Source organism: Electrophorus electricus, chromosome 7 (assembly GCF_041902795.1).
Source record: "Electrophorus electricus isolate QZ-2024a chromosome 7, ASM4190279v1, whole genome shotgun sequence".
NCBI lineage: Eukaryota > Metazoa > Chordata > Actinopteri > Gymnotiformes > Gymnotidae > Electrophorus > Electrophorus electricus.
Window position 1 is genome coordinate 25,149,675 of NC_137503.1, and position 281,879 is coordinate 25,431,553.

Genomic DNA, 281,879 nt, shown 5'->3' on the forward strand with positions numbered 1-281,879 from the left:
ATGTGTGTCTTTGAGGTTACCTGGTTCCTCCATCGGGGGCAGCATTTGTTTGACTTGCGCAGTCTCACTACTGCCTTTCAGTGACTTTTCATCTGGTTTTGAAGTTCCGTGAACAATGACCTATATCTAGCACTGAGCCACACTACATATGCCATACAATTATAATCATATGGACACTCAAGGTATTTTAGAAAACTGGACCAAAGCAAATGTCACAATAGTGCTGTAGATAATCAGCAATCAGATAATATCTTCCTTTTAATGTTTTAACAACAAGGTATGTTTAGGAATAATTTATAACCTGACACTACCCTTTAAAATTAGACTTTGTAACTCTGAAATGCACATTTCCATGAATTTAAGCAGCCTTATCTCTTAGATTTACAAAATACCAATTTCAAAATAATGATTAAACCCTTTGTATTAGTTCTTATTGCTTGCATCTGTCCAATGTTCAATCTTAAGCTCCTTTACAGTCAATGTTCACTTTATCTCACTGTATCTGCAGCATTAATACGTTTAATATGTATTTGATTTACTGTCAGTTTCAGACCTTGCCTATTTGTTATGCAAATAGGTCATTTGCTTAGCACTTGGTTTGGATATGTTGGGCTTCAGATGCTCTCTTGAAGACGACAGCACTGTCTCAGATTTAGCAGTGAGTTTTCTCTGTAGCAGCCCTTGGACTCGAAGAATAAGATGCAGAGAGTCTTTAAAACAGGTGCGTAGATTTATTCAGCTTGTTGGACATCAAATATTGGTCTGCGTGTCAAGGATGCAGTATTAATTGAAATGCTGTGTTATTTCTCCTTTTGGCTGTTTAACTGTTTAATCCTTTTTTAAATCCAACTTTATGTGAATGCAAGCAGCTTTCAGCAGCTTTTGGTGAATCTTGTCACATTTTTAAGTAAAATAACCTGTGAAATAAAATCAATGTGTAGCCAATTCATTCAATCTCACTTGAGGTAGGAACATACTGGTAATTCATATTGGTGCCACCAGGGGGCACTGGCCACCAACAGTTTTTTAACATGCTCTAGTATGGTTTCCAGGGTTTTTCGGTCTCTGTTCAGTTGCCCTATTCTCTGGATTTTAATGGATGCCATGGAGCTCAAATGCTATTAGTCAATTTTATTACTGGAAATCTGTCATATTTGCATATACCTGCTTCTATAAATGGAACTTCACCAACTCCACACCAGGCTGACCAACTCTGTGAGTCAAAGAGCTGGCCTAGAAATTGAGGATTGCAGTAACTCTCATTCACATGAGTTACAGACACACACACACACACACACACACACACACAGTAAAGGAAACACACAATATCATTATTGGCACCACACAGAACCGGTTTAGTTAGGACATGTTCCCCTGGTTAGCAATTACATCCGTGACCAATGAGACACAATAGTATTAGACACCTAGAGACTCTCTGGTTACCTCAGATAAGGTTTACACATAAAGTAAAAGGCTTGTTCTTATTTTATCTGGCTTTCTTAAAATTTCATAAGCACATTTCCTCATTTAATGACCCTCTATATTTTAATGTACTGGAATGTACTGTATATTCATGTTGCTTTTTTGTCCAATTGTCGTGGTAATGTTTGTCTGCAGATATAATTAATGGATCCTCATGTCAATATGGTTTTATCCCCTATTAATTGAGCATAGTATTTATAATAAATGCATAATGTTGAGCTTTTCTTTCTGATGTTTTCATACATAAACATTTCAGAGGCTAAATATTTCTTGTTTAATGTAGACAATGTATTAGAAATTATTAATGTTATTAACGCTAATGAAAAATGAAGACACTTGGACTGTATTCTTATAAGACTTTAAAAATGTTCACTAACGGATAAACAGTGATTAAATGTCTAGCTTTCCATTTACACTTTAGACCCATGGCAGAGGAATCCTTGCAACTGAACATATGTGCTCAAGAATTTGCTTTCATCTCTTTTCCAATCCAGTCAACAAATTTAGAGACACGGGCATACACGCCAGGCTTCATGGCATTAGCGCAGCCAAGTCCCCATGAGGTCACTCCCTGAAGAAGGAAGGTATTCTGGGAGAAGCAAACAAGAGGGCCCCCACTGTCACCCTGAGTGTGTGTGTGTGTGGGGGGGGGGGGGGGGGGGGGGTTGGAGGGGAAAAAAAGACAGTATTAAACATGTATATCCGAGAAACAAAGTGGTGCATATAATATATATATATATTCCATTTAGTCTGACTTAAATAAGAAAAGGTGGTACAGTCTTTAACTGATATCAATCTAAAGAACTTTGTGATACCATGCTAATATTAAGAGACATTAAGGTATATTGTTATTTTTGTTACCTGACAGCTGTCAGTTCCTCCCTCTATGTTTCCTGCACACATCTCATGGTCCTTCACCCGATTGTTTAAGTAGGCTCTGCTGTTACATATTTTGTTTTCAATGACAGGGAAGCCAGTCTCTTTCAAAACACCTTCTCCACCCGTTCCTAGAACATCAGAGAAACAGACTGAAAGTAAGACCCTCAACAATCTGATTCTATTTTGGCACATCAAATAAATTCATCAGGGACCATGTATTATAAATTAAATTGGGACCATGTACTGTTAATGAAAATCAGTAGCAGGACTTCTCAACCACAGAGGTGGAGGGGGGCACTCTGACCCAGCGCTGGTAAATGTAATGATTACTCAGCATTCAAATGTGTTGTACATGGGGTCTGCAAGACTAAGAATAAACACTGTAACAATAATGTTGTAAGAATAAGGCCTTAGTAGAATGTGTGCCGTAAGATTTTTTATGCTCCTTCCTTACCTTGTGTTTCCCCCCATCCTGTAACGTAGCATTCTGTCCCACTTGGCACAACATAATCTTTCTCTGGTAAGCATACAGGCAACACCTTTTCATTTAGAATTGCTGGCCTGAAAGGAGAAAAGTCTCTTTCATGTTTGTTTAGCTGCATTTTAGATAAAATAAGAACATACTACATTATTCTACAATCTTTGCAGAAGTAGTTGACTAACATACAGGACTGACATAAGATTTAGTTGTTGAGATTTTTCAGCATTTACTTAAGTGTTTTTAAAAAATGTCATTTTGTATTAATATTATGATCATTCTGTTTCCCAAAGAGTTAACAAAAGAAACTATCACCTGTCCAGCTTGAGAAGTGCGATATCCTTCCCTGTTGGTTCCAATATAATCTTTTCCAGGTTACGGACCTGTTTGGATGACTCTTTTCCAACCTCTGTGTGGATTCCCAGATACACCATGTATGCTGATGGTCTCTTAGATCTAGAGAAAGATGTCAAGAGCTTCATTATGCGGTGAATGAGAGTCTTTGTGCAAGTTTAATTTCCCATTATAAGCATGTCACCTAAGCCAAAATTTTACATTTACATTTACATTTAAGGCATTTAGCAGACGCTCTTATCCAGAGCGACTTACAAAAGTGCTTTGTCATTTACTCATAGAATATATCCAAGTACAGTATAGTAGGTTAGAATTAAACATACCAATTAACTAGAATACTGTAGAATACAGGGAAAAAATCTGTCTCTCACCTTTCAAGGCAGTGTGCTGCTGTCAGGACCCACTGAGCATCGATTAAAGTTCCTCCGCAAAAATGAATTCCAGAGCTATGATACAACATAAGGCACTAAAATGAGGCTACTGTGCAGACATTGATGCAATTAATAATCACATGTTTAGAAGCGCACATGTGCTTTAGTACCTGGTCCTAAAACTGATTTGCCAAGGCCAAGAGTGAGGCTTAGAAACACATCCTCCAACAATCCGGCCAAAGCAGCGTCTTGGTTTTATTGTGGGCTGTCCACACTTCATGCCATCTGTTTACAAAGAAAATCTCTTGCATTTAAAACCCACCATTATGGTGAGGCAGATATGAAACCCATGACATCAGTGCAGCAAACAGCACTCTTTGAGCTTTAGGCAATAGTGAAAGTTCATACCACAGTCTGGAATCTGACAGTAGTCCCATTTCTTATAAGGATCCGTAGTGTAACACCAAGGTCCATTTACATCATTATCAGGATTTCTGCATTGCTATCCATTAAAATTGACATTAGAAAAGTGCTTGAGAGTCTAGTCAATCACAATTCAGTGTCAACTACATATACTATGTGAATGTGCTAAGGGACCTACATTGGACTCCAGACCCTTGTCTGGATGTGTCACAGGGGTGAAAGTAGAATGCTGGTGGGGGGTCATGGAACTCCAGGCTTGACAGGTCACACCCATTACAGTCTTTGATGTAAGACCTCTGTAACTTTCGCCACTACCAACCTTACAATCTTCAAACCAGAGCACAAGCAGAATGAAAAATCAAAACCCCATTTAGACGAGAACTCCTAGTAAAAAAAAGTGTCCTGGTCAAAACCACAGTGAACAGCAAGTGATGTGCTTGACTGCATGATGGCAGACCTGTGACTGGCGTGGGTACAGTGATGGGACGAGCAGCAGTTGGTGATGGGGCTAAGGGTTTGGATGCAGACTGAGTGGGCTTTGGGTGGAAAAAGGGGAGCTGACTGCTGCAGCGCTCTATCTTACAGTACTCCCAGCGCACGGAGGGATCTGTGGTGTAACACCAAGGAGCACGGTCTCCATCAGGGTTCCTGCATAGGTTTCGTCTCAGGTCTCTGCATATTGGTGGAGAAACATATACACACATATGGAAATTTTAACTAGCACCAATGTTGACATTAACTTCCAGAAGAAGGCATATATAGTAATCTGTAGGACTGTTTGTATTTCAGTAGTTGTATTTAGACGCTCTTTCTCATCTTACGCATTGGGAAATTTCTGTGGTGTCTTCTGATGTGCATGAGGTTCCATAGAGGTCCAGAATTGGCATTTCTTCCCACTGATGGTCTCTGACATGACTCCACGATATGAGCTCCCATCTCCTTCATAACAGTCTTCAGCTGGAGCGATAATTGGCTCCTCTGCAACATTTGCATTTTTAATTTGCATGGTTTAGCCTGGCATAGTGTTTGGCTTATGGTTTTCATTTTCTATGTGAAATCTATCTTCACAGCAAAGTTTATACTGCTGAATTAACATCTACAGCATTAATTTAACACCTGCACTGTTAGGTTTAGTCACAAAAGAACACTGCAAGAGTTCATTTGACAGCAGTGAGTTTGCTGTGTGAGATATCAGCTCTAAAATATTCCAGTAGCACACTTGAAAATACTTGATGAATAGTATGGGTAGGATGTGAGAGATGATGGGTAGGGATGAGAGAAAGCAATTCAATTTGATTTCATCGGGAGCTGACCAGGGCGGGGACCACCGTCACAGCTGGGCACGGTGCAGTACTCCCAGCGTGTCTCTGGGTCTGCTGTGTAACACCAAGGACTCCTCTCTTTGTCGGGGTTTCTGCAGTAGTTCTTATCAAGACCTCTGGAATAGACACAAATTTAGCTCTCAGTGTACGTGGTGTCTATGTGCTGGAAGGACAACGATAGTGCAATTATCTGCACCACTGCATCAAATACGACAGAAAAGCAAATATTTCTCTGCAAATGGTTTCATCATCCAAACCTACTACAGACCACGCATCGTTGCTTACTTGCATGGGTAATTCTCTGGTGTTCTAGAATGCTTATGAGGGTACTGAGATGCCCAGATCTGACAGGTTTTCCCAGACACTGTCACAGCAACAGTGCCTCTATATGAGCTACCATCTCCTGTAGCACAGGTCAGGTCTGGCACAATGGTCGGTGGTTCAGAATCTAGAAGACAAAATAGACACATTTACAGTATACACTTCAAATAAATTACCTAATTTGACCTTCTGTAAAGCTTTCAAATCAAGTGTTTCATCAAATGGCTAAGGGAAATGGCTAAGCATTCATAATAATCACATGTAAAGCACCAGTGTTAAATACTCTCCAAGTTGACAAATACTTGTACTGTTTAATATGCATAGCTGGACTTACAAACACTGAGTTTTTCTTCAACATGTTTCAGTGAAAATAAATGACCTCTACATGCTCCCATAACACAATTAACAGAATGAACAAATAATAACCATGAGTTCTTTTTATTTTTCTCTCTCTGCACCCACAGAGTGTGATGAGCCAGGAAATTCAGAATTCTGCTACTTAAGTTCTGACCAGAAGAAGAGTATGTTTTACATCCATTTTATGATATTTGCACTGGCTGCCTGTTAGTTTTCATATTCATTTTAAGAAGAATTATTTTTTATCATATAAATATTACTTGGACAATGATAGTGCACACCGATCTGTCTAAAATTATTCATATTTATATTATGAAATTATCAATATGTGACCCATATACCCGTTCCATCCTCATACAGTAGTGCCCAAAGTGTGCTTGTATGTCAATCAAGTTGGAAAGCACTTTGAATATATTCAGGATAAATGCTATGTAACGACCGATTTATTTAATGAGACAGTAAGAAACGAATAGAGCTCACTGCAGCGAGGAATGGGGCAGAAGTCCCATCGTTTGGATGGATTGGTGGTGAAACACCAAGGTCTGGGTTCTCCATCAGGATTCCTGCAGTAATTCTCCTCCAGGTACTTATCAGGAAGACTATACACACCCACAAGTTTACAAACATTCACTTCATTCACAGGTAGTCTAATATGAAAATGAACAAAGATGAAACACAGAAAAGAGTACAAAGCTTTGATCCCTTACACCGAGGGAATGTATCCATGGTTATGGGGTTTCTGTGAGTCCCACCGCTGGCAGGTATATCCTCCTTCGGTAGTCGAGATCTTGCCTCTGTAGTTTTCCCCACTGCAGTGCATACATTCCTCTATAGATGTACAAGAGTACATTTTAAGAGTGAACACCTTAAAGAAAAATCCATTTTACCCTGGTGTAAATTCGCACAGCTGGCGTACCAGTGCAGTCTTGGATATCGCAGTTTTCCCATCTCTTTTCTGGGTCTGTGGTGTAGCACCAAGGGCCTGCACTGTCTCCATCTGGGTTTCGACAGTAATTGGACTCCAGATCTGCTTTTGGATGTGTCTTAGGGGTAATGCTGCCAGATGATTCAGATGTCAAACTACAGTATAATCTAGGATTCTTTTCACTTAGCATAGTTCCAACCATCAGTGATATTCCAGCTGTTGTCTAAAATAATTTGTGAATCTTAAATGCTGAACAGAAGCATATGTAACATATTATGTAACACATACTTTGGCTTGTGGGGAAATGAACTCTCCCATTGCTGACAGAGTCGCTGCGATTTTGTTCTGGATTTTGTCCCTCTGTAGTCAGTGCCAATGCCCGTCACACATTCCAGTAAATACTCTGAATGAAAGGTAAACACATTTATGAAATGCTACACAACCAGTCCTCAATGAATCTAGAAAAATTAATCTCAAAAAAGCATTAGCTTATAATGGCTTAAAAATGCGCAGAAACCTATCTGTAATATAGATAAACTTCAGGCTGTGCTATATGTCCTGTTGTGTCTACCGCCTCTTACTATGAGATCTTGGTAGTTCACTATCCTAGGAGAAGGGAAAGCCATGAAAAGGATGGAACAGAAACAGCTTTCCAGAAAGGTGAAGGTGGACTGAAGCTGAATCTTTAACCTTTTTGTTGACATTATGGAAAACTGTTCGTCTCATTCTCCTACTTAATGAGAGATGTTCACATATTTTCCCCCTGTTGAGTGTGTTTAGCTAAATTGCATTCTGCAGGCTCTGGGGAGATCACATATTAACTGGGGGAAACAAAGGGGTAAATGATAGCACAAGGGTCTTGTCTTAGGGCAGAAGATTTAATAGCGCAAAAAGAAAAATACTTAATTGCTCGTTTTTGGTTGTTATTATTTATTTTGTTTTGTTTTATGTTTGTTTGTTTTTATTGGATTTGAAGGCTCAGAAGGAACATTTTTGTCCAGGGATCCATTTGTTTATTCTACTTTAAAATGAGTTAATTAATCAGATCCTTAATCAGATGTAATACAGCAAGGAAAACAAATGTTTTTCCAGTGTTCTCCAAGGATGGGAGTGGCGATCCAACACTATATTATTATTGTCTTACCTTTCTTTTCATACAGGGCTGCACCAATTTTACGAAACACTTGGTCTGTCTTTGAATTGGATGGCATTGTTATGCAGTACTGATCTTTTTCAATGTGTGTAAAAGACCTGCAAAAGACACATTACAGTTGATTGCACAACTATACACTACTACAGGCCTAGTATGTACAGCACAATACCTGCACGTGAATAAAGTTTCTGTATCACACTTGACTGCACATTCTTCTGCTGATTTTACAATGTACTGCATTTTACTTGCTGTGATTATCCAAGCACCATCTGTTTTAATATATTTATCCAGAAAATCTGTGGGGAAAAATAGTTCAAGATATGGCAAGACTGTGTAATACAGCACCACTTAGCATGAAGCATTGAACCATTAATAGAATGGAGAATGGAAACTCTGCAAAAACACATTAGTAGAGTCTAGCCACCCTATCTAAAATAAATGTAATTAAATACTTCTTTTGTTTTATGTTTTTGTTGTGGTTTGTCATAATAATGTTGTTTATGCTGGTTTGCTTTTTGAGATATAATAACATGACAAGTCTTTAACTTAGGATAAATATACTGGAAATGAAGCCCCATGCAGCATACGAACCAGCAATTTTAGTAAGTAAAATTATCAAACTGGTGGTATTTATCACGTGTTTGTGCAGACTTGTGCCTGTTTATTTAATTTATTTAATTTATTTTCTTTCCCAGCAACTGATTTATATATTTATAAAATAACTTTATAATAATAATGTTATATCTTAAAAACTAGTCTGGCACAAACACTTTTTATTGCACAAATTAGCACAGATACAGCACAAGCAAACAACATTTGTTAGTCATTTCTTTCAGATGTGAGGTCCCAACCTCACATCTGAGTTGTGACCATGTCCCAAATGAAAGTTTTTTTTCTTTTTTCATATTTTTTTTTTTACCTGGGCTCTCTGTAATCTGTCCTCTCACAACATCTGTTGAGAAAATAAGTTAAACTTACTAATATGCTATGTGCAGTGCTCAAAAAATAAATTAATTAATTAACAAAATCCTTACAAACAAAACAGTTACTCCTGTCAGCTCCCATTTATTAAAGACATCTTCCAACATATATTGTACACTGCAAAGTTTGTCCAAAATTGCACTTAACACTGATGCTTATTGAATGCATTATGCTGTAATAATTGTGATAATCCAGAAGCTCACCTGAATAAAGGGAAAAGCAGAGCAAAAGAAAAACTTTGTACAACTCCATTTTGTAGCACCAACAAGCAGTGCAGGTAAAGATTTTATTGCAGGTTTTGTGTCTTATTAGTCAACAAGACAACTAGATACCGCTTATCAGTCAATCATTGTCCTAACAAGGACAGAGAGCAGAGGTCATAAAATGTGTTTACCAGTGGATTTGACCCCAAATTACTGTTTGTGATTTTACATGTTTTATGAGCCATAACTATTTTTCTATCTTGTTATTAAGTTGCTATTGCAGTTTTTCTGTAGGGTTTTTTTTTATTTGGCAATGGGACATTGATCTGTTCCACATTCTCTCTCAATACTGTTCATCAGAAAGAGAGGATCAAATTTTCAGTGAGTAACATTTATTTTACCATGAAATGTCAACTACTAAATATATTTTGTTTGATAAAATAAAGGCTGTCAGAAGCATACTCAGTCTTATTTTAAACCTCCTGCTCCATCAGTGTCTCAAATCAATAGGCTAAGTTAATAATTAATCTTATCTAAACTCAATTTACAAAACGTCCAAATTTTGCAAGTGTAGACATATTGGACCAACGATTTAGAAGTATAAAATGCTACTATTGGTTAATATTGGAGTAATGTTAAAAATAAACTTTAAAAACAATTAGATTGATCCGATTGTTAGTTTAAGCATATGCTTGTTAAAATTAATAATACACAATACACAGCCATCAGTCGCGTTAGTAACTGTGAATCAAACAATGAAATGAGTTTTATATGTCACGTTTCGTGTCACTTATCAGAAGGGACAATCATGGTAATGTTCGTGGCCAATCGTGACAGCTTATGCACCAGGATAAGACGCGCCTTTATTCACAGGTTTAGTGCCCAGACATTCATCAGACTTCATTTTAAAGAAAATAATTCTAGCTTGTTTTCGGGTCTAACATCCAAAGACGATATTCTTAATTAAAGCATAGAAAGTGAGCTGTGGTCTTATTCTGTCAATGCCTCAACATCTACTGTTTACAGTTACTATAACTACTCAAAGATCAAGGTAATAGAATGAAACTGAGCAGAACGCAGAATGATTTTGGACACTAACTGGTCATCAAAGAAACGTCAGCGTGGGGTAGGTATGATTATAATTTTGCAGATAAATAAAGCATCGGGTAGGCCTTAAACAACGGGATTTTTGTTTGTTTGTTTGTTTGTTTGTGGGGTTTTTTTTGGTTTTTTTTTGCATGATTGTTTGCTTGATTGATTGCTTAATTGCCCAAATACATTCAACTTTCGTCTTTAACCGTGGGCTTCTGTCTCCTCTGTGTTGCGGAGTTTGTAGCTTGATCGTCGCTTTCAGAAATTTGCCATTTGTATTATTTACAGATCCACGAGGTTTCGAGGGTTTTGACGTGTCCCTTCTACGTAGGCAAAGCTTCTTCCATAACCTTCAGCTAATCACGCACATCAAATTCTACAGTCAATTGGAGGAGCAATGTCTACAAAAATCTCCCGAAATGGGGCTTTCGTAATATCATGTGAACCGGACAGAACTTTGGATCAGAAATCAAATACGATTACCCTGTTTTCCTGTTCCGTTGCCACCGCCGCGCGAAGTGACGAAGAGAAACAAGAAAAGGCTGCGCAACAGCACCCTCATGCGCTTGAACTATGTGCCGGTTTCCCGTCTGAACCAGTGAAACACGGTATCCCTCAGGGGGCCCTGGCTTCTGAGATGTGTAACTGCCAACATCTTAAGACCCAGAAAATTCCTCAAGAGGTCAGTCCGTGCATTTTTGGTCCTCATTGGACTCTCCTATAGGAGTAACTCATATGACAGCTACATGAGTTACCTGGGAACTAGTAAGCTATATTTAATATAATAGAATTTGATATAGGCCTATCATTTTTAAAATTTGCAATATGAAAACAGTTTTAAGTCTTATTAGCGTGATTTTAAATGACCAAGAAAAGTAGGCACAACTTAAACCAATCTAATGTCAGACACCTTGTGCTTCTGTCAGCTGAAGTCACTGCTATGTTACCACCTGCAGATGTCATTGCTGCATCATTAAATTGCCAATAATCAATAGCGATACACTGCTGTTATAAGATAGCACACATATGAAAATAATGTCTCAGTACATGTATATAGTTTTGTCATAGCACCATAATACAAAAGGGAATTTTTCACATTATTTCCCAAAGAAATAAAAAAGTTTATGATATCTTGCATACTCTTTGTCGAAAACAAGGTGATATGAAAATTATATGATCTAAAAAATGGTCTTTCTTGATTTAGTTCTGTGTGGTTGTCATATTTCATTACCTGTACTGACAAAAACATATTTCCATTCTGCAGTTTTAGCTATTGCACATTGTGTTAAACTTTCTACCTAAAGGCCAGCTATTACCTCAGGAGTTCCCTAGCATAAGAGCACGCTGCTACTGCCATGCCTACAGAGGTTTTCTTCAGCTTGTTGGTGCTCGCAGTTTATACCCTACAGGCTGATGATTCTCAATTTATTCATTATATCAATCATAATTTATAATGATTGTGAATAATTAGGATAGCTTACAACTCAGTGACTCAGTACGTGTGAACTTGCTCTTTGAAACCGTTGCCTTTGGGAAAGCGAGCTGTGATGTCTCTTCCAGTGTCCTCTTCAGCAGGGGCAGTTCCTGCAGCTTCAAAGGCTTCTTCAGGAGCAGAACACACTGCTGTCCTTACTGAGCCCAGGTGGGTCTGTAAAACACCACATGACAGTCAAGTAGCCTGGAGGAGGAAGGATAAAACACGGTTTTTACTACGAGACTCGTTTCCATGTATGGCAGCGAATGAAATTTCATGTTTCTTCCTTTGCAAAACTGCTGTGATTGATACCAGATTATATACAGTGTGAGAGGCACAGCTGTGTTGTTATGATGACAGTTTATCCTTTCCCGTAACACACAAAAATAGATCTGGCCATGATATTGAAGATGAGATTTTAAAAAGACACACATAGCCTGCCTTTGTAATACTTGTCATTTCCTCAGGAAGGAAAAATGCGTATTATGTGGTTAAATCTTGAGAAATACACTAATTCAAAATGAAAATAATATGTTACAACATCATAGAGATGCATTGCAACACTCACTGCAGAGTAATAATCACTTTTTGAAATCGTGATCCTTTTGAAACGCCATTCTCATAGTTACAATGACAATAGTTTTATGATTTTTTCTCAGAGTTGCACTCTGTATTGCTATTACTGGTATGGAAGTTTTTCAGTGAACTGATGTAATGATTAAATGTAAATATCAGGTCATGTTTGAGTTTCTACAAAGACCAAAATAAAGTTAAGTAAGCTCAAGAGCACCTTAACTGTCTTATCTTTAAATGACTTGTAAAAGACACAGATGACTAAAAAAGTCTATGCAAGATTGCTGCTACATTTCTGTGTTAGTGATGCAGTCAAAAATGCAGTTTATCCTAACATTAGTGTTTCAAGTTGCTGATGATTCTGGTTGATATCTAGACATTGCCTGAAATTGAAAGCTGATGAACGTATTAAAAGTATATAATTCTTTAAAATAATGCATTATTAGTATATGTTGATGTTTCTGTTATTAAATTACCACATTATGAACACACCTTAAAGATATAGACAGTATTCTTGGATCAAAATCAAAATTTAATGCATAGAATTTGCATTAAACATCATCTACAAATGAGTTAATGCCCCTTTTGTAATGTAAAGTTGGGAAAGAATATTGTTGTTTAAAGCTTAAGATATGAATCTACCTGGAAGCATTTTATGCCCTGAGGGTTTTTTTCACATGTGAATTTGGCCTGACTGACTTTAATTATGGCAAGCTTCATGAAGAGACTTGTTGTACTAAATGACTCAATTACTGATCCAGTTTGAAATTTCAGGAAGGAATGACAGCTTGTCACGGATAGGATAAAAAAAAAAACGACCTTTACACAAAATACTAAACCTGTATTTCACATTTAAAAACATTTATCACTATCAGTGAAATAATGTTGATCATTTATTTTGAGAGTCTGTGTACAATAAAAGCAACTGTTTGCAATTATGTATAAAGAAGATATATTGACAAGTTTAGGTTCAGCCTAAAATGGATTTGTCTCTTTTTTCTCTAAGGGCTGATGTTACCCCCCACTTCTGTAACTCAGTGCCATCTACATTCACTAGTACAGTGTCCGGACATAGACCCAGCCACTCAGATTGATGGTCTGCTAGATTTCAGGAAGTGTCCCTCCAGTTCTGTGCTGACTGAAGCTGAACCAAAGACTGAAGAAACAAGCTGTGGTCCACAGTCAGGACACCACTCTGGTAGGTTCTAAGTCTTCTGAAGTAGGTGAATTTACTGTGCATTTTCAAAAAACTGCTTTATTTTACTCCTTCTCGTTTGTCCTTGGTTCAGTGTTATTGGTATCTCCTCTACTGCATATCAGTAGATATGTCATATTGACATACTGTCATATTGTCATATTGACAAGATCCATATGACATTGTCCCTGACATCCTTTAAAGCAGTCAGAATAAAGTGCAGATAAATTATAGAGGTCCGATTTTTACAGAAACATGGAAAAGGGAATGATATAATTATTCGACTATATAAATAATAACAACATAAAAAATTAACATCTGCCTCAAAACACACAGTATATGCACCTGATAAACACAAATAAAATGAATGTAAAAAATATCCTAACTTATAACATGCAGTATGTGACCTGATATTAAACATGGTGTTAATCCTAACATTTAGCTCTCATAATAAAACTGTGACATGTAAATAAAAATAAACTTTGGTTAGGTAAGTTCAGAAAGACACCAAGATAACATCACAGACACTGATGTGAGTCACATATCTACTCAATTTTGTCACAAAATGCTTTTTTTTGTTTTTGTTTCTAATGGCATATACAAAAAGATACATTACAATGTCACTTTTATATAATATCAGTTGTTGAATAAAAATAAATTTACCTGACACAGTTTACCTGACACTTTTATCCAGAGTGACTTACAATTATGACTGAGTACAACTTGACCAATTGAGGGTTAAGGGTCTTGCTCAGGTGCCCAACAGTGGCAACTTGGCAGTGGTGGGACTGGTGCCAACAACCTTCCAATTACAAATCAAGTACCTTAAACAATGAGCTAACATTGCCCTATGGTACCACTGCCCTAAGGTAAGCTCCTTTGAGTTGAGATGCTCATGGACATATTCTTGTTGCAATTTTGAAAATATGATTATTTTATTAATATAGATTTCAGCATAAAGGGTGTTTTTACCTATATTTCAGTGGTTTGCTGGATTTCTATTTTTTAACAGAATGGGAAGATAGGTCGATAAATATAAGTTTTTAAATTTTGTGCTGCTCAGGCAGTACACAATAGGGTCTAACAAACAATCCAAATAGGATAGGCACATCAGGCCATCATATACTTGAACTGCAATTTCCTCTGCTTTGGGTAGCTCCCTGGCCCTCATAATCAGCAGCACTGTTCTTGAAATGGCAGATGGCAAAAAACATATAGAAAAGACTGACACGACCGAGATGACCAGAAAGACTGCTTTACGGAGCTTGGTCCTGTCACCCACTGTTTTCCTCCTGAGCCTCTTCGTGATCCGTGTGGCGCAGTAGACAAGCACAGCGAATGGGATCAGGACCTGGCTGAAAAACACAAGCTCTCTGAAGACGACAGTAACAGTGTTGTCTTCGCTGCCATCGGCATCCTCATTGCTGTGGCAGCACTCGAAGGTCTTCAGCATGGCTGGTGTGGTCAGAGGGAGCAGAAATATCCAGATAAGAACAGAAATAAGAACTGATCGCTGTCGAATCTTGAGGGAGTTTTTCAAACCCAAGTGCACCACGCTGACATAGCGGTCAATGGAAACAACAGTGAGGAAGGCGATGCTGGCTCCTCGATTCAGGAAGAGCAAGAAGAGCACAGCTCTGCACACCACATTATTTTCACTGCGTCTCTCTCCTCTCTGAAAGTTGTACGCCCTTACCGGCAAGCAGATGAGCAACAGGATGTCAGCCAGCACGAGATTGAACAAGAAAATGCTGTTGCTCTTAGACTTCCAGAACTTAAGTTTAAATATGAAGAGGTATATGACCGAGAGGTTCAGAGGAAGAGCCAGGATAAACTCTATTATCATTACAGAGAAATAAAACACGTACAGGTCCTTGCTTCCTGCTGTGCAGTTGTCACTCGGGTGGTTGAATTCCATCATCCACTCTGGGCTCTGTTGTCCTTAGTTTCACAGAGCTGGAAGTACCGAAACTGTGAAATAGCACTTGACTTACAACTAATTCAAATCACAGCAAACACAAATAAAAGCTTTAAAAAGCAAAAAACATCTTTTGGTCCACTTTTAAAAGCAGCGACCATAGTGGCCAGTCTCTTGAGATCTGTGTGTAGAACCTGCGCTGTGTTCCAACCTTCCAGTGTGTTCCAGTGCTACAGAGTGTCTCTGTTTTAAGTTGCTCAGACTTGCTGGCAGAGGACGTCTCATGCCTGAGCAGGCATGTCACAACAGGCTCAAGAGAATGCTGCTGCTCCCATGGTAGAATGTCCAGAAAAAATACAGTAGAAAGATGACATCATCTACATCAATTGCCAATAGCTGTCTCATATCAGTCATCTGTGAGACACTTTTTCCTCACTCAGTCCTCTTTATTCTGGTTCTTTGGGGATTTCCGTTGCAGAGTAACGTCTGGGGATGTGCTTATGGTTGAGCAATAAAGATCAAGTGAAAAGATAAAGCAATTTAGTGTAAATGCTTCAGTTGTAAAGTACATGAAGAAAATAAATTAAACAGACAGGCATGTGTCTGCACTTGCAATCACTGAGGAAAAGCAATATTAAAAATGATACAGACTTTAATGAATCTGATGTATCCCTGGGCAATTTTAGTAAGCAGATTTATGTACAGTAAATTTGATCAAAACAGTGTTATTAATATCACACCAGATAAAAAATGACAGTGTAATAAGGATTGTTTTTGTTACCATCACACTTGTCCTTTCGTTTTATGATCTTTTTCTTTACTCAGGCCTAATCACATCAGTAACTAGTTCTTTCAAGTTTAAACCTGTTGGGTATTTAAAAAGAATTATTCACAGGCAGGCAAGAGGGCTTGGCCTCATCTAGACTCTTTACTGCCCCTCTCAGATGTTTTCATTTAACATGTCAAATTGTACTTTTTGTATGCATATTGTACTTTTGTATGCAAATTGTACTTTTTGTATGCGTAAATATAAGCTTTGCAAATCTAACGTACATAAAAATGACAAATGTGTTATTTCATTTGTTATGCAAAATTTGTTGGTACTATTAGGAAATTACCCTAATTATTCATGTACGAGACGTTCTATTCAAAACTATGCTTGTAATATATATACTGATATCTGTGTGCATATTAATTGATATATTTGTTAAAGAAGCTTTGGTTGTTTGTGTGTGTTAGACAGCACGCTTTCAAAGACTGCCAGCACAGGAGGGAGAAGCATGTCTCCTGTCAAAGAGGAGCTCTTGAAGCATACGGAAGAGCAGTGTTCTGTCAGCCCCTTTGGGCTCAGGAGAAATTTCCCAGCCAACCCAGAGGAAAGGTACTGGATACCACTACACAGAATATGTACAAGAGACACGTTTTGAGCATAGTAGGGGGATGATTCAAATTCACAGTAAAATCATTCCTTTATTAGCAAGCTGTGCTGGAGCCTAATGGTAATATTTTTGTTCAAATTAAGGCCTATTCATCCAGGAGTCAAGGAGAAAGAGAAAACCTTTGAAGATTTTGTTGACGAGCAGCTCAAACTGGATAAAGAACCACTAAGAAAGGATATGCAGGTACTGCATGTAAATTATCTGTATCTCTCGGTGACACACAACAAAGCTACGAGCTTTAACACCTGAGCTGTAACCACACAGCATCATAGACACATGCTTTGCATGTTAATTTAACACTAGTGATTTTGCTGTTCATTATCTGTCATAGATCAGAACAGGGGCCACAGGGACAGAAAAAAGGAACTTCCTTCGTAAAGGGGAGGGGAGATCTAGACTTAAGAAGAGCATGAAATCCAACCAGGAGGAGCCTCCAGTGTTTGTTCTACAGCACAATGAAAAAAGCAGAAGAATGTACAGCAGCCCTGGTACTCACCAGAGGCGCAGCTCAGCATTGCTGGATTCCTTAAAGACAAAAGCTGAAAGTAAGCCCTCTGAACAGAGATCAGAGATCACAGATAAAGAGGGATTTTTAAGAAATAGCATTTATTCATGTGATAAAAAGGAACTAGGGTACGATGGTGTATTACAGTCAAATAATGAAAACCAAACCCCATGTTTTGCTCGTGCTTCTGATCATGTTGATGGCAGCAACTCACAAAAAAACAAAGAGCATCCAAAAGAGAGCAATCAAAAGTGCCATTTACACCGCAACAGACCCAGCCAAATTGGTAATATTTTGTCAAGTAACAGTGACCTTAAAGTGGGCTCACTTGAAGAAAGAGTCAGCTTCAAAAGGGTAAACGACCGCATCATCAGAGTTCCTGAAAGGAGAGCTCATTCACCCAGTGGTATGGCTGGTCGGACCGAGCAAAGCGCAGATGGGTTAACCCTTACTACTGAAATCATGCAACTGTGGCACCGTAGTGATTCTAGTGACAGTACCAGCACCGAGGAGGATCCTGTGTCTCAGTATCACAGACTTCCCAAACTTCCATCTAATCCCTCAAGACTAGACTGCAGAGATAATGACAATGTAGACTTGTCCGATGAGGACTATGCCAGTGATGCTTTGAGCGACACCAGGGACGGCGTACCGGGCCGAATCAGAACCCCTCACTGTCCCTTAGCTCAGCTCTCCAGCTCGGCTGGGTCTGGCAGTGAAAGCAGTGAGTCTGAAATACAGCGCCTGCACTGGTCTCAGACCGACAGAGTCAAAGAAGCTCCTCGGGCAGAGGGCAGAAGAGCCACAGAGACGAAGGATGAGTTGAGGACACCTGGCACCTCAGACCTCTTCAGTCAAGTTTTCCCCCCGGTCACATGTCCTGGAGAAAACAGAGCTGACAATGAATGTTCAGTGAGATCCTTCAACAGTCAGCACTGTAACAGCGGTGAGGATGCTGCTGTCTGTGGGATTAGATTTGAATATTCATAAGTGATGGTGCTAGATTAAACTGACGTAAACTAAAACATGAACTGCCTTCTGCAGGAAAACCACTGCAGAAAATACAGGGAAGAAGTGGCTTGGGTGTCAGAACTGGAGGGCGCAGTGACATAACGATTGACAAGATGAAAACAGAGCAGGACAAAGCATTAACTTTCATCAGGTTATGTGGAATCCTTCCCTTCGTGTTAAACACTTTAGTGTTTGAGGTGCACTGAACTTGTTGGTTACTGGTCAGTTAGATGTAGGCAAAATATGATTTTTAGTAAATAACTATTGTAGATGAAGAAATGTATATTGCTGTTTTATACTTACTATGTGTCTGGAAAGTTAGACTGCTGAATGGGAAAGGTCTGTGGGTGTAGTCAGGATTTCTGTTAAGACTCATTTATCAGATCTTTAGCATTTGCTAAGTCGTGTTTTTCTCAGGGTTTGACTCTAACACATTAAAGAGATAGTATCCATGATTTGCTATAGAATATTCATAGGCAGATTTACAAATATCTTCAGATAGATTTTTTTACTTAAATGTTTATTGGAAAAAACAAGACTTTCTATTTTTATTTGGATTACTTATTATATATGTTATTTAATTTGGATAGAACTGAAATGGATTCCTTTGCTAAAAATGAGAAAGATAGCCCAGGAACCTCCAGACCATTGAACCATACACCTTCAGGGTGTACACTAGACCTTACTGAGGCACAGGTAAAACTGGTGATTACATTAAGTCATTATCTACTAATTTTTTCATTCATGTTATAAATCTCTTTTCAGTTTTGAATAAGATATATTTAATCTGTCCACACGTGTATGAATATTGATGCGTGTATACATAAATTAATGGAAATTGTGTGTGTGTGTGTGTGTGTGTGTGTGTGTGTGTGCGCGCGCGTGCATGTGTGTGTGTTTGTGTGTGTGTGAAGGATCTCAAGCAGCAGATCCAGTACATAAAAAAGCATCTCGCAGAAAGGGAGCGTGAGTGGTGGCAGGCACACAGTGAGCTGCAGAGTCGTGTTGATGTTCTCACCAGAGAGAACCAGGTGCTGCTGAGTCAGTGTGCTCTGTCTGAGAGACTTCGCAACAGCACGGGCAGGTCCACACCACACCCTGCAGCACAGGGCATGGTGAGCTTCCTCACACTTTATCATCCACTAGCACTTTTCCTGGATCCAAGACTAAGGTTGACTGGATGTGATTTGTGTCTTTACTTACTTCTCAGAGAGTGTGTAAAGTAAGATAGAGCTTCTTTCAGGTGTATATTGATTTTTTTGTAATACAATATATTGAAGTCCAAAGTGGAGTTGGTCAAAAACAGAGAATCAGGCAGATCGGCAGGCAAATTCAATAAGGGGAATCCAAAAGGAAAAACACCTGAAGCAAAAACAAGTAACGACTTGAGAGACTGTCCACACAAACCGAAGGCTTGAAAGTGCAGGGAAAAGTGCATATGAAGCGCAAGACATTTGTGAATAAACAGGACTTATATAATGAGGGGGACTTGGGAACAAGTAATCAAATGAGTCAGAATGGACTATGTAATAGTGGGTGTTGTCCAGATTGGTGAATACTGAGAACTGGTGTCTGGGTCAGTGGGTATTAACTGCCTAGTTTTTATATTGTAGTTTTAAGATGGATGATTGTGTCTTTTATTTATGCACATCTCAGAAATGTGTTTTTTTATTATGTTCATTCTAACTTATCACCTATCATGTGGGCCATATATCTGAAATAGTATATGAGGCAAACCCTCCAGAAACCACTGCATGGTTGGGCAGATCTGTGGTTCGGACTGAAGCAGGGAGAGAGAGAAATACAGAGAGAGAGAGAGAGAGAGAGAGAGAGAGAGAGAGAAAGAGAGTTGAATAGCGCCACAAAGTTGCAACCTGTACAAATACAGTCTAATTATTATGCATCTAGCAGTAATAACAGTATGTAGTGCAGTGAAGACTTTTATTTTAAAATGTTTAGATCAGTGACTTAAGAATATATGTAGTTTTTTATTAGCAGATCTGTTGTATCATGTTAAGATGAAGTGGGTTAACCTGTGTTACCAGATAACTGAGAGCAGCCTGACACTGAAACCTAAGATAATAGAAGCCCTGTATTATATGCATCTAATGGGTAGAGAAAAAGTTATTCTCATTCATGATGAAAATGAAAATGAAAATATTTTTTTAAATACCAGTTTTTATAGCCTTATAAGATGTACAGATCATAAATTGATTTCTAAAAAGCCCTTTATATCAGAAGTGTGACATTATTTCAGTCTGTCAATATGAAAAAGTATCTGTTTGTTTGGTCTGCCAAGTGCAGGAGCCATGTTCCACACGTAAGGAAAGCTTAGACTTCACAATTTACCAGTTCATGATCTTGTTCACTTTAAGTCCTTAAATTCCTATCTTATTCAATGACTAATCTGACAGTCATTATTATGAATTATTCAGCAACTACAAGGAAGCTAATATAAATGTATTTACAAGGGTGAAGTTTGAGAGTCTGGACCCGCCAGCAGCTCTTTGGAGTTTAAGTCAATGGCAGCATTAACACATCCACAGCCATTAATCCAATATTTGTATTCGTCAATAGTCACCCAGACAACTTGCTGAAAATGAACCGTCACTGTTGAAATATAAGAGTGATAACAGAAAATGCAGATGAAATGCTACCCACATGTAGTCATCGTCTCTGGAAAGCCTTGGCTATTGTGTTATTTTGTGTAGTATACAGTGTATAGTGTATAGTATAGTGTGCTAACAGATTTTTTTCTCCAACCAAGTTTATTTAGCTATTCCCTTTCATATCCGGAGCATGAGTTGGCTAGAGGTGGTTGCTCTACTGGGCCCTGCTGTGATCTGACCTGTTTATTACCCAGTCAACACATGGCTTTACCTAAAGGTCACAGGGTCATCAGGACAGTCCAAAAGTCTTGCTGTTTTTTCTGTTGTTCTGAAAGGACTGAGTTGGTGTAAACTTTTTTGATAGACACTATCAGTTCAGCAAATTAGACTTTATTTATTTTTTATGTATTCCAGGCTGCCAGTAGGACTTGGCCTGATTCTGTGTTTGGACTGTTGCAAGATTTTAAACCCAGAAACTGGTGGAGAAATCAACCAATCAAAAAGTAGTGGAATTTCTCATGTGACTTACATTTAGGAGGATTTCATGCACGTGTTTCATCTGTTGCTCAAGTTCACTCAGTTCAGACCCGCTGCTGTAAGGAAGCTGCTTCATGACTGCTTCCTCTTGGCATTAAAGCTAAACTAAAGAGTGAAAAAGAATCCTTTGCAATCCTTCGGAACTCTTAAGGTGGTTTAGCATTCTCTCTCCACAGACCCAGTTCCCCAGATCACTGAAATAATTAATTTAGTATGATTTGTATAGACATAAAACCTCAAATGAAACATTTAAATTAAATTGTGTTGAATTGATTAAAATTAAACCGAATTTACTATGATAGTGATGAGTTACCAAAGCAATGTTTTTTTTAATGTTCATTATTGAAATGATTCTAGACAGCACAGTCAGTACTAGTGTGATGAAAATCCATTAGAGAAAAGTGGCATGTAGGTTATTTGATACTATACTGAAGTTTCAAATAACTCTTTTCCTCAGGGTGTTGTTGGCAAAGAAAAATAAAAAGTTTAAAAAATGTTCTTTAAGAAAATTAGTTTCAGTGTGAAAGGACTTCATGAATTGCACATTGTAAATTCATAAGGTTCTTCAAAAACCATTGATGTGAACTAATTTTATAATTAATTTTACATAAAACTGTTAGGCCACAAGTTAAACAAAACCCTTGTTTTTTTACCCAGTTTTGTCAGTGTCCTGAATTAGCATTCTACAGTCAACTCAAGTTATTACTAGTGTTTCTTTTTTTAGACTAGAAAAAATCATGCTATCAAAGAGAGTACTTAAATGTTTAAGCAATCCTCTACTCATCATCCTCTGTGCAAAATAGTGGACAACAATGAGCCTGTGGCCCTGGAGTGTTATGTGGCGCAACTTATTGGCTAACCCTGGCATGCTATGTTTTGGCAGTCTGATGGAACTATACATGCTCCCTACAAAATAAGCCACATTCCTGCTCTGAGCACAGTCCCCAGCCTTGAGACCAAGCCAGTGGCAAATGATAACATGGTCAGTATATGTTCTTCTATGTAAACTTTATTTTAAAATAAGGTGAGAAAACATTTACATCCACATTAATATCACTGTAAACAGTCAAACAAAGTAATAATCATTAGAATGTTGTTGTTATTGACTGGAATAGGTTTTGAGACATTTTCAAACTATTTCTGTTTGATTTGTTTTTGCCTATTGATCAATTATTGGTTTGTTTTTACATTTTTAAGTAAAAGATAATTTGACTGGTCCTAACTAATTTGTTCAGATAAGTTTGTTCAGAAATAATTCATGGAAGGTCACGCAGCTAATCAACTCGGTGCTACATACATAATTCCTAGCTGTGTAATGAATATGACTGTCCCATATTTCTCACAAAGTAAGCATTAAAACATGACTTTACATCACAGTTGTTTCCTGTTCATGAATCCAACGAGCTCTTCAATGAAACATACAACAGCGTGAGTAGCTTCACTATCATGAGGAGCTTTGTTATGTGCAAAAGACCAAAGAACTCCTGTGTTTGCCACATAGTATCATCCTCCAATTCAAATATATTACACTCTGAAGAAAAAAAGAAAGAAAAATTATATATATATATATAATATTAAATTAATAACTATAATAACTACTGTTTGCTACCTCAGATGAGCAGATACTCCATTAACAAGGCAGAGGATAAGAAAGAGTCTATGAGTAAGTGTATATTTAGTTTATTCAGGCACCATTTAATACAATATTATATGAAGTGTCTATAGGGTGTTGTATACTGTATCTGTTTTCTCCATTGCTATTTAAAAGTGGACAAAGGGTGTTGTTGGACATGTCTGATCAAGATGTGGTGTTGGCTTGTATGGAATCTATTTTTCAGAAGGAAAGGACACTTCAAATTCAAGAACCTCCACAGCTTCTCATAGTCCAGAGAACAGTGATACAATTCTATACAACAGTCATGAAGCCAAGGTATGCCTCTCCACATTGAACAGACATGTTACGTCTTTGTTTCAAACCATGTTGTGTGAAATGTTTTATTTAACTCAAAGCAAAGTGATTGTCTTCTCACTGCACTGAAATGGCTCAGGACATCAGAGCTGCAGCTCTTTTTCACTCTGACCAGGGCTTGTGCAGAGCTGCAGAGAATGACAAGCAGATTTGTAGGAAAGGTCAAAAGAGCAAGAATTCCATGGAAAGACAATTGCAAAGTATATCAACTGTTTCCTCTGAGTCAGAGCATGAAACTACAGACATGCCTCAGGTATATTCTCGGAACTCAATAGGTAGTGGGATATGACAAGAAATAACTGCTAAGTAATAACTTGTCTGTTTGATTTTAGCTAAACCCTGACGTAACAAATGATGGCACACAAGCACTCAGAGCCAGTAAAGCCATAATTAGAGAGGAAATTTGCCATCCAGATGGTAGGGTAAGGCAATCAGTGTTCTGTTTGATTGTTATATTCTCATGTATTGTCAGATCTTGGTGCACCTTGTTTTCCCAATGCTTTGGCTCCTGCAGATTGAGCAGCTTCTATCAAATGGGTCACGTGTCATTGTATTCCGGAATGGAACTACAAAGGAGATCGGTGCAGATCAAAAGTCAGTCACAGTATCATTCTTCAATGGAGATGTTAAACGCATACAGCCTGATGGAACTGTGGTATGTATTTAATGGCTTAAAGCAACATGGGAAAGGTGGACAGGCTTTTTTTTCTTGACAGTAGTCTTGGCTTCAACTGGACAAAGGTCAGGGCAAAGAAACATTGCTCACCTTGCCTCTGTCTGTCACTTATGTAAGAAGAAAATTTGTGTTTTGTTTTCAACCCAGTTATTTCAATCAGAGAACACATCTTATGTCTTCTTTTTTCAGAAAGTTATTTAGATATGTCTGTGCTGACAAGGAATGTATATCTTTTTGTTCCAATTCAACATATAGATAAGGGGATTAATGGCCCCTTATCTAAAATACATCTGTGTTGTTTTATACTTTTATTTTAGTTTCTATGCTTTTGTACTAATCCAAGTATGACCGTTGCACTGTAGTTGAATAATCAAAGAGGAATATGAGTGGAATATTTTACTGATTCTCAATCCTTTGGGCACTTGAATGCTGATCTATGATCCTAATTATCACAGTTATAAAGTCAGAATCACAAGTTATTTATGCCTATTCTGTTCAGACAATGAATTGTGAAATAATTTCTGAAGAATTTTCAAGTATCTGTTGAATTGAGAAATACTTAAACGAGGTCACATGTTGACAACTAATACAGTTTCATCATAGTACTTGTCAGAGATCTTCAGAACTTTCTGTTCATTCTTTCTGTTGTATACATTGTAGAAATGTTTTTTTAAACAAAAGTTCCTATTTTTCACTAATTATTTTAACACCTTATCATATAACCAGTTAAATCCTCTTCAGCACTTGCTACATGTTTTTGCTAAAGCAGGAGAAAGGTCCACTGTGTCAAGCTTATAGCAGTGATTCACTATATTTGTTCATGTAGGTGTACCATTACTATGACGCTCAGATAACTCACTCCACTTATCCATCTGGTTTGGAGGTTCTGCAGTTTCCTAACAACCAAAGAGGTTGGTCAATTAAATTTATTAGTTCACATGTATTATGATGAAAATGTATTTAAAAGACTGGTCTTTCCCCAGAGAAGCGCTATCCTGATGGTACAAGGGAAATTGTTTTCCCTGATGGCACTATTACGAGTCTATACCCTGATGGTCGACAGAAAACTTTTTTTCCAGATGGAACTGTAGTCAAGTTATCAAAGTAAGATCTTTGTCTCTCTGGTGTAAAATGAGGCCCACTGCTTTGGTAACACCTTTGGTGATTTCTCTTTGCTTCTTGATGTGTGATTTCAAATGCAATTTTTGGGGAGGTGCCTAATTTGTTTTTCCCCTGCTTACAGAAACGGGGAGAAAACAGTGGAGTTTACCAATGGCCAACGAGAGATCCATACCGTCAAGTACAAGCAAAGGATATATCCTGATGGAACTGTTAAAACAGTTTATTTCAGTGGAAGGCAGTAGACAAAATACTCATCTGGGAGGGTTCACATAAAGAACACTAAAGACTTTACTTTTATGGACAAAAAGTGAGGTGTACAAATTGGAAAATCAGAAATATGTTGTGAAGTTAACCTTTTATCAGTATATAAATGTTACTGTTTACATTTTTGCTTTGAAATGCATGAACAATAAAATCAAGAGGTGATTCTGTGTGCATATAAACATTTAAGGGAAGGTGTTTCAGTGAAAAAAAAAAGTCATCTAACTTCATGATCTCTATCTTTTGATCTGTTGTAAACCTGAAACATAGTGCCCTAGCCTCTGTTTGAACTGAAGTGATAAATAAATTGCACATATAAGTCAAAACTAAGCTTGTTACTCACTACACTTGGTATCAGTGAGAATCTTATGCTGCACAAATGAGTCTATTATTCATGAAAAGTGATATGTACCCCCCTACATTAATATAACTGTGTGGGCAAGGACATGTGACATCTATAACGTTACAATCCTCTGGTATCAACAGATAAAAATGTATTTTTATATCTTCTTGGCAGCTATTTTTCATCCTCAGCTTTGTTTTATTTGGAAGGCCAATAGTATTCACTAAGAAGAAGTGGGTATCTAGGATACCAACGAAGAGATACAAATTTCTTTTCTATGGTAGCAGCACCCCTATTCCTGTCCTTCTTGCTGTTCTCTTTATGGGCGCGAGACAATCTAAGCTAACTCGTGAGCTTGCGAACCTTATGCACTATAGTCTTTACATCCAATGGGCCTTGTGAGGCTTTATGAGTGATGTCATTAAAAGGAAATGTCAATATGAAGTCCCCCACACAGAGGGATGGTACATTCTTGTCGTGAGTTCTCTGACCTGGGGACTCGACTCTCTGACTGTGAATTGCAGGTAACTTGCCTTCACTGCATGAACAATGCCAATAAGAATTTATCCTCGACTGACATTGCCATTTACTTTCACACACAGACTTTGGTATCAGACGTACTATAGGGCTTTTGGGCAATAAAGACCGTGTGCCTGAGTTAGATGGGCGTCTTTGTTTCTGTCTGAGATATCCTCTCCGTCTCAGGCCATCAATCATTGTGTAATTCAGTAGGTCAATGAAATCATTTATCAAACTCTTTTTGACCATTATATGAGCAGGGCAGTCCATAGAAAGTGCAGGGCTATAACTGACCTCTAAAAGCCATGGCTTGTAGTGACAATCAATGAGGATATCAAAGCCAAACAATTCTAAGCAGTTAGGGGAGGAAGGAATCAAAGGGGCAATAGTGAGCAAAGTCAGTGTCACTATGTTGTTGATTTTTTGCCAGAGCAGAATTTCATTGATACCTTGACTGTGGAGAAAGCTGCAGAATTTGCTCATGGTCCACGTACACCCTTGACCCACCTGCTCTTTGTCTGTAGTGTAGAATGGACCAAATTTGTCGATGCTTGTGTTTGTCAGGTGAGAAAACAGATTGTCCAGAGATGCTAGGTTGTATTTCTCTGACACGAAACACACTAAACCCTCCTGATACATGTAGATTGTCAGTGGACAGAAGCTCTTCACACTGGCATAGATCCTCAAATCAAATTTGTAGCCTGAGATCAGAAGGGGGTTGCTGAGGTATTTTTGTATGATTACAGGTGAGTCATGAGTCAAATTCTTGATGTCATCAAAGATGAAGATGTCTCTCCCTTGAGAGAGATTCACTGGTTTACAGATCCAGTAGCTTCACTTTCCATCAGCTCCCAGCTTTGTGTACTACTTAAGAAACCTGGTGTAGTCATTCAGGAGGATAAAGGCCATGGGACTGAAGCCATACAGTCTGGCACCATACGTGCCCCTCATCCTTCTCAGACTGCGTGCCAGCCAATCTTTGCGTGCGAGGCGCATGGTCTTGGGGAGATGGTTCAGCCTCTGCCACAGTAAGACATTCTCATAGTCTGAGTTACGGAAGCCAGACATGCACCAGTAGAGGTTCCAGTCCTGTTCATCCTGCTCCAGTGGGTCATACTCTTCCCAACCACGCTCAAGCAACACCTCCCACAACACCTCAGGAGTGCTCTCATTGAGCCGAAACACAAGGGACTCAGTAGTGCATGGCCCTGTAGCCATGAGGAAAAACTTACAGCCTTCAGCTGGAAATATGGAAGCAATGCAAGAAGACAAGAATAAAGCCATTGTATCCCTTAATATATGAATAATCTTGTAGACAGTAATTAAGTTGTTCTGAATTTGCAAGGGATAATAAAGTTACCCCCTCTGAACCAAAATTAAATCTAAATTCTGATGGCGATAGAAAGGTTAGCCCAAGATTCAAAATAGTAGTATAGACTACCCTATGAATACTGTACCAGACAATGTCTGCCGTCATACTCCCGTTCATCGTAAAAATAAATACATTTGTTTTACGGACTATAAGATTGGTTACTGAGTAATAATTTTCCCGGTATGTTTTTATAGCGAACAAGCCAGCTATTTTTTCACTATCTGCTAACGTACTCCTGCCCAACCAAAGAATATATCCATTTGTTTTACACGCTCGGTTACTGAATTATTTACCCAGTTATGTTTTTTTTACTTTTACCTGTGTCTTTCCTTGTGAAGCAGCGCTGTTGCTAGCTAGTATTATAAAGTAGTTACTCTTTTTGGTTTACCTTAACTCAGGTTTGACGGGTCTACTTTTATTTCATTCGATCAGATCATTTTTCGTTGCCAGAATACCCACAGCGTTCTACTAGACGCGCACCATCCGAACGAGTTAGATTTTATGCTGCTATTGTAACTCGGTTGCTAAATTGGTCGGATTACCTATTTTAATATTTTAAGACAACGTGGTCTACAACATCGTCCTTGCTTTTGATGTCTATTGATCTGCTAGTAATAAGTAAGCAAGATCGTGACCGTGCTTCTGAACAGGTGCTCCACAGCACTGATTACACGAGACCCCCCCCGGGAAATTTGTCCTGCCCTACCAACCGATGTTCAAAGGCAATATTCAAATAATATGGTAACGCTGGACAAACTTATGAACTTACAGTAAATAGACACCTCACCAGGCTGTAAAGAGTGAGCGTTTTATTCAATCAACTTTTTCAACCAAATTTAATATTTGCTAAACAATTACACGTAAAGATGGAGGTAGAAAAAAAGTAAAGTACACAAGGTTTCCAGGGAAGCGGACGATTCGGACAGAGGTCCTTCTCCAGCTGTGCAAGGACACAGGCTAGACATATGCTTTCAATTACATTAATTAAATGCATCAATTATTTTTTTCTCTCAACATAAAAAGATACAAGTAGGTTAGTACTGGGGAAAATAACATTAATGTTCGTAAAATGACCATAATATACGGTCAAAATAATATTTTTTAATATAATATATATATATTTTTTTTTTGCCCAAACCTGTTCCTCCAGATCTAGCAGCCTGCAGGGATTACACTGAAATTTAACTCAGCAGGTCTCCAGGAACGAATATGTTGACATGTAGGTTTGACTATTTATACAGATTATACAAGTGTCGTTAAAAACATGTCTATATTTACATAAGTGTCTGGCAAATAATTTTCACATTTGCAGGGGTGCCTTTGACGTGTTTCTCTTCTAAATCGTCACATATTTGTATTGCAGATACAGTAGGATTCTTGTACTCATTGTACTCAACCCAAATGTAAGTTAACATGGTCAGTGCTAGAACTGATATAAGAATGTATATTTTTGTGGATAGAGAGATGAATGTGCTGTATGCAAACGCTATCACGAAGCCCAAAGATTCCCACATGCGATAGTTAGCGAATGCTGCCTCCTTGTGCTTGGGAAAGAGAATGCCATACAGTGCTGAATGGGATATACAAAAGTAATGCATTAGGGTGCTTGCCAAAACAGCTACTTATTCTTCTGCATAAAATAAACAGAGTTAATGTATCGTTCAGACACTCACCGTTAGTTTGTGTCTGCCACACAGCATCTGCCATGCCCCAAAGAGCAGGAAACACGAAGAAGACAGGCAGTTGGTCTGGATGGGGCTTCCAGAACAGCAAGGCGATTGCACAGCTCAGATTTATCAAGGCAGCTATAAAAGTAAGAGGTTGAATCACCTTTCAGGAGTTTAATCCAGTCCTAATGTAGCACACTTAGGGATAGATTGGGAATGAACTCTGTATGAGAGTTGGTGACTATTATCTTACCAAAGCAAAAGAGGGCAATTCTTCCTGTGTACTGAGACAGCCTCCCAAAGGCATAGGAGCTCAGCGCGTTTACAGCACCAAAGCAGATCATCACAAAACCAACATAATGGATTCCCATTGCACAGATCACATAATTCTACACGAGAAAATGATCATGAGCAGTACACATTTTCTTAATATATGCTATTCTCTAGGTTTACACAAATGGACTGGTGATAGTGTGGCTGTCTATGCATTGAATAATGGTACTATTGAACGAGTCCTGTATTTGCATACTTGGGTAGTCGTAATTCCTTTTAAACTTTGAGCTGACATTTATAATACATATTAAAGAGTTGGCAAGAAACTTAAGACCTTGTATTTCTATATTATAATAATATGAACAGTTGAACTTTTGATAGAAGTAAAATTATTCAGGCTAATATTATGGAGACATCATTCATGAACATGGTGCTTCAGCCCTGAAACTGCTAAATGCCATTTAATTGCATCATTTATGCATCAACATAAACTGACCATCCATGTGCAAAAAAGTTCCATATCTTAATATTCATTTACAGGCCTCTATTGCCACGTTACATCACCTTCACCCATCATTATCATTCATTTTAAATAGAGATACTGGGTGTCAGAAAGCCAGTATACAAATTAAATATATGAGTGAGATCAGCATAAGACTGGGCACAGTGTTGATTCAAGGAATTTTGGTAAGAAAGCCTTTTCCTGTTTTGGCCCTTTGACATATAATGGCTTTCAGTTGTTTACAATATTATAGTCAATTTAGGGTTCTTTGCTTGGCTAACTGATAACTGTGCATATTTGCATACTGTTAATTGGCCTCAGTAGTTTGTTCCCTGTGCAGTGATTAAATATATTCTCAGAACTGTTTACCTTAGTGTATTCACCAGAAAGGAAGCTTTGCTCAAATCCACTGTACATGGTCAATGGAATGAGCATTATCAACCTCTTACCTTGCAAGAGCCTGAAAGTGGCCAGAAAGGTACTGCAGAAGGAATGATTGCCTCTGTTTCTTCGAAAGTCGCGGGCCATAATTCCATCAATGTTGTCCAGAAAAACTCCAATGAGCACCATCGCCAGGACCCCCACACCTAAAGAGGTATTGCTTAGTTCAGCTATTTTAAAAATGTACCCTTTTTAGAGATCTTGTTTAGCATATTAAGAATAGCCTGTTGCTTAGACATGTTGCTTAGACATGTATTTATTATGCCAGCATGTGCAACTATAAAATACTGTGACTGGTACACTGATCAATAATTCAAGGGTTTCTAATGGTTTCACAGACAAAAGCAGGAACAACAGGAGTTATAACTGCCTACCAATGTAGCACCCCAGCAGTATGTTGACTAGGTGCTGCTCAGGCCGGGTGAAGTTTCCCACGGTTGTGAAGTTCTCATTGCAGAGTGCTGCTCCACAGTACTGCAGTGTCTCCTCAGAAATATCACCTTGGATCAGAAACAAATACACAGAAGCCTCAGAATCTCAACTGGGAGACTGAGCACAATGCCATGTGGCAGTTCCACTTCATATATACCTATATTAGAGTCCTGTTGAAATATGAGAGAAGACATAAGATTTCCCCACACGGCAGAGGACTGGAAGATGAGAAAGAAGATGCCAAAGTACTGGTTGATGATATCCTGGCCTTTCTTGTCTTTCTCTGCCTGTATGTTTCCGCTGATGGTGAGGTAGCTGCATTTGGCAGACCAAAGTGGTGAACCTCCCAAACCCAGAAGAACAGATGTAGTAATCAAGGCTGCCCTGCAGATACAATATATCCCATTAGGATTCACTGTGTCCAAGAGTGGCATTGTTACAGTGATACTGTAATGTCCAACAGTGAGCTCCACTGATGTAAGTCTAGTAAGAAATGTAAAAGAAAATGAATCCCTAATCAAACACATCAGATCTACTCGGACAGGTCTACTAGGACCGGTCTACTCAGACAGGTCTACTAGGACCGGTCTACTAGGATAGATCTACTAGGACAGGTCTACTCAGACAGGTCTACTAAGACCGGTCTACTAGGACCGGTCTACTAGGATAGAGAAAACAAACAAATGTGCAGAGCATAGGTTCCCACTGGTCTGTGCTAAGTTCATTTTAGCAGGGTTACTACTGGGTTTTACTATTTAATAGATATTGTTTATGAGGTTAAAAAACAACTAACATCTTTTTATTTTATGCAATGTGACTGAAATTGCAACCAGTGATTATTAAAGGTATACCTCATGCATAAGTGCTCTTAGTCTGAGAAAGTATTTGGATTTTCCAATAACATTCAGAATATTAGTAGAGGCTCTAAAATGTGGTAGTCTTATTTAAATGCTATAATTCCTGGTCATTTTCATGAACAGATATTTTTGACTCACCACCCAGGGAAGAGGTTTCCAAAGGAATAAGATATGTAACAAGCCATTGAGATAAAGATAGTCCATTTGCAGCCCAGATTTTTTATCATAATGGGAGGCAGGAACATGGAGGATAGAATAATGCTTCCATAGACGACACTCAGTGATGTGACTCCCATTCCTTCCTCTGCATTTAGACTGCTCTGTGGCACATCATATGCAATAAGTTCAAGTAATATAATGTATATGTTATATAACCTCACTCTTCTCCACATGAAGGAAACACTTACCATCCACATCTGTTTTACATAGTTTTTTAAGTTTCATCTGTGATTTTGATAGTTTGTTAGTTAAAATGTTAGTCATTCAAATATGTAAAGACTAATTCTGTCTGACTATTCATATTCACATATATCAGTGGTCACAGTCACAATTATAACTGAATCATTATTCACTGTACTGTATAATAGTGTCTCCTTTATCACTTTTACATGAATACAATAATATACATTTATAAAGTACATAACCTTTATTACCTGTAGACTCTGCAGCCCTCCATATGCAGTGAATAAGGATAAAAATCCAAAAGGCACCACCAGGATATTTTTGGTATTCTGGCTAATCATTTTAGCGGTTTAAAATCCTGTAGCAGGAAAAGAAGAAAGCCACATTTATCCAGAAACCAACTCAAGCATTGAAGGTTTTTTATTCCAGTCTGTCAGATTTCCACTGGCTTCATATAAAGCAGCTGCTCATACTACATTACAAAAGTTCAACACATGAACGTAATACAGGCTCCAACACAGAAGTAAGGCCCTTATCACACAGCCTCATCTTTTAACAGCAGTTTGCTTCAGTCTGAGAGCTGGTAGTGTTCTTTTTTTATAATGACAATCCTAATTCAGTAATCATCGACAGAAAGGTGCTGTCATCCACAGAAAGGACATGATGACAACAGAAGCATTGCCAAAACTATACAGTGAAGTGGCCTCTTTTTCAGGGCATGTTTATGACACAACCGTTCAGTGTAATCAAACCTTACAGTCCAATCGTTGTTGGCGTATCTCCATTCAGCTGAAATCATATGTATAATATGAATGTTTATTCACAACTGGTTTCAGCATTTCTGGAAACTTTCTCTTTGTTGCTCTGCAGTGACACACAGGGCAAAGGTGAAATAACATACATTAACATTTGCCCCGTCTTTGCCCACAAGACTGCAGTGCAAACTGTGGACAGTTTATACTATGAACAATGCACTTTCTGAAGTGCATTAAATGAACATAGATGATCCACCCATTTATTTACCATGTTTAGCTGACAATATGCTTTTCTTAATAAGAGTAGAAAACATCTGACAGGCTCAATCAATGGCATGTGCAGAGACTGTTGAAGAATACATTCCACTCTGCTATAAAATGCCCCAGATAAGGTGTTTGTGGTAAAATGAAGCACAAATGTAGTGCTCTAGCTCCGGAGTGATGCAGTGCTGCGTAGACCAGTGCTCTTTGTGTTTCAGCACACCTTATTCAAATGATCAGTTAACCATTCGGTTGAATCAAGAATGTCACAGAGAATTTACTTCTCAAATAAAGGGTTCTTAAAGGGTTCTTTGTGAAGTTGAAGTTTCAGAGTACAGGCATTTGGAAACTTCATCATATTTTCTAATCTAAACATTTATTTCCAACTTTCTAAAAATGCAGTTTAAAGCCTTTATGGGTTTGTCTTGCTTGTCTAGCTTTTTAATAATGCATTTTTCACAGTAATCGTTGTTATTGCTTATGTTGATGTATAAAGATTGGGCAGAGCATTTGGAAGCACAGTATACATTTCTGGACATGGGAGGCTCAAAGAGTACAAATGATACAAATGTTAAATGTAATCTAAAACTCAGTTACTAGAGAAAAAAGAATGGTAGTAACCAATACAAAAAGCAAACAAGAGAGCACACTAGAAGTGACAAAACTGCAACGATTGAGAAAATTTTGTGTATGTAAACATGCAAAATGAGTCATATCTTATGGTCTTTCAGTTATTAGATGCCAATGATTCAAGTGTTACAATTATCTAAAATTCAATAATGTGTGGTCCTATAAATACTGTAGATTATATTATTTCCAGTTCCTCTAAGAAAATATGTGGTCTAACAAACTTTGTAAGAATTAAAGAGCACAAGGATGCCAGTTATGAAACTAAGACAGGAAATATTCATATCAGGGTAACAGATATGTAATAATTTGTGACAAGGTGCAGTCATTTATGTATAAACATATAAACAGCAAAGACAAACGTGGCATTCGCTTCATTATATACACCACATACCTCCATCTGGTCCCTGGTCATATTGCTCTCTGGTCTAAAAAAACTACCACCCAAGTTATACTTATTATGCTTTAGGGTTAAAACTGATAATGTGCTTGTGCTCAATCGTCCGTCGATATACTGTAGATAAACTGACATGAAGACATTAGGACAAATTCCCAATTTTCCATAACCTGTCCTCCCCTTGGACCCACCATCAATCTCCCTTAATCTGGTTGTTCTCCCTCAGGGCCCTGGGGCATGCGTCTCAAAATGAGTGACACAGAGTCAGAGATGCCGAGAAGCACACACAGTTTACTTCCTCTTTTCATGAGAATATATTGTGTAAAAAGCATAACTATTTGGAGATTAACATATTCATAAAGATAATTTGCATATCATTAAAACAAACAGTATGTTCAAGGGCTAGGCAATCAATAAACCTTATAATGACAAAAACATTAATAAAAAGCTAGTCTCGGTAGTCTGAGAATATGAAAAATTACAGTAAAACATCAAAAGAGGAAGCATGAGTTTCATCATAAATTTTTCCATCAACAGAGACCAGAACTATCAAACAGGTTTTGACCGGTTAGCTTGCAGTGTTCTTATATCTATGTTAAAACTCTGTACACAAGTCAAATTTGTACAGAAAGGAATTCTCCTTGTAGGAATTTCTAATAATCCCCCTCTTTAATTCTCCAAGAACTACTCACAAAAGGAGAATTCTCCACCAGGGCTGGATGAAAAAAAACAAACGTTGGCCAGTTAATGAGGGAAAAGCCCCAGCCTATCAAATATTTGGGCAGCAGGGGATTCTTGCACAAGTGGAGTTTATTCATGCATGGGTATGACTCCATAGGGCAGGCTGATCCTGTCCACCAAGCTGGCATGGAACACATACATTTCAAAATGTATCTTCAGGATTTAAATTAAGTAGACACTTGGGAAAAGACATTCATTTACATCCAGACTTTTACATCCAGGCTTTTCCATTTCCATCATTTAGGTTCCAATTGGTAATATGAAACAGAAACAAAAGTGGAAAAAAACAAGGAAATGCCTTTTATTTTGGGGTTTGTCACAGACTGCTCCTCTCTCCACTAGTCATACGGTTCGGCCCGCCGCGTGCAGTGGGAAGTTATTGTAATTGTCTTGTTTGTAACCACGCCCTCCCTGTTAGCACACACCTGCATATGGTTTAGTGTTGTTGTTTGTCTATATGTATTTAAACGCCTGCTGGTGTGTGCAGTATTGTTGGTTATTGTTCACGTTGCTTTTGTTCGTGTTCACATAATCAATGTTGCGCGTATTCACATTCATGTTCACCATTTACATTATATGTGAGTGCCATTGTCTTCTTCATTTGTTAAGAAATGTCTGTCTAGATCGATAGAGTCAGTGCGTCCTGCTCCATGCCCTGCGGCGCTCGGGCCGTTACAGGCTTATCCAATGTGTATGTGCATGCTGGGGATGCAAAATCAGTCATTCAATACATTTCTTCTTTCACCAGGGTCTTGTAAAACAAAAACAAAAAACCTGCAACATTGGGAGCAAATACAATAAAGTATTCAGCAGCTACACTGAATTTTCCACTTGACATCATCAGGCAACTCTAGAGTGCCCAAATCCAAAAAAGTCATTGGGCACTATATATCAAGAGTGTGCGATATATTTTGTCTTTTATGATAAAGTACATTTCAGAGTTCATTTCTTCAAGGAAATGAATACCCTATCCAAAATGGAAAAATGTAAACAAAACCAAGCAAAGACAACACTGGACTTCAAAGTCTACTAGAGGAAACAGTTCATAAATGCTATAAACATGTCCACAGCGGTGGCCTCGTTAGCCAGAACAATTTCAAACACTAATCATGTGCTGTTAGCACCTCCTATGATGTGGATGAGGGGTTGGATTTTAGGAGGCAAAAATGGAACACAGCAAACTTACAAAACACAGCAACCTCAAAGTATTTACAAATATGTACAAAAATGTAAGTCTCTAAGTGCTCTTCTGATCATGCCACTCTGTGAAGCACATTTGTTCTACATCTATGCAGAGTGGAACACTGTAAGATCTACACATTAACATTGCTTTCATCTTACAGTGCACACATTTCCTCCTGTTGCACGTAAGTGTATACCTCACACACTGGAACAGGGAAGCTTTCCTGTGGTCTCTGCTCTGGGACATGAGGGAGAGATGAACAGGCACTCACAGCTTCTGCCTGCTGGGATTCCTGTGGCTGCCCAGCACCAGTCAGTTCCATACACAACATCTCCCTGAAGCGCTTCTGGTTGAGGGGCTTCTGCTGTCTTGCCAGTGCCATTTCCTTATGGATAATGAAGCTGTTCATCACCACAATGTCAATAAAGTGAAGAAAAAGCTGTAGATACCAGCTCCTGGTATTTTGCGTTACAGAGAAGTACTTTATGAGGGCATCAGACATGTCAACTCCTCCTATGAACATGTATGCCCACATAGGGTCTGGTACAGGGATCCGTTGGGCGGATCAAGTGCCACTTCGACTTCTGACCCGATGCTGCACTGATTTCCCACTAAAGGCATTGTGGACAGTGGAGCACACTTTGACATCTTGTGTGTCCCTTCACTATGAACAACAACGGGCCATCCCTGATCCATCACATGTCACCCCAGTTTGTTTTTTGGCAGGGCATTAGCTGATGTTCTTGGGAATCCTATCCTGGTCTCACGGATGATTCCACACTACCCAAAACCAATTCCTCGCAGGTGATGGAAGAGCAGTGATTTGGTGTAAAAATTGTCAACATAAACTGTGTATCATGTGCCCAGAGAAGATGCATGAATCAGATTAACCACAGCAATGAAACTTAGGCCATTTCCAGATGATTTCCGTGACTTCCCTTCATACACGCTGAAGTTATAGGTGTAGCCATTGGAGCTGTCGCCAGGACGAAGAGCTTGTATCCCCACTTGGTGAGCTTGTCCTTTATCCCGATCTTCACCTCGGTGGGCACCATTCTTTTATCTACAGCAGTGTTCTGGTGCGGGTGGTAGTAGGCCTGGCAGGATGTGTTCGTGGAGTGGCTTGAGGCAGAAGAGACCATCATACCCAGGCTGACCTTGGAGCTGACCATTTTTGGCATCTGCCGCTGGGTCACTCATGTGCAGATATGCACTGATGGCCTCATACTGCTACCCAGCCATCACAGAATGAGGAAACGGGTGGCTATGCAAGTGATCCTTCCTCCACCATTCCGAAGGCTTCACCAGTCCAATATGGATTATGCTGCTATAATGAAGCATTTCATCAGCATTTACATCGGTCCACTGCCTCTTTATGTCATTCCCTTTTCTCTGTGCTGCATATCAGTTGATATTGTTGCATAGGGTTTGGAGCACCTATTGACTGAAGAACAGCTGGAAGATGTCAGAAGGTCTGTAGACCATCTGAAAATCCAGCTGAACTCCTGGGGTCCTCCTGGGGTAGAAATTCAATGTGTGAGGCGCTGCTAGGTGTCAGAGGTGATGGTATGGGCACTCCGTTCTTTGCATGGGGTGGGCTTGTGCTTTTGGTGCTTCTGTGACTAACCAGTCTTCCAGCAGAGGTCCAGCAGAGGTCCAGCAGACACCCTCACGGGTGTCCACAGATTGTGGGAGGGTAGAAGTTGATTGCCCTGGGAGTGGGTCAGAAGAGGTATGAAACATTCCATGTGGGGGAGGGGAGGGTGAATCTGCTTCACTTCAAGACAAAGACAGGATAACATAGCCAAATGAGTCAAATGTGTACCATGAAAATGACTACAAACTTCAAATTTTCATGATAAATATGGCAAAATTATTATAAGCAGTAGTTACACTTACATTATTTGTTATTGCATATAAGGTACAACTATAGTGCCCTCTAGACATGGGGGTTTTAATTATCAACTCATGTTCCCTGAAGGATTGGTTCAACAATTTCTTCACTATTACCACAACAGCATATTTCGGGGACATCTAGGCCACATGAAGACCCTCAGAAAATTCTGGAGGTGGCTTGGTGGCCTATGGCCCGGAAGGATGTGTGGTCATTTGTCAAGGCAGGTCAAATCTGCCAACAGAACAAAAACAGTAGTGTCCTGCCTGCAGGGTTAATACAACAGACCGTAGTCCAACAACCAGGGGAAATGCTAGGAGTGGACTTCATGGGACCGTTTCCAATGAGTCAAGCAAAGAAGACAATACTTACTGTACTGCTGCACTGGGCCCTGCTGTGCTCTAACCCATTTATTACCCAGTCACCACATGGTCACAGGGTCAACAGGATAGTCCCAAAATATTGCTGTTTTTTCTGCTGCTCTGAAAGGACTGAGTTGATGTAGACTTTTTTTGATAGACACTATTTGGATTTGCTGCATCTTCTCTTGAACAGTTCATACAACATTTTACCATAAAGCACAATTCAGCAAATTAGACTTTATCCACTGCATTTTTTGCAAACAAGGTAACTGGGTTGCATGTATGTTTTAATTAAGGTAACAAACAAAATATATTTAATGAATTATTGTCATGATTCAGCCCCTCCTCACAAGCGTCTCCCTGTATGTGTGTGTGTGTGTGTATTCGTCAGTATGGCCACGCCCTCCCTGTGTTCCACACCTGTTCCTCGTTGTCTGTGTCGTTAGTCTGCGTCTAATAAAGTCTATTGTTTTCATGTTACTGTTGTCTGTGTTTAACCCCGACAGCCTGCTTGCTATGTATTCATGTTGTATTTATAAATGAACGCTTGTTTCAGTTTTGTGTGTCTCGGCCTCAGCCTCCTCGTTACAACTATGAATCTTTACTAAATAATGAAATAAGATCTGACAAACAATATAACTCAAAATAAACTTTAATACAACTTCCAATACAAAAAAAGAATAATTTACAAAACAGTGAGATTAACAATTTACAAAACATTTACAAAACAGATATAACAATTATTTACAGTCTAATAATCCATATCACTTCAGACATAGAAGCCCATCTCTGCAGTCAGATCCAGAATGCCAAGAATCACCTCCAGCATGTCTAGGATTTCCTCGGAGAAGAACACTTCTCCTTCCTTGGTATTGACCACATCACTCACAACTGGCTGCTCACCGAAGAGGTTCATGTGCAACCTTTTGCTGGGAGTTTGACCCTCATCAGCCTGCACCCCATCCCTGAGCTTGAGTGAGAGAAGGATCCCTCATCTCCAGAGAAGGCCTTCCTATTTCTCCTCCACTGCTGCCTTGGTGGAGTCGTCCTCTTTTGCTTGGCCATGTTCTCCATGTGGTTCTGGTGGCAGGCCAAATGCCATTGCTCCGGGCAGGACAGGTGGGTGTAGTAGGTCTGCACATACCAGTCCCAGTAGAGCTGCTGCCAGTAGAGCTCCTGGTTGGTATAAGGAGATCCACGGTTGCCAGGCAGCTGAGGGGACTCATTGGTATGGAGACCCCCACTAATATGGCCGACGATATGTGAGGGTGCCACAGTGCTTCTGTAAGGGAAGGGTGCCGGCCCGTAGGCGTCCACATGGGGGGGCGGGGCAAAACAATTCATACAAGTAAAATATGGTTGATTTAAATAGTAAACAAATTAAACAATGAAATGTTAAAAATGAATTAAAAGAGCAAAATACATTAAAAAGAAGAAAAATTATTCAATTTGAACAAAAATTAGAGAAATACAATGAACAGTTAAAGAGATATAAGTTCAAGTAAAATAAATATGATGGGCATCAAATCAAAGCTATAGAATAGCAGCTCAAAACTGTCCCCGAGGTCTAAACAGCTTAATTGATCAGAAAGGCACAGGAGAACATGTTTTCTGTTTTTGAAAGTGGTTAAGTGGTTAGTCTGTGCATAGCACATGGGTTCATGAAGTTTACTCCAGCTGACCGCAGCGTAACATCTGAAGGCTGCCTCACCATGTATAATTATTTTTCTAGGGACTGTTATTTGGTCCGACTCCACTAATCTGGTGAAATGTATGTTGCTGTTTTGTACATACTATGTGTCTGTGTTAATCTTTCCCTGCTGCATGGGAAAGGTTTATGGGTGTAGATTTAGTCAGGATTTTTGTTAAGACTCATTTATCATATCTTTAGCATTATTTTCACTGGACCTTTCACCTGATAACATACCAACATTAGGACATTTGGGTTTATGAGGACAGGGCTGGTGTCCTCATAATTCCAGCACTGTAGATGCTCTTATCCAAGTGAGATAATGTGGCACCATGTCCTTATACACCAGAAAACCAAGAAAGTCACTTAAGACAGTGACATAGTCTGTCATCATGTGGTTTTTGTTTGGTTGGGTTTTTTTGGGGGTTTTTTGCAAATTATACAATGCTAATTAGATAAACATATCCCATAATTAGTGAGCCATGTACTTTCACTAACACTGCGAAGTACTAGTTTAACATGTTCTCTGTTTCTTCATGTAGGCCATGGAGTATTCAACTTTATCCATTTTGATAAGGGAGATTTTCTTTTGGAATACAGAGGAGACCTAATAAGCAAACATGAATGTGAAAGGAGACAGAGAATATATAAACATGCCCTAAAAGTATTCATGTTTGAATTTCATTACAATGGAAAGCTTTTTTGTTATGTATGACATTACACTCATCTTTAGCTATACACTGACCAGCCACTTCATTAAGTCCATCTGCTCATTGCCCATTTTATCAGCTCCACTTACTATATAGGAGCATTTTGTAGTTCTACAATTACAGGCTATAGTCCATCTGTTTCTCCGCATACTTTTGTAGCCCCCTTTGAGCCTGTACTTCAATGGTCAGGACCCCCACAGGTCCACCACACAGCAGGTATTATTTGGGTGGTAGATCATGCTCAGCACTGCAATGACACTGACAGGGTGCGACAGTGAGTGTTGTGCTCATATGAGTGGATCAGACACAGCAGTGCTGCTGGAGGTTTTAAATACTGTGTCCATTCATTGTAAACTCCGTTAGACATTCCTACCTTATTGGTCCACCTTGTAGATGTGAAGTTAAAGATGATAGGTCATCTATCAAAACTTTATTGGTGGTCACAGGACTGCCCATATGAGGCTGATGGCTAAATATATATATATTTTTTTTGGTGGACTATTCTCAGTCCAGCAGTGACACTGAGGTATTTAAAAACTAGAAGCACTGCTGTGTCTGATCCACCCGTGACAGCACAACACACACTAACACCACCACCACCACCACGTCAGAGTCACTGCAGTGCTAAGAATGATCCACTACCCAAATAATAATTGCAAGAACTGGGTGAAAGGGGCTAACAAAGCATGCAGAGAAACAGAAGTAATTTCAGGCACTGCATTTCAGAATGTAATTGTCATTCAATACAGTCTGTAGAACTGTCATGTGGTCTGACGAAATGGCGGCGTGGTAGCACGCAGCGGCCACTCCAGGTCCGATAACGGTGCTATTGTGCTACTATCTGTCGTCTGTACTACTTTTTTTCCCGCAACTTAAACCACACGTACATGGAAACAACCAAACTCCATGTATACCACCGCCATAGCCTGCTACACTTAAGACATAATGCACAAACCTACCTGGACGACGGCGTGCTTCAGACGCTCTGTGAGCTCGGTTTGCTATGCGTACCAGGCCTGCAGACCACGGCGTCGCCTAAGTCTGAATGCCGAAGGGGGAGACACCGCAAGCGTTGTGCAAGGAAGCAGAAGCGGGGGAAGCGAGCTGGGGTCCGTGCTAGGATAAAAGCTAATCCTAGCAGACCAGCTCTACCGTCTCTATTCCTTTCAAATGTCTGCTCCTTGGATAATGAACTGGACTACATCAAACTCCAGCAGACTACAATGCGAGAGTTCAGAGACTGCTGTGTTTTAGTCTTTACCGAAACGTGGCTCTGCGACAGTATTCCAGATGCCGCCATTCATCTGGATGGATTAGTCTCAATCCGTGCCGATAGAGACAATGCACTTTCCGGAAAAACACGCGGCGGAGGAGTATGCATTTATATCAATGAGTCCTGGTGTAAAAACTCTGGGAAAGGACAGAATGGCCTGGACTTTGGCATCCAAAGGACGAACCATCCCATGGCCAACCAGTTTGCCCAACTATGCTACCTCACCCTTACCAAAATCGCATTTGTCTAGATTCAAAACAAGCGACGCGTCCTGCAACTTTCCAAAAACCATTTCTAATTTTTGCAGGTGTTGACTGCACATTTGCGTATAAACAACTACATCATCCAGGTAGGCTTCACAATTCAGGACATCACCTAACAATATTCATAAGTTGCTGAAAGGTTAAAGGTGCATTTTTGAAACCAAAGGGCTGCAGGAATTTATCAGGGGTGGCAAACGCTGAAATGTCTGAGGCGCGAGGTGTAAGTGACCCCTGCCAATAACCCTTTAGGAGGTCGACCTTACTCATGAAATTAGAAGATCCTATTCTGTCAACACAGTCTTCCATACAAGGCATGGGGAATGAATCCTCTACTGTAATATCATTCACTTTACGAAAATGTGTGCAAAAGTGAAAAGTTCCTTTAGGTTTCGGAACCAGAAGATGGGGAACACCAAGGGCTATTACTATGGATGGCTAAACCATTATCAAGCAGATATGCTGTTTCCTGAAAGCATGTTTACCTGATAGGGATGTTGTTTAATCGGAGGGTGTGAGCCTACATCTATATCATGCTGACCAACAGGAGTACACAGGGGTATCAGAAAATAGGGATGGGTATCTCTCAGTGAGAGCAAAGAGATCATCCCTAGCTGAGGGTGACAAGTCTGACAGCTTCTCTGGGAGACATTGTAGGGCTTCTGAATTGGGTAGAAGTGCACACGGTAGACAGTTGCGAGCCACGTGTAACCTTGTTCAGGGGAATACTCAGCAGCAACCATAACCATTGCCAGGATACGAAGGATTGATGATGATGAAGAAACCACATCTCGATCCACATAGGGCTTTAGCAAATTGATATGGCACATACGTGTCTTTCGTCTACGATCAGGGGTAGCCAAAACATAAGTGGTAGGGGACAATCTTTTCTCCATCACATAGGGACCTGCAAAGCGTGCACGTAAGAAAGATCCCGACATAGGCAAAAGGGCTAATACCTTGTCACCAACCTCAAATGAATGACCAACAGCTTTTTGGTTATAAATTAGTTTCATAGTTGCCTGAGAATCATTAAGGTTGCGTTTGGCTAGTTGTTGAACAAAGTGCAATCTATTATGTAATTTGCCAGAGAAATCACAAAGGTGCACACTATCTCAGGGACTGGATGACAACCATTGGTCATATAAATCCTTCAATGGACCATGCACTGTGCGTCCAAAAAGTAATGCATTAGGGCTGAACCCCAAAGACTCTTGAACTGTCACGGATAGCAAAAAGGAGCAGAGGAACACCTTCATCCCACTCTATCATACTCAGCACAGTACAACCTCAGCATATTTTTGAAAGTCTGATGGAACCTTTCCAATGTACCCTGAGACTCAGGGTGATATGCACTGGAGAAGTGGTGTTGGATATTTAAAATCACGTGTTACTTGAGTGAATGGGTTTGAGGTGCAATTAGTCCCTCTGTCAGATTAGATACATTTAGGTAGGCCAAAGGTAGTACAGAACTTAATCAATGCTTTAATCACAGCTTTAGATTTAAGTGAATGAAGGGGGATCGCTTCTGGGTACCTAGTGGTGGTGCACATTAAAGTCAACAAGTAACGATGTCCTGCCCGTGTCTTTCACAGGGGACCTACACAATCTATGAGAACCCGTTCAAAGGGTTCACCCTCCACAGGAATTGAAACCAAATGGTGCAGGTGGAATAACCTGGTTTGGTTTCCCAACCAGTTGGCATGTATTACAAGACTGACAGTAATTCACCTTGTCTTTTCGGATTGATGGGCAAAAAAAATGTCTCCAAATCCACTGTGTGGTCTTTCGCACACCCAGATGACCTGACTAGGGGTGATCATATGCTACAAACAAAATATAGGCACGGTATTTGTCTGGTACCACCATTTGCGTCACTGTGTTCCACTCTTCACTAGGGTCAATCGAAGACCATTTTCGCATTAACACGTCATTTTCAAGGTAATACTCACTGGTATATCCTGTAGCTTTTTCTCTTTGTTCATCTGCAAAGGTGAAGCATTGTAAAAGGGTGCTGTCTGCTCTCTGAGCCACAGCCAGCTCCTTTTGTCACATGAGATCTGGCATCTCAGGATCAGGTACTGCCGTTAGCCAAGCCATCTGGCATAGGGGAGGAGAACTTCCAGGGACGAGGAATAGGACCCTCCAGACCCAGGCTATGCCTCCAGATCGCTCCCTCCTTATTTGCCTTTTTAACCTCAAGCTGTAAGTTCCACACCCTCAGTAACTCTGTCTCACGTTCCTGTCTCATTTCCAGCTCCACTTCCTTTAGTTTCAAAGCCAGCATCGGGTCACCACCAGGAAACTGGATGACCTGAGGCTCTCTGCATGAGCGGACCAGAGAGTCGTCTCTGGTTTCCACCATTACATGCCCTGTGTCAGGTTCACCGCAACACCAACAGGACCACCCAGTTCTGGCAAAATGCCCTCTTGTACCAAACAGGCCTCTAAGACTTCCTTGATCTCTCGTTTTGTAACTGAATGGGTCACCACGTCATCAAAGAAATCTGCTAGTATCAACAGGTCTGCCTTTCTACACAGGTCAAACTGCTTCAGGGTAGGACAAAGAGTAAAGCCAGACAAATCAAAACTTGCCATCCTAACAAAAATGTTTCCAACACACTATGGAAAAACCTAAACTGCACACGACACACAGTCACCCCACCCACAAGAGAAAACCACCAACCAGCACAGAAAAAAAAAAAAAATACACAAAAAAAACCCCACCAAAACAAAAGGACAAGCCCCCAATTATGTTACGGCCCTGTCTAGGCTGGGAGGCCGTAACATGGGATTTTGAGTAGTGCAACAGTAGAAATGAGTAATGGGATGAATAACCAGACAAAGTTGACAGCAAAGATCTAGTGTATTTACAAGTTTTTGGTGTTTAAAGTCAATAAACTGGTGCAATCACGTCGGGAGTGACCAAGGCCAACAAAACAAACAAAACCACACTAGAAACAAAACGACGGCTGACTAAGCTAACAAAAAGAAACATACAATGACTACACTGTTGGAACAAAGATAAACCCACACCCAAACAAAATGGCAGCCACTCCCCACCACCAGTGTGAAACTATATACAGGACAATATACATACAAGATACAAGAAACATATATTATCCAGCAATCAACCAAAGGGGCAAAACAAACTGTAAATCAAGGGGCAAATCCAAAGTCATACACAAAGTCTAGCAAACACAAACTCAAAATGTAGCAACAAGTCAAAATCAACAACCACAAACTCTTCTCCAACAAGCACTCAAGCCAAAATCCTTTGTTTCTTCCTCTTCCTCTGCTCACTGGAAAACCTGGTGTGGATCAGGATGGGGACACCAGAGAGGAAGAGGCAAAACCTGGAACACAGAATGCAGATATACAGGTGGAGATACCATGAGAATGAGATAAAACTCTTCTCCATGAGGATGTTGCAGTTGGCCTTTCTAAGTTTGAACAGACTCTGCAACCATTTCAGCAGACTTGAGATCAAAGGTAAAAGGGGGAGAAAGGGTGCCATTCTTCTCTCACCAGACATGGTAGATGCTCTGACTCTTCTGGTGAGCAAAAGGAAGGCATATGGGGTTCAGGATGCCAACTGCTTCTTGTTTGCCAGACCCAGCTTTCAAATTCATTACAGAGGCCAGTACTGTCTGAGGTTTTATGCAATTCAGTGTGGTGCTCAAAATCCAGAACCTCTCCGATCAATACACTTGAAAACCATTTCAGTGCAAGTTATACCGTGTATGACTATGTACGTGACAAATAAACCAAACTTGAAACTTGAAATATGTGGCCACTCTCTCACAAATTCTTAATCTGGATCTTATTTGGATCAAGTGGCAAACTTCTTGGGACATGACGTTCGTGTGCAACGTGAGTACTACAGGCTCCCAGAAGCGACAACTCAGCTGGCTAAAATATCATATCTTTTGCTGGCCATGGAAAAAGGGTGTCTCCCCAATCTACAGGGCAAATCACTTGATGACATTGAGATTGAAGGTATGCATTTTTATGTGCATTATATGAGTCTTATGTTGAAGCATACATGGGACACATGAAATACTTTCATTATGAAATTGTGAAATGACAAATGTGTGTTGATTTTCCTTGCTTTTTAAGGTTACTATTTTGGAAAAATGAGGCTTTAATCCAACATCAATAGTACAACTCGTAACTAATGTTAGCATGTAGAATATTGGCTGCCAGTTGAGTTTAGGTTGCTCCTAATTTTAAGATGAGATCAACACAACTGATGGCAGTGAAAATGAAGCTGTGAAACCTGAAAACGAAGCTGTGGATGATGCCATGAGTGCCCCAAGACAGACTGGTGAGTTTAACAGCAATACTGTAACGTGATTTGTTAAATGGTTTTCTTTTCTTTCAATCTGAAGATACAATTTTACATACATGATATTGTACATTTCATCCAATTATCCTTTGCTACTGATATTCATTTTTGTAGTGTTGATTGAACTCTCTGGTCACTGTTAAGCATACCTCCTTATACCTACACTCTTCATTTTATCAACTCCACTTACATAGAGGTGCATTTTGTAGTTCTGCAATTACAGAATGTAGTCCATATGTTTATCTGCATACATCGTTAGCCCTCCTTTACCCCATTCATCAATGGTCTGGACACCCCAGAGAAATTATTTATTGGCTGGTGGATAAACTGTTTCATATCAGATGGATCAGCAGTTCCTTTTTATAGGGACACACAAGACACAGTAAGCTCTTCAGTGAAACACACAACAGCGTGGGTAGCTTCACTATCATGAGGAGGTTTATGTGCAAAAGACCAAAGAACTCCTGTCTTTGCTACCTAGTATCCTCCAATTCCAGTATATCACACACTAGACATAAATAAATAAAAAATAGATAGATAGATAGCATATATATATATATATATATATATATATATATATATATATATATATATATGTATGTATGTATGTATGTATGTATGTATGTATGTATATGCGCGCGTGTGTGCGCGTGTGTGTGTGTGCGCGTGTGTGTGTGCATGCGCCTATGTGTACCTGCAGTTTTAAGCTCATTTTTGACCGATTTGTACTTGTTCAATTTAACACTAGTTATCTGAAATGGTACACATAGCATAATGATCATTCAGGATTCAAATTGATGTAGACACTTGGGACAAGACATCAATTCACATCCAGGCTTATTTGTCCATCATTTAACTTCCATTTCAGCTCATCTAATACAGAAGAAAATGTCAACAACAAAAAAAAACATAAAACACCTTTGATTTTTTTGGGTGTCTATTGAAGCTGGAGATTCAGTTTCACTCATGCTCTACATTTCCTGATCCACCAGGGTCTTGTCTAATAAATTTTTAGCTACACAGTATTTTGCACTAGGTGTCCTAGACATCTCCAAAGTTTCCAAAAACCTCTCCAAATGAACACAAAGTCATCAGTCACTATACACCAAGTTTGCATGTTTCTTTTTGCTAAAACATCACAGTAAGTTACTTTATTAAGTTCCACAACAATATTAGCTTCATAGCTTCATTCTTATTAGGGAAAAATACTGTAGCTAATACTGTAAATGCTGGGGAAAATACTGTAAATGCTGTAATACTGTAAAGAAATAGCATACTTTCTCATTTACACTTACATCTTGTAGCAGGATTACAAACTTTTCCAGCAGTGAATGAAAACATCTAGTGATTTGCTATGCAAACATCGAAGCTAGTTCATGTTAGCAGCCAAGCTAGTCATTGCTGGCAGCACCCAAACAACTCCACATAAACTTCAGCTAAAATAAGCCTCTTCCTTTCTATGATGTCCAAAAGTATTGGCGATCAAACCATTCTTATGGTTGTACGAGTTTCGCCAAACAGCGTCAAACCCATGCGCTACACTATCTGCTAACAACACTGAGGTTGACAGTGGCAGACCTTTAAACATTAACGTGATGAGGGGTCTATGTTCTCGTCTAAGCGTCCTCTATTTGATGAAACAGCTGCCAATCACATCGCTTACCCTGGACACAGTTGGAAAATAAACGATAGTCACCGCCCCCTCCTCCCCTTGCCCCTTCACACATTGGTGAGAATTGCTGTTACTCCAAGACAATAGCGCTTCAATGGCCAATAGAAATCAATATAAAAAAAAAATTTAAAAAAGGGGGGGTGGGTCTAATGCGCTATTCAGGAAAACTTTTACGTCAGTAATGTACATTCTGAGGTAACTAAAGGCTTGTGTTAGCTTACTAAGGAACCGAACGCGTGTTTTACCCAAAGAAGTGAGTACGCAATTAAAGAACTTTACTAACACTCTGTCTACTATTTAAACATGTCACGCAGTTGCTTTGATGGTAATTGACAAAATCGGAAGTTATCATATACCGGAAGCATGTTTTAAAAGGCTACGGCATAATTGTTAGAAATTTACCAGAAAAACACGGTGTATTCAGCGTGGGATTTTGGCGAAAGGATGCATGTAGACTACTGAAAATCGGTAAGTAGGTACTTGTATTAGTCCTAAGAAATTTTATGTTGACAAATGTACTGTATTTAAGAATATTTGATGCTATCAAGCGATTTATTTGAGTATGACAATTTGGGCCCGCTGGCGGGCCCGCTAGGGGGCGCTAGTGCATGGATAATTTTAATTAAAAATGTCTCTAATTACACATTTACAAAAGTCTTAATCTAATGATTGACATGCTTGACCTATAATAACTACTGTTTGCTACCTCAGATGAGCAGACACTCCATTAATGTGGCAGAGGATAAGAAAGCAGAGAATTCAATCTATGAGTAAGTGTATATTTTGTTTATTCAGGCACCATTTAATACAATATTATATGAAGTGTCTATAGAGTGTTGTATACCGTATCTGCTTTCTGCATTGCTATTTAAAAGTGGACAGAGAACAGTGATACAATTCTATACAACAGTCATGAAGCCAAGGTATGCCTCTCCACATTGAACAGACATGTTATGTATTTGTTTCAAACCATGTTGTGTGAAATTTTTTATTTAACTCAAAGCAAAGTGATTGTCTTCTCTCTGCACTGAAATGGCTCAGGACATCGTAGTTGCAGCTCTCTTCCACTTTGACCAGGGCTTGTGCAGAACTGCACAGAATGACAGGCAGATTTGCATCAAAGGTCAAAAGAGCAAGAATTCCATGGAAAGACAATTGCAATTGCTCTGAGTCAGAGCATGAAACTACAGACATGCCTCAGGTATATTCTGGGAACTCAATAGGTAGTGGAATATGACAAGAAATAACTGCTGTTTGATTTTAGCTGAACCCTGACATAATAAGTGGTGACACACAAGCACTCAGAGCCAGTAAAGCCATAATTAGAGAGGAAATTTGCCATCCAAATGGTAAGGTAAGGCAATTGGTGTTCTGTTTGTTATATTCTCATGTATTGTCAGATCTCAGTGCATCTTGTTTTCCCAATGCTTTGGCTCCAGCAGATTGAGCAGCTTCTATCAAATGGGTCACGTGTCATTGTATTCTGGAATGGAAATAAAAAAGAGATCGGTGCAGATCAAAAGTCAGTCACAGTATCATTCTTCAATGGAGATGTTAAACGCATACAGGCTGATAGAACTGTGGTATGTATTGAATGATTTAAGGCAACATGGGAAGTGTGGAGAGGCAATTTTTTGTTTTTACAGACTGCTTAACTGTAGTTGAATAATCAAAGAGGAATATGAGTGAAATATTTTACTGATTCTCAATCCTTTGTGCACTTGAATGCTGATCTATGCTCCTAATGATCATACTTGTAAACTCCGCATCAAAAGTTATTTATGCTTATTCTGTTTCTCAGACAATGAATTGTGAAATAATTTGTGAAGAATTTAAGTAGCTGTTGAATTGAGAAATACTTAAACGAAGTCACATGTTGACAACTAATACAGTTGTCCGAGATCTTCAGAACATTCTGTTAATTCTTTCTGTTGTATACATTGTAGAAATGTTTGTTTAAACAAAAGTTCCTATTTTTCACTAATTATTTTAACACGTTAAGTAATCATATAACTCCAGTTAAATCCTCTTCAGTACTTGCTACATGTTTTTGCTAAAGCATGAGAAAGGTCCACTATATTTGTTCAGATATAGATTCACTATATTTGTTCATGTAAGAGTACTATTACCATGACACTCATATAACTCAGTCCACTTTTCTATCTGGATTGGAGATTCTCCAGTTTCCTAACAACCAAAGAGGTGTTCTATTCTACCCAGCATATTTTGGTCAATTAAATTTATTAGTTTACATATATAATGATAAAAATGTATTTAAAAGACTGGTCTTTCCACAGAGAAGCACTATCCTGATGGTACAAGGGAAATTGTTTTCCCTGATGGCACTATTAAGTCTATACCCAGAGGGTTGACAGAAAACATTTTCTAGTTAGAACTGTAGTCAAGTTATCAAAGTAAGATCTCTGTCTCTCTGGTGTAAAATGGGGCCCACTGCTTTGGTAACACCTTTGGTGGCTCATTCGGATGGTGGCAACTGGGGTGGCTCAATTTTTTGTGCTCTGCTTACCGAAACGGGGAGAAAACAGCGGAGTTTAGCAATGGCCAACGAGAGATCCATACCGTCAAGTACAAGCAAAGGATATATCCTGATGGAACTGTTAAAACAGTTTATTTCAGTGGAAGGCAGGAGACAAAATACTCATCTGGGAGGGTTCACATAAAGAACACTAAAGACTTTACTTTTATGGACAAAAAGTGTACAAATTGGAAAATCAGAAATATGTTGGTCCTGTTGTGAAGTTAACCTTTTATGAGTATATAAATTTTACTTCTTACATTTTTGCTTTGAAATGCATGAAAAATAAAATCAAGAGGTGATTCTGTGTGCATATAAACATTTAAGGGAAGGTGTTTCAGTGAAAAAAAAAAAGTAATCTAACTGAAGTGATAAATAAATTGCACATATAAGTCAAAACTAAGCTTGTTACTCACTACACTTGGTATCAGTGAGAATCTTATGCTGCACAAATGAGTCTATTATTCATGAAAAGTGATATGTACCCCCCTACACTAATATAACTGTGTGGGCAAGGACATGTGACATCTATAACGTTACAATCCTCTGGTATCAACAGATAAAAATGTATTTTTATATCTTCTTGGCAGCTATTTTTCATCCTCAGCTTTGTTTTATTTGGAAGGCCAATAGTATTCAGTAAGAAGAAGTGGGTATCTAGGATATCAAAAAAGAGATGCAAATTTATTTTTTATGGTAGCAGCACCCCTATTCCTGTCCTTCTTGCTGTTCTCGTTGCGGGTGCGAGACAATCGAAGCTGACTTGTGAGCTTACGAACCTCACGCACTTTACATGTCTTTCCATCCAATATGCCTTGTGAGGCTATTTGAGTTATGCAATTAAAAGGAAATGTCAATATGAAGTCCCCCACATGGAGGGATGGTACATTCTTGTTGTGTGTCCTCTGACTTGGGGACCTGATACTCTGACTGTGAATTGCAGGTAACTTGCCTTCACTACATGAACAATGCCAATAGGAATTTAACCTCAACTGACATTGCCATTTACTTTCACACAGACTTTGGTATTAGACGTACTGTAGGGGTTTGGGAAATAAAGACCGTGTGCCTGAGTTATACGGGTATCATTGTGTAATTCATCAGGTCAATGAAGTCATTTATCAAACTCTTTTTGACCATTATATGAGCAGGGCAGTCCATAGAAAGTGCAGGGCTATGACTGACCTCTAAAAGCCATGGCTTGTAGTGAGAATCAATGAGGATATCAAAGCCAAACAATTCTAAGCAGTTAGGGGAGGAAGGAATCAAAGGGGTAATAGTGAGCAAAGTCAGTGTCACTATGTTGTTGATTTTTTGCCAGAGCAGAATTTCATTGATACCTTGACTGTGGAGAAAGCTGCAGAATTTGCTCATGGTCCACGTACACCCTTGACCCACCTGCTCTTTGTCTGTAGTGTAGAATGGACCAAACTTGTTGATGCTTGTGTTTGTCAGGTGAGAAAACAGATTGTCCAGAGATTTTCTCTGTCATGAAACACACTAAACCCTCCTGATACATGTAGATTGTCAGTGGACAGAAGCTCTTCACACTGACATAGATCCTCAAATCAAATTTGTTGCCTGAAATCAGAAGGGGGTTGCTGATGTATTTTTGTACAATTACAGGTGAGTCATAAGTCAAATTCTTGATGTTATCAAAGATGAAGCTGTCTCTCCCTTGAGAGAGATCCACTGGTTTACAGATCCAGTATCCTCACTTTCCATCAGCTCCCAGCTTTGTGTACTCCTCCAGAATCTTTGTGTACTCCTCCAGAAACCTGGTGTAGTCATTCAGGAGGATAAAGGCCATGGGACTGAAGCCATACAGCCTGGCGCCATACGTACCCCTCATCCTTCTCAGACTGCGTGCCAGCCAGTCCATGCTTGAGCTACACGTGGTCTTGGGGAGATGGCTCAGCCTCTTACGGAAGCCAGACATGCGCCAGTAGAGGTTCCAGTTCTCTTCATCCCACTCCAGTGGGTCATACACTGCCCAACTACGCTCAAGTAACACCTCCCACACCACCTCAGGAGTGCTCTCATGGAGCCGGAACACAAGGGACTCAGTAGTGCATGGCCCTGTAGCCATGAGGAAAAACTTAGAGCCTTCAGCTGGAAATATGGAAGCAATGCAAAAAGACAAGAATAAAGTCATTGTATCCCTTAATATATGAATAGACGCGCACCATTCGAACAAGTTAGATTTGATGCTGCTATTGTAACTCGATTGCTAAATTGGACAGATTACCTATTTTAATATTTTAAGACAACGTGGTCTACAGCATTGTCCTTGCTTTTGATGTCTATTGATCTGCTAGTAATAAGTTAGCAAGATCGTGACCGTGCTTCTGAACAGGTGCTCCACAGCACTGATTCCCCCCCCCCCCGGGAAATTTGTCCTGCCCTACCAATCAACATTCAAAGGCAATAATTCAAATAAGATGGTAACGCTGGACAAACTTATGAACTCACAGTAAACAGACACCTCACCAGGCTGTAAAGAGTGAGCGTTTTATTCAAACAACTTTTTCAACCAAAGTACAACCATTTAATTTAATGTTTGCTAAACAATTACATGTAATGATGGCGGTAGAAAAAAGTAGAGTACACAAGGTTTCCAGGGAAGCAGGACGTTTCGGACAGAGGTCCTTCTCCAGCTGTGCAAGCACACAGGCTAGACATATGCTTTCAATTACATTAATTAAATGCATCAATTATTTTTTTCCCTCAACATAAAAAGTAGGTTAGTACTGGGGAAAATAACATTAATGTTCATAAAATGACCATAATATACTATCAAAATAATATTTTTTTAATATAATATAATATAATATAATATAATATAATTTAATATAATATAATATAATATAATATAATATAATATAATATAATATAATATAATTTAATTTAATATAATATAATATAATATAATATAATATAATATAATATAATATAATTTAATATAATATAATATAATATAATATAATATAATATAATATAATTTAATTTAATTTAATATAATATAATATAATATAATATATAATATAATTTAATATAATATAATATAATATAATTTAATATAATATAATATAAAAAATTTTTTGCACAACCCTGTTCCTCCAGATCTAGCAGCCTGCAGGGATTACACTGAAATTTAACTCAGCAGGTCTCCAGGAACGAATATGTTGACATGTAGGTTTGACTATTTATACAGATTATACAAGTGTCGTTAAAAACATGTCTATATTTACATAAGTGTCTGGCAAATAATTTTCACATTTGCAGGGGTGCCTTTGACGTGTTTCTCTTGTAAGTCGTCACATATTTGTATTGCAGATACAGTAGGATTCTTGTACTCATTGTACTCAACCCAAATGTAAGTTAACATGCTCAGTGCTAGAACTGATATAAGAATGTATATTTTTGTGGATAGACAGATGAATGTGCTGTATGCAAACGCTATCACGAAGCCAAAAGATTCCCACATGCGATAGTTAGCGAATGCTGCCTCCTTGTGCTTGGGAAAGAGAATGCCATACAGTGCTGAATGGGATATACAAAAGTAATGCATTAGGGTGCTTGCCAAAACAGCTACTTATTGTTCTGCATAAAATAAACAGAGTTAATGAATCGTTCAGACACTCACCGTTGGTTTGTGTCTGCCACACAGCATCTGCCATGCCCCAAAGAGCAGGAAACACGAAGAAGACAGGCAGTTGGTCTGGATGGGGCTTCCAGAACAGCAAGGCGATTGCACAGCTCAGATTTATCAAGGCAGCTATAAAAGTAAGAGGTTGAATTACCTTTCAGGAGTTTAATCCAGTCCTAATGTAGCACACTTAGGGATAGATTGGGAATGAACTCTGTATGAGAGTTGGTGACTATTATCTTACCAAAGCAAAAGAGGGCAATTCTTCCTGTGTACTGAGACAGCCTCCCAAAGGCATAGGAGCTCAGCGCGTTTACAGCACCAAAGCAGATCATCGCAAAACCAACATAATGGATTCCCAGTGCACAGGTCACATAATTCTACACAAGAAAATGATCATGAGCAGTACACATTTTCTTAATATATGCTATTCTCTAGGTTTACACAAATGGACTGGTGATAGTGTGGCTGTCTATGCATTGAATAATGGTACTATTGAACGAGTCCTGTATTTGCATACTTGGGTAGTCGTAATTCCTTTTAAACTTTGAGCTGACATTTATAATACATATTAAAGAGTTGGCAAAAAATTTAACACCTTGTATTTCTATATTATAATAATATGCACAGTTGAACTTTTGATAGAAGTAAAATTATTCAGGCTAATATTATGGAGACATCATTCATGAACATGGAGCTTCAGCCCTGAAACTGCTAAATGCCATTTAATTGCATCATTGTACTTCAACATAAACTGACCATCCATGTGCAAAAAAGTTCCATATCTTGATATTCATTTACAGGCCTCTATTGCCACGTTACATCACCTTCACCCATCATTATAGTTCATTTTAAATAGAGATACTGGGTGTCAGAAAGCCAGTATACAAATTAAATATATGAGTGAAATCAGCATAAGACTGGGCACAGTGTTGATTCAAGGAATTTTGGTAAGAAAGCCTTTTCCTGTTTTGGCCCTTTGACATATAATGGCTTTCAGTTGTTTACAATATTATAGTCAATTTAGGGTTCTTTGCTTGGCTAACTGATAACTGTGCATATTTGCATACTGTTAATTGGATCTTGGCCTCAGTAGTTTGTTCCCTGTGCAGTGATTAAATATATTCTCAGAACTGTTTACCTTAGTGTATTCACCAGAAAGGAAGCTTTGCTCAAATCCACTGTACATGGTCAATGGAATGAGCATTATCAACCTCTTATCTTGCAAGAGCCTGAAAGTGGCCAGAAAGGTACTGCAGAAGGAATGATTGCCTCTGTTTCTTCGAAAGTCGCGGGCCGTGATTCCATCAATGTTGTCCAGAAAAACTCCAATGAGCACCATCGCCAGGACCCCCACACCTAAAGAGGTATTGCTTAGTTCAGCTATTTTAAAAATGTACCCTTTTTAGAGATCTTGTTTAGCATGTTAAGAATAGCCTGTTGCTTAGACATGTTGCTTAGACATGTATTTATTATGCCAGCTTGTGCAACTATAAAATACTGTGACTGGTACACTGATCAATAATTCAAGGGTTTCTAATGGTTTCACAGACAAAAGCAGGAACAACAGGAGTTATAACTGCCTACCAATGTAGCACCCCAGCAGTATGTTGACTAGGTGCTGCTCAGGCCGGGTGAAGTTTCCCACGGTTGTGAAGTTCTCATTGCAGAGTGCTGCTCCACAGTACTGCAGTGTCTCCTCAGAAATATCACCTTGGGTCGGAAACAAATACACAGAAGCCTCAGAATCTCAACTGGGAGACTGAGCCAATGCCATGTGGCAGTTCCACTTCATATATACCTATATTAGAGTCCTGTTGAAATATGAGAGAAGACATAAGATTTCCCCACACGGCAGAGGACTGCAAGATGAGAAAGAAGATGCCAAAGTACTGGTTGATGATATCCTGGCCTTTCTTGTTGTCTTTCTCTGCCTGTATGTTTCCGCAGATGGTGAGGTAGCTGCATTTGGCAGACCAAAGTGGTGAACCTCCCAAACCCAGAAGAACAGATGTAGTAATCAAGGCTGCCCTGCAGATACAATATATCCCATTAGGATTCACTGTGTCCAAGAGTGGCATTGTTACAGTGATACTGTAATGTCCAACAGTGAGCTCCACTGATGTAAGTCTAGTAAGAAATGTAAAAGAAAATGAATCCCTAATCAGACACATCAGATCTACTCGGACAGGTCTACTAGGACCGGTCTACTCAGACAGGTCTACTAGGACCGGTCTACTAGGATAGATCTACTAGGACAGGTCTACTCAGACAGGTCTACTAAGACCGGTCTACTAGGACCGGTCTACTAGGATAGAGAAAACAAACAAATGTGCAGAGCATAGGTTCCCACTGGTCTATGCTAAGTTCATTTTAGCAGGGTTACTACTGGGTTTTACTATTTAATAGATATTGTTTATGAGGTAAAAAAACAACTAACATCTTTTTATTTTATGCAATGTGACTGAAATTGCAACCAGTGATTATTAAAGGTATACCTCATGCATAAGTGCTCTTAGTCTGAGAAAGTATTTGGATTTTCCAATAACATTCAGAATATTAGTAGAGGCTCTAAAATGTGGTAGTCTTATTTAAATGCTATAATTCCTGGTCATTTTCATGAACAGATATTTTTGACTCACCACCCAGGGAAGAGGTTTCCAAAGGAATAAGATATGTAACAAGCCATTGAGATAAAGATAGTCCACTTGCAGCCCAGATTTTTTATCATAATGGGAGGCAGGAACATGGAGGATAGAATAATGCTTCCATAGACGACACTCAGTGATATGACTCCCATTCCTTCCTCTGCATTTAGACTGCTCTGTGGCACATCATATGCAATAAGTTCAAGTAATATAATGTATATGTTATATAACCTCACTCTTCTCCACATGAAGGAAACACTTACCATCCACATCTGTTTTACATAGTTTTTTAAGTTTCATCTGTGATTTTGATAGTTTGTTAGTTAAAATGTTAGTCATTCAAATATGTAAAGACTAATTCTGTCTGACTATTCATATTCACATATATCAGTGGTCACAGTCACAATTATAACTGAATCATTATTCACTGTACTGTATAATAGTGTCTCCTTTATCACTTTTACATGAATACAATAATATACATTTATAAAGTACATAACCTTTATTACCTGTAGACTCTGCAGCCCTCCATATGCAGTGAATAAGGATAAAAATCCAAAAGACACCACCAGGATATTTTTGGTATTCCGGCTAATCATTTTAGTGGTTTAAAATCCTGTAAGTAGCAGGAAAAGAAGAAAGCAACATTTATCCTGAGCCCAGCTGAAGCGCTGTAGGTTTTTTACTCCAGTCTGTCAGATTTCCAATGGCTTCATATAAAGCAGCTACTCATACTACAGGACAAAGTTCAACACATGAACGTAATACAGGCTCCACTGGAGACGTCAAGCCCTTATCACACAGCCTCATCTTTTAACAGCAGTTTGCTTCAGTCTGAGAGCTGATAGTGATCTTTTTTATAATGACAATCTTAATTCAGTAATCATCGACAGAAAGGTGCTGTCATCCACAGAAAGGACATGATGACAACAGAAGCATTGCCAAAACTATACAGTGAAGTGGCCTCTTTTTCAGGGCATGTTTATGACACAACCGTTCAGTGTAATCAAACCCTACAGTCCAATCGTTGTTGGCGTATCTCCATTCAGCTGAAATCATATGTATAATATGAATGTTTATTCACAACTGGTTTCAGCATTTCTGGAAACTTTCTCTTTGTTGCTCTGCAGTGACACACAGGGCAAAGGTGAAATAACATACATTAACATTTGCCCTATCTTTGCCCACAAGACTGCAGTGCAAACTGTGGACAGTTTATACTATGAACAATGCACTTTCTGAAGTGCATTAAATGAACATAGATGATCCACCCATTTATTTACCATGTTTAGCTGACAATATGCTTTTCTTAATAAGAGTAGAAAACATCTGACAGGCTCAATCAATGGCATGTGCAGAGACTGTTGAAGAACACATTCCACTCTGCTATAAAATGCCCCAGATAAGGTGTTTGTGGTAAAATGAAGCACAAATGTAGTGCTCTAGCTCTGGAGGGATGCAGTGCTGCGTAAACCAGTGCTCTTTGTGTTTCAGCACACCTTATTCAAATGATCAGTTAACCATTCGGTTGAATCAAGAATGTCACAGAGAATTTACTTCTCAAATAAAGGGTTCTTAAAGGGTTCTTTGTGAAGTTGAAGTTTCAGAGTACAGGCATTTGGAAACTTCATCATATTTTCTAATCTAAACATTTATTTCCAACTTTCTAAAAATGCAGTTTAAAGCCTTTATGGGTTTGTCTTGCTTGTCTAGCTTTTTAATAATGCATTTTTCACAGTAATTATTGTTATTGCTTATGTTGATGTATAAAGATTTGGCAGAGCATTTGGAAGCACAGTATACATTTCTGGACATGGGACGCTCAAAGAGTACAAATGATACAAATGTTAAATGTAATCTAAAACTCAGTTACTAGAGAAAAAAGAATGGTAGTAACCAATACAAAAAGCAAACAAGAGAGCACACTAGAAGTGACAAAACTGCAACGATTGAGAAAATTTTGTGTATGTAAACATGCAAAATGAGTCATATCTTATGGTCTTTCAGTTATTAGATGCCAATGATTCAAGTGTTACAATTATCTAAAACTCAATAATGTGTGGTCCTATAAATACTGTAGATTATATTATTTCCAGTTCTTCTAAGAAAATATGTGGTCTAACAAACTTTGTAAGAATTAAAGAGCACAAGGATGCCAGTTATGAAACTAAGACACAGGAAACCTCCATATCAGGGTAACAGATATGTAATAATTTGTGACATGGTGCAGTCATTTAGGTATAAACATATAAAGTGTAAAGACAAACATGTGGCATTTGCTTCATTATATACACCACATACCTCCATCTGGCCCCTGGTCATATTGCTGTCTAGTCTAAAAAACTACCACCCAAGTTATACTTATTATGCTATAGGGTTAAAACTGATAATGTGCTTGTGCTCAATCGTCCGTCGATATACTGTAGATAAACTGACATGAAGATATTAGGACAAATTCCCAATTTTCCTTAACCTGTCCTCCCTTTGGTCCCACCATCAATCTCCCTGTCACATCGCCCGAAGCACACTACAACACCCAAGATGCCGTTCGCCGCAAAGCCAAGGACTCATCCAATCATACACATTCATTCAGATCCTCATCACCAGAATATTGACAGCACCTGTTTTGTACTTCCCACCTGTATATTTACCTGTTTAGACCTCGCCAGCATTTCGAAGTATTGCCACTAGTTTTGACTGTGCATACCGAGCGTTATTTCCTTGATTGCTTTCCTGTGTTTCGATAGTGTTTTTTGCTCTCCAGACTACTGATTTTTGCCCACCCCTTTTGTATAGTTTGCCTGGTTTGTTATTGTTCTTTGGTTATTGACCTCGGACTGTTTACTTATATGATTTGGATTACCCCTGTCTTGGCTTCCTGGTTTTGACCCTGGCTTGTTCACCCATCACGAAGTTGGAACAAAATAAATCTATCTCTCTACATCCGCGAGCATCTGGCCTTACTTGTCCCGTCACAGAATACTTCCCCACCATGCAGACGGCGGATTCAGAGGCATTGAAAGAAGCTATCACCAGTCAAGGACAGCTACTGGGCCAACACCAACAGGTGCTCAAGGGTCTCACGCAGTCTATGGACACGATTGCCAAACAACAACCAGATCAACAGGCACAAATGTGGGAACTCGGACAATGTCTTAGAGAACCCACATCCCAGTTACATGCTATGACTACTTTCCCCCAGTCCGACCCTCCTCAGGCGTCCGATGCTGGCGGCACTCCCACCGCAGCCCCCGTAAGTAAGCCGGATAAATACAACGGCTCTCCAGAGAAGTGTCTGGGTTTTTTATTACAATGCACACTATATTTCAGTAGCATTCCCCCTTGTTCTAACCAAGCTAAGATAGCATTCCTTACCTCTCATCTAACCAACAAAGCATTAGATTAGGCTACTGCCATCTGGGAGAACTTACAAGTGGCTATTTACGAAAATTTTATTGCTCAATTCAAAGCTGTTTTTGATCACCCACATGAGGGAACAGCATGCAGAGAAATTCTTACAAAACTCCGCCAAGGCAGCCGTTCTGTGTCGGACTACACCCGCGAATTCCGTACCATTGTTGCTGGTAGTGGGTGGAATGAAGCACGGGGTGACGAGCTTAACCTCGATGGGCTGACCGGGTACGAAAACCGCGTAGATATAACAGTACGTGCTTAACTTATACCACTCCTGTAACTAGAGTAAATCCCAGAGAAGAGACTGCAACGGAGCCTATGCAATGTGATTCGTCACGCCTGACCGAGGAGGAAAGGAGAAGCCGTTTCCACGAGGGACTATGCCTGTACTGTGGGTGTTCAGGACACGTTATCAGGGAGTGTCGTCTTAGACCCAACAGGTCTACTTCCTTGTCCCATAGAGGAGACATGAACAACAAACCCCATGCCACGGTAAGGATCAAACCCATTCTAAAATGGTAGTGAAGTCTTTTATGTTACCTGTCTATGTTAGGGCTCACACTCCCTCCTTTCTGTTTACAGCCCTGATTGACTCCGGAGCAGAAGGAAATTTTATCCACGCCAGCTTGGTTGAAGATTTAGACATCCTCGTAGAGCCCTTACCTAAGACCCTTTGTCTAGTCACTATAGATGGGTTTTCAGTAGGGCCTGGTTCTATCACTCTCTGCGCTACACCAGTCAGACTCACCACTAGAGCCCTTCATTCAGAACTCATCTCGCTACTGGTAATAGAAGCCTCGTCCTTCCCAATTATTCTTGGCCTTCCATGGTTGGAACAACACAACCCAAACATGTCATGGTCTCAAAGGGAGAGCACTCATTGGTCAATTCAGTGTCAGAAGGACTGTCTGACGTTACCTACAATGAACCTTTGTTCCACCTCTGTAGAAAGCCTGGCTGATTACTACACCTTTACTACACATTACTACACCTACTGTTCCTCAAGTGTACCAGAATTTCACTATGGTGTTCAGTAAACAAAGTGCTACCTTGTTGCACCCTCACTGAACATATGATTGTTCCATCGCTCTACTGGAGGGAGCCGTGGTACCTAAAGCCCACATATATCCCCTATCCCAAAAGGAGGAGAAAGCCAGCGAAGCACTAAGTCAAGGCTTTATTCAACTTTCCACATCCCCCCGGGATCTGGCTTTGTCTTTGTAAGGAAGAAGGATGGAGGTCTACGTCCATGCATTGATTATCGCAACCTCAACCAGATATCTAGAAAATATGCATAACCATTACCGTTTGTCCCTGCTGCCCTAAAACAACTTAGAGAAGCCAAATACTTCACCAAGTTAGACCCCCATAGTGCATACAAGCTGATTTGTATCAAAAAAGGGGAAGAGTGCAAGACTGCCTTCAGTACCACCAGTGGTCACTATGAATATACAGTTATGCCTTACGGTCTCAGTGTAGCACCATCTGTCTTCGAAGCATTTATCAATGACACCTTACACGAGTACACAGGAAACTATGTGATTGCATACATCGATGACATCTTCATATACTCACGGGATCTAAAATATCACATACGACACTTCCGTTCTGTTCTGAAGAAACTCCTGGGCAATGGATTATAGGTTAAAGGAGAGAAATGCGAGTTCCATCTCACTACAACGATCTTCTTGGGATATGTAATCAGTCAGGGCGGTATCACCATGGATAACAGTAAGATAGAGGCCATTCTCATTTGGCCCACACTCACCACAGTCAAGAAGCTTCAGAGCTTCCTCAGCTTCGCAAATTTCTACAGACGCTTCATTAGGAACTTCAGTAGCATTGCAGCTCCTCTTACAGCCCTATTTAAAGATGCAGCAACCAAGCTCCACTGGAGCCAAGAGGCAGAGCAAGCATTTAGACAGCTGAAGGAAGCATTTACTACCTCTCCTTCAACATGCTGACCCGTCTATTCCTTTTGTGGTGGAGGTAGGCGCCTCAAACATAGGTGTAGGGGCTGTTCTATCTCAGAGGCACAAGGATTCTAAACTACATCCTGTGGCGTATTTTTCCCGTAAGCTGTCCCTACCTGAATGTAACTATGGAATAGGAAAACGTGAACTGTTAGCCATCAAACTGGCTTTAGAAGAAAGGAGGCACTGGTTGGAGGGGGCCAACCGTCCTTTTTTAGTGATCACCGATCACCCGAATTTAGAGTGTATCTGGTCAGCCAAATGATTGAACCCCCATCAAGCCCATTGGTTATTGTTCTTTTCTAGATTCCATTTCAGGATTATGTATCGTCCGGGGTCCCGCAATACTAAAACGGATACTCTGTCCCGCATTCACCTAGGGGAGATGGAGGAGGACTCTAATGCCCACCTGGGTACATTTGGCATCCATACATTGGGAGATAGATGAAGAAATTGAACAAGCCACGCAAGGAACCATCATCCCAAGAGCTTGTCCTGCAGGGAGATGTTATGTACCGGTGTCATGTCGGGCTCGGCTGTTAACCTGGGCTCATTCTTCACTCACTATGGGACATCCTGGTGAGACTCGCATTCGACAGCTCCTAGCTAGCCGGTATTGGTGGGAAACTAACACTAGCAATGGACACAGGTATGTGTCTTCCTGTTCGGTATGCAGCCAAAGTAAAACCCCTAAGACCCTACCTGCAGGAAAACTCATGCCACTCCCCATTCCCAAAAGACCCTGGTCCCATATAGCCGTGGATTTTATTACTGACCTACCCTGCTCAAATGGCAATACAACCATACTTACAGTAATAGACCGGTTCTCCCAGGCCGTACGTTTCTTTGCATTTCCAGGATTGCCTACAGCTGTTCAGACTGCAGAGGTCCTGTTCAACCAGGTGTTCTGCATCTTTGGCATCCCAGAGGACATCTTGTCAGACAGGGGACCTCAATTCACGTCCCGTGTGATCAGCTTTCTTTGAACACATAGGAGTTGCCATTAGCCTTACATCCGGTTATCACCCTCAGTCCAATGGCCAATGTGAATGAACCAATCAAGGTCTAAGCAAGTTATTGTGCTGTTTTTGTTTACACACTCCCTCGGACTGGTCCACATTCCTTCCTTGGGCAGAAATAGCCCAAAACTCGCTCGTGAGTACCTCCACCGGCATAACACCTTTTGAGTGTTTCCTAGGTTACCAGCCCCCGATGGCCCCGTGGACCTCGATCACGACCGATATCCCCGCGGTAGATGAATGGCTGCAATGCAGCGAGAGGGTATGGGAGGAGGCGCACCAGCGGATTGGACACGCACTCCAACGATATAAGCAACTAGCGGATAGGCATAGAGGAAATACTCCTGCATATCAGCCGAGTGACCGGGTATGGCTCTCTGTGCGAGATTACCATAAACCGGGTTCATGTCGTAAACTGATTCCTTGGTATATCAGTGCCTTCAAAGTACACAAACGCATAAATGAAGTAATTTACCAACTCAATCTGCCCGCACATTCCATGTCTCGCTTCTCAAGCCTGTCGTTCCAGGTCCTTTGGATGAGGTTTCTCCTGACGACACTCCTCCTCACCCAGTTGACTACTACAAAATAAATCTATCTCTCGACATCCGTGAGCGTCTGGCCTTACTTGTCCTGTCATACCCCCTTAATCTGGTTGTTCTCCCTCAGGGCACTGGAGGTCAGAGATGAAGTCAGAGATGCTGAGAAGCACACACAGTTTATTTCCTTTTTCAGAGAATATATTGTGTAAAAAGCACAACTACTTGGAGATTAACATATTCATAAAGATAATTTGCATATCATTAAAGCAAACAGTATGTTTAAGGGCTAGAGAATAAATAAACCTTATAATGGCAAAAACAGCAATGAAAAGGCTTGGGTAGTCTGAGAATATGAAAAATTACAGTAAAAGATCAAAAGAGAAAGCATGAGCTTCATCATTTTCCATCCGCAAAGAGCAGAACAATCAAAATGGTTTTGACCTGTTAGCTTGCAGTGGTCTTATATCTATGTTTAAAAAATTTGTTCAAAAGTCAAATTTGTACAGAAAGGAATTCTCCTTGTAGGAATTTTTAATAATCCCCCTCTTTTATTCTCCAAAAACTATTCATACGAGGAAAATTCTCCACTAGGGCTAGATGAAAAAACCCCAGTTTTGCCAATGAATGGGGGAAAAGTCCCAGCCTACCAACATTTTGTGTAGCAGGGGATTCTTGCACAAGTGGAATTTATTCATGCATGGGCAGTTATTTCATAGGGCAGGCTGAAACTAAGCTGGCATGAAACACACAAATTTTATACATATAAGTAAAAATATACATTTAAGCAACAATGTATGTGGAAGAGATCCTAGAAGTAAAGTAGAGCAAAACCCTATCAAATGTTGACATGTTATTATCTAAACAAGATATACATAAGAGAACATCTAGTTAAATTGGAAACGTTGATATGTTGTTTTGCGAGCATAGACAGTCAGGGACTTCGCCTGGCCTTGGCTGTCACTTAACACAACATTCTTATTAATGACCTGAACAAAAAAACTCATTCATAAAAAATTCAAGAAAGCATCATAAAATGGTAATAAAATTTAAATATTGTAAAACAACAAAAAATGCATAGCTAAAGAAAAGAACAATCAACCTGAACTCCCCTCCGCACAGGCTCATAAATGATCCCTACCTTAGCAGCATACGAATGGTTGTGTTTGGTGGAAAAAAAAGAACCATTCTTGAAAGTAGGCTTTGATTTAAGTAAGTGAAAATGAGCCTGCAGCAGAATTCAACCAGAATAGGCAGATTGACCAATAACAGGCGGTGGGCCCACTTTCCCAACAATGACTCACAACAACTGAACCATGAGTTAGCTACAGTTGAGGAACTGCAAGTTCAATGGCACATTTCATGTCCATAATAATGTCTATGATGTTGAGGGAGTAATCAGGTATGTAAAAGCAGCATGGAGTATTCATAACCCTGCACACCCCTCCTGCTTTAGCTAACAGGAGATCAAGGGCTAAACGATTTTGTATAATTATTGTACATATAGCTGCCAATTCATTATCGACCAGGTTTAGGGGTATTTATTTTATTTAAAGCAGCTGCCCACAGCAGCACAACAATCACAAAGAGTGGGTTCATACTTCAAACCTAATTATTTTGAAGAGTTCTGCAAAACACAAAACCTGTTCAGGATTTGTATAACAATACAGAGTTAACCTGAATGATGGGAAGTTGTCAGGGCTCCCTTCATTGATGGGAGTGCATGACCAAGTCCACAGTGAGCAGTCCTTTTCCTTTATTTGCAGCAGATTAACAACTGACTTCTTCAACCAATGAGTTTCCGTATGGCGTCGGTATCTAAGGTAGTATCCGTGGGGTAGAGTAAGGGGCCTGCCCTGTGGGGAGAGGGAGAGAAACAGAAATATTTGCTTGTATGTCAACTTGTCTATTAGAGTGGTTGTGTACTCCTCTACAATCTTATCTATAGTGCCATTGATCATTGGGCCTGGTTTTCCTCTAACCCAGTGACACAGAATCAGAGATGCCAAGAAGTTTATTTCCTCTTTTCATGAGAGTATACTGTGTAAAAAGCAAAACTATTTGGAGATTAACATGTTCATAAAGAGCATTTGCATATCATTAACAAAACAGCAAAAACAGCAATGAAAAAACATAGATAGTCAGAGAAAATGGAAAATTACAGTAAAACATCAAAAGAGGAAGCATGAGTTTCATCATTTTCCATCAACAGAGACCAAAACTATTAAACTGGTTTCAACCAGTTAGCTTGCAGTAGATCTTATATCTATGTTAAAATGTATTCAAATAACATATTTGTACAGAAAATAATACTCATTATAGTAAATTCTAATAGAAGAGTTACAGTTACAGTTTTATCAAGTTTGTCAAATCTCTCAGGATGCACCCTTTTACGGTAAAGCTTCTCAGATAATTATATGTACATCATAGTAGCAAGGTCCAGTCATTCAGAAATGCATGATAAGATAAACGATATATGGAAAATGATTGCTGAAGTGTTTTATTGCTTTTCCTTGTTCTTAAGGTGCTCAGTAAAATACACAACGGTCCCTCCACCCATCAATAAAGAGTGAATGGCCATCTTCCATAAGGTTTCATAACCTTTCCTTAAGTTGATTCCATTTTATATCTATCAGAATGAAAAGATCATCAAGATTTACTGTGAGAAGTCTACAAAATACCCGTGAAGCTCAACCCTTGCTATCAGTCCAATAGAAACACCACTACCACTAATTCAGTCTGCAGAAGTACACTGAGTCATGATCATTCAGACAGCCATCAGTTTGTTTGCACAATCTTTTATTGCTCAAAATGTGTAAAAGATGGCACACAGCTGACAGTAATGTGAGGTCCACTAGAGCCGGGGTTCATCTTTGGGAGGAGAGGTCCACTTGGGCCAGAGTTCAGCTCTGCACCTCTTCTGAACCGAGTTCTTCTTTACACTATGTGATGGACCAGCCCACTGGGTCTGCAGGACTGAGTTTTTCAGTACATTGAAATGTCGTGTGAAAGTTAATTTCCAAAGCTAGCAAAACTTGAGGATCATTTGTGATCAGTAACAATAGAATAATAATTTTTTTTTAAATATGGCCTTCCCTACTGATCAGTATGAAATGGGTTGATGAATCCCTTTAATTAAAACATCATTGTTCTTGTATTTTACTTTTGCTGAAGGTATTCATCTGGTGACCCCCAAAAAACTTTTATGGCTTTAGAAGTGAGCTGATTACCATACGTCTGCCAAAAGTGTACCATATTTTGAAAATTAATAGAAGAAGGAGATAGGAATTAAATATTGTGATCTTTTTGTGAGTACAAAGAGGATTTTCATAATATAGCTCCATTTCTCTTTATTATGCCCTCACAAAACAAACAACAACAACAACAACAACTGTACTGCAAATTCTTCCGGGTGTCTTCTGAGGTCTCAGTTAAGACTGTGGCTACTTCTGAAGTTCTGACACTAAAGAATGCACATACCCTTTGGGCTCTGTATTTGTCAAGCAATTGCAACAACCTATGCAATTGGTTCTATGTGTAACAAGGGCATGAGCATGCATCCAAAAGACACTTACAGTTCTCATTCATGCTCTATAAGAACAGGCCCATCTTTTGCCTATCCTGTTCTCTTTTGAACAGTGATATTAAACACACCGGGGCTTTTCAAAACGACCACATCTTTGTTTTACATGATCTTACTCAGCTCTCCAAATACCATGAAGCATGAGGTTTAAACTGAATCTATTAATTGAACTAAATAGCAGCTTCAAATTAACCTAAATAAACTTTCATCCTACTACAGGTATATCTTAGATTGTTGATTTTGGGGTTTCTGTATGATTTTTTAACCATATTTGCAAATCTATAGTTTGCCGTTATCCTCATCCCCAAGCATACAATCGCAATTAAAAAGCACCCATGCCCCTCAAGAGTGGTTCACACTGGGCTCTATACCATCCCCTCACAGCAAAGGGGTGGGGAGCAAGGGGTTCCTTCTCCATATGTCTACTCCCAATGGCCTCACAGTACCATCTCACTTCTGACACCATTTGTGACAAAAGCCAAGGGCAGCAAACACACCCAGGTCTCAAACCCCATTCCTGCAGGTAACAAACATGTGCTTTGACCACTAGACCAAAAAGCAGTTGTCTGGCACAGCAACCAGAGTACCCATTTCACCCTCCTGAATGAAGGTCTCCAACACAAATATCCTGGTATCCGGTGTAAAGATTTAAGATTGAGGGTAATGTGTTCCCTTCTTTTGCTCCTAGTGAGATCTCTGGCAGCTGCATTTGGAATCAACTGAAGCTGTTTGGCAGTCTTTTTTTGGGAATCCTGTTAAGAGGCCATTACAGTAATCAACTCTGCTAGAGATAAAAGCATGATTGGGTTTCTCTATGTCTGGCTTTTTCATAAGATCTCTGATATTTTTAATGTTCTTGAGGCGATAAAATACTGATTTAGTAACTGATTTAATGTGACTATTAAAACTGAGATCAAAGTCTACTAATATGCCACGGTTTCGAGCTAGCTCTTTGAATTTTAGGCCTTTGGAGTCCAAATAGGCAGCTAGTCTGCACCTGTCATTGCTGTTTCCAAATCTAATAATCTGTTTTATCTTTATTCAGTTGCAGAAAGGTTTGGCCCATCCAGTTAGTGATGTGCTTGAGGCACTTACAAGGTGAGCTTAGGGGACTAAAGTTATTTGGGGAGAGGGCTAAGTAAATCTAAATGTGATGTCTGCAAATCTGTTTTACGGTAGCTCAAATTCTTGTAAGATTTGGCCAAGAGGAAGCATGTATAAATTAAATGTGAGGACCAGACGTTTACTCCATACAATCTTAAAATTATCAGTAAGTAGTTGATTTTCCATCTTATCCTTGCTGTTTGCTTTTTTTTATGATAATATGAGTTCTTTCCTCTTTTCCCATGCTAAACGTACATCACCCCTAATACAAGCTACAATCCTGTTAATATCCATATCCATCTACTACCATACACTATAACTATAATTGAGAGCCTTATTCCATAGTTACTGTGCACTTCCAATGCATATTTTGTTTGTAATTGTAGTTATTGATAATCAACAAATTATCAAATGGGTTTGCTGACTTTAGAGGCTGTTCTTCGGGTTCTCATTATAGTTTTCACAAAATATTGCAACCTTGTATTTAAGATGTAAATACAGTCTTCATTTACTTATGGGGCTGATGGTGTAGTCCATTAATAATATACTGATTAGATTAAAAATAATCTAGTAAAATAAACTAGGCCCTCACACAGACCAACTCTCAACACATAGGCAAGTTGGGGGAGCGACCCAAGAAATAGTATTTATTGTGCATAGTTAGCATTTTACGGACTTCGCACTGGGGCAATCCTGAATATAAAATTAAGGTGAATTCTTTCCATGGCACTTTTTATAGAACAGCAGTCCTCATTGAAAGATAAAATAACAATACATTGTGCACAACAAAATGTTATGAAGGACTCGACAAAAGGATGTTCTGATGTTGTTACGGGGATACACAGTTCCACAGCATGCAATGAGACCAGAATAAGAAATGATAAAAAGAGCAAATATTATGACATAAAAACAAATACAAGAAAAGGCAAACAAGGAGACGGAAAAGGCATTAAAGTTAAAACAAGCGTGAGCTTCTTGAACCCCAGAAACGACCAATGACGCAATATAGAAGTATACTGCTGGCAGGCTAGTGCAAAATGCATAGCATGGGGAGCTGCTAAATGAAATAGTGGAGAACAAAAAGGTGACAGGAGTGTGTACTAAACTAATAAGTGAGCGATTGTTATCTGGGAAGTGATCATGGTGTATGATTGGTGGATGTTCAGTTACCAAAATGCATGTTCACAGGTCAAAAAGGTCAATATGTGGTGCAAGATGCGCAGCTATGAATGTGTTGCCCATAGGTTGTAGAGTTTTAACACTGTTTATCAGGCAAACAGTTGGAGAAGCTTCGAAGGTAAACCTCCATCAGTGTTTCCACACAACAATAACACTGTAACTTAGCATGAAGATAAAGTCTGTCTTCTTTTGTATTTGTGTCTAAATTCTGATCAGGCAAGGAAATCCACCCCAAGGAACATGACAAGTAATTAACTGAAGCTGAAAATCCCTCACAATCTCTTAAGATGTCTTTAATAAAACTGCTCAGACAATTAGGTCTATAATATCCTAGCATCTTTATTTTTTTTATATCACTACATTTCCTTACAAGAAGCATTTGTCTGAAATTATTGTTAGAATACAACAAACCCCAATGAGTGTGTAACAGCTATCCTATATATATCATTATATGTTTCCTGGCAAACAACAGCCATTAGGATTTATCAGGGTCAGAGTTGTCATTAAGAGGCCATTGATACTAACTTGATCCACTTACAATAAAGTAGTCCTTAGCTACTGGCCCGCCTTGGGTGACTGAGACAGCAAGATCACAATGTCCAGTATCTGTCTGGGGACAGAGTCTGTCTCTCCACAAGGAACACACTGCCAGGAAAAATAGTGAGTCAGGCAAGGCTCATCAGCTTCCAGCATCTCTCAGGACTTCTACTGCTGTCCCACCCCTTCCATGGCCTGATTATGTACACTGTTTGCTTGGTGGCCTAAGGACCAAAGGCCCCTTGAGTGTGGAGACCCACAACTGCTCACAACACTTCTCTAAAGTGGCCTTAAGTGTTCTCAGACTTCCCAAGAGAGTTACCAGATGCATATTTGAAAGCAATGTCACAGATACCATTGTCGGAGCAGGCTTGCTCTGGTACCACTCGGCCACCAGATGGCACTGTTAAACAGTTTTGAGATTTACAGTGATAGTAGCGTCCACTTTGGGCAACAAGTGTTACAGGTTTGGTTACAAACACTGAAACCATTCTCTCTCTCTCTCTCTGTGTGTGTGTGTGTGTGTGTGTGTGTGTGTGTGTGTGTGCAAGATTACAAATTTTTATTTAAAATTTGTAGAATTGGCGTTAGAGAAGAAACTACTATATTTTACTCAAACGCTGCAGCTTCAGGGCACATCTGTGGTGTCCACTATAGCCCCTGACTATGCCCACCTATATACAGGCTTTGTTTGGACATATTTGGACATTAGACATTTTTATTAATAATAATTTTTAGTCAGTTATAACCTACTTCATTATATTGATGACATATCATTTTCACCTTCAGCAAGATATCAAATGCATTGCCTTCTGATTTCCTGTTAATACTGAATATAGAAGGCAGAGCATTGCCTTGACGATGTCTTTTTTTTTGCTTATGATGTTTTCTCTCTTTTTTTTTGTAACACAAGGGAGACACTAATAGATTTTGTGGAATTCATGAATAGCTGAGTTCCATCCTTATTTTCTATCTGTAAAGAAAGCCACATGTCCCACACTGACTTCCTGTATATAGTATCACCATTGGAAAAAAAAGGAAGAAAACTGATATCAACCCTCTTCAAGAAAGACACCTCAGTTAGTGCAAAAATCTTCTGCATGCAAAGAGCTTCCATCCCAGTAGGCTTAGAAGTGTAGGCTGTTATGACTTTAACAAAGACGCCAAAGATGTGATGGGAGGTTTTGCACAGCCCAATTACCGTAAACAACGCCTGCAAAATGCCAACACAGAAGAACAGAGAAAGACCAAATGGATCATCTGTGATAAGGCGAGAAAGGTCCTAGCAAACGTTCAGTCCTGTTTACCAACAACTGCAGTCCTTAGTCCAGAGACATGTGGCCATTTCCCAAAGTGCACTGGTGCATTTCAGCATAAAATCTGAAGCTGAGCGCCACTTTTCAAACTCTTACTCTTTTTTTTTATTTAAGAGAAAAAAGAAAATGCAGGACTTTTTGGTCAGAGCTAATCATTGTAATGCACCATCTTCATTCTCTTCTCTACCATTTGTCCATTTGCCAGGGCTGTTTGCCCTGTCGTAATTGTCCACAGTGAAAAGATCTGTATAATCCAACCTTTTGACTGGCAAAAAGTATGCTATCAGTTCCCAGACTGCATGCAAAATGCAACTTTGAAGACTCACCTGAGCACAAACTTGGCTTTAGAAGACAAGCATGGAACTCTCCAGGAGTGTGATACACTGCAGCATGTTCAAATGGTTCAGCGCAGTGGAAGCAACACTGATAACCTATTTCTATAAAGAGAACTTTGGACTTTACTTTGAACACACGTCTTAATGAGAAGTTTAGGTCTCCTTTATTGTAAATTTACAACACTATGGTACTTATGTTTTTAGGGGTTTGTTGATTTGCATTTGATATCTATGCATAGTTTCCTTACGTTTATAAAGTGGCTATCACTGTATATACTATGATACATTAAATCATGATGCCAAAGCCATGTCATGGGTGCCTGTCCAGTCAGACTGTGATGAAGCTTATGTATACTCACTAAATTCATAAAGCTGTCATAAGAACAAACCTGTTCCCTCTCCTCTATAAACCTCTTCCTTCTGTCCAAATCCCCTTTGGAATGCCAGACACCATGGTACTAAAGTAGCAGTCTAATCCTCTATAATGCAGAAAACCTTCCAGAAAAAAAAGGAGTTAAACTTCAAAAACCAGGCTAATATAAGTGAGTCAAGCCCTCAGCAGATGACAACACCCATTACTTCACTTAAGTGGTGTCAGTATAGGTTTCTCTGTGCTTACGCTAAAGACACACAGTCTAAGATGACAGTAAATGCTATTAAAAACATTTAAGTGTCATTATGGCATGTTGGAAGCTAGCCATTAAGCCTTCTTTGTACTTACACTAGTACAGATCATTTTTATAAGTAACTTTTTAAAGCCTAGCCTGCAAGAGAAGCATGCCAGCAGTTTGAGTCCCAGTCTTTCCCAGTGACTGGGCTGGGAACCAGAGAGTTACATGGATCCTAGCTATGGCCAATCTGCTGCTGTATTCTTGGGCAAGCCATCTAACCTCTACTGTCCCAGACTGGCTGCTGTTAGGCACCAAAATAACAAATTTCAAACAAAAAGTTGTATGTGTTGTAACTGTGACATTGAAGGCTTGTGTTAAATGACAGAATATCCTTTTGTCACAGAGTGCTTTCCTCTGTTTTTAAGAATTAGGCTGTATATAGTATAATTATTTGGCCCTGGGTAAATGGAAAAAAGAGGTGAATTATTTCTTTTTAGACACTCTGCATTAGTCCTAAAATGTAATAAATATCAGTGGTTTCACAGTTTTCTTGTTGCATATTACTCAGTCAAGGGTTACTGAGTCACCCTTTCTTCTTATGTAACATGTAATAACCCTTCTAAATGCAGAATCATGATTTAATGGAAAATTAACCTTTTCTTCTGTTTTGCTTCTGCACGTGTGTGGGTGTTCTGTGCTATGTGTTTGTGTGGTGGAGAAGCAGGTGAGGCTGGTTTTTCCAGCTGAAAGCTCCTGGTGACAGGCATTAGTCACTCGCTTGCCTGCCCAATGGTAGCCGTTTGCCGATGTGTCTGGGGGATCCACTTGACATTTCCTACTACAGCTGCTGCCAGCACATGGCACAGTGGCACCAGGGATGCTGACACCCAACAAAAATGCCTTTATTTAGCAAACTCCACACAGCTCACTCTGGCGATGCATGCAGTTAACCACGGAGCCTCCAAACATCTTCCAGAAACAGAACAGGTAGAATTCATGTTTTAAGGTTGTTGTCATTTTTTTTGTTTTAGTTTATTTACACTTGCCATTTTATCATTTCCATTGGAAAAGGAGTCCATGAAAACGTGTTTCCTCAGCGGCCAGGAGGCACTGCTACTGGAAAGCCAGTTTTGGTAAAGTCGAGTAGAATAAAAAGTAGACACATTACTTATGTAGCACACATAGTGTTTAGGTACAGTCAGCACAATTGAGCCTTTCCTCTATTGTAGCACTGAACAGTTCTGAGTACAGATACTTTCCATTTTAGCCACATTTCCACTGTTGGCTCAGAACGTTAGCCACATTTACCTGACACTTTTATCCAAAGCCACTTACAATTATGACTGAGTACAACTTGAACATTAAGGGCCTTGCTCAGGGGGCCCCAACACTGGCAACTTGGCAACGGTGGGGCTTAAACCAGCAACCTTCCAATTACAAGTCAAGTACCTTAACCACTGAGCTACCACTGCCCATAGTGCTCTACTAGTGCTCACAGCCCATTCGTGCTTATTAATGTAGTGGGTCGCTGATTGGTTCTATAAAATTGAGGCAAGCCTCTTCTTGGTGCTGTTCATAGTCTTATACTTTCTCAGAATATATTCGGGGGGTGGGGGGGGGGGTGGTTGGTGAAACGACCCACAAAGCCTTTACATGTGCCTTTTCTAACTGAGCTGTGAGGCTGCAGTAATGGCCTTTGCTAGGGATACAGTAGATACTGTAGCTACAGGGCAGACATTGAAGACCTTTACTGTGGGAGTTTGGGCAAGGCAATGGCAACTGTCTCTAGCGTATTAATGCCAGGATCGCCTAGTTAGCACAGGGCAGGATGAGAGATGTCAAGGTCAGCAAGAAGAAGAGGGAGAGTGTTTCCTTATGAAAAAACTAGCATGAATTATTCAATTTCTCCTTTGTCTCGCTCTCCTCTTCAGTGGGCGGTGCAGGCAGGCCTCGGACAGGTTTATTCCAGCCATGGCTGGGACGGAGAGAGCATCACTTTCCTCTTTTTCACACTCCCTAAAACGGCCTTTTAATTAGCCTAGCAAATTGCAGGCCATGTTCACCACGTCTGAGGAAGGGAACTGTGGGAAATGTGTGCACCCTGGGCATTATTTTGTCTTGTGACTCTAAAGAGAAGATGCTGAGATGAAACTCTATTATTCAGGAAAATGTTTAGAACAAAGTATTAGCATTTGTAAACCCGGTAATCCTGAATATTTCTCCAGATACAGGTTTTATATCCCACACAATATGTCTTGACATGTTTTGGAAGCTCTTGAACTTTCTAGAAGTAAGGCTTTCCCCACTTTATCACTAGTCAGAAGAGCACTAACTACTTGGAAAAAACAGCACACATAAAATTTTAAAATGTGAGTTAAAAAGTTTAAAAGAACCATTTGAGTAACGATGTCTATGCATTTCTGCTGACTAAATTGCTAAAGAAATTTAATTTCCTTTATTTGAGAGATCTGGGATCACTGGACACAGTCCCAGATCTTAGAAACTATACTGTTAATTGCAAGGCTATTTCTGGAAGTGGTACTACTAGAGGAGGGTGGGGTAGTTTGGTTTATATTATATATTCTTTATTTGTACTAGAACTGGTTAAGCAAATCTCTCTCTCTCTCTCTCTCTCTCTCTCTCTCTCTCTCTCTCTCTATATATATATATATATATATATATATATATATATACATACATATATATATATATATATATATATATATATATATATATATATATATATATATATGGGAGATAGATAGATAGATAGATAGATAGATAGATAGATAGATAGATAGATAGATAGATAGATAGATAGATAGATAGATTATAGTAAAGTACACAGCGTTTCCAGAGAAACAGAGTGTTTCAGACATTGTAATGTTATTGTATGTCTGGCCTGAGAGATGTGATCACTAGGCTAATGTAACTGATGTATTAGCATAAAAAGCAGTACTGACCCAAGCACATCTCCAATTCAGCCATGGCTGTTGGAGGTTTGAGAACAATAACTACAAAACCTAAGTTTAGACTTTTGGACATCTAGACCAAGAGGCTACAAGTCTCGGAACACCTTCCAAGAAGCAGCAGTAACCCTACAGAGGTCACTACTGCCAAGCAGCTCTATTTGCAAAGTGCAATATGTTACTATATAGTCCTGTTGGCTGTCACCACCATGACTATGCAAACACTATGCAAACACTGCAGGCAGCTTTTCACATTGCCTTCTGTCCTGTGCATAAACCAAATGGCCATAGTTCAGCTCTATTAAATCTCTAGCAAGGGAGGAAAATAATTCAAATGACAAAAACTTGGGAAGAATCTTGGAGATGTCTTAGCATTTGTTGCTGGGCAAGTCAATTAACCACATTCTGCTGCTTTGAAATGAGGATGCAGAGAAAATCACAGTAGTTCAACTACTGATTTGCTGTCCGCTCACTGCGCCTTATGCGTGGGTGGTAACTCTCCTTCTGTCACTGATGCAGAAGTTACACCAACTAGAAATGGTTGTCATGGCAAATGCAATTAACAGGTGCGTGCTTGAAGCTCCTGTGTTTGTATTAGGATGGTGCATCTTTTCCCCTTCACTGGTCTGTTTTTAGACTAATTCTATTGGCATCTCCCTTCCCAGCTGAATACAAGGAACAGTGTTATCATTCACACCATATAACCTGAATTGTATCAGTGAGAAGCAGCTCCCCATAAAAGCATATAAGAACTCTTTTCTGTTTGTGCAGATGGGTAATGATATGCGGATGAGACTGCACTTGATAGGCTCCGAGACACGGAATGAGACAAGTCTCACCCTTTGTGCCAAAGCCATCGCCAAGGAAACTGCACTCCATGCCAAAGCACATCTTCAGTGAGCTGGGGAGGTCATGGCCTTGCCATGCAGCGATGCTCTGTGTGCAGTGGGAGAGGAGTTGCGGAGACTAACCTCGCTTCCCCTTCAAGACTTCCCTTGGCAAGCGGTGAAGACTGCATGCACTGGCTCCCTTTGAAAAAACACTGCTATCAAACACAGCTGTGTTGGCACTTGGTTGCAGCCAAGAGCAGGCAATTCTTTAAGGAAAAGGCATTTCCAGTTTGGTGGCTATTTGACGACTGGCTTTGCATTTAATCACGTAATGACACTGCATTCATGACAAACGCACAGTTTTGAAAAAAGTATTGTGAGCTTCATCAGTCTGTTAAGCAGTGGAAAATGAACAGCATTTTTATGTGACCAATAAACTTTTCGCAGTAAGCAACAGAGAAGAAAACTCTGCTCTGCCTTCTTTATGCAATGTTAACATGAAATCAGAAGGCAATGCACGTGACATGTTGAAGTGTTGTAAGTGAAATTATTTTTGACAGATTACTCAAAAGTGCAAAGATGCACTGCTTTGTGCAAAGATAACATAGGACTATGAATTAAATTAACATAACTTGCGATTGCAACAACTGAAATATGAAGTTTGGGGCTATTTTTTTCTTCCAGTAATCTCTGAAATATCTATTCTAAAACTCTTGCTACTTGATCAGTTGTGAATCCAATTATGGATATATTACATATATATTAGCATTTCATGATTTGTTTTTTCACTGCATTAGGGTTCTTCAAATAAGCATATTTTCCAAGTAGTATTGATATGGCCATATTTTTCACATCTTTCTGCAAATGGTCAATTATTACTCCTCATTTTATGTTGGAAAAAGGGAAAGGACAAGACAAAACTAAATCACACGTCACAACAGTATATCAGTGTATTATTCTGCAGGAATAATAATAGTTAGATGGTAAAATAGTAAAGCTTTTTGCTTTGCTAAGATAAAATGTGACTGTTGTTTTCTGCTATGTAAGCTGTGATTATGGAAAAGTCCCACACTGGAAAGACCCATCATCATTAAATTATGTTTTTGCCAAACTTCATAAAGCAGCTGTACAAATCATACATCTTCCCTGCAGACACTATGAGGGACCATATGACCACACCTAGAATGGTGCAGGATTGTATTAGTTTTTGAGATGTGAATGACTAGACTTGATAGATACAGACTTGATGTATTTAAGCCCCGGTCAGTTAGATTTCCCCTTCCCTCCTCCAAAAAGGTCCTTGCAGTATTGATATCATATATATTGGCATGGATGTTAGAATCTGTTCACTCTACAAATAATCACAGACAATTCTGAATGTGTGGAATGTTTGGAGTGTCTTCAACACAATCCAGTGCTGAGTGTGGTTCAAGGGACCAGCAGTGCACTATAGTATGCCCTCGGTACCAGCTGGGTCTTTACTTCACTGCCAATTACTCTCAGTGGTGAGTTTTATTCCAGATGATAGTTCCCTCCCTAATCCCTATATACCCTGTGGTGCAAATGTGCCATTTGGAAGGTCCAGCCTCTTTTTCCATCAAACAGAATGTACAATGAGTGGCAAGACAAGGAAATCAATGTGTTTTTATAGCAGATTTCATATAAAGAACAAATTTAAAGTACTTTGCATAAAGAAGATTAAAAGTGGGTAGAAAGAATCAGATGAGCCTTCCTCATGGCTAATTACTGTCTCTAGATGTTTGTTCAACAATATACAGATGGGCATGTGGTTTTCTAAAGACAAAACACAAATGGTCCACTTTGCTTATATTGTTTTCCATTTAGTGCCTCTGATGTTGGTAGGTTATTTGCGATGCCCAAGACATTTTTATAGGAAATCCCCACACTAGCAGTTGTCTTCTTTTCAGTGTAAATTCTGGATGACCTCACTGTATTACTGATTAACATGTCTCTGCGTGTACTCACAAAATGTGCTTAAGAATCAGTTGTGATGTTGTGGTTTGCTGCTAGAGTCAACAATTCCACCCTACATCTCCTATAACTGGGAGAAACTTTTTTAAAGGACTCAAGAACTTTGTTCATAAAGATAAACAACATGCCAGTGGAAACAAACAGTGTACATTACATGTCAGTGTAAACACTGTGTCTGAAAGTGTAAATCAACAGATTGCAGCATTTATTGAGCATGATCTTATGTCACCTGGCCTGTTATCTGGTTCAAATAGGCCTTTGTCTAACAATATAACAAGTTAAATTAAAAGCCACTGCTCAATGACTGGTATTTCTGAACTTAAAGGGCCCCTGTCATGGAAAACAGAATTTCTTTCACTTTACTGAAATAAAGAATTTTGAAGTAATATGTAAATATTGCTAAACTTTCAAAATACACCAATCACATCTTCTGTCCATGCTGTCCATATATGTAATTTAAGCTGCAAAAGCAACCTGGTTTGAACTAACTGTTTCTCTGATGTCAGAAGAGCAAACGCATTTGCATATCTCTTACTGCGGTTTAGCCCCGGCTACCTATATTGCAGTGCTCATGCATGTGTCAGCACATGCCCAGCACCACAAGGGAGCAAAAGGGGCAGCAGCTCATCAATTTTATGATTGCGTCCCCTTGATTTTGAACCGAAATATTTTGGGTTGTTTGTTTGTTTTACTTTTTTATGCCATTGCAATATTTAAACTTGTATGAACCTGCCTTTAAACATTAATCAGTGAGTAGCAAGTAGGTTGTAGTGCCAGTTTAATAGGTTACTTGCTAAAACAATTTGTGGTTAGTCAGTCAAATGGACTCTTACTTTAAAAGTAGGCTATTAGTCAACATACCTTTCTGATGAGAGTAGGCGGAACCACTTGATTTGATTGCATACAAACAATTTGCTGATGGCTTTAGCTACCTACCTATCCAACAACTAAAAGATATGTGCTGTGTTCGAAATAGCCTACTACATACTACGTGCGTACTGTTTGGGTCCCAAATCAATATGTTGTATGCAGCATGCGACCAAAATAATTTTTCCTATACGCAAAAGATACCTGGCTGACGTACTACTTCCGCCAACTATTCTAGTATTCCAGAGCTATGTTCCAGAGCTATCTTCATGGTGTACTGCATCCCATCATGCAACAGTGGTGGAAAATCTTTCCCAAGTGGACGGAACCTTCATACATTCACATGACCTTATAGTATGATTTGCATTTATTGCATACCGGATACAATACTGCATACTACCATGGGGACCATTATCCCGTTTACAGTATATACTGAGTGCAGTATGCAGTATTCAGAATGGAGTAGGCTATATTGAACAGAGCCTTGGGCATCTGAAATGGCTTCATAACAAAAGCACAGCAAGAAAATAGCAAGAAACCACTTGAAAACTAATATTTTCTACACAGCAAGAAAACACTTCTCTTAGATTTTTGCTTTTATTCTGCTTCTATGTCATAATACTGGGACATGCTTTAATGCTGGCATAATCGACTGCATTTTAACTCACCAATCAGACTACAAGACGTAATATTTAACAAGTGAAAGTAGAAATTAAAATGACTAGAAATAGTGTACAGTGTATTAAATGTACAGCAATATAAAAAGTTATATATCACTGCTTGCTTTAACATTTCAGACACCACCTCACTGATTATGTCCTGGTGCCAGCTCTGATGAGCCACAATACAAGCCAATAAGAATAGAGCTTATTTATTTTATATACGTCTCATAGGGTCTGTAATACAGACAGCCTGTTTAATTCTAAGGGATATAGACAGGTTAGACAATGGTTATGTTATAATTAATTGAACATTGACTGGTTTTGAAACATAAAGCCAAGCAAAAGAAAAGAAAAATGTAGGATATGGCCCTTTAATGCGCTTTATTCTAAACACCAGAGCAGATTACTCAAGGAAAACAGACAGAATAACCATATCATGTTCTTTTCCAATATACAAGAGAGGAAATGAAGTTTTTAGAAAACTTTTTTTTTCATTAAACCATTGGCTGAAAGACTGGTGTGACAACAATGGCATGGTTTTTTTTGTTTGTTTTTTTTTTTTTTCAACAACTGGGTTTTCTTCTGGGAAAGACTGTCTTTTTACAAAAAATTTTTTTCACAAAAAACATTTTATGTGTTTATTATTATATGTCCAGAAATATAATTGTCTTTCAGTTCAAGATTCACAGTGAAACCATAGCTTTAAATTGAGTATGTGTGGAAGAGGGAGATACCATGAAACTTTTAATATGCAGAATCTTAAACCACAACTGGAAGCCATATTACCCCAACACTGAACCACTTCCTGTTTCTGAGACAGATACTGCAGACTAAGATGCTCTGATGACTCATTGCTTCACTTGACCTCACCTCACATTACTCACCACAGAGCTAAAAACAAAACAAAGAAACCTAGGAAGTGTCTCAAAAGCAAACTAAGCATTCATTTATTGGAATCAGACAGTTGAAAGTCACAGTTGCAGAGGAACTCAGGAATCTGGATTTTTAAGAATACAACCTTCATATTTTTTCTCTTAATCTTGCCCACACATTTCCCTTCTTAAAACTTGTCAAATAATGTCCTGTTCAGCTAGCCCTTCAAAGTCTTAAATCCCATGGTAACACTTTTCATGCCCCCTTTTTAATTAACCTTTCCCATAGCAATAAAACAGACATGCATGTTCTAATTTGGACAGCATTTCAGTTGTTTTGTATGTTTCGAATTTTCAGGGCTATTGTATACTGGCATCGAAATTATTCTTAAACCATAATAATGGCTCTGGGAATATATTTTAGAGTTTATGTTTCAATTTACCAGAAAGGTTTCCATATGCTTTTAATCTGTAGTAAGTGTCTAAATTTAGCACCGCTTTTCAGAGTTTTCCCATTCAGATCTAAGATGATCTCTATTTTCATTTGATATTTACTGATTTTGACTAGTTCTGATGAGTCAACACAAACGTTTCACTTGGTGTGACTCATAACAGGATAAATGAGTGTCCTCGATGAATTCTGATACCAAGTAGCTACATATCATTTCACCGCGTTGATTAATGTATCATCCTTTATCTCTAACCTTGAATTTGTCCTCCAAGTGGACAGAATGCCTATTTTGAGTCATGCAATATGACAATATACATCTAACAACAGCTTTTTAAAAAAGCTTTTCTTGGTTGGAAGTGCATACTTACTGTATATATGGGTAATATTGGATGTGAACTGTATACAATATAATATTGAATATAATACTGGAAGAATGAATGGAATACAATCTAATCTGTATTTTATTATTCGTTTAAATGTAGAAGTTAAATCCATCAGAATGCAAAAAAAAAAGAATCTGTTGTTCTTCATTATAGATTTCTAAATCTTTTAATGAATCTGAATTTTCGATCCAATCACGGTCTTAGATGCTAAAATGAAAATATGCGTAAGATAAAAAAACGTCCTCAATTTTATCGGCAAGCAGAATTACTTTTAAAACGCACCAAAGCACAAAAAGTGATCGTTCCTGAAACGGGAGTTTTCATTTGGCGTGAACACGGAATACATAATCGTGCGCGCGGCCGAGATTGTATCGTATTGTGGTGCGGGCGCGCGCACCCTTTCAGTCGGCGCTTACCGGGGAGAAAGCGGAGCGACGCGGAAACAGGAGAAGCGGCAGAGGAGGAGAGGTGCGTCAACCGGCTACTACGAGAGCCAGCGATCGCTCAGACCGCTTTTTAAAACCCGGACGCGGTGCGACTTTTTCTTTCAAAGTTGTGGTATAGGAAGCGTCTTGACGAGGCAAAGGATTTGCTTCTGTCGAAAGAATAATTATTCGGGATTGAGAATGTCGGGGAACAGAGAGGAGGAGCGGCGAAAACTCGCCGACATCATTAACCACTGGAACGCCAACCGGCTCGACCTGTTTGAGATCAGTCAGCCCACGGAGGTGAGTCCGCGGACCTCACTCGGCACAGGCCGCACCCGGGTTACAAGAATTCCCGAGGAAATGATGGAGAAAGCCGTGTTGCTTATAAATATCATCCTAAGATTAAAAGTGTGCATTAAATGGAGACATACAAAGCGATTTAATGTGTTATATTTAGATATAGCATACTTGTGGAGACAGGTGATTTAATCAGCTAATAATAAGGTTAGCTTGCTGTATACATGTGATAATCGATTAAATGGGCTCTGTTAGCTTTTCAAATCGTGCACCGGTAACTTAACATTGTTAGCCAGCTATTTTAGCAGGCTAAGGTTAATTCTATTGTTAGCCATGCTTTCCCCCGTAACAGCTGCAAACACGTTTAATGAACTAGCCGAACTAGTTATCTAACTTGTATGGTTTTAAGACACCTAGATATCTAGTTAGCTAGCTAGCTGTCTGATTCTGTCTTTGGCAAGTGTCTGCCTTTATTTGCGAGCTAAATTCACTTTACAGTTTCTACTGCTAAGCGGCTACAGGACAGTTTAATTTTAGTGTGCAGTGCAGTAGTGTCAGTCAGAGAAAGTCGTAGTGTGCACAGCTTTGACAAAATTATCTGAATATTGCTTCACTACTTATTTGAACGTATGAGTAATTTGGTACACGTTTGGTATTATTTTGTGTACATCTATCTTACAGGAGGACGTCCGTGTTTGCGGTAACTAGCTTGCTATTAGCTAGCTTTCTAGCGCACTAGCCAGGCACCAGTGGTCAGCCATCATTCATTTATCGATACTTGGCCAGGCGTGCGTGTTACTGACCGAGATACTTAGCTAGCTAGCTAGCTAAATGGGGTTGTTCTCTGGCTGGGCTTGATGTTTGGTTTTGGCAAATGAATTATTTGTAATGTCATACAGCTGACATTACTAAGAAAACTGCTTAGTGGCTATATAATGCAGTCAATACAACTTGCCAATGTTGTAGCTAACTGGCAGGCTGGCTGGCTAAAAAAAACTTTGTTTGACATGAACGTGTATGTCGTTCTTTGCTCTAGCGCAAAGGAATGTCATAACTGTTTATTTGACCTTTCGAAATTAGTCACACAGCCCTTGCCTAACTTCTAATGTAGGCCTCGTGTACAACCATTTCAGTTTCGCTAGTAAATGCGTGTCTCTGACACCTGCAGTTGCCGAGAAGTACAATGTTGGCATGTAGCTGACCAGTTGTTTTAGGCGCGCGTTGTGGGTGGGGAGGGGGGATTGTCTCATTATCTGGTCGCTTGATTTGAAGCTCATGACGATTGTAAGCCTCTGGCAAAGGAAAGACGTACGGTCACTGTTTAGTATAAAATTCCAGCGTACTTAGAAAGCCTATAGTCAACATAGATTTTTTTTTTTTCCATAATCAACACTGATTTGGTTAGACCTGAACTCTTGCATAGTAATATGGTAACAAGTGCCTAATGCCGTCTGAATTCTTTCTTAAATTCCAGAAATTCCAAAGGTCAGCAAAAGTGCAAGTGTTTTTCACAAGTGTGTGATGTCACCCATGTCTCATTCCACAGCTGCGCCTGACATAAACGTACATCATTCAATCTGCTGTTGAAGCACTGACTGTGCTTTGTCACAAGACATTTACGTAGAGAAGCTCTTTTAGTGCAAGATAGAGTTCCAGAAACATTTTGATACATAGCAAGGCATTAAAAGCCTAAAGAAAATGAGCCAATCTGATTTAGGCAGTAAATGTATTTAGATACTGTTCTTTAAAACAAGTATTAGAGTGGGATTATTACTTTTAATCCAGTAGTGTCATGGTGCACGTACCTGTCACTGCCCTTTGGAAACCTTGAAAGCAAGTGTTTGCATCAACAAACCTGGGCTTGCATTTGTCATTAAATACACACACTTTGTCCTCTGTGCTTCTCGTTCTTCAGCTCATTTACAAGCTTTCGATCACCTCTGCCATGATTAGCACACATTTGTGGCTTGGTGTTATCAGGTAATGTGTATAAACACTCTAAGATGTACTGGCATGGTTCTTTGCACCTTATATTTGACTGGGTGTTTTATTTAACAAAGTATTTCAGGTCATCGTTTAACGCCATATATTTTCAAAACCATGCCCTTTTTTTCCTGCTTGGTAGCAAAATGCTGTCTTAAGCTTGAAACAAGGAAATCGCTGCCAGACTTTGGAAATAACTGTGGAAAATGCTCTTGGATAAGGAGAGTAGGCTACTGCATGCTCTCCCAGGGCATATCTGTAAAGAACTACTTAGTTATTGCCAGCTACTTTTATTAACTCTGTCTGAGAAAAAATGAGGGTTGCATCTTTGGAATTATTCAGCACAGTTTCTATTACTTTTATTTTGTAAAAGTTGTCATAATTTGCCAACATTGCTGTAGTATCCTGTCTCATGTTCATGTAACTTCTGAAGGCTCAATTTGAATAAATGAGCATGTGCAAAGATGCAGAAGTCCTGCGGTATTTCTATGCAGTGCTCTTCTAAATAAAAGCCAATCTCCTTTACATCACTAAATACCTTACATGTAATCACTATTCAAATAGCACTCATTGCTTTCCTTTCTCAGACACTAACTACCAATGTTTGTCAGGCCTTTTTAACATCTGTTTTATTCTGATTTGAGCTGCGGTGTTTGTGTAAATTTGATCAACGCTAATACATTTGCCTTTCTTGTTGTTATCAAAAACCATCAGGTTTTGTTGTGCCAGTTTGTCAAAACTGCTGATTTTAATGTTTTAGTTTGTAAAACGACCCGGCCATACGTGATTAGAAATCCATGACGGGCACTTTGCTGTCTACTTCTTCATTGATCACCATTAGCCCAACAGCTGGCTAAAGAGAAGAGGGGGAGCTTTCAAGAGCCAAGACTTAAACATTTTACCAACATTTTGTTCCTTCTCCAAATCATGATTGTTAGAAGTATTGAGTGAAAACCGACAGCGGCTGAATCCCCACCCTGTTCGAAGCCCCACCATAGTGATTGTTCTGCTTGCTGAGGTGTAGGCCTTGCTGCATCCGCTCTGGCTGCTGCTGTGCGGCCACTCTACGGCTGAAGGAAATGAGATTGTGGAAATGGTCACCCTGGAAACACTGGGATGTGTGGTGTTTGGGAGAGACTGCCCATTGCAGCAGAGTGATAAAATAACAAAACAAAAACCCCCCACAGATTTATGTACTATAAGCCTCTGTGCCAAACGGAAAAGGACCGATCTGATGTGCATACTGTACGATTTAAGACTAAGAAGAATATTTTGTTAATATTAAGGATATTTTTGAGTGATAATTATTTGATGAGAACTGCTGTTAGATTTACTGCTTTACTCTAGTTCTTATTTCAGATGCATTTTAATTGAGATATTGAGTTTTGATATGAGAATTGTTAGCCTAATCAAAACCCATCTGAAAGTAAAAGATGTAAAGCACTTGCTGCATTTTGGTGTTTTTCAGCATTGGATACATACAGAGCAGCATGTGCACAGAGATATGTAATTTGATCAAGTGGCACAACTTCATCTGGTTTTGAAGGACCAAAATATTGTTTTTCATTATAAAGTTATGTGCATCGATTTAACATTACAACAGTTATGGTAAGCATGTATAAAATTCACCTCAAAAATGCATAATTACATATTATATCAGCTATTTTGAATGACTGAATGTTTTTAGTAATTAATTATTGCAAATCTCCCTCTCTTTTTCTTCCTTCCTTCCTCTCTTTTTTTCTTCCTTTCTTTCTTAAATTAGGTATTCCTTTTTAATGCAGCGCTTCTTGGTCATTAAGCTGTGATTTTATAGTGGCTTTGCTAATGCTGGGCTAATGGATCGAGTTGTTTTTTTTTTGTTTTTTTTCCTCTCCCCTCTGCTGTTATAAAATGTAATATTTGCAAATAAACTACAACCGTATAATGCTTGTAGCTTGTTCAGCTCTTCACACTAGATGCTAGTGAAAACACACTTTTGCCAGTGCCAGGGGATGTCATATGTTCTGTAGATGTCAGCAGGGAACGCGCTGCAGACACAGTGCTGGTGGCTCGTCTGAGAATGCACCACTGGAACGTACAGTTAACTTCCACTACATGTTCCAGGACCTCCCAAAATCTCGTTGGGAGTTTCTCACATCTTAGCTAGTTTGTGTGGCCTCTACTGTGAGTGAAGGAGCACAGCCCGAGGAGGTAACGTGCTGCTCTCCGCCAGGGCTGAGGCTGATTTTCTGAGCCACAGCCGTGCGCAGTTACCACCATACTAATCATCTCCATGGCAGTGGTTTTCCTGCTACTAAATGTGCTCCATGTGCAAACGCACTTCCTCTGTGCTGAAGCATGCCTGGCGCTCAGCACTGTAATTGTATGGGACACAAAATAGTTGAGGCTACATCCTCAACGTCAAACCTTGGGTAAGGGTGTAATCCAGTGTTCTAATCTGTAGGGAGCTAGAAATTAGTTTTCTCTGGATGTCGTATGGTTTTTAGTACTACACTTCGTTGTAACACCACTTTTAATACTATCCTTTACTTCCCACTATAATAAAGGAGGTTTATTGCCCCGCATTAGTGCTGACAACCTTTGACCCCTTTAAAGATTTCTGCTGGTTGTAATTTGCACTTTGTATGGTGTCAGAACCATAGAAATCCATCACCTTTGCTTTCCTTTGCAGGCCTTTTCCAAAGCTGCTGGCTGAGCACTGAAGTCCGAGTTTTGGGCCATAGTCCAAAAAATGTCCACTTCATCCCTTACTGCTTGTGATTGTTTCTTTTCCACATGCACCTGCATTCTGACGGCTCTCTAGTGCACGCCTCTGCTTGGCTCTTTCGTTTCCTGTGTCTGTGTTGTCTCAAAGTTTCTGGCCTAAAGCTGTCCCTGCTTTACAGAACAAGGTGCAACTTCATATAGAGGTCTAGCCTAGTGTCGGTCTGGCTAGTATTCACTCTTTGAGGGGACTCTATTTGTTGCTTCAGAGGGTGGTTAGGCTTTAAAGGTCAGGTTATCTCACTGTGGTGCACAACATTTTGGCCTAGACCAGCCCCATTGCTTTGCCACTGAGTTTTGAAAGACCAATCCTGTATGGCTGGAAGTTATTTGAACCTGTGCCTTTCGATGTTATGTAGCTTCAATGAATCACACACACACTAGCCAATAGAAGGTTCACCTAAAGGCAAGAGGCAGAGGGCTACCTATCTGTGGATGTCAGTAGACAAGGTGCTCTGTTTCCATGCATTGGAGCGATAGCACCTGGTGTCTCCAGTGAGAGACCTGGTTAATGAGTCTGGGCCTTATAGCATGCCAGACACCCCTACCCCTCCATGCACCCCTTATTTGTTTGTTTTTACTAAATTGATAGTCTGCCGTCCCACACCGATTATTCTTTTTATTCACTTTCATTGCTGGGTATTAAAGTAACTAGTATTTAGAGTTGAGATCTTAGTCTTTCTTGGGGGCGGGGAGGACTGATCATATTGTTTGTAATTCTTGTTGTAGAGAAACATGACCCCTTCTCAGCCAGCTCTTATGTTTCAGTTTCTATGGATGACTTGTTCTCTATGCACAAATGTCCCCGATGCCTGCCAAGTATTTGTGGTGTCACTCCCATTTTTGGAATGCTTTTTTGTTTTTAATGATTTTATTTTTATTTATTTATATTTTGAGCCTCTTTCCACGTTGCATTCTTCATTCAGAGGCTGGGTGTGGAAATGCCTCCTCAGCATAAGAAGTGCTCCTGCTCCTGAGCACTCTGTTGGCTACTGCTTTGTTTATTACCCAGTAGGCATTGCAGCGTAAAGCCTCAGAAGCAGCTTTGTGTTCTGTATTTGACCCGGGCACTGGACATGTTGGCAGGGAACTCTTCCACTCCGGCGTGTGGGAAGACACCCCCCCCCCACCCCCGTACGGCAGCAGGGGTGGCTGCTATTTATCTCTGCCTGGTCTGACCCTGTAGTGTGGGCCAGGCAGCAGCTCCTCTCGGGGCCCCTGCCCAGCCCTGCGCTGAGCCCTGCATGCACACGACTCCAGTCTCGAAGGAGATACTGCTAAATGAGGCAGCTAAGTAGGTGGAATGGAATGAAGCCTTTACTTCACGTTTAGATGAAGCAGGGCGGAAGGACTCGAGGCAGGGACTCCATGCCTGGCCCCACTTCACCACCGTTGAATGCGCCTCACTGTTGGCTCATCCTTAAGCTTCCATGCCGTTTGTATTTGTCCAGGTCCAGCTCATTTAAATCCGGGTCTTCTCATTCGCTGCATGCTGCAGTGTTCATTCACCAGCTTTGTCAGCTTGTGTTTGCCTCCATGAGCACTGACTTTATCCGACAGTGTTTGCTGCCTTTGTCTCCTGTCCCCAAATGGGTTTCCAGCACATTTTCTAGAGCTTTCTTGTAGAGACTATGGCTGTTTTTCCGTGCACATACATCCTTTCTAACGAGAAGACACCCTTGCCATTAGTGTCATTTCAAATCCTCAGTATTGTATTCTTAATGCTGTTTGTCCAGGGGCTCTGTCAGTTATGCAAGTGCATAATCCTGTTGGCATGTAAGGCGGTGGGGTTCAAGGATGCATTTGAGGAATGCCCCACTTGTTTTCCTCAGTTCAGGAATGTTGCATGAGTGAAACTGTGACATCAGACACTGCTCAGTGGCAGGGCAGAGAGACTGCACAACCGCTCTGAGACTGCTTATGGCACGGCATGGAATTAGTGCACTAGCTCCCCACTCTGCATGCTTCAGTGGGTGCTGGAAATGTCACTCGAGTTGTAAAATGCTTCAGTCAGGAGAGGATCCCTTGAAGATGTCCCTTTTTTTGCCCAACACTGGCTGCTTTGCTTAAATTCAGCCTGTGTTTTCTAATTGTCTTCATGTTGTACACATTCCACACACATTGAAGGGCCCCTTGAGGGAATTCTTAATGAGTTGTGCTTTATCCCCCCCCCCCACACACACACACACACACACAACCCCCAAGGCTACACTTGCATATTTTACTGATCAGCATAGCCAGTCCTTTGCATATTGGACAATGGCTCAGAATGGATGTCCATTCTGTGGTGGTGGTGTTGGAGAGGACTGGTGGAGGGAGAAAGGGCAGGCTCCGCCCCTCTGGGGAGCGGAACAGAACGACCCCACCGGCAACCCCCTGTTTGTGTTGGACAGGGGAGATAAGCTGAGGCATTGTGTGTGTGGGTTGTGGGAGGAGGCTGCAGGATGAAGGGCTGGTGGACAGACAGAGAGCTGGCCTTAAGATAACAGTGAAATTAGAGTCCGGCCCCACCGGGAAAAAAAGGCCCCCTGTGCTATGGGGGCGTTGAGGTGGGGTTTTTTATGCTTACATTTAGCTGACGCTTTTATCCAAAGCGACTAGCAATTCTGACTGAGTACAGCTTGAGCAATTGAGGGTTAACGTCCTTGCTCAGGGGCTCAACAGTGGTAACTTGGCAGTGGTGGGGCTTGAACCAGCATCCTTCTGATTACAAGTCAAGTAGCTTAACTAATCTAAGATGGGTTAGACTGTGGTCATTCCATGAAATAATGACCATCACGTCCTCCAACAGCCGAGTGTAGGAATGTCCTGTTCTTCCCTGCCTTCTTGGAATTCAGTGCCTGGAGCAGAGCTGTGCTGGAGGGGCCTTCACCCTGAGCGACCAAATTCAGAACATGTGCTGTTTCTCGTTTTACTCCCCTGCCACTCCCTTTTTCTGCTTCTTGTTTTCATGCACCTTCCTTGCTCAAACTCTCCAGCCATTCGAGCCAAACATGCTGCTTTTCTCTTCCTGTAACCGCTCTTGCATTGGGTCCCCCGATATGCCGTTTTAGTCGCCTCTACGTGAAAGTATGATGCCGATAGATTCATCAGCTGTTTTTATCGCATCAGGTTATCTCTGCCGTTTGTGAAACAGAGTGGCATGACCTGCGGATGCTGTGGGCTTAGTTTGGCATGGGTTCTCCGGCCCAACCCCTCGGAGGCGCCAGCGGGGGACAGCTCCGGCCGAGAGCAGTGATGTTGTAAGAAGGGGTGTATGAACTTGTGCATGTGCGAGCACCGACCTCTGCAGGGGGAGAGCTTCCAAGGACAGCACCGCCCCTCAGATGTGTTGGACTACTGCGCGCCCCCAGAGAATGTCCCCAGCGCGAAAGCCTGCTCCTCCCTGTGCTTTTTCCCCTTGCTCTCCTCTTGCTTCTTTTCATCAAACCAGCTCTGGCCAGGATGGGGGCGCACCGCGTTTCTCAGCACAGCTGGCTCGCGCAAGACGGGGAGGCCACCTCAACGGCACCGCAAAGCCGTTGCGACGAGGGCCAGGCTGGGTCTGCCTGACAGTGCTGGGCAGAATATCCAGGGTGGGTGGGCATCGTAGGCGGGAGGCTGTGGCCTGCCCTGAGGAGCAGGAGCCGTGGTGCATCTCTGACGGACAACTTGGAGCTCCGTGTGGCTCTAGGAGTGAAACACTGACCCATGCAAAAAAAAAAAAGGCTTCCATGTGTGAGGAGCCATCCGGCTCCCAGGCGAGGTGTTGCACCGCTTGCCTTTTTTACATATTTCGCAAATGCTTTAGGTGTTTGTTTGGTGACTGAGAAACCTCACCGTTCATTAAGTCTGAAGTAGGGCTAAATGTCTCAGTAGTGTGGTATGGTCATATATTTAACTAATTGACAGGAATATATATATATTTTTCAATATAATATTTAGGCTTGAATTTCTCAATAGAATTGACTCCTTTGGGCTGGCAGGATTTGGATAAACAGTAAGTGTACCAATCATATAGATCAGCAATCGTGAAAAATATGTTTACTTCAGCTGCATATGTTTCACCCAATGATGTTCTCATACCATGATACTGAGGTGTGAGTATGGAGGTCCACGCCACTTTCCCAGTTTAGTCTTCTCTGTTACCATGGCCACTGTGGTATAGAGGGTGGGTGTGTGCTCTAGGTGTGCTCTCTGTCTCAGTGCTGTGATATGGACATTAAAAATTAGATGATTTTGTCTGTACTTTCTCTCCCTACACCAAAGTTGTTAATGGCTGACTGAGGAGAACTGCCAGGGGTGGGATTTGGTGGGAGTGTGTGAACAATGTTCAAAGGATCTTTTAGCCAACAATGTTCAAAGGCACGTCTTGAAGCACAGATTTGCTCAAATAGGGTTTTACAGACATGCAAATTGGATGTGGGTACTTGCTGCATTTCACTATTGGCAGCACTCTGTCAAAGTCCAAAAGAAAAGGACAATGTAAACCTTCATGCTAGTGTATGCCTAGGTTAAGCTAGGTTAAACTGATTTCAATAAAGGCAAAAGGCAAAGTGCCTTTCAGTTGCGCTGCTAATGGGAAACCAAGATGAGGTCCCCCATTTCAGACTGGTGCTGGTGACCTAATCTAGTTTTACGGGAAAGGTGCATTTTTTTCAGTATAATGCAGTTGAGGTGCACCGGCTTGTTTTAGAAAGCTTCTTTTGTGTACTCAGCCTGGCTGGTCTGGACAGCACACTCAAAAGCGTTTTTGTCTGAGCTGGCTGTCACCGCTCAATCTATTAGGGAAGGCTGAATGATGTCCTACGAAGAACAATCAGGGACCTGTTGTAAGGTTTTCTATTTCTCGCTGCTCTCCACTGAGGCAGACTGCAACTTTTCTTGGCGCTGACTTTTGCGTAGTTATTTAGGCGGCGGAGGAGTGGGCTGATTTCTGTGTGCGATTTCCGTCACCTCCCGCGCTCTTGTACTTCCTGTGATGGTCATTTCTTTTGGTAGTGGCCCACGTAAGTGTACCACCACTGCTGGTTGCCGTGCCGAATGTACGCTGGGACCTTTTGCCCTGCTACCCAGGCAGCCTGAGCCCTCTCTGGCCTCCATCGTGATGACGGAGGGGCCTGTAATTTCACTATGCTTATGTCTTTAAAGGGGAATGTGTCCTTTTCCCCTGCCTGAACACCCTGTCGCATCTAATGCCATGGAAATTGTGCTGCACAGCATCGAAGGACAAAATATTAACAGCAAGAATTTGTTTCTGAAGGACTATCGTTTACTTTCAGTACAGCTACTTTTAGTTCTACTGTTGAACCCATCCAGACTAGGGGACTTTTTTTCCCCTACTCTAATTGATTTAATTTGAACAATAATGTGCCTGTATCACACTTATGTTGAGCAGAACAGTAGAACCGTATCAGAGGCAGCAAGTCAGAAAACATTGTCTGTGTCTATTAGTGGAGAAGACCCGAAACTCTCCCAGGCCTTAACGACCAATCCACACTTAAGCCTGCTGAGCCTGACTGCTCTTGTAGTTTTACTGCTGTCCTGATCTAGAGGGACACTCATCAGATCCATTGGCCTTGTGCAGAGACTTCAGGACCAGATTAAATTACTCTTCTTAAGGACATGATGTACCACCAGTGGCAACTCCCCCTGGTTACAATGCTGCCAATATAAAAGCATCACCTAACCTTGGTCCTCCTATTTATCACCTGTCCTCCACCTCCCCTGCCTCCAAACTCTGCCACCATGGTTAAGTGTTTGCCATGGTTGATCTGTGACATTAGTGAGCATGAGGTGAAGAATAATTCACATGCAGCTTTTGCTGGCTTATTCTACCATTGTCCTAGAGTTGAAGAAGCTGTTCCCTCCATCAGCTCTACTCTGCCCAACAAAACAACAGCTGTTGGGCAAAGGCAGTCGGCAGGTCTCGGCAGGTCTCCCGCATATGTGTAAACCATCATCAGGAATACGGATATATAACTTTAAAACTGTTGTTATAACATTACAGCCATGTGAGGAATGCCTTATTTATAGGTTAGTTGGGTGTTGTCGTGGTTTCTGTAGTGCTGCACTGACTGGAAGTATTTTGACATCATTTTCCCATCTTTGCCTGTGTAGTCACTCATAGATCACCCTCTGAAAATATTTACACAGAAAGGAGACCCTCTTCATTCCATGAGCTACTCCCACTGTGCAGTCCCGCCTTAAAAAGCCTTTGATAATGTAGGGCAGATGAATGACACCGGTTCATGGGAGATGATGACATGCATCTGGAATCCATTGCTAAATTCGATGTGAAATTCCAGTTTATCAGATGAGCTGTCATCAACCAGAAAGAGCCTTCAAAAGAAGAAGAAAAACACTGCAAGTGCTATAACTAATGAACTTGTGGTTTTCATGCTGTCTAATCTAATGAGTGACACAATTCCTGCATACACTGTTTACCCAGTTAAGCGTTACCCACCCACCACTTTTAAAATTGTTTGACCATCATAACACACACGTCCTTCACATGCATGGTCAATGGAGGCCCATAGAGTAAAGCTTTTTTTTTAAAGTATAAAAGACGTTAAGAATCTTACACAAAGCAGATCAAAGTACTCAAGTGCTTTTGTGAATCATGACCCACACTTTCAACATGCAGACTCTCCTCCTCCATCATGACGTTGCGCAGGGCATGAACACTTATGCTTGCTTTAATATCTGTGCTGTTTCACAGTAGTAGTGCCACTGAAATCCAATGCTCCCAAAACCTCCTTTGGCATCTTCAGCAGGTGCATGTCTAGAATAAGATGTGTATATTTTATATGGAGGTCTGCTCCTGGTGCATTTGTGCTCCAGCCTTACCCTCCAGATGAGCCTTCTGGAAGGCCCGTGTTGCTCTTACACTTTTTGCCAAACCATTTGACACAGTGGACAAGTACAGCTATTAATTCATGTTTTTTGAAAGCCATCACAGGGTGTTTTTGTTTAACTAAGCTCCTGTGACCTAATGCTGCTTTGTGAAGCTTTTGGTAACCAGCTCTGTGCTAGTGGACTAACTGCCCTCCTTTTAGACATGGGTCATAAATGTGGTTGATGCGTCAAGAAGTTAAAGGTTAAGGAGTGTTGCTCTCTCCTTAAGAAAGGCTGTGTGGGATCTTGTGGCATGGCTGGATTACGTCAGTTGGGTCTTCAAAAACTACCACTTTTGGTTTTCCATTCACATGCCACACCAACTGCGTATGGCATAAATGGTTGTTATCCACGTCTGTCCCTAGACATAAAGCAGCACTTATTTATAACAAAAGGCCTGTTTGCATTGGGCCTGGTGATGCCATGTTGAATAGTTTGCAACAAAAGATCTGATTAGCATACATGCTGTCGGGCCACAAAATTCTTTCTGCCTTTATTTATCTATCTATATCTATCTATCTGTTTGTTTGTTTGTTTGTTTATTGGATTTTTTAAAATCTTCTGGGCTTGCCAGAGGTCTGGTTTGTGTACATCACAGCCTGTCTCTGGACTTGATAGCAAGAGATAGCAAAGCACTCTGAAAGAGGTGTCGGATGTCATGCTAATCTGTCGTAGATAAGTAGAGTTCACTAGGTTGAGACATGACCTACTGCATAGCTAACTTTGGCCATAGTTAACATTACAATACATCTGTGCCACTCAGACAAGTTGCTTTTAGATAATGCGATTAGAAATCAGATAAGTAATAGGCCGGAACATCGACTTATCTGTGCAAATTTTAACTGGTTGTAAACTGATTTATACCATTGGGGAACTACTTAAAATGTGCACATAGTGTTGCTTGTGAAGTGGATCTGTACTAGCTCAGTATCACTTCGTGGTGCGTCGAGACAGGCTTTTCTCACAGTGACTACAGTTGTCTGTTGCCCGTGTTGCATTGCTGTGCTGCGGTGTGCAGAGCTCAAGATCCCTCTCGGGTCATACCCACATCTGCCTGGGCCTCATCCTCGGGTCACTCTGCCATCTGAAAAACCCAGACGAGTTGCGTAATGTCGGCCACGGCAGGACAGTGCCACAGCAGGACACCGCTGAGAAAGCGGTCACTCCTAGACATGGATCACTGATGAACATCCTTGCCTCTTTGCCCTTTCTTTACTACTGAGCACCTGATATCTGTTGACTCGTTGGGTGAGTGATGGGACTAACACATTCCTTTAGTCCCATGCTGCACTTCAGCGCTGCGTGTGATTAATGACAAACCTGTGCGAACACAAGGTCGTGTCTTGGATACTCATGAACCACAGCGATCCCTGCCAAAAGGCCAGGGCTCATCAGTGTGATGCTGTGGTAATAGTTTGATGCAGGGCATTTTACTTCTCTTCTTTTTGCTGTTTGTCTTTTTTAGTCGAACCATTCCTCATATCTGGGAGAGAGGAGACTTGATCCAAGCCCACGGAGGAGTTTTCTCAGTTGCTTTTGCATTGCATCACCCTTGGACGTGATCCTCTCCCAAGACGGTGATGAGAGACTGACCAAATTCCCCCATATTCTTGGCTGCCAGGAAACACGTGAAGGCTAAAGCCTGCCTCTTTGTCTGGGATGATTATCGTTCAGCGGAACACTAATTGGTGCTCTCGCGTTGCGGTGACAGCCAGTGGGAGTTGCTGGGCTGCCATCTTTTCTCAGGGTGTGATTTGTGTGCTTGTCTCTTCCAGTTACTAATTCACATTAATATTATCCAGTCTGTGCGCACACCGATACCGTGACATCGTGTTTCTCAGGATCTGACGTTCCCAGGACCGCATGTGAAAGAAAAGGTGAGAGTCATTTCAGGAAACTGGACTGCAAGTTGACCTCCTCTGTGTAATGTGCAGTCCAGCCAAGCATAAGCCTGAGCTCAGTCTTTCTTTAATCAGATGCTTGGAATTTTGGGGGAATTATGAGAATTATGAGATGGATGACTTCATTGGCCATTTCTGGAAAATTTGCCTTTGGCTGTATCCCAACACAAAACATGTACACAAACAGCAGCAGCATAAAAGCCGACTAAGACACTGAAAAGAAATGGAGTAAACAAAATAGTTTTAAAGCAGGTCTTTATTGCCTCCTGCTTGTTGAGTGTGTTTAATTTAGCAGCAGTCCTGCAGGTTAGGACCTTTCTGATCTGTTGGTGGTAGTGCTTGTGGACACTGGCAGGGCATTATGGTTGGCCTTATTCTTCTTGGCATCTGAGGTGCTATTTCAAAAGGTTTGAAAAAATATTATGAAATCAAAAAACACATTTTTTTAAAACTTAATTCTGGACAACTTTGTAGCATTCTAGACTCTTTTTTGCAAGTGGTTATAAGATTTTGGAACGATGTACTCTGAAGACCACTAAATGCACCGGCCTGCCTCGCATGGCTCCCGTGGTTTGGTTTGCTGTAGTAGAGCAAAACAGGTTTTCACTTGCTAGTGGTTAAACTTCAACTCCGGCTGACTGCAGCGTAAACATGTTCTTCCCATACAGGAGTTAATCTTCAAACAGTAACTAGTTTTGTGAACTGCAGTACCGGGCCCCGCGGAACAGTCCAGAGTAGCGTGAACGTGCAACATCCTTGGCGTTGCTTTTGGGCAGAGCCGGCTGCTCGGTGGCTGCTGATTTGCTTTCAGCCTTGAGGTCGGTGTATCTTTATCGCAGCGCTGTTGATACAGTCTGTGTGTAAATGTTGACTACACCCAGCCTGCGCTGTCGTATCCATAGATACGGCAGCCCAGCGCCTCCCAGTTAGCTCAGCAGAGCTGTTTGGCAGATTTGGAGTTAAGCACGCAGGTGCTAATGAGCTGCTTGGGTAGGGGTGTTTATTTGGAAAGATGTTGAGGCATGTCGTGTCAGTGTGGCACCTGCTGTTTTTGAGTTCTGAGCTGGAAATATTTTTTTTGTTCTTTTATTGTTGTTGGGTTTTTTTTTTTTGTGGTGGTGGTTAAATTGAGGCTTGGTAATATAAGACAGACTTTATTTCCAATGGTTTGCTTAAAAGAGCATCTCTTGTTGAAAATCTCTGCCAACTCTCTCCTCTGCTCTCACACGCCTGTCATTGGGGCGGCGGTGATTTGCTCTGTGCATGGTGCCCTGAATAGCATTAGTTAGTGTAATTAAGTGCAGGACCATAGACTGCTGTGAGGAGGCGGGGGAGAGAGAGATGAATTCCTCTTAACTAATGAACCAAGCCGACTGGTCCCCCCCCCCCCCCCCCATGAAAAGTAACAATATTCTCTTTGTTGTTTTAGTGCATGTATTGTATCCATTGTTTTTGTTTAACCCTTGACAACCTCGATCGGCTGTCGCTCTTAGAGTGTTTCATAAAGCTGGATTTCTCAATAAGCTTAATGAGGGCGAAAGAGGACAGTCCATAACGTCCCGAGACAGCCTTGACTTCTGGCTCAGGTAAACTAGCTAAGGGAAAAGACCAGATTTTGTGAAAAGGGGGGCTGACTAGACCGCGATCCAAATCCTGCTCTCCGGACTCCTGCCAAGTCATCAGGGCTGGAAGGACGTTGACGCTGACCAGTTTGTGGTCGTCACATACCTCACAGCTCCTGCTGGTGCTAACAGCATCCTACGAGCACAGCAGGGGGGCAGGATTGTTTGTCAACTTTGTTTGTTTATCCCAGATAAGGCTTCAGATCATCGCTGACATGCCCTTTACTTTTAGAGGAGGGAGTGCACTTCTGTCTTGACTTTGCTTTTGAAGTTCATAATTACACCCAGTCTTCTAAAGTAAATATACCTTGTTCTTTTCTAGAAGCCAAAAACTGCTTTCAGATGGTACTTGTTACAGTAGAGCAGCATGAGTGAAAACATTGCTTAGTTTGGTGAATAGGGAAAAGAAACTATTTGTAACTTTAAATACCTGAACTTCCAACCACGGAGTGGAATATGTAGGTAAAGATGTAGAGGAGAAACTCTGCAGTGGACTGGATCTATGTGGCTCGCTGTTGGATTTGTAGTTTTGCTTTTAATGGTTTTTCCAGCTTGGGACTAACTGCCTCGTCAGAGGTCATTCCAGAGTCCTGCTTCAGGTCACCAGTCACTATTAGTTTCGTCTCCAAAATGCCACTTGCAGTCATAAACCATCCTTCAGTCAAACTGCAAAGGGCTCATCTGCCCTTGCGCAGGGGACTGAGGCTTCTGCCCATGTCATTAATTTCCCAAGTCTGGCACTTCTTTCGTCACGGCGAGTCAGGATGGTTCCCCGGGGTGCCCCCACCTGGACCAGCCTGGGCCAACCTGATCTGACCCATCACGTCATGGACGACGATGCATTCCTGCACCGAGACGAACATCCCTTTTTCGAAAATCATTCTGCCTACTTTTATCTCTGTATATGAAGCACTGAGCTCAGGGCTCCTCTGCCCAGATTTGAATGCTTTAAGTTCCTAAATCAGTTTCCAACTCCTTGGGAATGTTTGTTTCATTTACTTTGATGAAACATGATCCTGTGGAATGGTATTGGATGTTTATATTATGACATGCATTCCAACGAATTGGAATGCAGAGGTGTGTCCCGGGCCACACAAACGGTGTGTGGCAACGAGAAGTGTGGCGTTGCTGTGCAGGCCCCGTCTGCTGCGTAGAGGTCTGGTTGTATTGTGTAATCCCCATTAGAGCAGTACTGTTTCTCTCAGAACTCGCTGCCACAATACAATGAAACCAGAGAGTCGCCACCCACAACGGCATGGTCACAAGAGAGAGACAGAGACAGGAAAAACAAACACGTGTGTGCACTCACACACACGTGAGGCGAGGTCATGTGTGATGATATCCACTTTGTCAAGCCCCTGGTCTCGGCTTCGTTCTGCCTTCCCCTGACGTCTGCTGCCCTCTCAACAGTTATAATGTTCAGAGCGTCACAGATCAGAACTTGCAGGCTGTATGCAACGTTAGGCACAGGATGCCCCTCAGGATAACAGCTTTTCAGGATAACTGCTCACTATCCTGAACTTTCTAATGGAAAATTGGTCAAAACAGGACATTGTATAATGCATACCCTGCATGTATTGTGAATGATGCATTCATAACACGTCATTCCAAGCTTTATCTCACAGCTTTAACAAATGACAGTGTGATAATTGAATGGGCAAACCAGATAGTTATCTGCTCCGCTGTATTGAATAGTAGGCCTAAATGTCTTGAGTTCTTTAATGATGTACAGTCTCATAACCATAGATTCAACATTTCTGGTAGGGAGGGGTTATTCTTTTGGCTCTTCCAGGGCTCTTCCCTTCTGTTTTCAATAGTCCCAACATATGAAGTCAAAACACACACACGCACACACACCCTGCCGCTGCATGCGCTCTCTGGGAAAGCACTTACCCTGGTTGGCTTTCCGCACACCCCGCGTGCCACATTCCTCCACTGCTCCCCTCACCGCCTGGTACAGCAAGGGGATTATGATGTCCACCCCATGCACGCGCGCACACATACACACACTCACGTTCCGAGGAGACACGGAGATCTCTTCCCTGAAGACTATGGGGGAGGGAAGCCTCCAGAGAGCTGAACAATGTCTTTGCTTTCCTGAGCCTGTGTCTGTGCACACACTCTCTAGTGAGCAGGGTGCCATTTGTCCCTCCCTTGACACTCAAGCCAGTGCCAAATGCAACACATGGTCATTTAATCCTTGTGTTTATCTAGAGACAAATTATGCACCAAATAATCTCAGTGCACATTAACAATAGCTAATCCTGATAAATGTTGCTCTGAATGAAAATTATGGCTTAGCCTTCACTGAAACCAATTTCTCCACCACATTTCACAGCCTCTTACCTGTGCCGGATTAAAACGATTGTTCAAGACAATCAGGCTGGAAGGTTTCACATGTGTTTTAATTTATTTATCAATTGATTTGATTTGATTTTGTCCTGTACTAACAGAAGACCGTAAAATTACTGACGTTAGAAAGACAAAGCAGGTTTTCACGTCGTCCTTAGTCATAATTTTTCTTTTTTAGTGTTAGCACCAGTACCAGGGTGGAGCCTTTCTATTGACACAGCTGCAGTCGGGCCTGCCTGGTCTTCCTATCTGGTCTGCCTGTCTGTCTGTTTATCTTTCTGTCTGTCTTCCTAACTGGGTAAAGGCCTGAAGGAGCTCTGTCTTTTTCTGTTTGGCACCTGGAATGGCAGCAGCCAAGCTGCGGACGACATGCGTATAGAATACGGGCTGAAGAAGCCGAGCTGGCGACTGCCTTCTCAGAGGCTCGTCACACTGCCAGCATGTCCATCTTTTAAAAGCTGTCTGTTCCTCAGCGTCCCTCCCTGGAGCCGTGCACACCTGAGCACGCACAGCCGAGTATCCAACCATTTTTTGCAGAGGCGGCCGCGATTGCAGGGCGGCCAGCAGGTGGAGCGGTTTCCCGCCGCCCTGTGGCCGACGCCAACACGGGCCTCCTTCCTCAAACTGACTGTCATCTGAATCCCACAGCAAACAGTTGCTGATTATCCAGCCCGTAGGGGTCCACAAAAGGCCCGTGCTCAGTTTGGCCTGGAAGGGGGTTTTGGAAGGGTCAGGCGTTACAGGAGCGCGGAGAGGGAACAGCTCCTCCCCGCCCCCCGTGGTGTGATGCAAAGTGTTGCCAGGTGTTCCCAGCGCGGAAGCACGGCTAGGCTCCAGCCTCAGCCCGGTGACGGCAACGAGGCTGGACTTGAGCGTGCTCAGGGGAACTTGGGTCCCGGACAGTTGATTTGGCTGTTTCTGCCGTGCGGCTCAGCAGGTTGCGTTGAAAACTCATGACTGAATGTCAGCAATGCTCAGTCAGATCAGAATCAAATTTGTGTGCGTTAAAGATGACTCATTTTTGTTCGCAAGCACATGCGTGCGTGTGTGAGGGGCAAAGGGAGAGCCTGGGAAAATGAATGAAAGTTTTCTTTCATCTTGGCACTCTGCTTTTTGTTTGTTTTTGTTTGTTTTTCTCTTTTTGATCTCTTTAATAATTAATCATTGGAAGGTTGTAGAATTCTGCTGACACACATTCAACAGCTTCTGTCACAGTCGTCCAGGCACTCCTGGACTCTCTGACCACGAGACCACAGTACCACTGTGCAAACTGGCGTATGTACTGAATTCACAAAGTCACCATTTTTAATTGGCCTAAAAGGAAAAGGCTCTACCTGATATTTCCTACTGACACGAAGACAGCAGTGAAGAGACTGTGTGTGTGTGTGTGTGTGTGTGTGTGTGTGTGTGTGTGTGTGTGTGTGTGTGTGTGTGTGTGTGTGTGTGTGTGTGTGTGTGTGTGTGGGATAAATTTACACACGGCAAGGTTTAGAACTCCGCGTGTCAGTGAATTATTCATTTGGCACAGCTGCAAATATCTCCTTGTCATGTAACAGACACCACAGTAACATGTAAGTGCATTATTAAAAGGAGGAATGTTAGGACTTGGACAGGCAGATGAGAGGAAAGTTTTGGCACGAGCTTGGGGAAGCTGGGTATATCTGGAACCTGTGTAGACAGACAAGCTAGACCTGTGCAGCCAGAGCCCTCGCGGCTCCTGACCGAGCCTGCGTTCCTGCCTCAGCTGCTCCAGCTCCGGAGTCTTTTTTTTTTTTTTCCCAATCGTCACTCCTGCCCTCAAACCTCAAGCTCTGTCAGCACGTCACACTCTGAGATGGACTGGCCCACCTCAGATGCTGCTAGCCTAAACGGACTTGGCTTCTCTCCTTCCTACGTTGGCCCGAGCTAGCTTCAGTGTCCCGGGATTCCCCATAGCACGGACGCAGTCAAGTCACCTGAGGAGCAGGAAACCGTCCCGAGTCTGCTCACTCATCCCCTGCCCTGCTCGATGACCTCGCATGGTAAAATGAGAGCAGGCGGAGCAACCAGCTTGGCGAGAATCCTTCCGGTCGACTCTCTCCTTTTGCAGGTCATGGTCTTAAACAGAGCCCGGCCTGGTCTCTGCAAATACAGCCACCGCCGTTCAGAACGTGAGGCCACGGAGCACGGTTTGGTCCCACTGCGGACACGTGCTCAGAGAAACCAGATAGCGCCTGAGGAAGAAGAGCCAGCTGCCCGCCGGGGTTCTGGTTTCAGGTCCGAGAGTAGTTGACTGCCAGTTGCAGCCAGTCTCAGCACAATTCAGCAATGTAGCATCCATTTTTCTTTTTTTGCTTGTATGATCTGTGCATCTAGTAGCCGTTACAACTGATGATCACATGATCCAACATGAAGTACCTGATGATAAATTTATCAACACTGGCTCCAAACGACTGGTTTCCTGCTCCTGTATATGTGAGCTGACATGAGTCAAACATGCGTTGGTGCGGCTGGACCCAGGGTCCAGGGTCTGATAGCACACTGAAGCAGCACTGCCCTTTGGGCAGTGGGGGATGGGTGCCAGAAATGCCGCTGGTTTGGCTCTTTGACACGTGGGCCACAGAGACCCAAAACACAGCTTTGCCCTTTTGATTCTTGCGGTCACTAGAAACCCCACCCCAGGTACTGTTACCCGCCTGTTTACATGGTGCACGTTTCAGCACGCTGAACAACATGAGACACACACACACACGCACGCGCGTGCTCTCTCTCTCTCACACAGAGAGAGAGAGAAAAAGAAAAGCTGCTCTGTCTCGCACACGCTATCATCGCTGGCTGGTTTAGATGAAATCTGATGATGGCGTTTTGCACCAGGACGGCACACTTAACATTGCTAAGACATTTGTCTTGTCTTGCGGTATGGGTGGCGCAGCTATCGGCCACCTTTTCATTACACTCTGAATGCCATGGCACTGGAGATACAGGCATGGCCATTTCTACACTCCAGGCAGCTGGTGAGAGGTAAGGGGAGGTAGATTGGTGTTTGTCTTGCCTGGGGAGCGCGCCTATGGTGGGGCCCCTTGGAGGTGAACCCCCCCCCCCCCCTTCCCCGGATGACCCACTCCAAACATCCCGCCTGTGGTCCTAATGATCCAAAGAGGAAATTGAGGTTTCCTTCAGGCAGTCCAGAGGTTAAGAGCTCTTTCCCTCAGGTCCCCCTCCACCCTGAAACACCTGTCCAGTTTTACTGTCTGCATTCCAGCATGTCCGTGGGAGCCAAATGGATTTCTGTGGCTTCTATCACTGGCCGTACAGTATGTGGAACTTAATCTGGTGGGGTCTTCACAGAAGAATGTTTGATGTTAAAACAATCTATGCATCATTTAAAGTGCATTTGTTTTCAGCTCTTCATATCAGTCTCACAAAGTTCAAAGTTTCTGATTTCATGTAAGAATGCTGTGGTCGTGCATAGACGCAGCGGGTGGGCATTCTCTCTGTCTGTCTAGCTGTCTGTCCGTGTGTCTCTTGCTCGCTCTCTCTCTCTCGCTCTGTGGCTCTCTCGCTCTGTCTGTCTGCCCGTCCTTCTGTCCTGTCTGTCTTGCGAGCCTGACCTCTCCTGTAATTCCCCATTGGCCAGGTAGCTTGGGGCTGTTTGGTAGGTGTGCTTGGAGAGGCCTGTCGTTGCCCGCATGGAGCTGCCGCTGCACCACTGCTGATGCCAGCGCTTTGCCTTCCCATTGTCTCCTGCCTCCCCCCTCCCCAGGGACGAGGCCATGGAGGGATCCGCAGAGGCCCGCTCTAACCCATCCACCCTCTGTCGGTCTGTAATAAAACAGGCCCTGGATGTCTGGTTGGAAGGTGCTGTTTCTGACAGGCAGTGCTGTGAAGCAGGCTTTGACTCCTGGCCGCACGACATGCCTTCACGGGACTCTAGCATCAGGAGGACTCATCTAGCTTGGCCTTCATCCATCTCCTCTCCCTGTCAGCTTTTGACCCAGTCTGCTGCCTGGGTTTCCTATCCAGCTGGTACAGGCAAGGATGCTCTTGCAATATGAGTGAATTGCACTTGAAAATCACAGGTATGGGCCCCTGAGCTGAGCACTCTCGTCTGGGGCCAGAACAGCCACTGGGTGAAGCGCTGTGACCGATTGCGAGCACCATGTGTGAGGAAGGGTCAGTAGCCAGTCCTGTCACTCAATGGCCTCCTCTTATTGGCTAGACTGAAACGATCTCCTTCCAAGTGCTTCTCCTCTGGCTGTTGCATGGAAACGAGTGCGCTCATATGTTTTCCAGCCCTTGCTGCATTCCTGCTCTTGTCTGGCTCCCTCTCTCTCACCTCACACTTCGCATGTTGCCTCTGCTCTCGCACCCCCGTCACGAAGGCGGTCGCCTTTTCTTCCAGGAGTCTGTGCCACGGTGACCAGCTGAACAGTAGTGAGCAGTTGACCTGAAGCTCCTACTCCAGCATGACCCCAGTAGGGATGCCAACCAAAGCAGACTTTGTATGGGCTCCTATTGGCACACGTGCCTGCTACACAAGGAGGGCTTTGGGCCGGTGAGGGGTGGGGGCCTTAGCCTCGTGGGATTTGCAGTTCTCTGGAGATGCTTTAAGACTGCAGTTCCTCACCCAGGGTCTGGGGCGGGGTGGGGGGAGCAAGGCGGCAAGGCTGCCAGACAGCAACCCCCACGCGTTCCAGGAGCTCAGAGTCCTGGCATGGAGGAGGATGAAGGAAATGTGTATGGGCTGGAGGGAAATAATGTGAAGAGGAAATGGGTGGCTGAGAGAGCGTAGCTCGCTCCCCAGGGCTGTGGTTGTTAGTGTGGGCAGCTCAGGATGTAGCTGGTCGCTGAACTTTCCTCCCCATTTCCTGTTCCCATTGGACCCATTTCATGGCTGATGTGGGACTTGACTCCCATCTCCATGTCTCTGTCTCTGCATGAACCCTCACATAGCTATACCCTGTCTCCTAGGAGATAGCGCTGGTGCGGGGACGGGTGTGAGGGACAGCCCTGAGACGCCTCTCTGTGAGCCACATTCCTGCAGTAAATGGCTAACCCTGTAGCTTCTCTCCTCTTCCCCTGGCTCAGAGACTGTGTGTGAAAGCCACTCCCCTAGTCAGCCACCTCCTTCCTAGGCTTGTGCATATGTGTACAAAGATTTTCTTTCTCTCCCTTGTTTGTCTTCTCTCTCTGTGTCTGTTTTTTTTTCCTCTCTCATTTGAGTGTGAGTGAGAGAGAGAGAGACACACACACACACACACACACACACACTGAAAGCACTCTCCAGCTCAGTGAGCAAGTGCAGTCTGGTGTAGGTGCGCAGGGGGAGGAAGGGCAATAAGGAGGTGGTGGGTGTGTGAAAGGGTCTCATTGTTCCCCCCCGGCAGAGAAGGACTATCCCCACTGCCTCCCTCAAACAGGACGAGCCCGGAGCTGGACGCCGGCCCCTACGCCCCCCACTGAAAACAGCTGCGGAGCCCCAGGCTGTAGAGAGGGCCCGGCAGGAGGGCAGGATCGCGTGCACTCGCTCACTGCTCACGGTGTCACGGGATTGTTCCTCAGCGTTCCGGACCGCCTGGCTACATGTCTGTGGTTCGGTTAAAAAAAAAATGTGGTCAGGTGAAAGTCGGTGCCAATGTAGTACATGCTGACAGCTGTGGCTGATTGTTTAAGGTTGAACAAGTCATGCTTGTTTTGCATGTGCTCTAATTGTCGATGAGCAGCTTCATGTCTTGTGCGCAGGAACGCTGACCCTGCTCATTTTCCGCACTGATTTAAGCGATGGGGCACTGACACAGGGCTGGAAATTGATTTTGTGTTCATCCGTGTATGGATGTGGTCATTCCTGTGTGATGGACAGGAAATCGCCTTTCAACTCCTGCCCTCTGCTTTTCCTGCCCAGGGAAAGGAGATGGTCAGCCCCCAGTGACACACGTGTGCACGCGCGCGCGCGCACGCACACACACACACCCACACACACACACACACACACACAATGGTCTGCTACTATTACTAATGAGTTTAGTTCCCACATCTAATGTTCCTCTTCCCCAAACCCACACCCTGACAGATGCTGGCCTGAGCTCTGATTGGCTCAGGGTCTGGAGGGGCTTGGGTCAGCAGTGCATGGGTAATTTGGTTAACCCTCCATCAATCCCCACGTGTGTCTTTAACAGATCTTGAGGCAAGTCCAAGGCAGAACTCTAGGGACTCCTAATCCTGCTGCACAAGCAGGCTACTACGCACATTTTTCTTGGGCTGAGATGGCAGGTGTGGGTGGGGCCTATGCTCCTGCAACCAGAGCCGAGCTGGAGACGATGGTGAGAGTCCGACCTGAGCGACCAGTCAGAATAGAGCTCTGAGAGTATTGCTGACACCATTGAGTGCTTGCGACGTCTGCATGGAGGGAGTCTGAGCTATGCTCCCCATTCAGCGAAGCTGGACCAACTACCCGGTGGTCCAGGCACGCAAGTGTGGTTCGTGTGTGTGTTCTGCGTGCGTGCGTACTTGAGGGAACGTTTGTGTTAAGGGCACATTGAATAAAGCATGGGACCACTATGGAGCCAGATGTTTAAAAAAAACTTTCAAAATACTCGCAAAACACACACTCGTACGTAAGCCATGTCTCTGCACACCAGCACACAGGCAACAGCCACAGAAATTGTGTCTCTGCTCATCAGTACACCAGCAATAGGCCTGGTGAAATGAGGTCAGGGAGAGAGGCAGGTGGTCTCTGGCGTGTGTAGAGACCAGCCATTCAGACAGGATGATCAGATTAAAAGATTTGATAGTTAATTATATGGCCAGTGTGAGTTGTCCCACAGAAAGCAAATTAATTACCTCAAAACAGTCACTCATTATTTCATACAACTCGCCTTATTATGGTCCATCATTTTATTATTTTTTTTATAAGATTCCAGCATGGCTTGAATTTGCTATAAAAATACTGCTGAAATTGTATTTGACGTCTTCGTGGCAGAGCACATATTCTGTAGTCTTTTCTGAAGTCATACTTGAAGAGCATCATTTCCCAGTCGTAATGTTTAATATTTCACCAAAACCACATAAACTGCGTGTGTGTGTGTGTGTGTGTGTGTGTGTGTGTGTGTGTGTGTGTGTGTGTGTGTGTGTGTGTGTGTGTGTGTGTGTGTGTGTGTGTGTGTGTGTGTGTGAGAACAGGAAAGGCAGGAGCTGAGAGCCTGAGATTTGGTGCCAGGATATGATGTCATCATGTACATGCATGCAAATAATGCTCACTCTGATTAAAGGCCTGTGGAGGGAAGGCTTCCTGTCCGCTGTGCTGTGGCTGGCACAGCGCGGTGCCCTCGGTAAAGGTCCCTTCACCCAGCTTGGTCCTGGGGCTGTTTTAGGCCTCGGACTGGCTGCCCCCGGGCACAGGATTTTGGTTCAGGCAACTTTGTATAAAATAATTGCAATGATGTTTTGCAACAAAATCGTTGATGTAAAACCATCGGCCTAAAATGGCCATTTATGAAACCAAAGTGTATCGTGCTAAATACAAGAAGCGTTATATATTATTTATTTATGAGAGTTCTTAATATTATATCGCACCTGCTTGTGAAACCAGTGTTGGCGTACTACTGCAATATTATATGGGACAACCCCTTGAGATGGCACTGGCTGCTCCCATGGCCCTCATCTCCAGCACAGCGGGCGTCTCCTGCCAGCAGCCGTCCCACCCCGGGATCTTCTGACCTCAGATTCCCCAGAGAGGCGTTTAGTGGCCTTGCTGCTGGCTTGCGGTTCTTGTGTGGCGAAGATCGTTCCGTTCTCACAGGGCAGTGATTAAATTTCAGCCTAGCTCCTCCATAGCCTAGCTCCTCCAGGCGTGGATTTCTCAGCTAGTTCAGCCATCATTAAAAATGTAATGTCTGTTTACTTGAGCTCAGTAAACGAAGTAAACAGATTTTAATCTTGGTGCTGCTACAAGAAGAACCCCCCCCCTTCCTTCCTGCCCTGTAAGTTGATCCGAGTCTTCCCGCAGACTTGGTCCGTGCGGGGTTCGGCGGGCAGGACCGACTGTGTCCCCACCACTCGGCTTAACATGGACGACCCCACCATGCCATTCTCCTCCACGCACTCTCCCGCTGTAATGTGGCCCTGTCCCAGCCTCCACAGAGCTCCTCCCTGCCACACCCCAGGCGTGAGAATCCAGCCTCACCCCAGCCCAGCCCAGCCCAGCCGGATTCTCACCCAGCGCAGCGCCACTGGGCCACACGGTGTCCCACACAGACGGAGAGCAGCACTCTGTCTGTGGCTGTCAGGACTCCCACGGCAGCCTGGTCTCCTCCTGCCAACTCTTTCCTGCCATTGTTTATTCATTAACCATCTGCTTAGAGATCAGATGCACCAGAGTTTAATAACAGTTATATTTGTGCTAGGCTGTGTAATAATGAGCATCGTAGATATCCTAAAGGTTTATATCTTCAATTAGTTAATGATAAAAGGCAGAGATATAGTCAAGATTCCTTTCATACTGTCTGTTCCTGGTACATGACATCATGCTTGTACGTGTGCGCACACTCCCATCTTATCTGGCGTGTCGTGCAGCGAGTCAGTTCCTGGCAGCGGCCCGCGAGGGAGCTCCCCGCACCTGCTGCCCGGCGCGGCGAACGCCAGCCTCTTCGCAGAGCTTCGTCGCAGCCGTGCCAGGCGGAGGGAATGCCCGTTGCTAGTCGTTGCTGTTCGCCTCTGCGTCCCGCTACCACGACAAAAGATGGAGGGGAAAATGCAAAACTGAGAAGTCTTGGATCTTAAAACCGACCTTAAATATCATTTTAAAGCCAAAGCTGACCAATCAGTAATGACAGAACGATTCATATCGCGGCACGGTCACACCGCTGTCCCCTGCCCAGCCCCAGCATGGGGTCAGGCTGATCAGTCACCGTTTGTCTTCATTAGTTGTTGGCAGGATTGGCGCTCTGTTTTGAAGATCATGTTTGCTGCTTCTACCCCGTTGCGTGACGCTGAGCAACACAGCACGCCCGACGGCGTACCACAGACAGGGTGTTCCCCTGACATCACCCGACCGACATCCTTCATCTCCTCCTTTTCCCATCCCCCCTGTCCACCTTTAGGCCATGTTTCTGGGGCTGTTTACACGGCCCTTTGCTCCACTCCTCTGTTATGTAAACTTGACCGTAATTGGCTTTCTCACTCTTCTCCGCCACTCTCCAGACATCTGATTAAGGACACCTCGGAAATGGCTCATCTGGAGGCTCCCGCAGAGGCCACTCAGAGTCTCGTGTGTGTGTGTGTGTGTGTGTGTGTGTGTGTGTGTGTGTGTGTGTGTGTGTGTGTGTGTGTGTGTTTCACCTCTGTGTATTGTCTTGAAGAAAAGTGCTAAAAATTGACGAATTTATGACGTGTGTGCGTGCGTGCCTTTCACCTCTGTGTATTGACAGTAAATTGACACACCAGTTTGACAGAGGTGTGTGTGTGTCTGCGCACATGCGTGTGCGTCACAAGCTGCTCTAGCTGCACAGGGTGTCTGTTGGAGGAGTGACGTAATGTTGAGACTCGTAGCTTCGTGCATGTGATCAAACAGCGAAACGCCTCCCAGCCAATCCTCGCCCTCCCTGCGATTATCCGACAGACGTGCGAGCTCTCTGGTGTGGAGGCAGAGCTGTGAGAGGCACAACCGCGCGCGCGCACATCACAGGCTTTGATTCCTCCCAGAATTGCTGTGTGTTGGAGGTGACTGGTGCTGCACTGCTGTCCTGTTCCCACACAGTGCTTGACACACACACAATTAAATTTGTCGCCATGCTGCCCCCCCTTGTCCTGATCACATGACTCGGTTGTCGAGGTCATCTCCTGCCCCTCCCCTCCCATGTACACTGATTGGCTGGGCGGTGTTTGCTCATCACTTATTGTGCCCACCAGGCCTCCTGAGTGCCCTGCTGCTCTATTAGTATGCTAATTGTAGTTAAGGGATGAGCGGTGACCTCGGAGCAGGTCATTTCATGTCCTGTACGATGTCCTGCCCCACTCCTTTCACACATGTGCTCTCTGTCTTGCCAAAACACATACATACACTCACAGGTGGTTGGATCTTCTTTTTTTTTTTTTTTTCCCCCCCCCCTTCATCCCATAGCTGTAGTCCGGTTTTCCCGTGCAGCTCAGCGTTTAGTCCCACACGTTGTGTGCGGCACGGCCAATTAGCATGTTGCCTTTGTGCTCCGCGGCGCTTCTTTTCATGGTCTGTCAAAGACAAACCGCACTTTCATCCTGAGAGTCCTGAGAGCGTCGAGAACAGCCCGCGTTATTTGCGAAGCTCTAGTCCTGGCTGCTGAAAAGCCCCAGTGTCTGAGGTTTCTGAACTAGCCTCACCTGAGCCACTGCCCGCTCTGTCTCCTGCTAAACGCCAGCGTCGAGGCAGTTGGGGTTGAGCTGGGACCGCATGGGGCTCACTTCCAGATCCTGGCTGCCAGGGCACACTGGAGACATTTTATATCAAATGACGCTTTGTTGCCCCCTGCTGGTAGGCACGAGTTATAGCCCAGTGTCGGTCGTCTCTGCTGTGGACGTACGCTGCTGTTTTACTCTAACCTTGAGTGAACAGCGTGAAAGTGTGTGAGGTGCTAACAGGATTTTGGGTGAGTTTTCCTGCCATGCTGAAACCTTCCCTCCTTCACCAGTTGAAGGTCTGTATGGTTTCAGTTGAATCCACTAGGCCACAGTCTTTCTTTGTTCTCTTCGTATGACTGCAAACCCATAATGCACCTCTGCAGGCACAAGGGTGATCCCGCAGGCAGGGAGAGAGATTGAGACCAAACTACACCAGCATTTTGGAATTCTGGAAATCCAGATGGATAATGGGTGGAAGTGCAGGGTTCCACCCACTACTGATTTACAGTCCCCCAAACCCCAGCCAGGGGAGTGTGTGTGTGTGTGTGTGTGTGTGTGTGTGTGTGTGTGTGTGTGTGTGGTGACTAAGCTGGGCTAGGCCCTTGCTATCTGGGATGTGTCCTGGTCAAAGGTGGTCCTGTGTCTGAAAGAGAACAAACAGTTGAGTTTCAGCCTGCTTCTGACTCGTTCCTGTGTCTGTGTTCTTTTTTGCCCTCTCAGTCTGTCCTTATACTGTGTGTGTGTGTGTTGTAGCCCAGGTGTTGTTGGTAGTGGTATACCCCTAATAATCATACCCAAATAAACATGGCCAACAAATGAACTCACACTATACAAAACATAATCAGGTCAGGCAGGAAATGTCAGACAGGAAGTCACCTCACCCCTATTGTTCCTGTTGCCATGGAGACTTTACAAAAATTGGAGGGAAATTCCACTTAAAATTGTTTGCTTTTCTTACACGCTTGCCTCAGTATGATCAAAGATGGACAACTTTTGTCCTTTCTTAGAAATTTTTAGTTCTGGCTTATTGAATACTTAGTAGACAATCCCTCTTGACCACTTGGGGGTAAATACCCCCACCCTGTCAATAGCCAGGTGTGTTACAGGGCTGAGAGAGAGGTTTACCTGGGATTGGAAGATACCTTAGGGTATACGAGCGGCCATGTTGTTTTTGGAAGCCTTTGTGCTGTGATTGTCCTACGTGGGGTTTCATTACACACACGCAGATGATCAGTTAAGGCTCACGTTGCTCCAACAATATTCTGAAATAAGAGGCGAGTGCAGAACCACCTGCTTGACTTTTGTAGTGGAACAAAAGGTGCCGTCAACCCACTGCAAGTCCCGTGCGGCAAGACAAAGGCACATCACCTAAGGTCAGCCTCCCTCCCTCACCCACCTCCGCTACAGGTCACCTGCTCGCCGTTACCAAGAGGTGGGTGTGGCCTTTCAAGAGGTGTGGCTGTTAAGTGAAAGGGGTGGAGCTCTGCAGAGTGGGAGCAGCAAAACCCATAGACACTAGGACCTCCGTCAAGCAGGCTGGTTTGAGAGCGTGAGTGAGGGATGAAACCTGCCAGACTAACGCCTCTTCCATCTCCCCACGACAGGAGTTGGAGTTCCATGGCGTCATGCGATTCTACTTCCAGGACAGGGTGGCAGGGAACTTCGCCACCAAGTGCATCCGCGTGTCGAGCACGGCCACCACGCAAGACGTGATCGAGACGTTGGCTGAGAAGTTCCGGCCCGACATGAGGATGCTCTCCTCACCCAAATACTCCCTGTACGAGGTCCACGTCAGCGGTGGTGAGTGGCCGCACAGCGGGGGGGTGGCACAGGGGGGTGGCGGGTTTTGTGTGAAAGCGGAGAGGTGGTGACTAGTGTACTTCCCCCATTTCTGGCAGAAGAGCGGAAGCTGGACCTGGACGAGAAGCCACTGGTGGTGCAGCTCAACTGGAACAAAGACGACAGAGAGGGACGCTTCGTCCTCAAGAACGAGAATGACATTGTCCCGAAGGTGAGGGGTGGGGCTAGACTTGGCTTCTCAGTGCCAAGTCTAGTGACTGAGTCCTGGTCTCAGTCCCCATGCAGTGCAAGTTTTTGGTTTTTATATATAAAAGCATGAGTAAACTCAGGAGGCTGCTGTTATGTTAGTTGTTCTGGAAAACCACAAGTGCAGAGTGCATGGGTTCCACGGGACTAGGGTCGAAGCCCCCTGATCCGTAAGCTCTTCAGCGGCTTGGTTCGGCTACAATGCCTGTCAGTTATGATTCAGGGGGCACTTTCACACACGAATGTTGAAGTAATTCGCCTCTAGGCTCCAAAGTGGTGTGCGTGCATGCAGTCAACCTACACATACAGAGCCAACTGAAACTCTGCCCAGTGTGCTTATACTCCTGGTGGGGGAGACAGACATCAGCAAACCATTTCATTATCTTATGAAGTGCACCATCTCTCTTTATCACAAACACACACTCTCTACCCCAACTCCTCGATACGCTCTTCTTCCATAGACAACAGCTTCTGCAGACGTCTGTGCACACAGTTTCAGACACACTGGGGTCTGTGTGTGTGTCTGTCTGTGTGGAAAGCATGCAACTGAGGTCCCAGTACTTGAAGTGGAAAGACAAACCTCATCGTTTGGCCTTTCGTCTTTCCTGAGCACTTCTCCTCATTGTCTTCTCGTTCTTCTCCCTTCTGTCAAGATTCTTTTCTTTTGGCCCATTTTGGCTTTATTCACTCATGAGAGTATTATGGAACCCCACTTTACTAAATTCTCGGGAGAGTTGTGCAATTTGTTGTTGGGTTACTCGGGACTCAAGGCAATATTGCCTAATGCGCCCCAACATCTGGCTCATCGTCGCAGACGCCCGCCCGGGCCACTCCTCTCACCCCTCCTGCCCTCTCCTCACATCCCATCTCTCTCTTCCCCCAGAAAACACAGAGCAATGGCCCTGAGAAAGAGAAGGAGGGCGTGATCCAGAACTTCAAAAGGACGCTGTCCAAGAAGGAGAAGAAGAAAGAGAAGAGGAAGGACAAAGAGGCCTTTGCCCGGATCCCCGACGGCGACGAGCACGCGCTGAACAGAGAGGACGGGTGAGCACCAGGGGTTGTTCATGCCCGAGGCCGTGGGCCGTGCGGGGCGTCCCCGTCCCTGTTGTAGGGATGGTCATTAGATTTTCTAGGGATGAACAAGCAGCTTTATAACACTACTAATTAAACTTGAGGCACATTGCAGCCTTGATATTTTTCTGTGTGTGTGTGTGTGTGAGTGTGTGTGTGTGTGAGTGTGTGTGTGTGTGTGTGTGTGTGAGTGTGTGTGTGTGTGTGTGTGTGTGTGTGTTGGGTGGGTTCCTAACGTGGTTGGGTACTGGTTCAGAAGCACTGTGTTAAAGCAGTGCTTCTTTCACTAGTTTGTAAAAATGTAATGCCACGGTGCATTAACAGCCAGTTTTGTCCATACCCACTTTTCACTGTCTAACTCTTATTTGTGTGGGTGTGCGTGCACGCGTGTGCCATTTAGGGAGAACTCGCGGCTGGCGGCGGAGGTGTATAAGGACATGCCCGAGACCAGCTTCACCCGCACCATCTCCAACCCTGAGGTGGTGATGAAGAGGAGAAGACAGCAGAAGCTGGAGAAGAGGATGCAGGAGTTTCGCAGTAGTGATGGCCGGCCCGACTCAGGTAAACGAACCCGCGTGTAACACACGCGCACAGTAACACGCCCAGCAGTGACAGCTGGCACGGCTCGGGTAAACACACAGTAACACACCCACATGCACAGTGACATGCCCAACAGCGGCATCCAGGGGTGTTTGGCGCAGTGAATATGCTGTAATCAGTTTGTGTGTCCCAGTTTGGGCCTCTGCTGTATAAACTGGGACTGCAGGCATGTGTGCCGGGATTGACTTCATGACGGTAGGTTGGATCTGACTGTTCTTGGTGACCTGTGACCAGCAGCCTGCGCTCCAGAGAGCCTGGCAACTCCTCAGCATACGTTTTATTCTATGTGGCTTTGCCCTGCAGATCTGGACGTGAGCCTCCTTCTGGAGCTCCATGTACACAGGGGCTTGGAGCAGATTGACAAGTTTGTTCTTTCGGTCCCGGCCAGCTCGGATAAAAGATCCAGATGTGCCTTAATATGTGGGATGACCCACGGGGTTTCTCTCTACAAGCGCTTTCGGTTCGGGGACTGTGGGCCGGGCGTGGATGGAGCCTCCCCCCCTAGCCGGCGTGAGGCGGTGCACAGAGGACACGGGCCGGATGTGCAGAGCAGATGTGCCTCCTCGGCAGAGGCAGGCGCGAGCGAGGGACGGAGGAAGGCAGCACCGAATTCCTCAGAATGAAAACATATTGTTGTTTCTTTCTCTCTCTGTCTCGCTTTCATATCTCAGGGGGGACGCTGAGGATCTATGCGGACAGTCTGAAGCCCAACATCCCCTACAAGACCATCCTGCTCTCCACGACCGACACGGCCGACTTCGCCGTGGCCGAGGCCCTGGAGAAGTACGGACTGGAGAAGGAGAATCCCAGAGAGTACTGCATCGCCCAGGTGAGAGCCACACCCCCACCGCCCACCCTCCAGCCCTCCGGGGACACTGCAGCCCAGCCCCACAGTTGAACAACAGCGTATGCGTGCGCTTGACTGTTGTTCATTGTTATGGAGCATATTTGATGCACAGATGCTATGGAGAGCCCTGGCTCACAGTCACGACCCTCTTACAGATATTTACTAGAGCTCCCTTTCATGCTTCCGATTTGGTGGGAAAAAAAACACTAGTAATGTTTAAAAGCGGGCGTGTGCACTAGCCAGACTCCTTGCTGTGTGTTTGGCCAAGACTTTAGCATTATTATCAAGCTGTTTCCGGTCATTGCCCTTCTACCAGGGAAATCATTCATATTTCAGACCGTCCTGAGCGTGCTGGATTAAAGCCACGATGCGATGTTTCTGTGATGCTGAGTCGTTGAATTGTTCGGTTCTCAGATGCCAGCTCAGCATGCGAGGGCAGCTACAGAGGGTCTTGGAAAGAGAGACAGGTGGGTGGGGGGTGGGGGGTTGGGGGTAGAGAGAGGGGTTGATGCAGATCTCTGCTTCAGAAAGATGCGAAACTGCTACGCTTTCAGCGCGTGACAAAACGTTGCCGGTGCCAAACCCTCTAACCTCCCCGCCGTGCCTTCTCCCAATCTCCCAATGTTCTCCTCAACCAATCGCATCAAGAGCCTTTTTAATTAAACACGCAGCTCATTAGTAAAGGCCTCAGTGAACTCACGCAGCCCAAAGGGGGGGGGGGGGGGGTGAAGCGTCCGCTAGCGCCTCCCGTTTTAAGTTCAGTGGGGGCTCCGCTTCCACGTTAGCCCAGCAGCAGCACGCAGAAGCCACACAGCATGCTTGCCTCCTCTCGTCCCCTGACCGAACCCAATGGCTCCTGTGTCTTGCGCAGGTGGTGCATTCTGACGATAAGCCTGTGAAGGAGACCGTACTGGAGGACGCGGAGTGCCCGCTGCAGATCTTCAGAGACTGGACCAGCGATAAAGGTCCCACATACCACACACACTAATGTTCCATTTTTATTTTCCCTTTCCTCCAGATGAGTGCTGATATTTACTAGATTCTTACTTTATAATCAGCTAGATTGCAGTAAAAATGCAATAAACGCATCATGCATGCGAGAAGCCAGAGTAATTTAGCCTTTTAGACAATCACAGTAAATAACAGCACTGAACAGTATTAAGGTCTCTGTGCACGTGGGTTACGAATAGCGCCCTCTGCTGGCGTTACTTCTTGCGCTCTTACAGAGGCATTAGTGTTCCAGCTGAAGAAGAGGCCTCCAGACTACGCCCCTAAGAAGGGCCGCAAGCCGGATGACCGCATGGGCTCCCTGCATGGAGCCTTGCCCCCGGAAAAGCTGCCCTACCTGGTCGAGCTGAGCCCAGGTGGGACAGACCTACACACACACACACACATTTCTGAATGTTTTACAAGATCTTGGAGCTAGTACATCAGTTTAAAATAGGTTAATATTCAGCCATCACCTGTTAGCCAGTCCGTGTTGATGGCTACTGTATGCCTCTTCCCACATCTGAGGGCCAGAGGGCGGTGGGCGTGCTGAAGGTCAGGGGCCAGGTCCCTCAGATACACCTCACAGGCTTCTACTCTCTTAACAGACAGCTGCTCAGGGGCGTCGGACCTGTGACCACCGTAGTCAGGGACGTAGTGGCCGTGGCCCCTTTATTCAGGGAAATACTGCACTGTGGCCCCTGTAGTCAGGCATGTGTGGCCCTTTGCCCACTGTAGTCACAGCTCCCACTAGTGAGGCTCTAACACTGCCCCACTGCTGCTTCCACTCTCACCTTCCTCCTGACTGACCAGAACTGTCCGTGTGATGCACTAACCCCTCTCTCTCTGCAAGTGTACATATGTGTAAATAACCAATGCTCATTAATGTCCATGCGCTTTATATGAACATGCAAAATAATAAATATAATAAAGTTTAACATGTGAAGCTGAGGGGCGTGGGGTGAAATATCGGGTCTGGGTAAAGGGGTCTTGGGCTCAGGGGTTGGGGTGGTGAAGGCTAACAAACATCAGAGCGGCAACCTGCTTATGGTGCTTTTTTTTTTTTTTTTTTTTTTTTTTTTTTTTTTTTTCCCCCCCCTCCTCTCCTTTCTTCTGCTGTGTCACCCATCTCTTTATCTCTCTCTGTCTATCCCTCTATCTCTCCATCTCCCTCTCTCTGCCTATCTATCCATTTCTCCCTCTGCATGGTGTGTGCGTGGGCGCATGTGTTTGTGCGTGCGTGTGTGTGTGCGCCCATGCTGTGGCTGTGTGCTCCTGGCTTCTCTGCATGCGTCCTGTCCTAGGGCGGGGGAATCACTATGCCTACTACGCCTACCGACAGCCCGAAGGTAATGCACCTCTCCTCACCTGCCGCGCCACTCTGCCTCCCACTCCATCTTTGAATGAAAAACCTTTAGTTGACTATAATTTATTTTTCTCTATGTGCTTTGTCCATATCACTAATTAACCGTAAACGTTGCAGTAATCAAACTTCACGTATGTTAAGCTCCTCATTCCACCATACTTTATAACACTCCTGTATTCTGGTGGGCAATATGCCAGTACAGTGTTGTGATCAAGGGAAGTCGTCGCTTCTAAGCACATCATGGTCAATTCCAAAGCTACCTAGGGCTGAGTATGCATTCTGGTTCACAAAATCCAATTTGATTCCATTTCAGTTTGTACAGTCTGATAATCAGTTTCTAATATCAATATAATTAGTGTTGCCTGTCACAGGGATTTCCTAAGAATGAATGCTGTATGTTGATTACATGATGTTAAATTTGTTGCATGGTGCATTACTGAAAACGTTAATGTGAAGTTAGGGATCAAATCAATACATGCAATTATTTATCAGCAGTCAGCACTGATTCAGCAGCACAGCTGTGTACCTGCATGCACTAGAACATACATGTTTAATTGTAAGCACTGATTGGATCAACAATCAATTAGAAAATCAATATTTTTACTCAGCCTTACAAAAAACACTGTCTAACTGCATGTTTTATTACAAAAAGATTTAAATCAATTATAGAGTGTCTGCGAGCAGCAGGAGGAACAGGAATTCACACGGTGTCCGATTAATACTGCATAGTAGCAAATAACTGGTCAGATTGACAGTGTCCTGTTTGTTTACTTCCTGATTCCTATATTAATAGCTTTCTTTGGACACCGAATACCAAAAAGACCTCATACATTCCAAAAAGCCTATAAAAACGTATCATTACCGTTCTGCTGCGTAATCATGTCCATTCCAAATTCAACAATAATAAGATGCCGTCTTTGCCGCATAATCCTCCCGATTCCGCGAGGCGACCGTGTTTGGCCTTCGTCTGTCCAGAGCATGATTCCACAGAACCAGAGAGCTCCGTATTCTGCTGTGATTCCTGCTTAGGGTAGCAGTGGTGCAGTAGTTGATGTTCAATATACGCGAGATGTGTGAGGACCCGCATAAGTGGATTCTTTAGTGTATGAATTACTGTATACATCAGTGATGTGAAATGTTTTGCGAATATGAGTGTTGAGAAAAGCAGGTTGTGTGTGTTTTGCATAAGAATAACGTGCATATTGTAGACTGTGGGTGTGTGATGTCACTTGTGTGTAGATGGTTCAGACTCCAGGGATAAGCCCAAACTCTACCGACTGCAGCACAGTGTAACTGAGGTCGGCTCAGAGCGGGGTGAAGACGGAAACATCCAGGTGAGCAGAAAAGCACACCTGCACACTACTGCCACCACAGGAAAGGCCTACTCACCCTACTCACTACTACAGCAGAGGCTTTACCCCACACCTTACTCACAACTACAGTAGAGGCCTTACCCCACACCCTACTCACTACTACAGGAGAGGCCTTACCCCACACCCTACTCACTACTACAGGAGAGGCCTTAATACCTTTACATATATATTTGCTCATGTATGCCCTTGGGTGTTTGGAAAAATTGGCTACATGTTAAAAACAAAATAAAATCAAAATAAAATAACCTGATAGTAATTGCAAATGTTAGAACATTGCAGTTCCTATACACTGATGTACTGGGCAACTTTTATCATATGTTCTGATGAGCACACTTTCTACCAGTACCATCATTAATTCCCCCTTCGCAGCTGTTTGGGCCGGGCATCCTCCCCCACCACTGCAACCTGATGCACGCTGACGGCCTGGTGACGGTCACCCCAGCCAGCCTGGACGGCGAGACCTTCGTGGATGGCCAGAGGATCTCGGACACCACGGTTCTACGCAGCGGCATGACGCTGCAGTTCGGCGCTGCCCACGTCTTCAAGTTCGTGGACCCCAGCTACGACCACGCCATGGCCAAGAGGGACCCGGGGCCCATGGTGAAGGGCAGACACAAATCGGGGTGAGCGGCTGCTGTCGGCTCTGTTGCCCGAGCTGCGGCGGGTCGCATCACGCTGTAACCCGTCCCATCGTTGTTCCGATGAGGGTGGGAGTGTGATGCATGCGAGAGAGTATCTGCTTCCAGGGAGAATCTGCTTCCAGGGAGAAATCTAGTGGAACTCTGGTAGGGGGCTGCGCGATGGAGAGCAGCTTTATAAACACAGACACAGGAAGTGGCAGCTGACTGCTGTAACACTCTCCCTGTGGCTGGACTGACTGCTTTGCTCCCCCCTGCCCATTGGCTACAGTTGATTAAATAGACTTGCGATGTATCCAAATAATGTAACACACGGTTTTGTGCGCGTATGCGTGTTTATATTCCGTGGATAAATGATTAATTCCGCAGTCTGGAATCCAGTAAGGCTGGCGTAGCTTCCTCCTCTAGTCTGCCATGAGAAATGAGGGACAGGAAAGGCGTGAGCACAGAAACACGATCGGGCTGAAGAAAGGAGCCCAGACAGGTGTGCTGTGGGCCGGGGCTGAGGACGCCTCGCTCCAGCTCGAGAGCGCAGAACTCTTTATGCCAGCACGCTGTAAGAGGGTGTCACAGCGCTGCCGAGCATAGCCTGTGATCACATTAGTTTGCTGCACAGTCGCTGCTGAGACTCCGCAGTTCAGCTCGCAGAGCGGAGCTATTTCTGGCACTTCCATTTTTGCCGGAGGCGGGGGAATAGAGAAGAGAATGTGTGGAGTGCGTTCAGTGAATGTGCTGGGTTTGTTTCATATGTAGTATGTATAATTTTATAATAGTTGAATATACTTCATAGTTTTTTTTTTTTGTTTTGTTTGTTTTTTTGCCTTATTTTTTAATAAACTTGAGGCAATACTGTCACAAAATGTTTTTGTATTTAGACATCAGAATTTCAGACTTCAGCAGATGCTAATATGACAATGATTCCCTTCCCAACTGTAATTGTCACATTCTACCCACCTATAGTATGTAAGCCTATTAGAGCAGCAGTGTGTGTGTGTGTGTGTGTGTGTGTGTGTGTGTGTGTGAGAAGCATGTGGTTTGCATTGTAGCTCAGCGTTTGCCTCGTCAGCGGTTGTCCTCACGATTTTCCTGCTGTCGCTCTTGGTCACGAGTGTGCTGGGCACTCTGCTACCATGGCAACAAATGCTCCACGTGTGTGAGAAGCGGGTGGGGGCCTTCCTGAAGGCTGTCCTCTGCAATGCCTGTCCCAGCTGCTCCACTAAGTCTGTAATTACTGTAGCAGCCAGGCAGCCACCGCAAAGGGGGTCACTACAGCAGAACGGGGGAGAGCGAGAGAGCGCGCGCGAGAGAGAGAATGAAGGAAAGGGAGAAGAAAGGGGGCGTGAGGTCGTGGCACACTTCAGGCCTCACCAAGAGCCTCTCCGATCTGATCACTGTGGGCTCGGTTAGCTGGAGGTGAGTGGGTGTGGCGCCGTGTCACTGCAGAGGGAGCGACTGGCAGCGTGTGTGCTAGAGGCAGGGCAGTTGCGTACACACGCGCGCGCACGCACGTCCTTCCCTGTAGTTAAGGAGAAAATCCTGGGCCAGCCGGTTCCAGTGTACACCATCAGGCTCACAGGAGCGCAGCGCGGCACTGGTGAGTAGAAGCCGTGTTGGTCTTTGTAGTTGGGGTGCAGGGCGCTGACAGTATGTTGCCTTACAGATGTTTATAGCACGAGTTCACAGCTTCTTGCTGTGTCTTCTTTTAGATCAGCATCAGATCAGATTGGTGAGATTGCTTCCGAACTGTGATGTGGAATTGTGTGTATGTAGAAGCTTTTAGGACTTAGAGTCCAACAGCCTTTAGGGCATTCCTTGTACATTTTGTCCCGTGCGTCATGTGTCTAATACGCGGTCGCTATGTCTGTGTTAATAGAGAAACTAGATTTCTGTGTTTGTGTAAACACAGAGTGTTGTGCTGTGCTAGAATAAGTTTTGTGTTGACGGGGAAGGCACTAGTGTGACATCCCTCATGTCTACAGATCTCATCCCCCGTTTCATGTTGCAGGGGTTATATTTGTAAGCAGGATGGGACAGGATGTTGGAGAGCACAATATTTGGGGAGACACAGGGCCCTGGCGACGGGATGTGGTGATTTAATTTAATTAACATTTTTTGATGCCTCTTTATTTTTGCTATTGTGAAAGCCTCATCAAGAGGAATAGAGAGTTGTTGTTAATGGGACTTTTCTGTCTGTTTTAGTCTCCTAAATCCTCCCTAATGCACAGAATACAAATGTTAGAACCATGTTTCACATCTAATGCAGCTAAATGGAAAATCCTCATAATCAGAGGGGGAGTTGTGACGCTGTGTTGGAGCATGCTCGGTAGCGCGTGTGTGTGTGGGGGCGGAGGCGGGGCATCAAGGTGAGGAGGAGTGGCCTCTCTCCGCCTGCAGAGCACCTTCCAAACCCGACTGCTTTACTCAGCGTGCTTCTCTTCTCATGTGGTTTTGTGAAACTGAATTAAAATGCTCCGCGGGTATATATTTAGATGGCGGGAATCCTACTCATTCATTTAGCCGACATAGTCGTTGACTGACTGCAGGACTTCCAAGCGTGTGTGCGTGGGAGGCGTAGGGAGTTGTCTGTGTGTGTCTGTTTGTATTCGGTCCCCAGTGGGTGAGGGTAAAACTTTAGCTTGCTGCTGTTGTTGTTTTCCTTCAACTGTGGTTTTCGTGCAGCTGTGTGTAAGTGCACATGTAGGAGTTCTCTGCATGTCTTGCCATTGTCAGGAATGTTGTGGTCTTGCTCTGGCTTCTCATGTTCTCCCTTCTTTCATAAATTCCTCTCTTCTGCAGGAGTGTCCCAGAGACAACCTTTGACCTGCACGGGGACATTCACAGCAATACTGCCCTCCCCACTAGCAAGGTATCAACTCTCTCACAGTCTATTGCTCTTATTTCTCGCGCTCGCTCTGTTTTTCTCTGTGTGTGTGTGTGTGTGTGTGTGTGTGTGTGTGTGTGTGTGTGTATGCGCGTGTATGCGCGTGTATGTGCGCACACATGATGTAGATGAATTCTGTCTGATTGGGCCTGCATCTGTGCACTTCTGCAGAGCTCAGGCAAACTGGAGATGGATCGCTCTGCTAACATGAGTGAGAGAGGCATGGTGAAGCCCATGATCCGTGGGGAGCAGCAGGACTTCAGCAAGCATGACGGGAGGTGAGCTGCTCACACTGCCCTGCCCCCCTGACCCACCCCTCCTCACATCAGCCACGCAGTACAACCTCTATCTGCACACAGGTGCTTAGGCCTCACCATGTAGGGTGTGTGTGTGTGTGTGTGTGTGTGTGTGTGTGTGTGTGTGTGTGTGTGTGTGTGTGTGTGTGTGTGTGTGTGTGTGTGTGTGTGTGTGTGTGTGGAGATAAAGTGCGCATAGCTTAAGTTAGCTGTTGGAAGTAGCATTGACTGACCAAAACGAAGAAACATGTATGAAACCTGACCCACAACCTTGTGACTCAACCTCAGATACCTGAGCCCTTACAGTCATTATAAACCCAATCCTCTCATCAATAATCCAGCGTCACTGGACCCCTATACACACATACTGGCACACGCGATGCTGTATGGCAGGAGCGCAGCGGGCTCTCTGGAGCGGTGGGTGTCTGTGGACAGCGGCGTGAACGTAGCGTACGTGAGCTGGGTCACTGAGCACCTCCTCTCTCCCCACAGGTCCCACGACGGCCCCGAGCTCACGCTGCCGGCCAGCATCGAGTTCCGGGACAACTGTAAGTACCAGTACGGCGCTTAGCCGCCCGACCGCCCACGCTGCACACCCGGCTCGGACACCGCGCACACCCAGCCTGAGCCCCTTATTGCGGCTGCTTAGTGCTGTGTTTTTTGTTGTTGTCAGGTGTTTTATGTTTCAGCCGGTCTGTTTGTCCATGGTCCGGCAGGTGTTCTGCGTTCGTTTGCATAAATTGTTTCCAGACTGGCTGGGTGGTGCCATGGCCTCAGTGGTGGGTGCAGTTAGAGGGCAGACTGCTGGAGCAATAAATGTGTAGCGAGCTGGAGGGAGGCTGGTCCTCCCAGAAATCGATGAATGGAAAAATATTGATGACCAGTGTGCAATAGGGGAGGTTATTTTGGATTGAAACAACAGTATTGGACACTTTCTATAAAAAGATTCTAAAAATGAAACGCATTATCTGTAATGGACCAGTGAACTGTGGACGGAAACCCAGGCCCTACTGCACAGTCCACTGATCTGAGACCAGGGGTTACACTGCAGCAGGCTAGAGAGTACTTATTCTGCCACAATTTTGTTCCCACTGCATGACACTGTGTGGCCTTGGCGCCTGTATGGCTGTAGGCCTTGGCACCTTGGCGCCTGTATGGCTGTAGGCCTTGGCACCTTGGCGCCTGTATGGCTGTAGGCCTTGGCACCTTGGCGCCTGTATGGCTGTAGGCCTTGGCACCTTGGCGCCTGTATGGCTGTAGGCCTTGGCACCTTGGCGCCTGTATGGCTGTAGGCCTTGGCACCTTGGCGCCTGTATGGCTGTAGGCCTTGGCACCTTGGCGCCTGTATGGCTGTTTCCCATTTCACTGCAGTTTCAGTGTCTGTTGCTGTTACGTGTGTGACACCTTGGATCGGCATGGCAGGCTTTTCCTGGTCAGCACGGAGATGACCGTGCTGTCATCCATGTGGATCCCCTGTGTCGTTCCGCTGGGCCTCATACTAGTTTGCATTTCCTCTCAAAATGACATCAAAGGAGATAGCCTGGAGCCAGCTTCCCGTGGCGAATGGAAATGTTCATGCAAAGTAGGCAAGCGGTGGCAAGAGACTCAAACAACTTGCCCAAGTCTGGACTAATATAAATGTAAGTCTATAACCATCCGTCCTGTGGCTGCTGAACATGAAATTCAATTTCTCTTCCATCCCCGAAGTCAACACTAGATGGCGAATGCAAACGCCATCGCGCATGAAAAGAACGGCTTACTTTGAGACGGAGGAGCGATGGCTGTGCAGCGTTGGTGTACGAGGCCAAGGCTGCCAGACCAGTCATGACCTCCCCGGCCACCTCTGTATTTTCCACACGAGGATGCCGTTAGTGTGCTAATGGCGTGAGAGCGTGCGTGTTTGTGTTTCATGCTGACTTTGATTCTCAGTGGAGTTTCCTCTTCACAGCAGGACAATGTTATCACCCAACTTATTCCTCTGACCTCTCGGTGAACTTATTGCTTATTAGTGTTCAGCTTTACACCTTAAAGTAAGGTTTTTTGGGTTTTTTTTCGTTTTGTTTTTATATAAATGGCTGCTGGCCAAGGACTTAACGTCGTTCCTTTTTCGAGTGTCGATTCTCTCTTGAATCGTGCTGTTTCTCTGCTTCCCCCCCCCCTCAGCCGAGGATGCCTTCCTGTCAGCCATCATTAACTACACAAACAGCTCCACTGTGCACTTCAAGCTGTCGCCCACCTATGTGCTGTACATGACCTGCCGCTACGTCCTGTCCAGCCACTACCGGCCTGACATCAGCCCGTCTGAGCGCACGCACAAGGTCATCGCCATCGTCAACAAGATGGTGAACATGATGGAAGGCGTCATCCAGGTGAGTGTTTGCCTCCTCTGCCCTTGACCTGTCCCACGCCACCCCTAGCAAACATCTGCTAGTCCAGGGAAAGGTTCACGCGTACCTTTTGAAATCGGCAGAAGCTGGAGGTTTGGGCGGGGTCAGCTCATTGGCTGTGTTAAGAAAGTTCAGCTGAACATATCAAACGAGGCGAGCTCTCGTCTCAACTCGCGCGCTCCCGACGCCGCTCCGCGATTGTGGCTGGCTTTTGTGCGGTTGAGCTCTCCACCCCGCTCCTGGGAACCTGCCGCCCTGAGCGCACCTCACCCGGCAGACGGCGCTCCGCAGCAGAGCATTCGCAGGGCGGACGAGGTGCGTTAGGGTGTGAACTCTGCAGAGCAGCAGATCACCAGGAGCTGGGCCAGGCGTCGCTGCTTTCCCTGGGTGCGTGCGTGCGTGCTGTAGCTGTTTGTAGCAGCAGACCCAGCAGATGTAACGTTTTAGGCACGGCATAGCTCAGCGCTTCCCCACCCAGCCCACAGGACCCAACCGTTGGGTTGTGTGTTTTGTTGCTCTGGTCCGTCTCCCGATGAGCATAAATCGAGCCGTTAAGAGCACTTTCACAGCTGGGAGCTGCGTTAGAGCAGGAATATGGACTGTCTGGTTGCTCCTGAGGACTGGGATGGAAAAAATACATCACATTATCCTTAGTGCTGCAAATCACTGTCTCTGCTCATGTGATAGTGCTGTTCCTCTCTCTCTCTCTCTCTCTCTCTCTCTCTCTCTCTCTCTCTCTCTCTCTCTCTCTCTCTCTCTCTCTCTCTCTCTCTCTCTCTCTTTTTTCTTCTCCCTCCCCCTCCCTCTCCGTCTCTGTGTCCATTTTTGTCTTTGTCCGTTTCGCCCGAGGTGTTCCCCAGATTTGCGGTTAAAGAGCAGTCAGGCAGCCGGCCTGTGATGGCGTGCCAGGTGAGGGCAAGGCAGGTGTCCTGGGTTTATTTGCTCCAATGGGTTACCTGCCACTCAACTGCCAGTATTCTGGGTAGGCTGCCCAGACCGTGGGCCTGTGGAACTGACAAGATAACCAAAAGAGTTCAGCAGACATGGAGAGCAGTCTCCTTATTCCTTTCACCCAGTAGGGGAGAGTTCAGACCGATGCATCCTTGTCTTGTCCCCCCTGGGCTTGGCCCCTAGACCCCCGTTACACACATGGAGCTTGAGTTAACAGATGGTCCTATATCTAACATCTGTATTAGCACATATGATAAATATACACCGGCGCATTTGTGGGCATCAGTGAAATTATTGATACCCTATCAATACCCTCCACGCTGTGTGCAAAATCAGCGCAAAGGTCTTACAAAAGCAAATCCTGTTAAAAGTGGATTTTCGTCTACTGTGATCCAGACCTTAAGCTCCACACCGAAGCTTCAATCGGTAACTATCTGCAGATGAAATATACATCGACGACATGCTGGCAAAAACCTACAGACACACTCGATGTGCCAAGTGGACTCTACAGGTCTTTCACTATCTCAGAACTGAGATGTTTCGTTTAGTTGACGTAGAGGTGTGCTCGTTACACGGGTGCTCTCGGATGAGGCTAAAGCACTGTGCGATCTTTCACCTGTGCATACCCCTATGATCCACGAATACCGCTCTTTAGCAAAAACACACATGAGAACTGTCAAGATGCCGCCGGAATAAGAACGGAAACGAGACCAAAAAAAAGGGGAAATAAAAAAATAAACCTGCGAAAAATCTGGTTGGGGAGACAGCAAGGGCTGGTTTTTTGTTTGTTTGGTTGGTTGGTTGGTTGGTTTTTTAAGAGAGCTGGAGGTAAATAGTGATGATGATAAACTTAAAAATAAATCAAATTTTACTCAGTTGAAAAAATTATATAATTTGACTGATGGCTAACAACATCAGGAACATTTGTTCCTTTCAGAAAGCTCAGCCAGATTTGTTCATTCACACTCATGGACATGCTTGTATCTGCAAAACCATTCGTATGTTTATTGAATGTTTTATAGAGATATAGAAAGCTGTTCTGTTCTAAAGCTAGTCTGTTCTAGCATTTATTCACATCATTCAGCAGTTCACGATTAGTCTGAAAAAGTGAAACCTGTGGAACCTGGTACACACACACACACACACACACACACACACCAAAAAAAGAGAAGCGTAACACTCAAGTAAAATAACGAAAACCTCTCATTCACTCCCACTCTCAAACACTTTCCCTAATCATACTGACAAAAAAAAGATGGTATTGACAAAAGCTTCAACTTCCATCTGTTTTTTTCAGCACTTTGTATTTTATACACAAGATGTTTAGAATCAGAACTATAAACGTCTTATACTTGTGTAACCATTCGGTAGGGGGTTTCTCTCGCATTCTCATTGGCTGCCGCTCATTGCTAGCCTACTTGTCACAGATGTACTCACACTCAGAGGTGCTGGACTGTTCTAAGGTCCTGTGACTGACGGCAGCACTAAAACTGATGCGATTTAGATGGTAGGGTTTCCGATCAAACCTGTGCTCACGTGAGACGACGCGGGAAGTTCAGATGTTTGAAACTGTTCAGTTCTTTGAACTGTTCACCCTAATCTGAGCGCCGTAGACGGCGAGAGCAATGGCTTGCCACCAAACTGAAGGGTTTTGTCTTCAATCCCCAAGACTCACATCGAGGTTGAAGTCGTGTGCTGTGCACACAGCGTTAATGCTAACAGTGTAATTAGTCTGCAGTAAATCTGTAACTTGTCAAATGCAGAAGCCCGGAGGCTAGAATAACAGATTTTCTAATTACAGCGTACTGCGTTATGCAGCTCACCTCTCTTGTACAGTTCAGTTGTGGTGCTCCAGAATGAAGCGATGAAAGTCTCCTCTAGCTCGAGCTTCTCTGGACAAATTGTAGAAATGAGCGTAAGAGTAGGGGTTCAACGACTGTTTGTTGTGTGCACATTTGTCGTGCGTGCGTGTGCGTGCGTTTGCGTGCGTGTGTGTGTGCAAGCGAGTGAATATGCCTGTGAAATCTCTGTCCATGCCATGGCTGTTGTTGACAGTCTCTCTCTCTGTCCTGTTGGATGTCTGTTGCCCCTCCTCCAACTCCTCCTCTCTCTACAGGAGATTGCTGAAGGTGACCAGGTAGGAGATTGTACTGCCAGGGAGAGCCCTCTCTACCTCTACCTCTCTCTCTCCCTCTCACTCTCACTCTCTCACTCCCTCCCTCTGTCTCTGTCTCTCCCTCTCCCTCTCTCCCTCTCTCTCTCTCCCTCTCCACAGTCAGCTTGGCTTCCATGTCTTTTTTTTTTTTTTTTTTCCTTCCCTTTCTTAACAGAAACCAAACAACCCAACCAAACCTGCCAATAATCCTCCTCCAGCAGCTGGACTCTCTAAAACAAATAAAACCATAACCCTCATTCAGCTCCAGCCTGGACCATGTGATACTAAAACCTCCAGTTAAAGATCTCTGACTGGCAACATTTTAATTCTGGCATCTCCATGTTATCTCTGCTTTCTGCCCTTCAGTATGGATGAGAGACACCCCTGCATTCTTACGCTTATTTGTTTAGTTTTATTTTTCTTTTAAATTAATTTATTAATTTATCGTTTTGTCTGTGGTTAATGTCATCTTTTTTTTTCTTTTTCTTTTTTTCTTTTCTTTTTTTTTTTGGATGCGTTCTATGGCCAAAACCAAAAAGGGGGGGGTGGGGGACAGCCGTCGTCATCGGTGGGTTTGACGTGTGCGGTATACACAGGGTTCTGGTTCGGCGAGCGTGCACACTTGCCTGGGCCGTGTGTATACGCTCTGCACGACGGGGACGGTTCACTCCGCAGCAACCAGACACCGCTTTTCTCTCTGCCGTTGGCCTCGGTCTCCATAGCCAAGTCTGGAGCCATTCAGTCGTCTGGTTGAGACATAATCAATCTCTGGAACCCTCCGTACACACCCGGAGCAGGGCGAGCAGAGTTTTTCTGGCTGCCCCGTCCCTTGGTGAGCAGCAGGCTCACGGCCCCTGGGGCCTGGTTGCAGCGGAGTTGGGGTGGGTTGGACCGGGGGTGAGGCTGTCCTGGGACTGCTGCTACCGCTCCTGCTACTGCTGCTGCTGCTTGTGGCTGTTGAAAACCCCTCAGCCTCGTCCCTCTGGAGCGCTGCCTAACTGTTTCCCTATCTGTGTCTGTCTCTGTGTCTTTCTATGTCTCTCTCTGTGTCTGTGTCTGTCTCTCTCTGTCACTGTGTGTCTGTTTCTGTCGCTCTCACAGAAGCAGAAAAATATAGCAGGTGCTCTGGCCTTCTGGATGGCGAACGCCTCAGAGCTGCTCAACTTCATCAAGCAAGACAAAGACCTGAGCCGAATCACGCTGGACGCCCAGGATGTGCTTGCACACCTCGTGCAGATGGCCTTCAAGTGAGCAAGGAAACACACACACACACACACACACACACAGACAAATGCATATCTGCAGAGCATGCTATAACACGAAGTATCCATATCAAACTCTCTAAAATAAACCCAGTTTACTTTAAAGAGACTACCTCGCACACAAATTCAAGATGGTTTCAGTCTCTCCTACCTTGAGTGAGAGTGAAAAAAGTACCGGCCACGTGTGTGCTACTGGATCATTTGAAAGTGGTGTGTAAAACTGCAGGGCGAAACATGAGCTCAGCTGGCCCGCCACTGCGTGGGTGAGCACAGGGTGGTGTGTGTGTGTGTGTGTGTGTGTGTGTGTGTGTGTGTGTGTGTGTGTGTGGTACTGAACGCAGGGCGGTCTGCCCACACTGCTGCTCTTTTTCCCGGCCCTTCCTCCTGACATGATGCACATATGACTCACTTAGGGAAGTTGCCATACTCAGTTACTTTGTTTTTATTATCTGCAGTCCAGAAACGCAGCACTAAACCTTGGACTTCACCCTGCACCATGTCTATCCTGTGCTGGGGTATGTGTATGTATGTGTGTATTTTTTGACTGGGCTTCATGTGAACTGTGCCCGGACACTGCTGGAGCTCTCTCTGTGTAATACTACAGGCCCGAACGTCTACTCCAGCCTTAATTCTTCTGCAGTACAAGTAGCCTTATTCACGCCTGCCGTGCAAACTATAAAGAAAATAAAAACTATTATTTGTTTCCCGTCAGGTACTTGGTGCACTGTCTGCAGTCAGATCTCAATAACTACATGCCGGCCTTCTTGGATGACCCTGAGGAGCAGAACCCACAGAGGCCCAAGATAGGTGAGCCGAGAGCCACCCGCTGCACGGTCAGCACTGCAGAGGTGTACAGGATGGGTTCATGAAACAAACTAATTAGCGCAATTATTTTGTGAACCTAAACTTTTAGAGGTTTATGTGAAGATGTTGCATAATTGCTTCAGCTAGATTCATCTTCAGCTTTATACTTTCTGCTTGATGAGAGCACAGTGGCCTTCCCAGGAAAAGGGTCCAGGTAGGTAGTCACTTCAGAGTAAACATCAGCACATGACATTATCAGCAGGAGCGCCCCCTTGTGGAGGTTTTGAGTCAGAACAGCATTTAGCATTCCCCCCCCCCCCATCTTACGTGCTCTGTTACGTTGTGCCGCTGTGTAGTGGTCGCGGACTGTGACCCGTGGCCCCTCTTTCTGCCCCACAGAGGACGTGCTGCACACCCTGACTGGCGCCATGTCACTGCTGCGCCGTTGCCGCGTCAACGCAGCCCTCACCATCCAGCTCTTCTCTCAGCTCTTCCACTTCATCAACATGTGGCTCTTCAACAAGCTGGTGACGGAGTCGGACTCGGGCCTGTGCTCCCACTACTGGGGCGCCATCCTGCGGCAGCAGCTCAGCCACATCGAGGCGTGGGCCGAGAAACAGGGCCTGGAGCTGGCCGCAGACTGCCACCTCAGCCGGATAGTGCAGGTACGCACATGCCCCTCCAACTACCGGCTCCACCTCATAACTTGGGTACATTGCTCACACGCGCTGCCCCTTTATCTCACCCCTAGGCCACAACCCTCCTCACCATGGACAAGTACTCCGTTCAGGACGTCCAGAACATCAACAACACGTGCTTCAAACTCAACTCCCTGCAGCTCAATGCCCTGATGAGCAACTACCACTGTGCCCCAGATGAGCCCTACATCCCGCCTGTGAGTGACCCCACCCAAAGGGCAAACAAATGTGTCACGGAACGCCCTTTCGAGACTGAAGTTACACGGGGACATAAGGCCATTATGCTAATCAAACCCAGCTCCCAACTAACCTGACCTTCTGACCTCAGCAACTCCTGCAGACCGTAATAGTCACCATAGTTTATTTGAACAGGTTTTTCCAATCAGCTACATAGACGATTTATACAGTTCCAAAAGTATTAGGTTATAATTAAAGGTCTAGGATGTAAGTTTAACTCCTACATGTAAGTTTAACTCCATACTAGGACTTTGGGAACATTTGTGTAGCTGGTGAAGATTAAGTTTTGTCGAGACCCTCCTCTACCCAATCAGTCCTTAGCGTCAACAGCAACGTGTGCTGTAACCTGACGGCGCAACCTCTGGAGGCGAGCCGTAGCCAAGCCCTTGGCGCGCTCACGTGAGCTTCCTGCCCCGTGCTGGAGGGGCCTCCAGCAGGAGCCCGAAGCTGACAGTTGGCTGTGGCCCGCAGGAGCTGATCGACCACGTAGTGTCCGTGGCGGAGAACACGGCGGATGAGCTGGCACGCAGCGACGGCCGCGAGGTTCAGCTGGAGGAGGACCCCGACCTGCAGCTGCCCTTCCTCCTGCCCGAGGATGGCTACTCCTGCGACGTGGTCCGCAACATTCCCAACGGCTTCCAGGAGTTCCTGGAGCCACTCTGCCAGAGAGGTAGGGAGGAGGCATCCTTCTAGAATGTTCTCAGAGGCTAGTGAAAATACCAGTCAAGTTTGGTACGTGAGGAGAGGCAAATAAACTTTGTTTATTTGCAAAGCTGATGTGGAGCCAGTGGAATGTGGTTACCTAAGGTCCTGTGGAAAGAACTGTTTGGTCTTTCTTTCTTATCTGTGTTTGTTTGTTTTTTTTACCCGAGAGTGTGTGAGTGAGAGTGTGTGTGAGGTGACCATGGTCTTTGGATTAGAAGAGTGGGTTTTTGGCCTGACCCGCTATTTCCTCCACAGGGTTCTGCCGGCTGAGCCCTCACCCCCGGTCTCCTGGCACATGGACTGTCTACTTTGAAGGGGCTGACTGCGACAGCCACTTCTCCACCGACACCGCAGACCTGGTAGGTCACTCTGATGGCATGCCAGCACTTCCTACTGCTGCTGAACTGAAGGCTGGCCAGGACAGGCTCTTTTGCACAACTATGCTGAGTCCCGTCTTGCTTCGCCCTTTACTGATATACAGGGGTGTTTCTTGAATAGGAAACACGGTTTAGGCTTAGAAGTTTTTCTTTCCTCTGAGCACGAAGCATTTTGTACTGTAACATACCCTACCCACGTTTTTTGTTGTTGTTGTTGTTGTCCAATGTTGTTGGTGATTGGTGATTAGATACTCAGGCTGCCTTTCCAGAAATGAGGATAGCAGCTGTAACACAGCTTCATCAGCGCTGTGTTATGTCAGGAGCCGGCACAGTCTGAGGTCACTGGCAGACGGTCTGCAGCCCTACCTCGGTGTGTTAGATTTCAGTCAGCACCAGCGAGGCCTCAGCAGCTAATTAGTGACCTGAGCCTCTTTGGGGCCAGGCTGTAAATGATAGCCTTCAGCTTGCCTTAATCGTACCGAACCCCCAAATTACACCACTTCCCCTGTAATTGCCCTGTGGGTGCTTTTTTGTGCCCCCCCACCCCCACCCCTGACTCTGGCTTTTTGCGAACCGTGCCCAGCTGGGAAGCCTGCCGCCACAGCGCCAGACTGAGCTGGGCGGAGCCAGCCACGCGCCGCTGCTCCGCGCAGGGCTTTGATTAATGCAGCCTGGCCGCACGCCAGACGGACCTGCCCCCTCCCCTTTACCCCCCCCCAATCTCCAGCTGCCCAGCTGGATGGGGCACGCTGGGGCGGGCGTCACCGCTCTCGAGCCTTGCGGAAGCTCTGCATACGGCAGGACAAGCGGCTGTAGCTTCCCGCTGGTGCTGTGTCTGACCCCCAACGCCCGCCAAAAGCACCGCAGCACCAGGTAGCGCCCCAGACCCGTCACTTGAGAGACCACTCTGCACCCCTTTCGAGTCCCTGCTTCTTCTTTGCTCCCTTGCCCGTTTTGTTCCTACGAGCCAGTGGCAACAAAAAGCGCCCAGGTCCCGGTGCTAACCCAGGCCTCAGACCCAACTCTTCCCCACTCTAGCCCCATTACCTCCCTATGTGGCAGGGCTGGAAGTGTAGCTTATGAAGCGTGGTAGCTTGGGGTGCTCTCCAAGGACATGGCCCGGGGCAGCATGCCTCTCCATGGGAAGCTGGCCCCTCGCCCAGCCCCCAGTTGGGGTGTGTGTGTGTGTGTGTGTGTGTGTGTGTGTGTGTGTGTGTGTGTGTGTGTGTGTGTGTGTGTGTGTATGTATGTGTGAACACGAGCCCGGCAAGGCTGCGCTCTGGAGCCGGCGCATGTGGCTTTCATTCTTGACTCTCCTCCAGCGCCCACCGTTTCTCCCTGTGGTCGGCCCCGCTCCGAGAGGGAGCAGCCGCCCCTGCCCCGCCTCCGCCCCAGCCAGTCCGCTCCAGGGGCAGCCAGGAGACGCAGCTCCCACACAACTCTTCCCGTCAGGGACAGGTCCAGAAAGGCTCGCGTTCTGCTCACGCGCAGGGCACCGTTTCCTCGCCGTCGCATCCCTTCTCTGACTGGTGCGTTTGCTCTCTCCATAGCCAATGAGGAAGGAACCTGAAGTTGTAACTGTGACGCTGAAGAAGCACAATGGCATGGGACTCAGCATTGTGGCCGCCAAGGTAAGCGCACGTCGCTAACTAGCCGACTAGCGGAATCTGGGTCAGAAGGCCCGTCCATACGTTTTACAAGCTGGAACTGGCGTTGTTGTGAAAACTCCCATGGCGAAGAATCCACAGGTAAGCTGTCCAACATCTGGTGCTCGCAAAGAATATTCTGGAATCGAGACAACCAAGTTAAAGTGCCTCCCGACATTTTCCCATTTTTTCTTGGGCATAGAAGTAGAGTCTGGCAGGGCAAGCTTGCAGGAGTGATGTCAGGGTGGCGTGACAGCCCGGCAGGGTTCTCCCTCTTCCGCAGACGTTCTACAAACGTGAGGGTGTGTTTGAAAGGCACGCTTTGTTTGAGTTTGTGACAAGCGCCTCTGTTTGGATGGCACACATTCAAATCGGGAATTCAAAGCTGAGCCATAGGCAAATTGCCATCACTGGTGATGTGTGTGGGTGGGGCTGCAGTGATTCCACTCTGCACGCTGCTACACGGGGAGAGAGAGTTGTTGGCCTCTGTATCCTGCTTTTCCTCTGCCTTCATCATGTTGATTCTGGTGTATTTGGGAAGTGATGACTGAAATGCTTAGTTACCAGCTCTTACTCACCTGTGGATGGATGTATTACTAATCACAAATTTTAAGTTACTTATAAACTTTTAGCAGTGCATGTAGCATTCTCCATTTTTCATTTTCATTGTTTGTTAGCTTGAAATTGTTGGCCAAAGAAATGTTTTTGAATGCAGCGTTTGGCACTTTGCACACCCTGCTCTGCTGTGTGCTGTGGCAGCTGCTCACGCCTGTTTGCTGTCGTCTTTCAGCAGTAAGCGTGCATGAGCAGCCCCCCCCCCCCCCCCAGACGCGCTGGCCTCCTGAGGAGAGAGGAGCTTGGAGGGCCCAGTGAGAAGCTGTTCGCTCTCCAAACAAACCCCCTCCCTCTCTCTCTCTCTCTCTCCACACACGCACACGCACACACACACACACACTTTATTTAAGGGAAGGCCGCATTGTCCCGTTTCTCAGTTCTCTCTTTTAACATTTTTATATCTTATATTTTCTCTGTGTGTGTGTGTGTGTAGCAGTGAGAGGGAGAGAGGTGGAGGAAGGTGGGAGGGAAGGTGGGCGGAGCACGGAGCAAAGGGGGAGAGCAAAGGCAGCCAGACTGAGAGGGAGGATCCAGCCAGAGGAGAGCGGTGATAGGTGTGCCCCGGTGTGTACAGAGCGCACACACACACACACACACACACACACACACACACACACACACACACACACACACACAAAAACACACGTATATACAGAAGGTTGGGAGCAACTCAGAGTTTAAACTCGAGCTGCAGGCCGCGGCTCGTCACTTGTGCCCCGTGTGGCGCCCTTGCGCAACACTCTGGCGTGGTGCTGTCCCTCTGCACCCGCCGCGGTAACGTGTAGAGGCTGCAGTTCCACGCTGCCCCGGGCAGCGTAGATCTGCACCCGGGAACGCGAGTGCTGGGCTCCGTCCTGGCTTCCAGCTCCGGCTCTTCCAGGAACGCAACACCATGTGGTTCTCTGTGGTCGGGAGGAAAGCCCCGTCGGTAAGGCACCATTTGGGTTGTGCGCGCGCGCGTGTGTGTGTGTGTGTGCGCGCGCGCGCGTGTGTGTGTGTGTGTGTGTGTTAAGTGAGAGTATATAAAGTACCTCTGGCAGATGTTTGTGTGCTGCTGGGCTGGGAGGAAATGGTAGCACAGACTTCTATTCATTCCAACAGCCTGGCTTGAGTTTGTTTTAAAAATTTGTCTGAGCGTGTTCCTCTCCAGGTGTCTGGCGCCTTATTGCTCCCAGCTTCTGCTCCCAACGTTACCATAGCTCTCTCTTGTGTTCCTTATCATAAGATTACTTATTCATACTAAACGTGCATGCTTGTGTATATTTAATGTTATCGGGTGCATGGGATTAATGATTTCAGTGGAGTGTTTTCCATGGCTTTCTACGCATGTGAATTCCCATCTCAGTCACACTGCCCATACGGTAAAGGAAGGTCATGTATTAGCAGGAATGCTGTGCAGTTGTGCAGTGGCTCAGGCTGTTGAAAACTGCAGGTGTGTGTGTGGGTGTGTGTGGGTGTGTGTGAGAGAGAGAGAGAGAGAGATGATGAATACAGCAGAATAATGGTGAGGAACTGGCTCAAGAAGGGGGAAATCCTGAGAGCTCCCACTCCTCTCAGGAGTGCCTGGACGTGTGTGCGGCGGCATGCCACACTTCTCTATTCGTCCTGCCAGAGTGTCTCTGTGGAGATGTCTCTTTTTTTGTTTGTGGTTTTTTTTTTTGGTCGGTTTGTTTGTCCAGAGCACAAAAGCGCTGCAGCTTCCTCCTCCATGGTCTCCTCGGGCCCCTGTCCCCTGTGTCTCGCACTAACAATGGGAGGATATGGCCTCACTGCAGAAATCTGGACTTCCTGAAGACCTCAGGGGTGGGAAGGAGAGAGAGAGACGACCCTGCGTCGACCCCGACCTGTTTGCAGGCCTTATGGAGAAGTCTTGGGGCGTTGCCGACTGGATTGTAGGAACGTAGCACCATAGTGGACATTTGTTTTTAAGATGATGCATTACCAGGGAAACCCGACCAAATTTGCATCTGGAACTGGTTTGAAACCATCAGCTAGCATTTATAAGGGCACACGATGTATCTATTTCATATTTGATCCCGCATTCCTGAAAAAAAGATTAATAGTCATATTTAAATTATTTGGTGTTCTGCTTTTTAATGCCTGGCTTACTTATGAATATATGAATATAAACATGAGCACTCAAGACATTGTAGGCCTGGTAACGACACTCGACACACTTTCCCGCTCATTGTTCTCGTTGTCCAAATATTAACACATAGACCACAGCAATTTGTTTTAAAGGAAACTCCTACGGTCAGCCGTCCATGCCGCACACTCAGACGAGCATGAACCCAAGCACGCCCTGTTTAGTCTCGCCCAAGCCAAGCAGCTCACAGGCTCCAGGTCACTAGAGCCACTCCATTGTGGTGACCCCCACCCTCTCCCGGCTGCTAGCAGCTCATTACCAAAAGCCTCTTTTCTTTAGTGATTACATTTCGCACCAGGCATCAGCAGGGCGCACAGACAACCCCGGCAAGCTGTCTGTCCTCAATTCTCGGGGCATTCGAGAAGACGTGTGGGCAGCCAAACAGAGGGGTTTACCGACAACTGGCACAGCTATGGCCTGAAGTGGTCGGTGGTCGTATTTCAGCGGATCGCCTCTGTAAATTGCTGCTGTAAATTTCTAATGGAAGCCACGGGTCTGGGGCGTGCCTGCTGCGTGTGGAAAGCAGCCCCTCTGTGAAGACAGAGCTGCGAGGGGAACATCAGTTTCCTGCAGAAGCAGGATGCAGAGTCCCTTCCGCAGACAGGAAGCACCGGACCGGAGTCTCGCCTGTGCGAATCCCACGCGTTTACCTCACCTAGTGGGATGATCATGGAGCAGCCATCCATTTTCCTTGGTGGAGTGTGCTGCGTGTCATGCAGAAACCTCATGGGCGCCCATCAGGCTCCAACAGACGGGAGATGAGTCCCGTGGACAAGCCCCGCCCCAGCTGCTGAGGCCTGGACCATATGGTTATGAAACCAGTCTCTAATTAAGGCCGAGGTCTGCTTGCCCATGCACACTGTTTGCTGACCAGTACTGCTGACCTACTGAAACGTTTGTATACTTGCTTCGGAGGGAAAAAAGTTTAAATTAGCCCTTGAGGGCTGTTGGTAACGATAATAAATTGTGTTGCGTCTGAAATTCGCTCCAACTTGGCCCCATTCTGGCAGTTAAATGCTGTGTTTATAGAAATTTAAGAGTCTCCACACGTCTGCAGACGCGTGCAAGCGCACGCACGCGCAAACATGCGGACACTTGGACCTGCTGCAGCATGTGCTAGCAGAGTGCACTCTATAATTGTCTCCTTTGTGCTCTATATGTGTAGCTCCAGACAGTCTGTTAGTAATCATGAGTGTGAAGTTCCACGTTCTCTCTCTCTCACACTCACACACTTACACACACACACACACACACACACACACTGTGAACTGGTTAGATGTGGTTTCACTTCATCTCATGCAATGTCTGCTGTTCAGCTGATGAGTTGGTAATCAGCAGAAATAAGCCCATCCACAATGACTGCTCTGCACACGCCCACATGCGCTGAGTGCTACAGAGGGCCGTGGACAGAGCTCAGCCCAGCACGCGTGCTCCTGCGTAACCCCAGAGGAAAGCCCCACACAGCTTTACAGACACCAGAGGAGATTGAGTTGAATGTTTCATGAGCACTGATGCAGCGCAGACTTCAATAAAAGCACTCCTGTTTAAATATAGCGGGCTCTTGCTGTGATTTGCAGCTCTGACATGAAGCCGTGTTCAAAGGAGAAGATTGGGCCGCTTCCAAGGCAGTCATAAACGTCCATACTCACCATCTTGGTAAGCAGCAGTGAGCCTCCGTGATCCTCACCTCCTGTTCCTTTGAAAAACAAAGGCAGGGAATTTTCTTGGTATTGTGCAGCTGGCTTTTCCAGACCCTAGCCGGCTTTCCTGCTGTTTGCTGGATTCTGGGTGAGAGGTGCCGAGTTCTGAACAGGGCTGGGCCGGGGCACGCCTGGGAGAGCCAAGGTTCCATGGAAACCAGCCCTGCCTCTGCACTCGGTTTCTCACACTGTGATTTTTCTCTTTAATGCAGAGAAACCCGTTTGAAATTCAATCTGCACATGTTGGAGGTTTCAGGGATGACGGTTGCCCTATCACCTGGGGCAAAAAAAACGCAACCTCATGACAGCAATGCTAAAAACCCCTTGCCTGGTCAGACTGTGTGACATTCAGTAACAGGGCAGTTTTGACCTTTTGCGGGAGATGGAGAGATTTTGCGGGAAATTTGTTGAACAGCCTCTTTGTAACCAATTATTTTGTTACATCTCACAAAGCCAAGCATGATTTGCTTACAATGTAGAAATGTTTTGTTTGAGATGTTTTGCATGTAGGTGTTATGTCTTTTTTTTTTTTTTTTATGGTGTTACCCTAGAAAGGTGAACAGTATCAGATTGCTAATCTGATTTTAAAACCAAAAAAAATCTATTTTTGGACAGTGGGAATTCTCTTTGGGATAATGAGCTTATAGTTGATAATGAGTCTACTTGTCTGACCACACAGTTTGGCATACCCTGCTCTGTTGGTGTGTCCCTGGTTGAACTCTGCTGAACTTTTATTGTGTATCTCAGAGCTGGAGAGCAGGTGTGGGTGTCTGCCTGCTGGCAAATTAATGGCACAAAAGGGTCAGTGTCTGGTTCCTGACCTAGTACTATAACATCTCCGTGCCGGTGGCAGGCTTGTTTTGGTCTTCTGGCGTGTCAGGTGAACTCGGGCTCTGATTCCTGCCTTGTTTGTCTGTAGGCCTCTCTGTTCTGGATAACAGGAAGCCTGGGGGTGGGGGGTGTTTCTGGATGGGACCTGGGTTTATGTCACTGTGTCCACTGTCCTCGGGGTGTTCGGTGCTCCCATGGGACGTCTGGAATTTCCGCCACCCCAGCAACAAACATGCCCCCCTCTGAGGAGGAGCCAGTGACACAACACATGTAAACTATAGCAGTTGATGTGGTTTGATTTCGCATCCCAACGGAGACCGGCGTAGCGGTGGGTTCTTTTATTATACTTGCGTTTCTAATGTTTGTTTCTGCTTGCTGCTATCTTTCTCCACACGAGAGTCCCAAGTAGGAGGTGGTTATTTGCTTTAATATTTGATATTGTTTATGCATCAAAGATCAGAGAAATGTATTATTTTCAAATCCAACCTATAAACCAGTCAGTAACAGTGAGATGTGTGTTCATTGTAGTCTTTCCACTGATTGGTAGTAGATGAGGTTTTTTTTTTTTTAGTACAGAGCTAAAATGTTCCAGTCCAGCAGGGATTTGTGTTATTGTATTCATTGCTTTTTATGCACGTGGTTTTTCCACTCTTGATTTAATTCATCCATCCCTAAATCAGTGTGTTGCGATGAAACGTTTTAGAATTAAATGGAGTAGATTTCCTCTGGTCTCATAGCCAAGCCGGAGGCTGGCATAGTTGTCCAGTATCAAAGCCTTCCAGGCTAACTCTTCACCCTAGCCCACATATTCATGTGTGGCTTTTTATACATGTGGTTAGGTCATGGATGTTTTGGCTGTGGGATGTGTATGGGATTCCTATGAAGATTTTAAGTGAAGTGTGTTGTGGTGTGACACATATTCCAGTAATAGTTGAGTACTCTGGGTGGGCAGATATGTGGGCGCTATTACTGAGAGGAGTTGCGTATGTTTCCCAGGCGGATTCTGTTACTGAGCCCACAGCCTGCTTCCCCGAACGAACCGTGGTCCTTCGCCACCTCACTAGCCTCTCTCGCCAATACTTTGGTCAACCACGCCCGTCTCTGCTATCGGCGGAGACCCTCGGCCGTCCCCTCATCTGTACTGAGATGGTTTGCTGCAGCTTGCTCTTTCAGACAGTGAACAGCAGTCTAATTAAATTATAATCCATCCACCCCTGGTGGCAACTCCAGCCCTGAGCCTAGGGGCAGCTAACCCATTGACTAACCAGTGAGGCAGGACTGTGCTCCACAGGTGCGTTTGGAGCACCTCCAGACAGAGACTATCCCCTGCATTTAACCTCTTTTTTCCCCCATGCTTTCTCCCCCCAGCATGCTTAACATCCTTTCTGGGGGAGAAGTTGAGGGAGTGTCTCTACCTGCCCGGGCCTACAGCTGTAGCTGCTGGGAGATTGGGTGAGCGGGTGGAGGTCATGTGGCATCACCAAGGTGTGGGGAGTGTCACAGGCTGCCCCAGAGGCAGGCTGCACTGTTACTATTATACCTTTTTGTTCTGGTGTCATGGAGTATGTTTGTGTACAAGATTCATCTAGCCGACAGACGAGCAGGTTGATCCACTGAGACTGCTCCTCCGCTCACCACACACCTCCGCCGTGTGTGTCCGTCTGTGTAATTGATTCTTTTATTGTCATTACACAGGGTTCAGTGAAATTGAGTAGCAATCCCAAGACTGTTCACAAATGGCAAACAGCAATAGAAATAAGATACAAAATACGATGTCATACAAGGAATAGGAGTAAAAGCATCATCTAAAGTTTAAAGTGGACACCATATTTACATACATATGTTGTGTATGCCTGATAAGTCACACAGGCATAAAGAGAGAGATTTCCCAGTAGACTGACTGAACTGCATCTGTAGATGACCTCCATGGCCCGGCCGCTGTTCTGGGTCCTTGTTTGTTCAGGTGTGTGTTTGTGTGCGCGCGTCCCGCTGGCCAGCCTGCCAGGGTCAGGCTCTCAGCTGGGTTAAGCTAAGTGAAGGAGGACACTTGGTTGCTCTACACGGCCTTCAAAGCTCACTCCTCCCCTGATCCTCCAATGAAAGCCCTGGCAGCAGGGGATTCGAGGGGCCCTCCCGCTGCCTGCAGGACTGCAAAACAAGCCTCGCAGGAAAACGTTTGTAACAGAAGCCAGTTGAAACCACTCTCACGAAGAGCGGGACCCTCTAAAGCACAGTATATTACTGGCATTTGGACAAGATAAAGCTTAGAACGGTCCATTTGAATGGGTAGGTCATAGCATGCCCTGTGTCTCCTCTTTTGAGCTTGGGATGGTGGCGAGTGTCAGAGCTCCATCAGTTATGGGTTGAAACGAGGGGCCGGTCGAGAAATGCTCTCATCTGAGCACAACAAGCATCTCAAAGGGCACTTTTGTTACAATTCTGGATGTGATTTCACATGAGGATGAATATAGCACATACTGAATGAGCCTTGCGGCATGCTGTGACCTCTAAATGACTGACCACACCAGCACCAGGCCCATGGCACAGCAGTGGCCTCTGACCTGAGCTGTAGAGCTGTAATTAAGGTCTTCTCTATGACGCTTCCTTGAGAATGGGCAGTTAGTTACTAGAATACAAAGCTTTGGTTCATCATTCATATACGACTTCAGTAGTACTACTCATGTACGACTTCACCCACAGACCCTTTTACGTGGTCCATCCTCTCTACTGTAGGTGTGCTTTATTCTTCAGTGCTGGGACAGTATAGATCCTGTCCGAACCTCCTTCAAAAATTCCTTGGTTGTTATCCATTTCATCATATTTATTTTTTCTCTGTTTCATCAGGGAGCTGGCCAGGAGAAACTTGGCATTTACATTAAGTCTGTTGTGAAGGGAGGAGCGGCAGACATGGTGAGTGTGGTTTGGAGTGGAGAGTGTGTTTTAGGACATGAATACAAGACATGAGCCCAGCAGCACTGTGTAAGAGTTAGATCTGCCTAGAAGCCAAGCTATTTTACCAGAGACAATAGTAGACATGTCATGTTAAGCAGTGATGCCAGTTTGCTGTTTTACTTGGTGTGCGTGCGCATATAAACATGCATGTGTTCTTTTCAGGATGGGCGCCTGGCTGCAGGGGACCAGTTGCTCAGTGTGGACGGGAGAAGTCTGGTTGGACTCTCCCAGGAAAGGTAATTTAGTAGGCAGGACGCGCATTACAAAACCGTTTGAGTGGGATTTCTGTTTTAAAAGAAGTGGACTGAAAAGTGGCTTTAAAACTTTAGCTTTAATAATAATTTAGTATGTAATATCCTGCTTCTCTAGGGGGATTCAAAGATGTAACAAATAGTGAAATATTTGGCAGGGGGGCAACACTTTCATCTATTTGGAATTCTATTATAGTCAATCGGTTTAGCCGGGAACAAAGGGCTATGTAGTGCCGTGCCTTTCTGTAACCTCTCTGCAGTCATCAGATCCTTTTTCCTGGATTTCCTGGAAACTTTTCCTGTTGTCACTTCAGCATGAGCAACCCTTGGGCTGCATACTGTCCTGCACTATAAATGCCAAACCTTGTCTCTTTGTAATAGCTCGTTTTTTTATTGGTAAAAAGAAAAAAGTTAGCCCTGTAATTAAAAGCAGTCAATGAGTTGAGAAAACATTTAAATTAAGGATTGTCATGGAATCAAAAGCATTTTTACTCCTTTATGGCTGCATTTGAACTGAAAATGAGCATAATTTTGGTGTTGGGAGTCATTCCAAATGTGGTTTGGTCGGTTGCTTTGAAGCATGTCTTAGATTTGGCAATAAGTAAATGCGTTCATGATTGCCAAACAGACAATGTAATTGTGTAATGAGGTTTCTAAAAGGAGCCTTTCTCGGGATTACAGCAGCGAACTCAAAAGTTGTTTTGTTTATCTCAGTTAACGCTTTGTTTCCGTGAGTTTGTTGTTCCACCGCTAAGACCTTCTGGTTTCCACTGCAGGGCGGCGGAGCTGATGACACGAACAGGCTCAGTGGTGACGCTTGAGGTGGCCAAGCAGGGAGCCATTTACCACGGGCTGGCCACACTGCTCAACCAGCCCTCTCCCATGATGCCCCGCGGTAAGAGCGCAACATGGACAGCGACATTCTGATGGGGTTTGACTGCCATTTGAACAGCTAACCTGATTAAAATACATTGGCACATTTATTTATCTGACAGCAGTTAGTCTTTGTCTTGAGAATCTTAACACATGTCTCTGTATTCCCACTCTAATACTGGTGGAACCTTATGGACAGATCTAGGATCAGTTTCAGATCAAGTTTTAGAAAGTATTTGGCATCTCCAGTAACGCCTGCTGCGCGGTTTGTGCCTTCTCTGCTCTCCACAGCATCAGACCGAGGCCGGGCAGACAAGGGCAAAGCCAGGCCGAAGAGCGAGGGATTTGAGCTCTACAACAACTCTGTTCAGAACGGTTCTCCGGAGAGCCCCCAGGGGGCCTGGGACGCCTACCCCGAACCCAAGAGAGAGGACAGGCTGCTGAAGAACCGGGCAGACCACCGCTCCAGCCCCAACGTGGCCAGTGAGTGGCTGTTCCGGCGCGGGTCACGGGCCTCCACTGTGCCGGAGTAGCTGTAGTGACTGTTGCAGGCTGGCTAAGGGGCCGTCTGGGCTGACTGCGCTGTTTCTGCCTTCACTTAGATCAGGCGCAGAGCCCAGGCGGAAAGTCTGTGTACCCAGGACCGCCGGGGAAGATCACCTCCGTCTCCACGGGCAACCTGTGCCCCGATGTGAGTAAAAGCCGTCAGTAGCATATCTCGGCAGGGGAGGCCAGGGCAGACTGTCTGAGCGCCTCACACCCGAGAGTCTGGGCTGCTTTCGCTGCACATAGCAAATCAGTATATCTGTAGCGAAAGGAATGCGCACTAAAGTGGTTGATGCCATTAGTGATATTGAAACTGCAATGCCTTCAAGCCTCATTCCTGTTATCTGCGTTTATTTTTTCATCAAGGCACCATGTTAAATCTCAGCCTGTGTGTGTTGCTGTGAAGTCGCGTTATTGTTAGCCGAAACGAAAGTAACTGAAGTCCGTGTTGTGTGTTCACAGTAATTTATTCTAATCACGCTTCTGCCTCCAGCTGATTAGCTAGTCGGCTAATGCTTTGAGTTTCTCTTTGAACATGAATGAATCACACACACACCCCCCCCGCCCACATATATACACACACACACACACACACACAATCAGCAAACTGAGTTTCTGTGACTGCGGCGGCATCCTGGCTGTTACTAACACTGAATGAAACATTACGAAAAGCTCATCGTTTTGTTTTTGTTTTATGCCGTTTCCTCCATGGCTCACACATGCGGCTCTCGCCGGAACCTCCTCATCAAGGCACAGCTCATCAGCGAGTAACCTCCTGTCTCTACCCAACAGGAGGAGCCATCCCCACCCCGTCCGGAGGCTTACCCAATCCCCACCCAGACATACCCCAGGGAGTACTTTACTTTCCCTGCCTCCAAATCTCAGGACCGGATGGCCCCAGGCCCCGGGCAGGCCTGGCAGGGCCCTGAGCCTGAGCCTCTTCCTCCTATGCCCGAGCACCACCACAACAGCATGGCAATGCAGGTGTGTATCCCTGCGCACGCAGGCGTCTGCATGTTCCCATTCGTTGGGCCTGCTCGAGTTGGGAAGTGTGCTTGGTTCTAGGGCCCCAAAGCTACAGTTGTAAACCTCTGGTTATAACATGTCTGGTTTGTGTGTTTCCTGCAAGCGGGTGGCGCGCTCTCAGGAGGAGCTGTGCGACACGCCTGGCGTCTACCCAGCCGAGCGCCTGCGACAGGAAGACCTGCTGCACCTGCAGCAGCAGCGTGAGGCCGAGTACCAGCGCGCGGCCGGCGGAGAGCCCTGGAACCACCAGGTCTCCTCGTCTGTGGAGTCCAGCACCTCCAGCCAGGAGCACCTCAACTACGCCCCCTCGGCCAAGCCGCAGGGCAACCACAAGAGCGGCCCGGGCCGCTGGAAGACCCCCATCGCGCCCCATTCCGCCCCCGTGGGCGTCTCGCAACCATCACGCAGCGACCTGCCCCCGCCACCCCCGCCCCCGCCCCCCGCACACTATGACTACGACCTGCCGGCTGACCTACCCCTCCCGCCCCCACCCACCTCCGCTCAGCAACAGGCTGCCGCCGCCCTGGCCGACCGCAAGAAGAGGGAGGAGCAGCAGCGCTGGTATGAGAAGGAGAAGGCGAGGCTGGAGGAGGAGCGCGACAGGAAGAGGCGGGAGCAGGAGAGGAAGCTGGGGCAGATCCGCAACCCCGTCGTCCCCGGGCCCGTCCTCCCTAACACCCAGCAAGGCCCCATGGCCCTGCCCCCACAGCACCAGCAAATGCCCCCTCCGCAGCCACCGGTCCCGGTGCCGCTGTCCCAGCCCTACCTTCCGCCGGCCCAGCCGGCCCAGGCCCAGCCCCCACGACCGGAGAAGCTGTCCGCCGCCCCCCGGCCCCCACCCCACGACACGGTGATCCGGGACATGCAGCCGCAGCAGCAGCCACGCACCATCGAGAGACGTGACCTGCAGTACATCACCATCAGCAAGGACGAGCTGTCGGCCAGTGACAGCCTGTCGCCAGACCCCTGGAAGCGCGACGCTCGTGAGAAGCTGGAGAAGCAGCAGCAGCTGCACATCGTGGACCTGCTGGACAAGGAGATCCAGGAGCTGCAGGCCAAGCCGGAGCGCACGGCGGAGGAGAGCGACCGCCTGCGCAAGCTCATGCTGGAGTGGCAGTTCCAGAAGCGGCTGCAGGAGTCCAAGCAGAGTGAGGAGGACGAGGAGGAGGAGGACGACGAAGAGGTCGACACTGTGCTGATTATGCAGAGGCTGGAGGCTGAGAAGAGAGCACGGGTGAGCAGCGGTAGAGTCCGGCAGCTAGCCACCAGACGCCAGAGCAGACAGTAGCAGGCTTCGCCTAAATACCCTAGTGGATATATTGCTAACAGCAGGAGAAAGACAGTGATGTGTGGAATTTTAAGGGTTTTATTTGTGTAAACTTGGGTGCATGACCAAGACAAGTTAGAGAGAGCCTGTATAGTCCTAAACGGAGCAGCACAGAGACGCAACCCGAAGAGGTAGTTCTGGGTAGTGTGTTAGGCTGGTGTGGACTGATCCAGCTTCTAGCTGTGTGAAACGTGAATGCTTTTAGGTGAGGGCAGGGTCAAGGCTCGCCAGTGACTCCCCGTATGCACATTTCTTCTGTTAGGTCCATCTAACGTTCTCTTTCCGGCCAGGAGATTTTCTTTAGTACAGCTTTGCATTCAACTGTTAGAGTGAATGTTTGGCCACGTGCACCTGCAACATGCTTATGTCATCGCTTTGCCATGCTGAGCCGCTGATCCCCGCCGCACTAGTGAGAGCGAGGGGCGGGGCTTCAGGATGCCAACCGCCAGCCTCGACGCCAGTGCTTGATCCATTGCAACCTACCACGTTCAAGTCAGCACATCTCATGACGTTTGAGCCTAATGTTAAAGATGTATTTAAACTGGATTACCTACACCCCAAAAATTAACTGGATATTTAAACTGCAGTACCATGTACAACCTAACTCAGTTAGTCCACTCTACACTAAACTGATCAACACATGGCTACTAACTAATTATATTCATCCACCCTTGACTGATAATATAACTTAGTTAATTAGGGTAATAATGAGAAAACTATCTCCAGAATATGCATATATAGCTAGATGTGGTATTTCTAAGTGTGATTTCTTCAAAGCTGATGTGTTGCGCAGTTTTTCAGAATCTTTTTCTATTGAGCCTACAAAACCTAATCAGCTCTTTAAATTAGCCAGTCCAGGTCTCACATGATGAGCACTGGTACTCCTTTCAGCCCTCCACAGTAACAGAACGCCGAGCTGTTCCAGTAGCAGCTGATGTGTGAGAGAGCTCCCCACCCAGACCCAGAGGGGCTGCAGGAACCCACCTTTTATATAGTTTAAAAGCTAGTATGCGGAGCACTGAGAGTCGGGGGGGGGAGAGAAGGGAAAGTCTGGCCTTAGCTCCAGAGGAGGCTGGAGGAACGATGGGGGGGAATTCCTCCCTGGCTCTCCAGCGAGCGAGCTGTTCTCCGCTTCCACTGGCGCTAATCGATCCCATCCTGCCCAGGAATGTTACTGGCAGCGCAGTGTTGCACCCCAGTCCACTGCGCTAGGATTTTCACATTTATCTTCTCTTTTGCCTTTCCTTTTCTCTCTTATTCTCATTCTCTCTCTCTCTCTCTCACCCCCTCGCTTCTGGTCCTCCGTTACTCTTGACGGACCCTCCCCCACCCCCCTGCAGCAGACCGCTGTCCCAGCAATCTCTGTTCTAGACTTGGTACGTTCTTTATGCTGTTCATGCTGTCGTCCTGTTCTGACTCCACCTGTGTCTCCGCTCGTTCGTTCTCTCCCTCTCCTCCGGTCGGGGTATGCTCCTCTCGCTCTCAGAAACCTTTGAGGGTTATGTACCATCTCAAGCAGGAAGTCCATTCTGGGATATGCACCCTTACTCTTCCTTACTTCATGGGAAAACCGCTGCTTTGAAACAGTAGCTAAGAATTAACCAATGAATACGGTTAATAGGAACCAAGAGAGTAGTTCAGAATTTCAGGTAGCCTGTAAACTAAACAATATAACTGATATTAAACCCCCCCCCCCCCCTCCCCAAGTTACAGTTAGTTGGAAACTAAAATTAACTGGAATATTCTCATGGATTTGAGAGCGTTTATGAAACTCCATCACCTTTTCAGTGAGGCCGGACGTGAGGGCGGAGGGCTGGTCGCTGCATGTTCCGCCGGCCCCCATTTCCCACTACCGCACCCTCGGGTCTCATTGTGGAGCCAACCCCGCCCTACACAACCCCAACACCCCCCCCACCCAATCAGGCTGTGTGCTCAAGCTGTTCTGCTCCATCACGTCTCCCCCGTGCTGTGCTCTCCTCTCCCAGTCAGCTGGCTCATTTTCTTTGTCCCTTCAGCTTCCTTCATATCGGAATGTGGACGCATCATCTGTTTTGTCCATCACAGCTGTGGAGCTTCATGTGAACCCTGTGTTTGCGCTTGTGTGTTGTTTGTTGTTGTTGTTGTTGTTGTTGTTGTTAAGCAGGGTATACTGTGTATGTGCCCTTACCGGCCTGCAGCTCCTCCGTCAGGCGTGGTCGCATGCGTGGTGGTCTTCTGCATGTGTGGCTGTTACCCATGTTGCCTGGATGCAGTGCACAGTGTTGTCACAGGGTCCTAGTAGTGGCCAAGATCAGTAGAAATGACCCCCCTGAGCCTTTTTTACAGTATAGAAGCTGTACACTTAGCACATCAGAATGAGCTAGCGTGGAATTAAAGGGTGGTTGTGGTTCTCAAGGGAGCAGGGAACTCGAAGCACACAGGTCATATACGTTTCCCAAACCATAGTAACTGTATGACCAATATGACTGTGAGAGAGAAAGAAAGAAAATGTATATATATTGGCCATGTGTATTTTTACTCATTATTTCTGTTGAGCTAGACACTGGAAGTAATTCGGACTGTCAGTTTCCCTCCATTGGAATTTAATTACACAGCACTAGCAAATAAAATTCATAATAATTCTGTTGCCACTATTGGGACAAGTCATATTGTTTGATAAATGCAGTAACTATAACAAACATCGTCTTGTGGATTAAATTCACTTCCAACCCCGTTACCTGTGGATCTGTGGTCTGCGGCTATAGAACTCACCTCCAAGTTTCTCCTCTTGCGTGTGTGCATATCTTTGCTTTGTGTGTGTGTGTGTGTGTGTGTGTGTGTGTGTGCGTGCACGCACACGCACCTCCCTAGCTCCAGGACGAGGAGCGCCGGCGGAAGCAGCAGCTGGACCAGATCCGTAAACGCGAGGCAGAGGAGCGGGCTAAGCAGGAGGAGGAAAGACGCTGGAGAGAAGAGGAGCGTGCCAGGCGAGAGGCCGAGGAGAAGGTAGAGCAGACCGGGCAGAGCCGCCGCCCTCCACCCATACCAGGAAACAGCGCTACATTACGTTGATGATAAACGCTGCGTTTTTGCTTAGAAGCATTTTAGAGTAAATGAAAGGCTTTGTCTCTTAATGATGGGGTGGAGAAGGTATTCAGACAGCACGTCTTTATCCTACACACAGCTCTGTACCTTCCCTTTATGACATGCTAAGCACACACTTTGCAGTGTTGCTTAGTTCTTCTCCATATGGGGGATTTTTTTTTCTTTTGTAAATCTGCCTTGAAAGCATAAATTCCCATATCATAATATTTGGATTTCTTAATCTCTCAGGCCTGTAACTGACACTGATCTGCTGAAAGCTGCCAAACTCATTGTAGTTTGCCTCAGGGACTCTCATGCGGTACAGACCCTCAGATGTTTACAGTCCTGAAGTAAAGGGGTCTGCAGTGTTTCATATTTTCCCTAAACCAGAAGTGGTTTACTTTGTGTTTATATTAACACTGACCTTTTCCAAGGCTTCAGCTGAGTCTTGTATGGATGATTTCACCATCAGCTGTAAGTGGTTGCAACAGAGACTCCTACAAGTGCCCATTAGGCTGGGGTGTAGTGAGCTAACCGTCCATGGCTTTTAGCGTAGATAGAGTTTACATGGTGAGCTGGTGATGGCAGGCTTTGATATTTCAGCCAGTAAAAAGAATATTGATGTGTTGACGTGTCGAAGGTTAAATTGCATCTCTATAGCACTTATTTGTTACATGTCCACTGTTTCAGTTACTTATGAAATGTTTCACCGGGTCATTGAATTCCCAGTGGTCTGACTTTACCTCATCCATCACAAGTGCCCAGTCAGAACATTGTTTCAGTGTGTGTGGCCATTTGGTTATATTTAGTTGTCTGTGCATCATCTTCAGACCACTGGAAATTTAGAGCCCAGTTGTGATGTCCAGTTGCATGCTCCCTATTCCCCTATTCCCCTGTTCCCCTATTCCCCTATTCAGTGTTTGTGATGTATCCCCTTCCCTCCACCCAAAAAAAGCATGGAAATCACCTGTCAGGTTTTATACAGAGTCCAATGTTTTTGTTGGGAAGCCATCGTCATTCCACTGCAGCTGGGAACATCCCACCTTGGTTTCTGGAGGCCATTCTAGCCCCCCTTTGTTCTCACATCAGTGACATCCCCACTACACACTACCCAGGGGATCCATGAACAGAGACCAGAGCAGCAAAACCACCAAAAAGCCAGCCAGACCCTAAAGGACATTAACATGACTTGCTCAGATCTTGCCACACCATTTAAAACAAAACCCATTCGTTCATGTGCTAAGCATCTTTCCTCACCTCTCTGGTGACTCCTGGTGGATTTAAAATGAACTGCAGGGTAGAGTATCTATACCTGTATCTAGCAGCCTGTGAATTATTTTCAAGTCGTTGTCATCGTCCCACTTTTGGTACATCACAACAGCGGTAGCTATGAGCACTTCAGGTGGTTTGGGTGTTAGGACCTCATCACCAACCTGGTGACCAGGCAGAGTCCTGGCAGACTAGCTGAGGTAGCCTCTAACTGGCTCTTCCCCTATTCCACCCTCAGAGGAGACAGGAGGAGGAGTACTACACCCGCCTGGAGGCGGAAAGGCGCCGGCAGCATGAGGAGGTCGAGCGCAAGCTGCTGACGCCAGATGAGCCTGGTCTGTACAGACCTCCTCTCCCCCGGGACTACCAGCCCCCATCACCTGCCACTACCCCCGCCACTAACAACAGCAACCCTCCTCCGACCCCGCCTCAGAGAAATACCTCCTACCTCAAAACCCAGGTCGTCTCCCCCGACACCTTGTACACTGCCAAGTTTGTCCCGTACAATGACGAGGAGGAGGAGGACGCAGGCTTAGCAGGTCAGGTTAAGCTCTCTGCCACCCGGAAGTCGTACGGCGACCTACCACCCGCCCAAAAGCCCCAGCCGCCTCCTCCAACCGCGCGCAAGCCCCGCCCCCTCTCAGACGGCATCTTTCTGTCCAGCTCATTCCAGCTGCCCGCAGCGGCCAATGCCAACAGTACTGCGCCCAAGGCAGGGCAAGCCCCTCCCCCTCCCACCAAACCCAGCTTCATTCCGTCAACCAACGCTAAAGGTAGAGCAAGCGCGGAGAGAGGAGGTCCCACATCTGCCCACTCCTCCTCCATTTTTATTGGTTCACTGCCGTTTAGTTTTTTTGTTGTTGTTTTTTTTTTGTTCCGTTTCAGTTTCTGTTTATGTTCCTTTTCCCATTTTCTAGCGAGAGACGATTCTCTCCACTCACAGTCCTCTTTCTGTATAAATTCCGTAGATCTCGTAGCCAGTCGCCTGCGTGGTTCGTCTGTTTCCCCATCACTGTGTTGTCTTACTTTCTCCCCACTCCCTTGTTTCAGTAGCCAATCCGATTTATTTATTTGTTTTCCAATCACCTGTCCAAAATTTGCACTTCCTTCAATCATCCTGACGGTGTAAAAGCAATCGACAGAGCCCATGATTCACCGTGTGCTCCAAATTTTAGTCAGAGTACTGTTGGTTTTGCCGGCCGCGCCATCTGTGTGTGGTTTGCTTTGGGGGTAGACTTGGGTCTCCGCAATCGCTTGCTCACTGTGTGGGCCCAGGGGACCAGACACTGGCTTCTTGTCGCTGGCTGTGGCAGGCTCACAGCACGAGACCTCCTCAGGCCTCCGCACACTTGGCAAAGGGGGAAAGATCTGTCCCACGAAGCACACATTTTTGGGCATGGCTGGTTAAATGTATGGCTGATTGCTCGTCGTCACCGTAGTCGTTTATAAAGTTGATTTATGTAGGGTGTTTCTTTTCCCTCTAACACCTCTTAGCTGACGTGTTTGTCATCAAATTGCCGTGCAATTTGTGAGGAATATGATTTTGGCTTTAGTGCAAAGATTCTTTTAAAAAAAAGACATTTTCAGGTTTGTGCTTAAAATTTTGAATTAGTTTGTTAATTCTGTTATTTAATTTCTGTAGTCATTTTATTCTTTGTATAAACTTTTTCCCTCTTAAATTGTACTTCTCTTAAATATCTCATATCAAACCAGTTGTCTGTTTACCTAGCCCAAACACCCCAAGATATTTTAAACAGTCATGCCCAAAAACGGCACCAGTGCAACCCAGTCTAACAATGATGCCCACTGTTATCTGACCTTGCATGTAACCTGCATACAACAGCTAGCTATTTCCCAGCCCATCATAACTGTCAGTGGGGCCTGCTGTGATCTGAGTGGCCTTCGTTCTAAATGAGGGGCAAATCACTAACCTAGCTTTCCCACCGCAGTAATGAGCCCGGCTCTGTGGGCAAATTTACCCCCCCCTTCCCCCCGCTCACACTGCTGGCTTTAATCTGGCTGTGCATCCACTGCTTTTCACTGTGCTTTGCTCTGCTCTCCAGCTCTCTAATCATGTGTTCCTGCCTGCAGCACTGCTGAATTCCTGCTGTTTAAAAGATTAGGCCTTAAAATCTAAGTAATCATGATTTGAAAGTTCATTTTATGAGTTGCTTGGAGTATCATGGCTTCAGACGTGCTGCAGGTCTCATTGTCGCTTACTGATTGTGCCTGTTTCTTCATCATCTGTCCTGTCTTGTTTTGTGTGTGTGTGTGTTTGTGTTTGTCGGGGCTCCAGGTGACACCTGGAGCTCCCAAGGCTCCACCCCATCCCTCTGGAGGTCTATCTCTCCGCTGGTGGTGCCAAGACCTCTGAGCTGAAGAGCTGGGGAAAGTTTTTAGATGCTTTTCTGCTTTATGGAAAATCAAATAAAATTCTCCCTCAGTCATTTATTTCATATTAAAATAAACATACATTTCCTTGAGAGGACCTGTTCTGTTCGCACTGCTTTGTAGCAGTGTATTATTTTGCAGTTTTGAACTGGAGCAGCGTCTTTCTGAAAGAGCCAAGCCCAGTTTTCGGAGTGTGAATGGCCACCCTTTGGCTCCAGACACACTGGTCATCTGCTAGTGGAGTGGCAGTGTTGGTTCACATGTGGCACTGCAGTCGTGCTTGGCCTCCCTCTCCCACTTAATTTCATTATCCATAAAAAAAGGGGGGGAAAAATCAATCCTCTACAAGCGTTTGGATTGGGGTTGTACCAACCACAACTACTTTATTGGGTATTGGGAACCATTAGACATTTTGGTCTACTTCGAGGTCGATGGGTGCACAGAAGCCCATGTGGTGTTAGAGGTGCAGACTGACAGGTGACCTCCACCTTAGACTGCTCGTCCACAGGCCGTTAGGTGCTTCAAAACGAACCCAGAATGCTTTTTTCCCAGCTCTTCAGCTTTTGGTCTGCAATAAAGGCAACTCGTTGAAACATTACCAAAGGTTGCTGGGTTACAATTAAGGTTGACTGGGATGATGTTTTTATTAGGATTGTGTTAATTGATATACCAAGAATGAGTGAGTATTCTGATGAAATTTAGTATACAGCAGTATGGACATGTACTGTAGCAGAGGTGTCAGTATTTCCAGCAGCCATGTGGCTTAACGGTGTAAACCAGCAGCATTTGTAATGCAGTAAGGGGTTGGACTTGCCATACGCTTCTGTGTGTGTGTGTGTGTGTGTGTGTGTGTGTGTGTGTGTGTGTGTGTATATATGTGTGTGTGTGTGTGTGTGTGTGTGTGTGTATATATATATGTATATGTGTGTGTGTGTGTGTGTATATATATGTATGTGTGTGTGTGTGTGTGTGTGTGTGTGTGTGTGTGTGTGTATATATATATATGTATATGAATGTGTATATATATGTATATGAATGTGTGTGTGTGTGTGTGTATATATATATATATATATATATATATATATATATATATATATATATATATATATATATATGAATGTGTAGATATATGTATATGAATGTGTGTGTAGATATATGTATATGTGTGTGTGTGTGTGTTTAGTCCTAAAATTCACTGTGCATTCTGTTTGTCACCATTTGCTAAAACTAAAACAGGATTTAATTTGTACACTGGAAACACAACAGCAGGAGTTGTAGGATCAGGAGACGTTTTCAAGGACCCACGGGAGAAGTGGACCAAAGGGTGAGTATCTCACTTGACCAGAACGCAAAAATATTATAAACTGAAGCTGCTGGAATCAAATCATTCTGTTATTTCTGGGGAGAAACGTCTTGGGGAAGTGTGCTTTAACCGACCACTTCAGCCCTTGTAAAAATGTCCAAATCTGGGAACTTCTGAGGCTTCGAGCTCATGTTTTGTGGGTCACATGTTGATAAAATAGTTTGTCTTGTTGCAGTGGTCAGGATCAAGAGAATTTGATAGGCGGAGCCCCTGAGAATCTCACATTCAAGGAGCGCCAGAGACTCTTCTCCCAGGGAAAGGAGGTATCCAACAAAGTCAAGGCCTCACGGAAGCTCACGGAGCTGGAGAACGAACTGAACACTAAGCAGTAAGGCAGGAACCTTTGCAGTACTGAGCGCCATTCCCTAATCCAGCACTGGAAAAAGAGGACCCCGCCAGATCTTCCCACAGATTTCCAAGCTCCTTTTGAATTGTATGGATTAACTGGACCAGTAAGTATCATTTAGAAGCTTCGTCACAATAAGGGCGATAATACTGTGTGACTTCCCTCAAAGGTATCAAAGATGTTATAATGAAGCACTGTAAAAATGTTTTTAATTATATTAATGATGAATTTGAAAATGCATATTTTGTTTGTGAAATGTTATTCTGAAAAATGATGCATTGTCACATTTTATTTTATTTTTTTTAATATCACTCAGTAAGGATGTTTTATGGTGGTGTGTTATGCTGTATCTGCATACTTCCACATGCGTTTTCCCTCTCCTTCTTAAAATACGTGCTGAATTAGAACACACCAATATCCTCTCCCAGTACAGAACACACAAAGGAAAAAGTTGGTCATAGTATGTTGTTGATCTATAACTCATGGGTGAATTGTGCATCTGTTCTCACAGATTGGACATGTATGCACTGCTGTCGGCATCTCCTGTATGTTCACATACACTGTCTGACTTTGGTCTCCTCTGATGTGTCTATTTAAATTGTTTTCTGCTTGTAGAGAGTGCACATAACCTTGTTAGCATGATTTGGAAATGTCTTCCTTTGGCTTTCAAACCCAGAAGGTGATGTTTATTTTGACTTGTTGGCAAGTATATCATTCCAGGGGAAGAAAAGGTTTCAGTTTTATAATATGTAGAGTTTTCTATTTTCCCACCTTGATGATGATGATGATGATGATGATGATGATTATTATTGTTGTTGTTGTTAATATTATTGTTGTTATTGTTATTATTTGGAGTTGATTGAACTGAATGGATGTTTGCATATTTGAGCAACACACTGACCAGCTGACACAGTAACCAGCAGTTTGATGGTAGCATGTGATAAAACCAGAGACATGATTTCAGCGAACAGGTAAATGAAAGACACACAAGCCTTGCTTTTGCTTAGCAGGTGTTTATTTGGTATAACCGTATATGACAGTTACATAGATTATTTTCTATTTATAACAGCCTGGACTGTCTGCTTTGGAAATTGATCAGTGGAAAGCAAACATCAGAAAATTGTCTCATTTTTTCCTTTGAGAGAAAAGCCCTAATTATGCTTGTTTTGAGTTTAAATTTTCTTGGACTACAGTATTGGAGACTGTCTTTGCATTGAAGATGTGGTTGTATCTCCAATGATGGTGTAGACTTGCTGGTGTTTGTGTAAATATTTTTTCAGAGTTCACAAACTTTGTAAATTTAAATGATGCATAAGGCTATAGTGTCAATATCATTTTTCTGCTTTAAAACTGACACATACAGTCATGTTTTCCATTTTAGGTTAAAGAATTTATTTGATTCATTTTAATGGTTGTTACGTTAGGCTTTTGTAAATCATAAATAAATGCAGATTTTCCAAAAAATACACTTTTTGTAAGATTGTTTTTCTTTGTAGGGAAAGTGCTTTAATTTCTTAGCTATGTGGGTAATCAGAGTTGCATTCACAGTCAATCACCAGTATCCAGAACTAATTATGCTGTCATTTTGGAATTGTACTGAAGATACTTGGTGCAGGACAGGCTTTTAGTGAAGACACTAGTGGTACAAGTATAAATTGTACAAGAGTCTAAATGCTGGAATCTGCATTCAAGTTATCTGTCCAAAAAGTGACATTTTTAAACATTAACATATCTTACACTTTAACACTCCTAATTCAGGATTTTACAGAACATTTATAACACATACATAGCCCACTTGAACCAGATAAGCATTCATAACTAATTATGTTCAAATGTTTTATTCTAATGTATAAAACATTTCAACATTTCCTGTCACCAGGAAAAATAAAATGATTACAAAAGTAGGTGAAAATGTAAAAACTGTCCTCCATTGTAGCAACAATAAAAACCACACCTACGCGGAGCTTACTGCTACACATGTAAGTACACTTGGGTGGGAACTACAGGATGCTCTTTTAAGCAGACAAAATGACCTTGTTGTTCACATGGGTGTGTGAACCTCCATTACATAAGTGTTTTCCTTGTATTATCATCTTTAATAACTTAACACAGGGTTTCTCAGCCTCTGAACTGAAGCCCCCCTGCCGCACAGATACCGGTTTCTCCTGCTCTTTACACACCCAGTTCAGCTCAAGAAGGATTAGGTTAGTACCAAGGGAATGTTTAGGACTGCAGTTAACTAATAGTCAAACTTGCCATTATGTGCTTAGGTTTTTAGTGATGCAGCAACATGGTCCTTATAAATAACAGATTTACAATGCAAAACACTGAAATGTGTGTGATAAGCAATTTTTTTTTAATGAGAATGCAATGCTTTTTTTTGTCACCAATATCTTCTGCTATTGTGTCTTAGTATTCGCACAGTCAGAGCAGTTCTTCTCGTGAAGGTATTGTTGAAACTTCAACACTGCTTGCTCTTGCTCTTTTGTCTCTATGGACCCAGGACGACGCTCTCTGATCTCCTTTATTGCCTCCATTCCTGTGATGTTTCTCACCTTCACCAGGTAGCAGGCAAGCATGGTTCCTGTCCTGCCATGACCATGCATACAGTGAACTCCAACACCCTAAGGAAAATGGTTTGCCCACAGCATAAGGCAACAAACGTCAGCTTTATTATTTATTTGTTTCTGTATCTTTTAGGTTTTGTCGTTTTAACAGCCAGAGTTTTGGACATCTGCAGGCTACGTGGCTGAAGTACACTTTACATCTTCCAGTGACCAGTGGTTTAGTAGTATAACCAAATTCTTACCTGTCCTTTGGAATTAGCGTCTTCAACGATGGATAAAAATCTCTGGATTTGAGACAGACTAGGTGGCTTGAAGTCTGCTATGCTAAGATGATGCACCGTCAGTTCCGGAATGCTGTTGCAATGTGGAGGCTTTGATTCACACAAGCATACCAGATGTTTAATTCCATTACCGATTAAGAAGCGATAATGCTGTATCCTGGAGGGCCATGCTAATCCAGCGAGCTGCGGTTCTATCCAGGAAAAATTCAGTGGGGGTACGGAAGCGTTCGCCATCCTATCCTTTGTCAACTCCGGCTACACTTCCCATGCGGCTTCAAAATAAAAGGTTATTTCGAAAGCTTCGGGATCACCTGGCAGATACGTGAAAAATTGGAACGCCTTTAATAACGCAGGCTTAGATACAGCCATTTCTGCGGATGAAGATGACCGAAACGCGCCTGTGATTTCGTGGGTTTTTGGTGGGGTTTTTTTTTTTGTTTTGTTTTGTTTTTTTGCTACGTAACGCAAGCTAAGACAAAACCAATAATAGCTACACCACAATAGACCAACAGAACTGTCCCTTATGTAACGCCTATTAATTAGCTTTGATTCTGGGAAATCCGTTCCTATAACACTTCCTCGCCTCAATCGCGCTGTCTGGCCATGTCAATAAGACATTTAAAGAAATTACATTGACGTTCATTATTATTTTTATTACTGTTTGGAGATATCCGTGCAGGAAAGAGATGAACAAAACATGGAATAAATATAAATTAAAACAAACTTGCGACTTTTTTTTTAATTAACTGAACATTGATCAACCGAGAACATTAACGCAGGTGCGTTATGAAACTAATCTGTTATGTTACATTAATTCTGAAGAACAATCTAAGTAAATTAGAAAGATACCCAAGTATACCCATTGATCAGATGCATACAGTAATAATTACTTTTTCTCCAGTCAAACTTCATTAGGCAAAGTCAGCAAAACAAGTACTACTCGTTCAAACACCACTTGAATTTTTATGTTGTAGTGGTCTGACTGATGCGCCCCTGTGCACCCCCGGTGGGGTTTGTAAAAAGTGCTATGTGAGTGTGTATGCTGCTGTCAGCAGGAGGAGCAGCCGTGAACTCACGGCCAGCCTCGTCACCTCAGAACGGTTCCTTTTGCAGCTCACAGACGAAGTTGCTTTGAGCTCAGGTATAATCCCTGTGCTGTATGATGCGTGGTCCTTCAGTCGTGGGGGGTAAAAATGTAAATGGGATTAGACATGGGCCTATTTAGGTTAAGTATTAAATGGCATGTTTGGGAACTGCAGGAGGGCCACAGTCTCCCAAGGATATTAGTAAAACAGATTATAGCAAATGTTCATATTGTATATTGTAGACAGGCTGACTGAACACTACATGTGCTGTTGTCAATGATTTTTTTTCCCCGCTGCACTGGGGAATGCCTAGGACTTCAGACTAGCGATTAGATAGAAGTCGGTACCCTGAATGCAAAATGCATCCTGAATTTATGGACTAGCTGGATTTACGTTAAAGGCTGCATGCACACCATTATGTTTGTATCTGTCTAAAAATAGTCCTGGTGGTGCACTTACAGTTCAGATCTGCAGTTCATTTATGACCATATCGAGGTGTAGCATACCCAACCAATTGATAATCTCCAGTATAGGTCCCTGCTTGTTTAAGAAGAGTTATAGTCATCCACGTCATTCAATCGTATGTCACGGTGACAGGACTTGTAATATAACTGAAGATGTTTGCCACACACCCAAGCTTCTTCATCCGTTCAGAGTAGTTCGCACCAATTTTGTACCTGAAACTCAATTGCTGTGACCCTAATGAGTTTCCTGAAGTACCCACAAAAGTTTAAATGGCAGAGGAATTTCCCACCATGCAGTTGAATCGATGAAGTGGTGAATGAGTGGTGATTTGTCTTTAAGCTTACACCTCAGCTCTAGTTACTGTGACACTGCTAGACAGGTCGCTGCTGTTGATTAGGTTCAAAGTCTGCTTGTAGCATTTGGCAGGAAAGCAGTAGAAAAAAAAGGCTGCCATTATCTGGTACTTACCGTTACATTTCCCACTACTGTGTTCTGTTGAATCATCTTTAGTGTTTGCTGATAGTCATTGATTGACATTTCATTCCATGTCTTTGTGGACATCATTTTAATCCAGTCTCTGCAAAGTAAAGAGATGACACTGAGAAGAGCTCTTTAAGAAGGAATAACAATCAAACACAAGTGGGATAGAGTCAGGAATGTTCACTGTATTACGCTGCATTATAGACACCCATCTTGGTAAACAGGGCTTTCTGGTCTGGGAAACTAATGCAGTTACTGAGATTCATTGCTGGGTAGTAGTAGAGAAAGGCCAGGCACATCTCATTAATAGTGGACAACCCCACCTGTTGGGAAGAATAACATTTGCCTGAAATTCCAAGCATCTTAATTTGAGGAGAAAGAAATGGTAAGGTCTATTAATGTTTTGGCTAAATTTGTTCAAAGTGGCTTAGTCATTTCTTCTGTCCATTTTATATTTGTTCACACTAACTTTCTGGAAAGCTTTGTCTGATTTTACGAACCCAAGTAAGTCCTGATCGACTACTGGTGTTATATGTGCATTCCACCAGGAGTTTGTCACCCTGTCAGGAGAAAATGAAGTTAATTTGATTTAAATAATACAAATAACATTTTGACATTTTGCAATCCTTTGCATATTTAGTTTTTCACTTGGTCATTAAGATGTCTCCACTGTAATGTTGGACAATGAAAATGTAAAGTACTCAATGACTATTAAATGTAGGGGGCAAATTGCTAAAAGAGGCAATGCAAAACTATCATACAAGTTAAACTGTATGAATTCCTGTGAATTTGCATATGTGAGTCCAAGGCAGCCACAGTGATTACCTTTTGTTAACTTGACACCTACCATCTGAACTGTCTTTGTTTTTCCCAGATTTATGGCTTGCTGATATTCAAAATTGTAGTGTTCATTCGTAATTAAGAAATCAATCTGTTCTCCGTCCCTAAAAAAGACAAGAACACAAAAGGGCGTAACCATATTGTAGTTCTAATCAAATCTATCAGTTATAACGGAACATTACTTTGGTTTCTTGTTTACTACCTGAAGTGGCCAACCCGCACCTTCCGTCCAGTCAGGTGGGTGTGTAGGATGACTGAGAACACCTGCATGTCCCGGGTGGGCTCAGAGAGCACCTGGAGAGCACAAGGCATGAGACACTGTGCGGAACAGCTCCAGACAGCTCCCGCAACCTCCCACACATTACACCTTACACCTCACTGCACTTAAACCTGCACAGTCTGTCTTCTAATAACACAGTGTTTGAGGTTTAATTAATAGTTTACTAGGTTTATTAGTTCGCTCTTAGAAGCCTATATTTTGTCACCCTTTTGATACTAATCTGAATGACAATCACGCAAAGAACATAACTGGAGTTTGGACCTAAGCAGTAAGCCTGACTGCGGTATTAGAAAATGAACAAATGCTTATTGTACCTGGGGAATATTGTGGGTGTCACACAGGCCATAGGAGAGGAAGGCCGATGCGTTTGGTGGGATTGCATACCCAGGAGCCACTGCTAGTCCTGCCTGTAGGACAGCGGCATCATACTCACGCAGCTGAGCGGTGTAATAGAGCCGGAAGCCTGAGTTGTCTACAATACCTGCACATACAGGAGAAACAGCTCGCATGCTTTCTTTCAAACCTATTTTAATGGTATTCTACTATGATGAAAGGTTTAGTAATACAATATGTACCCCCTTCAGGGAATGAAGGCTTTGTTTCAGTTAAGGGTGGGTTTAGATTACCTGGACTCTGATTCTGGTTGTTGTAGTGCAATTCAAGCCTATACAGAATTTTCCCTCCATCTCCCCCTACGGGGATGCCAGCCACTTCAGGAAGTTCAAAGGCCTGAGGATGTGGCAAACACAAAGCTAGAACAGGGTTTCCCAGCCCATTCCTCGTTTGTCTCAGAAGTCACTACAAAGCTACAGCTATTCATTCTTGATTACTCGGTTCAGGTTTGATGGGCTCTGCGTCATAAGAAGAAAATTAAAAACTGATCTGGAACGTCCACGCTCCCCAGGTGCAAGAAGAGGAAGCGCACTTGTCAGTGAGACAGAAACGCGGCAGCTCATTCTTAGTCCAAACTTCCAAATGACCCACGCAGACGAAGCTAATGAGAGAGGGTAACTGTAAAATCACCCCCCAGAAAGTGTTTGCCACTCACTCCTCCTCCCACCCCCCAGCCTGCCACGGCCTGGTAGCACTCGGTTGCTTCCTCCGTCTCGTAGCATGCGTGCTCATACGGTGTAGTCACAGTCGGTGGGCAGCGGTATAGCAGCATGTGATGTACTAGGTCTCGATTCTCCAACAATGGTTCCACCTGCAAATAGTAAACTTGCACATTTGACAGACAAAGGTTTCTTAAAATGTACCACTGGCACTCTAAGCTGGTACAGCTGAAATGTAGTGGCATAACTATAACCTAGCTACTTACACGATAGATGTGATATTTCTGATCGAGTGCTGGGAGTCTCATAATCTTGCAGTGGTAGTGTGTGCTTTTGGAGGGTATAGTGAACTGTAGTGGAAGGTTAAAAGAAAAGTTTGGCACACACGGTAACATAACACTGCAACGACGGTAATGTTCTTTGAAAATGACCACATGCTTCCTTTCAGTGCCAAGTGTTAGGTTAACGAGGACACAAAATAATCAAATATTTATGAGAACAGAAAGTATGTTTGCTCGAGAATAAAAGTACTGCCATGGTAAGTTCTTTGAACTTTGGCAGCTTGTTGTTTTTTTTTTTGGGGGGGGGGGGGTGCCTGTACAGTTGACCCCAACCCCAGTTTAGGCTCTGGTGGAGATGGAGGGCATCTTAAAGGTAGTAAGTGCTTAATTGTGCTTCAATTTGTCTGAAGTACCTTTTACTTTTTTATTGTGTTGATGTTTATTTGCATTATTAGTTTTTTGTATAAAGACTATGCACTATAAAGTGTTTAGCATGCACAGACACTTTCTGTTAAACATCTCCTGATTTCCTGTGTGTTTAAGCTTGTAAGAACTTTGTACCTCTTAAGCAGCTTTGAAAGTGGTTTTGTTTCTCTTGTTTCTCAGTGTTTTGTTAGAAAAGTTCAGCAGTGGCTCGAGTGACACCCTTTCAAACAGTTAAACTTTTCCCTGAGTTTCTCAGTATCAGGTAACTGCATTTGATTCCTAAGCGTTTGAAATTCAAAGCAGCAAACAATACAGGCTAACAAACACAAATCTGTTAAATCTGTGAAAACCATGTCAGTGGCATAAGTTAAAAGTAAATGGCAGAAATACAGGCTGCTTTGAAAACCTGTATGGAAGGTATTTCTGAAAGATTTGTCAAAGCATACAAAATTCCCAACAACACATGGACAGTCCTTTCCTGCATATACACAAATCTGCATTACCTCTTAATTATCCTAATTACCACAAGTATCATAATTACCAAGTACTTTATTAGAAACACCTTCAACCTGCACTGACTGGCTACGTTATATCTTAGCAGAGATTAGTAATAATAAAAATAACAACAGTGATAATAATAATAATAATAATAATATGATACTTAAATCATATCATAACCCTGTGACAGTATGGCCCCCTCATCCCGTGTGTGTGCGTTCGTCTGCATGGCCACGCTCGCCCTGTGTATCACCTGTTCCTCGTTTCGTGTCGTTACGGTTTATGTATATAAAGTCTTGTGTAGTCATTGTTAGTTGTCCGTGTTGAACCTTACATGAGCATATGTGCTACGTTGTCTTCGTTGTGTCTGTCAATAAACGTTATTGTGTTCTACACGGCTCGCCTTTGCATCTTTCCAAGCCTCCCAGCGTTACAAACCCAAAGATTACGGTTGAGGAAAGCTGTAGGCTAGAAATAAGTTGTTTTAAGATTGGATTTGAATGGGTTTACAGGTGTACAATTATTTCTGCCTATCTTTTGCCACACACAACCCCTATTCTTTTCATCACTGGTCTGTTTCTAGCTACAGTACCACTGCTGACCAGGTATTATTATTAAAGCAGTGATATTACAATGACAGTGGATTTGTAGTGTGTGTTACACTAGTACGAGTACTGTCAGACACAGTAGTGTTGCTGAAGCTTTTGAAGTTTTAAAGTGTGAATCTGACCATCGATGAAAACTTGGACAATTGCTGAAACATAATATCCTAACAGATATGATAGTAGTGGTAAACATGAACTAACATAGCAGAGTCAGACATGTCAGAATAAATCAGCCTTACATTGGTCACAGTCAGGTCAAAGTATTTGCTGTCGGAAATCCTGGCTTGAGGCATGTACTTCAACAGGTTCACTTCCTTTGTGCCCCGCTGTCTTCTGTGGTAACTAATGTCATCACTCTGGCCATATGCATAGATCAGCTTTATTGGCACTTCCTTGGGAGAAATCAGGAGAGATTTGATTCAGTACACTTTTCACAATCTCAGAAAGTTATTCTCATGTTATTCTCAAGTTTTTGCAATAATGCTTTTGTTGTTTTTATTTGGCAGAATAAAAAAATTGTTTTTATTTGACAGCATGCGGAAAAACAGTAAATGGACATGAATGTTTTTTCTTTGCATGAGCTCAACTGTGAATAGCTGACAGGAGCGCAGTCAAAATACTTGTCAAGCTCTGAAGAAAATAATACAGCTGTCCATGACTGCAGTAATAAAAGTACACTAAAGATAGAATATTTAATTTCAGGTCACAATGCAATTTAATACTCAAAAGTATAAATCCCATGGAGCCAAAAACTAAAGGAGGGTAGCTAATGAATACAAGCAGTCGTCTACTGTACAACACTGAGATACCCTGTGGAGATGCAGGGAGAGCAACAGAATTCCCTTCTGTTTGGGACCATTTTGCACAGGACACCTGTAGACCACAATAGGGCTTGCTGATTCTTAGCTTTGCCCTTTATTGCCAGTGTAACACAATATTTGCTGCAGTTTGACAATGTTGTGAATGCTATAGAAAGCGGTAAAGCGAATGCGGCATAATTTGCTCACAGTGATTGGGAGGTCATATTTATCACAGGCCCTGATGGAGCGCTCGAACTTCATCACCGTTTGTCCATCTGCCTCGGTCAGAGCAAGGAGTCTATAGTCCTGCTGCTTGTCCAGAGGTGGCAGGGAGTTGCCCACACCATGCCTATCCTAAACACAGCACAGAGCATTCATAAGCAGGGTTTCTTTCTCATTTCTACATCAGGGAATGCTGGATACACTAGTCTCAGTATCAGGTTTACAGTAGTTATATTTAAAGGTATTTATGTTATTTGTCTCAGCAGGTCCATCACACAAGGAATCACTGGAAGAGGGCAAACATCTGACATTTTTAAAATAATGCAGTTGCCGAGTTCAGAGTTAAATGTTAAATGTTTTACTGTTACAATCTTCTTATCCAAAAATAGAATTAGAATTATATATTAATAGATAGGCTAATAATGTTTAAACCCCTCATACAAGAACCCATGAATAGGTCCAGCCTCTCATTTCATATTAGTTTCAACTGAATAATAATAATTATTTTATATATATATATATATATATATATATATATATATATATATATATATATATATATATAAAATTAAACTCCATGCTTATAATTTACTTATTAAAAAGTTAATAGCCAAAACATTGCTTCTGAACATATGAATTATTTTACCGTAAAATATAAGCCTTTGGTGTCCACTCCTCCAATAACTAAGTCAGCTCCATCCATGCCCCCGTTGGGGCTGAACCCAAAGCCAACCCAGCCAGTGGTCCTCGCTCTCACTTCAAAGAGAATAGAGTCCTTCTGGGTGTCAAAGCCCCAGCTGAGCCTGATGGTGCTGTCTTGGTCCAGGTACTCAGAGAAAGGGAGCAGTGGGTCCTCAGCCACCCCTGACACATGGACCATGGACAGGACCAGGGGCATAAGAACAGAAACAAAGCTCATAGTGCTCCCTAACAGTGAATGCTTCTCTCTCTCTCTCCCTCTCTCTCCCTCTCTCTCTCTCTCTCTCTCTCTCTCACTGTATCTGTGTTCGACAAGACTGTGTCTGTCAGGTTTTTTCAGAGAGGGACAGGAACTCTACTGTGCCACCGAATTATACAGAGACCTTTTGTATTCTGTTGCTCTTACTGTAGAGCTTCAGTCACTTCCTGGTATTCATGGAATAGCATAAAGTGCAGAGGATAACGCCACACAAGGCTCAGAAGCCTGAGTCAGAACTACACTTACAAAATCCACATACTCATCAGACAATCGATATATATTTATAGCTGTAGCGTTTTTTGGGGGTTTTTTTTTTAATCAAAGCGCATGCCAGAGGCGACATAAGCCAGGAAAAACTCATTAAGCGCTAGAGGAAGAAACCTTGACATGAAACAAATCAATTTATCACATCATTACAAACACACGCAAGCAGTTCACCTTCGAGACAATTACACACATTTTAGCTGTCGTGCAAAATGCACTTGTGTACAAAACAGGAACATATACTACATTTCAGGTTTCTTGGTCCCAAAGTGAGAGTTTATTTGGATTTCATACACAAAGGTAACAGCGCTTTACATAAACAAGAATATTACAGCAATTTCCTGGTTCCATTTCTGTATCGATTTTAGGCAAAAACAGTTGTTTTTTAGTTTTTGTTTTAGTTCTGTTTTTTGTTTAGTTAACGGTGAAACCCTTTCAAACAACACAGCGGAGCTACACCGCCAAATTACTTCTCCCGCTCACATTAAAGCAATCATGTTACGTCATCTTGATTTTTTTTTTCGCAGAACATTTGCGAAACATTTAAATGAAAACTTAGTCCGTGTGATTTATAGATTATATGCTGTGAGTCAGTATTATGAAGAGAGCAGTCTCTTCTGAGCGCAGCATTCACCCGCACCCATTAGTTACAGCCTTTGCAGCCAAACATTTAAGTGTTTCGCAAATGTTAGTCTAAAGTCCGGGACGCTTGTTTGCAGATTCGTGTTTGTGTGAACGGGTAGGTCCTGGTTTGAATTAATTTGTCGCTACAGTTCAGGACCGCTAGAGGTCGCCGTCACCATTTATAGGAAAACAAGTTTGCGAACTCAACACACCACCAAATTGCTTATAGGTATCACGACTTCACCTCTGACTTTCCAGAAAGTTACAACTTTGACAAAGTACTGAACGTTATTAAGCCAATGCTAATTTAACTTCATCTGAAGTACCTGAAGGAAATCTACGGTTTTAAGAGACACGCAATTTAATTTAGATGGCAAATTTTACAGTTGTATCTAAGACAAATAACCACGGCACGTCTAGAACCAAATCGCAAATGGTTGTTTAAGTGTTATTAACCATCACATTTTAAAATAAATGAATGCAGAAATGAATACAAAAACCATATAGCACCGAAACAATACAAATTAACTAATTACTACATAACATTTTCAAATAAAATACATTATTGTTGTTGTTGTTGTTAATATTATTATTATTATTATTATTATTATTATTATTATTATTATTATTATTATTATTAATTTGAAGTCTGCACAATACACACCATCTGGACAAAGTACGTCTTGCAGGGCGCAGCTATAGTTTCCGGTTTATCTGGTCCAGTGTGGGATACGTTTCTGTCCAAAGTTGATCAGCTAATGAGCCTGGAGCGTCGGCTCGCCCGGATCTAGCAACAATATTGAATTCATTTCTGGGATTGTTACTTCTTTTTACTTTGTTGGTGTGAGGACTAAAGGACACGTTGGTTTTAGTAATGTATTAAAATTAGCTGGTTCAGCTGCTCTGCTAAGGATTGTTTTCGCGGAGTTCTGAGACGGAGAAATGTCTGGCTGAGGAATCGTTATCACTAACAAACCACAAGTTCTGTAATGATCGATTAATGCAATCGTAATGGCATTCAAGGTGAGAATTATTTTGACGTTTGTTCTATAACTAAAACGTTTTGAATTCCTTTGCCTAGAAAGCACTGGTAAGTCTTGTAATACAGTTCCAAGCAGGCGCCAACATATATTCTCGTTTATTTAGAAGGTTTACAGGTTTCGCAATTGACATATTAAAGTTTGTTACATTTGTCTAAGACAGTGGTATGTGGTTCTCATATTTAAAGAATGTTTCACCGTTTTCCTGTAAACATGGAAAAAATATATCATTAAGAGTGTCTTGTGACATTTCACTACCCTTCCAGTACGGGTCATCACATCGCGCAGTGGATAGTGGGATATGTAGTTTTTAATGGGCTCGCAGACGTAATCGGCTGCACTTTTGTATTAACTGTTATTATTCAACTAGTCATTTTTGCTCAGAAACATCGATGTGATGTTTAGTTAACTCGCATATTTAATTAACTCGCTGAGCTTTTCTAGGGTAACTGTTGGGATGTCAGATAGTAGTCTAGATGAAAGTGGCCTTATAAGCAGTGTCTCAGTCAAATTCCATAATTTATCCTTTTACTAGGATGTCTAATGTTTGGCCTTTATTGATAGACCTCTTTCCAAATTTTTTTCCAGCTATGATACTTTTATTTTGTAGTGTTAGTAGCGTATGTTCTGATTAGTCAGTGGTCTTGTATATGTATTTCAGGTCAGCAGAGCTCTGATTACTAATTTTGGTTTAGTTTCATTCAGGTATAATTTGTTTAATAGTTAATAAATTCTTAGCATTTTGTAGATTACCAAATTTGTAGTGATGCACTAAGACATCAGAAAGGCAGATATGCTAACACTGAATAAGTTAAACAGATGCAGGCGCACACACAAGCACATACACAGAGACTTTCCCTGTTGGTATAAAGAAAGCCTGTAGCCTGAGTAGGACTCCTAAATAGAGCCCTTCACTCAGGCGTGTGTGTGTGTGTGTGTGTGTGTGTGTGTTAGAATAATGGGGGCTTTGTAATGATTAATGCATCCTTCCCCATATAATTAATATAGATATAAATAGGCCAATATTCTATCTTACCTATATGGAGTTTTATAAAATTTGAATGCATTTCATGCTTTGGGTTGTGGTTTGAACTGATTATATTTATCTGCACAGATGAAACTGACTCAGTTTACTGCCAAAACAAATATCTTCAGCAGATCAAAAATGCAGCTAAGAAAAAATAAACTGAAGACAATTTCTATTACTTATTTGAACAGACCAAGTTAGACCAACCTTCCCTGTCTTTATCATCACAAAAGAATGCTGAGTTTAATGGTTTTAAATAAGAGCATGGATGCTCACACTTGCAAACGTGTGCGTGTGTGTGTTTGACTCTGCATCTTTAACTCTGTTCTTCATTATTTGCTTGCAAAGGCACAGGTTTTATATGACTTCACAGCAGAACCAGGGAACAATGAGCTCTCAGTGAAGGAAGGGGAAACAATCACAATTACTAACCAGGTAAACTGGTATCCCACCATCATTGCTGGTACTGCTCACTGTCTGAGTGAGTGTGTGTGTGTGTGTGTGTGTGTGTGTGTGTGTGTGTGTGTGTGTGTGTGTGTGTGTGTGTGTGTGTTCTGAATGAGAGATGCTTTGGGGCAAAAGCATGGCTGTGCCTCATTGAGACCAGTTAGAGTATTTTCTGTAAATCTGAAACCTTTACTTGATTTCTCAGAACATAGGAGGTGGTTGGCTAGAAGCGCAGAACTCCAGAGGAGAGATCGGCCTGGTGCCAGAAGACTATGTGGAGGTAAGGCCTTGGGGCACACACAGGGTCAAAGGCGCTGTGTGTTCGCACTCACACACGCGCGCGCGCACACACACACACACGTATGAATATCCATGATTTGTGTAGTACTGTGTGTGATGTTTCCTAAAGAGGACAGAAACATCCTCTGTGAGGTGTTTGCCAGAGGCACCAGGAAGCCATTTCTGCCCTTATGACCCAAAATGAACCGGCTGACATTTAAAGATCAGCAGAATCTGGGTGCATGCATGTTGGTGTGTTTAGTTTGCATATATGATTTAATATAATAATTATAGCTAACATTATCTTGTTATAGTGTCTGTGTGTTTAATAATAATGATAATAAGAAAATTTAGCCTGTTGTTCTTTGTTTGTTTAAATGTCTGTTTTATAATAGGGCTTTGTATATGAATAAGGAATTACAATGACTTTTTATTTATTTTTGATTAATTCAAAACGAAGAGGTACCTTTTGAATACTTCAGCATGTATGCAGACAGTGGGATTTTCCATACTGCTGCAGTGAAAGCAAATTTTTGACCAATCAGAGTGTGGTAATATCACACATTAGCCTACATTGCTCACATTTACTTTGGCTCATCTGATTTGGCTCATCTGATGTAAATAGATAACTCTACTTATCCATCACTAAACTGAAAGGAAGATATGGTGTCTGGTTTTGTAACTGCAGTGTTACCATGGAAATGAATGGCAGATACCACGGTGATAGTGTAGTGTAGGTCATGCAGGCAACTTCATCAGAATGGGGAATTATCTGTCCTAGTTATTATTACATTGGCGTGTTGGTAAATAATGGTATTTAATGGCTTAGAGATCTGTCAAACTCTTCAAAAAAGGTTTGTTATGCATTAAATTAGCATTCAGATAAAGTGTGTTCTGTAAAATCTTGTGACTTTGTGTGTCTGTACATGCTTCATCTTTATTATCCTGTAAAGATTTATGTAGTCCTGTAGGGTGGGCGGACAGAGGCCTTGTAAACAGCTCAGTCTCAGTGTAAATACACTGGAGCAGTGAAGTGTGTTTGTGCTCTACATTACCAGGCTTGGCTCCTGCTCTCTCTCCCTCACAGCTGCGTACGCACACACGCATGCACACACACGCATGCACACACGCATGCACACACGCATGCACACACACGCATGCACGCACGCATGCACACACGCATGCACACACGCATACAATCTTTCTTCATCACACATCTGTGACAACATGTATGCTTCTCTGAAATCGCGTGCTTCCCTTAGCTTGTTTCATGGAAGCTTCTTTTCCAGATCTGCTGGGTATAAACCATGCAGAGTTGGAGAGGACGCTTTAATTACTCTGTTGCAGCTTGTAGCATTCTAACCAAAACACACAACAAGCCTTGAGGTCAGGACAACCCCTGCCCCTATTTAGGCAAGTCGCTGTTTTCCAGAGTGTAAATGTCAGCTTTCGTCTCTCCACAGCTCAATAAGCCACAGCCATTTGCAGCAGCAGGAAATGCAGCCCCATTGGACCTCTCCTTCTTTGACACTCACGCCCTGACCCCAGCCTGCAGTACCCAGAGCCAGGTGAGTGGTGGCACGCCCCTCCTGTGACCACGCCCCCTCCTCTAAAACCCACCCACTGCTTCGCAACCCTGGACAGGAGGGCTTACCGGGACGAGCTTGTTTGATGAGGACCCGAGGCAGCACAGGGAAGTTGTGTTTTTGGTTTTTTTTCCCTCTGTCTCTGACTGTTTCTACTCTTCACTTGGCTCTTAGTCTCTTGCAAGCAACTGAGTCAGTGGGAGAGGAAGGGAGATTCCAAATCCAAGCGCAAAATGTTTTAATCCGTGTTGTGAAAATGTGGACGTAGGATGGTTGTGGCAAAGCAAACGAGTGAAATAAAACCGGTCACTGTGACAGCCGACAAAGGCATAGTTAGATATGTCGTCGCTGCTCACAGGGAAGATTGTGGAAATGAAATTATAATGCAGCTATAAGTGGGTGGGAGTTACTTGGACTATTGTTATGACATTGTGAGAAGTAGTTATTTCAATAGATCCCTTGTTTTGTAGTAAACAAGGAGCCCTGGTTTGGCTCGCAGTACTGGCTGCAGGAAGCTGAGAACTGCCTTTGACATGGGACATGCATGACCAATCGCATGACGAATCGTTTATCAGCGTGTCATCATTTAGAACAGCAACATTTGTTTTTTTTCTCTTGCAGTCTTTTTTTATGCTCTTGAGGGACGTTTCAGGGCAGGGCTTGGACTGGAAAAGTGTTATCTCAGTGCTGGCAAATTTTAAAGCAGAAAATATGTAAAACCATTCGGATGAGTGCTCCATTAAGACTAGTTACATATTGCGCATCATTTTACTATTGTTCGTTCAAGAACTCGAGGCCGTACCTGCAACATTTTAATCCTATGTAATTAATTAAATTTACATATGAACTGTAAATATTTTTGCATGACTTTGGTAAGTGCCCAAAACTCTTATGATGGGGGAGTCTTTATACACTAAAAGGAAATTGTCAGCATGTATGTAAGTGTCCTCGCAGACTGTAAGTGTATTACTCATAGAATGCATATACATTTTCATTCATTTTTTTTCTTTTATCACCCATTGTCAATGATTCTCAGTACACAATATCTGAAAATGCAAACATATGTTTAAGTAGAACATTTGACTATTTTAAATGAAGCTAAACATATTAAGAGAGATCCAAATATGCCACGTCCGTCGACAAACACACGCCTCACTTTATGCTGTAAGTAAAAATAACATTTTTGGTTACTATGTAATCCTTAGTGGATTATAAGTATTTATTTCAAACCATTTAAAAAAACAATACTATTGTCATAACGAGGAGGTGAACACATGTAGCGTATGCAATGCACTGATATGATAGTGTATTCGCAGAACCTCTCAGGAGTTTTAGCATTAATTCATCATGGAGCTGTTTAGCATTGAGACACTGGGCATAATAGCAAATATTGTTGGCTATGTCTTCTCAGAAGTTCTCTTATCTGATACAGAAGTGAAAGCTCCATTTTCAGGATTTGTGAAATTTGCATATTTTTTTTCTTTTCTGTTTAAATTAGTTTTAAAAAACGAATTGCAGCTATAATTAGTTTTAAGAGGCTGAAGTTACTGTAACAGACTGTAGTGGGTATGTCCCATATGATCAGTCCGAGGTTGGTTACTACTTTGACTCTGTTAGCCATCCAAAGAAACCACGGAAGCACGGATCACCACATGGTCTTCATCATCTCTGACTCTTCCTTGTCCTTCCTACCTATGGTGTAACCTGCTACACTATGATAATGACCTGTCAGCCGTCAGTTGCCCTAGCTTGGAAGTGCTGTGGTTCTTTCATGCTGTTTCTGCTGGCAAGTGTCCATTGTATGTGTTTAGAAGGGCCAGCTGTGATGGACGATTTCGTAATATCGTCAGTACTGCCGTTCTGCATGAAAACCCTTCTCTAGGTTGCCGTGGTAACCCTTTCCTCACACGTACTCTGTGATGATGTCAACTCTCTCCTTCAAGGTGGAAGTAGTTCAGCTGGAAACTCCAGCCACCCCCTCCTCTTCCCCCAATGAGGTAAACCAGCGTGCCATACTGCACGAGGCCGGGGGCCACGCATGGTGCCTCTCCTAACTGCTGTCCTTCAACCCCAAGCCCCTCCTCCTTTCCACACCAAGCCCCTCCCCCTTTTGTTTACTGCCATAATCAGTGTACACACGCTATCCGAGGGATGAACATTCCTGTGGCTGAATTAAGCATCTCACATTCTTATACACGCAACACCTCCAAATCATGGCACTATGTATACAATACAATTCCATCACTGTTTACACCAATCTCAGTGTCAGTGTCTTGTTTAAACAAGGCAGTGAAACAAACGTGTCAGCGAGAACGATATTAACGTTAATTCAGAGAGAGAATTTATATGCCTTATGGTCTGATTTTTAGTGATAGAATTAATTAAATTGTAGATTTTCTTTTCAGTCTTTTAATATTAGTGTTAGTGGCATTCCTTTATTGAATTGTTTGTACTCACTGGCCTATGCTGACGCTTCTGATCTGGGGGAAAAAAAACACACACACACACGCACGTGCAACATACATATTGTGTGTGTATAATGACCTACACAAACATGCATCTTACATATTCTCAGCATGGTCAGAATTTGTACCATATGCATGGCATGCAGTTTTCCCTGGTTGCTTAATGCGAAATACACAGACAGCGATCAAGCTCCCCTTTTTTGCATGTGTTATTGCGTAGAAAATAGATTTGACCTTTGGCCTCTCAAGGCCAGAGGTCCATTGATGCCGTCTGCCTATAGGTGTGGGACAACACACACGTGCACACGCACAAACACACACGCACGCACACATAAGGACACGCTGAACCCAGAAAGTGTGTCCATTTGAAGCTCCCCATTTGAACAGAAGGGGAGTCAGCTGATCTCTCTGTACCATCATTGTGTGCTCTCTACACTTCAGTACAAAGCTACTGAACAAAGCACGGCCTCAAAACAAACTATTTTAAGCTTTGGGTTTTTAAAGTCAGATTTGAGTGGGATGTGGTTTGAATCTGTTCCTCACAGGAAGCTCAGAATGTTTATTGAAGAGAAGCTGATGACTTGGATGGCACTTCTGTCCATTTCGTCTGTCGCACATGAGCTCCGTATTTTATCAACCTTTTCCTTTCTGTGTTGTGTGAGAGGTTCGGTGCACATCTCTATACCTAGAGCGATGCAGCTAGCAAGAGAGCACATAATGGCAGGTGTTGAATATCAGAGAATTAAAACTGCAGATGCCCTTTGCTATTTTTCTTTACATGTACAGATTTAGTTTAATGTGGCAAACCGTATTGGTTAGTGCACGGTTTGCAGATGCAGTGAGATTAAACCACTTTTGGCACAGAATGTTGCCTGGTGAACATTAAGACTGCACAATATGCTTGTTTTAATTTGTTAATCACCATACTGGACTTCCTGATCACAGAAGCCTCTAAAAAAGCACTGATATTTATAGATTGTGTGCTTACTGATCTGTTTTGATGCATCACAGTATGATTTAAGAAACCAATCATTTTGGTAATTGCGATATGTGGCATAAGCGCAGTTCTAGTGTTTTTGCCACATATCTTGCAGCAAATACTACACTGAACATTGATTTTCCCATCGCCACATTCTCACATTGTTCATGGATTAGTGGTTTTGGAAGAATGGACTTCCAGTGCAGGTTGGTCCTTCTCTTCAGATGCTTGTCTTTTCCTACAGAGTAACGGTAATGACCCTTGGGCAGTGTTCGACACCAACGCCTCTGGGGGGTTCTCCAATAACTGGGCCGCCCAGCCTGAGGGCACAGAAACGGGCAGGACTGGCAGCAGTGTCTGGGGCTCCAGTGCGCAGGGCCATCCTCAGGCCTACCAGGGCCCAGGTAAACCTCTCCGTCTTTGTGCCTTGCAGTCACAAAGAATAGAATGCACTCAGGACGTCTGAGTGTGAGTGAGTTATGGAGCTATTTTAGCCTGGGTATTGCATATCTGTTATGAATAACCTATCTGTTATGAGATAGGGCGCATGAGCTAAAGACCCGCTAAGTGTAAAAGTGAATTTTAGAGGCCGAGAAGCGATTTTTATTTTGTGGTGATATTAATTTGTATGTATTTTAGGAAGTTTTAGATTGTGATTTTTAATGTACTTGTAGTGTTTATTCATCTGAATTGTATTGATGTTGGAATCATTGGCATTTGGTTTTTTATTGTATTTTGTGAAATGGTGAATAAACGGGAAAAAAAAAATCTGTTATGAATAACCACTTATATTACATGTGGAACTTAAGTAATTTAATATTAATATGACAAATATTAATGTGACAGTCCAACACAGAAACTTTGTCACGTTCATTTCTTTTTAAAATACCTGAAGGTCTGTACACGGAAAGTTTATTTACATTTTATGTGTGATGGAATGCCTCGGTGGTGTAAGACGGCAGTTGCAAGGGTAGAGACTGAGTGTTTGGAGGAGTAACTGCTAGTCTTGGCAAAAACAGATTTTATTGACATTTTATAGGGTGCCATCCATATGTAGCAAAACAGACTCATTTGAGGAGTGAAGTCTGCTTCTAAAGGGTGCAAAGTTCTTTGTTACTGTTTCATTGAAATAGTATGTAGTGTTCAAACACTAATCCAAATATGTGGGTCAGAACGGAATCAAGAAAGTTGATGTGCATTTAAACTGTATGGGTTTCAGTTAAAACGGTCTAGTAAATAATACGTTATTTCTTCCCTCTCTTTCCAAAGACATTTACCCTTATCCATACTTAATCGATTACACAGGTATATCATGCATTAATTCTGGGGTGTATATAACGGTTCTAACATTCTGCATGGAACTGTTCTACCAGCATGTGTTTTTGAAAGTGTCCTTTGATTAAAATGATGTGGTATAACTGTTATGGCCAATTCCAATAATGCTAAGTGTGCCTTAAAAAAATATGGAGTCATTTTTCCAGACACAGAGGAAACCTAGTCTAAGACTAAACTGCAAGACCAATGGTGAATCACCACTGGAAATTCTATTTGTTCTAAGTCTAGGCTTAATATGTGACTAGCAAACTGACCCGTGGTGTTTCCACATTGACTTGTAGGCCCTCATAAAGAGGCACAGAGCATGCAAACCCTTCCCTTATTCTCACTTTGGCAAAAATGCTCCTGAAAACCTTGAATCATGTAAATGTTACTAGGCTATTATATCATAAACTGTTTATTTATCTGAGGTAGCCTGCACCTGCTATATAAGTATCGTCCTGCTTAATAAAAGCCCTGCTTATGGTTTGCGTTATATTCAGAGTGTTCTTGACTAACAAAATCGCATCTGTTTACATACATAGTGGTATGTAATATGCGCTTATACATGTGTAATGTATGTATAATAAACGTGTAGCATGTGTGTGACGTGTTTTAAGGTGCAGATGACGATGAGTGGGACGATGAGTGGGATGATAGGAAGTCCTCCTATACCGAAGGAGAAGCAGGTGAAGGCGGGGCCTTGAACAGAGGCGGAGCCCACGGGACATCCATGAAGATCTCCCTCAACAAGTAACAGTCCTTTCAAGCTATCATCCTTTCTCTTACCGTGGAATTACATTGCGTAACTCAGCAATGGTATTTCCCACAGCTGGAGATCATCAGCCTTTTTCATGGTGTTTTCTTGTGGCTAACCTTCATCCTCCACGGACAGATTCCCTGGCTTCTCCAAATCAGGCCCAGAGCTGTACCTCTTATCCAAACAGGCTGCCAAAGGAACCAAGCTGTCTGTCTTTGTAAGATATTAATTCATGTTGGCACACAATATTTCAATAGCTAATATGTTAATTCAGTATTACTGTACTGGAAGTATAAATGATTATTAAAGGAGCAGTCGGATTTACCACCATGAAGTAGCAAACAAAAGTGCATCTCACATGAGACTAAGAATAAAGATTTTCTTTGTAGTCTTCAAATCAACCAGTATTTGTGTCACCAGGTGTCAGTATAATGGCTGTTTCATATTCTGAAGAAGAATCATTGGAAAAGAATGATATATTGCTCCTTTAATGGCTATATAAAAGCATGCTAGGACATATCGTTATAACTGCAAAGAGGCCTGTGCTATGTTTGAGGGTGTGTTTTTTGTGTCGTAGCAAGGGGAGGTTGGGCCAGTGTGGGAGTATCCTGAGACCCAATTGGACTGTGTTGTAGCAGACCCTAAAAAGGGCTCCAAAATGTATGGACTCAAAAGCTACATCGAGTACCAGGTCACACCCAACGTAAGTCCTACAGCATGCAGAATGGGACAAAACACTGTATTATGTCAACACATTGCTAATGTTCTCATGATGTATTTGTTTTTCCAGACCACCAACAAACCTGTCAACCACAGATACAAGCACTTTGACTGGCTGTATGAGAGACTTTTGGATAAATTTGGCTCAGCCATCCCAATCCCATGCCTACCAGATAAGCAGGTGACAGGTAGGGAAACTATTACTATTACATGCTCAGGCCCCCTTTCACACACCCAGAGAGCAAACAGCTTGTTTAGTTAAGAATAACTGACCTGCTGCAGGGCTCCACAATCACCAGAATGTGCTATGCAGCTGTTAAATACCAGAAAACCCACCACAGATATTCCACACATCTCTCAAACTACTTTCCAAAGCTTCTTAGCACATCGGAAACTTGTGGCAATTAAATCAATAGTTTTGTTTAGCGTGACAGTGAAGGTAACTATGCAGTGCCTTGTCAGGGCGCTTTGAGGAGGAGTTCATTAAGATGCGCATGGAGAGGCTTCAGGCCTGGATGTCTCGCATGTGCAGACACCCAGTCATCTCCAGCAGTGAGGTCTTCCAGCTCTTCCTCACCTACAAAGACGAGAAGGTACGATGAGTGAGGGCTCGAGCTTTTTAGCTGAGAGGGATGTCATGGCCTGTCTGGTGGTGACTTGCATCTGCGTATGTGAGTGCAGGATTGGAAGATGGGAAAGAGAAAAGCAGAGAAGGATGAGACGGTCGGTGTAATGATCTTCTCCACCATAGAGCCCGAGGGAGTGCCAGACCTGGACCTTCTGGAAGTGTGAGGACTCCCTGACATTGTGACATTGTCACTGGTTGTTCATTTAAATCGTTACTCAGATTAAATGCTGCCCATCAATAAGATCCTGTTAACCACAGGGCTTTGACCCTAAGCATAGTAGCGTATTGCTAAAGGATTTTGTGTGTGTGTTTTTGTGTGTGTGTGTGTGTGTGTGTGTGTGTGTGTGTGTGTGTGTGTCTAGAGAGCAGAAGTGTGAGCAGTTCAGTCGTTTTACTAAAGCAATGGATGATGGAGTGAAGGACCTATTGACAGTGGGACAGGAGCACTGGAAACGATGCACAGGACGTGGGTGAACTCCCAGAATCCCTCTGAGGCCATCAAAACCACCCACCACGTTACCACAGACAAAAACTCTCTTATTAGGAAGACACATTGCTCTTGTGATTATGCTAGAATATGAGACACTTGAAAGTGAAATGCATATCCCTTTCCAAACACACAATAGTTATGTTTCCAGGGCAATTATGAACAGGTGTTTGTATTTTCTCTCATAGCCCTGCCAAAGGAATACCAACGGATTGGCAAAGCTTTCCAAAACCTGTCATCAGTGTTCAACAGCAGTGGATATGAAGGTGCAGGATTCTAGTTGTTCCCACAGAAATATATGCATGTTATGATCCCTTTTGTAGCTTTGTGTTAGCCATAATTACAGGTGTGGCAGCATTTTGTTTTTAAGTGTGTGGTTCCAGCCTTTGAGCGTGTGGTTGTGGCATTTTCTCCAGGGGAGGCCACTCTTACTGACGCTCTGACGGCAGCAGGGAAGACCTATGAGGAAATTGCCCAAATGGTGGCAGAGCAGGTACAGAATATTGAAGGCACAGTACCCCTCTTTTAACTGGAGGCCAAACAGCACATTTTATTCCACATACTTTATCAGTGTTTCCAAGCCCTGCTAACATTTAGAGGGCAAGTACCTCTGATCTCTAAATATTAGCACTTCCCCTGCTCTAACACACCCATTGTTAATAAAGGGCTAATGTAGGGCTAAGGAAGGGCTTGTTATTTAGCGTCTGCAAGAAATGGGTTGTGAATATCTTTCAATTTAATTTAGTCGAACTAACCTTTTGCAGAGTATACCTTAGTTTCTTCCTCTTCCTCTTTCTGTTCCATTTCCTCTTCTTCTTTTTCTTACTCTTCTTCTTCTTCTTCTTCCTCATCTTCTTCTTCTTTTCCTCATTTAGACTGTCTCAGGTTTCCGGCATATACTTCCAGGACATGCCTTTAGTTTTGTTGCCCCTTTTTGCATGGCCGTGCCGACCGCGATCAGCAGAGTCGGCAGCGTTCACTCTGCGTCCGATACCCGTCCGCGGGGCCCAGGCCGCCTCGTGTCTTGGGACCAGCGAGGAGACTTGGGTCTGATTCTCCTGCTCAGCCTCTCCACTCATCCTCAGAATAACTCGCGCTACTCACTTTCAGTTCTTTCTGCCTTGCTCATTAAATCATGCTGACTTAAGCTTTCGCCGTTGTGACGTGCACTCGCACGAACCTGGTTGTTGTTCGGTGTGTACGCTGCGTCTGCTTGGAGGACTTCCCTGGTAAGCATCCATCATCATAGCAGCTCTTTCTGGACTGACCAGTTTTTGATGGCCTTTACTCATAGTCACTGCCTGTCTCCTTTTCGTTGCGTAGTGATAACACGTTGCTGTAGGTTGATTCAGTCTAAACATGCGCAAAGCCAATCTGCTGTAACCATGCGGGTGTGAATCGGTGGATATTAGTCAAGGGCTCTGATGTGTGTTGCTGTGAGTGCTCTTCTTCAGTGTGCTGGAGAGTTGTCACTGATTGAGGGTTATATACCATATTCAGGAACTCTACCAGCCACTCTATGTTTCTCCTTTGAAGGGAGGGAAGCTTTAGGAAGTGCAGGAGTCCAGCACCCTTCTGATCAGTAACTGTGCTTTTGGACTGAATCCATGTTGAGCTATGGCTTGCTTCTAATATGGACTACAGTAAGCAAGTCCTTATTAAAATGTGATGTTTGTAAGGGCTCCTGCTTATTTAGCCAAATGTGCTCCATACAGTCTATAAATAGACTCACTACTTAATTGTTTGTAGCTGTCAGTATTGTTCCTTTAAAAGGTTATCTGTTGTTTTCTGTAGAGGCTAGCCAAGGTTTTTTTTGTTTGTTTGGTTTTTTTTCCTCTTTTGTTTATTTTTAATGTCACATAGAACCCTGACTGCTCTTTTAGCTCAGATTTGGCAACGAGTCATATAATTTGTCAAATTGGTGATATCCACAGCTATTTTAACTATTTTAGGGATCACACTTGCTGCATATCTAGGTGCATGTGTATGTGAGTGAGTGAGTGTAGGAGTGTGGTGTTTTGGTGTGGGTGTTGGCGCAGATGTGTGTTTGTCAATTTGATAATCCTACTTGTGTGTTTTTTCTTCTCAGCCCAGAAAAGATCTTCACTCCCTCATGGAGACTAACAACGAGTACAAAGGGCTTCTAGGATGCTTCCCTGAGACCATCGGAGTTCATAAGGTACTGAACTTAGGAACCACGCCACAGAGGGCTCAGCATGTATACTTTAATATTAAAGACATCATTAACACATTTTTCATTTACCCTTTGGTCCTTGTAGGCTGCAATAGAGAAGGTGAAGGAGGCTGATAAGCTGGTGGCCACCTCTAAGATAACCCCGGCAGAGAAAGTCACCATGGCCAAGCGACTCAGTACCATGTCTTACTCATTACAGGGTACTGTACCAACTCGTCACCTCCAGCGAGAAGAAACCTTAGAGCATAATTGCTATTGAGTGCATTCATACCCTGCCCCTTGACTAGCTCTTGGTCCTGATACATGTCTGATTATGTCCCTGTAGCGGAGATGAACCACTTCCATAACCACCGCATCTATGACTACAACAGGGTGATGCAGTTGTACCTGGAGCAGCAAGTGAAATTCTATGAGACGGTAAAGTGTTTATCCAGCTGCTAGAGGTTCTCCCGTTATCGCGTAAGCCTGTATGCTCGATGCGTTTGCTCCATACACTCGATCCTGCAGTGCTTGGCGTGGTGTGTCAGAGGGTATGATGAGTAATGCTGCATCAGCATGAGGGAATGAAGGGGGGGGATGTAAAAATGAATGAACGAGGGAAAGAAGAGCGCGGAGTGTGTGCAGTGTGTGAACCGAGGGACTGTTTTTATGCCTGCAGATCGCTGAGAAGCTGAGACACGCTCACAGCCAGTTCACTACCATGTAAAGAAGAGGACTGCACCGACACACACAGCTGCACCCACCGCGCTGTGGGGACGTCGTTCTACCTTTCCTCTCTCCCACACCCCCTCCCACGCTCCGCTTCTTCTGTTCCTCTTTCTGTTCAAGATTTATTTGCCTGTGACCTCAGTGTCTAAAAAAGCTTCTGTCTATCTTAAGGCCAAAGGCAGATAAAATACCACATAGCGTCTCTTTCAGCACAAAGCAGCTGCCCGCAGTTCTTCATTTTAAAGTGACAGAGCAAGCAAGCTTTCCCTCTAAGATCAGTGAAGACGCTTGAGGCCAAGACATTAAACGGACAACAACGACAGCAACAAACTAGCCCCGCTTGACGATGCGTTTATTGCTCCATGACCATTTGCTCGGTTCGCCTCGTCCTCATTTTAGCCGACTCCATTTCTCTTGTCCTGTGAGTCTCCTGCGGTGATGAAAGGGGAGGATTGGCTGTGCCGTTCTGCACGCTCTTAGAGGTGTGGCCTTTTGCAGAGGCATGACCTCTCTCACTGTGCCTTTTATGTCTGTACTGGAGAAGCTCAGCACAAAACACACACACACACGTAAAGACATCTCTGGAGGATATATAGGAGGGCTGGTCCTTTTTTGCACAATAGATGGCATCCATGCATCAAATGTTTTTTCTCCTCTCTCTCTCTCTCTCTCTGTCTCTCTCTCGCCAAATGTTGAGCAGCATTGCCTGTCACTAAGCAATGTTTTCTGCTAATGTTTCCAGCTCAGTGCAATCTTCCTCATGTGCTTCTTTAGCCCTCTCACATGAACATATATTCTTTATCAGGTGCATGTGCTTCCATTTCTCCATGTATTGTTTATGTACAGCAACGTTTTCGTCATTTGCACCAAGGATGATTTAAAAAACAAAAAGTTATTTTGACAATTTAATAAACCCTGATTTGTACTCTCTATGTATGGGATTGATTTGTTGTTTTGGTGTGTGAGAAGACGTCCTTCGTCTTCCCCGACAGCTGTGTGAGCTTTGGGGAGAATATGAATGGGTCAGGATGAAGCAGGGTGTTGTTTCTATAGGTGAATGAACATTATGTACCAGAGGTGGAATTTCCTCTGCTTCATTAAGTGTGTTGGCATGCTGGGACATAGTTCATATGGGTCGTCTTTTTAGCTGGAAGATGCATATAAAAATGCTGTGATGCATTTCAAGGAATTTGGACCAAAACTTTTAAGATCATAAGAAAAAACCTTTTAAAAATCCAGGCATGGAAATTGTGAGTACAGTCTGTTCGGTATGACTTACTGCTTGGCAATGTTTTACAAGCCAACTGATTTTTCATTTTCCAGTGTTTGAGTTCAACCTAAATCCACATTTTCAGTTTCTATGTATTGCATATAATATAAGTACATAACACTTCAGAAATCCACTTGGCACAAAATAATGTGAGAATTCAGTTCGTCCCTGCTTCACCAGTCATCTCTGTTATTGTGGCTCAGAGAATTTGATTGGTTGGCAGTAGGACGGCTGCTCAGGCCAATAGACGTGGCCGGAAGGTTCGTGGGTAGATCATCATGCTCACCTTACGTAGGGAGTAATAGTCTGAATTCTTCCAGATGAAATGCACAATTCTGTTGTGCCCTAAAGCACTTTTCCCCTTCAGAGAGCAGCATCCACCATCACTTCAGATGGCTAGTCATGTCTTACCTCTTACCACTCACTACAGCACAGGACATAAAACACAAAGTGAAATCATTTTAGATTTACTCTTAGGTACTTCCTGTTTTAAAAATATTTACCATTATATAGCGTCTACAGATAATACAAATAATTAAACTAAACTAACAAATTGCTTCTGTAGAAAGCTACCTTGGGGTAGGCACCATTTAAGTCAATGCAATGTCTTTGTCGTGTCTGGTTTTGACTTCAATGAGCGTTTGCGGTTATGTGTGTGGCCTGGATAGAGTCTGGCACCAGCAACAGTTCGCCATCATGGTCCCAAAGACCGACTATATCTAATGATTCTCAACTGCAGCTGCAACCAAATGATATCTACAGGAGTCTGACACTGATTTTTGTCCTAGCTTTGGTTACTCACCCTGGTAAAGGGCATGCTTTGTGTATGCGTAAGGTGTAATCTCCATGGTCATTGTTCAAGAAAAATGCCACATTATTAAAGGACTCTAGCACACACTCTCTTCAGCATGTTGTTTTTTCACAACTCCAATGAAGAGACAATGTTTTTTCAGAGATAGTCTGGTTCTCCAAAGCATTTGGAAATTCTACAAGCTTTTTAGATTGCTTTGTTAAACAGATTCAGTGAGAAGCTGCAGTAATCCATCTCTTGCCATCAGTGTCCATGTCAAAGTAGACCACCACAGGCATGGCCCCCAACAGTGTGAAGACCACTGAAGTAGATGGAGGCACCTCTGGGGTTACACAAACAGACACACTGTTACCACTACCTGGGCTTAAGTGACTAATTCCTCACAGAAGATAGGAAGGAGATGAGGGACAAATGAAATTCTGCAGTCCTTTGTTACTCCACTAAATGGGGTTTGCACTTTTATATAGAACACTTACCAAGGCACTGCTGCTTTGTTTGGTTACCAGGAAGGATTTAAATTTTTGCTCTTCTAACATTCTGAATTCAGTTAAGCCAAAGGCTGAATTCTGGGTAATTACATCACTTAATAACTACTGATGTATTAAGCATTAAAGCAGCTTTGAAATATAGATTTCAACAGTTTGGACATCAGCACCATACATACTCATATAAGCTCTGTAGACACATCCTTTCTATAGTTCTGTAAAAGCTTACTTAGGACTTGGGCTATGAGAATATTAAGATATCTGAATAATAGGTCTGACTTGACTGTCTGCAAAAGGCATTTTAGTACAACAGTTTTAAAACTTGTTTTGAAACTTTTAGCGCACATTCTTTTTTTTTTAGATTTTTCTACAGTATTTTTTAAACATAATTCTGTCTTGGCCTACGTTCCTGAAAAAGACATTTCAAATGCTGCAATCCATCTTAAGTGGTGTTTCCGTTCTGCTGAATATTAGTCAGCGAGAAGACAGAAGGCAGTAAACAGAAGATTCTTTAACCCCTGGGGTGCAAGACTTGCAGGATGCTGAGCAGGGGGCTGGCCATGCAGCCGGGTATGCGCTGGGCTTCTCCACCAGTGGCGAGAGGCTGTGGAGCTGGGCCCACAGAACTTTGAGGAGCTGCTCCTCCAACGAGTTCAGACGGGTCTTCTCCTCACTCTAACGGCAGCGGCGGCACACAAAGACAGACTCTGATGACACGTTTGCACGGAAATTGCACCATATTTGTAGCGGGTTGGTAAAGGGGACACACCGATGAAAAATCTGATGAAAAGGTCTTGAAGAGGAGAGAGAATGAGAAGGAGAGACAGTGGGATGATGTAGGTATGTGGGCGTGAGCTATGTGGTCTAGTGCTGGAGGTCGGCGCAGCGTGAATATCTTACGAGCAACGCCACACAGCCAAGCATGTGCGGATTGGCAATGGTGTCGGTGCTGATCCTGTTACTGCTCAGGGTTAAGGAGACTTCAAGAGCAAAACCGCAGAGCTGAGCTAGCTGGAGAGAAGAGAAATCGCCTCTGACTGTTAGTTCTTGTGCAAATTGTTGCCTATATTAAGTCACTTCCTGTCTCAGCCATATGTGGAAGGTTTGTATTACACTGTTTGGCTGACAGCAATTTTTTATTTTTAAAATGTGTTATGTGTTAAATTTTACTGAGAATGTGCATTATGAGGTGACTGTTGCTCTTCTTTTGCAAGATCCATAACGAGGTTGGAAGATCCGTAGCTGTGTGGAGTCAGAATGGCTAGGACTGCCTTCCTCACTAACCAGCTCATCTGACTCAGACTTTCACCTAGGATCACGTCTCCCTGATCACCCCTGATTCTCCCGATTCTCTCTGTGAGCCACACGCACCTGCAGCCAGAGGCCTCTGACTCGATGCCAGTGGTCACAGAGCTCCTCCTGTTGCTCGGAAATGCTCTTGCGCCGGGCCAGCACCTGCTGCTTGTGCTCCTCATTCTCGTGGAGCCAGAGTGAGACCTTGTCTGCACAGCAGAACATGTCCCGACAGCGCTGCTCACCCAGTTGTGACCACGAAGAGAGACAAGAGAGCTGTGACCTCCATCGGCGTGACCGAGATGAAGGATCTGTGGGGGTGAGACCCACATATTCTCTTACTAAACTCCAGGTTCAGTGGGGATGACAAATCATTCATAAAAAAGAAATGTCTTTCAGGATACACAGAACTCTACTGCCACCTGTTCCTGTTGGATCTGTGATCTAGAATCTGACATTATTTATTACATTATTCTAAAACAGGAAACGGGGTCATTGTACAAAATAAAAGTTTGTTATGCCATCACATCTTTAAATGTGGAACTTCCCACATGAAGGTTGGGGTTTAAGAGCACAGCAACACAGTGGACGTGATCATCTGCTGGAGGAATGCTCAAACTAAATAGGCAAAATGACCCTTTCTCTGCAGCATATATATATATATGCTTGACATCCCTTCATCGTATAATATATCCCTTCATGTATGTGTGTGTGTGTGTGTGTGTGTCTCTATATATATATATATATATAGACACACACACACACACACACACATACATGAAGGGATATATTATACGATGAAGGGATGCCAAGCATCACCAAAGTGAAAATAAAAAAACATGCATGTGCACACACATCACACACGTGACATAAATGCACTTTGGTCACTCCTAAAACCAACACACCATGAAAAGGATGTAAATTCAGTAGCCAGACCTCTTGGAAAAGCATTTCTTTCGACAGAATTCTAGTACATGCAGACACATTATGACACTGCATTGCTCCGCCACACCTAAGCCAATCCCATGCAGCCTGAGGCCAGCATGACAGGCTACAAGGTCAGAGAGCAGGTCCCAAGACCCACAATGCTCATGACCTTCTCGGCTGATATTTTCTGCTCTGCCATTATGAGGCAGGACTGTGGATAAATCACAGTGATGGAGGATAGTCTGGGTGCCTTTGGGTTTCGCTCTGACATTTATATTAGATAACCTGTATGGCGAGACAACCTGCATGCTTGCTTTTGTTTGGAGGGCATTTCATTTACTTGTTTTAAAATAATTCAATTTTGTCAGAGACAGAGCAGCATGCCAAACTGATAAAGTACGGTTCACTGAAGTTAACTTACTTACCCTATGAACCGTGTACATTAAATGCATTGCTCATAAGGCATGAAGAGCTGGGGTTTCCTCCTCACAGAACTGACCGCAGAAACATAAGACCTGCTCTTTGAAGAAAGAAAGACTGAGGATAGAATTGTAAAAAGAGCTATAAATTGTTAATGATTACCTGAAGGTGTGGGTAATCATTCACTCACAGGGACAGCAGAAAATGGTACATTATCCATAGCATGTGAATTGCTATCCCTCTCTCTCTCTCTCTCTCTCTCTCTCTCTCTCTCTCTCTCTCTCTCTCTCTCTCTCTCTCCCTCTCTTTCTCTCTAACACACACATACTCCTGCACACATGCACAGACTCTCTGTGTCTCTCTCTGCCTCTCTAATGTAACGCTGTGTGACTGACAGTGGACATCTTAGCCTAGTAATCTTTGGTAAGAGGATTATTGCATTTGCTAGATAAAACTCACACACAGTGGATCATCTCGTTAAAGTACATTTCCAAAGCAAAATTAAAGGCCCAACTTCATCCTCATAAATAGCCTGCAGTAAATATATTATAATGAGACCGTTTTAAAGACTGACAGATTTAAAAACATGACTATAGTGTGATACATGTATACTGCCCTCTTAAGGACATATTCTGAACACCAGGCATCAGGTGGACCGGGCAGGCCTGGAAGAATGAACTCAATCTAGAAAACCATAAATAAGTCCCTTTATTTCCATTCCTAAGTTCTTCATATATCAAATTATACAGTTTGGCCTAAATGTAAAAATCCAGCAATATAAACCAGATACCAGACAAACACACTCTTTTCTTATTTAAAAACGTGCATGCACACTCTGAAACTGGTCTCTTTACCTCTGCAAGAGAGTGATTTCATATCAGTCGGTGCTACGGCGCTAAAAGTGTAAACTCACTGGATTTAGGAGACATGATTAGGTGCCACGAAGATAAAACAGTCCAGCATTTTTATTTCCAAAAAACAAATGGTTTCTATACAAGACATTCACAGCATGACATCTTCCTGTGATACTGTAATATTTAAATATTTACTATGAATACCTCTTGGTGACCTAAAAAAAAAAAAAGTTTAATAGATTTTATTTTCTTATTATAAAATAAGGACATAACAATATACATTATTTTTTAAAATGTGGGTTTTCTCTTTTTGGTCAGCCAATGTGATTGATTTTCATGCATTACACACCTTGCCTGAGCGAAGAAGGAAACACTGACGTGTTCCCTTCACGTCATTCCCCAATTTTCTAATTAAATTCAAGAACTCCGAGTCAACTCGGGTCCAGTTTCTTGAATAACTGTCACCTCCAGCAGTGTCAGGAGACAAAGCAGACCACTTCCCATATTTTGTGGCATGCAGAGAGGCTGATTCAACAGGTGTTCAGATAGCTGCTTCACCTACCTGCTAATCCACACACCCATCTCTGCTTACGTCTTTGACCAATTTGAGGACATTTGTGTGGGGGAGGGATGTATCTGTTGCTTTTACTAAGTGCAGTGCTCCCAAACACCCATACACACACATCCGCCTGACTATGCTTTGGCCTTGAGGGACTGTCATGCACCTGAGAGCATATATAAGAGAGTAGACCTCATTCAGAAAAACAGAGAAACAGAAGCAGCCAATCACTGGCTACTAAGAAACTTATCAGGAAAAATCGTAAGTGAAGGGACAGGACTAAGGAGTGTGCCGCAGTAAGTCTCAGGTCTTAAGGTGGGCATTGAAAGTAGACCTTGTGATAAAAGGTAAGAATATTTTTTGATCATTTACCAATTGTATATCTTTCTTTTGTGATTTTAAGAAGAAAAAAAAAGATGCAGATATTTGTCCCAAAAGTGTGTTTCTATATGAGAAACCTAGGTGACATTTTTCATTTTACATAATAGGCAACCTACATAAAATGGTGCATTTACATGAGAGCTATTTACATGGTGTATGATTTAAGTGACTTTATATTGTATGTTACAATCATTTAAAAAAAAAAGAAAATTGTTTTCTAAACAATATTCAGGGTAATAAATGTCCCATACTGTACACTTTGTTTTACAATAATTCTAATCCATCTAAAATATCAATTATCATGTGAATGTATTAATTAATGAAATTATAATGTAAATTATCAAACAGTTAATATAAAGCTTATATTTCAATACAAAGCATTCCATATAAATGCTAAATAGTCTTCTTAATTCCACAATGAAATAGGAAGAGCTGAAAGGTTTTCAACTACTTTTACAATTTTAAGAATAATACAAAGCAGGATAATATTATAAAAAGATATGTGGACAAAAACACCAACATAGAATTCTTTACTTTCAAAAAGATTGCTATTGCAAAGAACGAACATGTTAGCTAGGTGTTTTTTGAAGGCATAATAAAAATACAATAACATTCATTTTTAAATGTATAATGATGCCTTTTAAAGAACGAAGTATTTCAAAGCTATGAATGAATTCCTTTCAAAGTCTGTTAAAGCTGAAATTATTTTCCAGCTGTTTGATAAAAAATGTTTGCATAGCATTTGGACGGACTGTCATACTATTCTACACTGGATAATGCCTTCCAGCACACCAAATTAATTATAATATTATGATATCCTTCCAGCACACCAAGCCAATTTTAATATCCAGCATTTTTTAAATGATCAAAAAGCGACAATATTTATATTGCAAAGATTAGCAGATGTTTACGTACCATATAGCATGGAATGTGTTTTCCCGATGCCAAAAATGCAGTTCTAGCAGGAACAGTTCTCTCCATGTCTATGTCATTATTTCAAGGTTATCCAGCCCTTCTTTCAATGATCTGCCACTGATTCTGTTCCATTACTTTGTTCCTTACATACCTGTGGGGGGAGACTATCTTTGAATAAAAGTCATAATTAAAAGGACATGGTGTGACACTATATCCGAACAGGTGCGTATAAGACTGGTATGGGTGCATGGCAGTGAACGGGTTCCCCTAATGCTATCGGTCATACGTGTACAGTTTTCAGTGTGATTCATTGACAACAGTTTTCCCTAAAATATAACACCGTGGCAGGTCTGAGTTCCATTTCTGCAGCAGGTCAGTTGCGAGCCTGCTCTGTTCACAGTGTTAAACGAATGACGGACACACTGAGGGCACACACTTCACTGGGCTGCAAAAGTTTCACTCCTTGTGATTGCTGTACAGACTCATCTGGATTTTGATTCAGAGGTTCACGCTGGCTAATGCATTTGTGCTTCTTCCCTCACTGGCTGAAGATGCAGTGTCTCTCTTGGCTAGTGGCTGCAGTCATCCTATGTACATGCGGATCAGGAGTAGATGGGCAGTGCTGGGATATTACAGATTGCTTGGGTCTTGGCTCTCAAGAGAAAATAATGGTAAAACATTTCAAATTGCATAATCATGCATGATTTACACAAAGCAAATTGTAGACAGGGCATCGAGTAACTACGTAATAGCCTTTATCTTTGTACTACAAAATCAGACTTTGTTTTATCAGACTTCCATCTCTATGCAAGCTTTATTGTACACTCTGTGTGCACTTTGTCTTTGTTGTGTTTTTGCTAGGAGTGTGTCTGGAAGTGCAGGTCTAAGCAGCTAGTCACTGATGCTGAGAGTGTCCAGCTAAGCCAACATCAGAGCGACGAAGAAGACAAAGAGGAAGAACGTTTAAGCCTGGGCACGCTGCTGTCAGCTTTGTCTCCCAACGATGCCACTCTCGTCCCAGGGACGAGTACACGGCTCCTCCGCAGTGACGAGCAGCGCCCCTACATCATGGAGCACTTCCGCTGGGGCAAACCCACGGGCCGCAAGCGCTGGCCCATCAGGGTCCACAATGGAGGTTCCCTGGAGGAGGGCCAGCCTGAGGAGCAGTCCCTGGAGGCAGTCTTACCTCAGCAGAGCCGCCGTCAGCTAGGGAGCCTCGACGAGCACAGCCAGGAGCAAAAGAAGAACACAAAAAGCACCAACAAGTATCGCATGACCCACTTTCGCTGGAGCGCACCCCCTGCAGCCAAGCGTTATGGAGGGTTCATGAATGTCTGGTCAGAGCAATCCCATAAGCCCCTGCTCACTTTGTTCCGCAACGTCATGGTTAAGGATGGACAATGAGGAGGTTAAGAGCAGGGTAAACAGGGCTGCAATGGAATCAGGCTTCAGAGAATATTGATGTTTTATGGAGTCGTAATGTTTCAAAGCTTTCCCCATATCTACACACTCTATGGCCTTGGGCTAAGCTCACCAGGATTCCATAAAATATCAATGTGACCTGAGTCAAAACAGAAAGAAAATCTCTAAACTTGACTTGTTGGTTTGCAAGCCAGTTATCAATCTTCTTCCATTTTACAGTGCAAAATTAACAATAAAAAACAAGTGAGATGAGAAAATGAATGTACTTTTTTGTTATTTTCATCTTTGTTTCAGTCCAAATGGGTGAATGTTTTATCTCTTAATATTCAATAATAGTATCAGCTTTCATTACACTGAGCCAAACACTTCTGATTCCCAGTAAGAGAGATGAGTTACACATTATACATGGTTTTTCTGTGAAATCTTTGGTTCTATATCAAACAGCACTGGTCCATTTTCTTTAGATTTATAAACAATAATGTGCATGGATTAAACACCTTAGCTATTCCAATTGACTCTAACTGCATGTACTATATGCAATTCAGGGCCAGCTCATGGCTCCAGGTCATGCCTTTGGAGACGTGCCTCTGCTGGTCCTTGCAGCAGACCACCTGCCTGGCATAGGCATACTACAGAATCTATACCATCACACATGGAGACAAGGTCACTTACATTACAAAACATGACAAAACAATTAAGAAACGTGTTGGCACGCTAACAACATCTATAAGTATGGGCATACTATAGCTGGGCATATTAACCACAGGACTAAAAACTAGTAGCTTTAGCTTTGCTGTTAGCACATCATGTTAGAGGTGAGAAGTATTTTCTCCAAAAGCTATATGACTAAATTACTACTGCAGAACTCACCTCTTAAAAATCCCATCCCGGGTTCACCGTATCATTGTAACTCATGGGGTTCAAAGTCCTCACATCGAGCACAGGAGCTGGGTGTGTTAGGTTGATGTTATGACCAGCATTGCCGCTAGTGTGTCGTTTAAGAATCTGGGAGAGACGTTTTTCTCAGGCTTTTGTTGCCAGACCTGGGGGGCATTGGAATCAGTGCTATTGTCCCTAGAGGCCAGCACCAAGAAGGTATGGGTCCCAAATAGTCAGCATACACTATTTATGCGGAAAGACCAGAGGCCTTAGTGGGTATTTGCACTATATTGTTTGTGGATCCCAGTGGTGTGCCTAGTGGCCTGGGGGCCTCAATGGTTAGTTCACATTATATTTGAGAAGAAGCTTGGAGGTATGATTGATCGGTTTTACTGTATGTATAGTGTGGAGTCCAGGGATCTTATTGATATGTTTACATGAGTAGTGGGGCCCACTCCCTTTGGCAATTTGGGACCACATAGCCATAGGCTCCTGCGTACTGGCTCCACTGGCCCCACTAATACAAGGCCATGGAATACTGGTCCAGTTCAAAATTTTGGCAAATTAATGTTGCTGTGGACATAAACATTTCCTAACACATTTTATTTTAGTGGTAAAATTAAGCAATACATAGCATGACTCCACAGATTTTCCCTTCACTGTGGTTTGCTAAAAGACTACACCTGACCTTCCTTGGATATATACTAAACACTAATATTCATAACTATTCATAAAAATACTATGAAGAATAATGCTGTTAGATTTGTTAGGGCTGGATACCAAATTTAAGTTTAAAAAAATACACAGGAATGTGTTGGGTTTTTTTTTTTAATGCATATCTTTGTAGCTTTGGACCAAGTATACATTGTAAAATATATTTATGTCATGGAGAAATCACTAAATGCATGGCTCAGTACAAAAATGTGTCTCCAAACTATTTCATATCATTCATATTATTTTATTGACTGCTGCTTAGATGCAGAACAAATTGGTAATGTAATGAAACATATCTCAAATTAAAGAAATAATTTAGGAAAAAAATTATAATGACAATGAAAATTTTCCCTTCACTTTAAATAATGTAGTCAGTCAGCCAAAGTGTTTTTGATGAAAACTTTTAAAAACTTTTTTGTTTGCTTGTTTTTTTTTGTACTGGAGCCATGAAGCTAATGTAGTTTTTCATTTTAAAAAATTGACAATATAACAGCCAGTTATGGCTTCCTGGTTGCTGCTAGTGTTATGTGGTATACATTTATGGCATACATTTGTCCATTTTTACAGATAATAGTATGTACAATGTTAGAAACAACATAAGCAAGTATTTGAAATTATTTCAAACTCAGAGTAGTTTAAGACAAATTGTGACCTGGCGCAAGATGTTAACTGATGGTCAAATTTTTTTATTACTTAAAGCTATGTTAGCCTTTGAGCATTTCAAACTATAACAGAAACAAAAAATTTGCAAACTATAACAGAAGCAAAAAAACAACAAAAACCCTCTCAACTACATTTGAGAGGTATGAAAAATCATATTAGTATGGATGTTTAAGGTATTGATGATGGTATCAGAATTCTTCAGTATGGGTAGTAAAGGTACCGATGAAGGTGTCATTAGGGGTTTCATCAGTATGGGTATTAAAGGCACAGATGATGGTACCAGTATCTAGGGGTTTCATTGTTGGTAATAAAGGTACTGATGGTGGTACCAGTATCTAGGGGTTTCATTGTTGGTAATAAAGGTACTGATGGTGGTACCAGTATCTAGGGGTTTCATTGTTGGTAATAAAGGTACTGATGGTGGTACCAGTATCTAGGGGTTTCATTGTTGGTAATAAAGGTACTGATGGTGGTACCAGTATCTAGGGGTTTCATTGTTAGCAATAAAGGTACTGATGGTGGTACCAGTATCTAGGGGTTTTTGTAGGACTCCCAGGCTTAGCTCCTCTACTTTAATCCAATCAACATGCTTTGCCTTCATGATTAGTGTAATTGTAGCACTAGTTCTCACAACTACCCAATAGCCACAGGCCTTTCTGAAGTTTAAGTACATCAGGCTTTTTTAAAAAACAAAAAAACAAAATGATCACTACTCCTCATCACTGAATGCATGTTTTATTGACTATTTGTTTCAACATGTAAAAACAAAATGTACAAGGCCCATCAGTTCTAAACTGAAACAGACAGTTTAACTGGCATCTTCACTACACTCTTACACAGTCCAAATTGATGCCTGTTCAACAGCTGTCTTACATTAATGACTTCAGTGAAAAATTAAAATACCACCAAATAAACATTTTCACCAAAACAAGATTAATTACTGAACTACTCAGTATTACCATGTAGTGAGCATATTTTTGTAACACACCAACGTATTAAAGACAACTTCTGCAAAGCAGAACACACACCACAACAGGTTTATAAAAAACACGAAGGTAGCTTGATCCCCAGGTGTTTTTCTGCCAGTCTCCTTTGCTGACTAGTTTTGTAAAATGGCACAATGCTCGTTTTCTGACAAAAAGGAAGGGGGGGGGGGTGTCCTTTAAAATGAGTGCCTTAGACAAAAACAAAAAACAAAAAAAAAAGTGACTATGAAGAAGATTCCCAATGAGTAACTGCAATGTTGTATAGTAAAAGATGTAGTCAGTCAAAACTGCAGTGAAGAACACAAGGCTTACAGAGGAACAGGGCGCATCAGACATTGAAGCTCTTTGCTTGCACAGCTGATGAAGGAGCTATGTCCGAAAACTTCCCATTTCTGTGGAAACCTTTAGTACTTCCAAAATTTAGTGTCATTTAGTGTTGAGAGACCACCTGCATTACATCAGTTGGTTTAAAGAGATTCTAGTATCATTTTGAGGGTTCATAAAAGACAAAAAAGCAACCATTCCCATGATCTACACCCAAGACATCAGTTAACAACAAAAATAATGTTAGAACCATTACACTGGCGAAATACCAATACAATTATACATACAACTTACATTTATCTTAACTAGGGTTTTTAGATTTAGACATAATTTCTACCAGTCAAACAACATCTCAACAGCACAGATGAGAGAATGCCCCCAGTCTTTACAAAGCTGATTAGAGGACAGCACTGCAGGCCTGAAGACAATAACCACTGACAAACAGCACAATAAAATAAAACAAAAAAACAAAACAAAAAAGATGACTGGACTGCAGTCTTCTGTGATCCATCACAGATCCCTGTTTTAGAAGCATCAAAATCAAATCAGCAGTTCATATTATCTTTATATGTGATTAAGCACAATGCTGGAACATGCATTGAAGGCTTTTATATGACTTGGATGACACATTAAGAACAGGTTTCTGCCATGGCGATGCCAAAGGTGTTTGGAAAAGCTACAATCACCAGTGGATAACAAAGGCTTATTTTTGTAACTAATATCTTACAGATCAACAGTGTGTTTTATCTTAATATGGATCTGCCCCTGGAGCTTGCAGTAGATCATGAAAATAGCACATTTTCTTTTCAGCACTCCTGTTGTAAATGCTGTGATAATGTTCATTTCATGCTGGCTAATTCTTCATGGGTGTGTATACACACACTTTTATCTAATCAATATAGTTCATAGTTGTTACAAAAAAAAACTCTTCAAACCTAGAGTGAAAATTGATTTAAGTGCAATCTAAAACTAAGTTTCATTTTGTCTCCCTACACATAACCATATTTGCATATACTGTGTATTGATACCCTTACATTTAGTTACTGTAATTTAAAGGTATATACTAAATGAACAGTAATGTGACAACACTAAATTACACAGATAATGAGAATTATGCAGTATGATTCATTTCTAGGCACAGAAAACAAAAACACAGGCCTTCTTATAAAAAAGCACAAACAAATCAGGTCATAGGCATATCCTTAAAACAATCAAGTACATCTACTTCCAGCTAAATAATGGAAAGTGCTTGCTAAAGTGAACTTATAAGACTACCCAGCTGCAGATGCTCAATATAGATGTTCTGATGTTCTGATTGAGAGACGCTAAAATTTTGAGTATTCATATATTTAAAGTGTCCAGAAACAACTCCATCATTAGTGCTTTTGTGAACATGGCTTGAAAATAGCCTTCACCTCCAAAAAACTTGCCAGAGCCAGTGGAGAAAATTCTCAGAACGACTGCCGTTCAAAATCATTTTACCAGGCAGATGCCTGTGGAACTGTGTATTTACAGCGCAGAACACTCATGCATCGTCAGTCACAAGCTGACTTCTACAACACAGTCCCAACAAAACAAATGTCAGTAAACCTTACACTTACAAAAACAAAAAGAATGGAACACAATTAGCACCAATACAGACATATATCTAAAAAAAAGGAAGAGAACAACTTATCTTCAATAAAACAGTTTTTAAAAAGACTTATTAAAAAAGCACTAATTGTTAAAAAAAAAAAAAAAAATAAAAAAAAAAAAAAATAAAAATAAAAAGGGGGAAAAAAAAGAAAACACCAAAAACATTCATGGCCATCCTTAGCACAAAAGACAGACTCTACCCATCAGAGATGATGATAAAACTCTTCACACAATATCAGTTATGTTCTCACAAGGCCTAGCAGAGGCTGCTGCTGGGTCTCTAAAGAGCCCACGTTCGTGCTGGCGTCATTACTTTGTCAGCAGTCACAGTGCAGACGGGGAGAATGCTGCAAGGTTTGCCTCTGCTAGTCGAGAGACGAGCAAGACAGCACGAAGGAGACGCCACGTGCCCATGCCATCCTCCCTGTACTTGTCACCGAAGAAATAAAGCCACAGACTTGTCCATCTCATATTCTTTAATCCTTTTTCTTCCTTCATAGCTTCCGATAGCTGCTGTGCTAATACACACACAGGTCTGGGAACTTCATCTCGTAGACAGGAACAGAGCGACTCTGCGTTTGACCGTAACCTGCTGTGATAGTCCCAGATGGGCTGGGAGGGGGCCTGTAAAGGTGAGAAGAGTCAGAGACAGAAGATTTACAACGCAGCTACCATATGACTGTTCAAACAAACACGCACACAAAAAAAATGTATATGACCATTTCATAATGCACCTGATTGTGATTTCGAAGATTTGACTGAGTTTGTTCTGTAGCATGGTAGCCTGAAAGGAAAATAAATGAAACAACCATACACATTAGTATGGATTTGGAACAGCTCTTTCCCAACATGAGATGATGCCCAGAACGCACACTCACCCTGGCGCCGCAGTGGGCGGCAATCTCCTCAAAGGGAGCTTTCTGGAACTTCTCCACCACCTGTCTCCTCCGCTCTCTCTCCTGCTCCTCCAGCCCCACGCTGTCCACTACAAGGCACACAGAGAGAGAGTCTCAGCATCTGTAGGCATACATGCTCTGCACGTGCGCTGCACTCTGTGACGGAGCGTTTGCAGGCTTGGTCGCAGAATGGAAGAAGCTTGCTGTGTGAACCCGTGCTATCCTGTGAAAAGACTCACCTATAGCATTCTTCAGGGCTTCGAAAGTAATTTCCTCAGCTGGTGTTCTCTGCAGAGCAGTAAAATTGCATTGGCATCAGTGAGAGACCTTAAGAGTGCGTTTGTGTGAGTGAGTGAGACTCACCTCCTCTTTCTCAGGACTGTTTCTGGACTCCACTTCCACCTGCAGGGAGATCGTTTCTCCAACACTCTTCCTTTTGGACAGACGGTCTTCATCTGAGGAAAGTCAATGACAACTACAGTAACCTTCGGTCAGCACCAGAAATACCACTGTCACCTTCTGATGCAAAATGTTCACTTCTAAGAGATTCATTTTTGAACCAATTCACCACACTATTCCTAGCTTTCAAAGGCCACCAGCACCACTTCTAAGCCAGTAAAGTAGGCTGCAGTGAGGTCTCTGCTTCGTACCATGTTATTTTGGCCCAGCTGTGGGTCCAGTGAGAGACCTGTACCTGTAAACTGGGGTGTGTAAGGTATAGCCAGCCTCTCTGCGTTATAGCCGCTGACTCCCAGGACCTCTGTGATCTTCACCTGCTGGAACAGCAGCTCCACTCCTGGCCTCTCCAGTATCTCAGGGACCCTGGCACATGGACACAGGAGATACAATAATAATCAAAGGAAAACAGCGTCCACATTAACGTCACCACATGCAAGGCTGTGTCCCTAATAAAACACCTCAAAGCAAGTAAGCTCATTGAAACCTTGATCCAACCTGTATCTCCATAGAGCAATAGTTCCTTTCTCGACTCTCAGTAGACTTGCCATCAATATGTTTTGGGTTGGGTTTTTTTTTTAAGCTGTGGTAAGCAAGGCTAAATGACTTATGGGACTCTTAAATGGATGTAGTTGCTTTAAACTAACATAGCTATTGATAAAGCAGTCATGGAACTGCTCGCAGACTTGTTTACACGTGTGAACACATATGCACCAGTTATTATAGTATAATAAAAGTCTAAAAGTTTTATATTGTAATAATCTGAAAGCAGAATGTGAAATGTGATTTTGAACTAAAGCAAAATAAAATCATAAAGTTATCTTAAGATATAGCATTAAAAATGTTATATGAGGGGTAAAAAAAAAAAAAAAAAAGTTCACTTTTGTGTGCACACCCCACACACAATTTGAACATTTAATACCATTAAAAACCTTTGGGGTCTCTAGTGTTATGCACATGTTTGATGCAAAACACTATTATATATTGCTAAAATGATTATGTCAAAGCCATCCACGCCCTTTGTTGCAAGTCATCTTCTTGAAAGTAAAGAATAAAAATGAACCCTTCACAATTCCAAAGAGTCAGAACAAATGTCCAAGGTTTAATAGAGGACTAACTTAGGCTCTTCAGTGAAGACATCCTCAGGCAAAAGAAACGGGGACTCCTTTTGCCTCATCTCTAGCACCTGAAACAAACAGAAGAATTATTATGTGAACATTCATCGACTGCACAGCTTCTGACACGCATGCAGTGGCTCCCAGAGCCATGTCAGGTCTATGTGTGGCACTGGCCTCGTGGATGTGCTGGCAGAACGTGGGCACGCTGGTGAGCTGGCAGATGAGGTTGAGGTAGGCTGCGGCGAGGGCGTGAACGGCACAGCGGTTGTACACAGGCAATGTCTCCTCACTGGCCAGGGCCAGGTCCTGCACACAGGAGCCAAACAGAGAGAGCAGTAAGAGCCCGAATTACAGCCTTGAGTATTGAGAGTGTTCAGAATGTTTTGCCATTTGAATCCAAGATGGCCGCATGGATGGTTGCCTTGGTGTGGTGCTCCTACCTCTTGTGCTTCTTTTTGTTTGTTCCTGACTAATTTGCAATCTCTGTGCAAAAAAAAAAGAAAAAAAACAAAACAAAAAAAACTGCTCCCCACAAGAGCGGATCACCAACATTCCAGCATGAAGGCAAAGGCTTAAAAGGAGTAAGCCTGTCAGTACAACAGCGAAGAGGTGGGTGAGTGCAGCTAAGTTCCAAGGCTGCTTTGACTCCACAGACAGGAGTCAAAGTCTTCAAACAGTGGGCTGAATGAATACACCGACGTTGTGAGGTCACATGTAAAGCTTTTGCAAAGAAAGCTGTATTCCAACAAGAAATCAGGCAAGACAGAATAATGACAAACCCAGGGTTTTTAGCTGAACTGGGACACCTTTGTAGGGAAAAAGACGCAGCATACAGAAGAGGGGACAAAGTACTCTACAAAGAGGCCAGACACAGATTGGAAGAGATAAAAGCAGCAAAGAGAAAATACATTTTAAAAGCTGCAAAACCAATTTGCTACTCATGACCCAAAAAGGGTCCAATAAGGGCTTCAGGTGCTCACAAACTACTAGGTGAGAAACACCCCCCCCCCCCCCCCCCAACATCTCATGAATGATTCTCAGCTTGAAGGATCTGAAAAAGCATCTTCACACCCCCAACCTCCTGCCCACTTCCCTGCTGTCTGACAATCGTCATCTTGTCTCCAGCCAGCCTTCCTCCTCCATCTTGCGAGCATGGCATCATTAGTGTCTTCAGAGGCCACAGCGTGAGAGGCTCCAGGATCTGACCTAATTTCACCGTTCGCCTTAAAGCATTGCTGTGATCAACTGAGACCAGACTTCACAGACATCCCCAGCACATTTTTGGACCTCTGCTCTGCTCTGCTCTGGTGCTCCAAACCCTTTAATATCATCCCAGTCTCTAAAAAGGTAAGAGGTACAGGGCTAGATGACTAAGCCTGTGGCACTCAGTAATCACAATGAACACCTTGCACTTTAGCTTATAACTATAGCAACTCCTCAATTGTAGCATATCTGCTTCGTTTTACACTACTGGGATGTATCGTCTGTAAAATAATGTCCTAACCTACAATCTTAAGAGTGTGAAGTGTCTGAATTGTGCAGCGGTGTGTTACCTGCAGGGCCAGGGACAGGCGGATGAGGTCCACCACGACCTCCTCGTTGGCCAGCTCCATGCTGACAAGAGCCAGGAGGGAGTAGAGCATCTCATAGTGCACCTGAACGCTGCTATGCTCCTTACATGACAGGTAGATGTGCCTGTATAGCTGTTGAGCATGCTGGTACATACACGCACACACACACACACGCACGCGCACGCAAACACACACACACTTACATGGCATCACAGCACAGATGAACAATGCAAACTACAAAAGAATGTAGAGGAGAGGAGAGAGAGACAGAGACAGAGGTAAGGGAGAGAGGGGGTAGTACCTTCTTCATAAAGAGGTTGTCCTGACGGGAGCACTTCTCCATTTTTAATTTGAGCACAGAGATATCTGAGATGATGCTAAAGGGGCACAGGAAACCACTTTAGTCCTGTTACACTAATTACCCTATTATTTTAACAGGACACATTTACCCTCCTCCTAATATATAAGTCTTATTCTGTGATCTTCCTGCACTTTTTTTGTTGTTACACTTCTGCACCTGATTGTGGAGAACTTAGGGAGGTTGCTGTGGCGATCGATGAGGCTGACAAGGATCTCGAGGACGAGCAGACGGATGTGGGCATCCTCCAGCAGGGCAAAAGACAGCAGTGGGTCCAGGAAGGAGGTGGGCATAGCTGTGAGCATGTTCGTGCTCTGGAAACCACATGTAACCTGCATGTCACAGGAAGGGACATGGGCTTTTATCAAATGCTTTGCAATGCCAACCCGCACCCCCCCCCAACAACAAATTTGCGTTTTTGTCACCAGAGGTGCCACAGAAAGGCTGTACCTGTCTCAGAGACTTCAACAACATGACCTGGATCATCCTGTAGGCCTCCAACCTGAAGAATGGCAGGTTCACATTTAGAGCCTCATCAATTTGGTCGAACAGTCAGAGTGCGTTCACATGCACTCAACAATCCAATGACAGATTTAAGAGAACAGATCACGGAAAGCTGATTTTGTCAGTGATTAGACTAACCTGTTTACATGCACTTTAGCAATCAAAGAATGGGAAAACTTAGAGACTACACGAGTCTGGCAGTTAACCGATTTAAAACTTGTGACTTAAAACTTCTTGTTTTATTTATCATGTGCCACTTGAAGTTTGCTTCTTTCTTTTTTTTCTTTTTTTTGACGACCATTGCGCTTTCTGGTACAGCTTGGTTTATCTGGATATGTTTTCACTATGTTTCAGATGAATAAATCTGAAATAAATCAGAGTATGCAGATACACGTTCTGAAAAATCTCATTATGGAGTAGAAATCCACCTGTCGTCATCGGATTGCATGAAGTGTGGTTATGACCATAATGTGATCTAAAAAATCTGAATATGCTGTTTACACATTTATGGCATAACATACAATTATGACTGACTACAACTTGAGCAATTGAGGGCCTTGCTCAGAGGTCCAAGAGTGGTAACTTCGCAATGGTGGGGCTTGAAGCAGCAAACTTCCGATTACAAGTCAAGTACCTTAACCACGGAGCTACCACTGACCACACATGAACTCTTGAATAATTAGATAACTGCAGACATGTAATATTGATCGGATTATTGAGTGCATGTAAGCACCCACGGTGTTTTTCATATATGACACATATCTGAATCTTTCTCTGACATCTAATCAGCAACACATTTAACAACACCTTGAACGCATAATCCATCAGTAGAATCATTTCAAAATTTCAAAGTGAGACAAAATACCTTATTAAAAATAGATTTATAAACAACCCCATGGTGAAGGTAATAAGTTCTTGTTTGCTGTTTATGTTATATAATATGCAACCTATGTACTCCCCTCTAATGAACAATATTTGCATTGCAGTACCCACCCAGAACCTGAGGGTGGTAGTGTTGGGTGCAAGCCTGGGATTGGAACTTTCCCCATGATGAACAGCATCACCTCGGAGCGCTGGTATGTAGGCAAAGTGTTGGCAAAGGAACCTACAGCCACAATCAGCGAGGGAGAAAGCACAGTTAGACAGCAGGATGGACTTAAGCGTGTTCCACACTGCCATAAATCACCCAAGCTGGAACACACAGCCATAAGCAGACCACACACACACACACACACACACACACACACACACACACACACACCTATGGTCCTGATGACAGCCTCCTGGAGCTGACGCTCTTCGTGCTTGTTGATGGTCTTAGAGCCCATGGCAGTGCAGTCATAAGAGCCAGTGAGCTCATAGTCCACACTGAGCTTCAGGTGTCTGAGCAAAGTGTTGAACACCTCCAGCACTGTGGGGCCTAGAGTAAACACACACACACACACAGAGTAAAGATATTCATCACATTCATTTAAAGTTTGATGATCACATCAAACACTTTACATGTGTAAAACCTTATGTATATCTAAAAATCAAATTTTATCAATTCATAAAATAACATTTCCAAATAAAAATCAAAAAATTGAAAAACTGAAAAAAATACACATACAAAATACACAAACATTCATCTGAAAATAGATTCATCAACTGAAACAGAAGTCTAACACCTGTGTCTATACTGCCGCCCTCTAGTGGGCAGGCAGGGCAGATATGCAGACAGGAGGGAAACATTTATATACATGTTACTTACCAAACTTGGCCAAGGCATGAACAGACACAAACATCACTCACATATATTTGGCATTCTTATTCACAGATAAAGTGATTTTCTGTTAATATGCATGCACAGACTGTTGTGTGTAGGAAAATTAATTTAAAAGTCCTCCTGCACCACCTATGCCAACTCACCGACAGAGCCACTGGCTGCGATAGCAGCGGCTTCCAGAAGGACCTCCACTATCCCAGCACGCACCGTGGCCGAGGTCTTGCTGTTGGCATCCAGGTGACCCAGGAGTTGCTGGATAACCAGGTGAGAGTGCTGTGACTGAACAGAGAGAGAGAGAGAGAAAGCAAAAGAGAGAGAACATATCAGTCTGCATAAACATCAAGTCTTGTAGCCAGTGATCTGGGAAAACAGACAGAGGGAGTATTACCAGGTCAAACAAAGTTTACATGACAAATGATTTGGACACATTTCTTGAGGCATTCACCAGAAAGCAGAAATGGGAAATTATGGATAAGGGCCTTTCGTGCCAGGAGGCTTCACCTGAATAGAGTACATGATGATCTTAAAGCAGCGCACCGCAAATGTTTTCCCCTCCCACAGAGAGTGATTATCAAGGTGCCTAGAGGAAGAGCAGACGGTGGAGAGACAGAGAAATAAGCCAAGCAACAGGGGACAGAAAACAGCCGCAGCAACAACCGTTCACGGACAAAATGTTTGGAACAGAGAACACTGGAATTACAGCACTAAGTCCAGCCCTGACAGTTCATGAATGTAAAAGAACCAAAAGGGCTGTTGGTTGCGACAGCGCCAGGCCCGATGCCGCTGCTTCATCAGGAGGGCGGAAGGCCGAGCTTAAGGTATGAAGAGCATGCTGATGTAGACGGTGGAGAGGGTGTCTTACATAAGGACGGGCGTGACTGCGTTCTTGATATTGCCGTAGGCAGCGCGGCCCAGGAGCTCACGGAAACAGCGCTCAGTAAGCTCGGCTGGGCTCTCTTTCTCCTTCTCACTGGCCTGCAGAGGAGAGGGGGAGCGACTGTGTGTCGCACGCACAAACACGCACAAACACGCACACGCACACACACGCACACACACGCACACACACGCACACACACGCACACACACACACACACACACACACACACACACACACACACACACACACACACACACACACACACACACACACACACACACACACAGGGAGGGCAAGGGAGGGGGGAAAAAAATAATACATTTTGACTTTCAGGTCTGCTGAATATAGGTGCAAGTCTTCATTTTACTAGCATTTTCATATTTTATATTTAAGCACACTGAAACATATACCACATATACACTCCCAGGAAAAGAACACTCTGTGATCAGACTTTCAACTGCATTCAAATACCAAGCCAGAAGTTGGGAGCTCAACTAAAGCTCATGAATAGAAGCACTTCCCAGTATTTGCGTGCGTCTCTCCGTATGTCCTTCTGTGCGTTTGTGCGTGTGTCTGTGTGTGCATGTCAGCACAGAGGGCCTCTCTGAATCTGAATCTTTTCATCATTTATTCATCACACTATTCTTGTCCCTGCTCACACCTCGACTTGCTGTACTCCTTTACACTGTGACACTGGTCCTGCTGGTGTCTACAGCTCTACATTTACAGTCTTCTTATGTATTCTGTTCAAAGCTCAAACTGCATAGCTACTGTTACTTTTCTTGACCTCGGAGGCCATGAAAGAACCTTAAAAAAAGCCAGTAAAATTTTAAAAGAACCTCCTCTACTTCTGTATCGATCAGTAAGGTTTTTAGTCGTATTGGATGAATCCCATTAATCACAATTTGCTCTTCCCCCTTCTTCTGAAATCAAGTAAACTGAAATGCAAATGAAAGAGATGGCTCAATATAACTACAGGTGCCATGCATCAAATGCACAAAAAAGTGAACTGCTGCATGAGGAGCTGCGGTTCTTTGTGCAACCTTGGTGCTGACACCATCAGCCATTTAGGATAAACCTCATAAGCCATTTAGGGTAAGTACTGAATTTATATGGAGGCAGCTCTCTCAGTCTCAGTTGAAAAAAGAGCGAAGTTCACATTTTAAGGTTTACATTTCAAAGTCTTTCATGTAATCAACTGTCTTTTTTCTCCAATAATTCATCCGGCATGTTCCCTATATTCAATACTGTCACAAACTACACAAACGATGGGATGTTAGACAAGTAGGCTATTTTTAACTTTTAACTGCTTTAAATCCAAGTAAACAGTATCATGTAAGAACCATGTATTGATCTCACTGATCTCTCTCTCCCCTGGGGGATGATAATAATGACCTGCCATTTACAGCAAGAGCCAATTAGCACATACCAAACAGCAGATAAGAGTAATTAAAGTCTTCTCCAGTGCCGTAATTGTGCCTGTCTGGGGTCACATCAACAGGGAATCACAGCAGGAGAAAGGACTGGGGAGGGGAGAGCCTTGTGCGGATAACAGCACATTCAATGCACTAAGCCATACTGAAAATCCTCTATGGCACTAATATGAGAAAAGGCTACAAAACCGATCGTTCACTGTTTCTATACATCTCCCACTCTCTAAGTTTAGGAGATCTCAACGGCCCAACATGTGCCTGGGGTAAATGATGTGTCAGTAGCATGTCCACTCTGGAGCAGCTGGCAGTATGTGTGCAGTGTCAACAGTACAAGCAGTGGGAAGCCACTGATCTGACAGCATCATGAGCCAGGTTATTCCAGCCTTTAACCAGCTTTGATCAAGAATTTCCAAGGGATGAGATTTTAACATTAAAATTAAGTTCAGGATATGTTTGCTGCATTAATTAAAAATATTAAAAGGTGGCTCTGAATGGAACTTGGGTTAGTTTTGAAACTAAAGATGTCGAAGTCTTTCGGGGCCTATGAACTGTGTGGAGTGTAAGGCTGAGAGATGAGGGATACTGGACCGCACATACAGCATGTGGGTGTGTTCTTACCTCTCTGTGCCTTCTCCAGACTGCAGGTTGAAAAGAAGAGACGGAACAATCTTGTCCATGTGCTGAGGGTCCCAGATATTTGCCTGCAGTTCGTCATTGACTGTCTTCCTCACCACCCCCTGGAGTCCTTTAATTCCAGCCATACGGATCCTGAGACAAGAAAATGTTTGCATGTGAGGGACCAGACGAAATTACTCATTTCCAAAGTCACCTGACCCCATGAAGTTAAAATCGGATGAAAAACCCAACCCCATCCTTTCTATATGTGGATTTTGTTAATCTCTAATCATGACACAGCTGGGTGTTTGCAGACGAACATAGATTCTCACTTGGTGCGGATGTCTGGATCCTCGTAGTTGGAGTGGCACATCTCACTAAAGCGGGACACAAAGAAATCATAACTCCGGTGGTATGAAGGAGTGTCCTCCTCGATGTTGGCAAACTTCACGAACTGATGAAACAGAGACAGAAAGGGAAAAATACAGATGGACAAAACAGAAAGAAACCAACATAGAGGAAGGAGAAAGAGAGGGTGGGAGGGAGAGAGAGAGAGAGAGAGAGAGAGAGAGAAGGTGAGAGAGCAATTCTTCAAACTGATGAGCACAAGCTCAGTTGAAACATGATGTTCAAAATGGAGGGAAAATGTTACACAACATATCATTAAGTGTTACCATTATCCAAAATGCTACTAATTAAAATTTAATATACCGACATTTTTATTCATCTTAGGCCAATTAAGGAACCATCACTTCCCCCTTTTAAAGACTGAGATAATCAGATAAAGACCAAATTATACAGGACAAAGGCAGAGTCCTATCCATTTAAAAGGAATCTACATCAACACTGGCCTCTATGATCACAATTTTGATAAGAATCTCACCTCACCAGCATAATTAGTTAGATTAATAGAAAAAAGGATATAACATATAACCTGAAATTTAAGGGCTTGTTTATCTGACATGGATTAGGCATGTATTGGACTAAATTGCAGTGTGAATAGTGAATTACTATTGGAAAATCTGTCTCATCTAGGGTGAGCCTTATGGTATTTTCACACTTGTCCCAAATATTTGAGTTCACACCCATGACCGATTCTGGGCTCGTTTAATTGAGGGGCTAATTATCGCTGATTTGAATCTTTACGAACTATGAATCGATTGCACAATTCCATACGTCACTTTTCTTGGATGAAAACTGGATGTAAATAAATAGTTACTGGATTTACTCATAATATACACGAAACTCGAAGTAACACAACAAGTTGAAGCAGTCATGTTAAAAAAATGAACCACTCATGCAGCTCCTCTTCAGCCTCTGTAGGTGATTGTGCTCCATGTCTAGGCGGGTGGGACGGGTGGGTGCATTGGCGTTTTTTTTGTTTGTTGGGCATTACATATGTAAAGTATAAAAAATGAAATCTCTGTATAACTGTGACACACACACGTGCAAGTATACGATTGTACTCATTCGTTCCAAATTAAAAAAAACTATTAAAAAAAGAAAAAAAAAGCACTAGTGTGAAAGTATTCACTGGTGAATACGTGATACTGACCTCTAACTGCTATAGATAAAAAAAAAAAAACACTGGTGAATACTTGCTACCGACCTCTCTAACTGCTATAGATAAAAAAAAAAAAACACTGGTGAATACTTGCTACCGACCTCTCTAACTGCTATAGATAAAAAACACTGGTGAATACTTGCTACCGACCTCTCTAACTGCTATAGATAAAAAACACTGGTGAATACTTGCTACCGACCTCTCTAACTGCTATAGATAAAAAACACTGGTGAATACTTGCTACCGACCTCTCTAACTGCTATAGATAAAAAACACTGGTGAATACTTGCTACCGACCTCTCTAACTGCTATAGATAAAAAACACTGGTGAATACTTGCTACCGACCTCTCTAACTGCTATAGATTAAAAACACTGGTGAATACTTGCTACCGACCTCTCTAACTGCTATAGATAAAAAACACTGGTGAATACTTGCTACCGACCTCTCTAACTGCTATAGATAAAAAAACACTGGTGAATACTTGCTACTGACTTCTATAATGCTAGCTCTAATGTTTGTACAGATTAGTGATTGGCTTTCCAATTCCTTTTAGAGTCCTATCAATCATTTCAGCTCACGGATAAGACCAGCTCTTTCGCTTTCCAAATGTCTCTACAGGAAGGGTGAGAGAATGTCCGTGAGTGGGGCCCCATTCTAGAGGCTACCGACCTCTATAACTGCTATAGATAAAAAACACTGGTGAATACTTGCTACCGACCTCTATAACTGCTATAGATAAACACTGGTGAATAATTGCTACCGACCTCTATAACTGCTATAGATAAAAAACACTGGTGAATATTGCTACTGACCTCTATAACTGCTATAGATAAAAAACACTGGTGAATACTTGCTACTGACCTCTGTTATTTCCATAAATAAAAGACTGGTGAATATTTGATTCTGTCCTCTATTATTACTATAGATAAAACACTGGTGAATACTTGATACTGAGCCCTTTCATTTCCGTAAATAAAACATTGAATATCTGATACTGTCCTCAATTATTGCCATAGATACAAACACTAGAGAATACTTTATACTGTCCTATACTATTACTATGGATAAAACACTGGTGAATACTTGATGTTGACCCCTATCCTGTTTACAAATTGCTTACATTTGCAGGTTCATGCAATCACCATGATAGATTAAGAGGGCACATTTCCATATGGCATAATTTTTCAATTTCAATGGCCACCATTGTCATTACAATTAAATTATACATTGGACAGGACTAGGAATAATGTGGGGGAAATCTGTGTGTGTTAAGTAACCTTTTCTTTTTCTAATTGTGTTCAGAGTTAGGATTCAGATAAGCTTGAGATACATTTGGCAAACAAATATTATCTTAAATTCATCCATGAAAAAGACTGGAGCTCTACAGTACAGCGTTTTAGTATGTGTGCAATCAAACATCTCCCTGTTGAGGTGGTCACCCAAGACTAATTCCACTGATGTGTGTGCATGTATAAATGGTCAGAGTGGCACAAACTTACAGAGTTGGTTCCCAGTATCTGCAGGTTGGGCTTGTCAGCCTCCAGCAGCTTACGCACCATCTTCAGGAAACTCTCCACGAACAGGTTAATGCTCTGACAGTGGCACGCCATCAAGAGCTGATCCAGAGCCTCCATAGCAATGCACACGTAACTGACCAGGAATGCAGGTAAGCACAAAAGAGGGAGAATTAACAAGTGAGGGAGGCATAACCAAAGTTTCAGATGGGACGAGGTGAGTTGTCTTACCCATATCTGTGTCTGGCTACGTCACGACACAGTCTCTCAGACAGGTAGGCACCTATTCGGTCCAGCTTCTCGGGGGCTGACAGAGCATAGAAGGTCAGCTTCTCCATGTTGGCCTTCACCAAGCCGTCCTAGACACACATGCGCGAGGGTGGATTTAGTGATTTTTTGGTCCTAAATGAAAGACAAGAATGGGGCCCCACTCACGGACATTCTCTCACCCTTCCTGTAGAGACATTTGGAAAGCGAAAGAGCTGGTCTTATCCGTGAGCTGAAATGATTGATAGGACTCTAAAAGGAATTGGAAAGCCAATCACTAATCTGTACAAACATTAGAGCTAGCATTATGGACAGTCAGCAGAACTTGTGTGGCAGCACTCTAATCTGAATGAAAAATACTAATTAATTTCAGGAGTGCAGTGAGAGATTCTGCTTTCCTCCCTCTCTCACCACTCAGAAAATCACTCATTCTGCACATTCTGTCCATAATGTAGCGATCGTTTGCTTGCTTGCAAATGGTCTGCATGCATGTCATTATGTAAAAGTACAGAACAGACCTTTGCAACTATGGCCTTGGGTGGTGCTGCAATACGATTACTAAACATAACTGCTAGAATAGGAGATAATCTTATAAATAATATATTTGTATACAAGAATATGTTATTTACACATATCTTATTTGTGTTTGTCCCTTGGCTCATGGGAGCCTTAGCAACTGCCTACCTTTGCTTAGTGCAAAGGCTGCCCCTTCATGACCACTGAACAAAAACCCAGCAGATCCCACAAGGATATTTAGTAAAACTAGACCATTTTTTCTTTCCACTCCTAGTCCCAGGAATAGCCCAGTCCTAGTCCCACATATAGACCAATCCTAATCCCATGAACAGACCAGTCCTAGTCCCACAAATGACCCAGTTTCACCAGAGGCTTTATCTGGGTCTGGGAAATCTGCTCAGATTTATGTAAATAATAATGCACAAACTATATCTGGATGCAAATGGAAATATTCAATTTGGTAGAACTCTAAATTTACCAGAACTCAAAATTTACAAACTGATACATACAGACGAAGCCTGAGAGAAATTAAGTAATAAATGGGTTGATGAAGAAGAGACATCATCCCTCACCTCTGGGTCTTCCGGAAAAATGTTGTCCACAAGCCTTTTGTAACGGGGCCTGAATGCCCCACAGCAACAACCGCACACTCCTGAGAGAAGAGAGAGAAGAGATGGTAGATAGATAGAGAGAGAGAGAGAGAGAGGAGAATAGAGATAAAAATGGAAAAACCATTGCAGCCTGGAAAAACCATATAAATGATCAAACTTGGGACAAAAATATCTTTCGTGCGTCATGAACTATAAACAATACTACAAACAGTATCCAAATATTCCAAATATTAAAAAGGATCTAATATTACAATGAAGCATCAATGTTTTGAGCTCAGTCACAGATTACTCTTCAGGGTCATCAGTCGATACTAAGAGTTCATTATCACCAAATAATTATAGCCTCAGAACAAAGGGCATCTGCACACAGATGTTTGATGGCACAGTACCATCAAATTTAACAGATCAAAAAGAACATGGCAAGAAAATGGCAGCACAGGTTTTGCATGTCTCAGTCTTATATGACCTTGAGGTAAAGTTGCACAACATGCGAGTCACTGTCCCCGTTGTGCCACACTACCCCCTGCCAATATGCAGTAAAACTACTCAAGTCTGATTGGCTGGAGGGCCACAGCATGATGATTCAGGTGTGTCTCACTGGATGGTTTAAAAACAGAATTGTAAACCTCCACAGTACAAAACAAAAAACAAATTATGCCACCAACAAGCTGGCCTAAACTACAGATCTTTAAATCTTTGATTATCTTCAGACTAATTTCAGGGTAAATATAAATAAACAGACCTAAACTGATACATTTTTAAACATTCACAGTATTCTGAGTGTGACAGATGACCTTGCACTAACTACATCTAGGAACAATCTTTTGGCCTCTTATCTAGGTTATTAAGGAAAAATCTCCAATCCAGAGAGAGCATCTTTAATGAACTGTTCTGCACAAATGTGTTTGTCTGACCTAAGTGCATGTCTGCTGTTCCATTTTAACAACAAAAGATAAAAGTTCCTCTTTCCCCCTCACATACATTCCCCTGTGTTTTGCTCGCCTACTTTACCACTCCATATGCATTCTGATATAGAGCTTTCTCCTGGTACAGCCCAGTCTAGAAACGATGTGTAAAAGAGGAATTCTATGTCGCAATACAGTCAGATACAGTAGTCAGAATTGATCAAGTATCTTTTCAGGTATAAAACACTAAACAATTCAACCAGATGATACAGTTCACGGTTTTTCTTCACAGAGGAGCACATCCCGGCCTCTTTTGTAAGACATCTCAGAACACAAACGCTGTGTTATTTCCTACGGTTAAATTTTGAACCGCCTTAGATTTCAACAGGCTTTACTAAAATGCTATACATGGAAACAGTTCCTGTCTGGAGCTTCCACTAAGGTTTGTAAGCCATCCCTTATGAGGTCACAGTATTTTCTAGAGGCATTTATTTTGTTGCAGACAGCCTCACAGGTGAACCAAGCTTTTTTTTTTTTTTTTTTTTTTAAAGACAGATACAGGATAAAGCCTGGGATAAATCTCCTACACCAGATGTATTTTTCATCACAGCACCCCAGGTCTGGGTCCTGCAGACCTGTGAGTCAGTCCGGCTATGAGTCAGTCTCCAGTCTAACTATGAAGGATGACAGCCCACGAAAAGCACGCACAGCTGTTCTAGCCTGTGCATTACCATCATTATCTACTTCTCACCATTACAATCACTTCAGCAAACAGAGACCAAATTAACCACATATGGCAATCGAGTGTCACAAGTAGAAGAGATGCAAAATAAATAAAAAAAAAAAAAGAGGTGAGAATAATGAAACACATGAGCACAAAACAGTTGAAAACCCAAGACCTCTACTTGGCTCACGGCACATCAGAGAGACACATCAACTGACCTTTAACCTGGCTGTCGGGTATATGAAGGTTTCCCGTGTGCTTGGGACATCTGTTCAGTGGGCACTCTATATACATGATTGGCCCTCTGCCTGCTCTGTTTTCACTGAAACTGAATCTGGCACAGCTTAGTTGCATGTCACAACTGGCTGTGATCGAGCTCCTTGGACCCTGGCATGTACACCATGCAAAATATGTCAAGTCTCTTGAAATCATAAGATATTGTGAGCCATTTCTCCCATTTGCTTTCCTACACCCTACATTGTTATGTATAGTATACAAATATTATAGCCTATATTGTTTAAGGAGGAGATTAGGACCAATTTAAGACATTTCTGTATACAAGCAAGCCTAATGTACTTTGAATTTGACTTAGACTAATGTTCATTTTTGAAAACCTACTAAATTAATAAAACCATACACCATGCGTTCAATGGAGACTGTTCATGTTTCATTTTAACTAGGGATTGGCATTATGACTTAGCAAAAGATTTGTAGTATATTAAATTGTATCCTTGGGCAGTCCAGATTACTCCAAGCTCCTTTGCTCTTTTCCATTTTTCATTGTCTTAAATCACAGATACTTCCAATGCTGTAATCTGAAGCACATTTAATGAGAAATAAACTTTGTGGATATAAATATCATATAAACATATAGGAATAATGGATAATGTGACATTTAGACAACATATCACAACATCTCAACATTAGCGACCTTGAGTAAGGGAACGGCACTGATGATGATGATGATTATAATCAAGGTAGCACATGAAGCATTAAATTAGATTAAAAAGTGGAACAGATGTTTCACGTCAGTGTACATGTCTTTGCTATTATTATTGGATTTCATTAAGTTCAAAGTCTAATTTTGGGATATTAAGATTACCAAAGGATTGACAATAGCATTTCATTCATTTTAATTAGTATCCCATCCATCCTTCATTCAGCCAAGAAATTATTCTGATCTGGTTACCCAGTGCCCCCAATGTCTCCATTTCACTTAGTGGTTCTGCCTTGAGCTTTGTGATGCATGATCCCCTGGAGGGGAGGGACTGCATACCCATCACCACAATTTGTGCTACTGCTTACTTAACTTCTGTACTGCTGAGCTCTTAAAAACATATTGATTGCAGTGTTACTCGGAACAGTGTGCAGGCCTGACGCTGGGTCACAGCACTTGGGCAGGTCTCTGGCTCCACAGCAGGCCTTTGTCACTGGGGTCACTCTACTGCACCCCACGCTTGTGTCCCCGTCCTACCGAGAGCTCAGCTGCCCTCTGTCCCCATGCTGAGAAGAGGAGGGGCTGCTCAGAAACACTGACTGCACTGTGAGTACTGCTAACTGTGTCACCAGGGCAAATTATGGGAAATCAATCTATTCAACTACATGTCTACGCTTTAAAGAGAGCCATGCAATAAGAGATGGATAGTACTGGAACGCAATACATGAGGGAGAGGGAAAGGGAGATAAAAAGAAACAGACACACAAAAAAACAAGAGAAGATCCCCACACAGAATGACAAACGATCAGCCAGGACAACCTCAGAACGTAGGCTACATGAATTCCACCAGTGCATCAGCTATAACTTATACTGAACTGAGCATCACCTAAGCATAAGCTGAGCATCATTTAAAACGCTGAAGACTGCTGGCACGAATAAATCTGTTCCTTTTCAGATGTTAATAAATAGCTGAATACTTACTTGAGCTTAGTGAATTATAGCATCGCTATTTGCTAAGTGTGACAGAGACAGTCACCCCTGATAGAGAGGGTGGCATGATGGAGCCACTCAGGAAGTTGAATTTGTGTTCCAGCTGCTGCACCAGAGAACTGGATCTTTTTGTCTGGCAGTCAGAGCACATGTTTACCACCTTGGGAAAAACTTGGGAAGACTTGGGATAAAGACGGGGTGTGTGGTTGCCGCCCTCAGCCTTCATCAGAAATGGTGTCAAAAGTGGGATGGTATTGCTAAGCCATCGGGGGCGTGCCCATGCGTGCACCATCATGAGAGGCAGGAGCAGGACCCTGGATAAAGCCTGGATGCGTGATGAACACATGGAAAGGCATAAGCACAGGGCGACACTCCCTGACAGAGGGTAGTGTGATCTGGCTGCTGTGCCAAACGGCTGGCTGTCACACATTTATTACCCGGACCAGATGATCTGGGTTCAAGACCTGGTGTGGTTGCTGCCATGAGTCTTTATCCCACTGAGCAAAATCACCTATATCAGTACTAGTCACAGACCAATCCATTTCTTTCTCTGGCACTTTTACTTGCCTGTCCAGCAGGATTATTTAAAGCAAGTATTAATTATTTTCGCCCTCACTCTCCCAGAGGCTGATGAGTTGGTCCATATAGCCATGCATGGAGTCCAGAGGCAGAAGCCAGTACTGAGGGCAGGGAGGTCAGGACAACGATCAGAGAGTCCATGGGCTCAGCCAGTGGCCCATGAACTACTTAAAACTAGTGAAACAATCACCTCCATGCATATTAGCCTTGTTGTCTGTTAGGGTCTTCCATTGTCATTGTGAGCTCTTATAAGGTGCATCAGAGCTTGGTATGACTGATAACCTGCTCTGAATCATCCAAGACCTCTTGAAACACGGAAGACTCTGGAAAGAAGCTTGATTATGGATCGAGGGCTGCTCGATTAATGAGACTTCTGCATTGTTACAAAGCTACGGTTTTCTCTCTCCCACCCTCACCTGGTGTTACATAACACTTCTGTTGTAGCTTATTTTAAGTCTCTCTGCGACTGAGACAACAGGCCATTATGCTGAAACACTATGCAGGAACAACAAGAAGTTTCACATGGCAAAGGCCAGACCAATCTATTCACAAGCAGATATTAAGAAATACGCAAGATACAAGATACCTTTATTGTCACTGTGCAACTACAATGAGATATCATTTAGAGCAAGCTTGTAAATGCATCAACCGCACATATTAATTTTTTTGTGTCTTTTGTCCTTCTACTGCAATAAACCCAAATACCATGTTTTCTTGTAATTCTTTATCCTGAAATACACAAATGCACACATTATCAAACACACCAAAAACATGCAGGCTTAAGACATCAGTCCAATCTGGGCCATCAGGAGAGTGAAAGGACGTGAAGGAAGGAGAGAAAGGAGAATTCTGTGGTGCCCTTCACTCTGTTACATAACAGGCTGCCGGGGGCCACATTCTGCTATTTTTACATTAAAAGAGACATGAGCAGAGGCAGACTGAGTGACAGCACTTTCACTTTCTATCACGCAGAGGTCTGTGCCAGTCATCTGGGCTTTAAAACCAATTACCCTGCCCAGTACTGCATGGGTCATAAATAAAGTGGTGCAGTGTTATGGTGGCACATTCCTGGGATGAGGGCAATTTCTGAATTATAAATAAAAACTGAATTTTGAGGCTTGACAGTTGCTGTAAATATGCTCTACTGCATGGGAGGATGCCACCAAAATATATTTTAAAAAAATAAATTAATTAAAAAATGTATATATATAGACACACACACACACACACACACACACACACACACACACACACACACACACACACACACACACACACACACACACACACACACACACACACAAGTGCAGACACACGCAGTACATGGACGAGCGGCACTGGCATATGTAAATAAACATTAGCAAGACGCTATAAGAATAGAGGAAACGCTCACTGCAGATAAGTGGTTCATAACATCAAAAGGCTTCCCACCGTTGCATTCTTGGCAACACATGCTATATAAGCTAAACACATCCACATGCACCCCCCCCCCCCACACACACACCCATATAGTACTGAGAGGCTGTAGTGGTGATGATTGCAGTATTTAAAACACAGAATAGACTAACAGGCTAACAATGCCACGATACTAATTCGACTGAGCTGTGACAGGATACACAGAAACCTGATCAGACTCATCCTCTCACGTGATCACGAACACACTTAAGGGTCTGCCACTGAGTAAGCACTGAAGAGACTGCTGTGAACCGTGACATTTCGGCATGCACCCACACAGTAAGTGAAGTTGACAGATGAAACTGAGTTTAAATCTAAGCACACCACAGCACTTAAACTACAACCACGTCCAATGGTAACGATATAACTGAACGGTGCAATGCTCCAGGAGTACCAGTGTATCACAGCTGGCATTCCGAGACTGCTCCTGAGCTGAATGCGAGTTCATTTGTCTAAACACTAAAGCCCAGTCAAGGCTCATTTAACTCATCAGACACCCACCCACAGAGTTGTGTGTCAGGCCATCATTTGACCAATCTCTCCTTTTAACACGTCAAGGCACAAATTACCCTTATGTAGAATCAGATGGATTAGTTACGTTAACATTTCTTACATGGAAGCCTCATTTCAACTGATCTCAAGTCAGATGTCAGTTGGGGAGGCAGGTGTTGGCACAGCCAAGACACGCATTTTCTACAGAATATCCCCCAATATCTGTTTCACCAAAGACACCAACAAATGCCCATAAAGTGGCTTGACTGCAGTGCTTTAAATGACACACTCTGTTCTGTGCGTTCAGTGCGTGAAGGACACACAACACTAGGAAAGCACTCGGAGACAGGCACAAGTGCAAACAGCATGCAGTCTAGGAAATTCTCAGCTTTCACTTATATAGATATGTTATACAATCCTCTTCCCCTTCTCACACACACACAAACACACACAAGCACAGGAACACTTCTGCAGTCCTTACCGTACATGGATAGAAAACACAGTAAAGATGCTCTCCCTGTCAGTTCCAGCACGCAGCTACTAAGCTGCAGCTTTGGTGACGCTCACCTACACACACAGCTCTAACCGTCAGCACATATACACAAATAAACAACACAAAGTCTTTTTTAAAGCCTTAACCTCACACACTCAAATGTGTGCAGAAAGGAAAAATAGGCAAGATATGATGACCTTGGCTTTCCCTGACTGCGCCATCCAGCACTCGGTCTCTAAGAAATAAATGCCGATTTTCTACATGTGAGCACACACCTCCAGTGCACCAATCAGCTCTCACGGGAGAAGGGGGGAGAATGGAAGGAGGAGTGTGTGCTCATTCATTTGAGAGAGGCAAAAGCTCCTCCCATTTCTTCAGCTATGCCCTGCTTCTGTCTTGCCTGCACTTTTTTTTCCAGGAAGCATCTACATATCATACCCACTTTTCCCTCACCCTGGTCTCCCTCCAAATCTCTTCCCAAATCCTCTTACACCTCCTTTTGATGCAGTGTTTTACATGCACGTACACACACACACACACACACACACCGATCTAGCAATCTATTTTGTACACAAACCAATGGCACAACACTGGGAATTCCTCCAGTAAAATCTACATGGTACTTTCTCATTTCTGCAAAGGCTACAAAACATAGCTCAGAATTATGACAGCTCCACCCATAACTCTAGGCTCTGAATGAATTAAAGAGAAAGCTACCCAGTTTAATAATGTCTTCACTAGGATTGACTACTACCATTTAAATTATCCATGATTCGTATCATAAAGATAAGTCACTTCAGAATGTGGCTAGTTTACATATTACCTTTTAAAGAGGCTCACGCAGGCTTTAAAAATTCAGAGGCTAATGCAGTGTAGGAGGGAAGTCATGAATCAGTCATAACATGATCACAACAGACTCCATTCTCCTCTTTCTCAACAAATCAAACATTTATTATAGGAGCTTAGAAATAAAATAGCATTAAGGTGACTTTTAAAGGTCATCCTATCTTATCAACTTCCTCAACACAGGCAACTAGCAGAATTAAATGACTTATCGCCCATCAAACTACAGCTATAACAGGCATAGTCACAAAGTCTTCACAGAAAAATCACCAGGAGACATTCTTGAACAGAAAAGAAATGACCACCATCACTGAGACATGATGCCATTTTTTTTGCTGGCCTGGGAATCTGTGGCGTGTTCAGCGCAATCACATTTAAGGTTTTAGGGAGAACAATGGAGCCCAGGCAGAGATGGCGTGCTTACCATTGGCCTGGCGATGGTCCAGCAGGGTCTGGCAGTCCAGTGCCAGCCTGCGGGGGGCATGGGCCTCCGGAACAGCCATAGGCATGGGTATAATGGCTTTCACACTCATACGCAGACACTTAAATCACATTAAAGACCATCAACTTAATTCTTTGCAAATACAGTCTGAGTCATCTTTACATGATGATTTTTTTATAGGGAGGTGCTTAAAAGAAGTCCAACTTGACAATAAAATAACATGCATCGATTATTTACCATGTTATAGTTACTAGAATGACACTGGATACATTGCTAGTCAAAAATTACTGTTGAATACACAAAAGTAGGGAGGAAAAGTAAAAAAAGAGCACAGAAAACTCACCATCAAACCCAACTACAAACCAACATATTAGCTGCCAAACCTGTTCTTACCTAATCACTGTTCTGAGTGGACAACAAGTGCATAACAAAAAGTTCGGAAGCAGCAACCAGATTTTAACAGCCAAGATGCAGATCAATAGCAAATATTGGATAAAATCCTTCTGAAACATGCAGTCTTATCAGAAGCTCGTCCATGAGAGAATAACCCTGAAAGTTTCCAGTCCAATGCTCTGTTTCCCCTGAAAGCAGGTCAGCTCTCTGTCAGAGCTTTAAACCATACAGAAAGCATGGTTAAGCAACCCCTGTCATCCTCCTCCTCCTCCACCTCTCTCTCTCTCTCTCGCTCTCTCTCTTTCTCGGCTTAGACAGACAATAAGAGAGGTGGGACAGTGAATGGCATTGTGTTGTGAGATGCCTGTTAATGAATGGATTGGGGGGCTGCAAATCCAGTGCCATGACACAAAGCAGTGCCAAGATGCAGAAAGACTATTGACGAACAAATGCTTAAAATACTTCAAAAATAATATACTTCATAAAGGTTTATATTCACTATTTCCACTGTCAGTCCTGTAATCCTATTCAGCCTGAAAGGGTAAAAATGGTGTCAGGATTTGCAACTAAAAGAAATGAATGTGCTGCATTAGATTTTAACTTATGCCCACAGTGGTTTAAAACTTCAGTGTTTGTTATAGTCTCAGTAATCCCAGCCAGCACTTTCCCTGGCAATGGCTGAGCCACGCACCAAACTAGTTAAACTGAGATCATCTCTAGTTATCATCTCTAATTAAAACAGTTTAAGTATTTCACTTTAATTATTTGTTACTTTTTGTTTCATAAGGGTTAGGAAAACACAGTAAATATTTCAAATGTTGACTGTCAGTACTCCCCCTCCAAAGAAACGTATCATGGTGTTTGTAAACAATGGTAATGAGAACCCTCAGAAAATAGTATATGATGGAATATCAAAGCTTGAGGCCTCTGAAAGCTTTTCTTTTCTTTCAGTACAAATTAAATAAAAGATCTAGACTGTCTCACCATGTTATTAAAAAGGGTAACGATGTGCATTTGTAATCCAATAGCCAGCTAGCTATCCAGATTTCCAACTGGCATCTCACGTCACCCAGTGATAACTTTCGTAAGTAACTATGCCAGCTGCACAGTGCATACATAATGGCCAGTATCCAAAGCAAAACAGCTAGGCAAATATCCTAGCTAGCTTACCTACCTGACATTATCACCAACACCACGTTCGCCAGATGTCGTTATTGCAGCGGTTGTCGCGTCTGTAACTTCGGTTTAGGGCACTGGAGGACCTGAGGGCGTTAACAGGGGGTTCGTTCCTTCTGTTCAATTTAGTCACAACAGGAAAACTCCAGGATGGCATGAGGCCTATGATAGCAAGACAGACAAATTATTTTGAAACCGCATTTAAGTCACGGCCGCGAAAAAAAAACAAAAAAAACGAAATATTGACTTGACCATTCGTGCCATATTATTACGACACGCTATTTTCAACTGCCGAGTTAGTTATGAAATAGATATTTTTTGATTACCCAGTTAAATATAACGGTTAGCGTGCTAGGTAAGTTAGCTAGCGTTGTGTGTTTCTCCGGTTTAAAAAATGGATAGCTAACGCTAGCTGTTGTCTGGTTACTTAACCGTGATTTGCATGAAAGCATCCAGAGAAAGCATTTTTCGCATATTCTCAGATCTCTAGTTAGTTAACTTGCTGCTATCACTGTATGTGCTAGCTAACTGGCTAAAAGAAGTCATTTGCCCAGTAGCTAGATAACCGAGTTGGCTACAAGATATAATTTGCCCAGCAGCTAACCCTAGCGTTACATAACCAGGCAACATAGCTAGCTGACCAGTTAGTCGGATTGTTTACTTGTGTATCCTGTAATTCTATCAGCAAATAATTTACGATATCTTTTTGGGTTGGGCCAGATATCAGATTATTTGCATGCAAAAATACACATTTTCTCACCCCTAATGTCCGACACCATAACATGGAAACAATCCTCACATATTCTTGTGTACTATTGTGGACATTGTAGCTAACAAGTAAGAAGCCTAGCTACCTAGCGTTAGCAACCGGTTTGTATTACTAGTTGTGTGCCCGACACTCACTCGAGAGAGAAAGAGCTCCCTCTCTAGTGAGTTACACACACCAGCTTTTGCCTGTATCACGTCTATGGTTTCTCTTCTACTCCCATGCCTCTTGATTCCTATTGTGAGTTGGCAGCAGAGAACTTATAAGAAAATTAAATTGGCTGTGTCACTTAGTTGCCTTTTATCTCCCTTACACAATTTAGTTGTTTCCCTGGCAGCTGGCAAGAAAGTCAGACTAACATCTAATAGTATTAGTTTGCTTTTTAGTTAGTTTGGGGGCTGTGTATGTATGTACACTGTATGTTTATTTTACTCAAGTGCAAGTTGAGCCAAGAGGCCTTTACCACCCTACCTTCCGTCCAGTTCATCAATGGTCAGTTTCTTAGCACAAGACAACTGCTTATTGAACAAGATGGCATGGTTGTGGTTTGTACCAAGCACATTGTTGTTGAATTTTTTCACTACGCATGAATTTTCTGATGCCTCTTAAGTGTCACTTTGTTAGTTACACTTCCTGTGGTCCACCACGCAAAAAAAAAAAAAAAACCCATCCAGCCAGCATGCCACATGGCCAGATGTCTGCCGATGAACTAACAAAGACTAACACAAATTGAACAGGGATCAATTAAGTGCCTATCACCACTAGGACAACCTGGTGTTGAACTTAGTCATTCTCTCTATTTATTGCCCAGTATTTTCCCAGCTTTTCATATTCCTTCCTTTGAATCTTTCCATCATTTGGGCAGCCACATTTATTACCAGTGCTTTTTTTCCCCATATCTTATACAACAATGTTTGGTTTGTTGCTACAAGCTTATTTGTCTGGCTCTGGAGGTCCCACAGGATCTTAGCCTTGTTGTTCTCCATCACACTCTCTTATTCCCACTTGGACTTTGAGGTGTCAAGCTCATATGCCTTGCATGTTGTCTTGTGTATGATCCACCACTTGACTGAGTCTCTCAGTGTATGCTTTCCCTGTCAGCGGCTTGCATCCTGTTTCTAGGTGCTATATTGTCTCAGAGACCCCTTTGTACAGTCTGCATCTTGGATCTTATCGGGTATACAGTAATTTGTCCTGCTATGCTTAGCTCCCCGGTGCTGTCCTTCAGCCCAGCCTTCTCTGGCCATTGGTAGGCTTGTCCTATGTCAGCCACTTCTGCTATCTGTTGGTGGTACATTCCATGGAGGAGCTTATCATGAGGGCACTTTGTCTGCTTCCATGTCCCCCATCTGTCTGGGACACTCCATCAGCTCATCCTTTGGGGCCATTTCTTTTGTGTTTTGTGTCTGACCCTGGATAGTGGATAATACCTCCTTCTCACCTCCTTCTGGCTGGTGTACAGCCTATGCATGATGGATCTTGGGTGGAGTGCCCCATGCATTGTGAGGAGTTTTCTCCTTTGGCCAGTTTATTGTGCCTGCTGGGTATCTGATGACTGGCAGGTCATGCATGTTGATCTTATTATTCCCACTCAAGTTGCTCTTGAGTGCCTGCATTACCCTTTGGAGGTACTTAGATGTTTCATTTCTGCCTCATGATTAGCATGTGATTGGGCAATCCCCACGTATTTATAGCTGTCATCCTGGAATGTCATATAGGCTTGTGGAAATTCAATTCCTTCTATTCTGATCACTTTTCCTCTTTTTACTATCAGCTGACAACACTTATCTAGAGTGAATAACATTTATATGTTCTTGCTGTAAATCCTGGTCATGTGGATCAGTGAGTCAAGACGTAAAAGGGACATTAACTCATTGATATATACAGTAGAGGACAGGATGTTTCATACTGAGGGCCATCTTCAGATATGCAACCAAAGGGAAAAGAGAGAAGCACTCCATGTCTTGACTACATTATTCTTGAAGGTGGAAGCATACCTAGGTATGCTCCTTCACTTTTGTTCCCTCTGATAAGTTGTTTAAATGCTTGGCTCTGATATTGAGCAGCATGTAGACCTAATGTATTTCTTTCCTTCAAACACCTTACTTAACTGCTCAGGTCCCATAGCTAATTAATTTGATGTGTTTCAGAATAGCATGTTGGACAGGCAAGCCCTTTTCCTTAAATTCCTTCAACAATTAACCCTGCTATCAGCCTTTACGAGTCAGGCCAGAGAGAGTCTTAAACTCCACACAAATAGCAGATGGTTCAAAAAGAGGTGGAGAGGTCAATAAGCTTGCAAGAGAAGATGTGTAACAAGGAAAATACACTTATGTACACTACATTGCATGATTGGTACTTCTAATCTGTTATATACCGATAAATTTTAGGTTACGCAGTTACTTAGTTTGAGTCATTCTTTTATCAAAATATGTTAATGGCCTGTCTCAGACACATTTCTTTCTCAATAGCGCTTTAGTTCTGCCTCCATTACTGTTTTTTATTCAGTACTGATTTGGGCTTTGGTTCCAAGATGCTTAGAGATTATCATCCCTAATTGGCAGTGTTCGAAGCATTATTTACTCTATGTAATGATAAACAGTTCTTTGTGATGCTTTTGGGAAAGCAAACCAATTTAAACACATTCCCAATATTATAATCTTATGATTTCCTGAATAGTGACAGAAAGTCATCTGGCAAAATCCTTCTTGGTTTCATCTTATATGCAGCTAAAAAAAATCAACTAGCTGAGTATATTTCTACTCTTCCTGAAAAGTGGACAACAATACAATTAAACCTGGGATCAGGCCAGTGTCAGAAACAGCCATGTATAGCAGCATGAGCAGGTCATCAGGCAGGTCATATAGACTGGATTTAGCATCATGTTTGTAAATTAGCCACGAGCCTAGAAGAGTGAAAAATTCCTACCAGAGTTTAACGGCTGTTCTTTGTCACACTTAATTCAGTGCATTAGCTCATTATTACTCTCTAGTGGTTATGTAAATTCAGTCAGGAAGCACTGTGAAGTGCTGTGGCCCTTTTACATTTTCACAATTTGGTAGACATGTTTCCAGACCAAATGTCATATTTTCATTTGTGTTACAGTACATGTGCTCTTTGGGAAAGAAATTCATCACTCTGGTGTTGTTCTGTATTCCTTCACCTAACCCTTCTGTTATCCAAACCACACTGCAATATCTGACGATATCTTTTCTTAGATGGAGTCGTGCAGTTCCATAGCAGAAGATAATAGCTATAACCAGCTCCTGTGCAGTCTTGCACCTATCTTAAATGTGAGGTCCCACCTAGGGCTTCAGTCTTAACTAAATAAGATGAGAAGAGAAATGTGGTGCAGAGTGCAATAATGATGGCAATAATGCTTCTACAGGTGAGCTGCTATTTTTCACTAGAAATGGTAAGCCTCATGTGGAATTTTCTCTGGCTACCAATTTTGTGAGCTCTGTAGCATCATAGTAAATCCAGTTCCAAGCAGTTTATAATTCTTGTAGTTAATATGACTCGAGCCTGCTGACTGCTATAGCATAGTCCAATATATCAGCAAATCCTTCACCCCATCTGTCTATTCAGTCTTTCTCATAAAAAGTCTATGGTTTTGTGATTATGTTTTATCGCTGTGTATTTTCTTGTAATTACAGATTTATGTAAGAGTAGCAGTGCTTTTTACCTGTTCCAATCCCAGTAGAGTTATATTATTCATGTTAAAATTTCCATCTTGCTTAAAGCCAAGTCATGTATATCTGCAGAATGGTTTACACAATGAATTTATGTGCATGTAGTATGATTAAACAGATGGGAAAAATGCATCAAGGGCTATTCTGTGTGTTGTAACCCTAAATAAAACCCTTGAACTTTGGGACCTCCGGTGAGAATGCAGCTTGTACACTTACCATGTTGACACTGTTCTGCATTCTGTGACGTCGGCATAGACCCTCTGAAGAGAGTTAATACCACTGCCGAATACGTAATCCTATTTGGCTCTTCATCTGTAGCGTCTATAATGCTTCCTCAGATAACTGAGTTGGAAAATAATTTTCTTACAAATCTCAAAATGCTTTGTAAAATGTAAGTAGAAATAGAATTCAAATCATTTAAACCCAATATCTAATTGAAAATAGTACAACATGAGATACTGAATGTTGAAACTGAGAAATGGTTTTTTGAAAAATATATTCCCATTTTCAATTTGATGCTGGCAACACGTTTCAGAAAAGTGTTGCTTTACCGCTTCTTTTAACAGCACTGCAAGCATTTAGGATTGGAAGAAATGCACTGCCTGGCCAAAAAAAAGGTCACCACCTGGATTTAATTAAGCAAATAGGTAAGAGCCTCCCATTGGATAATTACTGCATTATTAAAAAGTAGAAGAACAGTGGGGAAACATCATCTTCAAGGAAGGAATGTGGTCGGAAAAAAATCTTGAATGATCGTGATCGGCGATCACTGAAACGTGTGGTGAAATCAAATCGTAGAAAAACAACAGTAGAACTCAGGGATATGTTTAATAGTGAAAGTAAGAGCATTTTCACATGCACAACGCAAAGGGAACTCGAGGGATTGGGACTAAACAGCTGTATAGCCTTAAGAAAACCACTTGTCAATGAGGCTAACTGGCAAAAATGGCTTCAATTTGCTAGGGAGCATAAAGATTGGACTCTGGAGCAATGGAAGAAGGTCATGTGGTCTGATGAGTCCAGATTTGCCCTGTTCCAGAGTGATGGGCGCATCAGGATAAGAACAGAGGTGGTTGAAGTGATGCACCCATCATGCCTAGTGCCTACCGTACAAGCCTGTGGGGGCAGTGCTATGATCTGGGGTTGCTGCAGTTGGTCAGGTCTAGGTTCAGCAATGTTATGTGCCCAAAGAATGACGTCATCTGACTACCTGAATATACTGAATGACCAGGTTATTCCATCAATGGATTTTTTCTTCCCTGATGGCACAGGCATATTCCAAGATGACAATGACAGGATTCATCGGGCTCAAATTGTGAAACATGGATTGGCCACCACAGAGTCTAGACCTGAACCCCACTGAGAATCTTTGGGATGTGCTGGAGAAGACTTTGGGCAGTGATCCAAATCTCCCATCATCAATACAAGATCTTAGGGGAATAAATTAAAGCAACTCTGGACAGAAATAAATGTGACATTGCAGAAGCTTGTGGAAACGATGCCACTGCGAATGCATGCCATAATCAAAGATAAAGACGGTCCAACAAAATATTAGAGTGTGTGACCTTTTTTTTGGCCAGGCAGTGTATAATTTTTATAATGCCATACTTTTGAAAATTAAATGTTTTCCCATTCTTGCGTGATATAGGATTTCAGCTGCTTGCGAGTTCAGGGCCTCCTTTGTTGTATTTTTGTTTCATTATGTGCCAAATGTTTTCAGTTGGTTGAGAGGTCCGGACTGCAGACAGGCCAGATTAGTTCCCAGACTTTCCCTACGGAGCCATTTTGTTGTAATACATGCAGAATGTGGTTTGGCATTGTCCTGCTGAAATAACATTAAAATGGCGTCATCTGGATGGGAGTATATATTGCTCCAAAATCTGTATACAGTATATTCAGCATTAATGGTGCCTTCACAGATGGGCAAGTCATCCATGCCAGATTGTGCATCTCCTCTTTAGCCCAAAAGATGCAGCATCCATAATTTCCAAAAAGAATTTGATTTGTCAGATCACAGGAAGTAAACGTTTCCCCTTCACTTCAGTCCATTTTAAGAGATTGAGCCCAGAGAAGAGGTTGGCATTTCTGGATCTTGTTTATATATGTTTTGTTTTGGGGGTTTTTATGGTATAGTTTTACCTTGCATTTGTGAATGCACTGAAAAACTGTGTTCACAAACAGTGGATTCTGGAAGAGTTCCTGGGACCATGCAATGATTTTCAACACAGAATCATGCCTGGTTTTACTGCAGTGCCACCTGAGAACAAGAAGTTAGTCGGCCATGGCCCTCGTGTATAGATTTCTCTGGATTCTCTGAAACTTTTAATGTTATTGTGGACTGTAGATGATGAAATCAACAAATTCTTTGCAATTTTATTTTGAGGAATTATTCTTATTATTACATTATACATAAATTGTTGCACTATTTGCACACAGTCTTTCACAGAGTGATGAACCCCTTCCCAGCTTTACTTGTGAGAGATTTTGCCTCTCTGGGATGTTATTTTTTATACCCAATCATGTCACTGACCTATTCCAAATTAACATAATTAGTTGTGAGATGTTCCACCTGTTTATATTAGCAATACACAACTTTTCCAGTGAATTGTTGCTCTGTCCCAACTTTTTGAAATGTGTTGCAGGTATCAAATATAAAATTGGCATGTATTTTTCAAATTAATTAATTAATTAAAAAAAAAAAACTTTCAACATTTGATGTGTCATCTATGTATTATTTTCAAGTAGATAAAGGGATTAATGATGATTTACATATAATTGCATTATATTTTATTTACATTTTACACAGCATTCCAACTTTTTTGGAAATTATGTTGTATTCATTAATCAGTAGGTTTATATTTTGTTTTATAGGTTGTAGTGCAACAGGCAGAGGCAGAGCTGATCTAAAACACCAAATTTTAAACACTAATATTAACTATGGGTCAGGAGAACAAAGATGTTTTAGCTGTTACCAGTGATAATGTGCTCAGTTCTAAACCTGGCATTTTGGCTCAGAGCATCTAAAGACTTCACAATCTGCTTCTTCATGTCCTTGGAAGGGTTTGTATTCACGTTTATCAAGACTGTGTGATTATATAGAGTAATTCATATGATAGGAAATGTTGTCATGTATTACCCCAAACCATTGCACTGGACTACATCCCATATCAGACTTAGTACATGCACCAACCCTGGGGCTGTTTGGCTGTGTTTGTGTATGTAGACATAGAGTGCAAGTAAGACAGATAATGATTAAAAAAAAAAAGACAGAGAGACATAGGTTTATGGGTGTTGTCTGTATTGCTTCACTTCATTACCTTAGAGACTGGTGATGTGGCCTCCATGGAGGATGAGCTGTTGGCTGAGTAGTTCTACAAGATCTGCACTCATCAGGTTGCCAACACTGCCTCCGTCTGGCTATAATGCACAGTGCAATATCAGGCTAAAAATATAAAGCTTGCTGGTCTTTTGAGATGTTTAATATTTGCTTACTTCATAGAGTTTTATATTCTAAATCTATATTTTATTAAGTGTAAGATGCATGCTGTTATCCATAAAAGATGATAAAGGGTTCAATGGAGATTTATGTGACAAAATAAACTGTAGTGAATAATTGCAGGTATGTCACATGCATGATTTCTCTTGCACTTTCTTGCATCTTTTGTTCTTTTTTCAGCATTCTGTCTGTGGATATCCAGGGATATCTTTGCACAGGAGCTGGTGCACTGCTGCGCAACCTTAACAAGCTGTTTTGCTGCTGTGACCAACTGGCTGAGGTGAAAGAGCTCAATAAAGTACGGTCCATTTCTTCAACTCACCACATGCTTCATACCTCTTTTATCTGCTAATAAACTGTGTACTGTGTTGGTGTGTGTAAGTACGTATGCGTGTGTGTGGGTGGGTGTGTGTAGGAACATGAGGATAAAGATCCTGAGGGACAGTTACTGTGAGTCTGGAATCCCAGAGCACCCAGAGAGCACATACTCACTGCTTTCGGGAGGTGGGCCTGGCCATGATCAGTACCATATGGTACACAGCTGGAACTCCCAGTGGCATTAGTCCTGTGTTTTATCATCCAGGAGAAATACTTGGTTGTTGTGGTTAGGCTAGGTTGAAACTAGTACCCCAAAATTTCCTGCAACCAAATAAAGATTTATTTGAGAACAAAAAAGAAAGACATAGACTTATTGCCTATCTTGACAGCCATCAAATCACATGACCTGGTTCACAACTTAGGTGTTCTATTGAACTTTGTACCTATTTATTCAGTCTAGCTTTCAGTTAGGCTTAAGACACTGTTTATAGCTCTCAGGAACAGTATTGTTTTGCAAGCTTTTATCTTCATCTTTTAACTCCTAGCTGTATTTGTTTTAATACACTTTACACTTTTATATTTATTTATTTTCAACTCTTACATTCTAGATTACCTTTATTTTATTTAAATCGATTTTCATTTCTATATTTTATATATAATTTTTCTATGTTTTTTTTTTTAATATTTGTACAGCAGGTCAAATGTATTTTTGTCTGACGTATACAAACTTACCCTGCCTTATCTGTCCTAGGTTAAACTCATGCATTTTAGTATTGGATTATCTCATGTATTTAATGGCTCCTCAGTCCTTTGCTGGGTGAAGCTGGCATCACCTGAGTGAGCTGGTGCTTTTTGCACTTGCGATGCAGAACACCCTGAGAGGAATGAACAGACACTCCTCCCACAACTTCCAACTCCACGTAGGTGAGGTCATTAGACCTTTATTGTTCTGCCAGCACTATTTGGATTACTCTCTTCATTTTCATAGTTTATGTCAGAATTTCTTAACCTTAACTGCTGCCCAACAGGAATTTCACAAAGCCCCATTGTTACCGGGCTCATTGGCATTGCCAAGCTGCGGTAAGATATCTGGGGCCCTGACATTGAATACAGGGAGTCCCATGGACAGCACGGGCTTCAGTGGGAGTATCCAGGTCCCTGAGCCTACGCGGAACATTCTGACCGACCTGAGATTTATGTTGGAGCTGCATGTGGAGATTTTCCTAAAGGGTGCGAGTGGTCAGCAAGGCCACCTGCAAACCTACTTAATCAAAAGCAGCAAGAGACAGCAGTCCAGCAATGGCCCTGCAAGGAGGAACATGCTGTTTGTATTTGAAACTTCAGGACTTAAATGCAATACCAATGAAATGCACTGATCCACATATGTTGCCTTTCTACTACTGTGAATGATTCAGTAACTACAATGAAACTAATGTTAAAAACTATGCAATTATAAAAGTGAAGAATGTTTGACCCATTTGGTGGTTTTGGTGTACAAAGAGTTAAAATGATATTTCAACATATAGTATGTCTATAAATACATGAATAATTTCCTACTTACATGCTATTATAAGCATGTCAACACTGCTTAATTGTGAACAGGGAATTGATATTTAGCTTTCCTAAGAATTCTTTATGATACCAGAACATCATTTGCCAGTTTCCCAGGCCCTCAGACTTATTCCAGAGTAAAAGGCATCTCCAGTGGGGAATCTCCAAAGGCACTACAAGCTCCAAGACCATCCACATCTGAGAAACCACCTGCAGGACCAGTAAAAAAGGCCAAACAGCTCTAGCCCCATTCTGATGATGGGACTTTTATTAACTTCTCAACATTGCATCAGCAGTGAATTAGAAGTCAAGCAAATTTTAGACCCATTGATTGTACATACAATCCTAACTATTTGGTTCCATGTTTCATATGATGAAGCTGAATGTTCAGTTTACTGTCAGAAATTTAGCAATTTTTTTATTTGGTTGTTTTTTTGTTTTTGTTTTTACTATACACACTGGATTTTATTTTATTGTTCAATCAGTATATAGGAATATTGCAAAGAATCAGAAGCACTAAAAAGTCATATCCATACTAATTAGCTATTGCTTCAATTATATTCAATTCTCAGTGCAACCTGTGAGAGTTTTTTGGGCTGAGAATGCATTAACATAAAATCAAAAGGCATTTTTTGCAATATTGCATTAATCTTCAAAACCCTATCTTTATGAGCAGCTTGCACACAATATGATGCAAAAATCCAAGGTATGTAGCCAGCTATTGATGATTAGAGTATCCTGGCCAAATAGATACTGATTTTTTACAAAATGCAAACCACAGTGACTTTATCTCACAATGTCACTACTACAGTGTTTTCTCCACTCTGCAATTTCTCATACCTATTAATAGTTTCTTTTTACAGAAGCACTGGTGACAGTATCAATATATATTTTTTCTTCATACATTTCCTTTATAACATTAAACTGTTTAAAACAGGTTGATAACAGTCTGACATATTTATTTAGTACAAATTTACCAATTACTGTTTACTCATTTGTTACAGGCAAATCTTTCACTATCAGCATTGTTTACAAAACACATCTCTGCAAGAATGCCCCAGCTGTTGTAACACAACTGTTATTCCATCGGTATTTCTCTGATAGTAGAGCTCTGAGAGTAGCCTACCCTGTGCTGTACTTTAAAGTATTTTCTCTGGTCTAAGGCATCGTATTTAGGCCTTGAGAATGAACTCACGTTAGAGCAATAAAACACATTACTGTATAGTCTATTCATAATCCAAGAGCAGGACACCCGTTTAGTTAGACAGTCACCGTAAATTCAGAGACTTGTATTTAACTGAAGTAAACTTCATTTTGAGCAGTATGGTTATCTATGACACTGGGCTTGATGAGCACCGATTGAAGGAGGCATCCCGAGTGCTGACTCGATTAGTTTTGTCTGTTATTCTGCGCGGTACGGTACCACTGCACGCGGGCTACGATTACATTGTGATTGTTCGTCCTGCAACTTAATATAAGTCTGCGAATTCACATTTTCAACCGTAATTTGTAAAATGGCAGATGTACAGGATGACAAGCTTTACAAAGCCGAATATGCAAAAAGTGGACGCGCTTCTTGCAAGAAATGCAAAGAAAACATTGCTAAGGACTCGCTAAGAATGGCTATTATGGTGCAGGTAAAGACCGTAACGTCGCTAGCTAGCAGTATTGACCATGTGTTGCTAATGAGATTTATACCGCAATATAATGTTTACGTTGAGTCGATGTTAAATATGATGCATTTAGCTAAATAGTTTGTCAGCGCATGTGTGCTTTCTTTGGTACTGTCCGAGGCCTGATTCCTACTAAAAAGGCGTTTAAATGGATCCTTGGCTGCTAATTGAATAGATGTCGCCTAGATAGCTAGGTAGCAAACCCGGCCATTCCTTTGCATAACATAAAAAGTTAGATAGATATAAGTCGCATAAATCAAAGAAGAAAACAGGACCTTGTGTGTTGTGGTGTGCGATAGCAATGCATATTATAACACACACACACACACCAGCCATAGCCAAATTTTCATCCTTAAGTAATAAAGCAACAAGATGTAGCTAGTCTGCCTCTTTACGTTAGCCATAAATTGCTAGCTAAATTGCGATATTTGCAACCATCCATGGCTATCTAGTGGCTAATTGGAGCTACGGACACAGCACGGATATATAGTAAGAAAGGAAAAGGGATGATAACTAGCTAAATTACTTGTCTTTGTTTTTTAGATAATGAAATCCAACAAATCCTCATTTCAGGGTTTACATTAATTTTGTGAAGTGCGGTGGAAGTAGTGTTGTTTTGGAAAGTGATTTGCTTATTCTCTTCAATTTATGGATTATCTCAAGTGATGTAGCTAATAATTCTTTGTAAATATACTTAGACTTGCTTGTCAAAGATGGTTGCCACAGATTGTAGTGTATTATGACATCAAGATACAGTTCCTGCTAAAGACGTTAAATTGTGGGTTCCTCCCCAGTCTCCCATGTTTGATGGCAAAGTGCCACACTGGCATCATTTCTCCTGCTTCTGGCTCCGGGCATCAGTCCAGTCTTCCTCAGACATATCTGGATTTTCTGATCTTCGCTGGGAGGATCAGGAGAAGGTCAAGAAAGCCATTGAAAGTGGAGGTGCTACTGGAGGTATTTTTTTGTTTTATTAAAACAAAGTATAATATATTTTATTTCCAAAGCTTTCTTAAGCATGTTGTTTATGTTGGCTGATGTATTGGCTGGTAAATAAGATCATAAATTGATCTCAGTAACATATGTTGTAGTTTTCCTCTTTTGATAAGTGTTGCAAATAACATGATTAATAAGTAGGTAACACTTACTTCTACTTTTACATGCATTGCTTTTTCTTGTCTTTACTTCAACCTGGAAATTGCCTGGTTTAGTACTTATGCATAACCTGGTCACTGTTGTAGAATTTTTCCATAATTTCACGGTGTCATGATTTATTACTCTAAAGTGTGAATGTACCTCTTCCTTCATTGTTCTGTCAGGGAAAAGTGACCAGAAAGGAGCTGCTAAAGGGGAAAAGACACTGAATGACTTTGCAGTGGAGTATGCCAAATCTAACAGAAGCACCTGCAAGGGCTGTGAACAGAAAATTGAGAAGGTATTCCTCAGTTTTGTTTTGTTTTTTTTGTTTGTTTGTTTATTTGTTTTAGTTTTTTGGTATTAAAATTGATTAAAGGACTCATTGCTCTGTTCCCCGATGTGGCCCTTTTGAAATTAAGAGTGTCATGTGAACGTGCTTCATTTAATTTTCCACCCAGGACCAGATCCGCGTATCAAAAAAGACAGTGGACCCAGAGAAACCTCAGCTGGGGCTGATCGACCGCTGGTATCACACCGGCTGCTTTGTGAGCCGGCGGGAGGAGCTGGCCTTTAAACCAGAGTACAGCGCTTCTCAGCTGAAAGGCTTCGCTGCCCTGCGAGATGAGGACAAAGTGGAGTTGAAGAAGAGGCTCCCTGCTGTCAAGGGTGAAGGGTGAGTGGGAGGCTCAAACCTTGTTGTGTGGTTTTTTTGTTTTTTTTACAGTTAAGAGCGGAAAGGTGTTTACTTTCATGCTCTTTACAGTCGCATGTTTGCATTTTATTCTACTTACTACAAAGCCATTTTACCTGTAATAGGGCTTCGCATGCATATTTCTTGCAGCAGCTTGCTATTATATGCAAGGTATTTCTAGATCTAAATATTTCTGCTACATTCAGTCAAGTCCAGCACATCTGCATGAGTGAACTAGAAATAAAAGTTCTTACTTGTTTTTGATAGTGTACCCCTGCAGGCAGCTTAAAAGTAAAGACAGTAATAATTTTAGAAAACTACAAAATAACTTTATTTACAAAGATAATAATATATTCATTTATATAAATATTTAATATGTCTTATTTCGCAATACTATGTCAAAAGGAAAGTAATATTATTGGTCTGCATAATTTTTCTAAGTCTGACTAATCATTCATTGATTTCAGACAGATTTTGTTAATGACAAAGAAAGAGTACACTTCAAAAAGCAGTTCATGCTCTGGGTACGGCAGTCCCTCCTCCATTGTCACGGTGATCTTCTCCCATGCTTGCACCTCTGCAACACAGGAAGATGCCCTTAAAGGCCTCCCTGAAAGATTTCATTTTGTAGGCGTAGAGAAAAGGGTTAACAGCCGAGTTAGCATGCGAAAGGATGATGGCGGTGAGGAGGAGTGGGAGGGGCACGGGGCACGATGGGCACAGCAGCAGGAAGCAGTTTATCACATGCAGCGGGATCCAGCAGACCGTGAAGAGGAAGAGGACGAGGAAGAGCGACGTGGCCGTCTTCATCTCCCTCTTTATCTTGGCAGCGCCCTCACCGCCGGCCGTCCCGCCGCGGTCCGCCGCGATCCTCCTCATCTGGCGCTTCACTGCAGCGAAGATCTGCGCATAGATGAGGAACATCACCACCAGGGGCGCCAGCACACACGCGAAGAAGTTGAAGTACACCATGTAGGTCATGTCGACCACAAACACGAAGAAGCAGTAGCCGGAGGCGGGCGGCGTCTTGTGCCAGCCCATCAGGGGCACCAGGCCGATGAGGAAGGCCAGCACCCAGGTGACGAGGATGATGAGCAGCGCGTTGCGTGGCCTCATCAGGCTGTGGTAGCGGAAGGGCATAAAGATGGCCACGTAGCGCTCCGCCGCTACGGCCAGCAGGCTGAAGATGGAGCTCTGAGTCAGCATGATGAGCACGGACAGCATGAGCAAGCACAGGTACAGGTTGTGCCGTGGGGTGCCCATGTCTGTCAGGATGGCGCACGGGATGGCCAGCGCACCCACGCACACATCGGCCACTGCCAGCGACACCAGGAAGTAATTAGTGACCGTGTGCAGCTTCCGGTTGAGCCCCACGGCAGCGCACACCAGCAGGTTGCCTACTGTGGAAAGGAAGGCGATGACCAACTCGGCCACCACGTAGGGCATGTTCAGGGATGTCACAGGGTCAGCAGGAGTCGTGGCTGGGGTTGAAAGGGTCGTGTTCACCTGGGGGCGCGGCTGAGTGACTGCTGTTGCGGGGATCGTGCTGTAGGCGATTATCAGTAGGCTGGTGTTTCGATAATAGGTGATGTTTGGAATGGTGGTTTTTGTATAGAGCAGAGTTGGTGACGAAGTGAAATTGGTGGCAGTCTCATTCATCATGTGCTGTAAAAATGAAGGTAAAATAAACAATTGTTAGTGTACACCTCATAGTATAAAGCATAATACCAGTTTGCTCAAAGTGTGTCGTTCCAGGATACAAAGGCTATTTTTACACATACTTTTAATGTACAATACACAAGATGTTTGCAGATTTTTGACATGTTGAAGTATGTCATTAATTAATTTAAAACACACAAACACATTCATCAAAATTGTTAGTTACTTACTGAATTGCTGTTGCTATCTTACTGTCACAGAAACCTGTTTATCCCAAAAGAAGCACACCCCATTTGATGTTGAATTTTCTGATGTGATTCTCCTGACCCTGTTAGAAAAGCAGCCTCTGCTTTTATCGTTTTATCATTTCTATTCTCTCCATCCTCTGTCTCTTCTCCTATACACCACTTTCAGGTAATCTAAGTGACATAGCTCGTATGTTTCTCGGTTGTTGAAATGCGCCCTTATATAAGAGTTCCGCTCCTAATTGGAGAGTGTCATTTTCTTTGTGTGGATTCTTTCCATCATGTTTTGTTCTGTTGTTGTCCGGTGCCTGTCTGTTTACCACCAGAATCATTAGTTTGATTTCTGATGTGTGGTGAGGGGGTAGAATGATGGTATGAAGCTTCCCATGTGTGGCCATCTATAGAAGGGGGATTTAATTAATGATGCCCATCATAATGGCTCCTGGGGCTTGTGAGCATGTGCCAACATGACCCTGCCTCAGATGACCAGCAAACTCCTAATGAGCTCCGCTGATAAATGCCCACTAGGTTTGATTGTACCTATTGCGGTTCTGAGTTTAGTACTTGGACTTTCATTGTTCCGTGGCTTATTTGTGTGTTGTTGAACTACGAAAACAAAGCCTTTTATTAATATAAGCTAGTACTGGTCAGCTGTGCCTGATGATAAAGCTCAGAAAACATTCTGAAAGCGTTACAATACAGTCATGAGGCCGGGTATGTACCTTTTCCAGATCTGAAGGGATTAGGCAGTTCATTAAGTTAAGGTGAGGGTTAACAGATGGTTAGTGATGAAGCTAATTCAATGTGTATTGATTCTGGAAAGATTGAAATGTCTTTTTCTTTCTTAGGAAGAGGAAGGCAGATAGTGTTGATGGGGCAGGAGTCTCCAAAAAGCAGAAAAAAGAGGAGGAGTTGCAGAAGCAGTTGGAGATGAAGATGAAGGTTAGAGCCAAGAGGAAAAAGTGAAAGTGCTTCTTTCTTTCTTTTTTGGTTAACGGCATGCCTTTGATTTTGAAAATGTTTTCTGTGCATTTTACCCATATGAATTTTCTTGGATCTTTAAAGGTCTATAACTGCTCAGTAAAAACTTATTCACTTAGTTACATTTATATGCTGATTTGCCTTGTTATAGGAACAGAGTCAGTTGATATGGGGAATTAAAGACAAGTTGAAGAAATACTGTTCAACCAATGACATGAAGGAGCTACTCATTGCTAATGGGCAGGAAGTTCCATCAGGAGAATCCAACGTAAGTTCAGTGTGCTGTAATTCAGAGAAAGTAAACATTATATATGGTTTAATGTTGAGGCATGGTTAATGCAACGAATGGACGTGAAATACAAAGTTTGCATTCTGTTTTGAATGAAGGATTCCAAAATCCTAAAGGTTTGACATTGCAGCCAAGCTAGGCCATTAAAGTTCTTGCTTCCTGAATCTGTGTGGTTGACAGATCTTGGATCGCCTGTCTGACTGCATGGCTTTTGGATCCTTGAAGCCTTGTGAGACATGCCAAGGTCAGCTTGTGTTCAAAAGCGATGCCTATTACTGTACAGGAGACATCTCTGCTTGGACCAAGTGTGTGTTTAAGACTCAGTCGCCCAACCGTAAAGACTGGGTCACTCCTAAGGTTGGTGCTTGGATAAGACTTTTATATTTCTTCTTATTTTTTATTATTATTTTGTATGAGGCTTACACTTTGATTATGGAACAAAATCTGTTGCATTATAGTAATTGATTATATGCTGTTTCCTTATTACTCTCTTAGAGTAATAAGATATAAAAAAGAAAACATTCATTTACTGTGAATCTCAGAAATGCTTTTCTCTTCATGTTCTAATGTGTGCCTGTATGCCTGCCAGCACTTGGAGTTTGCTGCTGTTCTACTCTGATCATTTCTGTTCCACTTCAGGAGTTTCATGAAATTCCTTTCCTAAAGAAGTTCAAGTTTAAGCGGCAAGATCGTGTGTTCCCCAAAGACGCTCCTGCTGCCACCGTTGTTCCTGCCCAGTCAGCGGCTGCTTCTGCTCCGGCGGCTTCTTCTGCTTCTAGTACCTCCAGTGCCCCCACTGGTACCCCTGTGGAAGTGCCTGTCGGTCAGTGTCTCGCCCACGGCCAAACCAGGCTGCACTCTCACTCTGACTGGTAAACTGAGTGAATCACGAATAGTGTAGATGATCCAGCAGCAAGGACGTCTGTAAAGCTCGTGAATGATCATTGGGAATTTCAGTGCGGTGTAACGGATTAGTAAAAGAGTAGTCTGATGCTTCCTTCTATAAGTACTGATTGATGGATATCCGTTGGGGTGACTGACTTTCAAGTCGGTTGCACTGTGCTGCATCTCCAGATAAACCTCTGACCGGACTCAAAGTGCTGGCGGTGGGGAAGCTGAGTAAGAACAAAGACGAGCTGAAGGCTGTCGTGGAGGAGTTGGGAGGCAAAATCACGGGCACCGTCAATAAAGCTGCTTTCTGCCTTAGCTCCAAGAGTGAGTGACGTTGTGTGTGTGCGTGCAAATACCTTTGCTGACTCATGGTGCTGTGCATTATATATCTCACTGTGTGTGAGTCAGTGGAACTTTAAGGGCTTTGAGGGGCTTTCCCAGGGGAATGATGGGATTCATCATCCAATTTGGAGCTCTGCTAATGGTGTTTCTACTCTTTCAGAGGAGGTTGAAAAGATGAGTAAAAAGATGGAGGAGGTGAGAGATGCGGGCGTGCGTGTAGTGGCAGAGGACTTCCTTACTGATATCAAGTCCTCAGGCAAGGCCCTCCAGGAGCTGATTTCCCTGCATGGCATCTCCCCTTGGGGGGCTGAGGTTAAAGTCGAGGCTCAGGCTCCACCAGCGGCCTCCAAGTCAACTGGAGCCGTGACCTCAAAGAGCACGGGGCGAGGCAAAGAGGAAGAAGGTTAGGAGCTGTTGTGCAGAGCTGAACTGCTCAGACTGCTTTGTGCTTGCTTTGTGAGTGAGCACTGTTCTGATTTAGCAGGTGGCAGCAAGTCCAAGAAGATGAAGCTCACCGTAAAAGGTGGAGCAGCAGTCGACCCAGATTCAGGTTAGGAGAAACAAATCTTTTCTTACAGTTCTTTAAAAGGTAGTTGTTATTTGTTTGTGGGTCATGTATTATTTTCCAGTAGTTTCTGAAGGTCTGATCTAACTGACTGTTTGGAGTGATTGAACTTTTCTTAATAATGATGTGTTCTCAGGTCTAGAGAACTGTGCTCATGTGTTGGATCAGAATGGAAAGATCTACAGTGCTACTCTCGGTCTAGTGGATATTGTCAGAGGAACCAACTCTTACTACAAATTGCAGCTCCTGGAGGATGACGTCCAGAAGCGGTGAGAATCAGAGCTGGGGACGTCCCATCTGACGGTGCTTTAGTAGTGTTTAAGGCAGTCATTAACAGTCAAAATAATGTTGTTGGTTTTTTTTGTTTTTGTTTTGCTTAGGTATTGGGTGTTCAGGTCATGGGGGCGAGTGGGAACAACAATCGGGGGAAACAAGCTGGAAAAGTTTTATGACAAGAACTCTGCCATGGATAACTTCCGCAATGTGTATGAGGAGAAAACGGGCAATTCCTGGACCTCAAGCAGCTTTACTAAATACCCCAACAAATTTTACCCTCTTGAGATTGATTATGGACAGGTACATACTTCCTGGTCCACATGCGGTTAGTTGAAAGTCATGATTCAAAAGCATTCAGAGTTGGTGTATACAGAAATGACTGGCAGTGTGGAAGGTTATTTTAAATCTGTCCTCTTTTCCCCAGGATGAGGAGGCAGTGAAGAAGCTGACCGCCAGTACAGGCACCAAGTCCCAGCTGGCCAAACCAGTCCAAGAGCTAATCCGCATGATCTTTGATGTGGAGAGCATGAAGAAAGCCATGGTGGAGTTTGAGGTGTGTTGTTTTCATTAAGAAGAAAATGAGCTTCTGTGGCAAGAGATGCAGAGTCACTAGTAAAGTAACACTGAAGTAAGAGATAATATAGAGGATTACGTTTTAGGCTATTGTGCTAAACTGTTGAACAGTGACTTTTCATATACTGGACAAAATTCAGCACCAGTTCAAAAACTGATAATTAAATAGCAAAGTTGTAATGTATTGGTGCTTAAATCTCTGGACTGTTGTACCACCTCTCAAAGTTGGGACAGTATGTGAGGTGTTCTAAGCTCTGTGTGAAGCTACTGAAATGACAACCTATACGACTGTTCTACCAGATTGACCTGCAGAAGATGCCATTGGGGAAGCTGAGCAAGAGGCAGATCCAGAGTGCATATGCTCTCCTCAGCCAAGTGCAGCAGGTCAGCGCATCTCCTCTCCTGAGAGTCGGAAACGGGTCATGCGTTTCACCCCATCGTAACTTTGCACTTTATGTACTATGTACAGCAGTGGGGATTGGGTTTAGCTGTGGGGACTGAGTGCCTCGTCACTTATCACCATACTTTATGTTAAAAAGAGTTTTAGATGCGTGTTTGTATTTTCCTGCACGGATGCCTTGTCTCTGATAAAGCTTTAGTTTACAAAAATGTATTATCAAAGTATTATAAAGTATTATTGTCAGGCTGTGACTGTCCCAGTTTGGAAGAGTCACATAAGCAAAGTAGCATCCATTACATGCGAGTGTTTTTTTTTCCATCTTTCTCTCTCTGCATCAGGCTGTGTCTGACAGGGCTTCAGAATCTGTGATCCTGGATCTGTCCAATCAGTTCTACACTCTGATACCTCATGACTTTGGGATGAAGAAGCCTCCACTTTTGAGTAACCTGGACTACATTCAGGTGAGAGAGGACACAAGGTCGCATCTGTCAGGGCTCTGGTCATATAAAGGTTAGCAGAGAGCTTTTGTGATATAGACTGTAAAGCCCGACTGAAGTCAAAGTCTGTTTGTAAGTCTTTGTGAATATTTAAGAAAACTCTCGATTATGAAAGACTATGAATAGTTAAGAAACCAATTTTCTACAAATGTTCAAGATGTTCTAAGTTTATAAAATGAGTACAAAAAAAATATAAAACCTGATATTTAAGATGTTTGCATACTATTACTATCTTAAGAAGATAACATTCAGCATGAAGAAAAAATGACAAGTTTTTACCTTAATACTCACAAACTATGGAAAATATTTCCAACTTGGTAACAGTTTTCATAGGATAGTAACCACAGTTTTACAGCTGTGATTTAGTAATACTTAAATGTGAATAATTGATCAGTTCTCCCTCCTCTTATTCAGGCTAAAGTTCAAATGCTGGACAACCTCCTGGACATTGAGGTGGCCTACAGCCTGCTGCGTGGAGGCACTGAGGATAACAAAAAAGATCCTATTGACATAAACTACGAGAAACTCAAAACCAAGATTGAGGTTTGCTTTATTCATTGTGTGTGGACTAAAAATCGTTTTCAACATGTGACGCATGATATGAAATACTTGCTGTAGTTTAAGTATAATTCAGTAGTACTACCTTGATGGCTATTTTGCAGGTGGTTGATAAGTCATCAGAAGAGGCTCAGGTTATCTTTCAGTATGTAAAGAACACTCATGCTGCAACACATAATACCTACACACTGGAGGTAGAAGAGGTAAGGGAAAACTGATCATTAATTTTTTTTATTTCTTAAAATGTTGAATCTCTGTAAAATGTAGTGCAACTGTAGTGTTTAATCACATAGTGGCTTCTTAAATTGTTACTTGGCTAGTGCTAATTCTTTTAAAGTTTATGTTGTCTTTGCATTCGTTTTAGAATGCTTTATAGGTTTTGTAAACTACTTTAAAAAAAAAAAATACAAAGTTGGTCTGGTCCAAAAAGGTGTTTTCCATGAAGAATCAACACTGTCCCTGTAGTTGCTTGATCTGTGAGAAATCTATAGCATGGCATATACTCATCCAAACCTTCCTCTTTGTCCTTTTAGATCTTTAAGATCGCCAGGGATGGCGAGTACCAGCGCTACCGCTCCTTCAGAGATCTGCCCAACTGTCAGCTGCTGTGGCATGGCTCACGCACTACCAACTATGCAGGCATCCTGTCTCAGGGACTGCGCATTGCACCGCCTGAGGCTCCTGTGGTGAGTACTAGTGCTTCATAGCGCTCCCTGCTGCTTTTGAGCTGCAACTGCAGGAACAAACAATAACACTTAAAAGATTCAGTGTGCAGTGTGTTTCATTAACATTTGAAATGAATGCAACTTAGTAGTAGGAGTAGCAATGAGAAGTGAAGGCAGGAATAAATGTAGGGTTTAGTCATGTATTCATCTTGAAGATGTTCTTATCTTTCTATTTCCAATGTACTTTGTAGACAGGTTATATGTTTGGCAAAGGTATATACTTTGCTGACATGGTGTCCAAGAGTGCCAACTACTGCCACACCTCCCAGGCTGATCCTGTAGGCCTCATTCTGCTAGGAGAGGTTGCTCTTGGCAATATGTAAGTAAATTTGAGTTTTTGTCCTATCGTGACTTCACTCGCCCATGTGTTGAGCTAATGTCTCATGATGAATAAGCCATGCTTATGAGCCATGCTCATGTCCCCTCTAAAGGCATGAACTGAAAAAGGCCTCACATATCACAAAACTGCCAAAAGGAAAGCACAGTGTGAAAGGTACGTACATGCATTCTTTCACATAGTTCTGTATGTGAATTCAAATAAAGGTCCTTTTTTTAAAATTTGCACAAAAATGGTTTTTGATGTGCTGTTTTATAGGTCTGGGAAGGACTGCTCCAGATCCAAGTGCCACTGTGTCTCTGAATGGAGTGGACGTTCCCTTGGGCAAAGGCATCAACACAAACATTGATGACACAAGTCTGCTCTACAACGAGTATCCTTCCCATTGTTCCATTGTTTCAATTATTTTATTTTTTTTTTTCTCTGTTTCTCCAGGTTTTATTGCCTATTGAAGAGGTGCGTGTGTGCATTTTATGTTTGCGTGTGTGTCAGTATTAGATTTATTCATTCGTGACATTTACATTCTTGCCCGTGTCGTTAGTTCAGTTTCAAACGGGCACAGATTTAAGGCAGGAGATAATTATAATAAAATGTTGTTTTCACCCTGTACCACATCTCGGAGATATCCTTTACTTCACGCCTTCCAGGTATATTGTGTATGATGTTGCTCAGGTGAATCTGAAATACCTTTTGAAGCTTCGCTTCAATTACCAAACATCTCTCTGGTGAGGAAGCTGCTAAACCCTGGGTAGACACCATCATTTGCTAATTGCAGTACAGCTCTCAATACCACCGAACTGCAAGAAGACCGTCACACAAGTTTTGTAATTCTTTTAGCAGTACTCTCCTTGCTGCTTTAGTGTGGTAGTACAAAGTAACGAGTTTTTCTTGCAATGTAAATGTTTAGATACAGTAATGCGCGGTATGACACTTGTCATTTCTGTTGACAAGATCCAACATTGTGGGATTTGGTCTCATTTAAGTATTTGAGGGCCTTGTTTAAGTTGCCAGTGGATATCTTTCTTGGATCCTACTAACAGTATTGGGTAGAACAGTCTTCCATTGGTTTTATAGACCTTTGTGTTTTGACTTCAGTTTGCCTTTGTGCAATCTGTTTTCATATTTTTTTCCTCACTGCAAAGTATAATTATCAAATATGACAAGTGTTTGTTTTCTTTACTGAAAACATGAATACTGTACAGTTTTAGAAATTAATGGTTCCTTGTAAGTTAGTTTTGATTTGTTTATTAAACATTTACTAGGATCACTAGTATTAGGACTGTTAGAAATTGGAAAAAAAAATGTTTTCTGTGTACTTCCCAGTTTAGTTTCTGTTTTTTGCTCTTATTTTACTAAGACTTGGATGGTAAAAAATGTCTACATTTTCAAGCAGAGGCTTTCAAAAATGGCAAATTACTAGGCAGAGCGTGATGGCTGATGCACATTGTGAGTAACACTCTACTCATCCTGACATTGGGTATTTTTTTTTGTAGGCATACCATACCAAAATGAGGACGGTTTGTGAAATAGTTAGATTTAACTTTGTGTGTGACAAATACCAAGTTGCTAATTTTGTCACTCTTGCTTTCTGTCTGTATTTTTTACAAGCATTTTGAACGCTGAATAAATCCATGCTTTGCCCTATTACCTTGATTTGAGCTCTTATTTATAGCTATGTTGGAATAATTATGTAATGTTGCAGAACGAAATTACTTGAGGACAAACATTTATTATGGGTCTTTGGAAGTGTATGGAAAAAAAAGCAACCCGTTTATTATGAATAAATGACTCTTTAAATTACAACTACTTTGAGCAACTTTTGCTCGTGTATAAGGCAGGTGGCAAGCTAAGACCAACTGAATCTATTTTATCTCGAATTATTGTATAATAAATAACACACGTAATAAGCTTACCTACACTATCGCTTTTTAAACAGCCCTCTCTGTGTATCTGTGTCCCAGAATGCTTTGTGTCATTCGGTCTTTGAAAAACCGGCGCGGCTAATTCAAGATGGCGGAGCTTGAGCAGCTGTTAGATGAGAGTGAGTAATAAAACTAACTCGGCTTGGACCCAAACAGTTAAAACTCTAGTCCAGTTGTCATGGCTAGGTTTAGAAATTGTTATTTGTGCGATGTTAGTTACAGTGAGTTTGACATAAATGATTTTCGGTTATGGTAATTACGTTTTTAGACGCTAACTTAATTGCACTGTTAGCTGTGAAGCTAACTAGCTAGCTAGTCAGTCAGCTAGCTAGCTAGCTATCGTTCAGGAGCCTTCAAGCTAGCTAGCTGGCTACTATAAATAAGGTTGTTTAGCTAGGTAGACTTCGTTTTTTGCCGCGTCGCTAACGGTTTGTGTAACGGGTTTATCTGTTAAACTGTAATTAGTTATACACAGTAGTAATAGCTAAAAGTAAAGACCTCCGTGTTTAATTTACGACGTTTAAATTGGTGACCCTAGCTGTCTCAACATATCAGTGGTCCGTATCGATGACAGCTGCTGGTTTGTTTTTCTTGTTAGCCGCCGTCACAGCTAGCTAGTGTCGTAAGACCATTTTGTCAGGTTCTACAATAACAATCAGCTAGCTAGCATGCTAGCTAAATACTTGGAGTCGATCTAAAGGCAGTAGATTAGTTAGCTAGCTACCCGAGATTGCTGTCATTCACTGAAATGTGGTGCAATTTATTCCCTTTGTTGTTACTTTGACATACTCAGCCCATGTACATTTAGTAAACACGCAAAATGGCTAGCTAGCTGGTTCGTCTTATTGCAACCTCGAACTACTAGTTTTAATCCTTGATGTGAGCTGGAAATGTGATATTGTGTTTTTACTTGAAAGGAGTGCAAACCGTTAACTTGCCTGCACCTTAACTGGCTAGAATTTTTTTTTTGACTTATTGATGGAAAATTATGTGCTGGTTTCTAACTGATCCAGAATATTTAAAGAGTAGGTTAGCTCAGTAATTTAGCTAGCTGCAGTTGACGGAACCATGTATTGTCATTCTGAAAGATTTAAATCAGTAGTGTATAACCACCATCCTGCAAATTCGCTGCCTGCAGAATTTGGGTCCTATTATTGTGTTTACGTACTCAGAGGTAGTTTTTGTTTGGGTAGACGACGTGAGTTTGATTAAGATTGTAACTGAATCCTGCGGTTAGGAGCAGGGTTGGGTACACCTGCAGTAATGGCGTGGATAACTTAGAATGTAACATAATAATGTCTCTAAAGTTTGTCTACAAGATGGATTTCGATTAATTGAGTTGAACACTTGTTTTTCAGTAGTTTGAATTACAAATAAGCCCCACTTGTCATTAATATTGGTGATTTAAAACAGTTTACAGTTAAAGGTGGACACGGATATTTATGATTTTATAGCACATGTTCAAAATTTAAGTCAGGCCTTTCTCTTTTCAGTGATTTACAATACCACTTCTCAGTACATGGCCATATGCCTGTGAGTGAGGAACTATCTTGTTGATTAACTTGAATAACGTATAAACAGTCAAATTCAGAGTCGAAGTTTATTAGTTATTGTGCTACACTGACAGAGACCTGTGGCTTTGATGTAGTCTCAGACTTGAAATCTTTGATGGTCTCTCACAGGCTGTGTTTCGTACTATAGGAAAAGTTCATTGTGAGCTGCAGTTTTTGTTGGTTTCAAAAGAGTCTTGATCCTGCAACTAGGTGTCTCAAGTAAATTAATGCAGATATTTAATTATTAAACCCACAGAATCTGAACTTTTAAAAAATGAGTTTTATATATTCCATTATGTTTGCAAAGCAGAAAATCTAAATGCACATCTGTTGTGTAAAAATGACATGCAGAACTGGAGCTTGCATGTTTTGTTCTTATACAGTCTTGTAATGCTCATGTTTATTATTGTGTAATCCTCTACAGACATATCACTGCTACTGTTCATTCATTTTCAGGCTCTTCAGCTAAAGCTCTGGTCAGTCTGAGAGGTAGGCCTAAAATTAATTCATGTTATGCTTCTCTTTGAATTGCAAGCTTTCAAACCAGACTCAGAATTAGCTTCCAGACTTCATTCATCATTGTTGTTGTAAAACTTCCAAATATTCTGAATTTGAGGACATTTTGTTTAGTTTTTCCTTTGGACTTGGTATCTTGGTGAAATTGCGGTATTTTGACATGCTGACATAAGTCACATGAAGATATTACCTTTCTGTTTACAGAAGGAAGTTTGTCGAACACTTTAAATGAGAAAAACAACCTATCGAAATCTCAGAACACCAGAGGAAGGAGCAGCTATACATCTATGGAAACGGTCAGAGTCTCTTTGTTACCTATTTATGAAGTACTATTTATGATATTTGATATATTATTTTAGAAGCCTAAATTGTTTTTCTTTCTTTCAGAACACTTTGTGCTGAAACTCTGTAACCGTGCACAGCGTTCTTCTGTTGAATATGTTGGATTGCTACGTTGTGCTCCATGTTAGCCTTACAGACATGTTTATTCCTGTTTGGCAGGTGTAATAGGCATGTCATAAGCAGCAGCTGTTACACCATGGGTTGAGGAGTTGTTGCAAGGCTGGGAGAAAATTTGTGAAGTCTTTAGAATCATCCAGAATTTTGCCTGAATGGGCCTAAAATGTTGGTTGGACACATTTATCAAAGGTGTCAGAGTAGGAAATTGGTCCTATTTTATCCCAAAATTCAAGAAAATTGTCAAAGGAAGCTGTTAAAATGACTGTGAATATTTATATCCCAATGTCTGGTATTTTACATGATGATTGATAACCAAAGTTAGAGTTGAAAAAAATCTTTACAATAAAGTCCTTTGTCACAATTGAAATGGATTAAAAGTTTGACAGATGTTAAACATAGAAAAGCTTGCCTGTTGAGGACTGTGCGGGAGTTCCAGATCACAGTGTAAACAGCTTTTTTTAAGGACAATGCCGGCATGAGTTTTCATATATACTATTCGATCACAGTTCAAAGACTGTCCAGATTTTCTTCAGATCTGGACTTCAAGATATTTTTACTTAGGACACACACACACACACACAGTTATATTTCCTGAATTTTATTTAAAATTCTTTGTGTTGAAAGAATATGCATTACTGATGCTTCTCCCCCCCCCCCCCCCCAATTTTCATTTGATTATTATAGGTTGGTTGATGTGTAGTATATTCAGGAGTGCACATGCATTTCTAACATCATTGTGATTGTGTTGACTTTGTTGGGTTTTTTTTCTTTTTTCCTCTCATTTTGGTTGAATCTCCAGCCCACAAGAAGCTCAAAGAGAAGTCGTTTTTCCTCTGAGGAGGAAGAGCGGTCACTCTCCTCCAGATCCCCAAGGAGAAGTCAGAGAGTCACCACCATGCCTCAGGTTAGGGTGACACTTACTTGGACAACACAGAGTCTGGTTAAATATGGAATGTAGCAGTTTATGCAGAAATTGATTTTAGTTTCCCCCTGGTGCAGAAACTTGCAAACGTCACAACACCAGATAAAAGAGCCTCACAGAAGATTGGACTAAGATTACGAAACCTGCTCAAATTACCTAAAGCTCACAAGTGGTGCATTTATGAGTGGTTCTATTCTAATATTGACAGGTAAGAAAGCTTGCATAAATGACTATTATATTACTAACTTTGTTAGTAGGGAAATTTGGATGTGCCTAAACCAAAATATCTCTTTCCTCTTAGGCCCTTATTTGAAGGAGACAATGACTTCTGTTTATGCCTGAAGGAATCTTTTCCTAACCTAAAAACGAGAAAGCTAACCAGAGTGGAATGGGGGACTATCCGACGTCTAATGGGCAAACCCAGGAGGTTTAGCAAAGCTTTGCTGACTATATCAAATGTGCTTTAAGGCTGTCTTTTTCAACCCATTTCTCAGGGGCCACATGTCTACATGTTGTGCTCTAACCTAGCTCTCAGTACAGCTATACCAGCTGTTCAGTGCTCTTAAAGGATTGTGGATGTGGACTGGTGAGTCCTGAGGTCTGGGTTGTGCAATACTACTGTAAGAAATGCCTTTCTGTATTACTGAATTAGCCATATGATGACATGACAGTAATAATGATCACACAGGCCCGGTTACTAGCTGTGGTTAGGGTTACATCTGGAGAGCTGCATTGAAGAAGAGCACTCTGTTGTTTTTCAGGTGTTCCTCCGCATTCTTTGCCGAGGAACGAACAGCACTTAAGCAGAAGAGGCAGAAGATGCGTCTGCTCCAGCAAAGGAAGATCACAGACGTGTCACTTTGCAAAGACCTTCCAGATGAGATTCCTTTGCCACTTGTTATTGGCACCAAAGTCACTGGTGAGCTTGCAGTGTTTATTGGGAGAAAGAGTAACATGGATGGGCAGCATTTACCCAACAGGCTTTTGTGATTTGTCTTTGTGGAAAGACATGCCAGGGTCAATGACTTAAAACTAAGATGAGATCAGTACAATATGAAGTGTGTGTGGTTTTTGTTGTTTTTTTCTTTTCTTTTCTTGTTCATCAGAGTCTTCTGGGGATCCCATAACAACACTTAAGAAATTTGATCTTAAAAATCCAAAATAAAAACCGTTTCGCAAACCTGTGGCACCGCAAGCAATTTAAATTCAGTTAGATATAGCAGAGGACCTCCACTCTCCCAAATTCTTTCATTGCAATATTTAATCATTTTGCATGTTTCTTATAAACCTTGCTTTATTCAGGTATTGTTGAAGATCTGTTTTGTGAGTGATATGCTGTGTCAAAGATGAATGAGAATTTCTTTCATGAAATGATGATAAATGAGTCCACCTATTTAGAAGGAAGTACCCCTGACCACTAGCATCAACACTGCCCCTCTAGCACAAATGTGTTCCTGGATTCCAGAGGTTAACATTGCAGTAACAGTTAATACGGTGTATTATGCCCAAACTCTTTGATAAATGGCATTTAAACCGATATTTTTTTTATTCTAGCTCGTCTGAGGGGACTCCATGATGGCCTGTTTACTGGACAGATTGATGCAGTAGATACAAGTGCAGCAACATATCGTGTGACCTTTGACAGAAATGGACTTGGCACACATACAGTGCCAGACTATGAAGTGCTTGTAAGCTTTATATCAGCCACTGTTTTCACAGAACAGATTTCCTCAAAATATGAACATTTTAAGTCAATGTGTTCTTTATCTTCATGCAAATTCTTTCTTTGGCTGTTCACAGAGTAATGAGCCTCCTGAGACAATGCCAATATCTGCTTTTGCTCAGAAACAGCGCCCATCTCGCTTCCAGAACTTTCTGACACCTCCACGTGGGTCATATCCAGGTTCAGGCCAGCCCATCTTAATGGTATTGAGGAAAGACATATCTATTTAGCTTATGAACCTACATACAAATGTCTTGAATCCTTCTGCACCTTTGAATCGCATTAGAAATGCTGAATCTGTAGAGAGGTACAGGACATGTTTTTGTCCTCAAATGTGTCTTCAGGACAGCGATCCCCTGTTCAGTCAGTCACCCTGGAGGAGTAAACTAACTGGAAGTGAGGGGGAGACGCTGGGAGGATTCCCTGTCAAATTTCTTGTGCAGGTGGTAAGTATCTCGCACACCTTTCATAATAATATTTTTTCCTTATGGATGTTCTTCAGAAAGGCCACTGATGTATTCCCCTTGTTCCTCTCAGACACGGTTATCCAAAATCCTCATGATTAAAAAAGAACACATAAAGCATTTAAAGGAGATGAACACTGAAGCTGAAAAACTGGTATGATTTTGAACTGCATTGCACATTTGTCATGTTTATTCCTGAGACAGAATTTTAGAATGGGGTTCCACAAATTGCACCTATTCATGGCCCCTATGCGTCTTTGTGGGAGTTTAACTAGTGTATTAGTGTAATTGTCCAACCCCTATGTTTTAGTGTATCTTAATTCTTATTCTGTTGCAGAAGTCCTACTCTGTGCAGATTGGGCTGGACTTTCAAAGGAGGTATGCTACCACTGTACTGGACCTGGAACAGCTCAATAAAGACCTGAACAAAGTCCTGCATGAGGTCCAGCAGTTCTGCTATGAGGTAGTTGGGTGGGGATGTGTGGGCGTGTGTGTTAATGCACTCTGAAGGATGCGTCTCTTACTAAATACTTTTGTGTTGCAATTCATTTGCTTGTGCAGCTGGCCCCGGATCAAGGCATGCAGCCTGCCGACCAGCCCAGTGAGCTGCGGCGGCGATGTGATGATGAAGCCCAGGATGTGGTGAGGGTGTCCAATGCACTGCCCGATGGGGAGCAGCGCGTCCAGAACCCGGGCCTCACCCAGCTCATCTCTCGCCTCACTGCTCTCCTGTTGCAGATCAGGGTGAGAGACAGAAACACAACCTCTTATAGAGAGCCAACCTGGAGGCTTCCATGCTTTGGTTGAATGAAGGACAAACATTGAAATACATCATTTTCATTCTTTCCCTTTTGGGGTTTCAATTTTTTTGGTACAGTGCTTGGCAGAAGGAGGTGACCTGAATTCATTTGAATTTAAATCACTGACTGACTCTCTGAATGACATAAAGAGTTCAATAGACAGTTCGAACCTAAGGTAAGGCACGTTTTCACTTTGGCATTTGTTTTTGGGTCTCATTCATTAAACCTACTGGTACCTTTAATGCAATATTTACAACAAATAGTGCTGCGGTTAAATGTTTCCTCATTCATGAATATAGATTGCCTGCAAATTTACAAAAAAAAAAAACAAACTTAAAAAATACCCGTCTTATGGTAAATGTCCCAGTGTGGCCAATGTGAATAGTTCCCATCTTGCTAATGGTTAGAAATGTTTTGTTTTTGTTTTTTTCCTGCCTGTAAGCCAGTTGTTGTGAGAGAGGTTTGGCACATGCTGATGAGAAACGGATGAACTCATACAGTTAATGCGTTTTGATGTAAACTGCATTCAAGATGGGCTCCTTTTGTGTTTTGATGCTTTACCCACAGTTGTTTCCAGGACAATGTGGAGATCCATGTAGCACACATCCAGAGTGGCCTGAGTCAGCTCGGAAACCTCCATGCTTTCTCTGCCAACAACACGAACAGAACGTGACTGATGTGGATACCATTTAAAACCCTTTTCCCAAACACGGACTCAAAGCCAGCTTCCCTCCCACAGCAAGCTTTTTGTGTGTATATTCTCTTGTGTTTCTGGAAGTAAATTTAAATGTTCACTAAAAATGTTGACTAAAACTGAACCCTACAGCAGAGCAAGGCTCGGAGCCATTTTGTCTAAGCTGTCTTGAACAAAATGTACGAGTAGGCAGACATGCTAGAACAGTGGCCCAGCCATTATTTCAAAGTACATTATTTCTACTTTGTGAATTAAAAACTAACCAGTTTATTTATCAGTCAGCGTGTTGAATTCTGGCTGCAGTTTTTAAGCACATTCGTCTAGGTTAATCTTACCATTATGGATGTGTCTTTATTATTATGGCTGGTTCCTATTGCCAAATTACTCTTCCCAGGTTCGGTTATTTATTTCTTCTGTTGAAGCTGAAAACGGGAATTTGAGTTGAAACTTGTACAGTTTGGAGTGTCCCTTACAGGTGTTGTCAATTTTGAAAATGTATATTGTATATAACTGTACAGTTTACTTGCGTTATTGATGCTTTGGCCATATGTGGCAGTGTAGAATTTTCTAACTACTTTTAAGTATTTTTGTAAAGAAATACTTTGATTTATAAAGGTCAAAGGATAGAGTAGTAAACGGTTGTGTGGATGGCACCCATCAGACTGTTCACTCTCGACTGTTGGATAACCACATCTGAAGAATGTTTGCCAATACATCACCAGTGTATATTCATTTATGTGTTTATGGATTTTGCTTTTAGGTAATTGCACCAGTTTTAATTTAACTGGTAACTGTAAACAGCAAATGTATATACATTTTGTTAATTTCTATTAAATATCAAATGCAAGAGTTTTCCTGTGTTTTTGTAGCAATGCAAACACTTCATGTACAGTGAAAAATATTTTATATATATAAATAATTTTCCAGCAGTGATTATAGTGCAATTATTTACATAAATAATTGATTACATGATTACAAATCTCAAACTTTATTTTTTTTAACATTGCCAATCACTCACTGGGGCACAGTCCAAATATTAACTTGAACCTCCTATAAAAAGCCATTAAACCCCGACATGGCTTCTTTTTCCCAGTCAGAGTCAGAATCGGAAAACTCTCCTGCTTCACTACCACGAATCGGTGAAAAGTGGCCCAAACTGCCATGTTGGACTTTGACTTGCATGTGTTGGACGGGACAGGTGACTTGTTTTGGTGACAACCTGTTGAATGTATTCAGTGCTGGCATCGGAGGAATAACAACTTTCATGTCCGGGCCGATGGTTCTGTTAGGAGGGAAATTGTCATAGTCCACCAGCATGTGTTTAGTTGTAGATTCTGTTTTGTTTTGAAAGGAAATCTTCCCGCTTCCTCTTTGGTAGTGGTAAACGTTACTAGGCGCCACGGCAGCCGGGTGGTCTCTCTTCACCTGATCCGTAGTAACACTGTCCTCTGCCGGCGTACTCAACATGCATGATACGGTGGAGCCGTAGCTGCAGTCAGCCGCCTTGCAGTACGACTGGTCGCCAGTGGTGATGAGCGGTTTGTTGAAACTGTCCCCCCGTGAGAAGACGGGCGTCAGTTGCATCTCATGACCTCCCTGATTTTGTCGTAGGGAAAACGACGCAGTGGATGCTTTATTGATGTGACAGTTGCCTTTGGACTTCACGGGAATTTGCGTTCCTACTTGGCGCCGTGACTTTGCGCGTCGGTTCTGAAACCATACCTTTCACATAAGAAAATACTGTCAATGTATCGTACATCATGACACATATCTGTACCAGTATGGAATTAGCTATTTTTTTATGCACGTACGTATCAGGTGGTACGGAAAACTAAATTGCAAGCATATAAGCTTATCTTATATTGCAAGCATATAAGCTCTTACCTGAATTCTAGATTCTGGTAAACCAGTCAATGCTTCCAGTCTCTCTCTTAAGTAAATATCAGGATATTTGGTGTCCGTATATATTTTTTCCAGGACTTCGATCTGCTGTTGCGTGAAGTTAGTTCTCTTTCTGCGATGCGTCAACAAAGCTATGCTGTCCACTCTTGGTACAATTGGCTTGGTGGAGTTTAGGAACCTTGGTTGGTCATGCGGACTGTAGTCTGAGGAGAAAGGGTGACCATAAGTTGAAATAGTTTAACATTAACGTCAAGACAACAAAATATGAACATCGGACGCAGTTACTAACCTGTCAGTTGAATGTTGGTGGTCCTCTCAAGGTTACTTGCTGAAAATTCTTGAAATTGAGACTGAGTATAGTTCCCAGTCATGATTTTGCCGTGCACAGTCGACATGGCAGTCTGCGCTTATCCGTGGTCCATTGTGAATGGGCGAATATATATATATATATGTGTGTGTGTGTGTGTGTGTGTGTGTGCTAAAGCCAAATATACAAGTCCGCCCAGCCTTTTCTTTGAGGTGATCAAAGTATGCTCGGAAGTGTGATAAACAATGGCTATCACCACGCCGGCAGCCCGCGCACAACATAGTTCTGTCTGGCTGACGATTTGTAGGTGTGAGTGTGGCATCGACCAGTGGCGTGTATATAGGTTTTTTTTTTATGTGACTAATGGAATCGCCTCCCTGAATACACATCACTTGAAAAAACATTTACATCTTTTGTTGAGATAAAGGGAGATAACCCCACATCCTAAATCAATTGACAGCATAGCACCTATAGGCACAGAATAGCCCTCATAACCCATAGTAACGTTTACTGACAGCTATTTCAAAACTCTTATGGTGAAAACATTTTAAGTAAACCTTTCTTCAAAAATTATGAACTACATCTGTCTTAACTGGCTGAAAATGAACTTTCACTTGAAAGTTTTTTTTTTAAGTGTCCAGTTTCCTGTCAGCTTTAATTGCCTCTGCTAAACATGAAACATGTTCAATACACAGTGCAGGACTAATTCTCTAGGTGGTACAGCTCTTCCTTGACACCTCTAATTTCATCTTGAGTGGTAGCACATTACAAATCCTATAGTGGTGGGATCTTTTGATGGCATCAGGACTGTCTTGATAACAGGCTGGAATGTTGGTGATATGAAGCAGATTCACTGAACATTCATGCAGATATTCTATCTGTACTCAGTACTGATCATTGAGTTGCCCCCTTTATGTAGTATTTTTAGGTTGTCCAAGTAGACTTAATCACACACTCATTCAAAAACACTTAAATCAAAAAGTAGTTTCCAGTCACTCTATACAAATACCTGGAGCAGGTAATGACCAGCCATCATCAGTGTGGCAATCATTCCTCAGACAGTTCTCACACCTTCAGAATGAACCCCTCAGACAGAGGGATTAGCCAAAGCTTTGACCACAAAATACTAGCAACTAGTGATGGCAGTTGACTAGAGGGATGTGAATTCTTTGTTCTGAAATCCTCACTGGTTTGCACCCAGTGAATATGAAAAATGGATGTAGGTCAAACACTGCAAAAATACAAGTGGATTTGTGTATACACAGGATCATATGATTTGTTCCTCTCTGAACTCTTTTCCCCCACACATACAAGCTTTAGTGTACCATCTCAGTATTCTTTGCCTGGAAGGCTGAACTGTGGATGTTAGGCATTTTCTAGATGTAGGTGGCCCTTATTCAAGGTCACCTTTGTCAGCATCAATTAAGGATAGCATTACTCATCTTCCTAAACCATCCAATTCCCTGCTTACGCTTCATGTTTGAAAGGGCACCATTTATATATATTTAAAAAAAAAAAATTGCACATGCTTTGAATATGGATAGTGTTCCTAGTCCTGTCCAGTTAAGGAGAAACCCCACAAAGGGTTAAGGTCAACCATCTTTCTCCCCCCTTGTCCAAAGGGTCACTGCTTATTATGGCAAAGAATTAAAAAAGTACCATGTTGACTACACTTACTGCCCCTCAAACTGAGTAGCTGACCAAGGAAGTGGGAATCAATTGTGACTGGATCAGCCAGCCAAGAACCCTTGCCAATAAGTTAGATCAGGAACAGACCAGAAGGCTTCATGCACAAAAATCAGAGGCAAAAAACAGTACTACTGCTTTGAGAACACTTTATTTAAAAGTGAGTAAAGCTGGAGAGCAAGATCTTTCCAGAGGAAACCTGCCTTCTGCGATGTGCTGCCACCATGCTTCTGTGCACTGTAAAATAATGTCAATTATAAACCACCAGTCCTGATGGCTGCCCCCACCCCCAAATTCCTTGTTGGATACTTTCACAGATTGAGTAAAAGTTAGTTTTAAAAGGAACAAGCTACAAGGTTTGATATCCATGCTTTAGTGTTCATTGCATCACCCTTTGAGATGCTAGCCTTTTCCATGGAGGTGCTTCATATTTAAGCTACATAGGGCTGTGACAGGACAAGTTTACCTCTCTTGCTGTCCCTGGCCAATGGGAAAGGACAATTCCTCTTACAGATTGCATCCGTCTGGTTAATGTCACAGATCACAGCTTCACAGTGGACAAACACCTGAAAGAGAATGCCAAGCTTGACAGTAGTCCACACAAACCAACTTGCCAATAAATAAGCAAGCAAGCTACCTGATCTCTGAGGACCACATTGTCTCTGACAAATGCAAACATCTTTACTTCAAAGCGTTTCAGGTGTGTAGGATACTGAACCCGGTCATCAAGGGCAACACGGTGGAAGATGGTTTCATAATGGTCATCAAGATTCTCACAGCTATTCAGAGGACACAGAAGCACTGACTTACAAAAATATATTAATAATAAAGTATTATTAAATAAAGTAATATTACCCATCAACAATGAGGTCCCAGCTCAGAGTAGAGACACCATCATTGACAGTAGCCCAACAATTCTCCAGGACCAGCTTTAGTCGAGGGTCAGTGGATTTAAGCAGTGCCACCTCAAAATAGAGAGGTTGTCTTAAATACTGCTCTACTGGGTAGTCCTCCTCCATATAGAATGCAGCATAAGAGCTATCTGTTAAATGAGGGAAGAAAAAGGCATTTCAGATGCATACCGTTTGAACACCAGTGGGCTTCAATTACACTGGAGCAAGTCAACAGGTCATGGCAAAAACAGTCAGCACAAAGCAAGTCCCATGGAGAGGCATTCAAACACGAGTTGAGTGTTGGTGTTTACACAACAAGGCTTGTATGAAGGAACATACCCTTAGCAAGCCTCATTTTGACTTGCAGTTCTCCCACACCCGTTTCAGCAAAAGGCTCATTTTCCTGCCGTTTAGTGATGAATGTTACCGTCTGGGTGTCGTTCAGCATGTAGTAGCAGGAGACTGTCACACTAACATTTAAGACATGTTAATCAAGATGCAGGGGGGGGGGGAGTAGCATGCATGTGGCATGTTCTGATCCTACATACCGATATTCTGTCGTCAAAGGGATTGTCACAGGACTATCCTTTGCAGCTCCTTGATGGGCATCACCTTTCGTACCACCCACTGAGATTTCATTCTCATATATCATGAAGCCATCATTGAACTGGAAGATGGATATGCAGTGAGTTAATGCTTCACACCAGGAGTGGAGGAATTCATGGGAGATTGTGCACTGTAGTGAAAATATACCATTCTAGTTGTTCCACAGCTGCTTGCATCAAAGGAAAAGTAGGCAAAGCGGTCATTGCTGAAAGTGGGTTTACATGAGGGATCCTTCAGTGTTAACTGGCTGGGAACCATCTTGGATGCAGACTCTACCTTCACTGCAAGTGCAGTCATTGATCCATTGGAGAAACACTCTAGAGAAATCCATCAGGCAAGTCTTAGAGCACCTCAAGCCTTCAAAGGCTTATACAGATTAGTGAACAAGAGGTCATTAGATACTGCAAAGTTATGAAACTCATTCACAGCTACTTGCATTGCTCAGTTTATGCAAATTTGTGCTTCCTGCACCAAAATTGGGTCAGGAAAGAGCAAAAAAGCCAAATACCAGTCATGGTCATAGGAAAACTGCAAGCCAAGGAGAAGTTCTTGAAATGCCAATTGTTGACTGTATCCAGAAGTTGCACATTGAGACGACCCCTCACTACTGAGTGATGGGCTGACTAGAAGTCAAAGAAACCAATGCATTTGGTATTAAATGAGCATATTGCATTTCAGACTTTTAAAAACACTTGATTTTTAAAGTGAGTGAAGTACAAGGCCAGATGCATGTACTCCTGTAACTGAGGTGAAAAGTGTACACTGTACCTCAAACACAACATCATGTGCCAGGAAAGGCACAGCCATGCTCATGTGGGTGGAATTCTCTCTACCACTGTACTCTTTAAAGAGGTCAGCAGACAAGTCACGAATGCCCACCACTGCCTTCAAATTCTTGCCTTGGTTCCCATACGCAACAGTTATGTAGAAGTTCTCCTCATCACATGTTCCACGTATAGTTGGTGGATCTGCCAAGAAAGATCACATGCACTTAAATCCATCAAGCCAGTTGTGTACAAGCCTAGTCTTAGGGAAGGTACATAACCAAGAAAACCTTAAACTTGATTTCTCACCATATATACACACACGTACTTACTGACATCCTTAAGAGTTGCTTCCACCAGAGCAGGCTGGGGAAAGGGCACGTATTCTGGTAAAATCATCAATCCGTAGATGAGTGGAAGAGTGTATGTAGTAGTTTCAGGGTTGGTATGCTATAGTGAAGCACAACACCCAATTAGTCTCAGCCAGGACAATTAAAGTGCAAGTTAGATTTTCCTTAGGAAGGCAATGGTTTCCAAGAGACTTAGTACTAGCTTTAATATACTGAACAACCACAAGAATTTAAGTGTTAATGCAACTTGTGACCATGGCACCTTACAGCAGAATTCAATATTAAAAAAGCTGTTTAGCAATTGTGTTGCTCTTAACACATAAAACTAGCCACCAATTTACATGGTGATCAGAACACTAATCAGTAGCAGTTATTCCAACATTTTGGCATTAGGTTAAATTTTGCATCAGTACAGTACTTCCCCTGTGGTGAAGGTGCTTTTGCACCTTTTAATACCATAATCTAGCTGTTCCCATCCTCAAGTGGGGGAAGGGGAACACTGATGCATGCTTGCCCCCCACCCCCTCCAAATTGTTGGGAAATGGCTCAATTTGCACTCAGGCAATCTGGAAGATAGCTTAAATGTAATGAGTCAACCCAACATGACTACATACTTACAGCTTTCAGGACAACAGGATCATTGAAGGGGACATGCATGCTGAAAGTCTTGTACCCATTAGGAAGCATGTGCTGCTTCACATTGAAGCCCCCAGCATTGGCTTCTGCCACAGTCATCACACCAGTTGAGAAGGTGATGTTCATCAGCTCAACATCGTGTAGAAAACTCCCCAGCAATACATCAAATACTCCTGACTCCACAACAGTATCTGCAGTGGTGGGGATTTGGGGGGGTAAGTAGGTGCAACTAGTTTACTTTAAAGGTCTTTCTGCTGGCTAATTTAAGTGATACAGGCACTCACTGTCTAGGACCTGTGGTGGTCTGGCCTCAAGAGGTGTGGTAATCGGGTACTGGACTTTGTATCTGGTGATGTCAGACTTTCCCTCCTTCCACAGCAGCTCAAGCATGGGTTCAATACTATAGGTAGTATGGTACTTGTAATCCAAGGCATGACTCTACAAAGAAGCTCAAGTTTAGTCATCATGACCCTGAATTCTGATTACAAATCAGAAGTCATTGCAGCCACAAACCTTATAGTTGCCCTCTGGGCCACCCACAGGCAAAGAAAGTATGATTTGAGAATCAGTTACAGATAAGGTATAGCCCATAGCATCCATCTGTGCTTTATTCAGCCTCTTTCCATTGATGCCCATGTGAAGTTCAAGGATTTCATATGGCTCCGTCAGTAGTGGGGTGATGTACCGGGGAATATACCAGATTATTTGTTCATCAGTAAAATGGAGTCCACCTGTAAAGGTGAAAGGGAGTCATGAACAGTCACACCTGCATCTAATCATCATGAGCAATAGTGCTTACCAGTTGGACAGGCAGCAGCAGTATCAATCATTGTTACAGACCACTCCCTCTTGAAGTAGGTGGTCACTCTGAAGACCTCCATTTGTACCCCATTCACCTATTTGGTTAGAAAGCAAGTGCTGTACCAAGACGTACCTAGACATTTACACTTCTGTATTCCTTTACTCACATTCTGAGTGTATGTTTCAGGCATGTTGTAAGGACTTCGCAGCACCAATCGTGAGGGAGTTGAGGATACCCCATACCCTGCATTCTGTACCTCTGCCAACATCATGGGCTTTTCTTTGGGTGTGTAAAAGACCATCCTCCACACATTGTTTAGGGATGTAGAGGCCTGCAACCAAGAGACTTAGAACAAAATATCACAAGCCACAAGGTTTAAGCAGTCTACAAATGTTTTACCTTAGGATTAGCCAAATAGTTCCCCTTAAGCTCATGTCTTGGATGGTCAATCTCAGGGGGCAATCTGTAAACAGAGACCTATAGAAACAGAATTACAACCCTTCAACTTGAATTCATATAGGGCTCAAATAGATCAAGGTGTTTGATTTGAGCATCATGAGAATATGCCCTCAACACAAGTGACCATAACATGAAGGTTTTCAGCAACATGGTCTTAAGGTCCAGGCAGCACTGCTGGGAAGTTACCTCCATAAAGTTGCGTTCACAGAGAATCTCACGAGAAGCCCACTCATTGTATTCACAGGTCTGAGTCACCTCACGTACATCAGACTCTTGATTACCATACAACCGGAGACGTAGTCCAATATTAAAGATACAGTCCCCCTGAGGAAGGCCAAGTAAAAGCAGTGGCACAATATGCAGCAAGAATATCCACCCAATTGGTTTCTAGGATTGTTACTGTCAGAATGCCCAAACCTTACCTGGTTCTGAGCAAAGCAACTCAGTAGTGATGTATAGATCCTAGTATTGCCCCAGTGATCAGAGTGCATGCTATAGCCACACTTTGCTGCCAACTCAGGAGTTAAAGGCACAGCCTGTGTACCATCTGAAAATAAGGAACACTCATGCCATCCCATTCTATATTTTGTGATCATCAACAGCTTGGGGTCATACCCAACACCACTTACTCATGGCATCAACTTGAAGCTCACTTCCAAAAGTGAGTGAGTTATCCAAGGTAAGCCTCATCACATTTCCAACACATTCCAAGTTTAAGCCAGTTTCTGTAAAGTAAAATATCTTGGTCAAATTTCAAGTCTCAGACTAGAGTTTGGTAAGCAAGGAAAATTAAAAAAAAGTTTCTTACTTTGGTTTAAAGGCTTCTGTGTTGAGACCACAGCAGCAGTCACTAAAAGCCAAGATATACTAATGGAAAGAGTTAGTTAATTAGAGCCTTAGCAAATATTTAAAAGAGTTGGGGGGATAAATAAAAATAAATAAATAGATGGATAACTACTACTCACCAAAACCCATACAGAAGTAACATTTTCATCTTAAGAAAGGCCTAGTTCTGGACAGCCAATAGCTTAAATAGCTGCTCAAAGGTAACGTAGTTTGTGCTAAAAATGTTTCTCTTATGAAAAAGCTACATTACAAAGGCTTCTACAGGTGTAGAAAAGTATATAACTAAAAGGCCTGTATGTTTGTTTAGGTGGCCAATATTGTGAACCACCCTCAAAAAACACCTCACATGCAAGGTGTGGGGAGCACTAAGTATAAATAGTCTCTCCAACAATTTATATGCCAATCCTGCACAGGTGATACTAATTTGCATTTCTTGTCATTTTCTGTCCGTTTACCTTCATGCAACCAATCCTTATGTGGGTCACCTCCAACTTTTCAACACTACTTAAGGAATGAGTTGATTATCTGTGTAAGGACAACGTGGGGATATGCAATTCATGACTGACTAGAGTTCTTAATTTTGCTGATTCATATAGATGTGCTCAGTCCTGCACCTTAAGTACTACATTCAACAGATGTTTTATTCATTTATTGTGATACTGAAATGCTGCTACAAAGGCTATGGGGTTGGTCTCTGGGCGAATGGTTACTCTCATCCTGCTTGAGAGATCACTCCTGTTGAAGGTTAATGAATAGAGGTGCCAGCAAAGTACAAATGCTAGCATAAAACCGACATGAAAGAAAAGGAGACAAAGGAGATAAAAATAAGAATTATGCTATTTTATAAGAATCACTGATTCACTTATTACATCAATGCAATTGTGAAAAGCATTTCAATAAAGTGGAATTAATCAAATATTGATTACAACACAACTTTACTCTAAGGGGCGCTACAACACATTTTTGTTCTTGTGCAATACACTTAATGCCACAGGCTACTAGTACAGACTGAGAAGTTCAACTCAATGGGAATTAGCTGATCAAGCCAGTACCTGATTCAATCTAACAATAAATTCACAGATCATACAAGTTTATTGCAAGAGGAATCTTATGTTGTGATAAATGTACAAATGTTAAATTCAATCAGAATTAAGTTATTTCTGTCCTGTCACACAGTAAAGTTGGACTGAAACATAGCCTCCTGGCTGCCATCAATAGCCTCTTTTCATTTTTTCTTCCCGATCGAGGATCGTCTGGGACAAACTTTGTCTGGCATCTTCAAAATTAGCATTTATGTCCAAGGCCATCTTGAAGTCACTCTCAGCATCCTGGAAAAAACCTGAAAATAAAGCCATAATTATAACTTATTTCCAAATTCTGTGTGATTTATTGGTTTCCTCATGAACAACATTATTTATTATTTCCATAAGAGCGGGTTTCCCAGATCAAGAATAATCTTAAACCTACTTTTTTTTTAAGAGAGACTGACCATTATTCAAAGGGAACCAATTTGCCCAGTACTTCCTTCAACGATTCTACAGTTTGAAGGGAGGGGAGGGGAGGTAAATGTGAAAAGCTGTGGTAATTTTGTTAGTTTCCTTCCCATCAATAAAACATCTGCATCATACCTATTACAAGGAAGTATTAATAAAATCTCCTGGGGGTTATTGCAAACGTGATACCCATGCTAACACGGATAAAAAGAATGGATCATTTGTAAATTACATATAGATAATCTAGTTTCTGTATACCCAATTATCTATGACAACTTCATGTACACCCGTACACATACCGAGTCTATAACGTATTAACCCTCTGTTATAGTATGGCACCTCAAATTGACCGTTTGCCTTTATTGCCGCACTGTAATCGTCCATCGCCTCATAGAAGTCAACCCTGAAGTACTTCACCTGGCCACGGTTATTGTAAGCGACCGCCAGGTCTTTAGCGTCACAAGCGCTGGAAGCAACAGTAGACGGTAGTTAGCGTTAGTGCAGCTTTACGCTGACTTATTTATGTCACCTTTTCTTATAATGTGTACAATTAAATCGATAAATATCTGTACACTACAGTAGGCACCACATTTCAACAAACTGATAAAAGTCCGTCAACTAGCTAACTAAACTAGGTAGCTAGATTTTATTGGCTTAGTCTTTGAGCAGCTATCTACACTATGTTAGTCCTTTATCACCTGGAATTGGTACACAGGTTTATGAATTCTGTGTACAGTTCCTCTGCATGTTTAAAATTATTACTGTTAAATTCGTCATGAGCCTTATTCAGAATCGTTTTGCACTGCACTATATGCTTCTGATCCTCCATTTATTCCCGTTGCAAATCAATGTTTTCTTTGTGCCATTTTTGCAATTTGCTTAAGGGATGATTTTACATTATCGCCGCCTAGTGAACCGGAGCGCAACTCGGTGCACACGGTATGTGAACGTCGAGAAGTCCAGCGTGTCCCGATATGAATCCGTCAAATATGACGACCACTTCAACGGACAGTTTGATATAAAAGGTTTGTCCGATTTGGTTAATTCATTAATCCACCCGGAAAGGTGGTTCTAGGTAAAATACTTGACTCCGTGTTGTAGGGTATACGTGTGTAAGTCACAGTTCGTAGCTCATCTATGTTTACTAAGGGCTGTGTTTAATTTTCCAGCGCAGTCTATCAACTATAAACAGCTGGTACTTACCAGATCATTTATAGCACATCCTTTTTCCCCTTGCGGTCTGTGGAATTAGTGAAATTATTAATGTAAGCCTACAGGTCTCATAGCAAAAATAAACACAAACAAATAAATGAATAAATATGATTATATAAGTCTGTGTCTGTCGTTTTTGTTTTTGGACGGACTCGGCAGCTGTGTTTATCAGAGTATATACTCATCACTAACCTGTGAAGCATGTGATATTCAAGAACCACTCTGTAAAATATGTGGTTAAATTCCGCAGCGCTCATACGACACCTAATCATTCGGGTAAAATAGCCAGCCTGGGTGCCTTTCAAATATGGAGCAGCCAAATTAATCTGTTTTAAAACTGACAGGTAGAGACTGTGGAAATATAAGGAAGTATGTTCTTATATTTATAATTCGTAGATGCAGCAAGGGCTGATGTAATGCGTTTGCTATGTTATCTAAGACAACCTATCCCGCTACCTCTTCCTTTCTGTGGTGCGTGTTGAACTACGTGTTGAACTATGCTTGAACTACGCTTATGACAAGCACACTAGCAGCATTTTCGGCGACTTTCTTATGACATTGAATGGTTATTAATGCGGTTTTGCAGTGAATTGTGAACATTAAAATAGCTGTTCTATTATAAACTGGCGAAGCGTAGTCTATATACAGCACCATTCAAAAGTCTGGACACGTACTTTATTTATTTGTTTGTTTTTACTATTTTCTACATTTCAAAAACGAGGAAGGTATCAAGTAAATAAAGTGACACGTGAGTTTGCTGGGCTACATACATTTTGACTTTTAGATTCATCAAACTAACTCCTTTACTTTGATGACAGCTTTGTACACTCTTGGTGTTCTCTTAACCAGCGTCATGAGGCAAACACCCATGATGATTTTCCATCAGAAAAAAAGTCACTCTAATTAACAAAACATATCAGAATAAATATGATAGTTATTAGATTAAAAACACTTTCGGGGAGGTGAGATCTTATCATATATCATTTAGTATCCGCCCCTCATATTTGGATTGGACAAAACTTTTACACGTTTTCCAACAGAGGTCTTCAAATACAATGTTGTCACCAGCACACTGATGTTAGTCAGCAGTAAGGACAGAACAAGAATTAACAAAGTGGGAAGAACACCCAGAGACAATGAAGTCCTGTTTTGGAGTTTTGCTCTATTGCCTTTCATTTTTCCAGGTCGATATCTCTGAGAGCTACAATGTTAAGGATGCATCACAGATTTTGGCTCAGAGTAATGCACAAAGAAGAAATTTTGGTAATCTACCAAATGCCAGACTACCACCGAGGACATCTAATTCAGCAGGTGTGTTTATTTTACTAAAACAAATGACAGAATTAAATGTAATTTAAAACTGTGAAGTTGTAATCTGTCATAAATATGAGTGATTTTTACATTGATCTTTATTGTAAAGAAAGTACCAGTGTGTTTGTGTTAAAATTGTGGTTCTCTAGTCTATGTTATGAATAGTCACCTTCTAAATTACATTCAGATTAATTATATGTAATAGAAAGGTTAATCTTTCCCAGGAACTTGGGATGTTTGCAGTTTGTCTCTGTCTACAAATGAAACATGCTATTCTTGATGCATTGTATTTTAAAAAACACAAACTTGATTGCTCTACATTTCACATAGAGATTTATATCTGTCACTTTCATTTATGATATAGTGGAATGCCACATTCATGTTTTAAAATCTGTCTCACAGATTTAAATGCATTTATACAGGCATGCACAAAGAAAATCTTCTTAATGTAAACATTAAGTGCATGTATGTTTACAAAAAGTACCTGTATAATGTTTTTAGGAATTCTATGCCTCTGTGACAACAGTTGTATCTTCTGAGGTTATATCTTTAAGGAGGCATGAATTATACTGAAATATTTTCAAACTATCTAACAACTTTGTTTTACTCTCTTCTCTTTGTCTCACTAAATTGATAAACATCCTTTGCCTCTTGGTGGTCCATAGCGCACAGCAGTAAGTATAGGATTAATGGACAGAACCACCCTCACAAAGACCAGACAAGGATGTTGCCACAACCGATAGCCTATCTTGGACCCTTGAGTCCTTCTCCTCCCAGAGTTTATAACTGGCAAAAAGACTTAACAGCTAAGAAAGAGCAGTCTCCATCACTGGCAAACCAACAGCTGAAAGGTGAATGGGCACCAGTAATTTGCCGCCAAAGACCACTTCCTGAGGAATCAGTTATAGGATCAAACCATCCAATTACAATTACAGATGAAACATTTGATGGTCAAGCGCAATTTTACATAGTTCCAGAACAATCACTCCCAGTTCCAGAGCAACCACTTGCAATCACAGAAGAATCATTTTCAGGCAGCGAACAATCACTAGACATTTCACAACAATCACTTGCAGGTCCAGAAGAATCAAATGAAGGACCAGAGCAATCTCACACAGTTCCTGAACAGTTGTTCCCAGGTTCAAAGCAGCCATCTGTAGCTACTGAAGTATCACACGCAAGCCGAGAACAATCACTAGACATTTCACAACAGTCTCTTGCAGGTTCAGAAGAATCGCTTGAAGGTCCAGGGCAATCTCATGTAGTTTCAGAAAAATTACATCCAGGCCCAGTACTGTCATTTATAGTTCCAGAACAGTCACTTTTATTTCCAAAAACATCATTCATAGGTCCAAAGCAATCTCTTGGAGGCCCTGTACAGTCACAGGCAAAACCAGATCAATTATTTATTGAACAACCAGCTGTGGCAACAAGTTTACCATCAACAAATTTACAACCAACAACATCATCTTCTATTTATTCCTGGGCCTGGGTATCCTCAGTACTGCTGCCTGATCTCTCCCTGCTAAAGTCCACTGTTACACCAGAACCTTACCCTGATGCCACCTCAATCCAGTCTTTGCCAGCATCCACTCTGGCACCAGAGCAATATCCTCATACAACCTCAGCCCAGCCAGAGGGTCCAGGCAGTGCACAAGGTGATATAGACATCGCAGGGAGGACAGGTAGAATCCCTCTGCTGAATGATCCACTGCTGGGGGGGGGGGGGGCAAGCCACAGCACTTTCACATGAAAACAGCATCTGTCTTTCCTTTGTGTTACAGATTCAGGAATATGACATCATGAATCCTATTTTGCATTCATCTTTAATTTTCATTTAACAACCATGAAAAAAGTAGATGTATGAGAGGACAGTGTTGGAAGAAAATACGAGAAAATTGCTATATTTTTATGCAACCAGTTCATAGCCTCTCGGCCATAAATCTAAGGGTTTTAAGGCAGAGATAACAAACTCACCAATTTTTGTAAGGAAGACATGTCATCTTACTGAATCTCCTTTTAACGGTGTTTTTAGTTGTTGTTTGGTTTTTTGTTTGGTTTTTTATGACTATATTCGTTAAAAATGTAACTAGCTATTTTAATAATACATTGTAACTTGTGCCTAATGTCACTACATCTTTAAAGATCACTGGCTCCTGTCAGCCTTAGCTCCAGCCCAATGCCAGAACAGGTGTGCTTGTGTTCCAGGATTAGAGTAAAAATCCTCAAACCCCTTTCTGAGTCTCTTTTACTAGAAACAGTGCTAGTAGCTTTATGCAATGTATAGTGTAGTGTATAGTACACTATACATACTATAGTGTACTATACATACTGTGTGTATGTATATGTGTGTGTATGTATGTGTATATATATATATATATATATATATATATATATATATATATATATATATACACACACACACTCTAATGTATATACACTCTACTGTATATACTGTATATACAGTATGTGAACTCTGTACTAAAAGTGATCAAATCTTGGTATGAACATAGCTAGACAATAGTGATATGATTGCTAATAACCCAGTCCTTTTATGCACCATGGACCTTTAACACGTTGAATCTAACAAGATATGTAAAATCTTAGAATATGTACATCAAATGTCAGCCTGTAATGGCACTGGGTTAGATTTAGGTTTGCTGGACACCATCCTATTAAGATCTATACTCACCTCCAAGTTTGTGAACAGAAAGCTGATGGTTCTTAATGTATTACTAAACCTCTAACAGGCAAACACATATTTATCAAATAGTGTTACTCATTCAACACATTTTTAAAAATTATTTAATTAATTATTTGATTAATTTTTTCTTGTTCTCAGCTACTGAGTCCCACTGTAGGAGCCGGCCATTGGACCTTGTCTTTATCATTGATAGCTCTCGCAGTGTCCGTCCAGGTGAGTTTGAGAAGGTCAAGATATTCCTCTCAGACATGGTGGACACACTGGATATTGGTCCCGATGCCACCCACGTTGCTGTGGTGAATTATGCTAGCACAGTCAAAATAGAGTTCTTTCTCAAGGACCATTTCAGGAAGGAAAATATGAAACAAGCAATTAGCCTCATTGAGCCCCTGGCTGCTGGCACCATGACTGGTCTAGCCATTAAGAAAGCCATGGAAGAGACCTTCACCGAACAGTCAGGGGCCCGGCCAAAGTCAAAGAGCATTTCCAAGGTTGCCATCATTGTCACGGATGGGCGTCCACAAGATCAGGTTGGAGAGGTATCAGCTGCTGCCCGGGCCTCGGGGATCGAGATCTATGCTGTGGGGGTGGACCGTGCTGACATCGGCTCCCTCAGGCTCATGGCGAGTAACCCACTGGATGACCACGTTTTCTATGTGGAAACCTACGGTGTGATCGAGAAGCTCACCTCCAAGTTCCGGGAGACTCTGTGCGGTAGGAATGTTGTTTGGGGCATTATTGTTCTCTCTTTATAAGTTTAATCTTGAGACATGGGGACAGTCATTGAACTCTCTGATAAACATTAAGACTTCAGCAAACAAATGTGTAAATTTTGTTAACATTTAGTAGATTTATATTTATCTTATGATTGCCACACATTTTGTAAGAAGGTTTTTCATAGATCAGTTACAAACAATACAATACTGGCTGATAAAAAGGAAATAATTCCTGACAGGAAATTCAAAATGTCATGAATAACATCTAATAAGTAATTCGTATGTGCATTTTTGTTACTTTAAATTAGCAAATACGTGATCCTGGTGGTTTAATTAAAAAATTAATATTCTCCCAAACGTATTTTACAAATGTGCCAGGTTTTTAAAATTATGGTTTCTTTTTCTATTACCCTATATGTACAGTTTATTAGATATTATCCTAAGCTATCAAATATTACCCTATGTGCACAGTCTACTAGATATTACCCTATATAATCAGATATTACCCTACATTATCAGATATCAGCCTATATGCACATTTTATTAACATATAATTGCACATAACACTTTAACTTTTAGGAACTCTTCCTGTTAGTCATTTGAAACTATGCAATTTCATTTACTGTGGATAACTTAATTATTTTTCAGGAAACAGAACTGAACCTGTGTTTAAAATCATGATAAAGTTGGCTTGTGCTATTTGTTTGCTTGGGTGGCTGAAATACATGTTAACTTCATAGTGATATACATGTTTACTTCTTAAGTTTGCAGCTAAAGTGATTATTTATGAATGACACTGGCAATTTCACTGAAGCAGGTCATGGCAACCTGTTTTCATTTACTTTACAGTGAAATTAACTTCTGTGAAGGTTTCGTGGAGACACATATCCACTGCACTTTCCTTTGGTCTCACTCTTTCCACTGTAAAATCATATGTATCATAAGAAGAGACTCAAAGACCAAGAGGCTGTGTTGCATGAGAAGAACCATTAGACACATTAAGCAGATTGCCATCGCCTGAAGCATATTGCAATATCCTGAAATGATCTCCAAGCTGTTAGGGGTCACTAAATAACTCCAAACCAGTAACCACAGCCTGTTCCAGGTGTGGATCCCTGTGTCTCGGGACATGACTGCGATCACATTTGTATCAGCAGTGGCTCCTCCTATTACTGCAAGTGTCGGAAGGGCTATAATTTGAACGAGGACAAGAAAACATGCTCCTTCAAACGTAAGACTTTGTAGATCGCACTAACGGCTCCAAGTTTGCAAATCATGCAAAACAGACACAGTAAAAAAATATAATTTTGTTCATTTGGTTTGTTGTAACATTTACGTAGGACATGAATAAAGTCTTATATGACCTGACTAATATATTTATTTAGCTAGAGTTTGCATTTTTCATTTTTAATGAAAGACCTGCTACCAAGCTACACTACCACACCAATGTACATATGCAAGGTTGCATTTGTCATGACTCTTAAAGTCATACAATACTGCACATTACATAATACATATTAGACTGTTCCAGTGTACAAGCACAACTGTATTTTCAAGTTACATGTATAACAAAACATGTCTTTTGTTTTTAGATGAATGTTTTCCAGATCCAGTAATGCAATCAGCTGGATTGGAACTGCTGATCCATCCCATGCTAAACCAGTGTGGAATTATCATGGATGGCCTTGTAACATCACTGTAATGATGTTGAATGAAGCATGCAGACCACATCGTTGTGATCTGTTTTGTTTAACATCCTTCTCTCTGTGGCTACTGAGACAGATGACAAATGTTTTGTCTGTGCACTGGCAAATCTGCAGTGCTGTTGTCTTTGAGGACATGAGCTAGGTAGTCTATGTGATTAGGAAATGACTTGGAAAAAAGTTCTTAGACTAAAACAGTGGCTTGTTGTGTCTAGCCTATGAAAGATTCTTCACAATTTAATGTGGGTTTGCTGCATGCTATGATGGTAGGGTATACAGTTATATTACATTTGTAAAAGAAGCATAGAAGAGTGGACTTCAACATTGACTTTAAGTAGATTTTAATTGCTCTTAAAATATCTCCTTTTTGTATCAGTCCATTTCTGTGATCAGTACATTTCACATCCCATGCATTCATTAAAAAAAACAAAAAACATTTATGATAGGTCATGTGCCATGTAAGATTAGAGTTCCCATTGGGCCACCAAGTTCTGTCCATATAATAACTAAAGCACTTTCCTGAGAGTAGCAGAGATCATAAATGAGTTGGCATAACATATCATGTCCTTAAATATAGCTAGAGCTGTCCAGTAATTTTAATGCAGACACCTTAACCAAATTCTATGTGTTTTTTTTCCCAAAATACTTTCTTTTTAGCAGAAGACAGTTTTTTTGACTCCAGGAATTATTACGGCACATGACATTGTCCATTCTGTGCAACATTTACAACTCATTCCAGGTATAGACTCCTGTGAAATGGGGCATGACTGTCAGCACATTTGTGTTGGAGACGGCTCCTCCTATATCTGCAAGTGTCGCCCTGGCTATATCTTGAATGAAGACAAGAGAACGTGCTCCATCCACAGTATCTTTGGACATGGTGCAGGCACTGGACACACTGATGGTGTCAGCAATGGCAACAGCGATAGTGAAGGTAGTTCCAGTGAGTCTAACATGTCAAATGGTAATTACCTTGATTCATGCCATTTCAAGGAACTCCAATATTATTTAATTTATTAGTGCCGTTGCTGAGCTACATATGAATACTTACAAATTTAAGTATTTGACTGGACTCTTATGCAACTCATGTGGCCCATAAAAGGCATATAACATATGCCATATAATGCAGGAGCTACTTGCATATAGCTCTTTGATGCAAACTTCTTCTATACTTTTATTGGAGGTCAAAACCAACAAAACAACTTCACCATCTCAATTGCTTACAAGATTTATCTTCATCTGCCTTGTTGACTGACTAGGTTCCTTCAATTTTTCATGTTTTTGCCTTCAAAGGAGCATCCTGAAGAACATTCCATGAGTGGTGAATAAATAGTCGGTTTCACTGTGGCACTGTAACATAAATGACTTTGAATGATGCCCAGCCATTGGCACAGAGCGTCATTCCTTCATCCTTGCAAAGCGGACAGAAATATCCTAGCTATCGCACTGTGAAGCTAGCTGACCACTTATTATGTCTTTGTCTTAAAGAAACCCAGATTCTTCATCATTCATCTTGCCTTAACAAATGTGTTACCCAAAGTTCACAGCAAATATTTTTAAGATGGACTATGCCCTTGATCATTTTAGAAAATGATATTAATTTCCTGTCTTCTTTATGATTACATGTTCCATACACCATGAGCTTCTCCAAGAAATATGTGCATTTTTCTTGTGCATAAGCAAAAAGGATGTTTGCTAACTCAAGCAGAGCCTTTGTTCCTTCATAGCCATCACTGATGGGTCTTTCTAGAAAACAACTGTATTCCATGTTGAAACACTCTTTCCATACTTTGCAAAATATGAGACCAAGCATATCGTGTTTCTCTATATTAACATCCTCATATTGAAAAGAAAGAGGTTCTTGTTTTCTACATGTCCTTATATTTTGGGTTTGGAACAGCATCGATTGCAAAAAAAAAAAAATCCTACACTTTGTGGATGCCTTGTCTTCAGTGCTGGTGCATTTTTCCTCAGCATTGCCATTATATTGGCACTACCATAATTATCAGGTTCTGTCTGTCTGATGCTGAAGTACATACATTAGAATGGTTCATTTACAAAGATGAAATTGGACCAAATCAAACATGAAATCTGACAGTATTACCAAGCCTGTAAAAAATAGCTAGATGTATTAATTTTCATGTAAATACAAACCAAACATTGTGTTTTTTAAGTAGGAATTTTTAAGTAGGAATCCTTTTTAGTAGAAAACTTGTAGTAGATTCGATGTTTTCTTTGTCCAGGAATTATTACGGAGCATGACATTGTCCATTCTGTGCAACATTTACAACTCATTCCAGGTGTAGACTCCTGTGAAATGGGGCATGACTGTCAGCACATTTGTGTTGGAGACGGCTCCTCCTATATCTGCAAGTGTCGCCCTGGCTATATCTTGAATGAAGACAAGAGAACGTGCTCCATCCACAGTATCTTTGGCCATGGTGCAGGCACTGGACACACTGATGGTGTCAGTAATGGCAACAGCGATAGTGAAGGTAGTTCCAGAAAGTTCCATGACATCAGTCTAACATGTCATACTGGGAATTTTTTTTTTTTTGCCTCACAAGGAATACCCTAAAGAACATTCCACTAGAATATTCCATTAGTTAACCCATGTGTAGCTCACTGGTGACACCGCTGCAAAGTGATGACTTCAAATCACGCATATTGGTTAATCCTGTGTTACAACAGAAGCTGACAGAAATAGCCTAGCTAATTCACCTACAAGGCTTGATGACAGTTTACTCTGGCTTCAAGAATCACAAATTCATCAGGAAACTTATTCTTCACCCGAACTCAACAAATATGTTACCCAAGGTTCACAGCAGTTATTTGTAGGTGGACTCTGCCCTTTATCATCATATAATTTCCTGCCTTGGTACCAGTTACATGTTGCATGTTGGAGCAGCTTGTCCTTTGAGCCTGGGCATTTATCTTGTGCATAAGCCAAAAGTATGTTTGCTAACTTGATAAACCATGTCTATTTGGGTAATGGCCATTAGTGGGCTACTTGCTGGTAGTTGATTCTCTTGTCCAAGTTTTCAGAACATTAAATATTTTGCTACTCAAGATTTTATACCAGCCATATTGCCCCAGTCCTCACCCAGAAATCTATGGAATATGGAATAGTTCTTTATGATAGTCTAAATATAAAGAACCTACACATCTGGAGAAGATTTCATAGATTAACTGCAGTGTATTGTAGTAAAGGTAATGTAGGTAATGTAATGTAGAGGTAATAAAAATTGTAGTGTAGTTCACAAGAAGAAAGAGAAACAGGACATAGATGATTTATTGGCTTAACACAAATTTCAGCTATATAGTCAGTACTAAGGAATTTAAAAATGCATCTTCAAAACATTCATCCTTATATTTTCAAACCTTATCTGTGTCACTGGATATGTCTCTGTCTGTCTGTCTGTCTGTCTGTCTGTCTGTCTGTCTGTCTGTCTGTCTGTCTGTCTGTCTGTCTGTCTGTCTATCTATCTATCTATCTATCTATCTATCTATCTATCTATCTATCTATCTATCTATCTGTCTATCTGTCTGTCTGTCTGTCTGTCTGTCTGTCTGTCTGTCTGTCTGTATATATACATAAAACATTATTGTTAGAACACCCAAACTTATTAATGATGGTATTTCAGCTTTTACTGCAGCTGTGACTTGTTACAGGTATGGATGCCTGTGCACTGGGCCATGACTGTCAGCACACTTGTGTGGGCAGTGGCTCCTCCTATTACTGCACATGTCCAACAGGCTTTGTCTTGATGGAGGACAGGAAATCATGTTTCAAGGCCAGTGGTGATGATGATGGTGACAGTAGTGCCAGTGAGTTAGATGATATAATTTGTCATAAAAGGTAATGACTCGATTCATACCATTTTATGACCATTTTTTTTAGTTTTTAGTCTTAAAAGAACATTTCTCAGATATAATTGTTTATATAGGTGTAAACTCTTACTTAAACCTTATTCCAGGTCTGGACCAGTGTGCAATGGGGCATGACTGTGAGCACATTTGTGTCAGCAGTGATGGCTCCTATCGCTGTAAATGCAATATGGGCTATGTCTTAAATGAAGACAAGAAAACATGTTCACGTAAGACCTTGTGAAACAGAAAATTCAACTGAGCTTACAGTGGTGTGAAAAAGTGTTTGCCCCCTTCCTGATATCTTATTTTTTTGCATTTTGACACACTTAAATGTTTCAGATCATCAAACAAATGTAAATATTAGACAAAGATAACACAAGTAAACACAAATGCAGTTTTTAAATGAAGGATTTTATTATTAAGGGAATAATAAAAATCCAAACCCACATGGGCCTGTGTGAAAAAGTGAACCCCCCCCCCCCCCCCTTAAAACATCAATTAACTGTGGTTTATCACATCTTTGGAAAGCTGAGTTCAATTTCTCTAGCCAAACCCAGGCCTGATTACTGCCACACCTGTTGAAATGAAATCACTTAAACAGGACCTGCCTGACAAAGTGAAGTAGACCAAAAGATATTCAAAAGCTAGACATCATGCTGTGATCCAAAGAAATTCAGGAACAAATGAGATACAAAGTAATTGAGCTCTATCAGTCTGGAAAAGGTTATAAAGCCATTTCTAAAGTTTTGGGACTCCAGCGAACCACAGTGAGAGCCATTTTCCACAAATGGCGAAAACATGGAACAGTGGTGAACCTTCCCAGGAGTGGCCGGCCGAGCAAAATTACCCCAAGAGCGCAGCGACAACTCATCCAAGAGGTCACAAAAGACCCCACAAAAACATCCAAAGAACTGCAGGCCTCACTTGCCTCAGTAAAGGTCAGAGTTCATGACTCCACCATAAGAAAGAAACTGGGCAAAAATGGCCTGCATGGCAGAGTTCCAAGACGAAAACCACTGCTGAACAAAAAACATATAGGCACATCTCAGTTTTGCCAGAAAACATCTTGATGACCCCCAAGACTTTTGGAGAAATACTCTGTGGACTGACGAGACAAAAATTGATCTTTTTGGAAGGTGTATGTCCCATTAAACCTGACATAAAAGTAACACAGAATTTCAGAAAAGGAACATCATACCAACAGTAAAATATGGTGATGATAGTGTGATGGTCTGGGACTGTTTTGCTGCTTCAGGACCTGGAAGACTTGCTGTGGTAAATGGAACCATGAATTCTACTGTCTGCCAAAAAATCCTGAAGGAGAATGTCTGGCCATCTGTTCGTGACCTCAAGCTGAAGCGCACTTGGGTTCTGCAGCAGGACAATGATCCAAAACACACCAGCAAGACCACCTCTGAATGGCTTAAGAAAAACAAAATGAAGACTTTGGAGTGGCCAAGTCAAAGTCCTGACCTGAATCCGATTGAGATGCTGTGGCATGACCTTAAAAAGGTGGTACATGCTCATAAACCCTCCAATGTGGCCAAATTACAACAATTCTGCAAAGATGAGTGGGCCAAAATTCCTCCACAGCGCTGTAAAAGACTCGTTGCCAGTTATCGCAAACGCTTGATTGCAGTTGTTGCTGCTAATGGTGGCCCAACCAGTTATTAGGTTTAGGGTGCAATCACTTTTTCAGACAGGGCCATGTTTTTTTTTTCCCTTAATAATAAAAACCTTCATTTCAAAACTGCATTTTGTGTTCACTTGTGTTATCTTTGTCTAATATTTAAATTTGTTTGATGATCTGAAAGTATGACAAACATTTAAAAAAAAAAGATATCAGGAAGGGGGCAAACACTTTTTCACACCACTGTATGTGTTTGTGTGACGTGTGAAGTTGCTTTAGTGCCTTACTCAAAGCTTATTGCAGGTCTGGAGGGTCTGGACCAGTGTGCATTGGGGCATGACTGTGAGCACATTTGTATCAGCAGTGATGGCTCCTATCGCTGTGAATGCCAGGAGGGTTTTATTTTGAATGAAGACAAGAAAACATGTTTACGTAAGCACGGGTGCACCAGGACATCCAACTGAGGGCACAAGCCTTGTATGTTGTCTCCAATCAGGCGCCCTACTTTATAGTTTAAAATTTGATTTGAATTTGACTCCTTAACTGGAATATGATCGGGGCTGGTTTATCAATACCAACATCTCTAGCACACATAGCACCATTACAATGAAACCATTTTATAGTATTGGTTCGGTTTAGTTCTGTACTCTGGCCAACTTTATCCAGACATTATTACAGAACTCCTGATTGCTCAGATCAAGAATAGTGACTGGGTATGGTGCATTTCACTGGTGTGGAGGTTGGAGAAACTACGGGGACATTGCACTGCTCAAGAACCAAGATTGAATACTCCTGTGATAGATTACACAATTTTGGTCAGTTACTCAAGAAGCTCCAAATTGGTAGATTATTTTTAGCTTTTGTTGTGTCGCATATAAACAGTTTGAATTTTTAGAATTGGTTACTCCATTACCATGTTCATGGATTGGTAATCATGAGTTGGAAGTTACATGTATTAGGCTTCCACAGAAACATACTTCTTTAAGTTAGAAATTTGAAAAATATCTCCACTGATTTCTGGGCAAGACCTCATCTGTCTTTGAATGTCTTTGTATTGTGAATCAATTCTTAATTGATTCAACACTGTGCCTCAATTTCCAAAACAGCATGTAACACTCGCAATGTTGCAATGACCTAACCATACCGTTGCATTAGCTATTGCCACGTGTTACATTTATGCTAATAAACTTCACAACTGGTCTGTAAGGGGACATTATTCAGGCCAATAAAGTCTCCGTTTTTCTATAAATTATACTACAGCCTTCACATGTGAAATCCATGTGAAAAAAATAACAGAATCCTTAATTCATATACATTACTATTGGTCTGTTTGCCCCGGCAAACTAAAACAGTGTTTTCTATAATTAACAGACTTAGTTCCATGCAAGCTTGAAGAAAGTATAGGTTGCATTTGTCTAATAACCTTTGCTTAACTTTGACATGAAGAGCTGAAGGCAGAGGTGGTACAGGACCCCTGCCATTGTGAGGCCAGACTGGCCTTCCAGAGGCAGACACAAAACTACATCCAGGACCTCAATGCCAAACATATCCTTTCTTTTCAGTCTTTCTAGTGGTGACATTAAACATTGGTCTTTGCACTAGAAGACTGTCACCTAAAACTATACTATAGTACTATATACCGTTTAAGATCAAAGCTCACAGTAGGTCACTTAATGAAAAGCAAATAATGTTGACTAGAGATTGAAGATCTGTATGAGAGAAAAGAGGGTATATAAGACAGTAAAGTTCATTAACTGTTACGGAGAATCTGTGAGATCTAAAACTTTCAACCATGCAGTAACCTTAACAGCTGATTTACTAGCTGATATCTCCAGAAAGGTTGAGCAGATGATGGCTCACAAATAAACTCAGGCCCTCCAGCTCGGTGAGTGATATCACCTGCCATCACCTGTCATAACTGTAGCACCCAGATGTACACACTGTTACTTACTCCCTGTTTTTATATTCATGAAGGTCACTGTGACTCTGTGACGCCTCGGCTGCCGTTCGACTGTGTGGGACACTGAAACGAAGGAAAATGCTCTTTTCTTTTTCATTTCTATCAAAGCAACATCACGGACTACACCGACCTCCAGTTTAGCCTTTTTATTTGACAGCAAACACAACCTGTGTCACTGATGAAAGGGACCAGATTATGTCTTACATGTTCTAAAAACGGACTAAACAAAAAGCAATGAATAGCCTTGCCTGTGAGCATAGGACATACTATGTCTGTGTCAGTGTGTATCTTTCTGGATGTAGTTGTTGAAGTCATCTCTGTGTATTTCAAATAGTGCCATTCTGTAATGTCTGTAACAGTTTATTCTTTCTCAAAATGTATGGGTTTAGTGTTCACAGCAAATCATGCTTTTTATATTCATACCCTTTCTGCATGTTTTATATTACTGTAATATTTTATATCCCTGTCATTTTGCAGTATAATTTTCAAGAGTATAAGCTAACTTTATAGTTATAAAGTATTGTAAGTTGAATTTGAATTATGTCTTAAATATGGACTATATTATTATACCTGTTATTCATGTTGATCAGTGGAAAAAAGAACTGTCAATAAAAATAATTTTGGCATGACTGACAATTGACAAAATTAAGTCTAACATATCACTAGTACAAGTTGAACAACACAAAATAATAGAGGTGATTTATAATGTACTTCAGAGGCAAAATAATTTGTGCACACATCTAGCCTTTCAGAAAATGTCGATTTCTGCTGTTCAGACTAGCCGACCAGCAAACCACATTGGTAAGAATATGAAAGCCCCTAAGAAAAGTGTCTCTGTCTGATGTATCTGTGAGATGTGCTTAAGTCAACAGTTCCAAACCTCGGCATCAGGATGGCACAGACAGTGAGTCTGCAAACTTGGTTTGTCATTGGAGTGTCATCGGAATCATTTCCCAAATCTATTTTCCAAATGCTTCCATTAAAATCATGAACACACTTAAACAAGGTCCATCTGAGGAAAACCATGAAGTAACATCAACCTAAAATCTAGGCCACAGCTCTAGATATGATCTTTCTCAGAAATGACAGCCATAATGTCAGGATGGCCTGTTTGCAGCGTGTCCACTGTTTGTTAAAGCAAAGGCAAAAAAATAAAAAAAATACTTTTTGGTTGCCAGGAGACACAGGGCCTGACTGAGGCCTGTTCCTGTGTTTCCTCCTCACAAGGTAGACTTCAGATCCTCATGTTAACTCTCACAGCAAACACCAAAATTGAGGTCTTACAGGCGAGCAGAAATCTTCTACCTTCCTGCCATCCTTCAGACTGACGCCAAAGCCAATCACCTAATGTAGGTTAGACTGACCTAACTCTGACCCAGAACACTGATGGATGAAGGCATGCCAGGTTCTAAAGTGTATTATCTGCATTCTTTAATCAGCTGCACCCTCAATGCTGAGATCTCAAATATCTATATATTCAAAATAGTTATCTAATGTAATGTGGAATATGAAAAGGAAAATATATCCTGCTGGAAATACAAACACTAGATATGATCTGGATTGTTTGTAAATATTATTGACAGAGCGGTTTAAAAGCTTTGAACATTGAACGTCACCTATGGTTGAACAAAGAGCACACTACATGCTTTGTTGGATGGTCCCAGAAAACAGATCAAGCAGTTTAAGTACATTTAGTCACATGATTGTTGAGGCTGGTATAGTTGTAATAGATGCCTGCTACATTGCAAAAAAATGCTCCTGGTAAATATTTTCACATCCTCGGCTCACAGGTAAGCATGAAAGTGAGAAATTCCCTGGATGATCATGAGGTTTGAAAAGGTTGGGGATGTCAATGATCGAAAATGGCCTGTTAAATAGCATGTGTGCAGTAACCTGGCCTTTACTGCTGTTCCTTCCCTTACCATCTTCTTTTTATAAGAGGAATGAGTACAGCTTTCTAGCATTTCCAGAAAAGCTAAGAGGAATTTAAGCTTGAACGAGATGAGTACTATATTACCATCACACTCTGAAGGAGCAGTAGAGCTGAACTGCATTCCTTACTTCTTATAACCACAGAGAAGGCACATCTCTATACACAACAAGGGTGCAAGAGTCACACCCAGAGACAATACTGGGTTATTTCAAAGATGTTATATTTTTCTCTAAAAACATTTCATTGATTACAGAGAAAAATGTTAATTTGTACTTGTTAATTGCCCTTGTTTTCAGAAGTTTCCTTTCACCTTCAATTATTTTGGATATGTGGGTCACATTTGGGGCTCAACTCCAGTAGTGTTAAATGGTGAATGGAATACAAAACTGCCATGAAAATCTATCAAGAAATTACATGAGCCCTGCAATATTAACATTTAACTGTTAAATGTTAATATTATCATTTAAAGGTCATTTTGTGTCAGCTAATGTCAACATGAAGATTTTGACACCATCCACAATTTAAAAATATATCACATGTTCAGAGAATTCTGTAACTTTGTTATCCCATAACCCTAGCTCAAATTTTAATTTACCTTTAGCAGGTTTGTCACAGAAACAAATCACAATTCTTGCTGAAAACTGAAATGTTGGCTTGTTGCTATCAAAATACTTTTCTATTCTACAGCAATCACTTTAGGGTCACCTTTGTGCTTATTCATGATCTAAAACTAATTTTAGAAGTCTTTTATCATGCCCACATCACATATTTATAATCATTTTTCAAAATAAAATAGGATTGCACTCTATTCATCAACCATTCTGATTTAGAAATTCTGTTGCCTATGCATTTTACTGAAAGCCTTTTGCCATCTAATGGGCATTAAATGAACTGCATGGATTAAAAAAGCAATTAAACTTCAATTAAATCCTATCAGGCACATAAATACCTTATTACATATCACAGGAAACATATACAACTATTTTAGAATTATTATGAAACTATATGTTCAGAATGTTACATATTGATAGTAGCATACACAGGTTTAATTATTATATTTAATAATAGTTGGAATTATACACAGAACGTCAAATAATAAAGTCAGCTTGTGGAGTAGGTTCCACAGAAATCAAGATGTTATAGAGTTAATACCAGGATCTGTAGCAGGATCGTTAAAAGAGACACCAGATTAGGCAAAGCGCTACATAGCCAGAGCTCAACAAGGTGCTTTTAATATTCTGTAGTGATTTTGGCCCTTGCTCTCTACATTACCCTGCTGGAAGCATCCATTTGAAAAAGGGAGGCCTGTGGGTAAAAGGGATATATACATGGTCAGCAACGCTTAGGTACACTGCATTCACCTGATGCTCAAGTGAAATAATGGGGCCCGAATGTATGTAACAAAATCATTTCCCACACCATTGCGCTGGTAGCAACCTCTACCACAGGCACAAGGTGAGATATCTCCATAGACTCATGCAGTTTATATTGAAGTGTGACCCTGACATTCAAGCAATGCAGCTAAAAGCATGATGCACGACATGAGCAACTTCTCCAGCTTCCAATCACCCAGTGGAACCTGCTGCGGCCATTCACATTAACGTTCAGAGATGCACAGCACCGGTATTTGAGTATGTGGCCCTATTGATGGCCCCGTTTTGTGAAAGATTAAATGTTTTCAGTCCTGAAGGACATATTTTTGTAGTACTGGAACAATTATCTCCAGCATAATCATAACAACCAGTTAATGGTGCCAAGATCAAATCTTGTCCATTCTAAGCCATCTGTATACTACATATGTCTTTTATTAGTGTTATTAACCACAGTTCCATTTGGGGGACAAAGTCATTCATGTTAAAAAGCCAATACTCCTAAAAATGTTTATGTAGGAGAATGAAAAAGAACAAAAATGTTTCAAAATGTTTATTACTGAAGAAACTGGCTCACCAGAACATGTACAAGAAAGAGAGTAGCATGCATCCATAGATGTTGGCAATAAAAGCAGTTTATTCCAAAGCATCATCTCCTGTGAGAGAAGAACCTCCTCTCTTGTCAGCAATGATGAAAGCATGACCACCATCTACCACAATAAAGCACAATAAACACTGCTAAAATGGTGGCACACAGGGGCTGATGAATGTGTGAATGAACTGATAATACTAAATATATAAAACAAGATAAAGTGCTACAACCTCTTTCATCTATGCCTTGATAAAATCTTACTTTAGCACAAAATGCACAGATGGAAAAGTGTTTTTTTAAAATCCCATATTGGATTGTCAAGACCATTGTTAAAACTAAAACAGATTATATTTACATTAGCTGAAAGATAAAGTAATGCTTCTAAGTGTTAGTGGATAGAAATGATAAAGCAATTACTCGCACTTCTCCAACTCAGACACTACAAAAAGCATGGAAAAAGATAAAAGAGGACAGGCATGAAAAGTAATGTGCATTAGTTGCTGGCAGATTATCTGCCTATCTTAGTAGAAACTCCTCATTAGAATGATTCACCATGAATAAACTATACAATGCTATCAAAAGCACAATTTGCTATGCAACTCTGTTTGCAATGAGGCATAACCACCACGTACCAAAGGCCTTCTATCTGCAACAAGCATTTCCCCACTTAACCGACCGCAATGTCTTAATTTTGTCTGACTTCTGTTACTTTACAAAAATAGATCTGTAGGTGATGATTCGTCACAACACGCTATGAGAGGCATTAAGTCATGCTAATGACAATTATGGTTGAGTCTACGCAGTGTGCAGAGTTTTACTGGTGGTGGGGGGATCTTAGCACCCCTCCATTCAACAGAGCGAAGGATGGGATCAGAAGGCCAAGAAGAGAATCTGCAGTAACTTTAATCAGAAGAGAAGGAAAGGCCTCAGGCTGGCATGTAGGGAGGTGGGGGTTCCTTTGCTGGCATCGTCATGGCCATTTCATAGGTGGGGAGTACATACTGCATGAGAAAAGTTATTAAAATTATTAAGTCTATTAGAATAAACACTTGAAAGTACAACACAAACAGTGAATAAAGATTTCAGAACAAATAACCCAAGTAAAATAAAACCCATCTTGTTTTAGGAACAGGTAAAAACCAAACAATTTATAGTTATACAGTGAATGCCCTTTACTGGTTAGGCATGAGCAGCGCAGATGTTTTCTGATCACAATTTAAACGCCACCTTTCCTCCACTTGCCATTTAAAACCTTTCTAAATAAAGCTTAGTAGTGTTCATAACTCAGTGCTGTAGTACCTTGCTATTAAATCAGATCTTAAGAGATTTCCACATGTACCTCTCTAAATAAAAATGTATTAGTTTATGACCCTCCAACCCAAACCTCCTTTCACACCTTATAACAACAATCCCATACCGACTTTGCTTGGTGAAGCTAGCAATGTGCATTTATTTATACACATATGACATCTGTGGCCATCAAACATATTTCCAAAGGGGAGCAGTGCTGCTCACTGTTGCATTTGAACCCAGACTTGGTCTAAAGTTGTGACCACTTTGATATTTACAGTAACCATATATTACAAGGTTCAGAACATCTTGAACCAACTGCCAAGCAACTCTTCCTGTACTGGCCTTCTGAGAATGATTTCGTAATTGCTGACTGAATATACCTGAGGTGGGGTCTCAAAAGCAGGATAAACAGCAATCTCTGGCATGTTTCTATTGTTGATGTACTTGTAGCAGTTCCACACACAGTTGATCAAGTAAGCCTACAAAAAAGAAGGAAATAGCACCATATAACAATTAATTGCATTTATACCACATGACAATCAAATATAAAACAGCCACCATGCATGCTGGCCTGCAGGAGAGGTTGGGATACCTTCAGGATAATGAGGACAGCAAAGAAGATAAGCACAAAGAGCAGGAGGCAGCTGGAGTCCAGAGAAAGAAGACTGTCTTTGTATGGGAAATCCGGCTGAAAGTAAGAGAGACCATATGAAAAACGCACAATTCTATACTAGCCTGTATGTTAAAAACCTGATTGGTGTTTCTGAAGAGAGACAGCTAAAAATTGTCAGCTCACCAGCTGATCCAAATAGTCCTTGATCCTGGGAAGGTATGTGAGTGAGCTGATCGCCACCAAGCAGCTGAGGGCAAAGTCAAACAGCTGGTAGCAGAAGAACGGGATAAGCCAGCCATCACGGTGCTGGAGTGGAGAACAACAAACATAGCTCAATTGTAAGGCTATGTTTCTGCCTGTACTGTGTGTACATGTTTTGGTGATAAATGCCTCAACTAATTTGCAAGAAATAAGCTTAAATATTACAATTCTGTGA

At 42.3% G+C, this 281,879-nt stretch overlaps 21 protein-coding genes and 2 long non-coding RNA genes across 88 annotated transcripts in view; 9 read left to right on the forward strand and 14 right to left on the reverse strand.

Moving 5' to 3' along the window:
• Positions 1–1,111: 1,111 nt before the first annotated feature.
• LOC113570551 (plasminogen) lies at positions 1,112–9,372 on the reverse strand. Its single transcript, XM_081718412.1, has 20 exons — positions 9,250–9,372; positions 8,985–9,017; positions 8,235–8,361; positions 8,057–8,163; positions 7,201–7,315; positions 6,904–7,043; positions 6,695–6,815; positions 6,468–6,586; positions 5,595–5,757; positions 5,301–5,425; positions 4,809–4,965; positions 4,445–4,659; positions 4,166–4,314; positions 3,973–4,066; positions 3,735–3,849; positions 3,565–3,639; positions 3,155–3,295; positions 2,816–2,922; positions 2,344–2,489; positions 1,112–2,107 (listed from the first exon to the last, which is right to left on the reverse strand). Exons 1-20 carry the CDS (start codon positions 9,296–9,298, stop codon positions 1,943–1,945), a joined length of 2,463 nt encoding a protein of 820 aa, XP_081574538.1. The 5' UTR covers positions 9,299–9,372; the 3' UTR covers positions 1,112–1,942.
• A 140-nt stretch (positions 9,373–9,512) lies between these two features.
• On the forward strand, positions 9,513–25,950 carry si:ch211-140l13.3 (uncharacterized). Of its 2 annotated transcripts, XM_081718410.1 has the most exons (20): positions 9,513–10,375; positions 10,630–11,023; positions 11,902–11,983; positions 13,395–13,586; positions 16,741–16,882; positions 17,024–17,123; positions 17,272–18,391; positions 18,490–18,607; positions 19,047–19,152; positions 19,371–19,571; positions 22,486–22,584; positions 22,980–23,030; positions 23,217–23,265; positions 23,441–23,532; positions 23,651–23,824; positions 23,904–23,993; positions 24,086–24,226; positions 25,074–25,158; positions 25,231–25,351; positions 25,491–25,950. In XM_081718410.1, the coding sequence occupies exons 2-20, from the start codon at positions 10,739–10,741 to the stop codon at positions 25,609–25,611; spliced, it is 3,369 nt and encodes a 1,122-aa protein (XP_081574536.1). In that variant the 5' UTR covers positions 9,513–10,375; positions 10,630–10,738; the 3' UTR covers positions 25,612–25,950. The 2 variants fall into 2 exon arrangements, with proteins under 2 accessions (XP_081574536.1, XP_081574537.1); XM_081718411.1 differs by lacking the exons at positions 25,074–25,158; positions 25,231–25,351; positions 25,491–25,950 and having other exon boundaries at positions 23,904–23,988; positions 24,086–24,221.
• gpr31 (G protein-coupled receptor 31) lies at positions 12,006–15,815 on the reverse strand. Its single transcript, XM_081718416.1, has one exon. It carries the CDS (start codon positions 15,502–15,504, stop codon positions 14,563–14,565), a length of 942 nt encoding a protein of 313 aa, XP_081574542.1. The 5' UTR covers positions 15,505–15,815; the 3' UTR covers positions 12,006–14,562.
• A 104-nt stretch (positions 25,951–26,054) lies between the features above and the next one.
• Positions 26,055–27,710, reverse strand: ttll2 (tubulin tyrosine ligase-like family, member 2). The gene is given in 2 exon segments (XM_035524390.2): positions 26,055–26,511; positions 26,620–27,710. Coding segments are annotated over 2 exon segments (1,287 nt in total). The 3' UTR covers positions 26,055–26,315.
• Positions 27,711–28,730: 1,020 nt separating this feature from the next.
• LOC113570814 (protein unc-93 homolog A-like) lies at positions 28,731–42,421 on the reverse strand. 2 transcript variants are annotated; one of them, XM_081717771.1, is made up of 8 exons: positions 42,018–42,412; positions 32,175–32,796; positions 31,337–31,563; positions 31,122–31,247; positions 30,676–30,893; positions 29,785–29,920; positions 29,538–29,669; positions 28,731–29,434 (listed from the first exon to the last, which is right to left on the reverse strand). In XM_081717771.1, exons 2-8 carry the CDS (start codon positions 32,450–32,452, stop codon positions 29,139–29,141), a joined length of 1,413 nt encoding a protein of 470 aa, XP_081573897.1. In that variant the 5' UTR covers positions 32,453–32,796; positions 42,018–42,412; the 3' UTR covers positions 28,731–29,138. The 2 variants fall into 2 exon arrangements, with proteins under 2 accessions (XP_081573897.1, XP_081573896.1); XM_081717770.1 differs by lacking the exon at positions 29,785–29,920 and having other exon boundaries at positions 30,756–30,893; positions 42,018–42,421.
• Positions 42,422–48,840: 6,419 nt separating this feature from the next.
• Positions 48,841–50,608, forward strand: LOC118241067 (uncharacterized). The gene is made up of 4 exons (XR_014124567.1): positions 48,841–49,079; positions 49,323–49,381; positions 49,487–49,534; positions 49,653–50,608. It is a non-coding gene; the product is annotated as an uncharacterized LOC118241067 (long non-coding RNA).
• A 1,492-nt stretch (positions 50,609–52,100) lies between these two features.
• Positions 52,101–53,449, reverse strand: LOC113569298 (putative tubulin polyglutamylase TTLL2). The gene is given in 2 exon segments (XM_026997343.3): positions 52,101–52,627; positions 52,629–53,449. Coding segments are annotated over 2 exon segments (1,080 nt in total). The 5' UTR covers positions 53,303–53,449; the 3' UTR covers positions 52,101–52,221.
• A 195-nt stretch (positions 53,450–53,644) lies between these two features.
• On the reverse strand, positions 53,645–65,597 carry unc93a (unc-93 homolog A). 9 transcript variants are annotated; one of them, XM_026999132.3, is made up of 11 exons: positions 65,531–65,589; positions 64,326–64,523; positions 63,643–63,811; positions 57,954–58,060; positions 57,439–57,620; positions 56,598–56,827; positions 56,384–56,509; positions 55,938–56,155; positions 55,041–55,176; positions 54,794–54,925; positions 53,645–54,690 (listed from the first exon to the last, which is right to left on the reverse strand). In XM_026999132.3, exons 4-11 carry the CDS (start codon positions 58,041–58,043, stop codon positions 54,395–54,397), a joined length of 1,410 nt encoding a protein of 469 aa, XP_026854933.3. In that variant the 5' UTR covers positions 58,044–58,060; positions 63,643–63,811; positions 64,326–64,523; positions 65,531–65,589; the 3' UTR covers positions 53,645–54,394. The 9 variants fall into 9 exon arrangements, with proteins under 9 accessions (XP_026854933.3, XP_026854942.3, XP_026854951.3 ...); XM_026999141.3 differs by having other exon boundaries at positions 64,326–64,551; positions 65,531–65,585; XM_026999150.3 differs by lacking the exon at positions 63,643–63,811.
• Positions 65,598–82,482: 16,885 nt separating this feature from the next.
• afdna (afadin, adherens junction formation factor a) lies at positions 82,483–156,149 on the forward strand. Of its 26 annotated transcripts, none has more exons than XM_081718041.1 (35): positions 82,484–82,808; positions 112,260–112,455; positions 112,554–112,666; positions 113,585–113,745; positions 114,173–114,333; positions 115,044–115,201; positions 116,091–116,184; positions 116,446–116,583; positions 117,511–117,555; positions 118,812–118,906; positions 119,315–119,568; positions 122,380–122,449; positions 122,636–122,742; positions 123,253–123,308; positions 124,924–125,129; positions 128,215–128,235; positions 129,355–129,500; positions 130,228–130,322; positions 130,719–130,984; positions 131,071–131,214; positions 131,726–131,924; positions 132,215–132,318; positions 133,887–133,967; positions 142,119–142,184; positions 142,389–142,462; positions 143,254–143,372; positions 143,642–143,833; positions 143,953–144,041; positions 144,689–144,880; positions 145,026–146,156; positions 147,590–147,625; positions 149,100–149,234; positions 150,820–151,354; positions 154,239–154,296; positions 154,511–156,149. In XM_081718041.1, exons 1-35 carry the CDS (start codon positions 82,707–82,709, stop codon positions 154,665–154,667), a joined length of 5,796 nt encoding a protein of 1,931 aa, XP_081574167.1. In that variant the 5' UTR covers positions 82,484–82,706; the 3' UTR covers positions 154,668–156,149. The 26 variants fall into 26 exon arrangements, with proteins under 26 accessions (XP_035380171.1, XP_081574167.1, XP_035380168.1 ...); XM_035524275.2 differs by having other exon boundaries at positions 150,820–150,916; positions 154,209–154,296; XM_035524276.2 differs by having other exon boundaries at positions 150,820–150,916.
• Positions 156,150–157,016: 867 nt separating this feature from the next.
• On the reverse strand, positions 157,017–158,026 carry LOC113570291 (dual specificity protein phosphatase 23-like). The gene is made up of 2 exons (XM_026998611.3): positions 157,491–158,026; positions 157,017–157,305 (listed from the first exon to the last, which is right to left on the reverse strand). The coding sequence occupies exons 1-2, from the start codon at positions 157,761–157,763 to the stop codon at positions 157,081–157,083; spliced, it is 498 nt and encodes a 165-aa protein (XP_026854412.1). The 5' UTR covers positions 157,764–158,026; the 3' UTR covers positions 157,017–157,080.
• Positions 158,027–158,161: 135 nt separating this feature from the next.
• moxd1l (monooxygenase, DBH-like 1, like) lies at positions 158,162–165,684 on the reverse strand. Its single transcript, XM_026998179.3, has 13 exons — positions 165,210–165,684; positions 164,549–164,695; positions 163,781–163,933; positions 161,998–162,081; positions 161,728–161,883; positions 161,306–161,408; positions 160,994–161,160; positions 160,602–160,693; positions 160,407–160,503; positions 160,060–160,119; positions 159,752–159,882; positions 159,548–159,656; positions 158,162–158,701 (listed from the first exon to the last, which is right to left on the reverse strand). The coding sequence occupies exons 1-13, from the start codon at positions 165,480–165,482 to the stop codon at positions 158,555–158,557; spliced, it is 1,719 nt and encodes a 572-aa protein (XP_026853980.2). The 5' UTR covers positions 165,483–165,684; the 3' UTR covers positions 158,162–158,554.
• A 1,421-nt stretch (positions 165,685–167,105) lies between these two features.
• On the forward strand, positions 167,106–181,975 carry snx9b (sorting nexin 9b). Of its 5 annotated transcripts, XM_026998260.3 has the most exons (20): positions 167,110–167,432; positions 168,825–168,911; positions 169,129–169,203; positions 170,666–170,770; positions 172,732–172,785; positions 174,477–174,636; positions 175,502–175,537; positions 176,167–176,299; positions 176,442–176,523; positions 176,884–177,009; positions 177,097–177,214; positions 177,489–177,619; positions 177,708–177,814; positions 178,017–178,120; positions 178,330–178,407; positions 178,558–178,634; positions 180,231–180,320; positions 180,421–180,535; positions 180,661–180,752; positions 180,994–181,975. In XM_026998260.3, exons 1-20 carry the CDS (start codon positions 167,421–167,423, stop codon positions 181,039–181,041), a joined length of 1,830 nt encoding a protein of 609 aa, XP_026854061.1. In that variant the 5' UTR covers positions 167,110–167,420; the 3' UTR covers positions 181,042–181,975. The 5 variants fall into 5 exon arrangements, with proteins under 5 accessions (XP_026854079.2, XP_026854061.1, XP_026854069.1 ...); XM_026998268.3 differs by lacking the exon at positions 175,502–175,537 and having other exon boundaries at positions 167,111–167,432; XM_026998273.3 differs by lacking the exon at positions 172,732–172,785 and having other exon boundaries at positions 167,111–167,432.
• A 5,826-nt stretch (positions 181,976–187,801) lies between these two features.
• Positions 187,802–190,637, forward strand: pomcb (proopiomelanocortin b). The gene is made up of 3 exons (XM_026998300.3): positions 187,802–188,009; positions 189,510–189,629; positions 189,820–190,637. Exons 2-3 carry the CDS (start codon positions 189,510–189,512, stop codon positions 190,360–190,362), a joined length of 663 nt encoding a protein of 220 aa, XP_026854101.2. The 5' UTR covers positions 187,802–188,009; the 3' UTR covers positions 190,363–190,637.
• Positions 190,638–193,355: 2,718 nt separating this feature from the next.
• efr3bb (EFR3 homolog Bb (S. cerevisiae)) lies at positions 193,356–220,071 on the reverse strand. Of its 7 annotated transcripts, none has more exons than XM_026998642.3 (24): positions 219,838–220,071; positions 219,076–219,239; positions 209,610–209,689; positions 208,486–208,613; positions 208,240–208,390; positions 205,507–205,628; positions 205,178–205,327; positions 203,112–203,246; positions 202,751–202,829; positions 202,393–202,528; positions 201,746–201,904; positions 201,478–201,589; positions 200,431–200,482; positions 200,140–200,312; positions 199,924–199,999; positions 199,605–199,766; positions 198,226–198,357; positions 198,052–198,119; positions 197,172–197,299; positions 196,841–196,932; positions 196,717–196,765; positions 196,460–196,566; positions 196,316–196,365; positions 193,356–196,205 (listed from the first exon to the last, which is right to left on the reverse strand). In XM_026998642.3, exons 2-24 carry the CDS (start codon positions 219,080–219,082, stop codon positions 196,100–196,102), a joined length of 2,454 nt encoding a protein of 817 aa, XP_026854443.1. In that variant the 5' UTR covers positions 219,083–219,239; positions 219,838–220,071; the 3' UTR covers positions 193,356–196,099. The 7 variants fall into 7 exon arrangements, with proteins under 7 accessions (XP_026854443.1, XP_081573843.1, XP_026854452.1 ...); XM_081717717.1 differs by having other exon boundaries at positions 219,932–220,066; XM_026998651.3 differs by lacking the exon at positions 219,838–220,071 and adding an exon at positions 219,510–219,690.
• A 6,262-nt stretch (positions 220,072–226,333) lies between these two features.
• Positions 226,334–229,767, forward strand: LOC145658766 (uncharacterized). 2 transcript variants are annotated; one of them, XR_014124623.1, is made up of 4 exons: positions 226,334–226,928; positions 227,212–227,329; positions 227,414–228,273; positions 228,378–229,767. It is a non-coding gene; the product is annotated as an uncharacterized LOC145658766 (long non-coding RNA). The 2 variants fall into 2 exon arrangements; XR_014124624.1 differs by having other exon boundaries at positions 227,414–228,269.
• A 546-nt stretch (positions 229,768–230,313) lies between these two features.
• On the forward strand, positions 230,314–242,383 carry parp1 (poly (ADP-ribose) polymerase 1). Of its 2 annotated transcripts, none has more exons than XM_035524658.2 (23): positions 230,314–230,537; positions 231,368–231,530; positions 231,893–232,008; positions 232,169–232,383; positions 235,154–235,247; positions 235,438–235,554; positions 235,756–235,932; positions 236,215–236,398; positions 236,650–236,790; positions 236,969–237,211; positions 237,290–237,358; positions 237,510–237,642; positions 237,754–237,949; positions 238,074–238,202; positions 238,523–238,606; positions 238,961–239,083; positions 239,534–239,662; positions 239,782–239,880; positions 240,211–240,363; positions 240,594–240,721; positions 240,834–240,895; positions 240,998–241,112; positions 241,387–242,383. In XM_035524658.2, the coding sequence occupies exons 1-23, from the start codon at positions 230,415–230,417 to the stop codon at positions 241,466–241,468; spliced, it is 3,075 nt and encodes a 1,024-aa protein (XP_035380551.1). In that variant the 5' UTR covers positions 230,314–230,414; the 3' UTR covers positions 241,469–242,383. The 2 variants fall into 2 exon arrangements, with proteins under 2 accessions (XP_035380551.1, XP_026855307.2); XM_026999506.3 differs by having other exon boundaries at positions 237,293–237,358.
• adorb1a (adenosine receptor B1a) lies at positions 232,390–234,294 on the reverse strand. The gene has a single exon (XM_035524660.2). It carries the CDS (start codon positions 234,061–234,063, stop codon positions 232,915–232,917), a length of 1,149 nt encoding a protein of 382 aa, XP_035380553.1. The 5' UTR covers positions 234,064–234,294; the 3' UTR covers positions 232,390–232,914.
• A 327-nt stretch (positions 242,384–242,710) lies between the features above and the next one.
• lin9 (lin-9 DREAM MuvB core complex component) lies at positions 242,711–250,641 on the forward strand. The gene is made up of 15 exons (XM_026999781.3): positions 242,711–242,780; positions 244,671–244,703; positions 244,935–245,026; positions 245,989–246,093; positions 246,189–246,319; positions 246,413–246,538; positions 246,873–247,030; positions 247,666–247,799; positions 247,912–248,037; positions 248,179–248,280; positions 248,372–248,452; positions 248,636–248,761; positions 248,860–249,042; positions 249,176–249,273; positions 249,666–250,641. Exons 1-15 carry the CDS (start codon positions 242,750–242,752, stop codon positions 249,769–249,771), a joined length of 1,632 nt encoding a protein of 543 aa, XP_026855582.2. The 5' UTR covers positions 242,711–242,749; the 3' UTR covers positions 249,772–250,641.
• Positions 250,642–250,842: 201 nt separating this feature from the next.
• mixl1 (Mix paired-like homeobox) lies at positions 250,843–252,089 on the reverse strand. Its single transcript, XM_026998857.2, has 3 exons — positions 251,984–252,089; positions 251,677–251,897; positions 250,843–251,514 (listed from the first exon to the last, which is right to left on the reverse strand). The coding sequence occupies exons 1-3, from the start codon at positions 252,087–252,089 to the stop codon at positions 250,843–250,845; spliced, it is 999 nt and encodes a 332-aa protein (XP_026854658.2).
• A 2,077-nt stretch (positions 252,090–254,166) lies between these two features.
• zpax1 (zona pellucida protein AX 1) lies at positions 254,167–258,845 on the reverse strand. Its single transcript, XM_081717822.1, has 17 exons — positions 258,827–258,845; positions 258,620–258,744; positions 258,384–258,521; positions 258,138–258,215; positions 257,905–258,069; positions 257,736–257,832; positions 257,450–257,667; positions 257,221–257,374; positions 256,919–257,127; positions 256,283–256,400; positions 255,955–256,154; positions 255,695–255,809; positions 255,334–255,503; positions 255,129–255,247; positions 254,920–255,050; positions 254,543–254,729; positions 254,167–254,466 (listed from the first exon to the last, which is right to left on the reverse strand). Exons 1-17 carry the CDS (start codon positions 258,828–258,830, stop codon positions 254,229–254,231), a joined length of 2,466 nt encoding a protein of 821 aa, XP_081573948.1. The 5' UTR covers positions 258,831–258,845; the 3' UTR covers positions 254,167–254,228.
• A 797-nt stretch (positions 258,846–259,642) lies between these two features.
• On the reverse strand, positions 259,643–261,523 carry ttc32 (tetratricopeptide repeat domain 32). Its single transcript, XM_026999337.3, has 3 exons — positions 261,235–261,523; positions 260,836–261,002; positions 259,643–260,382 (listed from the first exon to the last, which is right to left on the reverse strand). Exons 1-3 carry the CDS (start codon positions 261,363–261,365, stop codon positions 260,255–260,257), a joined length of 426 nt encoding a protein of 141 aa, XP_026855138.3. The 5' UTR covers positions 261,366–261,523; the 3' UTR covers positions 259,643–260,254.
• On the forward strand, positions 261,459–276,272 carry matn3a (matrilin 3a). Of its 19 annotated transcripts, none has more exons than XM_081717782.1 (13): positions 261,459–261,561; positions 262,933–263,059; positions 263,725–264,744; positions 265,902–266,477; positions 267,585–267,710; positions 268,922–269,116; positions 270,483–270,677; positions 271,855–272,010; positions 272,160–272,279; positions 273,986–274,114; positions 275,129–275,225; positions 275,500–275,567; positions 275,657–276,272. In XM_081717782.1, exons 3-12 carry the CDS (start codon positions 263,784–263,786, stop codon positions 275,546–275,548), a joined length of 2,604 nt encoding a protein of 867 aa, XP_081573908.1. In that variant the 5' UTR covers positions 261,459–261,561; positions 262,933–263,059; positions 263,725–263,783; the 3' UTR covers positions 275,549–275,567; positions 275,657–276,272. The 19 variants fall into 19 exon arrangements, with proteins under 19 accessions (XP_081573908.1, XP_081573907.1, XP_081573917.1 ...); XM_081717781.1 differs by lacking the exon at positions 261,459–261,561 and adding an exon at positions 262,163–262,496; XM_081717791.1 differs by lacking the exons at positions 261,459–261,561; positions 263,725–264,744 and adding an exon at positions 262,164–262,496.
• Positions 276,273–279,483: 3,211 nt separating this feature from the next.
• laptm4a (lysosomal protein transmembrane 4 alpha) overlaps positions 279,484–281,879 on the reverse strand; it is a 5,650-nt gene continuing 3,254 nt past the window's right edge. The window contains exons 4-7 of the mRNA XM_026999614.3: positions 281,627–281,749; positions 281,423–281,518; positions 281,211–281,309; positions 279,484–280,538 (exon numbers count right to left, since the gene is read on the reverse strand). Of these exons, the coding sequence (XP_026855415.1) occupies positions 280,464–280,538; positions 281,211–281,309; positions 281,423–281,518; positions 281,627–281,749 (393 nt within the window). The 3' untranslated portion in view covers positions 279,484–280,463. The remainder of the gene's footprint in view (positions 280,539–281,210; positions 281,310–281,422; positions 281,519–281,626; positions 281,750–281,879) is intronic.

What these genes read in the sequence shown, in the direction of transcription:
- LOC113570551 (XM_081718412.1), bottom strand. Translation starts at nt 9,298, where the DNA reads ATGGAGTTGTACAAAGTTTTTCTTTTGCTCTGCTTTTCCCTTTATTCA. An exon ending in ACAGATTACAGAGAGCCCAG is followed by an intron (nt 8,362 to 8,984) that starts GTAAAAAAAAAA and finishes TTTTCCCCACAG; the next exon opens with ATTTTCTGGATAAATATATT. An exon ending in GAGGAACTGACAGCTGTCAG is followed by an intron (nt 2,108 to 2,343) that starts GTAACAAAAATA and finishes ACACACACTCAG; the next exon opens with GGTGACAGTGGGGGCCCTCT.
- si:ch211-140l13.3 (XM_081718410.1), top strand. Translation starts at nt 10,739, where the DNA reads ATGTCTACAAAAATCTCCCGAAATGGGGCTTTCGTAATATCATGTGAA. An exon ending in CCCAGAAAATTCCTCAAGAG is followed by an intron (nt 11,024 to 11,901) that starts GTCAGTCCGTGC and finishes TGTCTCTTCCAG; the next exon opens with TGTCCTCTTCAGCAGGGGCA. An exon ending in GCTGTCCTTACTGAGCCCAG is followed by an intron (nt 11,984 to 13,394) that starts GTGGGTCTGTAA and finishes TTTTTCTCTAAG; the next exon opens with GGCTGATGTTACCCCCCACT.
- gpr31 (XM_081718416.1), bottom strand. Translation starts at nt 15,504, where the DNA reads ATGATGGAATTCAACCACCCGAGTGACAACTGCACAGCAGGAAGCAAG.
- LOC113570814 (XM_081717771.1), bottom strand. Translation starts at nt 32,452, where the DNA reads ATGTGGATGGTAAGTGTTTCCTTCATGTGGAGAAGAGTGAGGTTATAT. An exon ending in TTTCTGGTGAATACACTAAG is followed by an intron (nt 29,921 to 30,675) that starts GTAAACAGTTCT and finishes TTTCTCGTGTAG; the next exon opens with AATTATGTGATCTGTGCAAT. An exon ending in GTGGCAGACACAAACTAACG is followed by an intron (nt 29,435 to 29,537) that starts GTGAGTGTCTGA and finishes TATCCCATTCAG; the next exon opens with CACTGTATGGCATTCTCTTT.
- unc93a (XM_026999158.3), bottom strand. Translation starts at nt 58,043, where the DNA reads ATGATTAGCCGGAATACCAAAAATATCCTGGTGGTGTCTTTTGGATTT. An exon ending in GGAAACCTCTTCCCTGGGTG is followed by an intron (nt 56,828 to 57,438) that starts GTGAGTCAAAAA and finishes TTGTATCTGCAG; the next exon opens with GGCAGCCTTGATTACTACAT. An exon ending in TTTCTGGTGAATACACTAAG is followed by an intron (nt 55,177 to 55,937) that starts GTAAACAGTTCT and finishes TTTCTTGTGTAG; the next exon opens with AATTATGTGACCTGTGCACT.
- afdna (XM_035524266.2), top strand. Translation starts at nt 82,707, where the DNA reads ATGTCGGGGAACAGAGAGGAGGAGCGGCGAAAACTCGCCGACATCATT. An exon ending in TGATGGCCGGCCCGACTCAG is followed by an intron (nt 114,334 to 115,043) that starts GTAAACGAACCC and finishes TTCATATCTCAG; the next exon opens with GGGGGACGCTGAGGATCTAT. An exon ending in CGGGAGAAGTGGACCAAAGG is followed by an intron (nt 154,297 to 154,510) that starts GTGAGTATCTCA and finishes GTCTTGTTGCAG; the next exon opens with TGGTCAGGATCAAGAGAATT.
- LOC113570291 (XM_026998611.3), bottom strand. Translation starts at nt 157,763, where the DNA reads ATGGCGAACGCTTCCGTACCCCCACTGAATTTTTCCTGGATAGAACCG. An exon ending in ACGCTAATTCCAAAGGACAG is followed by an intron (nt 157,306 to 157,490) that starts GTAAGAATTTGG and finishes CATTTTCCTTAG; the next exon opens with GGTGTTGGAGTTCACTGTAT.
- moxd1l (XM_026998179.3), bottom strand. Translation starts at nt 165,482, where the DNA reads ATGAGCTTTGTTTCTGTTCTTATGCCCCTGGTCCTGTCCATGGTCCAT. An exon ending in CCAAAGGCTTATATTTTACG is followed by an intron (nt 164,696 to 165,209) that starts GTAAAATAATTC and finishes TGCTGTGTTTAG; the next exon opens with GATAGGCATGGTGTGGGCAA. An exon ending in AATATGACCTCCCAATCACT is followed by an intron (nt 163,934 to 164,548) that starts GTGAGCAAATTA and finishes ATTTCTCCCAAG; the next exon opens with GAAGTGCCAATAAAGCTGAT.
- snx9b (XM_026998260.3), top strand. An exon ending in TCACCTACAAAGACGAGAAG is followed by an intron (nt 177,620 to 177,707) that starts GTACGATGAGTG and finishes ATGTGAGTGCAG; the next exon opens with GATTGGAAGATGGGAAAGAG. An exon ending in CTGGAAACGATGCACAGGAC is followed by an intron (nt 178,121 to 178,329) that starts GTGGGTGAACTC and finishes TTTCTCTCATAG; the next exon opens with CCCTGCCAAAGGAATACCAA.
- pomcb (XM_026998300.3), top strand. Translation starts at nt 189,510, where the DNA reads ATGCAGTGTCTCTCTTGGCTAGTGGCTGCAGTCATCCTATGTACATGC. An exon ending in GCTCTCAAGAGAAAATAATG is followed by an intron (nt 189,630 to 189,819) that starts GTAAAACATTTC and finishes TGTTTTTGCTAG; the next exon opens with GAGTGTGTCTGGAAGTGCAG.
- efr3bb (XM_026998632.3), bottom strand. Translation starts at nt 217,599, where the DNA reads ATGAGTGTGAAAGCCATTATACCCATGCCTATGGCTGTTCCGGAGGCC. An exon ending in TCTGGAGAAGGCACAGAGAG is followed by an intron (nt 203,247 to 205,177) that starts GTAAGAACACAC and finishes TGCGACACACAG; the next exon opens with TCGCTCCCCCTCTCCTCTGC. An exon ending in AGCCCTGAAGAATGCTATAG is followed by an intron (nt 196,567 to 196,716) that starts GTGAGTCTTTTC and finishes TGTGCCTTGTAG; the next exon opens with TGGACAGCGTGGGGCTGGAG.
- parp1 (XM_035524658.2), top strand. Translation starts at nt 230,415, where the DNA reads ATGGCAGATGTACAGGATGACAAGCTTTACAAAGCCGAATATGCAAAA. An exon ending in GAATGGCTATTATGGTGCAG is followed by an intron (nt 230,538 to 231,367) that starts GTAAAGACCGTA and finishes GTTCCTCCCCAG; the next exon opens with TCTCCCATGTTTGATGGCAA. An exon ending in AACTCAAAACCAAGATTGAG is followed by an intron (nt 239,663 to 239,781) that starts GTTTGCTTTATT and finishes GCTATTTTGCAG; the next exon opens with GTGGTTGATAAGTCATCAGA.
- adorb1a (XM_035524660.2), bottom strand. Translation starts at nt 234,063, where the DNA reads ATGATGAATGAGACTGCCACCAATTTCACTTCGTCACCAACTCTGCTC.
- lin9 (XM_026999781.3), top strand. Translation starts at nt 242,750, where the DNA reads ATGGCGGAGCTTGAGCAGCTGTTAGATGAGA. An exon ending in CAGGCCAGCCCATCTTAATG is followed by an intron (nt 248,038 to 248,178) that starts GTATTGAGGAAA and finishes ATGTGTCTTCAG; the next exon opens with GACAGCGATCCCCTGTTCAG. An exon ending in TCCAGCAGTTCTGCTATGAG is followed by an intron (nt 248,762 to 248,859) that starts GTAGTTGGGTGG and finishes TTGCTTGTGCAG; the next exon opens with CTGGCCCCGGATCAAGGCAT.
- mixl1 (XM_026998857.2), bottom strand. Translation starts at nt 252,089, where the DNA reads ATGTCGACTGTGCACGGCAAAATCATGACTGGGAACTATACTCAGTCT. An exon ending in CACCAACATTCAACTGACAG is followed by an intron (nt 251,898 to 251,983) that starts GTTAGTAACTGC and finishes CTTTCTCCTCAG; the next exon opens with ACTACAGTCCGCATGACCAA. An exon ending in TACCAGAATCTAGAATTCAG is followed by an intron (nt 251,515 to 251,676) that starts GTAAGAGCTTAT and finishes CTTATGTGAAAG; the next exon opens with GTATGGTTTCAGAACCGACG.
- zpax1 (XM_081717822.1), bottom strand. An exon ending in ACCACCACAGGTCCTAGACA is followed by an intron (nt 257,128 to 257,220) that starts GTGAGTGCCTGT and finishes CCACCACTGCAG; the next exon opens with ATACTGTTGTGGAGTCAGGA. An exon ending in ATCCTGTTGTCCTGAAAGCT is followed by an intron (nt 256,401 to 256,918) that starts GTAAGTATGTAG and finishes GCTTCACTATAG; the next exon opens with CATACCAACCCTGAAACTAC.
- ttc32 (XM_026999337.3), bottom strand. Translation starts at nt 261,365, where the DNA reads ATGGAGGATCAGAAGCATATAGTGCAGTGCAAAACGATTCTGAATAAG. An exon ending in AACCTGTGTACCAATTCCAG is followed by an intron (nt 261,003 to 261,234) that starts GTGATAAAGGAC and finishes TGTTGCTTCCAG; the next exon opens with CGCTTGTGACGCTAAAGACC. An exon ending in GTTAATACGTTATAGACTCG is followed by an intron (nt 260,383 to 260,835) that starts GTATGTGTACGG and finishes CTTTATTTTCAG; the next exon opens with GTTTTTTCCAGGATGCTGAG.
- matn3a (XM_081717776.1), top strand. Translation starts at nt 262,885, where the DNA reads ATGAAGTCCTGTTTTGGAGTTTTGCTCTATTGCCTTTCATTTTTCCAG. An exon ending in GTTCCGGGAGACTCTGTGCG is followed by an intron (nt 266,478 to 267,584) that starts GTAGGAATGTTG and finishes AGCCTGTTCCAG; the next exon opens with GTGTGGATCCCTGTGTCTCG. An exon ending in TGATGGTGACAGTAGTGCCA is followed by an intron (nt 272,011 to 272,159) that starts GTGAGTTAGATG and finishes ACCTTATTCCAG; the next exon opens with GTCTGGACCAGTGTGCAATG.